Source organism: Aotus nancymaae, unplaced genomic scaffold (assembly GCF_030222135.1).
Source record: "Aotus nancymaae isolate 86718 unplaced genomic scaffold, 86718_ANA_hifiasm-v0.15.2.pri h1tg000018l, whole genome shotgun sequence".
NCBI classification, from domain to species: Eukaryota; Metazoa; Chordata; class Mammalia; order Primates; family Aotidae; genus Aotus; species Aotus nancymaae.
This window is the reverse complement of record NW_026988430.1, coordinates 20,985,435-21,241,188: the sequence shown is the minus strand read 5'-3', so window position 1 is coordinate 21,241,188 and position 255,754 is coordinate 20,985,435. Positions and strand designations below refer to the sequence as shown.

The 255,754-nt window shown below is 40.0% G+C and overlaps 3 protein-coding genes, 2 non-coding genes and 1 pseudogene across 11 annotated transcripts; 3 read left to right on the top strand and 3 right to left on the bottom strand.

Annotated features, from left to right (window-relative positions):
- Positions 1-19,237: 19,237 nt before the first annotated feature.
- Positions 19,238-19,331, bottom strand: LOC135275804 (small nucleolar RNA U3; annotated as a pseudogene).
- Positions 19,332-20,694: 1,363 nt separating this feature from the next.
- Positions 20,695-20,802, top strand: LOC135275838 (U6 spliceosomal RNA). Its single transcript, XR_010343405.1, has one exon. It is a non-coding gene; the product is annotated as a U6 spliceosomal RNA (small nuclear RNA).
- A 4,769-nt stretch (positions 20,803-25,571) lies between these two features.
- Positions 25,572-161,093, bottom strand: VMP1 (vacuole membrane protein 1). 2 transcript variants are annotated; one of them, XM_012445405.3, is made up of 12 exons: positions 160,984-161,093; positions 135,673-135,774; positions 132,081-132,216; positions 130,170-130,260; positions 128,510-128,620; positions 102,647-102,814; positions 93,936-94,067; positions 58,086-58,166; positions 54,376-54,492; positions 48,232-48,293; positions 29,437-29,539; positions 25,572-27,792 (listed from the first exon to the last, which is right to left on the bottom strand). In XM_012445405.3, exons 1-12 carry the CDS (start codon positions 161,075-161,077, stop codon positions 27,649-27,651), a joined length of 1,341 nt encoding a protein of 446 aa, XP_012300828.1. In that variant the 5' UTR covers positions 161,078-161,093; the 3' UTR covers positions 25,572-27,648. The 2 variants fall into 2 exon arrangements, with proteins under 2 accessions (XP_012300828.1, XP_064234487.1); XM_064378417.1 differs by lacking the exons at positions 130,170-130,260; positions 135,673-135,774; positions 160,984-161,093 and having other exon boundaries at positions 132,081-132,175.
- On the top strand, positions 101,655-101,763 carry LOC135275831 (U6 spliceosomal RNA). The gene has a single exon (XR_010343400.1). It is a non-coding gene; the product is annotated as a U6 spliceosomal RNA (small nuclear RNA).
- A 138-nt stretch (positions 161,094-161,231) lies between the features above and the next one.
- Positions 161,232-175,680, top strand: PTRH2 (peptidyl-tRNA hydrolase 2). 2 transcript variants are annotated; one of them, XM_012445407.3, is made up of 3 exons: positions 161,371-161,727; positions 169,101-170,417; positions 171,301-175,680. In XM_012445407.3, exons 2-3 carry the CDS (start codon positions 170,415-170,417, stop codon positions 171,838-171,840), a joined length of 543 nt encoding a protein of 180 aa, XP_012300830.1. In that variant the 5' UTR covers positions 161,371-161,727; positions 169,101-170,414; the 3' UTR covers positions 171,841-175,680. The 2 variants fall into 2 exon arrangements, with proteins under 2 accessions (XP_012300831.1, XP_012300830.1); XM_012445408.3 differs by lacking the exons at positions 161,371-161,727; positions 169,101-170,417 and adding an exon at positions 161,232-161,356.
- On the bottom strand, positions 174,544-250,137 carry CLTC (clathrin heavy chain). Of its 5 annotated transcripts, none has more exons than XM_012445409.2 (33): positions 249,816-250,137; positions 226,241-226,460; positions 223,070-223,338; positions 222,333-222,494; positions 218,814-218,927; positions 213,377-213,550; positions 208,777-208,974; positions 207,810-208,010; positions 205,142-205,294; positions 204,244-204,366; positions 203,224-203,361; positions 202,816-202,980; positions 202,483-202,663; positions 200,250-200,413; positions 195,273-195,398; positions 194,211-194,353; positions 191,831-192,065; positions 189,208-189,330; positions 187,908-188,053; positions 187,487-187,670; positions 187,097-187,289; positions 186,497-186,654; positions 186,130-186,294; positions 185,909-186,016; positions 185,661-185,828; positions 185,392-185,541; positions 185,172-185,303; positions 184,942-185,052; positions 183,701-183,871; positions 183,151-183,372; positions 181,963-181,983; positions 178,279-178,354; positions 174,544-175,925 (listed from the first exon to the last, which is right to left on the bottom strand). In XM_012445409.2, the coding sequence occupies exons 1-33, from the start codon at positions 249,855-249,857 to the stop codon at positions 175,801-175,803; spliced, it is 5,061 nt and encodes a 1,686-aa protein (XP_012300832.1). In that variant the 5' UTR covers positions 249,858-250,137; the 3' UTR covers positions 174,544-175,800. The 5 variants fall into 5 exon arrangements, with proteins under 5 accessions (XP_012300832.1, XP_012300834.1, XP_012300835.1 ...); XM_012445411.2 differs by having other exon boundaries at positions 226,253-226,460; positions 249,816-250,136; XM_012445412.2 differs by lacking the exon at positions 249,816-250,137 and adding an exon at positions 248,220-248,391.
- Positions 250,138-255,754: the final 5,617 nt, after the last annotated feature.

The window sequence follows — 255,754 nt, the reverse complement described above, 5'->3', positions numbered from 1 at the left end:
ATTACTTATAATGGCCCGGGCAGAGTGGCTCACACCTGTAATCCCACCACTTTGGGAGGGCAAGGTGGGAGGACCACTTGAGGCCAGGAATTTGAGACCAGCCTGGGCAACATAGTAAGACCCCCATCTCTACAAAAATTTTTTTAATTAGCTGTCTGTGGTGGCATACACTTGTGGTCTGAGCTACTCTGGAGGTTTGGGTGGGAAGATCACATGAGCGGGAGGTCAAGGCTGCAGTGAGCTGAGACCGTCCCTCTGCACTCCAGCCTGGGTGACAGAATGAGTTGTCTCATTAAAAAAAAAAAGGAATGAAATTACTTATTGGTATTCAGCTGGTATGGATGATGGTTATATGCTTTTCAATAAAAGGGGTAAGGATTTTCACCTAAATTTTTCATAAGTTGAGAAAATTATCACCAAGGAAATATGGTTACTTGATGAAATTGACACATAGGATGTGGTTTCACCCAAGACAAAACATGCTTAGAAATCGACAGCTGAGTTTGAAGGGAATGTTGTATTTCCATAAAACACATCACATGCAGTGTATTAACAAATGTAAAAATGAGAAATAGGAACATTTGCCCTTTCTGCCAAATCTACTAGTAGTGACTTTTATATGGAAAAATGACAGTTCACAGCTTCACTGGTTCTTCCTTTTCTTTCCATATGGAAATGATTACCTTTTTGCTGTTTTTCTTATCAACTGTTGCTATGATTTAAAATACTGAACCATATCTTATTTCTAAGGAATGTAAAAAGTGGTTGGTCTGTTCTGCTGCTAAAAGGCACACCCCACTGCTGCATTTCGTCAACCCAAGTATACTTGAAAAATAATTAGATCATAATTTTTACAAAACAAGTTAAAATAATTGTTTAAGCATTGAAGAGATCCAGACTGAAACAATTTCCCAGACTAAACCAGCATTCATGAAGATCTGTAACTGAGTATCTCACTAGTGCTTAATCCAATTCTGAGGAAACTTGCTATAAGTTAACTTGAAAGAAAGTCGTAAGTTGAAGTCATTTGATATTTGAGAAAATTCATGAGGTACCAATAGGGGCAAGTATATTTCTAATTTGGCAACTTATGGAATCATTAGCAGGTGAAATATTAGAAGCAAACCCCAACTAGACAGAGCTCTGGGTCCATTTACTTATGCTATTTGATCCTTTTTTTTTTATGGTCCACAACTGCATTATTTGATACGTATGGTATACGTATCAAATATGTATTACATTTTTTTTTTCCTTTTTCCTTTTTCCTTTTTTTTTTTTTTGAGGTGGAGTCTTGCCCTGTTGCCCAGGCTGTAGTGCAATGGCACGATCTCGGCTCACTGCAACCTCCACCTCCCAGGTTCAAGCATTTCTCCTGCCTCAGCCTCCCGAGTAGCTGAGACTACAGGCATCTGCCATCCCGCCTGGCTAATTTTTTGTATCTTTAGTAGATGGGATTTCACCATGTTGACCAGGCTGGTCCCGAACTCCTAACCTCGTGATCCACCCACCTTAGCCTCCCAAAGTGTTGGAATTACAGGTGTGAGCCACCATACCTGGCCTTTTTCTTTTTTTAATTTTTTTTTTTTGCAGCGGGGACAGGGTCTCACTCTGTCACCCAGGCTGGAGTGTAGTGACATCTCAGCTCATTGCAGCCTCAACCTCCCAGGCCCAAGCAATCCTCCTACCTTAGCCTCACTAATAACTGGGACTATAGGTGTGCACCACCATGCCCAGATAATTTTTGCATTTTTGGTAGAGACGAGGTTTCTGCATGTTGCCCAGGCTGGTTTCAAACTCCTGGGCTCAGGTCATCCACCTGCCTTGGCCTCCCAAAGTGCTGGGATTAACAGGCGTGAGCCACCACACCCAGCCAATACCTAAATAGTTTTAAGCTTGTGTTAAAACATTTATATGAAAAATAATTTTTTCTTGTCTATTTGGAATAACAAAATTTTCGCTCTTAAAGTTGTGGTTTTAAGTTAAAAATTAACACCAAGTTGCTGATGTCAAAGTTTCCAAATGGGGTGGCATTGGAAATGAACTTTGATTTGTGTGGAGATAATGGCCAGTCAGCCAGGACAACATTAACTCCGTTAGCTCCTGAGCTTACAGCTCCAGAAAACTTTGGAAATGTGATTTCTTAGATTACTGGGTAACTGGCACATTATCTTGTCAAACATTATCCTGCAGGGCCAGAATGCACCCCAGTGGACAGTGAGCACAGCGTGAATGCATACTTTCTTATTGTCAAGGTCTTTTCCTCTCTTATCTACCCCCATCTGTGCTTTTCTCAAGAGCTTCAGCTGTAGAACCTGTTTTTCCCATGCATCTGTCCTTCCCAGCCCTGGGACCTCCCCGAAAACTCCCCTCCCATCCACTCTTTTACTATTCAATCTACAACATCTTTCAACATGTTTCTCCTATATTTTACCCATCACTTAGAACTCAGTAAGTATGCCAACAATTCACTATTATCAGTCAATTCATCCATTCAACTAGTATCTATTCAGCGCCAGGCACTGAGGAAGATGTTACTGATACAGGGATCAACGCTACATTGTCTGAATGAAGAAGCTGCTTTGGATGTTTGGTGCTACAATTCTAGCTTCCTAATGATTGCTTGTTATCTTGCCTGTGTGCATATTCACTTTTTTTTTCCAGGAAAGAATGTGGTCCAAGAAAGAACAATGAACTCAGAGCTCTGGTCTGGGCTAGACTCAAGTGTTGAAATGTCTCTTCACTGGCTCCATAGGCTCTATAAACTCTGCTCTGCAGTGCACATACCAGTGATTCTTCTACTGACCACTGTCAGGTCTCCATATGCAAGCCTGGAGCCTGAAAGTCTGAAGTCCTGCTTGCCCCGGCTGATGTCTCCCACTCTCTGCCTGCATTTGCCATTGTCCCTGATCGCCCAGCAGAGCTTCTCCGAACAAGCCCCTCACCCAACCATGCCATCTTAATTGTTCTTTTTTTTTTTTTTTTTTTAAGAGACGGGGTCTCGCTATGTTGCCCAGGCTGGAGTGCAGTGGCTATTCACAGGCACGATCCCACTACTGATCAGCATGGGATTTTTGACCTGCTCCGTTTCCGACCTGGGCCAGTTCACCCCTCCTTAGGCAACCTGATGGTCCCCCGCTCCCGGGAGGTCACCATACTGATGCCGAACTTAGTGCGGACACCCGACCGGCATATCGCGTTACAGCCCAGAACTCCTGGGCTCAAGCGATCCTCCCACCTCAGCCTCCCGAGTAGCTGGGACTACAGGCACGCGCCACCGCGCCCGGCAACTGTTCTTATGATAATGTAAATACCTCTCACCCAACCCTGCCATTGTAACTGAACTTACTCTGCAACACCCCCACCCCGCAAAAAACTACGCATACGTATAAAACCAACTCCTATCCCACTGCCCTTTGCTAATGCCCTTTTCGGCCTTAGCCCATCTGCACCCAGGTGAATAAACTGCCATGTTGCTCACACAAAGCCTGTTTGGAAGGTCTCGTCATTCAAAGGGCGAGTTTTTCAATATTTGGTGCAGGAAACCCGGGACGAGGGAACTCCGACGGAAGACCAAACCCTGTTCTTGTGCTCCCGCCATGAAGAGATCTGCCTCCCAGCCTGGGGTCATCAGACCAGCCCACAGACGCAGACCACTGGCTACTTCGGTAAGCAGTCTCTCTTTTGCTTTCCCATCCTTTCGTCTTTTCCTTTCCACTTCTCCGCCTTTCGGTTTCGTCCTTTTTCCACCGCAAAGACAAGGAAAATCAGGTAAACCAGGTTCTTCCGTGAGGTTCATCAACGGAAAATCCCTACGTAGGTCATGGATCCGCGAACCCAGTTTCCCCAGGGGTTTGACTATCGTGGAGACGTTCACCCTGGTCACTCGCCCACCAGGCTCATGGCCGGTATTTGTGGCAGGTCAGTGTAGAGGACGCTCTCTTTGACAGCTCACCAACGACAAGGTTCAACCCAGGCTCAACCAGGGACGCCTGTCGAGCGGCTGGGTTGCGTCCCTATTTTTGTCTCTGCTGCCTTTCCAGAACCATGGGCAACCATCCGTCCTCTATCCCTCCCTCCTCTCCGCTGGCCTGTGTTCTAAAAAACCTCAAGCCTCCTCAACTCCCTCCTGACCTAAAACCCAAACATCTCATCTTCTTCTGTAACGCTGCATGGCCACAATACAAGTCAAACAACGGCTCCAACTGGCCAAAAAATGGCACTTTCAAACTCTCTATTTTACAAAATTTCGACAATTTTTTGTCGCAAGACGGGCAAATGGTCTAAAATTCCCTACGTCTAGGCATTTTTTTACACACCAATCCCTCTCTAATCTCTACTCCTCCTCTTCCCTTCCGTCTGCCCCTCCTTCCTCCGCCAGTAAGCCAGAATCTTCCTTATCCATCAACCCTTCCAACGGTTCTCCTACCCGCCTGTCCAAACCAGGCCCTAATCCAGAACCTAACCCCACCCCCGCAGAGCCTTCCTCCTCTTCCTCTGCCCACAACCCACCTCCTTATGCCCCTCCTGTCACCTCCCCACCTCATACGAGGCCCAGCTTACAGTTTAGTCCCGCGGCTACCTCCTCCGCCCCTCCCCAACAATTCCCCTTCCAGAGGCGGCTGGAGCCAGGCTGGAGCCAAAGGCATAGTTAGGGCGCACATTCCTCTCTCTTTGTCCAGCCTTTCCCGAACTGGCCACTGCTTAGGCTCCTTTTCATTAGATCCTCCAGTACTTAACCCAGTCCTATAATCTCACCTGGAGTAACTTAAATGTCGTCCTTACTTCTACTCTCACCCCTAAAAAATGCTTAATTTGCGTTTTATCACCCAATCAACCCGAACATTACGAAAATGTACAGAAATTAAAATCTGACCCTCGGCCGGGCGTAGTGGCTCACGCCTGTAATCCAAGCACTTTGGAGGCCAAGGCGGGCGGATCACCTGAGGTCGGGAGTTCAAGACCAGCCTGACCAACATGGTGAAACCCCGCCTTAAAAAAAAAAAAAAAAAAGTCTGACCGGGCGCGGTGGCTCACGCCTGTAGTCCCAGCACTTTGGGAGGCCGAGGCGGGTGGATCACGAGGTCAAGAGATCGAGACCATCCTGGTCAACATGGTGAAACCCCGTCTCTACTAAAAATACAAAAAATTAGCTGAGTATGGTGGCTCATGCCTGTAATCCCAGCTACTCAGGAGGCTGAGGCAGGAGAATTGCCTGAACCCAGGAGGCGGAGGTTGTGGTGAGCCGAGATCGCGCCATTGCACTCCAGCCTGGGTTACAAGAGCGAAACTCTGTATCAAAAAAAAAAAAAAAAAAAAAATCTGACCCTCAAACCCCACAGCAGGAATTAAGCAACCTCACCTTCAAGGTGTTCAATAATAGGGAAAAATCTGCCCGGAGGTAGCACGTCTCAGAACTACAGATGCTTACCTCTTCCATAAGACAAACCCCAGCCACACCACTGGCTCACAAAAACTCCAAAGCACCCAGACTGCAGCGCGTCCGGCCGCCCCTCCTGGACCTTGCTTCAAGTGTCGGAAACCTGGCCACTGGGCCAAGAAATGCCAGCAGCCTGGGATTCCTCCTAAGCCCTGCCCCGTCTGTGCAGGGCCCCCACAGAAAGTCGACTGTCCAACTCACGTCGCTGCTCCCAGAGCTCCTGGAGCTCCAACCCTCGGCTTATTGGCTAAAAACTAACGCTGCCTGAGCATCTCAGAAGCCCCCTGAACCATCATGAACGTCAAACTTCGGGGTCCATCCCCTTCTTAATCAACATGGAGGCCACCCACTCCACGCTGCCTTCTTTTCGAGGACCTGTCTCCTTGTGGAAATTAACGGCAAGGCCTCTAGGCCTCTCACAACTCCCCAGGTCTGGTGTCAATTAGGCCAGCACTCCTTTCCACATTCTTTCCTAATCATCCCCACTTGTTCAGTTCCCCTGTTAGGCCGACGTATCCTGGCAAAATTGTCTGCCTCCTTAACTATTCCTGGGCTACAGCCACGCCTCGCTGCTGCCCTCCTCCCCAAACCTGTCTGTCCCTCAGTAGCTCCCCTTATGTTCCACAACCTTAACCCTAGGGTGTAAAACACCGCCTTCCCCATCCATTGCTACAAGTCACTCACCCCTCATCATCCCCTTAAAACCTAACCACTCTTACCCTGCCCAGCCCCAGTACCCCATCCCACAACAGGCTTTAAAAACAAAGCCTATTATCACCCGTCTATTGCAACATGGCCTTTTAATTCATCCTCCTGCTTCTTCAGCATCTATACTCAAAGGGGTATTGTGTATCCCCTTCCAAAGCCCAAATATCTTCCCAGTCTGTTATAATCTTTCGCCAGCATACACGTGCTCTCCCTGCCAGCTGTATCCAGTTAATTTCCCAAACCCCAACCCCATCCACAAACAACAGCTTCCCTCCATGCAGGGTGTGGTTGCTACTTTCACCTCTGAATACCAGGTTTTTCTATTCTAACTAAGCCATTGTAGAAACTCACTTAAAAAAAAAAAAAAAAATTTATCCAACCCTATTAATCCTAAATATTTTCCTCACTCCTGCTTTCACTCCTTAAAAAACTGCTCCCTGGCCGGGCGCGGTAGCTCACACCTGTAATCCTAGTACTTTGGGAGGCTGAGGCGGGTGGATCATGAGGTCAAGAGATCGAGACCATCCCGGTCAACATGGTGAAACCCCGTCTCTACTAAAAATACAAAAAATTAGCTGGGCACGGTGGTGCGTGCCTGTAATCCCAGCTACTCAGGAGGCTGAAGCAGGAGAATTGCCTGAACCCAGGAGGTGGAGGTTGCGGTGAGCCGAGATCACGCTATTGCACTCCAGCCTGGGTAACAAGAGCGAAACTCCATCTAAAAAAAAAAACTGCTCCCTCCCCAGCTCTACCCAACCTGTCTCAACACTGTTTCATTATATACTGCTAAAATCCAGGGCTGTGAGGTTGGGATTCTCACAAGGAGCCAGGCCCATGGCCTGTAGCCTTTTTACACAAACGATTTAACCTAACAGTCCTGGGCTTGCCCTCATGACAACTCGCAGCAGCAGCTGCCGTCCTAATACTCTTCAAATCCCTCAGAATCACAGGCTACGCCCCATTTACCCTCTAGATCTCACAACCTCCAAAGTTTTCTCTTTACACCTCACACACTTACTTCCAGCCCCTTGCCTTCTCCAGCTTTATGCAGTCGCCCCTACTACTTAAAAAGTCTGTTTCTATTACTTTTGTCTAACTGTGCTCAAATTCACTGTACTCATTTACTTTTACATGCCCTGCTTTTGTTTAAGTTGCTGGTTTACACGTTTCCTCCAGACAATTACAGCTAATATTTCACTCTTAATCTGGCTGCGGTTCTCTGCTCAAACCCAATCTTGTTAATAAAAGTAAGTGGTTGCTTATATATAACACACGCTTCCTCATACACCATAAAACCAAAAGCTCTCCCTCCAGTTACCCTCCTCTGACACCATCTTTCTCCTTCTCTTATTTAAACCCTGTGCTTTTCCAATTAATCTCTCAATTCCTACAAAATCATACACAAGCAGTAACCAATCAGTCAACATGACACATGCTCCTTCTAACAACCCCACACTATTACCCCTTTCCCCGAAATCTCCCAGCAGTCTAAATTCTTTCCCATTTTTAGGTTTCTACCCTGCCCCTAATCCCACTGGAAGAAGCCTTGAGAAACTTCCCCCCGCCCCAAAACCTGTTATCACCCCTCTTCTCTAATTCTTTCTGTCTATATACAAAAAGACAGGTATGTCAGGTCTCCACATGCAAGCCTGGAGCCTGAAAGTCTGAAGTCCTGCTTACCTCGGCTCATGTCTCCCACCCGCTGCCTGTGTTCGCCATTGTCCCTGATCACCCAGCAGAGCTTCCCCGAACAAGCCCCTCACCCAACCCTGCCATCTTAACTGTTCTTGTGATAATGTAAATGCCCCTCACCCAACCCTGCCATCTTAACTGTTCTTGTGATAATGTAAATACCTCTCACCCAACCCTGCCATCTTAACTGTTCTTGTGATAATGTAAATACCTCTCACCCAACCCTGCCATTGTAACTAAACTTGTGGTCATGTATACTCCCTTGCCCCTACCCTCCACCACTGTAACTGATCTTACTCTGCAACACCTCCGCCCCCCTAAAAAAACTACCCATACCTATAAAACCAACTCCTATCCCACTGCCCTTTGCTAATGCCCTTTTCGGCCTTAGCCCACCTGCACCCAGGTGAATAAACAGCCATGTTACTCACACAAAGCCTGTTTGGAAGGTCTCGTCATTCAAAGCATGTGTTTTTCAATAACCACCATGTGTATCACACTTGAATTCCTGTCCAAATGTTGTTTTAAAACGTACTCCAAAAAAAAATAAAAAAATAAAAATAAAAAATAAAACGTACTCCATATGTCCTTAACCCACTGTCTTCTCTCATGGGCCCAAGTTTGGCAGACACCCCTTTCTTGTTCTGCCACCTACCCACCAGATATGGCTTTAACTACTAGCTTGTCATTTTGGACCAACAATCATTTATTTTAATTTTTTTTTTTTTTTTTTTTTTGAGACGGAGTTTCGCTCGTTACCCAGGCTGGAGTGCAATGGCACGATCTCGGCTCACCACAACCTCTGCCTCCTGGGTTCAGGCAATTCTCCTGCCTCAGCCTCCTGAGTAGCTGGGATTACAGGCACGCACCACCATGCCCGGCTAATTTTTTGTATTTTCAGTAGAGACGGGGTTTCACCATGTTGACCAGGATGGTCTTGATCTCTTGACCTCGTGATCCACCTGCCTCGGCCTCCCAAAGTGCTGGGATTACAGGTGTGAGCCACCGCGCCCGGCCCTATTTTAATTTTTGAGACGGAGTTTTGCTCTTGTTGCCCAGGCTGGAGCGCAATGGCGTGATCTCAGCTCACCACAACCTCCACCTTGTGGGTTAAAGTGATTCTCCTGCCTCAGCCTCCCGAATAGCTGAGATTAGAAACACGCACTACCACGCCTGGCTAATTTTGTATTTTTAGTAGAGTTAGTGTTTCTCCATGTTGGTCAGGCAGGTCTTGAACTCCTGACGTCAGGTGATCCACCTGCCTCAGCCTTCCAAAATACTGGGATTACAGGCATGAGCCACTGTGCCGGCCTATTTTATTTTGAGATAGGGTATCACTCTCTTGCCCAAGCTGGAGTGCAGTGGTGCAGTCATGGCTCACTGCAGCCTCAACCTCCCAAGCTCAAGTGATCTTCCTGCCTCAGCCTCCTAAGTAGCTGGTGCTACAGTGATAACCACTACACCCGGCTAATTTTTTGACATCTCACTATGTTAACCAGGCTGGTCTCAAATTCTAAGTTTCAACCAATTCTCCTACTTCGGTGTCCCAAAGTGCTGGGATTACAGGTGTGATCCACTGTACCTGGCCAACCAACAGTCATTTATGTTAAGAGATATTTCCTTATCTGTAGCAATCACATTATTTCCTATAGGTTTCAGGAATGTGAGCTAAAAAAAAAAAAAAACGGCTTTATATATATATACATATATATACTTTTTTTTTTTTTTGAGACGGAGTTTCGCTCATTACCCAGGCTGGAGTGCAATGGCGCGATCTCAGCTCACGGCAACCTCCACCTCCTGGGTTCAGGCAATTCTCCTGCCTCAGCCTCCTGAGTAGCTGGGATTACAGGCACGCGCCACCATGCCCAGCTAATTTTTTGTATTAGTAGAGACGGGGTTTCACCATGTTGACCAGGATGGTCTCAATCTCTTGACCTCGTGATCCACCTGCCTCGGCCTCCCAAAGTGCTGGGATTACAGGCTTGAGTCACCGCGCCCGGCCTCTACAGCTTTATATTTTTAACTAAATAACTTCTTAACTCCTACACCCTGAAATGTCTCAGATGATGCAATGTCAATCTTATTAATTGATTGAATCCCATTTCCACAAGCAAGAATGCTTGCACAAGGAGTTAAGATAAACAGTGTTAAGTATTTCAAGTTTCTGGGAAACAAAATGTCAGGCCAGCTGTGGAAAAGGGGAAAAGATAGAAAGTCCTAATCATTCAGACTCTAGGGAGCCAGTGAAACAGGAAGAGATGAAATGAAAGGTCAGGGGAACTGAGGATGCCCCTGAAGAACTGCTAATAACATAAGCATTTCAAAAAATAAACCTGATGGGTTCTGAGTTATAAACTTTACCTAATATAAACCAAAAATAAAATTCTAAGCCTTCGAATGTCTGAATGGACCACACCTCTCGGCAAGGGCATTCCCTTGAAATGCTAACCTGAAAAACTATTTCAGGCCACGATGGAAAGGGGTGGGAGTCGGACAGACTTACACCTTGTTTCCTTTAGGAAGTCCTGACAGAACATACGTTTTTTTGTTTTTTTTTTGAGACAGAGTCTCTCTCTGTTGTCCAGACTGGAGTACAATGGTGTGATCTCGGCTCACTGCAACCTCCAGCTCCTACCTTCAAGAAATTTGCCTGCCTCAGCCTCCTGAGTAGCTAGGAATACAGGCCTGTGCCACCACTCCTGGCTAATTTTTGTATTTTCTTTTAGTAGAGACAGGGTTTCACCATGTTGGCCAGGTTGATCTCGAACTCCTGAGCTCAAGTAGTCCGCCCACCTGAGCCTCCCAAAGTGCTTGGATTACAGGCGTGAGCCGCCACCCTGGCTTCTTTTCTTTGTAAAATTTTCATTATTGGCCAGGTGTGGCGGCTCACACCTGTAACCCAAGCACTTTAGAGGCCAAGGCGGCAGATCACCTGAGGTCGGGAGTTCGAGACCAGCCTGACCAACCAACCTGGTGAAACCTCGACTTAAAAAATAATAATAATAATAAAAAGAAAAACAATTTTCAGGGGCCGGGCGCGGTGGCTCACGCCTAGAATCCCAGCACTTTGGGAGGCCGAGGCGGGTGGATCACGAGGTCAAGAGATTGAGACCATCCCGGTCAACATGGTGAAACTCCGTCTCTACTAATACAAAAAATTAGCTGGGCATGGTGGCGCGTGCCTGTAATCCCAGCTACTCAGGAGGCTGAGGCAGGAGAATTGCCTGAACCCAGGAGGCGGAGGTTGTGGTGAGCCGAGATCGCGTCATTGCACTCCAGCCTGGGTAACAAGAGCAAAACTCCGTCTCAAAAAAAAAAAAAAGAAAAACAATTTACATTATTATTATTTTGAGTCTCACTCTGTTGTCCAGCCTAGAGGGAGTGCTGTGACGTGATCTTGGCTCACTGCAACCTCCACCAATTCTCCTGCCTTAGCCTTCCGAGTAGCTGGGATTACAGGCACATGCCACTGCGCCTGGTATAATTTTTCTAATTTATGTATTTTTTTTCTTCCCCACCCCTAATTTATGTATTTTTTTGTAGAGATAGGGTTTCACTATGATGGCTAGGCTGGTCTTGACTGACCTGGAGTGATTCGCCCACCTCAGGCTTCTAAAATGCTGGGATTACAGGCATGGGCCACCATGCCTGGCCTTCATCATTATTATTTTTGAGACAGAGTTTCACTTTGTCGCCAATGCTGGAGTGCAGTGGCACAATCATGGCTCACTGCAGCCTTGACCTTCTCTGGCTCTAGCCATCCTCCCACCTCAGTCTCCCGAGTAGCTGGGACCACATGCGCCTGCTACAACGCCCTGCTAATGTTTGTATTTTTTGTACAGAAAGGGTTTTTTTCATATTTACCAGGCTGGTCTCAAACTCCTAAACTCAAGCAATCCACCCGCCTCAGCCTCCCAAAGTGCTGAGATTACAGACATGTGCCACTGCGCCTAACCTTACCTTTCTTTCTTTTCTTCTTTCTTTCTCCTTCCTTCCTTCTTCCTTCCTTCCTTCCTTTCTTCCTTCCTTCCTTTGCTTCTTTCTTTCTTTTTTTTTTTTTGAGACAGAGTCTCAGTCTGTCACCCAGACTGGAATGCAGTGGCACAATCTTGGCTCACTGCAACCTCCGCCTCCTGGGCTCAAGCGATCCACCCACCTCAGTCTCCTGAGTAGCTGGAACTACAAGTGCGCGTACCATGCTTGGCCAATTTTTAAATATTTTGTAGAGACAAGGTCTCATTATATTGTTGGGGCTGGTCTCAAACTCCTGGGCTCAAGGGATCCTCCCACCTCAGCCTCCTAAAGCACTGAGATGACAGGCGTGAGCCACTGTGTCCAGCCCTTTTTTTTTCATCTTTTGAAGTATAGCAAGTAAATTATTTCAAAATTAGATATATGAGTTGCAGTGTATTTCTATGAGACAGGCTGTTCTAAACATTTCAGGAGCAAAGTGCTGGGAATTGTAGAAACTGGAGCTGAACAGAATTTGTCCTTACTAGGTGAGGGGTCATGGGAACATGATGGTTAAGAAACATGACTTAAGGCAAAAGACGGGAGTTTCCTATTTTTTTTTTTTGAGATGGAGTTTCACTCTATAGCTAGGCTGGAGTGTAGTGGCGCAATCTTGGCTCACTGTAACCTTCGCCTCCCGGATTCAAGAGATTCTCCTGCCTCAGCCTCCCGAGTAGCTGGGATTACAGGCACACGCCACCACTCCCAGCTAATTTTTGTATTTTTAGCAGAGACAGGTTTTCACCGTGTAGGCCAGGATAGTCTCCATCTCTTGACCTTGTGATCTGCCCGCCTTGGCCTCCCAAAGTGCTGAGATTACAGGCGTGAGCAGCCACGCCTAGCCGGGAGTTTCTTTTTTGACAAAAAAGCCCTTTGCTTAAGCTCAACTCATGAGATGAGTATGAAAGAGGCAGGATGTGACCTTAATTCAACAAACAACAACTGAACACCTGCGAGGAAGGACACTGCTAGGACAGGGTAATAATGCGTTACACTGGCCTCCGGCCACTGGGAGGTCACCACTTGGCATATTCTTTGCTGCAGAGCATATGCCTGACTCATGGTCAAGACTCATGTTTACTGAACAGATTAACATCAATGTCTAAAAACTTTGGAAGAGCTGTAAAGCTGCAACACTAAAGGCACAGAGTGAAGCCCATTAAAGCTCCCATTATGAGACAATTTGAAGAGTGGAGGAATGTCTAGTAAATCAGAAGGCGGTAACAAGGAGTAGTAGTAAGAAATATCTTTGGGCCAGGTGTGGTGGCTCACGCCTGTAATCCTAGCACTTTGCTGGGGGTTGAAGTGGGCAGATCACTTGAGTCAAGGAGTTTGAAACCAGCCTGGCCAACATGGTGAAACCCGTCTCTACTAAAAATACAAAAGTTAGCCAGGCTAATTTTTTGGTGGTGGCTCACGTGCCTGTAATCTCAACACTTTGGGAGGCCAAGGTGGGCAGATAACTTGAGGTCAGGAGTTTGAGATCAGCCTGGCCAATTAAAAATACAAAAATCAGCCAAGCATGGTGATGTGCACCTGTAATCCCAGCTACTCGGGAGGTGGAGGCACAACAATTGGTTGAGGCTGGGGTGACGGAGCTCGCAGCGAGCCAAGATCATGCCAGTGCACTCCAGCCTGGGCGACTTGGTGAGACTCTGTCTAAAAAACAAAACAAAACAAAACAAAACAAAACAATCTTCTTTGTTCTGTAAATTATCACATAGATGGGGTGTAGGAAGTCCTGGACACTCCAGGTTCATCCAGGTGGCGCAGGAAGAAGGGAGAAATCCAAGACTAACTTTGGGGTCTTAACTGTCTCAACATGTTCTTCTAATGAACATTGCCTACTCCAGGGAAGACTAACAAATATGCCCCAATAAATGAAGCAGTTGCTGGGCGCTGTGGCTCATGCCTGTAATCCTAGCTCTTAAGGAGGCAGAGGCGGGAGGATAGCTTGAGCCCAGGAGTTCGAGACCTGCCTGGGCAATATAGTGAGACCCTGTTCTCCACAAAAAGGAAAAAAAAAAGACAAATAAAATAAAATAAATGAAGCAGTCTAAAAAGGAGTATATAAAGTAGGAAAACTCTTATGTATGAAAGAAGTTTTTACTTTTTTTTTTTTTTGAGTCGGAGTTTCGCTCTTGTTACCCAGGCTAGAGTGCGATGGCGCGATCTCGGTTCACTGCAACCTCCGCCTCCTGGGTTCAGGCAATTCTCCTGCCTCAGCCTCCTGTAGCTGGGACTACAGGCGTGCGCCACCATGCCCAGCTAATTTTTGTATTTTTAGTAGTGACGGGGTTTCACCATGTTGACCAGGATGGTCTCGAGCTCTTGACTTCGTGATCCACCTGCCTCAGCCTCCCAAAGTGCTGGGATTATAGGCGTGAGCCACCACACCCGGCCTTTTTCTTCTTTTTACAGAGACCAGGGATGCCTTTTATGCTCAGATGAATTCTTTATAATTGAAGAAGAAATGCTGAACATCTGAAAACTTCTTTGATCTCTTACATTTTTCTAAAAGCAGCGCCCTCCCTTTTCCTTCTGCAATTGTGCAAAGTACTTCCATACACATTGTCCACCAGGAAGGCCTCTCATTATGTCTGATTCCATCAGAAAGCTGGGAACAGTGACACTCCAATCCTCCCAGGCTTTGAGAACTACGCACCCATGTGGGAGTGAAATATACAAGCAGATCTCTCTCTCTCTCTGAACTCTGGGGCTCCTGGAGAGTGGTGTCATTGTGGTCATATGTTGTTTATTCTGAGCTCCTAGCCAGCCAGCTTCAATAAGCAATAACTCATTTACTGAAACATGTGAACAGTCCCAGCACCAAAGCAGCCAAATGGAAAGCTGCCTTGACCACATGCTCCAGAAGGTGTAATAAAGTCATGATTCTGCCTTTTGGCTTGGCAAAGGCAGTTGGGAAGATGCCCTCATGCTGACTTGGGAGCACTCCTGGCATCTGGGTTCTAGGTGGCTGCCACTGCTGTCTAGGCTAGCACTGCTGGAATCTCGGACTCCAGTAGAAACATACAGGAAATCACATTGCCAAGCTTTTCTCCTTATAAAGACAGAGGATCTATCCAGGAATTACCATACTCTCAGTTCTCAAAGGGAGGGGCCATTCGTTAAGCCAGCGGGATACTGGAGAAAGGAATTTTTTTTTTTTTTTTTTTTTTTTTGAGACGGAGTTTCGCTCTCGTTACCCAGGCTGGAGTGCAATGGCGCGATCTCGGCTCAACGCAACCTCCGCCTCCTGGGTTCCACAATTCTCCTGCCTCAGCCTCCCGAGTAGCTGGGACTACAGGCGCGCGCCACCGTGCCCAGCTAATTTTTTGTATTAGTAGAGACGGGGTTTCACCATGTTGACCAGGATGGTCTTGATCTCTTGACCTCGTGATCCACCCGCCTCAGCCTCCCAAAGTGCTGGGATTATAGGCGTGAGCCACCGCACCCCGCCCAGGGAAAGGAATTTTAAAAGTTTACTGTGGCCCCAAGGTCCAGTCGTAGTGCCATCTCTTTAACAACAGCACCACATAACAAGTTAAGGCTGGCCGGGTGTGGTCAGGAGTTCAAGACCAGCCTGGCCAAGATGGCAAAACCCCATCTCTACTTTTTTTTTCTTTTTTTTGTGTGTGTGTGTGTGTGGCCTTTGAGAGCACATATTTCTTTTCTTTTTTTCTGTCTCTACTAAAGATACAAAAAATTAGCTGGGCCTGGTAGTGCACACCTGTAGTCCCAGCTACTCAGGAGGCTGAGGCAGGAGGATAGCTTGAACCTGGGAGGCGGAGGTTGCAGTGAGCCGAGATCATACCACTGTACTCCAGCTTGGGGGAAAGAGCAAGACTGTCTCCGGAAAACAATAACAACAACAACAACAGCAACAAAAAAACAAGTTAAGGCGCCGGGCGCGGTGGCTCACGCCTGTAATCCAGCACTTTGGGAGGCCAAGGCAGGTGGATCACGAGGTCAAGAGATCGAGACCATCCTGGTCAACAAGGTGAAACCCCGTCTCTACTAAAAGATACAAAAATTAGCTGGGCATGGTGGCGCGTGCCTGTAGTCCCAACTACTCAGGAGGCTGAGGCAGGAGAATTGCCTGAACCCAGGAGGCGGAGGTTGCGGTGAGCCGAGATCGCGCCATTGCACTCCAGCCTGGGTAACAAGAGCGAAACTCCGTCTCAAAAAAAAAAAACGAAACAAGTTAAGGCTTAAGGACATATTACCCTGGAGAATTCTCTGAAGAAGTCCGGTTTACTCACTGACATAAGCTATGGTGTGGTGTAAAGAACGGCACATTCACTGGGCGTTTAAGAGTTAGGTTTGTGCCCACCCAGGGACGCCTCCTCTAACTTTAGGGCCCGGTGCGGTGGTTCACGCCTGTAATGCACTTTGGGAGGCTGAGGCGAGCAGATCATGAGGTTAAGAGATCGAGACCATCCTGGCCAACATAGTGAAACCTCATCTCTACTAAAATACAAAAATTAGCTGGGCATGGTGGCGTGCGCCTGTAGTCCCAGCTACTCAGGAGGCTGAGGCCGGAGAATTGCTTGAACCCGGGAGGCGGAGGTTGCAGTGATCCGAGATCGCGCCATTGCACTCCAGCCTGGCACCTGGCGACAGAGTGAGACTCTGTCTCAAAAAAAAAAAAAAAAAAAAAAAAAAATAGGAAACCCGAGATATGGAGGCCCCATCGTCCTATTGGTCATTATCATCCCTCCACATGTTCAAATCAGAATAGTCTCTCTTCCTCAAACTTGTCCCCTTTATACTCCTGGCTTGGTCACGGGCATTGCTGTCTTTTCAGTGGTTCTTTGGTTCCTTCTTTGCCTTTTAAAGTGCAGTGGTGCGATTTCGACTCACTGCTACCTCCACCTCCTGGGGTTCAAGTGATCTTCCCATCTCAACCCCCCAAGTAGCTCGAGCTACAGTAGTGTTCTGACCCACCCAGCTAATTTTTTGTATTTTTTTTTTTTTTTTTTGAGACGGAGTTTCGCTCTTGTTGCCCAGGCTGAAGTGCAAGGGTGCGATCTCGGCTCACTGCAAACTCTGCCTCCCAGGTTTTCACAGTGTTGCCCAGGCTGGTGTCAAACTCCTGAGGTTGGGCTATCCGTCTGCCTCGGCCTCCCAAAGTGCTGGGATTACAGGCGTGACTCACTACGCCAGGACTAGTAGCTATCTTTTTAAGGAATAGAATGGGAAGGCAGGTTTGCCCTAAGCAATTCCCAGCTTGACTTTTCCTTTTGGCTTAGTGATTTTGGGGTCCCCCGATTTATTTTCCTTTCACCAGGCTTATGTTGTAGTGGGGCAAGCATCCCAAACGCAAGAAAACAGACAAACTAGTTGTGAATTAGGTCGGTACTTTAAGGAAACAAACAGGGAGTTAAGGCAGAGTTACAGAGGACTCAGTGGAAAACCTGATCCTGCCTTTCTCCCCGCCCTACACACCGCTCCCCCATTTGTTCTTTCCTGGTGTGTGAGGTTTTCTTCTGGTTAAAATATCTTTTGTCAGGCCGGGCGCGGTGGCTCAAGCCTGTAATCCCAGCACTTTGGGAGGCCAAGGCGGGTGGATCACGAGGTCAAGAGATCGAGACCATCCTGGTCAACATGGTGAAACCCCGTCTCTTCTAAAAATACAAAAAATTAGCTGGGCATGGTGGCGCGTGCCTGTAATCCCAGCTACTCAGGAGGCTGAGGCAGGAGAATTGCCTGAACCCAGGAGGCGGAGGTTGCGGTGAGCCGAGATCACGCCATTGCACTCCAGCCTGGGTAACAAGAGCGAAACTCTGTCTTAAAAAAAAAAAAAAATACCTTTTGTCTCACTACTCCTACCTTGTCAATTCAAATACTACTTCCCTCAGGAAACCTTTTTTTTTTTTTGAGACAGGGTCCCACTTTGTCACCTGGTCAACCAGACTGGAGTGCAGTGGTGCAATCTCAGCTCACTGCAACCTCTGCCTCCTGGGTTCAAGCAATCCTCATGCCTCAGCATCCTGAGTAGCTGGGATGACAGAGCTGCACCACCACGCCCAGTTAATTTGTGTATTTTTAGTAGAGACAGGGTTTTGCCATGTTGGGCCGGGCTGGTCTTGAACCCCTGGTGACCGGTGATCCTCCCACCTCATCCTCTTTTTTTTTGAGTCACCGCGCCTGGCCGCATCCTCTTAAAGTGCTGGGATTGGGCCAGGCGCAGTGGCTCACACCTGTAATCCCAGCACTTTGGGAGGCCAAGGTGGGTGGATCACCTGAGGTCAGGAGTTTGAGACCAGCCTGACCAAGATGGAGAAACCCCATCTCTACAGATAAAAAAATTAAAAAAAAAAAAGTGGCTTATAGGCATAAGCCACGGTGCCCAACCCTGTATTCACCCCCGTAGTGTAATGTGCTGTGGAGAAGAGACAAAGTGATAGCTACAGATCTTCTCCCTCCAGGAACCTGCAGTCTTCTTAGGGATTTTATGCATATATGCAGATAATGATAATACAGAGTGAGGTGGGGGCCATAAGAAAGGAAGTGTGAAGAGACCATTGCTGAGGAGGAAAGATCAGAAAAAGGTTTCCTAGCCGGGTGCAGTGGCTCACCCCTGTAATTCCAGCACTTTGGGAGTTTGAGGTAGGTGGATCAATTGAGCTCAGGAGTTCGAGATCAGCCTGGCTAACATGGTGAAACCCTGTCTCTACTGAAAACAAAATACAAAAATTAGCTGGGCGTGGTGGCGCAGCCCTGTAGTCCCAGCTACTGGCAGGGAGTGGGGTAGCTGTGGTGGGAGGATTGCTTGAGCCTAGGAGGTGGAGGTTGCAGTCAGCTGTGGCCGTGATTGCACCACTGTACTCCAGGTTGGGCAACAGAGTGAAACCCTATCTCAAACAAAACAAAATCCAAAACCCAAACTCAAGACTTTAAAATAGTTTGAAAAAGAAAAAAAGGACTGTAGAAATAGAAATTGCTTTTATGTGCAGTGGCTTATGCTTGTAATCCCAGCACTGTGGGAGGCCGAGGTGGGCAGATCAAGAGATCAGGAGTTTGAGACCAGCCTGACCAACATGATGAAACCCAGTCTCTACTAAAATACAAAAAATTAGCTGGGTGTAGTGGCATGCGCCTGTAGTCCCAGCTACTCAGGAGGCTGAGAGAGAAGAATTGCTTGAACCTGGGAGGTGGAGGCTGCAGTGAGCCAAGATTGTGCCACTGCACTCCAGCCTGGGCAACAGTGAGACTCCATTTCAAAAAGAAAAAAAAAAAAAGAAATTGCTTTTATCCAAGTGTGGTGGTATGTGTCTATAGTCCCAGCTACTCAGGAGGCTGAGGCAGGAGGATCACTTGAGCCCAGGAGTTGGAGTCTGGCCTGGGCAATGTGGGAGACCCCATCTCCTTAAAACAAACAAAAAAAACCTTACTTTTTTTTTTTTTTTTGCTCTACATGTTCAGAGAAGCTTCTCTAGTAACAAACTATAGAAATGATCCCTGAAAGTATAGTCTTAAAATCTTACTTTTTAATCATAATTACAGCAAACACTGTTCTGGAAATCTGCCCACATGGATGACTAAGAATAGAGCTGGCTTTTCCAACCCTGTGATACAGGGAAGTGTAAAGGCTGCTCATCTGTTTAAATAGCAGAATTTGAGGTTGTGGCCTTGATTTTCTGTTATCTTCCTTTCTTTATCTGTGAGCACAAGATGAAACAAGTATGTTGAAGCTTGGACTTTTACACTGATTTCTACAGAACACAGTGGTTCAGAGCCAGAACGCCTCGGCTGCCGGCTCTACTTCCTTGTTTCCCTTGACAAATTACTGTACCACCCTGCCGTAATTTCCTCATGGGGTTGTTAAGTACAATACATGTGAAACAACCCTGAAAATAATGCCTGGTACAAAGCAAACAATCATTATCAAAAGTTGTAGTAATCCACTATGCTTCCTGGTACAGGGCACGCCAGAGTTCCTGGGAGCTAATCTTGATTGCTGGTGTTCCATGTGGTTGTTGTGTACAAAGAAATTACCACGGAGGGAACATGGAGGTGGGAAAGGACCTGGTGCCATGAGCAGAATGAAGAGGTGTCTGAAGAAGCAACAATCTGAGGTTAGGCAGGAACATCTGGCAGCTCTCAGAGAGGTTTAGCAGTCCTTACTCAAGTGCAAGAAGTGACTGTGAGGTGTACTAAAATGTGAAAGGCGGCTGGGCACGGTGGCTGTCGCCTGTAATCCCGGCAGTTTGGGAGGCCAAGGCAGGCGGATCACCTGAGGTCAGGAGTTCGAGACCAGCCTGACCAAAATGGAGAAACCCTGTCTCTACTAAAAATACAAAATTAGCCAGGTGGTGTTGTGGGCTCCTGTAATCCCAGCTACTCAGGAGGCTGAGGCAGGAGAATCGCTTGAACCCGGGAGGCTGTGGTTGAGGTGACCTGAGATCACACCATTGCACTCCAGCCTGAGCAACAAGAGTAAAACTCTGTCTCAAAAAAAGTGAAAGGCAGAGAAAGCCCTGCTCTCCTTAGTCTTGGCCTTCATCTTTTTTTTTTTTTTTGGGGGGGGGACGGTGTCTCACTCTGTTGCCCAGACTGGAGTGCAGTGGCACGACCTTGGCTCACTGCAATCTCCGCCTCAAGGGTTCAAGCGATTCTCCTGCCTCAGCCTCCCGAGTAGCTGGGATTGCAGGCACCTGCCACCATGCTTAGCTAATTTTTTTGTATTTTTAGTAGAGATGGGGTTTTACCATGTTGGCCAGGCTGGTTTTGAACTCCTGACCTCAAGTAATCTGCCCACCTTGGCCTCTCAAAGGATTACAGGTATGAGCTACACGCCTGGCCAGCCTTCATCTTTCTAACTAATGAAATGAAGCTGGGTGCTCACTTCAGTAGCACATACACCAAAACTGAAGCCATATACAGAAGATTAGCATGGCTTGGCTCCTGCGCAAGAATGACACTCAAATTCGTTGTGTTCTGTATTAAACAAACAAAAAAAAACGCCAGGCGCAGTGGCTCACGCCTGTAATCCCAGCACTTTGGGAGGCCGAGGTGGGTGACTCACCTGAGGTCAGGAGTTTGAGACCAACCTGGCCAATATGGGGAAACCCTGTCTCTACTAAAAATCCAAAAATTAGCCGGGCATGGTGGTGGCATACCTCTGTAATCCCAGCTCCTCTGGGGGCTGAGGCAGGAAAATCACTTGATCCTAGGAGGCAGAGGTTGTAGTGAGCCAAGATCGGGCCACTGCACTCCAGCCTGGGCAACGAGCAAAACTTCGTCTCAAAAAAACAAGTTGAGGAAAACATGGTTCTCCAGGGATGTGGCGAGTCAGGATTCTGCACTGCTGCCAAGAGGAGCGATCTCGGGCTGCTTTTTGTTTCCTCCACACAACATGGTGAGGAGCCAAAGGAAGACAGTGATCTAAGTCATTCCCGACCTTCAGGGAAAGGCGGGACCATCTCTGTTTTCAAATTCTTAACTGCCTCACTCCCCTAAAGCATTTTTTCCCCAACGGAAACAGACTGGAACATAATTAAGCAATGTTGATCACTGCTTCAGTCAAAAGTGGTCTAAAGGGAAAAGCTGCTCGTGTTTTCTCCCCCAAAGGGGACAGATGGCCTCAAAGGAACATGCCACATTTGGATTAGATTTGTGGTGGTGGTGGGAGGAGTGACCTGTCAAGGGCTCCTTGAATGAACAAAACTGTTCCTCAAAGGGCTTTGGGTGGAGGTCATCTAAGCAAGATCCTCCTCCCTGGGAACTCTCCGGAGATGGCCGACTGTTCACTTACACAGGTAGCTCGGGGTCCCACTTGAAGTCAGTTGCCCAGAATAAGCCAGAGCCTGCCCCTCAAGAATTCAGGAATGTGGTTTCCAATGCAAATAAAGGCTAAATTGTAGAAACAGTGCTGGAGTATGTTCAAGCCCTCCCTCTGTCCTCTGAGTCATTTGGAAATGGTTAACAAACAGGTTGGACACCTGGGTTGATTACCCCTGAAGGGGATTTCCACACGAATCCTATACTGTAAAATCATCCTCTTACCTTTCCAAAGCAATTCAGTCCCGCCTTCTAGACCAAAGTGTGCCTTAAAGATTCCAAATGTCCTAAATCAGATCCCAGGCTTCCTAAATTAGAGCAGCAACTGCTGCTGACACAAAGAAACAAGGAGCCAAGCAACTTTGTGCTTAAAAAAAAAAAGTTTATTTTAAATTAAGAGGAACAGATGTCCAATGTTTCAAAAAGCCACAAATTTGTGGATTTGGCTGACAAACCCTATAAGCTGCATTTTATTTCTGTTCCCATAGAGTCAGCCAGCCACTTGCCACTGACTCACTTCTCTCTGGGCCACAGTTTGGGTCAGTCTCCTGACTACAGAATTAGAATCCAGATATCGAGTGAACCCAGGGTGCTTGCGTGGAGAGCAGGTGTTAAAAGCCATTTAAAACCACCCTTCTCCTGCTTTAATTTAGGAGTATCAACACCCACACAGCAAACTGCAAGGCTAGTGGGTCAAAGAGAATGAGCAAGCAGTTGGCACCTGCCAATCCCAGCACCACGCAATTCTAAAGGTAATGAGTAAGCAGCTGTCTGGAACAGGTTTTTGTATAAACCTTCTTAAGAGTACTGGTTAAATATGCAAATACATGTAGGTTATTTGCTGCAATTCAAAGCCTCACCCCCAGTGCAAACGCATTACCTCAGTTGAACTCTTGGCCTTGGTGGGAAGGGACAGGATGCGTAGCTCCTGTCCACCAGACACAAATGACTCAACTGCTTCTAGAGTTTAAAGTACATGATGTGCTTTCTTTTCTTGTTGTCTTTGAGAATAAAGAAATAACTTTGGACACAAGGGTTTTTGTGTGTAGTATCTCCTTTATATTTTGTAAATACTGGAGAAGCTTCAAGCGTCAATAAATGTTAGAGATACAATGTTACCTGGCTTCCAAAAACTCTTGCTTAAATTTTTTGTAGCACCTCGAAAAATTATTTGTGAATAAAATGAAGATGTTTTCTTTTTTTAACAGACATGAGACTCTCTGGTCTATTGAGGGGAAGATCTTGCATGCCATTAAAACAATTTTTTCATGTTTTATTACTATATATATATATATATATATATATATATTAATAAAGACAGGGTTTCACCATGTTGGCCAGGCTGGTCTCAAAACTCCTGACCTCAGGTGATCCGCCCATGTCGGCCTCCCAAGGTGCTGGGATTACAGATGTGAGCCATCTCGCCCAGCTTTTTCATGGTTTAAAACCTATTTACCCAGCAAATCTCACTGGATTTTCTAGACTGACCTTCTTGTAACAAGTATGAAAGGCTGATACTTCCTTTTTTCCTCTTTGCTTTCCAGAGTTTTTGCTATTTATATATATATAGAGAGAGAGACAGGGTCTAATTGTGTCACCCAGGCTGGAGTGCAGTGACACAATCGTGGCTCACTATAGCCTCAACTTCCCTGGGCTCAGGTGATCCTCCCACCTCAGCCTGGGACTACAGGCACACGTCGTCATGCTTGGCTTTTAAATATTTTGTAGAGCGGTCTCATTATATTGTCCAGGCTGGTCTCGAACTCCTTGGCCTCTCAAAGTGCTAGGATTATCGGAATGAGCAACTGTGATGATCGATACTCTTTATAATAAAAATAAATTAGAAAATGTCAATATTTTCAGATGGGAAAGTTAAAAAACTTTTTTTTGTTTTCTTTTTAAATTTTATTTACTTATTTTTTAAAAAGACGGGGTTTCGCCATGTTGGTCAGGCTGGTCTTGAACTCCCGACCTCGGGTGATCTGCCCACCTTGGCCTCCAAAGTGCTTGGATTACAGGTGTGAGCCACCATGCCTGGCCTGGTTTTAACTTCTTTAGTACAACTTTTTTTCACTTATCAAAAGTTTGACAGACTATCTACTACAAAATAAGGGCACATATGCTAAGAAAGCATTTTAAAATATATCTTTGTTTCTGGAGAAGTGAATGCAATGTTGTGAAATTCTTCCATGTATATCAGATGCTCAGTTTTTTTTTTTCTTTTTTTGTGAGACAGAGTCTTGCTCTGTTGCCCAGGCTGGAGTGCTGTGGCACAATCTTGGCTCACTGCAACCTCTGCTTCCCGGGTTCAAGTGATTCTTCTGCCTGTTTCCTAAGTAGCAGGCATGTGCCACCAAGCCTAGCTAATTTTTGTATTTTTAGTAGAGATGGAGTTTCACCATGCTGGTCACAAACTCCTGACTTCAGGTGATCCGCTCACCTCAGCCTCCCAAAATGTTGGGATTACGGGTGTGAGCCACTGCGCCTGGCCTGTCTTTGATTGGGAATACCCAGCATGGTGGCTCACGCCTGTAATCCCAGCACTCTGGCAGGCCAAGGCAGGATCACTTGAGCCTAGGAGTTAAAGACTGACCTGGGCAAAATATTGAGCCTGGGAGATCAAGGCTGTAGAGAGCCACGACTGTGCCACCGCACTCTTGCCTGGGTGACATGGTGAATACCCATCCCCCCCACCAAAAAAAGGAAGTAACTTTTATTGCTGTACTTTTTATTTTCTTGTAGACAGGGCTCTTGCTATATTGCCCAGGATGGTATTGAACTCCTGGGCTCAAGGAATCCTCCTGCCTTGGCCTCCCAAAGTATTGGGATTATAAGTGTGAACCACCGCACCCAGCCTGTATTTCAGTACTTTATATGTTAACAGATTTATTCTTTAGAAAAACTGTCCTTCTATCTCTTCTGTTTTTACAGATGAAAGAAACCTAGGCTCTTTTAAACTTTCTCAGGTCAGAAACAATGTGGGAGAAACCCAAACCTTCATTAACATAGACTATTATACAGGGGGAAAACGGGTTCCAAAGTAATATATGGAAAGGCTTTTTGACACTAAAAGGCTGGGCATCTCTATGAGCTTCTTACACATGGTTCAGGCTAAACAATTCATCTCGGTATATGAGCGCAACTAGTTATTTAGCTAGTGCATAATCCGTACTCAAATGAGTCAGTGTTGAATGACTGGTGAAATGACAAAAGAGCCTCATGCTGTCCTACTAAGGCTATAGATAGCACAGAGCACACTGGCGGCAGAGGCTGGGCTTGTTTGTGCAGGAGCACTCAATACTGCATGTTTCAATAATTAACTAGTGCATTTAAGAAACTTCATGCTAGCATTCATAGGGAATGGAGAGGTGGCCACTATGCGAATGAAACTAAAAACCTTCCTTCCCAGACTCATACTCCAGATTACTCATACACAGAGAATATAGAAAACTATGGGAAAACTGGACATTGCATATTTTCATGTGACATTGTCTTTTTTTTTTTTGGGATGGAGTCTCGCTCTGTCGCCCAGGCTGGAGTGCAGTAATGCAATCTTGGCTCACTGCAACCTCCACCTCCAGGGTTCAAGCGAGATTCTCCTGCCTTAGCCTCCTGAGTAGCTGGGACTACAGGCGCATACCACCATGTCCGGCTAATTATTTTGTGTTTTTAGTAGAGATGGGGTTTCACCATGTTGGCCAGGCTGGTCTCAAACCCCTGACCTCAGGTGATCTACCCGCCTTGGCCTACTAAAGTGTTGAGATTACAAGCGTAAGCAACTGCGCCTGGCCAACATTTTCTGTTTTAAGGGAGCTGTTCCTCAGCTCTTCAGTGTATAAACTGCTGATGTATTGCATTGCTCGACAGTCACCAAATTGGAAAATGATAAAACACTGCAGATATGTAAGGCACAAAATGAGAGATAGACACAAAGTAGAGATAGAATGGCAAGAATTCTGAGGCCCTCTTTTTATTTACAGTGATAACAAACCATTCACTTGCAAATTCTCTGGTGTCCCGTCAGTTGGAATTAAGTAGGTACTGTGTATCTTTGGGGTCATGTGGTTGTCTCCACTTTGGTAGATACGAGAAAGGAAGACACAAACAGCTGAAAAAGAAGGGTATCACACCACTCCAGACGGAATCCAGCAGGAACCTCAGAGCATGCCACACCTGAACACTTAAAAGAGGAAGGAAGGAAAGCTGCTCTTCATTTATGTTGAAAGCAAATTCATTTGAAAGATAGTGCATAAACAGTCACACAAGTCAGATGTATCAACTAGACCTTCAGCTTAGGAAACAAAGTTTTTTGTTTCTTTTTAATAATACACCACCCTGAAATGAATTTGTCAATGAATCCCAAAGATTTGGTACAAATAGTACAATTCGTATTTGCTTTCCTCTTTCCTTTCTTCAAACACCAACTAAAATACAGGTGAAAGAGATGAAACGCATTTCCCCATAAAATCCTCCCCCCATATGCTACATTTATAGCATGAAAGACTCTTAAGTGCCACTAGACAGACGGACCAGAGTTTCTGATCATAAACCATGATGCAGTAATGTTTGAATGAGAACACTGGATATGGATGGTCAGATGAAAGATACCAAAATGTCAGACAGCCCATCGACTGCTGTTGCCATGAGATTCAACAGTCAACATCAGTCTGATAAGCTACCTGACAAGGTGGTACAGCCATGGAGATGTCACGATGATGGTAGGCAAAACAAGCAGACATTCAGGCAGGATTAAAAAAAAAAAAAAGGCATTTCTGCCCTGTTGAGATCGAACCCCAATTCTATTCTATTCTGACACAATGCTCAGTATCAATTTTCCTAAAGAAAAAAAATAAAATTGTTTATTTTCCTCTCAAGCAAAACAAAATAAACAAGTTCAATCAAAAACATCTCAACGGAAAAAAAATCACATTAAGAATAAACACTTACAGAAAGGCAAGAAAACTGGGTTACATATACATTTGTGTCTGTTGAAACCAGAGTACATGCTAGAAAACACAGATATGACAGTGTGTGTGTGTTTTTTTAAGAAGTGCGTAATTTCTCTCTTCAGTATCCTTTCATGTGTATGAGATATCTCTCCTCTCCTGTGTTCACAAACCAAGAAATCCCCAGGTAGGCCGATCCCAGAGATACCACTTAGCAGTACGTAGCAGCCCAGTTTCAGCATAACAAAACATGTCTTGGGGCTCTCTCATGCAAATAAATGAAGGCTTAAGAAATTCTTGATGTAGGTGGATTAGGCAAGACTGCCATTCAGCTGGTATAAGCTAAAAGTAAAAAATCAAAAACGCTCAAGAAAACGGACACAATTTTGGAATGATCAAAGATGTCTTTATAAAGTTTTTTCAAGACTTCATTCTAAATATACAGAATAAAAAATGGTGTCAGCTCACTTGTAAGACACCAACCAGATTTTCCTTATACTGTCTCAAAATTTAAAGATCAATTTCCCCAGAGGGTGTGCAATGCATCATAAAATGGCCCTCTTTTGAGGGTGGGAGAGGGTTGGGCAGGATGGAATATTAAATTGAAACATGATAAACATGCAAGACTGTTATCCAGTCTAGGTAACTTATATACATTTTGATGACTTAGGAAAACAAAGCAATCATTTGTGACAAGCCTAAAAAGCTTGACATATTTCACATACTTAGGAACTTTTTCTGTGTGGTGGGAATTCTCTAATTGTATCTTGTGGGCCTTTTGAAAGTAACAAACAGAAGGCCAGTCTCTGTTGCAAAGTTTGCTGCTGCACATCACATCCCACCCAAAGAAAACACAAGGTGGATTGGATTGAGGGTGGATACCTTACCTTAGGACACAAAGGGAAAAGTATGTCAGTGCAAAGTATGGACTAAACTGCTTTCAGGAAAAAAGTTTTAAAAATTGATAGAGGTTGGAAAAGGGAATTTTCCTTCCTGGCTTGGAGTCCTCCCAATTTAAGGCAGAACCCATCCACTCCAATTTCTGCAGTTTAAAACTTTCTCTGCTTATTTTGTTTTCTCCTCTGAGTTCAACCGCTGCTGGATTCGTTTGGCGTAACTTTGTGCCATGGAGTTAATGATAGATAGAATGAAGTAACACACCATCACAACTACCAACTTTTCAAACATCCAGGACAGCCAGTTTTCTCCCTGTCAAAATAAATGCAGAACAATGCAATGAAAAAGGCTTCATTAGTTCAGTAGTAAAAAGGGGATCTTCACTATGCTTTAAGGAAATTAATGAAAACTTGAAGTATGGAACTTACAAAGCCTAAACAATTAAAAATGAAAAGTGAGCAACCTCAGCTATTCCAAAATCTCCATTCCTCTCCTTTTTACACCCAACTATCAAGGTTTCACTTTGTCGGATGGAAAATCAGTGTTGAATCATATAGTTTAGAATGGGGTGAGTGTGAGGTCTCTTCTACTTGGACCTAAGAATAAACTCTGATTAAACTCAACTCTGAAGTTGTCATGCAGATACTTGTGAGTAGTGTCAAGACAGTTAAATATTTTTGTTGCAGTACTGGGAGCTGTTTTTAAAACATAAATGTATCTGTTTGTGATGTTATGTTTGGTCGACTGAGGGCAGCCGAGAGCCACATGAAAAGTGCAAGGCCATTAAAAAAAACTTTGCTTCCGTCGGGGTGCAGTATCACACCTGTAATCCCAGCACATTGGGCGGCCGAGGCGGGCCAGTCACCTGAAGTCAGGAGTTCAAGACCAACCTGGCTAACATGGTGAAACCCTCTTTCTACTAAAAATACAAAAAATTACCCAGGCGTGGTACATGCCTGTCTAGCTACTTGGGAGGCTGAGGGAGGAGAATCACTTGAACCCAGGAGGTGGAGGTTGCAGTGAACAGATATCATGCCATTGTCCTCCAGCCTGGGCACCAAGAGCGAAACTCCATCTCAAACGAACAAAAAACCTATGCTTCCCTGGAGTTTCCCATTTCACGTTACTGCTTACTCATCCTCTTCTAGTCATTTCCCTTTGCCTCAAAATCATTTACAGAAAAGACAGTCTTAGTTTGTGTTTTTTTTTTTTTGAGACAGTCTCACTTTGTCACCTAGGCTGGAGTGCAATAGCATGGTTTTGGCTCACTGCAACCTCTGTCTCCTGGGTTCAAGCGATTTTGCTGCCTCAGTCTCCCCAGTAGCTGGGACTACAGGTGCGTGCCACTGCAACCGGCTAATTTTTGTATTTTTAGTAGAGACAGGGTTTCACTATGTTGGCCAGACTGGTCTCGAACTCCTGATCTCATGATCTGCCTGCCCTGGCCTCCCAAAGTGCTGGGATTACAGGCGTGAGTCACTGTGCCTGGCCCAACAGTCTTGGTTTAAGTTTTACAGTTTAGCTATGATAAGAGCCTTGGTTTATTAAAAAAAAAGATCATTTTCCCACAGGATTAAAAGAAAAATAGAGTCAAAAACAAAGGGAGATATTCAAGTCACCTCAGTAAGTCTAATACTTTGTTATGCTGTAAATTTTAACTTTTTAATCTACTTGGGAAGTCTATCTAATACATCATTTAAGATTAAGGCAACAATTCATTCTGTACAACAGAACCATTATTTTCCACTGGCTCTACCCTTGTTCTGGGGACACTTTCTGGTTTAAGACAAAGACAAACTTCCCAGTAAAGCATACATAGAACCAAAAGCTCAACTTCTGTCAAGGAACACTAGCAAACCAACCTCACTTATTTGCCTAAAAATGTGAGAGCTGTGAATGTAATTTCAGCCTGAAACTTCCCAGAGGGGAGAAGAAGAAACCGGAATCAACTCTCACCTGTGGTGTGCCCATTTCGCTTTTGTGGTGAAGCTTCTGCCGTTGAGCCTCCAGATACTCCTGAAATGGCTTCTGCAGAGATGGACCTATGCCGGGGACAGCACTGGGAGCAGGGTACAGTAGCCCAAGGAAAAAGATACATTGGGGAAGGAAAGCAGGAAAAACATTAAAGAAAATGCACTTACCACCTGGACTCAAAAGGCAGGGAATTGGATAGGAAGAGGAATAAAATATAAATATCATTGAACTGCTGAAATTCTGTGAGCTCTTTATGGTAAAAAATATATATATATATATATATATATATATTCCTTCTAACAACCCCTTAAAAAGCAAGATCTCTCCCACCAACATGTCTGGGAGAAACTAAGAGCTGCAAATCAGGAACAGCTTCTAGCAGAAGAGTTAGTCCTCAGAGTAAGGCCGGCTCAGCTGATACTGTACTCTGGTGTGGCACAAAGAATAAAATGAATGACTTCTGAGAAGTCCCACATTTATCACCACCAGTTCCTGTAAGAACTGGTTTGAACCGATTAATAAGGAAATGACTTATGCTTGTGTCATCCCTAGTTAAAAAAGAAACTGCCCGCCCTCTCTCTGACTTGTCCCCGTGTCTCAGAGGGGGCGGTCCTTTCTCAATCTAAGTCCTTATTAGGACAATCTGTGCGTCATCCTTATCCAAAAAGAATGCATTAGCAAACTTGGGAGGCACCTCCCACTAGTCAGAAGTCAGTGATTAACAAAGGAACAAAGAAGGAACTATGAACTTTGAATCATTTCATGGTTTATGGTACACAGTTTGCACAGAAACTCCAGTGCATTAGTAACAACTTGTCCTAAGATGATTGGGATAGTGATCTTTGATAAATTTATATACTCGGAGCTCCTTCTCACCCAGAATACATGGAAGCAGTGCTGTTAAACTGGTTTGGCAGCTGTAGCTAACAGGCTCCTGTTTTAGACATGCTTGCAGGTGTTTTTAAAAAATGGTAGTTTGGGCAACTTAGAAAAATCAAACATCTCTATTTTCTGTAACTTTTAGTTTCTTATCTGTCACAGAGGGGTAAGAGGTAAATAAATTCAAACTATTTCTTTATTTTTATTTTTATTTATTTATTTTTTTTGAGACAGAGTCTCGCTCTGTCACCAGGCGCCAGGCTGGAGTACAGTGGCGCAATCTCGACTCACTGCAACCTCCGCCTCCCAGGTTCAAGCAATTCTCCTGCCTCAGCCTCCTGAGTAGCTGGGACTACAGACGCGCGCCACCACGCCCAGCTAATTTTTATATTTTAGTAGAGACGGGGTTTCACTATGTTGGCCAGGATGGTCTTGATCTCTTGACCTCGTGATCCGCCCGCCTAGCCAATTCAAACTATTTCTTAGAGTCAAAGAGATTCCAATATGTATTTGCAACAGTGCCTAATGCTCGCCCTATTAAGTATACGGACTCAAATTCACTTGACTTCTTTTTTTTTTTTTTTTGAGACAGAGTTTCGCTCTGTCGCCCAGGCTAGAGTGCAATGGTGCAATCTTGGCTCACTGCAACCTCCGCCTTCTGGGTTCAAGTGATTCTCCTGCCTCAGCCTCCTGAGTAGCTAGGATTACAGGCACCTGCCACAATGCCCAGCTAATTTTTGTATTTTTGTAGAGATGGGGTTTCACAATGTTGGCCAGGCTGGTGTTGAACTCCTGACCTCAAGTAATCCGACTCCCAAAGTGCTGGGATTACAGGTGTGAATCATCGAGCCCGGCCTCACTTCACTTCTTTTGTGAGCCACTGCTCCCAGCCCTGACTTTTAAGTGGACTTACATTAGGGAGGTAGACTAGTAATCTTTCCTTATGTTATTTATAGGTGGGAGTGCAAATAGCTCATCCATTTAGACTAGAAATAAATGACATGAACGTAAAAAAAATTCCAGCAAAATATATGCACAAAAAGACTGACTTTGAAAACTGCAAATCTGTAAGAACTTTGTTTCATAAATCAATTTTTTTTACTTTAACAGTACTCTGATTCGGCGCGATGGCCGACGCCTGTAATCCCAGCACTTTGGGAGGCTGAGGCGGGCAGATCACCTGAGGTCAGGAGTTTGAGACCAGCCTGACCCTCTTGGAGAAACCCCGCCTCTACTAAAAATACAAAATTAGCCAGGTGTGGTGGTGCAGGCCTGTAATCCCAGCCACTGGGGAGGCAGGAGAATCCCTTGAACCCAGAAGGCAGAGGTTTTGGTGAGCCGAGATCGCGCACCATTACACTCCAGCCTGGGTAACAGGAGCGAAACTCCAGCTCAAACAAAAACAAAAACAAAAAACAGTACTCTAAGTTGTTTTTTTAAACTACTAGGGATAGCCATAGTCAAGCCATTTTTTAAGAGAAAATTAAGAACCAAGACCCAAATGTTAGAAGATTATAATGTTTTCATTGTTGTTTAGGGAAATGAGGAAGGGACTAGAAATAATCATTCTAGATTCCCGTCAAAATGATTTGAAAAGGTAACTAATTTGCCATTGTAAGTCCATTAAGAGATATGCTTTATGTACCCATAATAATTAAAGAGATATACTTTAGCTGATAGATACCACTTTAGCTCACAGAGTACATCACATGATGTGTATTCACATGACGTATGACTTATCTTTTTTTTTTTTTTTTTTGAGACGGAGTTTCGCTCCTGTTACCCAGGCTGGAGTGCAATGGCGCGATCTCGGCTCACCGCAACCTCCGCCTCCTGGGTTCAAGCAATTCTCCTGCCTCAGCCTCCTGAGTAGCTGGGATTACAGGCACGCGCCACCATGCCCAGCTAATTTTTTGTATTTTTAGTAGAGACGGGGTTTCACCATGTTGACCAGGATGGTCTCGATCTCTTGACCTCGTGATCCACCCGCCTCAGCCTCCCAAAGTGCTGGGATTACAGGCGTGAGCCACCGCGCCCGGCCCGACGTATGACTTACCTTGGGGATAATGCTGAGATTAATATACCAATTTGCTATGTTTTATAAACTTTGGGGAGTTTTTAGTGAGGTAGGAGATGTCTCTATGTAGGTTTCCATGAAAGACTAGGAAAACAGTTGAAAACAGAGAAGAGGTGAAAAGCTTTATTATTGTTACTTTTCTTTTTATATTTTGTAGAGATGGGGGTCTCGCTATATTGCCCAGGCTGGTCTTATATTCCTGACCTCAAAAAGATCCTCCTACCTTGGTTTACCAAACTGTCATCAAAATTTTAGTTACTTCTGTTTTTCATTTCTCTACCTCTACAAACAATGGTTTAGGTTACTAATGCCTCAGCTTCAACAAAGTACTGTTATACTATAATTTTCTTAATTATCACTAAAGCTATTTTAGTAATGGACTCGATGAAAATAGAAATTACAGCTCTACTTTTTTTTTTTTGAGACAAAGTTTTGCTCTTGTTGGAGTGCAATGCTGTGATCTCAGCTCACAGCAACTTCGGCCTCCCGGGTTCAAGCAATTCTCCTGCCTCAGCCTCCCTAGTAGCTGGGATTAGAGGCATGGACCACCATGTCTGGCTAATTTTGTATGTTTAGTTGAGAGGGGGTTTCATCATGTTGGTCAGCCTGGTCTCGAACCCCCGACATCAGGTGATTCGCTCACCTCGGCCTTCCGAAGTGCTGGGATTACAGGTGTGAGCCCCCACGCCTGGCCATAGCTCTCACTCTTTTTTGTTTGTTTGTTTGTTTGTTTTTGAGACAGAGTTTCGCTCTTGTTACCCAGGCTAGAGTGCAATGGCACAATCTCGGCTCACCGCAACCTCCGTCTCCTGGGTTCAGGCAATTCTCCTGCCTCAGCCTCCTGAGTAGCTGGGATTACAGGCACGCGCCACCATGCCCAGCTAATTTTTTGTATTAGTAGAGACGGGGTTTCACCATGTTGACCAGGATGGTCTCGATCTCTTGACCTCGTGATCCACCTGCCTCGGCCTCCCAAAGTGCTGGGATTACAGGCTTGAGCCACCGCGCCCGGCCAGTTCTCACTCTGAACACGCATTTAAGGCAAACAATAATGCCAGCTCCAAATCTCATCCATCGTTATTTTCAAGCAGCAGACCAGAAGCAAGACTCCATTCTGACCTTTAAGATTAAAGTGCACACATGGGGTGGGGGTAATAACTTGCAACACAGTTCAAAGGTTTTCTATAGTTGGTTTAGGAACTACCCTAAATGCCATTCTCCCTAAGCCATTAAATTCAGAGCAACCCTGTGTACCTTGCTAAAGACTCTAATTTCATCCCATAGTAAATGAGTGAAGTCCTCCAACTTGCCCTTAGGCTCTGATTAAATTCAAATAGTTACAGGCTGGATGAGGTGGTCATGCTTGTAATCTCAGCACTTTGGGAGGTTGAAGTGGATGGATCATGAGGTCAGGAGTTCGAGACCAGCCTGGCCAACATAGTGAAACCCTGTCTCTATTAAAATCACAAAAAAATTGGCAGGGCGCGGTGGTTCAACCCTGTAATCCCAGCACTTTGGGAGGCCAAGGTGGGTGGATCACTTGAGGTCAGGACTTCAAGAGCAGCCTGGTCAACATGGTGAAACTCTGTCTCTACTAAAAATACAAAAATTAGCCAGGCACGATGGCAGGCGCCTGTAATCCAAGCTACTTGGGAGGCTGAGGCAGGAGAATCACTTAAACCCGGGAGGCGGAAGTTGCAGTGAGCCGAGATCATGCTTCTGCACCCCAGCCTGGGCAACAGAGTCAGACTCTGTCTCAAAAAAAAAAAAAAAAATTAGCCAAGCATGGTGGTGGGTGCCTGTAGTCCCACCTACTTGGGAGGCTGAGGCATGAGAATTGCTTGAACCGGGGAGGTGGAGGTTGCAGTGAGCTACTCACTGCACTCCATCCTAGGTGACAAAAAAAAAAAAGTCAATCACATTTGCTTTTCTTTGCTGTGGACCTTCAACACAGTGGATAGAAAATTCTTAGTGTGTAGTTTCTTCATAGTTTTATTCCTGGCACAAACATAACAGGAAATATAAGATTTAAAAAAAAATTTGGCCGGGTGTGGTGGCTCACGCCTGTAATCCAAGCACTTTGGAGGCCAAGGCGGGCGGATCACCTGAGGTAGGGAGTTCAAGACCAGCCTGACCAACATGGTGAAACCCCATCTTTAAAAAAAATAATAATAATAATTTTTCCACTGGGAGTGGTGGTGCATGCCTGTGGTCCAAGCTAATCTGGAGGCTGAGCAGGAGGCTCTCTTGAGCCCAAAAGTTGGGATGGAGGCTGTAGTGAGCTATAATCAGGTCTGTGAATAGCCACTGCATTCCAGCCTGGGTAAGATAGTGAGATCCTATCTCTGAAACAAACAAACAAACAAACGCATTTCCAACAAATGATGCTAATGGCAATTTTTACACTTTTGTTATTAACTTCTGTTAAAAAAAAAAAAAAACCCAAACATCAGGTATGCAAATAAAAGATTTTTTTTTTTAAATTAAAGAAAAAAACACAAACTTGAAACCTACTCAGAGCTCAAAATTGGTTTCATGGGAACAATATTTTCCCATGGTTACATACCTATGAATCTGTTAAACAGATCTAAGACAAACTTCTTGGCAAGCTTAAATATTGTAAAAAGCAAAGCAAAAAAAAAAAAAAAAATCCATTTAAAATAACACTTGGACAAAATTGTACCAAAAGCCCTAGCCGATTTGCAAACAAAATCTATCATTTTTCTATGGTTTTTAATATATATGTTACTCTGCTTCTGGAAATTACTTATCTGACAAGAAATCTGTATTTTAGTCTGGTTGTGATTGTGATGGGTCATGCCTGTAATCCCATCACTTTGGGAGGCTCAGGCAGGAGGACCACTTGAGGCCAGGAGTTCAAGACCAGACTGGGCAACATAGTGAGACCCCTGTCTCTACAACAACTTAAAAAAGTAGCTGGGTGTGATGGCAAAGGCCTGTAGTCATATCTCTTTGAGAGGCTGAGATGGGAGTATCCTGTGAGCCTAGGAGTGCAAGGTTAAAGTAAGCTAGGACTGAACCACTGCACTCTAGCCTGGGGTGGAAAAGCAAGGGCCTGTCTCTCTCTCAATACATCAATAGAATATATATGTATAATAAATAAATAAGATCTGAAATTTGGCCAGGCAAGGTAGAGTGGTTCATGCCAGTAATCCCAGCAGTTTGGGAGACTGAGGTGGGAGGACTGCTATAGACTAGGAGTTGAAGACCAGCTTTGGTAACATAAGGAGACCCTCATTTTCACACACACACACAATTAACCAGGTGCACACCTGTAGTCCTAGTTACTCAAGAGGCTAAGAGGGGAGGATGGCTTGAGTCCAGGAGGTCGAAGCTGTAGTGATCTAAAATTACACCACTACACTCCAGCCTGGGTTACAAGGGAGAATTTGTCTCTTGAAAAACAAACAAAAAAGATTGATTCACCTTGTTTTTATAGAGGGTATATTTAAAGTCTAAGCAGTTGAAACCTCTAAGCCTAAGAATATTTACTAGCATTAATAAAGTAAATTTTTTATTTAATATAGGCTCTGCTTCTTTCTCAACCACTTTTTTGAGAATCTTAACATTAATGTGAGCATACAGGTTATATTTACCCTGCTGAAAAACATTCTGTCTGATATAAACTCTAGTAAGGAGGCTGTAGCCTTTTGACAAAGAGTAATAAGCCTTTTGTCTTAGAAAAAAGTCTGGGCACAACTTTTTTTTTTTTTTTTTTTAACCTTTATTCCATTGTGCTTGGTTAATATCCCACTGATGATCAATCAGAAAGTATAAAACATCTCAGGGGCTGGGCACGGTGGCTCACGCCTGTAATCCTACCACTCTGGGAAGCCGAGGTGGGTGGATCACCTGAGGTCAGGAGTTTAAGACCAGCCTGGCCATCATGGTGAAACCCCATCTTTAAAAAAAAAAAAAAAAAAAAAACTCAGGGTATCAGATCCCTGAAACCTTATAAATGAAAAAAAAAAAAAAAAAAAAAAAGTTTTCAGGAGAAGATTCAGGTCAGGATACTATAAAAAGAAAAGGGTGCTGGGCTTGGTGACTCACCGTAATCCCAGCACTTTGGGAGGCTGAGGTGAGAAGATGGCTTGAGCCCCATGAGACCAGCCTGGGGAATATAGTACTAAGACCTCATCTCTACAAAAAATTTAAAATTTGGTCAGGTGAGGTGGCTCATGCCTGTAATCCCAGCACTTTGGGAGGCTGAGGAGGGTGGATCACTTGAGGTTGGGAGTTCGAGACCAGCCTGGCCAACATGGAGAAACCCTGTCTGTAGTAAAAAATACAAAATCAGCCGGTGGTGGATGCCTGTAATCCCAGCTACTCAGAAGGCTGAGACAGGAGAATCACTTGAACCCAGGAGGCGGTGAGCTGAGATCGCACCAATGCACTCTAGCTTGGTCAACAAGAGCAAAACTCTGTCTCAAAAAAAAAAAAAACATTAAAATTTGGCTGGGCAGGCTGGCATGTGCCAGGAGGTGGGAGGATTGCTTGAGCTTGGGAGGCAGAGGTTGCTCTAGCGTGGGCAACAGAGGTAGCTCCTGTCCCCTGCCTCCTCCCCTCCAAAACATCTGATAGCTCAACTTCAGAAGACTAAAAAACCTGTGCCCAGTTATAAAATTTCATTATGTTCTAAATCAATTTAGAATTTTCTTGACTGAATCAGGACCACTGTATATACATCAATACATCAAATTTATCCTCTGACCCCAGAGAATTCTATCAATTGAGATTTGGCCCAGGAGCACAGGAGTAGATACCTATATAGAAAATGGTCCTGTTCTAACTGAAGCTAGCTCTTCTGCTGAAGAGACTGAATTTTACATTTAAGGCACTAGTAGGATACATTTTCAGGAATGAAATTAAAGCCCTTCCCTCCCTATTCTCATTACAAGCTGATCTGTCATGTGTACAAAAGAGGCAAAGAGGGTGTGGGAGAAGTTGAGCAACAGGACAGCCTAGCAATTCCCTTTCTCAGTAACAGTCTTGTAAATAATTCTCCATCTTCAGAAATGTGCACATTTTAGTCAAACGTTATAGAGTTAAAAATTTTCCTTCCTACCCCCTAGGCAGTGATATAAACAGGCTTAACGGCTAGTATTTTAATGAGTTGTCATTTCCTGTCTGATAAAGGTTCTCACAGTATTTAACCACCAGTTTCCCCAGGGACCAACCAATACTAGAGCTCTATTCATAGTGACTCAGAATGGACCTCAGACTCTTGCCCTTATTCAAAAATGACAGATTACCCTCCACATGAAACTGTCTTTTCCTAGTAAGGTAGACTGCTCGGAAAAGGGTGGGGGAGTTTATCATGCAATCTTTCTGAAGAAGCCAAAGGCCATCATGCTGACTCATTAATATTTATAGCCTTTCAGCCTCTTATTAATATGGGAATAAATGAATAGGTGCTAACTGAAAATCAACTCATATGTAACCTAGTAAAAACAGGATCTAGTAATCCTGTGTGACTGGAATGAAAGTGTTATTATCATTACCATTTAACTGAAGAGAATATGTGAATCTTTTGTTTCGTTCTGTTTTGTTTTTGGAGATGAAGTCTGCAGCTATCACCCAGGCTGGGATGCAGTGGCGAAATCCCGGCTTCAAGCGATTCTCCTGCCTCAGCCCCCTGAGTAGCTGGGATTACAGGCGTGTGCCACTACACCCGGCTAGTTTTTGTATTTTTAGTAGAGATGGGGCTTCACCATGTTGGCCAGGCTGGTCTCAAACTCCTGACCTCAAGTGATCCAACTGCCTTGACCTCCCAAGTGGTGGGATTACAGGGATGAGCCATCGTGCCAGCTGAGTATATGAATCTTTGAAGCTAATACTGTAAGAAAAAACTGGTAACTGATGTATTCTACTTGCTTTGGATCTGAAATGTGGTAGCCCCCTAATCATGTTTCTTTACATCCAGGATCTTGGAAGGGCACCCCAACATAAAATATATTCAGGATGAAAATCACACACTATACTAGACAATCTAGGGCTTTCTCATACATACAAACTTGGGCCAACAGTCTCTGGCACCTTCTAAAATTCATTGTGATTTAACACCAGGATTTGGGATTAAAACATCTTGAATTTCATTCACATCTGTGCCCTTTCAAATGATTAAAACCTCTTTTGTTCTTCAGTTAGCCCACTGAGGGCGGAGTGGTATTATGAACACAAGATACCATGGTTTCTTCCTGGCTGTGTAGAAGGAAGACCATACTTTATCCAGGTGTATTTTATCAGGTATATTGTTGCTACGGCCTTACAGCACATTTTATCACAAAAGAACTTCCAATTGCCCTTGCTTTTGGAGATTTAGAATTGTTTTCTGTAAGAATCAGATTGGAGGTTAGACCTCCTTATAATTAGGAGCTGCTCTTTGAAATAAGCTATCACTAAAGAGAAGCTCTAGAAAACAAAACCTCATTTCAGAACGCAGACTTGATCAGTGGGAGCCAAGCAGGCATTTATGTTGATGAATGTGGCCAGAGCTAAAGGAGTGGTCTGTAAGACCTAGGTAAAACCAATTGGTTGCTAAAACAAAACTGTTAAAAATCAACTAATTTCATTTACAAAAAAATGACAGACTGGTGGCAGCTTTTATTTTTTTTAAAAGAGGTTGTGTCTCTTGCCTCTGCCTCCCAAGTAGCTGGAACTACAAGCAGATGCCACTGCACCTGGCCCCAGTGGCAGCTTTTTTTTTGGAACAGGATCTTGCTCTGTTGCTCATGAAAGAGTACAATGGCACAAACACGGCTCACTGCAGCCAGCCTTGACCTTCTGGGCTCAAGCAGTCTTCCTGCCTCAACTTTCCGAGTAGCTGGGGTCACAGTTGCTAATTTTTAAATTTTTTTGTAGAGATGGGGTCTTCCCATGTTGCCCAGGCTGGCCTCAAACTCCTGGGCTTAGGCAATCCTGCCTTAGCCTCCCAAAGTGCTAGGATTGCAGGTGTGAGTGGGTCTGGTGGCAGCTTTTTAAAGTAACAGATCTGCACTGGCTTGAAGACTCACTTGAGTTCCAAAACTTAAAAATCAGGCTGAGTGTGGTGGCTCACTCCTGGAGGCCAAGGTGGATGGATCACCTGAGGTCAGGAGTTTGAGACCAGCCTGGCCAACATGGTGAAACTCCATCTCCACTAAAAATACAAAAAAATTAGCTGGGTGTGGTGGCAGGCACCGGTAATCCCAGCTACTTGGGAAGCTGAGGCAGAAGAATTGCTTGAACCCAGGTGGTAGAGGTTGCAGTGAGCCAAGATTGAGCACTGCACTCCAGCCTAGGTAACAGAGTGAGGCTCCATCTCAAAAAAAAAAAAAAAAAAAAAAAAAAATCAGTAACCAGGATCTATATACTCCAAAGTCAAGAATAAACAATAGTTAGCAGAATTTAAAGTTTAAAGTGATATTCACTGAGGATTATTTTTGAGATCATTGAAAGCGGCATTATGGTGAGAGGATTAAAAAAAGTGACAGTGGCCAGGCATGGTGGCTCATGCCTGTAATCCCAGCACTCTGGGAGGCTGAGCCGGGTAGATTACAATGTCAGTAGTTTGAGACCAACCTGGCCAACATGGTGAAACCCTGTCTCTACTAAAAATATAAAAATTAGCCAGGTGTGGCATGTGCCTGTAGTCCTAGCTACTAGGGAGGCTGAGGCACGAGAATTGCTTGAACCCGGTAGGCGGAGTTTGCAGTTAGCCGAGATTGCATCACTGCACTCCAGCCTGGGTGACAGAGTGAGACTTTGTCTCAAAAAAGGTAAAAATAAATGAGTATGAATCCTCCCTAAAGAAAAAAGAAAAAAAAAGGAAAAAAAAAAAGTGACAGTATTGGCAGGACACAGTTGCTCATGCCTATAATCTCAGCATTTGGGGAGGCTGAGGCAGGAGGACTGCTTGAGCCTAGGAGTTCAAAATCAGCCTGGACAATACAGCGAGATCCTGTCTCAACAAAGAAAAAAAATGTGACAGTATTGATTGAAATTCAATCTCACTTTAAAAAAAGTCATGATCTCTGTCCTCAAGGAACTTGATCTAGCTGCACACAGGTGGATGCATGTGTGCACAGGAGAATGGACATGGAAAGAATTCATGCTACCTCCCTACCAAATTCACATAGCAGCTGTTTGAAACTGGTGCTCTAGTCTAAATCTCCAATTTCAGCAAATGACTTCACTGGCTTCCAGAGTGACCCCTCAGCGCCCCTCTTCTCTGCCTCAATATATCTTGGAATTGTGGGAGAGGAGGTCTTGAAAAAAAAAAAAAAGAAAAAAAAAAGACCTTGGAATCTTCACTCCAGTTATTTTCAAGAAAGAACTGGTTCACGAGGATAATCGATCCACTCCAGATTGATCCTATCTCAATCATCTCTCATTTATACGAATTTAACTTCTCTGTAATAGTACCTCATGGGTTTTGTTATGGATATAAAATGCATATTTATGTAAAGCATCTGGCACAGTGGGTGCTTAATGAATGTTAATTTCCTTCCCACATCCTTCCCTTTCTTCATATGTATTTTCTATCTCTAGCATTTTACTAAAGTTTTTCCCTCATCCTAAAATACAGACTGGTCCCTCCTATTTAATCAATGAATGAATTCATCTGGTCAACAAATATTTATCGAACAATTAAAATACGTCAGGCATGACTTTGGCCTGACCTTTCCTCTAGCCCACAATTCCATGTAATCCAGTATCACTGGGTTTTAATTTTCATCATGCTACTAAAATACTCCATTATGGTCAATAGTAACTTCCAAATACAATGCGCCCATTTCTCCTCTAGCAGTCTAACTCCAGAGCTCCTGTTTTACCTTTATGTGATCTGTCAATAGCCCTAACAAAAATATAGAAAGGTTAAGTGTCAAAGGAGAAGGATATATAAACTACCACGTACATGAAGAGAAAGGGGTTTTCCCAAATTGCAGAAAGAGATTATGTTAGACTGTATAACTGAGTCTTGGCAGCTGGGAAAGACTCAGTTAAGCCTTAAATTTTATCCTTTTGTCAGATAATACAAAATTTTGGTGTTCCACACTTCCATAACTTTTTCTGATTATTTTCAATGGTCAAAGTCAAAGATAATCAAATATATGGACCATTTTATACTTTAAAATGAAAGGACAGGTTTTCTTTCTGTAGAAGAAAAAGTCCAGGCCCATATAGCTCATTCTGACCACTTTCCACAGAGTGAGGAATAAGAAACAACATTCAGATTCAAGCACTTAATTACTCACTGGTTAAAATGATCTCTCTTGCCACAGGCAAGCCTGACTCTGAGGTCAAACATCAAGTTAACTCAGAAATAGGAGACAGCAAAGAAGAACATGGAACATTCTGTATTTGGTAAAAAGTCCCTGTTGCAGCCAACACCATCCCCCAGCCCTCAAGTTCAATGATTGAGTTATGGAAACTTTTCTTGTGTGGTAAAACTGGGGACTCTGTCTTCCAATAAGATGCTGGCAACATGACAATGAGCCAATGTTCTGCATATGGTTTGCTGAAAGTCATATGCTTAATGTTATTTTCTGGGAATTCTTATCCTCTATTTGGTGAGAATATGCGAACATGTCATTTTAATCATAACTTTAAAAGTTAGAATTGGTTATCCTCTTTAAGAAATATGTACAGGTCTCTCCCATTGGAGAAAGTCTAAAATTAAATAAAAATTAGTATTAAATGGTAATTAAAAAAAAAAAAAAAAGCCTGGCATGGTGGCTCACACCTGTAATCCAAGAACTTTGGGAGGCTGAGGTGGGCAGATCACCTGAGGTCAGGAGTTTGAGATCAGCCTGGCCAACATGGTGAAACCCTGTCTCTACTAAAAACACAAAACTTAACTGGGCATGGTGGTGTGCATCTGTAATCCCAGCTATGTGGGAGGCTGAGGTTGCAGTGAGCTGAGATCACACCACTATACTCTGGCATGGGTGACAGACTCCATCTCAAAACAAAACAAAACAAAACAATCAGGCCTAGTGGCTCAGCCTGTAATCCCAGTACTTTGGAAGGCTTAGGTGGGGCCGATCACGAGGTCAGGAGTTTGAGATCAGCCTGGCCAAGATGGTGAAACCCCATCTCCACTAAAAATACAAAAATTAGCCGACGTGGTGGTATGCGCCTATAATCCCAGCTACTCAAGAAGAGAATCACTTGAGGCAGGAGAATCACTTGAATCTTGGAGGCAGAGATTGCAGTAAGCTGAGACTGTACCACTGCACTCCAGCTGGGCAACAGAGCAAGAATCCATCTCAAAAAAAAAAAAAAAAAGGGTTGGGCATGGTGGCTCATGCCTGTAATCCCAGCACTTAGGGAGGCCGAGGCTGGCAGATCACGAAATCAAGAGATAGAGACCATCCTGGCCAACATGGTGAAATCCCGTCTCTACTAAAAATACAAACAATTAGCTGGGCGTGGTGGCTCACACCTGTAGTCCCAGCTACTCGGGAGGCTGAGGCGGGAGAATTACTTGAACTGGGGAGGCAGCAGTTGCAGTGAACAGAGGTTGCAGTGAACTGAGATTGACCACTGCACTCCAGCTTGGTGATAGAGCAAGACTTCCTCTCAAAAAAAAAAAAAAAAAGATAACAAACATAATGCCTTTTGAGCTAGAAAGTTCCCTAGTTCTTTGGTTCTATCACCTGACTTTGGGTCTCACTATGTTGCCCAAGCTGGTCTTGAATTCCTGAGTTCAAGAGATCCATCTGTTTCGGCTCCCAAAGTGCTGGAATTATGGGTATGAGCCACCATGACCAGCCAAAATGATTTTTTTTTTTTTTTTTTTTTGAGATAAGAGTCTTGCTCTGTCGTCCAGGCTGGAGTGCAGTGGCACAATCTTGGCTCACTGCAACCTCAGCCTCTTGGATTCAAGCAATTCTACCTTAGCCTCCCGAGTAGCTGGAACTACAGGCACCCACCACCACCCTCGGCTAATTTTTATATTTTTAGTAGAGATGGGGTTTCACCATGTTGGCCAGGCCAGTCTTGAACTCCTGACCTCAGGTGATCCGCCCGCCATGGCCTCCGAAAGTGCTGGGATTACAGATGTGAGTCATCGTGCCTGGCCAAAAGATTTTTGATACCCTTTTTATGAAGTTAATAAAACTAAATACCTATCATACAGGGCTGCAATTAGAAGTAAACTTATAATAAATATTACAAAATATATAAAGTGCCTACTATATTAAAAAAAAGTTTCTTCAAGAATTATTTGTGGCCGAGTGTAGTGGCTCACGCCTGTAATCCCAGCACTTTGCGAGGCTAAGGTGGGTGGATCACCTGAGGTCAAGAGTTCTACACCAACCTGACCAACATGGAAAACCCTGTCTCCACGAAAAATACAAAAATTGGCCAGGCGTGGTGGTGCATGCCTGTAATTCCAGCTAATGAGGAGGCTCAGGCAGGAGAATCGCTTGAACCTGGGAGGTGGAGGTTGCAGTCTACTGAGATTGTGCCATTGCACTGCAGCCTGGGCAACAAGAGCAAGACTCCGTTTCAAAAAAAAAAAAAAAAAGAATTATTTGTATAATCTTTGATAAAAGCATTTTACTGATTGAGGAGTAAAGTAAGATGGATACTTTCTTTAAGGAGAGGTAGGCTTTCCCTAAATCTTGCCTGAGGGCACACAATATAGTCACCTAGAAGTCTAATTTTTCATCCATAGTCATAGTAACTTTTGAAAAATGACACTTTGAAAACAAAGGCAATAACAAACTTGAGACAAAAGGCATTTTAAAAATCCACATGCTTTGGAATGTTAACTCATTGATATGAGTATGTTTCAACTAAGCTGTAAAAATATTTGGTTACAGGACATTTCACATTTTGACTGAAGTAGGAAAGTTTATCAGTGGCCACCCAAACTGGAGAAAAGTTACCCAGAGAAACAAGTTTGCAAGAACAGCAACTAGAAGTTAAATAACTGTTCTGTGGCAGAGTTCATATTCAAATTTAGCTTTGTTTGTCCAAAAGTCTGGGCTCTTTTCACTATACTACTCCCAAGCTGTCTTTACTCATGGGATTCATGTTTTCTTTCTTTCTTTCTTTTTTTTGAAACAGAGTCTCACTCTGTTGCCCAGGCTGGAGTGCAGTGGTGTGATCTCGGCTCACTGCAAGCTCTGCCTTCTAGATTCAAGCGATTCTCCTGCCTCAGCCTCCTGAGTAGCTGGCACTACAGGCACCCACCACTATGCCCAGCTAATTTTTGTATTTTTAGTAGAGATGGAGTTCACCATGTTGGCCAGGCTGGTCTCAAATTCCTGACCTCAGGTGATCTGCCCAAAGTGCAGGGATTATAGCCAAAAGCTAGGATTACAGGCTTGAGCTTCTGCACCTGACCCAGGATTCATTTTTCATTCTTCCTAGCCTTATTATCTCATAATTTTATTTTAAATTTGAACTGCTGCTGACTTTTTTCATGCTTGTCTTTATCACTCCTTTATTTGTGACTGCAAAGTTTTAAATCTCCTTCAAAAGACTGCATTCTGAATTTTACTAATTTAGTTTGATGATTTACTATACCATTCAGGTCTTTTTTTTGGAGACGGAGTCTCACTCTGCCACCCAGGCTAGAGTTTAGTGGCAGGATCTCGGTTCTTGCTGTGAAGAAAGGCCCCTGGTAAAGATGGTATTAGGTCAAGTCAGGGAAGGCTTTCTGAGAATGCAATGGCTAAAATCTAAAGGACATTGTTTAGGCAAGTGATTCTCAATGAGGGTGGCAGGTTTACTCCCCATGTGACATTTGGCAATGTCTGGAGACATCTGTGATTGTCATGATTGGGAAGTACTAGTTGTATGCACTGAGTAGACAAGAAAGATGGTGCTACATCTCTTATAATACAGTTCCCCATAACAAATAATTATCTGATCTAAAAAAAGTCAACAGTGCCAAGGTTGAGATATCTTGAACTTGGCAAAGAGAAAAGCACAAGCAAAGACCGGTGGTGGAAGACTCAAATATGGACAAAGTGGTTTCAGAAGAGAAAACTAGAGGGGACACAGGGAAGGGCAGCTTATAAACCCTGTTAAGGAGTTTTGACTTTATCTTAAGAATGAAGGGAAAACAAGTGAGTGAAGGGTTTGACGAAGAGGAGGAGAAAGGGAGTGAAGACAGTGCTGATAATGTCCAGATTAAAATTTCAAAAAGGTTACTGACTGCAACATGGTGAACAGATTGGAAGGGAGTGAAACTGGATATGGGTAGATGAAACAGGTAGCTAAGTAATTTAACTTCCTAGAAACTCCAAAGGCTGGGGAAATAGAAGGTACTAGTGGTGAAGATGTAGGAGTAGCTGAAAAACTTCTTTCTATTAATGTTCTGTATAGGAAAAAAACAAAGAATGCATGGTGTTTATATGTACTGCGCTCTGCAGTCTCAAGGTAGAGTAGTAAGTCTCTAAGCATAAATGAAATGTTTTCCTTACATTTAAAAAATAAGGGAAGGCCAGGTACGATGGCTCATGCCTGTAATCTCAACATTTTGGGAGGCTGAGGTAGAAGGACTACTTGAAACGTGGAATTGAGACCAGTCTGGACAGCAAAGCGAGATCCCTGTCTCTACAAAAATAAATAAATGAATAAAAAATAAGGGACAAGAATATTTTTTGTCTTTAAATGTGATATATGGTGCCATATAAAATATTTTATTTGTAAGGATTCAGGCAGCAAAAAACTAGAGTAAATTTAACTTTAAATATAAATTTTAGTGTACAAGTTATAACCCACACTTACAAGCTCAGGAATTAATGAAACTGATGAATGGCTCCACTAAGTATGCTCTCGAAAATATATGTTTTCCTTATAGTAAAGCTAAACTAGCAAATATCAAAAACTATTTTATTTATTTATTTATTTGTTTATTTATTATTAAAAGATGGGGTTTCTCCATGATGGTCAGGCTGGTCTTGAACTCCTGACCTCAGGTGATCCACCCACCTCGGACTCCCAAAGTGCTAGGATTACAGGCGTGAGCCACCGCACCCGGCTTAAAAACTATTTTATTACAAAACATAGAAAAGAATGAATATACATATGACTAAAAAAACCAATAGTCACAAACTGGACAGAAAGTGGCATTTTGTTTTTAAATAGCAAAAATTTTCATAAATGTTTGCTCTGTAAGTGGCTGCTAAGATAAAGATTTACATTAAAACTAAAGAAAGGGCCCTTAAACTTGACACTTTTCCACCATGGGGCAGTTGTACTTCTGAACGAAAAAAAAATCTCTCCAGGCTAGGCGTGGTGGCTCACGCCTGTAATCCAAGCACTTTGGAGGCCAAGGTGGGCAGATCACCTGAGGTCGGGAGTTCAAGACCAGCCTGACCAACATGGTGAAAACCCGTCTTAAAAAAAAAAAAAAAAAATCTCTCCCGTATAATAATAAATTAAAAACTGAACAACTTTTGGTTTTATTGCAATTTAATACCTGATAGTGTTCATATTCCAGCTGAAAGTTAATCTGATTAATCAAACAAAGTATATCTTCACTGTTTTATTAAACTGAACTCCACAATTTTGTAAGAATATCATTTAAATCTTATGTTAACTGGTCTTATTCACTTCTTAAAACTAAACACAAAAATAAAAGCTTTGGATAGTTTAGCGTTTTTTGTTTTTTTTTTTCACCTAATACACTTACAAGTTTAGCCTTTCAAAATGGCCTAATTTGGCGGGGAGTGGTGGCTCACACCTGCAATCCCAGCACTTTGGGAGGCCGACGCAGGTGAATCACAAGGTCAGGAGTTCAAGACCACCCTGACCAACATGGCTAAACCCTGTCTTTACTAAAAATACAAAAAATTAGCTGGGCATGGTGGCACATGCCTGTAATGCCAGCTACTTGGGAAGCTGAGGCAGGAGAACTGCTTGAACCTCAGAGACGGAGGTTGCAGTGAACTGAGATTGTGCCATTGCACTCCAGCCTGGGTGACAGAGCAAGACTCCATCTCAAAAAAAAAAAAAAAAATCAATTTTTCTCTACTGAAATAATAGTGACCTGACATATTTTGTTAATATTATGCCATCTAACATGACTTACTTATGAAACACTAATTTTTTTTTTTTTTTGAGATGGAGTCTCACTCTGTCACCCAGGCTGGAGTGCAATGGCACAATCTCAGCTCACTGCAATTCTGCCTCCCAGGTTCAAGTGATTCTCCTGCCTCAGCCTCCTTGAGTAGCTGGGACTACAGGCGCCTGCCACCACGGCTGGCTAGGTTTTGTAAAAAAAATACTAGAATTTTATGTAAGATTTATATTTACATTAAATGCAACTGTGTATCTGGCATCCAGTTTGGCCAAAAATCACAGCACTGTACTAAAGCACCATTAAACTGTAATGATACACAAATATCTTTTTTTTTTTTTTTTTTTTAAAGACGGGGTTTCACCATGTTGGTCAGGCTGGTCTTGAACTCCTGACCTCAGGTGATCCGCCCGCCTTGGCCTCCAAAGTGCTTGGATTACAGGCGTGAGCTACCACGCCTGGCCACACATATCTTTTATATAAAGAAAATTTATTTCTTTGGTGGGGCTACAGATTCAAACCCCAAAGCTTCTTTTAAACCCAGAATTACATGACTTGATACATGTTTGGCTTACAATTGAACAGGGATAATGTGAGCTTCATCCTTCCCTACTGTAGAACAAGAAAGTCTTCTTCATTTACTAATAACAGCAAGTTATTTTTGCTTCTCAAAATATAAGGAGCTATGTTAAAAATTCTATTTCAATTCAGTCTTGTACACATTTACTCCCATTCAAACAGTAATTATATTAATATTAGTCCTTAAAGAATTACTTACCCAATGAAAGCCACCATTTGCTCCACTATGTGCTTGCTGAACGTTATTATAACAAAAATTTTCTGTAAGGAAAACATCAGTTAAAATAAATTATTTAGTCATCAAAAAACCAACATAAATTCACAATTCTGGTAATTGTCTAAAGAGGTAAGATTGTGCCCCTAATTACAATTTTTAAATTTCTTTGAAAATAAAAGATAACATTTAATTCAAATGTTACCTACTTTTTTTTTTGAGACAGAGTCTCACTTTGTCACCCAGGCTGGAGTGCAGTGGCACAATCTCGGCTCACTGTAATCTCTGCCTTCCAGGGTCAAACGATTCTCCTACATCAGCCTCCCAAGTGGCTGGGTCAAGCGATTCTCCTATCTCAGCCTCCTGAATAGCTGGGTTCAAGCAATTTTCCTGCCTCAGCTTCCCGAGTAGCTGGGATTACAGATGCACGCCACCATGCCTGGCTAATTTTTGTATTTTTTAGTAGAGACGGGGTTTCACCATGGTGGTCAGGCTGGTCTTGAACTCCTGACCTCATGATCCGCCCACCTTGGCCTCCCAAAGTGCTGAGATTATAGGCATGAGCCACTGTGCCCAGGCCCCTACTTTGTATTTTAAAGATGTTTTTTTCTTAAGCACAGACTTAATCTTACTAGGACTATATGACTATGTAGAACTATAGTCTTACATGACTGTATTAGAGGGAAAATATGGGTCATAGAACCCAAGACTGGGAGGGAATAGTGGACATTAATATATTCTAAGTATTTTGGAATTGTATATACAATTAAAATCACAGGCTCCCACATAGTCCCCACCAGTAAAATCAAAGCTGATTACCTCAAGGATAGGGGTCTGGGCTAAATATAATCCAGAAGATCAGGAAAAGACTGTACCTCTTTCATGAAAAGTTCTAATAAGAAGTACCAGGCTGGGCACAGTGGCTCACTCCTGTAACCCCAGCACTTTGGGAGGCTGAGGCAGACTGATCACACGGTCAGGAGTCCGAGACCAGCCTGGCCAACATTGTGAAACCCCATCTCTACTAAAAATACAAAAATTAGCTGGGCGTTGTGGCACAAGCCTGTAATCCCAGCTACTCAGGAGGCTGAGGCAGAAGAATTGCTTGAACCTGAGAGGCAGAGGTTGTGGTAAGCCAAGATTGCACCACTGCACTCTAGCCTGGATGACAAGAGCAAGACTGTCAGGAAGGAAGGAAGGAAGGAAAGAAGGAAGGACAGAAGGAAGGAAGGAAGGAAGGAAAGAAGGAAGGAAGGAAGGAAGGAAGGAATGAACGAATGAACGAACCATGAGGCTGGGCATGGTGGCTCATGCCTGTAATCCCATTACTTTGGGAGGTCAAAGGCAAAGGATTGTTTGAGCCCAGGAGTTTAAGACTAGCCTGGCAGTCTGGGCAACATAGTGAGACCTCCATCTCTATTAAAGCAAAAAAAAAAAAAAATACCATGAAATTTCCATTTCCAAATCCTGAATGAGCTCAGCTTTTCAGAATTAGGGCTAAGGGATCCTTATCAGACCTTGGATGTTGTCAGTTTGATGTTAATGTGGTATTCTATCAATCAAAGATGTTGATACCTTATCTTACACACAAGTAAAGATGCCTTTAGAGGATAATAGGTAGCAAATATTTTCAACTCAGTTCAACAAATGTTAATATGAAGTTATTTTTATGGATAATATAAGAAATTGTTAATGGTTTTCAAGGAACACAAATCTGAGAATACTTCTTCAAAGCCCAGAAGAAGCTTACTCATTTTTCTACAAATAGTAAGAAGCTAATAAGTACTACATATATATAATATAAATGCCATTAGCGGCAAAACAAAAACACAACATATGTTACAGAAATTCAGAGAAAGGCAAGGTCACATTTAGTTACATAATTAATTATAAATTTAGCTTTAAATATGAATATATCTGGATTGTCTCTCCAAATTCCTGATAAACTCTTATTGCTCTATTAAATATTGTCTGTTAAGCAATTACTTTAGCCTATGCAACTGAAGGGTAGGGGAAGAAAATAAGTAACGGTAGTCTTCTTTTTATCCACTCACTATGCATCTCAGGAAACTGGACAGATTAGACTAATGTACCTTATTTCTGGCAAGAAGACTAATAAGGCAATGGTATACAATTGGTTTGTGAATATTATGAAGCTAGCAAGGCAATTATTACAGGTAATTTAGGAAGAAAAGCAGGGGGTCTATACAAAAAAACAGTTATTTAGAGCTATAAATCCTTTACTAATCAACAGAGCTAATGGTTTTGCCTTTCAGTGATTTCATCACCATGAGCTTTCCTTACCATTATTTCTTAACAATCAAAATAAGCCAATCCCTAAATAATTGCTCAATTTCAATGAAAACAGCAAAACAGGATTTTCTTTTTGTATGTAACAGCTTGAAAAATCACTGTTCTGGGTAAGACATAAAATGTGTGACACATTTAAGAACGTATGTCTCAGTCTTTCAGGCTGGAGTCTGAGTGGGGATTCTACAAAATAAACAAAAGGCACAGACCACAGAAGAGCCCTCTTAACCACATGCATAGAAGAAACAAAGGAAAAGGTAGAGGAGGAGGAAAAAAGATATGGGAAGGAGGAACTAATTGTGCTAGAATGAACAAAGACGGAACCATCTAAAAAGAAGTCCTTCATTGGAAAGAAGAATCTTAGATTTAGTTATTAAATATTGAGTGCCTACTATCTATCAGATGCTATTCTAGGCATTATAATACATCAGTGAACCAACAAACAAAAATCTCTACTCTCCTGGGAGTTTATAATACTGTGTTGTGTGCTGGTGGGTGTGAAGGTAGAGGGATAATAAATGATACTGATGTATTTTAAGGGTACAATAAGTAAGTTATATGGTATATGAACTAACATAAATGAGTATGTTGCCTTTTTTCATTATTTGGGACAAAGGCAATGTCTCTGAGGATACTACTTTAAATTTTTTTTTTTTTTTTGATTACTGAAATCCTCGCTCACGTAGCTGGGATTACAGGCATGCGCCATCATGCCTGGCTAATTTTGTATTTTTTAGTAGAAATGGGTTTTTCCATTTTGGTCAGGCTGGTTTTGAACTCCTGAACTCAGGTGATCTGCCTGCCTTGGCCTCCCAAAGTGCTGGGATTATAGGTGTGAGCCAGTGTTCCCAGCCCTAACACAAATTTTTAAATATTACAATGCTAGTTACTATGGTTAAGATTTAATGTCATACAGGATTTTTTCAAACAATAAACTACGGTGAATAATACAATTATTTTCAGTGTATCTGAAAATACATTTTTATTTGATCTTTAAAATTGTTTCTAGAAGAGAGCTGTCATTTAACTTTTTAGAGTTTTGGAGTCCTTAATACCTAAGGAACAATAACAGATTATTGTATTTCATTTCATAACAAGAACTTTGCTAGTAATTCGTAAGTTTTAGGTGTCCCGCTTTATACGTATTATGCCATAAGTACCCTATCTGTAGTGGTCAGATATGTAACTTATCAGACCTTTCATTTCAGAAAGATTCAAAACTAGTATATTTTTAAACATACTCAGATTTTTTCAATTTATGATAATTTTTTTTTGAGATGGAGTCTCGCTCTGTTGCCCAGGCTGGAGTGCAGTGGCGCGATCTCAGCTCACTGCAATCTCCACCTCCCCACTTCAACTGATTCTTCTGCCTCAGGCTCCAGAGTAGCTGGGCTACAGGTACACACCACCATGCCTGGCTATTTTTGTATTTTAAGTAGAGACAGGGTTCACCATATTGGCCAGGCTGGTCTCAAACTCCTGACCTCATGATTGGCCTGCCTTGGCCTCCCAAAGTGCTGGGTTTACAGATGTGAGCCACTGCGCACAGCCAATGATTAAACTTTTTATGGAACTTCACACTTTAAAGCATTTAGTATGTGTTATATGGTTTAATTCTTATACTCCAGGATAGAGGAATCACTATACCCATTTTGTAATTCTCAGAGGTGGGAGGTTAATAAGTAATAGTTGCTTAAAGAGTAAGTAACAGCTGGAATTTGAATCCAACTCTTTTGACTTCAAGTTCAGTGTTCTTTCCATTCTTTGGCATTGCCTTAACTTTAATGTATTGATATGATTAAGGAAACTGAATTGTTTAATGCCTGCTATTTATCAGAACCTGTGCAAGGTAATTTGCATTGGTTATCTCATGGAGATAATCCTGAGAGGTGGTTATTATCCACATTTCATAGTTGAGGGAACTGTATTAGAGAAGGCAAAATACTAACATAAGGCCCTAGAATTCAAACCAAGCTCTGTAAAGATAAAGCTGATTCCCTGTATCTATGTGGAAGCAAAAAAAGAAAAAGAAAAACAAAGAAAGAAAGAATGAAAGCTAAAATCCATTTATGTTTCTGAAAGGAAAGAATCCGAGTTCCTTCACTAAACTAAGACAGTGGGATATGTTTGCTATGTTCTATTGTATCATAATGACATACTTTGTAAAGGCATGTCACTTGATGTACATCCAGATGTAGCTTAGGGTAACAAACATTTCTCATTCCATGGGTAAACAATATTAGTAATATAAACATTTTAACTATTCTGAAATAATAGGGGGAAAGTCACACACACACAGAGATTTTTCTCTACCCTAATAGTAAACCTGTCTCCTCATCGGCTTTTTCTTTCTTCCCTTTTCCCTCAGCTTAAAATTAGACAATCTTTTTCAATAAATATTGCCATTTTTCAGGCATGGTGGCTCACGCCTATAATCCCAGCACTTTGGGAGGCCAAGGCGGGCGGATCACCTGGGGTCAAGAGTTCGAGACCAACTTGACCAACATGAAGAAACCCCATCTCTACTGAAAATACAAAAATTGGCCAGGTGTGGTGGGGCATACCTGTAATCCTAGTCACTCACGAGGCTGAGGCAGGAGAATCGCTTGAACCCAGGAGGCGGAGGTTGTGACAAGCCAAGATTGTGCCATTGCACTCCAGCCTGGGCAATAAGAGTGAAACTCCATCCCCAAAACAAAACAAAACCAAACCAAAAACCCAAAACCTGTGTTCACTGATTGTATAAAATACTTAATTTAAATTGGAGGAAATACATTCCTTGAAGGAGGAAAAACATCCTTGAAATTCTGAGTGGTCATTATGGCAGGAGAGTAGAGGACAGACTCAATAAACAACCCAAATGCCAAAATCTAAGATTACAAACTGGACAGGTAGAAGCAGCTGAAGTTTTCCTGTTTCACTCTTCCCTTCAAAGAACTGGAAGTAGAGAGGTGTTACCTAGAAACTCTGGGGACAGACACACTTGTAATTATCATGGAATCATACAAGGGTAGAGAACTTCGCTACTCTTTCCTTTCTTTTGGTTAATACCGCTCTTTGTTACAAACTACACTGATTTAAAATAAATTATTTCCAGGTTAATTTTTATTTCATTCTAGTGAGATTTGCCCGTAGAAGGAAATAATTCCTATCACAGTTCTAGAAGCACATATCCATTTCCCTTCATTTAAATTCTTAGCCTTTCTCTCCTCTCTATTCACACATGCGTGCATGCACACATACACACCCTCTGTCCTAACGATTTTGTTAAGAGTGGCTTTGAGGAGTAGCAGATTCTGACTTCTCTGACCACAGCCCACATCTCCTCGCCTCTTCAGAGACCCTCTTCTTCCCCATTCTCCTCACTAACATCTGGCTGTTTTTCAGTAAAGGATATGGGTGCCAAGAGAGAAACTGCTTCACATACTCTATATATAGAGAGTATGTGAAAGAAAGAAAGAATTGGTGAAAGGCAATATTCTCTCAGCTTGTGGTTGGTAATAAAAATGATGTGTATCTTCCTGCACACGAACACTATTTTTGTTTGGTAAAAGTCCTGGATAAATAGTTTCACAGGGAAAAAAATAGAGAAAGGAAGGAAAGAAGGAAAAAAGGGAAGGAGGGAAGAAGAAGAAGAAAAGAAAGAAAATAAGGGAGATCACTAACCTCCAAATGACATTCTATGCTTTATTACCTAAGTAAGCTACCAACCAAAAGAAACAGAAACAATCACTTAACAATTCACTTAGGAATGAGCATGTTTCATTGTCTTATAATGGGTTTATCATCATTAGGCAGTGAATCAGGGGGTATAATTACCTGGATATGCATTTTAATTATTGCTTTTCCAATTAGGGTTGCACCAAAGAAGGTCCAAAAAGGTACTAGAAAGTGTCCACATGTTATTCCAGCCAGATCAAATAGAGGATTTGGAATCTATAGAGAGAAAAGAAGGACTTCCATATTATAATCCAAAGAACGATTTAATTTTATCACCTATTGATACGTGATATTCTGCTTTCAGCCTGCTTCCACTGCAAAGTGACATATGGGTTCCTTGATCAGTACTGGATTGTTCAAAAGGAGGTTAGGCAAGTATTCTAATGTGTCTAGAAGCTGGGTCTCATATTCATCTTAGTGTTCAATCTGCTCACAGAAAACCAAGGTGTTCTTTTCCTTATATTACTCATGGCTGTGTGTGTATGTGTGTATGTGTGTATGTGTGTGTGTGTGTGTGTGTACGCATGCATGCATGTGCCCTTGCCCATCACATGAGAACTGGATGGATAAAATGAGTGGATTCTTGACTATTTGGTGGCTGTTTTCTTTTTTCTATTGAGATCGAGTCTTGCTGTGTTGCCAGGTTGGAGTGAAGAGGCATGATCTTGGCTCACCGCAATCTCTGCCTCCTGGGTTCAAGTGATTCTCCTGCCTCAGCCTCCTCAGTAGCTGGGACTACAGATGTGCGCCACCATGCTCGGCTAATTTTTTTTTGTATTTTAGTAGAGATGGGGTTTCACCATGTTGGTCAGGCTGGTCTCAAACTCCTGACCTCGTGATCCGCCCCCCCTTGGCCTCCCAAAGTGCTGGGTTTACAGGCCTGAGCCACTGCGCCTGGCCTTTGGTGGCTGTTTTTTAAGGTGAGGTATGAGTGAAAAAAAGAGCCTTAAGATTGTATCAGCAATTAGGGTTCTAAAATCTTCAGCCTGAAATGTGAATATTATCTGGTAAGCACTCATATCATTAGCAAATATTCTAATGAATTCCCAAATACATTTATGGGTAGATGTGCTGTTATTAACATAAAATATTAATAATTTGTATTTTATGTTATGAGATACAAAGGCTGAGGGCCATGTGATAAAATTTAGAAAGAAGATCAAGTGTTAAAAATGAGAGCACACAGATCCAGATGTTTCAAATACTCAGTTCCAGACAAAGAAGTGATTTACAACAAATACCTTTTCCAAACATTCCCACAATTTAAGAATGCTAAAAGACATTTCGTGTAAAAATGCAAAGGAACCACAAGCTGTTTTTGAGCACTTCCCCCATTCTTCTCCTACAGAAAGTATCTTGTGGCTGATGGCTGAACCATTCATAAGTCAATTAGTTTATATAATTCCATTTTTGAACTCTGAAAGAAAAGCCTAGTTATTTAAAAAATACTTGCTGGCTGGGTGCAGTGGCTTACACCTGTAATGTCAGCACTTTGGGAGGCCGAGGTGGGCGGATCACGAGGTCAAGAGATCGAGACCATCCTGGACAACATGGTGAAATCCCGTTTCTATTAAAAATATAAAAGTTAGCTGGGCATGGTGGCGCGTGCCTGTAATCCCAGCTACTCAGGAGGCTGAGGCAGGAGAATTGCTTGAACCCAGGAGGCGGAGGTTGCAGTGAGCTGAGATCGCACCACTGCACTGCAGCCTGGGCAACAGAGTGAGACTCTGTCTCAAAAAAAAAAGAAAAAAAATATTTGTCACATATGATCTTTATTTATTTATTTATTTTTTTGAGACGGAGTTTTGCTCGTTACCCAGGCTGGAGTGCAATGGCGCGATCTCGGCTCACCGCAACCTCCGCCTCCTGGATTCAGACAATTCTCCTGCCTCAGCCTCCTGAGTAGCTGGGATTACAGGCACGCACCACCGTGCCCAGCTAATTTTTTGTGTTAGTAGAGACGGGGTTTCACCATGTTGACCAGGATGGTCTCGATCTCTTGACCTCGTGATCCACCCACCTCGGCCTCCCAAAGTGCTGGGATTACAGGCTTGAGCCACCGCGCCTGGCTCACATATGATCTTTAAAAAAAGACATTAATAAATTAGAATTCAAGTATTCCTGGATGGGTGAGGTGGCTCACGCCTGTAATCCCAGCACTCAGGGAGGCCAAGGTGGGTGGACCACCTGAGGTCAGGACTTCTAGACCAGCCTGACCAACATGGGGAAACCTTATCTCTACTAGAAATACAAAAAATTAGCCGGGAGTGGTGGTGCATGCCTGTAGTCCCAGCTACTCAGGAGGCTGAGGCACAAGAATTGCTTGAATCCAGGAGGCAGAGGTTGCAGTGCACTGCAATCGCACCATTGCACTCCAGCCTGGGCAACAAGAGTGAAACTGTGTCTCAAAAAGAAAAATAGAAAAAAAAGAATTCAAGTATTCCTTTGTTAGTAACATTTGAAGTCAATAAGTCATTTTTGTTTTTCTCATCCAAATTCAAATGTTTTATGATTATTTCATCTCTTACAACCATGTAATAACAGTATCGTTTACACAGTATTACATCAGCCATTTCCTTTTTTTTTTTTTTTGAGATGGAGTTTTGCTCATTGGCCAGGCTAGAGTGTAGTGGCATGATCTTGGCTCACTGCAACCTCCGCCTCCCAGGTTCGATTCTCCTGCCTCAGCCTCCTGAGTAGCTGGGATTACAGGGTGTGCGCCACCAGGCCCAACTAACTTTTGTATTTTTAGTAGAGATAGGGGTTCAGAATTTTGGTCAGGCTGGTCTCAAACTCCTGACCTCGTGATCCACCTGCCTCAGCTTCCTAAAGTGCTGGGATTACAGGCGTGAGCCGCTGTGCCTGGCCCTACACCTGCCATTTCTTATATTTGCTCATGTTACTCTCACAATTCAATGAGTTTAAACTTTTTTTTCCCTTTATCATAAGGTTCCAACTTATCCTGAAATGAAAATGAATTCACAGTATTTAAGATATGTAGGCTGGGAGTGGTGGCTCACGCCTGTAATCCCAGGATTTTGGGAGGCCAAGGCAGGTGGATCCTGTGAGGTCAGGAGTTTGAGACCAGCCTGGCCAACATGGTGAAACCCTGTCTCCACTAAAATTACAAAAATTAGCTGGGTGTAGTGGCACAAGATTGTAATCCCAGCTACTGGGAAGGCTGAGGCAGGAAAATTGCTTAAACCTGGGAGGCAGAGGATGCAGTGGGCCAAGACTGCACCACTGCACTCCAGCCTGGGCAACAGAGCAAGACTCTGTCTCTAAAAAAAAAAAAAAAAAAAAAAAAAAATGTTTAAGATATGTAAGTCACAGTAGCCATGGGCTAACATCGCTTTAGACAGGTTTTAAATGAATTCTTCCTCGTAACTAATACTTCTTATTTAGTAAGTTGAATGGGCCAGGTGCAGTGGCTCATGCCTCTAATCCCAGAACTTTGGGAGGTCCAAGAGTTTGAGACCAGCCTGGGCAACATGGTGAGACCTTGTCTCCACTAAAAATAGAAAAATTAGCCTGGCGTAGGGGTGCAGGCCAGTAGTTCCAGCTACTATGGAAGCTGAGGCAGGAGAATTGCTTGAACCCAGGAGATGGAGATTGCAGTGAGCCAAGATCATGCCACTGCACTCCAGCCTGAGCGACTCCATTTCAAAAAAAAAAAAAAAATGTTGAATGATTCACAAAATTACACACCCAATAAAAGTGACAGCATTTTTGTTCATTCGGGAGTATAACTGGATCAAAATACAACACTACCATTTAGTAAAATTTCTGTTTTAATGTAATTCACTTACTGAAGCACAGGCCAAAATTCCAAAAAATCCAACCTTCTGTACTAGGTTTTGAACTGCCAGTTTGGCCCGGGAGGCAAAGTCCTGTAAAAAGGCAAATTTAGAAACATTAATGAAAAGTTGGAAAAGAAGGAAAGATGGTTCTTTCTAGAGTTTATTAAAGATCTCACAATCTGATGACATTAATGAGTAGGATGAATGATGAAAAAAAATCACAGTAGGTTGTTCACTAGAACACATGCAAGTAAAATATTGATAGAATATTACATCCTCAAAGTTAAACACTTACCACATTTTAAGAATAAACTAAAACATTATAACTTTAAATTTAGTATTCTCGCTGGATATTCTAGGGATAAACAAAATATTGTAAACTAACCATGAACCAATTTGTCATTTTGGAAACACTGGCCTACAACATCTCTCTCTTCCTCTCTTCTATAATTTGCCAGACTTCATATCTAATTAATAGCAGGGTAGAAAGCATAGGATTTTTCAAGATGGCCAATGTAAACCTCTCCGCTGATCACTATCCGGAAGATGGAAAAAACAGTTATGTGGCAATAACTAAGGATTCATTATCCCAGAAGCAAAAGAACATCCTACATTTGCACAGCTTGTGCTAGTTTTCTAACGTGTTCTCACCATGATTTTATTTGAGCCTTCAACAATCCTGGGGTGTAGGTAGAGTAGATATTATTATACTCAGTGTATAGACCACAAAACTGCAGCCCAGAAAGGGCAAGTGCTCAAGATCATGTCAGTTAGGGACAAAGACAGGACATGATTCAATATTCAGACTGTGAAATCAGTGCTTTTTATTTCACTATGCTACCTCCTCCCATGCTGAAACATGCATTCGGCTGGCTAGTTTATTTCCATAATTTTCTTTCAGCATGTTGATGCTGCAAATATTTGACGCTAATTCTTTTCTGGTTTTGAAATGGCATATATTCGAATCCAAATTCCAATGAAAATAGTTCATAAGATAAAAAAGTGAGCTAATATGTAAATGCTTTATTTTTAATTTTTGGTATGTGTGTAAATGCTTTATTAATAAGTCTTCACATCATAGAACCTCTTCCACTCTCTTTAGCCAAGTTTCTTTTTCTTTCTTTCTTTTTTTTTTTGTTATACAGAGTTTCACTCTTGTTGCCCAGGCTGGAGTGCAAATGGCATGATCGCAGCTCACCACAACCTCTGCCTTCTGGGTTTAAGCAATTCTGCCTCAGCCTCCCAAGTAGCTGGGATTATAGGTGCCTGCCACCACACCTGGCTAATTTTGTATTTTTAGTGGAGACAAGGTTTCACCATGTTGGTCAGGCTAGTCTTGAACTCCTGACCTCAGGTGATCTGCTCGCCTCAGTCTCCCAAAGTGCTGGGATTACAGGCGTGAGCCACCGTGCCTGGCCTTTAGTTCAGCTTCCTGAAAGACAATACAGAGAATCTAGAAGCTGGAAAGACCCATCATAGAGAGTAGAAACAAAGTTTAAAGCCAGAAAAGCAAACTGGCTGAAAAATATACTTCTGTAATTGGCACAAAATGTGTGTATGTATCCCCATTTACAAAAACATTTTGGCAAATAATATTGTGTAGAATAGCCCTACCAAGTTACCACAGTAGTTAATACTGAAATTAAAGCAAACAAACAAAAAACCTAACTCTTCTTGTTGAAGATGATGAGAAAGTCAAAGAAACTAAACCAATAAACTATATTTAAAAAGATATTATCAGTCAATATAAACACTTCCAAATACATAGGCCCTCAAAGTTAATCATTAGCTAAATTCTACAACAAAATTTTACAATTTTTTTTTTTTTTTTTTGAGATAGAGTCTTGCTCTGTTGCCAGGCGCCAGGCTGGAGTGCAGTGGCGCGATCTCGGCTCACTGCAACCTCCACCTACCGGTTTCAAGCAATTCTCCTGCCTCACCCTCCGAGTAGCTGGGGCTCCAGGCACGCGCCACCACGCCCAGCTAATTTTTGTATTTTTTTAGTAGAGACGGGGTTTCACCAAGTTGGCCAGGATGGTCTCGACCTCTTGAGCTCGTGATCCACCCGCCTCAGCCTCCTAAACTGCTGGGATTACAGGGGTGAGCCACCGAGCCCTGCCACAATTTTATAGTTTATTTATAACAACTGAACTACTGCAGCAAAGGCAAAGGGTATTTTCTATTTTTATTTAGATTTCTAGCTGAAGGTTAGAAATCTGTAGTTTTTTCTTAGCATCTATTGCATTAAGTGTGAATACTTTGGGAGGCTGAGGCAGGTGGATCATGAGGTCAAAAGATCGAGACCATCCTGATCAACATGGTGAAAACCCGTCTCTACTAAAAATGCAAAAATTAGCTGGGCGTGGTGGCGTTTGCCTGTAATCCCAGCTATTCAGGAGGCTGAGGCAGGAGAATTGCTTGAACCCAGGAGGCAGAGGTTGCGGTGAGCCGAAATTGCGCCATTGCACTCCAGCCTGGGTAACAAGAGCGGAACTCCATCTCAGGAAAAAAAAAAAAAAAAAAAAAAGTGTGAATACTGAGTTTTATTGATTTAAAACCATTTAAGAACATATAATCAAATTAGTTTTCCTAAATAGCTTATTAAAACAAATCACATTTCTATTTTATTACATTTTATTATTTACTGCTCCTCCTTTTCACTAAGCCTATCCTTCTGCAAAATCCATTTATTTTTAATAATTTACACAATTAGTCCCCAAATTACTAAGTTTACAATCCATTTGAAGCACTAAATGAAAACTGGTAAAGAGAAATGTTTTAATTGTCCAGTATCAACAGGTACTATTAAATTATAAACTAGTTGTGAAATGTTAATTACTATAGCACAAAAATTAAATATATAAAATCAGGAAAATGCCTTCCTTTACAGCCCTTAAAATTTTTATAGCAAGTCCACTTTTAATGAGAGGGAAGACTATACTCAATTACTAAGAAAAGGTAAACAACAAAAAAAAGCATATAGGTTTTATTTTAAAGACAATACAATTTTTATAAATTTTCCAAGTCAGATATATGTGGGAATTTTTTTTTATTAGTGTTAATGTCATCTTTACTAGATACAATTATAAAAAATTAGTTTTTCTACATTAAATGGTATAGACAAGATCAACAGGTATTATATTTAGGAGGTCTGGTGTACTATTTTCATTTATATTAATTTCCTTTTAAGACTGCCAAAGAGCATTATCTTAATTTTAGGGCTTTAGAATTTTCTATTTATTTAAGCCAAGCGAGTAAGATTGTGCTATCATTTCAAACTGACAGCATTTTTCTTCTCTATAGATATATATACACACATACAAACTTAAACAGGAAAAGAGGTAAAATTAGACTAACTGGTTTATGTTAAGACAAAATGATTAAACATTATGCAGATCACCTAATAATACACAAAGGTATTTAAGACTACAGAAGATCAAAAAAACATGGTTTAAAAAACACCCGGAAAAAGAGGTCAAAACACAGTGATCATTAGTAACAAAGAGGAATAACGAGTAAGGAGCCACTTTTCCCTTTTAGGGAAGAGTATCTTTGCTTAACGGCAATTAGGCAAGAACTAAAAACAGACTTCTTGTTCTTTCAGATGCCTGGGTGCTCCTCATTAGTTATCCTTAAGGGAGCTTCAGTAATCTTTATTTGAGCAAAAAGAGTTAATCTAATCAACATGTGAAGCTGAAACTTCCTTTTACATTTTTTATTTTTTTAATTTGAAGCTGGCATGTATTATAAGGAAAACAAGTAAAGTGCCTTTTTAACAGAGCTTTACTTTTTAAAAAGAGTGAAAGTCATCTATTGAAAAAGAATTTCACAAATTTTATTATGTATTTAACATGCACAATAACCATGCTAGTTTCAGTTCCCATAATTTTTTTTCCAGGTCTTTCGAAATATTCTCAGAATTTACATTACATAGCAAATAATCTGTGAACATTTACTGAAATTATATTAATATGAAGTCTACACAGTTGTTTTCATTACAAGAAGATAAACATTAGCATAATATGCAGTTTGATGGAGTATTTCCTTGATTTTTTTCCTTGCCAGTGTAATGAAAACAAACCCAGGAAAGCACTGTATTGGTATTTTACAATAGTAAAATAAATGATGTTTAGATTTCATAAACACAAACATATTTTATTGTTTCCTATTTTTTGCATTTTTAGTAGAGACGGGTTTCACCATGTTGCCCAGGCTGGTGTCAGACTGCTGCCTCGGCCTCCCAAAGTGCTGGGATTACAGGCGTGAGACACCATGCCCAGCCCAAATTTATTTTACTTTTAAAGCCACAAGTATAAAACTTACTGATATGGTTTTAACGGCTTCATGTATAATGTTATGGAAAACATTTTTTTTTTATTGTTTAAAATCTTCTATATGTTATGTGTCATTTTGCTTTCCTTGTTGCTCTGTAGTTTTAAAAGTTGTTTTTCTAAAAACAACTTCAGTATTTTTTCATTATTTGTATAATTTGGCAGCTCTTTCTTATCATGTTGATTTTAGAATAATATTATCCATAAACTAAAATATGTATATTCTCACTTTCCTTTAAAATGAGAATTTTATTCTATGTGTATTATTTGTTAATAAACTTGACTCTATTAGACACACGTAACACCACCAAAAAGCTAAACGAAACCAAAACAAAATCGCTTTTATAAAATTAAAAAAAAATTAAAACAAATTTTGCTTTTTTTAGTTCAGGTAAAATAAATAAGCTAAGTAAAAATACACACCAATAATAAACAATATTTTTAAGAAAAACTAAATAAAAGATTACACACAAATTGTATGTTATGTATTCAATGTTCTAGTTAAATGTTAAAGAAAAGTAATATTTTAATAGTTCTGGAATATTGTGGGAACAATGTAGCACGTCCAATTTGATTACTTCCTCACTTGCCATTTTTCACTTTTTCAAAAGTCCATAAACTAAAAAGAAATTCCTTAATAGTTTCATTTCTCTGTATTCACATTTCACAACTTTTACCTATTTCACAATTTAAGTGCCTGAGATGACAGTTTCATTCTCTAAGTCTACCTAAATAAGAAGCATCCATTTACAATTAGCAATTACATATCATTTTCTACTTTTCTTTTTTCATAAAAATAAAACAAATTATTAGTAAATAAATTACCTTTCCTACTACCACCCATAGTGATTATGTACATAACCAATCATGCTTCTGAAACAGAAGACGGCAAGAAACATTTTCCCAAATGCTACAAGACTAATAAAGAAGTCACAGCAATTCCTTATAACTGAACTGAAAGATTAAATACAGAAAGACAAAGCCTTAACTATGAATATTCCTGTACCACTGTTGCTTCACATTTCTCTTTCTTTCTTTCCTTGCATTTCACTCCCCTCCCCAACCCCTCCCCTCCCCTTCTTTCTTTCTTTGTTTCTTTTTTATTTCTTTGAGACAGAGTCTCTCTCTGAGGTCCAGGCTGGAGTGCAGTGGCATGTCTCAGCTCACTGCAACCTCTGCCTCCCAGGTTCAAACAATTCTCCTGCTTCAGCCTCCTGAGTAGCTGGGATTCAGGCATGTGCCACCACACCCGGCTACTTTTTGTAACACATTTCTTTTTCTTAAAAAGATATTTAGGCTGGGTGTGGTGGCTCACGCCTGTAATTCCAGCATTTTGGGAGGCCGAGGCAAGCGGATCACCTGAGGTCAGGAGTTCAAGACTAGCCTGACCAACATGGAGAAACCCTGTCTTTACTAAAAATACATAATTAGGGCCTGGCACGGTGGTTCACGCCTGTAATCCCAGCACTTTGGGAGGCCGAGGTGGGTGGATCACGAGGTCAGGAGTTCAGGACCAGCCTGGCCAAGATGTTGAAACCCCATCTCTACTAAAAATACAAAAATTAGCTGGGCGCGGTGGCACGTGCCTGTAATCCCAGCTACTCAGGAGGCTGAGGCAAGAGAATTGCTTGAACCTGGGAGGCGGAGGTTGCAGTGAGCCGAGATTGCACCATTGCACTCCAGCCTGGGTGACAGCAGTGAGCCGAGATCGCACCATTGCACTCCAGCCTGGGTGACAGAGTGAGACTCTATCTCAAAAAAAAATACATAATTAGCTGGGCATGATGGCGAATGCCTGTAGTCCCAGCTACTAGGGAGGCTAAGGCAGGAGAATCACTTGAACCAGGGAGGTGGAGGTTGCAGTGAGCTGAGATCGCCACTGCACTCCAGCCTGGGCAACAAGAGTGAAACTGTCTTAAAAAACAACAACAACAAAACAAAAATTAGCTGGATGTGGTGGCACATGCCTGTAATCCCAGCTACTCATGACCAGCTACTTGGGATGCTGAGGCAAGAGAATCACTTGAACCTGGGAGGTGGAGGTTGCAGTGAGCTAAGATCGTGCCACTATACTCCAGCCTGGGCAACAGAGTGAGCCTCCGTCTCAAAAAAATGTAAAACCAATGCAATATTACTGAAGATAAATGTGTACTTGGTTAATATCTTATGGAAGTTTAAATTACCTGCCTTCATAAGCCATTTCAGTCATGTATGGCTTAACAACTGGCATATGTTCTGAGAAACGAGTTGTTAGGTAATTTCACTGTTGTGTGAACATCATGCAGTATATTTATACAAACGTAGGTTATAGCCTACTACACACTTAGAATATACAGTACAGCCTATTGCTCCTAGGCTACAAACCTATACAACATGTTACTGTACTAAATGCTGTAGGCAACTGTAACACAATGGCAAGTATACGTGTATCTAAACATGCTTTTATTTTATTTTTGAGATAGAGTTTTGCTTTTGTTGCCCAGGCTGGAGTGCAATGGCGTGTTCTTAGCTCACCGCAACCTCTGCCTCCCAGGTTCCAGTGATTCTCTTGCCTCAGCCTCCTGAGTAGCTGGGATTACAGGCATGCACCACCACGCCCGGCTAATTTTGTATTTTTAGTAGAGACGGGGTTTCTCCATGTTGGTCAGGCCGGTCTTGAACTCCTGATTTCAGGTGATCCGCCCACCTTGGCCTCCCAAAGTGCTGGGATTACAGGTGTGAGCCACGGCACCCAGCCTATTTTATTTTTAGACAGGGTCTCACTCTTGCCCAGGCTGGAGTGCACAGGCATGATCTTGGCTCACTGCAACCACCACCTCCCAGGTTCAAGTAATTCTTATACCTCAGTCTCCAGAGTAGCTAGGACTACAGGCGTGTCCTACCACATCCAGCTACTTTTTGTATTTTTAGTAGAGATGGGGTTTCTGGATTTTGCCCAGGCTGTTCTCAAACTCCTGACTGTAAGGCCGGTTGCCTCACCAGGAGATCGGACGCACACCCCCCAGCTTTTTTCCGAAAGCTCGGACATGCTTGGGCATATTCCCTTCTCCCCTTCTCGCACAGCCTGGCCTTCCCTTAAAGAACCCAGTATGCAAGCGAGGTCTTGTGATTCTAGCCAATAGCAGCCAAGTCTTTCTAGCCAATAGCAGCCGAGTCTTTCTAGCCAATAGCAGCCGAGTAATTCTAACCAATAGCAGCCAAGTCCTGTATGCAAACAAAGGCTTGTAACCTTATCCAATAGTAGTCCTGCTCTCCCACAGCCAATTGAGCTCCTTCACTCCCTATAAAACCCCACGTCTGAGAGGAGTCCGTATGACTTCTCTGGCCCCTCCTGTTGGACCGCAGAACCTCGCCTGGGAGGCTGAATAAATTCCTTCATATTGGATCTTCTTGTGTTGGCCTCAGTTTCTTCTTTTTAAATTTGGCAAGAACCCAAGAACAAACCTTACACTGACCTCAAGTGATCTGCCCACCGTGCCCTCCCAAAGTGCTAGGATTACAGGTGTGAGCCAGCACACCCGGCCTAAATATATATATATATTTTTTTTGAGACGCAGTTTTGTTCCTCTTGCCCAGGCTAGATTTCAATGGTGCAATCTCGACTTACTGCAACTTCTGCCTCCAGGGTACAAGTGACTCTCCTGCCTCAGCCTCCCAAGTAGCTGGGATTAGAGGCGACCACCACCATACCCAGCTAATTTTTGTATTTTTAGTAGAAACAGGGTTCCACCACATTGGCCAGGCTGGTCTTGAACTCCTGACCTCAGTTGATCCACCTGCCTTGGCCTCCCAAAGTACTGGGATTAGAGGTGTGAGTCACTGTGCCGAGTCTAAACATGTCTTTAAACATCAAAAAGGTACACATAAAATATGGTATATAAGATATTTTAGGCCAGACACAGTGGATCATACCTGTAATCCCAACAATTTGTGAAGCCGAGGTGGGAGGATCACTTGAGCCTAGGACTTCGAGAGCAACCTGGGCAGCATAAGGAGACCACATCTCTATAAATAATTTTAAAAAACTTAGCTGAGTGTCTGTGGCCCAGTTACTCTGGAGGCTGAGGCAGGAGGACTGCCAGAGCCCAGGTAGTTGAGGTTGCACTGAGCTGTGATCACACCCCTGTACTTCAGCCTGGGCAACAGCGCACGACGACCACCCCCCACCCCACATACACACACACACGATAAAAGTATAGTATAGTAAATATACAAACCAATGACAGAGTTCATTTACTATCAAGTATTATGTACTGTATATAACTGTATGTGCCATATATATGTCTATGTATGTGTGTGTATGTGTATATATGTATACACATACATACACACATATATATATGTGTGTATATACATATATATATAGAGAGAGAGAGAGATTGCTGAGACGTGATTATGAAAAAAAAAAAGAGGAGAGAGAGAGGGAGAAAGCACACCCAGCTAATTTTTATACTTTTAGTAGTCACCATGCTGGCCAGGCTAGCCTCAAACTCCTGACCTCGTGATCCGTCCACCTTGGCCTCCCAAGTTGCTGGGATTATAGGCGTGAGCCACTGCGCCCAGCCTGTATGTGCTATATTTCTACATGATTGGCAGCATACTAGGTTTGTTTATACTACCATCACCACAAACATCTGAGTATTGTGTTGTGCTACATTATCATGTCACTAGATGATGGGAAATTTTCAGCCCCATTATAAACTGTCAGACCTGCAGTTCATCATTGACTAAAAGGCTGTTATGTGGTACATGACTGTATATATTAAAATTACTGAGCTAATAATGCTTTCTTTTGGATTTGGAGCTGAAGTGATTTCACAGCCAATATAACAAGCCACAGAGCAACTGTTTCAATACTGATTCCAAATGTGTAATGGAAATTTATGTTAAAATATAGCATATTTGTGAAGCTCTTGTGTCACTTAAAAATTACTTGTTGGTTTCTGTGTGCTAGTCAAATATGCATGCCAAGCAACAAAAACTCTATTAGGCAGAAATGAAATTATTTGTCATGATGACTTAATAATTTAAGCTTTTTCAGCATAGTGGACAATAATTCTGAAACATAATTTGTTAGTAAGACCCTAATAATCATGTCATTAAATATTTTGTAAAATGAAATATATCATACAATTAACTATTATCTTAATAGAAACTGCAATGTAATTTATAATTTTCTGTAATGCAGTTATAACTTTAGATTTTTCTTGAATACAAACTAAAAAGTGTCCTAATCACTATTTTTTACCCATGTATCAGTGCTCTATGAGTTATTTTCATTTAAAAATACAGAGCATTGGCTGGGCGCAGTCACTCATGCCTGTAATCCCAGCACTTTGGGAGGCTGAGGCGGGTGGATCACAAGGTCAGCAGCTTGAGACCAAAAAAAAAAAAAAAATAGCCAGGTATGGTGGTGCTCGCCTGTAGTCCCAGCTACTCCAGAGATTGAGGCAGGGGAATTGCTTGAACCCAGGAGGCAGAGTTTGCAGTGAGCCGAGATTGTGCCACTGCACTCCAGCCTGGAGACAGAGTGAGACTCTGTCTCAAAAACAACAACAACAACAAAAAAACAGCATTAATGGAATTCAAAGTGAACAAAATATTCTATCTTGCTGTTGACTTCCTCAACAATATCACTAAAGTAATTGCTTATATTTTAATCTTGTATATTTTATAGGTCCTCTTTAAGTAAGTGAAGTATATTTTTAAGTCACACGTTATTTGTTATTGAATTATAACATAATAAAGTCACGGGATAAAGACTGTGGTTAGGAAATAAATTCTAGAATTACCAAAAAAGTAGGGATATTGTTGAAACAAAGTGATTGTAAAAGTAAGAAAGTAGTTAATAAATTTTAAATTACTACCCATAAGATGTTGAATAACAAAATGCACACTCATTTAAGAACAAAAAGAAATCAGAACTGAGTTGTGTAACTACTCCTGAAAATGAAACATTTTAACATTATTTATTTAACGTGACTTTATCATGTTATAATTCAATAATGATGGTTTACACAGTTAGATAAAGCCAACTGTAAAATCAGAGATGATCACTGGTATTTCTATATATATCAGAAATTAGGGTAAAACTCTATATAATACTGCAAGTAGAATATATCACATGAACACATTTCATAAAAGCAAAGACATTTTATTCCGAAAACGACTTAGAAATTTAGAAGTTTTAAGACACTATATATAAAACATGCAATATAAACATAAGATCTCGTATCTATCAAAATCAATGCAGGCATACCTAAAAACTACCAGAAACAAAGAAGGATTTGACTGTTCTTTGAAACAGTAAGAAACATTTATTTTGGCAACTAGCTAAATTTATTACATACTGAAAAACTAGATGTAACTAGAAATCTGAAAACAAAATTCAGTTTGGTTTCCTGTTTATACTCTTATGTTTATATATATTATCTAGGGCAGTTTCATTAAATTAAAATGTGGTGTAAAAATTTAATTGGTAACAAATTACATCTTGCTTTTTTTATTTTTTTTTAAATTTTTTTCTTTCTTTCTAAAAAAAGAATACATCTTGCTTTTTAATGAACAGAATAAAATGGTGAGACCTCAAAAGCAATGGAAGTAAATACTGTTTCATGAAACATTTATTCTAGTTACACACAAATCGGCTCTGGGTTGCTAAGTACAGTGTATTTTGTATTGCTGGCTACAGTTTAAAAAAAAGAAGTAAAAAAGTCACTGATCTAGAGGCAACTGTGCCTGTAGTAGGTCTCATGATACTTTCTCCAAATTACACCTTTTAAAAATTATGTGAGAACTGATCAATACAAATTTTTTTCACTTATACACATAGGAAATATGTAATGCACTGTGAACACCACATATTTCAGAGTGCTGTGCCAAAATAGGAACCTATCAACTATTTCTGAGTCAAGATCAGGATTAAATGGGTTTCTTGACATATAGATGCATTTCTGTTACTGAATTTATGTGGGCAGGGTGCAGGAGAGAATAGTACAAGTATTTTTTTAAACTAAGGCATAACATACATAGTAAAGCATACAAATCTAAATATACATCTTAACGGAAATTTACAACACACCCATGTAACCACCACTGAGATACAGATATAGAACATTACCAGAACTACAAAAACGCTCCTGGTGGCACTCCTAGTAATTACTCCCCCCAGAATAACCACTAACATTGGCTTCTATTACAACAGACTTAGCTTTTCCTATTTTTGAACTTTATTTTTAAAATTTACTTTATCATATTTTATTTTATTTTTTTGAGACGGAGTTTTGCTCTTGTTGCCCAGGCTGGAGTTCAATGGCATGATCTCGGCTCACTGCAACCTCCTCCTCCCAGGGTCAAGTGATTCTCCTGCCTCAGCCTCCCAAGTAGCTGGGACTACAGACCTGTGCCACCATGTCCAGCTAATTTTTGTATTTTTTTAGTAGAGATAGGGTTTCACCATGTTGGTCATGCTGGTCTCGAACTCCTGACCTCAGGTGATCTGCCTTCCTCGACCTCTCAAAATGCTGGGGTTACAGGCATGAGCCACCGTACCTGGCCTGAACTTTATACAAATGAAATCATACACTATGTCCTCTTTTATGTCTGGCTTCTTTAGCTTAACATTATATGATGTCCAGGTCATTTATCCATGCTGTGGCATGTAGCAGTAATCAATTTGTTGCTGATGCTGCATATTATTCCACTGTATAGCTATATCACAATTAACTTATTCTATTGTTGGTGGACATTAGAGTTGCTTCCAGTTTTGAGCTATTATTTAAAAAATCTTTTATTTTTTCTTTTTTAAGCTATCTCCTACAGTAAGAAAATTTTGAGTTACTATAAATAATGCTATGAACATTCTTGTATACATCTTTTGGTATATCTTTCTGGTGAGTAAAGACTTACAAATGGAATTGCTGGATCATACAGTATGTGTATGTTTAACTGTAGCAGACAGTGCCAGTTTCCAAAAGTGACTGTAAATCAAATTATTCTTAATATTGCTTCCATTCTGCCAACTGATTAACAACTCTCAATTGAAAAAAAATCTAAACAATTTTCCTTTTGTACAGATGGTTCTAAAGAGTGTGTTTGTGGGAATTAGCATGAGGACTGAATAAGTTCAAGCAAGAAAACAAAGAATGAATAGCTTTAAATATTTTAAATGTTAAGTTTTAGAAAAATAACTTATAACATTTCAAAGTTACTTCCAATTTCCTTAAAAATAAGATAGAAAAGAAAACAGAGATAACTGATTAGAAAAAAATGTACTTTCACTCACACACAAGTTGGGAAGACAAAATTAAAACCTTTTTCAGGAATTAGAATTCTTATTTAATAGCAATTAAGGCCGGGTGCGGTGACTCACGCCTGTAATCCCAGCACTTTGGGAGGCCAAGGCGGGTGGATCACGAGGTCAAGAGATCGAGACCATCCTCGTCAACATGGTGAAACCCCGTCTCTACTAAAAATACAAAAAATTAGCTGGGCATGGTGGCACGTGCCTGTAATCCCAGCTACTCAGGAGGCTGAGGCAGGAGAATTGCCTGAACCCAGGAGGCGGAGGTTGCGGTGAGCTGAGATCTCGCCATTGCACTCCAGCCTGGGTAACAAGAGCGAAACTCCATCTCAAAAAAAAAAAAAAACAAAAAAAACCCAGCAATTAAATTTAACTGATTAAACCTGATGACCAGTATGTGCAAGGTAATAAAGAATTCAAAGATGAGAACATAGTGATTCTTTCATACATTCGTTCAGTATATGTTTAACTACATGCCAGTGTTTGCTACATGCCAAATATCATTGTAGGAGCTGAGAATGCAACACGAAATCACACTGATAATAATCTGGAACCTCATGGAGTTTATATTCTAGCAGGAGGAAGCAAAAACTAAATAGGGGCTGGGCGAGGTGGCTCACGCCTGTAATCCCAGTACTTTGGAAGGCCTAGGCGGGAGGATCACCTGAGGTCAGGAGTTCAAGACCAGCCTGGCCAACATGGTGAAATCCCATCTCTACTAAAAATAAAAAATTAGTCGGGTACAGTGGCATGTGCCTGTAGTCCCAGCTACTCAGGAGGCTGAGGCAGGAGAATTGCTTGAATCGGAGAGTCAGAGGTTGCAGTGAGCCGAGATCATGTCACTGCACTCCAGCCTGGGCAACAGAGTGAGACTCCATCTCAAAAAAACAAAACAAAACAAAACAAAAACTAAATAAGACAGTCAGGGAAGGCCTAAGAGAAAAGGTGATCCAAAACATCAAAATTCTCAAGGAGCTGAGAGAGTAGGTCATGCTGACAATCTATGGGAAGAGAGTTCTAGCAAGTTTTTTCCCTTGGGAGATACATAATCTAGGGTATCTGTATGGAAGCAGAGGGTGAAGTAAAAAGGGAAGATGAAAGAAGGATGAATGAAACCTGCAAAGCAAGGGAAGAGCAAAAACATGAAAGATAAAAAGTGCTATAAAGAGAAACAATAGCTGAAAACCACCAGCAATTCTATGGTTTTCCACGATACCAAAATGACACAGCATTGGTAACATTAAATCTTTTAGCATCTCTGAATCACAGTTCATCTTTTCTGTAAAATAATAATAATATCTATCACCATAAACAAACTCATTATGGGACAAAATTGTTTAGACTGAAGTTATGCTGCTAGTAAATGTCAAGACAAAAAACACCTGATACCCAATGAAGTAAAATATCTTGCCTGACTTATTTTATCTCCTCAGACCTTATGATGAGCACAATTACTAGTGCAATCTTACAATGAAAATAAGAAATTTTTGTTTTGTTTTACATTTATTATTTTAAACACACACACACGTGCGCACACACACACACACACACACACACACACAAACACAAACATTTTTTGAGATGGAGTCTCTCTCTGTCACCCAGGCTGGAGTGCAGTGGCGCAATCTTGGCTCACTGCAACCTCCGCCTCCCAGGTCAAGTGATTCTCAGATTCAAGGGACTACAGATGCATGTCACCACACCTGGCTAATTTTTTGTATTTTTAATAGAGACGGGGTTTCACTTCACCGTGTTAACCAGGATGGTCTTGATCTCCTGACCTCATGATCCGCCCACCTTGGCCTCCCAAAGTGCTGGGATTACAGGCATCAGTCACCATGTCTGGCCTTATTTTTATAATTTTTAAATTTTAAAAATTATAATTTATAATTCTAATGTAGAGAGAGGGTTTCACCATGTTGCCCAGGCTGGTCTTGAACTCCTGAGCTCAAGTGATCATTTGGGAGGGTTGGCCTCCCAGAGTGTTGGATTAGAGGCATGAGCCACTGTGCTTGATCATTGTCTTCAATTTAAAAAACAAAAAAGAAACATGTTCATATCAAAGAAGTAAGGGGGCTGTAAAATGGAATGGAGAGAAATAAGAAAAATATATTAAGAATAAAAAAATTGGCCGGGCGTGGTGGCTCACGCATGTAATCCCAGCACTTTGGAAGGCTGAGGCGGGTAGATCACAAGGTCAGGAGTTTGAGACCAGCCTGACTAACATGCTGAAACCCTGTCTCTACTAAAAATACAAAAATCAGCTGGGTGTGGTGGCACATGCCTATAATCTCAGCTACTCAGGAGGCTGACGTAGGAGCATTGCTTGAACCCGGGAGGTTGAGGTTGCAGTGAGCCAAGACTGCGTCACTGCACTCCTACCTGGGAGACAGAGAGAGACTCTGTCTCAACAAAACAAAACAAAACAAAAAAGAATAAAAAAATTATTGGCCAGGTACAGTGGCTCACGCCTGTAATCCCAGTACTTTGGGAGGCTGAGGCAGGTGGATCACTTGAGGTCAGGAACTCAAGACTAGCCTGACCAACATGGAGAAACCCCTTCTCTACTAAAAATAGAAAACTTAGCCAGACATGGTGGCACATGCCTGTAATCCCACCTACTCAGGAGGCTGAGGCAGGGAGAATCATTTGAACCCAGGAGGCAGAGGTTGTGAGCCAAGATCATGCCACTGCACTCTAGCCTGGACAACAGAGCGAGACTCCATCTCAAAAAGAAAAAAAAAAAAAGAAAAAAGAAAAAAATAGAGAAGGGGGGGTCTCAGTATGTTGCCCAGACTGGTCTTGAAGTCCTAGGCTCAAGTGATCCTCCCATCTCAGCCTCCCAAAGTGCTGGGATTACAGGCATGAGCCACCATGCCCAGCCACTCATCTAATAATTATTTAGATCAAACTGAAATTAAAAAAAAAAAAAAAGTAGATGACAATCTGTTATGTGTAAAACATGACAATACTACTAGTCTGTGGCGAAAAAAAGAAAAAAGTCAAAATAGTTACGATAACTTGACTTAAATATCCAAAGCTATGAAAACTAAGTCTGTATGGAATTCACAAAACTGTCAGAGACAGGAAACTTAAGAGACTGAAAACCAAGGGTAAGATAAATGGGAACTCCTCTCTATTATGGGAAATGTCAACAGTGACATTCTTTTCTGAGGTAGAACCTATCTTTTTTGTTTGGTTTCGTTTTATTTTGACAAAGGGTCTTACTCTGCTGTCCAGCTGGAGTACAGTGATGCCATCATAGCTCACTGCAGCCTTGACCTCTCGGGCTCAAGTGATCCTCCTTCCTCAGCCTCCCAAGTAACTGGGACTATAGGTGCACACCACCATGCCTGATACATTTTTTAACGTTTTCTTTTTAGAGATGGGGTCTCACTATGATGCCCAGTTTGGCCTCAAACTACTGGGCTTGGTCAAGCAATCCTCCTACCTGAGTATCCCAAAGTGCTGGGATTATAAGCATGAGAAACCGTAACCAGCAAACAGAACCAATCTTAACAAATTTATAAATGGCCCTGGAAAAAGAAATGCAGAGTTTAAGTTCCAAATCTATAGTTGGTGGGCAGATCATTTGAGGTCAGGAGTTTGAGACCAGCCTGGCCAACATGGTGAAACCCTGTTTCTACTAAAAATACAAAATTAGTTGGGCGTGGTGGCACATGCCTGTCATCCCAGGGAGGCTGAGGCAGGAGAATCACTTGAATCAGGAGGTGGAGGAGTGAACACTCCAGCCTGGGTGACACAGTGAGACTCCATCTCAAAAATAAGAAAAAAAAAAAAGGGAACTGTAAGCAATCTTAAATTGTTTATTTAAAATGTCAGCAAAATGCATTGCTAAACAGGCCCATGATTTTAGAAATATGAAAAATGAGTGCAGTTATGTGGCAATTGCCTCTGGAAAATCATGTGCAGTTGTGATTTTCATCATGTGCAGTTATGATTTCATGTTAGGAAAGATATAAATGAACTAGATAAAGATCCATGGAAAAAACTGAGATTTGGGGGCTGTTAACAATTACATTCTCTAGAAAGGCTGAAGAGGATGGCAGGGCGCCATGGCTCACGTCTGTAATCCCAGCACTTTGGGAGGCCGAGGTGGGCGGATCACCTGAGGTCAGGAGATCGAGACCATCCTGGCTAAAAGGGTGTAACCTCATCCCTAGTAAAAATACAAAAAATTAGCCAGGCCTGGTGGCATGTGCCTGTAGTCCCAGCTACTTGGGAGGCTAATACAGGAGAATTGCTTGAGCCTGGGATGCGGGGGTTGCAGTGAGCGGAGATCAAGCCACTGCACTCCAGTCTGGGTGACAGAGTGAGACTCTGTCTCAAAAAAAAAGGCAGGCCGAAGAGGGAGCTAAGTGAAGTCTATAAAGCTATGAAAAATATGAAAAAAAATGAGAAGTGTTTGACAAATTTTACAATATTAGAATAACTGAGTGCAAACTTTGACTTTTTTTTTTTTTGAGACAGAGCCCTGCTATCTCGCCCAGGCTGGAGTGCAGTGGCGTGACCTTGGCTAACTGCAACCTCTGCCCCCTGGGTTCAAGCGAGTCTCCTGCCTCAGCCTCCAAGTAGCAGGGATTACAGGCACATGCCACTACTGCCTGGCTAATTTTTGCATTTTTAGTAGAGACACGGTTTCACTATGTTGGTCAGGTTGGTCTCGAACTCCTGACCTCAAGTGATCTGCCCACCTCAGCCTCCCAAAGTGCTGGGATTAGAGGCATGAGTCACCATGCCCAGCCAAACTTAATAACTTAGAGGTAAATTTAAAACAAAATGGAAGCACTGCTGTACATAACAAGCTATAAACTTACTGAGTCTTTACTACAAGTAGTAAAAATACAAATTTTTAAAATTTAGATAAGTTCATAGATGCAGACCTATGTCAGGGAATGGGGCAAAGAAGTCTAAAGTATAGGCCAGGTGCAATGGCTCATGCCTGTAATCCCAGCATGATTGGAGGCTGAGATGGGTGGATCACGAGGTCAGGGGTTCGAGATCAGTCTGGCCAACAGAGTGAAACCCCATTTCTACTAATACAAAAATTAGCTGGGCATGGTGGTGCATGCCTGTAGTCCCAGCTACTCGGAAGGGTGAGACAGGAGAATCGCTTGAACTTGGGAGGCAGAGGTTGTGGTGAGCTGAGATCCTGCCATTGCACTCCAGGCTGGGCAATAGAGTGAGACTCTGTCTCAAAAAAGAAAAAGAAAAAGAAAAAGAAGTTTAAATTATATCCCTACTTTTGAGGGGAGCACTGAATGAATTATCATGCCCATTTCCTTAGATCTCTTCATAGGGCCTTAGTTTAAAAGCATGATAGTCTGATAGTTATTTTGAAGTTGTAACACCCAAGATAGCCAAAATGGGAAGGAGACTCTATTGAAGGAAATATCCTTAAATACTAAACAAGAAAGAACTGCAGATTGGGGCGGGGCATGGTGGTTCACACCTGTAATCCCAGCACTTTGGGAGTGCTGAGGCAGGCAGGTCACCTGAGGTCAAGAGATCCAGATCAGCCTGGGTAATATGGTGAAACCCTTTCTCTAGTAAAAACACACAAACAATTTGTTGGACATGGTGGCATGTGCCTGTAGTCCCAGCTATCTGGGAGGCTGAGGCAGAACTGCTTGAACCTGGGAGGTGGAGGTTGCAATAAGCTGAGATCGCACCACTGCACTCCAGCCTGGGTGACAGAAGGAGACTCCATTTCAAAAAACAAAAAACAAAACAAAACAAAAACCCAAAAAAACAAAAAAGAAGAAAAGAACTGCAGATTGATCATGACAAACCAAACATTTTGGCTAATTAGAAAGAAAGGCATCTTTGCAATAGGACATGAGCATAATAGCTATTCTGCTGTCCAAGTCTTCCTTTAAACTCTGTGGGCCAGTACACATTAAAGCAGTCAGCAGTCATAACAGGGTTGGTTTGTATTTAGCATGTTACTGATTTACAAGCTCATAAGCAAAAATAAAGAAGTGTAAGTAGGCTGTTGGTCCAAGTTTCAATAAAAGGGGCCTTTTTTTTTTTTGAGACGTAATCTCACTTTGTTGCTTAGGCTGGAGTACAGTGTCACCATCTCAGCTCACTGCAACCTCCGCCTCCCAGGTTCAAGTGATTCTTCTGCCTCAGCCTCCAAGTAAATGGGACTACAGGCACATGCCACCACGCCCGGTGAATTTTTGTATTTTTAGTAGAGACCAGGTTTCACCATATTGGCCAAGCTGATCTCGAACTCCCGACCTTGTGATATGCCAGCCTCGGCCTCCCAAAGTGCTTGGATTACAGGTGCGAGCCACCGAGGCTGGCCAAAAGGGGCCTTTCTAAAGGCATTTTACAAAAAGTGTTTTAAACACAAACCTGAAAAAAAAAAAAAAAACTTTAGTCTAACAAACGTAACCTAATGCTTACCCAGTGCTTTTTTCCCCCATATCTGCAAACAGGTGTGAAAATGAAAAGAACAAAGCAGACATAACACAAAGCTAGCTTGCTTCCTTGCTTGCTTTCTCCCTCCCTCCCTCCTTCCCTCCCTTCTTTCCTTCCTTTTTCTTTCCTTCTTTTGCAGTCTTGCTCTGTTGCCCAGGCTGGAGTGCAGTGGCGTGATCTCAGCTCACTGCAACTTCTGTCTCTGGGTTCAAGTGATTCTCCTACCTCAGCCTCAGCCTCAGCCTCAGCCTCCCAAGTAGCCTGGACTACAGGCGCTCCCCAGCACGCCCAGCTAATTTTTTTGTAGTTTTAGTAGAATCGCAGTTTTGGCATATTGACCAGGCTGGTCTGGAACTCTTGACCTCAGGTGTTCTGCCCACTTTGGCCTCCCAAAGTGCTGGGATTACAGGTGTGAGCCACCATGCCCACTATTTATGTCTTTTTTTTTTTTTGAGACGGAGTCTCGCTCTGTCGCCCAGGCTGGAGTGTAGTGGCGTGAGCTTGGCTCGCTGCAACCCAAGCAAATGCCTGGTAATTTTTGTATTTTTAGTACAGACAGGGTTTCACCAGATTGGCCAGGCTGATCTTGAACTCCTGACCTTGTGATCCACCTGCCTCAGCCTCCCAAAGTGTTGGGATTACAGGTGTGTGCCACTGCGCCTGGCCCAAAACTATTTTCTACTCCAATGTGCAAAGCAACCAAACAAGAAAAACCTTAAATATTTATTCTGTCCTTGCTAATAATTAGGCTGTATTATTTTCATTCCTCTTATTTTCATTTGAAAATCATCTGGTTTCATTGAGAATTGGTTTGTCATCAAAACAATTTTTTTTTAAATTTTAGTTTGATAACTGAGAGATAGACAGCATGACTAGAACATGTACAATTTTAAACTCCATTATTCTGTATTTTTTCCTGTGAGGAATAACTAGCTTCAACATCTTCTAGAATGTTCTTCCTATTTTGCTACAAAAGTGTAAGCAGAATAAAAGTAATTTTTAGGAGGTTGGGTTTAAAAGTTTTCACTAAATTTATTTTATTTTTTATTTATTTTTGAGACGAAGTCTCACTCTGTCGCCAGGCTGGAGTGCAGTGGCAGAATCTTGGCTCACTGCAACCTCCGCCTCCTGGGTTCAAGCAATTCTCCTGCCTCAGCCTCCCGAGTAGCTGGGACTACAGGCACACACCACCATGCCCGGCTAATTTTTTGTATTTTGGTAGAGACGGGATTTCACCATGTTGGTCAGAATGGTCTAATCTCCTGACCTCGTGATCTGCCTGCCTCAGCCTCCCAAAGTACTAGGATTAAGGGTGTGAGCCACCAATCCCGGCCAAATTTATTTTTCAAATGAGTAAGTCTAGCTAAAGGTGTTAAGGATAAATACAGAAATGCACATGTAAAAAGAAATGAACTCGGGAATGTACGGTGAGAAGACAAGTTTCTCACTGGCCATTCATTTACCAGCTTGCAACACATTGCAACTATCTTTCCTATTTGATAATTAGATAATTTCCTATTTGATAGTTTGTTGATAATTGGGAATAAGTTAAAGAAACAGAAGAAAGTGAAAGGGAGAAAGTTTAAAGTCTGTGAGTGAGATGGCAAAAGAGTTTGAAATAAAGTAAATGCTTCCCGAGAAAGCAAATAAAAGAGGGCATGAAGAATTCCACTATAAATCAAGTTAAGTGTGCTTAGACATCACAACTACATTACTCTAAGTGCTACCTTTTCTTGATGAACAAACTGCAAGTAAGTGACCTTCAGTCCCCAAACCTAACTAACTGTGCAAATTGTCGAAATATCCTGTAACAGAATTGAACAAGGCCACTTAAAACTGCTTAATTTTGATGATACCTTGTGATAAAATCACGAGCCAACTGTGAAAGACTATCTACCAGGCCCGCCTTTTCAAAAACTAAACGTTATTGGGTGTGGTTGGTTGATTCTGAAAGGAGAAACTACAGTAATTCCTGGTAGCTTTGACAACGCCTTTAATGATAAAGAAATGTGTTTAACATGCGTCTCTCATGTTCACAATGGTAAAGTTTAACAGTTTAACTCTTTGCAAACAAGCAAGAGATCCAGCAAGCAGGAAGCTTTTCTGTGGAACTCCTGACACAAACCATAACAGTTACTGCAAAGCTTAATGCAAACCCTCTAGAGTCCACGTTGACAAATTCTTTAACAAGCCCTGTGGTTACAGGGAAGCTGGTTTCACTCTGACTCACTCCTGCTCAAACAGTTTACTGGAAATGAAGGGGAGGGGGAATTTTCAGAGAAGTCATGTGATGGCCAGACAAACCACAACCAGTAAAGGTTCAACAGAGTCAAAAACAGGTCCCAGCAACAACTGACACCCAGAGTGTTCAAATGGTATTAAAGTGTATTGAAAATGTGTCCTGTTTGATTTCAGATGATCTATACCATAAACTCTTTCATGAATCTGTATATGTAAAGGAAAAACTTCACAACAGGAAAAACCGGCAGGCATTGACATGGTGTAGGCAACTGCAACTGCAAACACTTCATAGGAAAATGTGCTTAAAAGAGAATAGCCTTAGTGGAATGTCAAAGCACTTTCGTGAGTATATCTTATCAGCTGCTTTCCATAGTCTTTAAACTCAAAAGATCAAACACATATTCTATCATTATCAAAAGAATCCTTCACTTTGGCTGGTCTGAGTGTAGTGGTGTTTACAAGTAATTGATCACAACCAGTTACAGATTTCTTTGTTCCTTCTCCACTCCCACTGCTTCACTTGACTAGCCTTAAAAACAAAACAAAACAAAACAAAACAATAAAATAAAAAGAATCCTTCACTTTGACCCTATACTTTGAAATGAATGTTCACTAGATAAATGTCTATTTTATTGTACTGCATTAAAAAAAGGCATTGGCCATAAGAATGAGAACTACCTGATAAATTTTTTTTTTGGTTTTGTATTTTCACTAGTAAAATAATGTAAATAACTTGAAATGTCTGAATAGGACAAAGATGCTATTAAGCTAAAAAATAAGTTTTTTTTTCAGCCTTAAATTTAATACAAATTACTAAGGTAAAAGATACTAGTATTAAAAATTAATTTGGGGATTTAGCTTCAATATACAGAGTAGGTAGCAATTATTAATTACTTTAATTACTGTAGTCCTAAATAGAACCTAAAAATGTTCCCTTAAAATAAGATTAAATTCAGAAACTATAAAATAGCCTTGGGGGAAATATTCAACCTAAAATGGTCTGCAGACTCATGAATGATACTCAATAGAAAGACAAGCTAATCAATATAAAAATAGGGGAAAAAACTGACATTCTTTTTTTTTTTTTTTTTTTTTGAGGTGGAATTAACTCTGTTGCCCAGGCTGGAATGCAGTGGTGCCATCTCAGCTCACTGCAACCTCCATCTCCTGGGTTCAAGTGGTTCTCATGCCTCAGCCTCCTGACTAGGTGGGATTACATGTGCCTGCCAACATGTCCAGCTTATTTTTGTATTTTTAGTAGATACAAGTTTTCACCATGTTGGCCAGGCTGGTCTCGAACCCTTGACCTCAAATGATCCACCTGCCTTGGCCTCCCAAAGTGCTGGGATTACAGGCATGAGCCACCATGCCTGGCCCCGATAAAAGGCAAAGTTTTAAGACTTTTGTATTTCTGACTAAATTTTAAATTTCCTATTCTGATAGCAATAAGAAGCAGCAAATCTCACATAGTCAGCAACCTAACACTGAGAAAGAATCCAAGTAGCAGGTCATTAAAACAGTGGCATTTAGGAAAATAAACTTATTCAAAAAATATTCTTGTAAGTAAATATGTACAACAACATTTCTACTCTATTGTGTAAGCTTTAAATACAAAAATGCCACAACCACTCCTAGACTCCTATTCTCCATTATTTCAGCAATACTGGCTGCCCTAAGTTTTCAGGATACATTATGCAAATAAGTTCTTTTATTTTTTAAAATTCTTTTATTCCTTTTTTTTTTTTTGAGATGGAGTTTTGCTCTTGTTACCCAGGCTGGAGTGCAATGGCGCAATCTTGGCTCACCGCAACCTCCGCCTCCTGGGTTAAGGCAATTCTCCTGCCTCAGCCTCCTGAGTAACTGGGATTACAGGCATGCGCCACCATGCCCAGCTAATTTTTTGTATTTTCAGTAGAGATGGGGTTTCACCATGTTGACCAGGATGGTCTCGATCTCTTGACCTCGTGATCCACCCGTCTCGGCCTCCCAAAGTGCTGGGATTACAGGCGTAAGCCACCGCACCCGGCCAATTCTTTTATTCCTAATGTATCTTTAAATTTTCTTTTTGATTAAACAGCTTATAAAATAAATTACCACAAGAATCTTCATTTGTTTCGAAAGTACAGAATTTTACAAAAGTTATTTTACTCAATGTGAATTAAAATTTGCAAGTCATTTAACTTGGTGTCTATTATATTATCTTCAGATGACAATTGCTCTCAGATGACTATTAAACTCAAAGATGCAAAACAGTTAAATCTTCCTTTGTAAAATGACTGGTGTTCAACTGCATTTTATACTTTGCAGCAAAATGAGGCTGAATATTAATGGATATGTTTTATGTAATGCTACACTTTTTCTTCATTGCTATTTCATCATCTATTCAAAGTATCTACTGAATGAGTAACATGTACAAGAGTAGGCAGGCATTGTTGAAAATAAACACATTTTTAAGGCCTCTTGTTAAGGAGTTCACAGACTCCTGGCAAGATAAGAAAAGTCCATAAATAGTTTCAAAAGAAGGTAGAATGTGTTAAGTGACATGAGAAAGACATTGCTGGGATGGAGACAATCTAAGAAGAGCGAAGGGGGTGAGGTAGGGGTAGGAAGGGAATCAAAAAATACTTCACGAAGAAGTACATAAATTGAAAGGTAAGAAAACTGAAAAAGTAGATATGCAGATGGGAAGAAATGACACACTAAGCAAAGTTATGAAAAAGAAAAATACCCCATAGTGGTGGAGGAAAAAGTTAAATTATTCCAAATGATCAGACCAGTAATATTTAAACTTAAAAACTTCAAAGTTCTTTAATTAAATCTCTCTCTCTCTCTCTCTCTCTCTCTCTCTCACACACACACACACACACACACACACACACACACACAATTTTTGATGGTGAACGGGTATTCTAGCAGTTTCTTTTCTTTTTTATTTAGAAGGAGTTTCACTCTTGTTGCCCAGGCTGGAGTGCAATAGCATGATCTCGGCTCACCGAAACCTCCGCCTCCTGGATTCAAGCGATTCTCCTGCCTCAGCCTCCCGAGTTGCTGGGATTACGGGCATGTGCCACTTCATCCAGCTAATTTTTGTATTTTTAGTAGAGACAGGGTTTCTCCATGTTGGTCACGCTGGTCTTGAACTCCCAACCTCAGGTGATTGCCCGCATTGGCCTTCCAAAGTGCTAGGATTACAGGCATGAGCCACCATGCCTGGCCTATTCTAGTAGTTTCTTGAAGTTCAACTTGAAAATCATCAATGCAGAGGATAAAAAACTGACACAGGGAAATTAGAATGAGTTGTAGGTTGGGGCCAAGTAAAGAAAACTGGGTTAAATAGTTTAGATTTCACTGCAGCCATCACAGATTTTTGAGCAGCAACGTTCCATAAGTAGAGATATTTTTCAGAAAATTATTTTTGTTACTTTGTGTGTGACAAGATTGGGATTAAAAACTGGTGGAGAGTAGACCTACTAGGAAGCCACTGGCAATATTCAGGTAAGGGCTGATAAAGGCCTGAACCAATAGTGGGAAGGGAGAAGAGAGGGCATATAAGATACTATGGAGATAGGATCAACAGGCCTTAAATAATTAATTACTGGATATGGGAGGAAAGGAGGAAGTCAGATGACTCAGATTTTGACCCAAAGCGATTGTTAGGATGCTGATAGCATTAACAGAAAACAGGAACAAAGAAGGAAAAGAAGATCATAAAGAGAATAATTAAACCTTGCATAAAATAGTCCACAAAGCACATAAACAACTATTCTAGACCTTTTATAAATGATGCTAAAATTGCTCAAGGTCAGAGGAAGCTACATTCAGTCATGTCTACCTCTCACAGACATCTAGTGAAAACATGATAGAAAGCCAAGAGCAAAAGGAAGTCAGTTTAGTGGAAAAATACTGCTTAATCTCAACACTGTACTCACAAAAATAAAGCAGGTATCATAAGAAATCAGAATACAAATAAATGCTTTAATTGTCTTTTTTTTCCCCTTAAAACATTTATAGTATGACATCCAACCATTAGTCAAGACTAGAACTTAAGCAAATAAAATAGTTTCCTAACAACAATTTCTTAGTAAAATCACATACATCCTTTAACCTAGTTAGAGAGTACATGGCAAAACAATGAGAGCCAAAAGGGTTTTTTTTTTTTTTTAATACTTTTTTGGCTGATAAACTTATTCTACTGAAGAGCTTTACCTTCAAGAATAAAAAAACATATTTTCTAACTCATTCTCACGCAATCTTAAAATTTAAATTTCCACTCATAGTTACTGATTGATTTTACTTAATTTGCTGTTTCAGCTACAGTTGATCCAACTTTTCCACATTGTATTGCTTCTATTAAATTGGATGTTTTACCAAATACACGTTATCTATGAGGGAATCTCAGCAACAAAGTCAGATACACTTTAAATCTTTGCTAAACTGATTACTGTAAGGATTTGTAAATCATAACCAGTAAGACACAACTAAAAAGATGCCAGTAAAGTTATAGCTTAGCAAATAAATAAGAACCTAGTATCTTTTTTATATACCATTTCTAACTATTTACAAAAATATAATAGGAAAAAAGATCCAAATTAGAACAATAAAATTTACAACAAAACTAACATATTAAAATCACTTGGAAAATAGTGTTGGAACAATATACAATTAGTTAATTACCTAAGGAAAAAAGATTCCTACATCATATCATATGTAAAAATATTTTCATAAAGACTTAAACATAACATAACAAAACCATAAAAGTACTGAAAGAAAATATAGGCCAGGCACAGTGGCTCACGCCTGTAAATCCCAGCACTTTGGGAGGCCAAAGCTGGCAGATCGCTTAAGGTTGTGAGTTCAAAACCAGCCTGGCTAACATGGTAAAACCCCATCTGTACTGAAAATACAAAAATTAGGCCAGGTGTGGTGGCTCACGCCTATAATCCCAGCACTTTGGGAAGCTGAGGTGGGTGGATAATCTAAGGTAGGGAGTTCGAGACCAGCCTGACCAACATGGAGAAACTCCATCTCTACTAAAAATACCAAATTAGCTGGCATGGTGGCGAATGCCTATAATCCCAGCTACTCAAGGCTGAGCCGGAGAACCGTTTGAACCCAGGAGGTGGAGGCTGCAGTGAGCCAAGATTGCACCACTGCACTCCAGCATAGGTGACAGAGCGAGACTGGATCTCAAAAAACAAAAAAGTAAAGTATAAGAAAACACACCCAGCAAATGACATGGAAAAACTACTGGGAATAAGGAAAAATACTGGCAGCATATGACAAAGAGCATCTTCTTGAATATGTAAACCAGTAAGAAAATGAAAAGCACACTATAAAAAATAGATATATGCACCAGTTAGATGAACATTTTATTTTCTTCTTTTTTTATTTGTATTTTCGGCATTTCATTATAATAAACATACTTTGTAGTAAGAAAAAAACTTGTTACAGTAAAGATGTTAAAAATATTTGATAGCATGGAAAAATGTTCACATTTTTATATTCAAATCAAGTCACAAAACAACAAACAAAATATGACTTCACTCTTAGATATATAAATACTTATAGAGAAAAGACTGAAGGGCACTCACCAATTTTCTACAATAAGATGTATCACTTAGTAATTAAAAAAATTTATATTAACATCAGTATCACATGTCTATGATATTATGAAAAAGAAATTTGTGACTAAAATTTATGGTATGATTCTAGTTTTTATAAAAAGTTATATATGCAAAGAAAGTCTGGAATACAGTGATTATTACCCTACACTGGGGAGAAGCTATGAGTTTTCACTTTTTACTTTATAATACTTCTGGAATGTAAGAATCTTATTGCTGAAAGCATTTGTATAAGTAAAAACCATGCAGATCTATAAAAAATAATAGAAGCAAAGGGCCTAAGACAAAGTCATTATTGAAAGCATTAAAAATCTTCTCTTTGCCAAGTCATAGCAAGAAACTCTCCTTTGAACAAGAATTAAAACATCAGTACTCTCTCAGATAATTTATAACATGGAAAACTAGCAACAGTCTCTTTCCACCTGTTCTCCCTCACCCCTTCAACTGCAAAACAACTATAAACAAATAAATAAAAATTAAAAATCTGATATAACTTGTCTGAAACTGGGAAAAAGTATGTAAGGAAAATTATATCCATGTCTACTGAAATCTAAAATAAGACACAAAATTGATGGAAACTGGTGGAAAAAAGAATCACAAAAAAGAATAAAGAAAAGAAAAATGAGGCTGGGCACAGTGGCTCATGCCTGTAACCCCAGCACTTTGGAGATCGAGTTGGGTGAATCACCTGAGGTCAGCAGTTCGAGACCAGCCTGGCCAACATGGTGAAACCCCATCTCTACTAAAAATACAAAAAATTAGCCAGATGTGGTGGCTCATGCCTGTAATCCCAGTACTTCAGGAGGCTGAGGTGGGCGGATCACGAGGTCAGGAGTTTGAGACCAGCCAGGCCAACATAGTGAAACCCCGTCTCTACTAAAAAAATACAAAAAATTAGCTGAGGGTGGTGGTGGGCGCCTGTAATCCCAGCTACTGGGGAGGCTGAGGCAAGAAAATCACTTGAACCCAGGAGGTGGAGGTTGCAGTGAGTTGAAATTGTGCCAGTGCACTCCAGCCTGGGTGACAATGCTAGACCCCGTCTCAAAAAAAAAAAAAAAAAAAAAAAAAAAGAAAAGAAAAAAGAAAGAAAAAGAAAAAAATAAAAAGAAAAATCAAATCATAGCAAATATAGGAGAAAAAAACTAGTTCTCTACTTTTTATTGCATTAACCAGGATAAAAATATTGCTACATTATGTTATGGTAAGCACAGCACTACTACCATGCCTGGCTAATTTTTTGTATTTTTGGTACAGACAGGGTATCACCATGTTGGCCAGGCTGGTCTTGAACTCCTGACCTCAAGTTATCTGCCTGCCTTTGTCTTCCAATGTGCTGGAATTACAGGCGTGGGTCACTGCACCCAGCAAGAGTATATGATTTCTGACAAGGAACATGAAACAGTATGTGCACATTTTGCTTACTTGATTTTTCAATAAAAATAAGCAAATATGAAATTAGGGACTAAGAAATGTATAGTTTATCCTAAAATAGTGATTATAATTATTGGCTTTACAAGATGAAAATAGCCAAACCTCATAACCAACATAAGTACTATGTGCAGTCTAGTTTCCACAACTCAAAGAAAAAGTGCAATTAGAGAAGATTCCCTCAAAAAGTAACTAATCAGGGACATAAGAGATCAAAGAAAAAGATTATTAACCCAATAGTTGATAGATAAAGATTGAGAAATGGACAAAGACTTCAAGAGCTCAAATTATGTAGATAAGATAAATAATTCTTCATCAAATTCTAGAATTGAGCTTTTAGATGGGAATAAACTTATAAAATTCATTATTTAAAATTCTAAAATCAGGCTGTGCATGGTGGCTCACGCCTACAATCCCAGCACTTTGGGAGGCAGCGTGTGGATCACCTGAGGTGGGTGGGTCACCCTTGGTGGCACATGCCTGTAATCCCAGCTACTCGGGAGGCTGAGGCAGAAGAATCACTTGAACCCAGGAGGCAGAAGTTGTGGTGAACTGAGATTGCAGCACTGCACTGAAGCCTGGGCAACAAGAGGGCAACTCCATCTCAAAAAAAAAAAAAAAAAAAAAAAAAAAAAAATCTAAAATCAAAGCCCTGCAAAGAATGAAATAAGTATTCTAGTCTGATATTCTAGCCCACCATAGGGAGTGCTATGGATGGGATCCTTGAGAGATGCCACACAGAGACAAAGCACTCATTGCACTCTGTGAGCAACATGAACATGAATAACTTTTCTTAGCTTAAACCACTAAATATTGGGGTGATTTGTTACTAGTAATAGAGAACTGGAATACTCCTTGTCCTAAAAATAACCCCAAAACATAGGAAACAGAAACGAGAACTCAATCTTTCATGAAGTCAGCATTCATAAATGAAGACAGGACAAACAGAAGAAAAGATTGTATCTGAGAACATATAGGGGAGGGATACGGAAGAGAAGCAAAACGATTTGTCCCACAGAACTCCAAAAGAGCTCTTCAGCAGAACTGCCAGAAAAGGCTGGCATAGGGCTGAAAACAAGGAAGTTGCATAAGAATTAGACTCCCAGGTCCCATCCCTACTTAGCACAGCAAGGCAATTGACTCACTCATATCAGCAGGAGACATAGTCTCTAGACAAAAGTGAATGTTCTGGGCTCAGGACATAATTGTGCTTGTGTTACTGCAGGTATTCACGGATGGAACAGAAAGTGAGTTAAGCCACAGTCCACATACTAAATTGAGATCTCTAACCACTCTTCCCCAGCCTAGCTTTAGCATGTCAGCAGCAAGGCTGATATAGATGTTCCTTGACTTATAATGGGTAACATCTCATAACCCCATCGTAGTTAAATATATCGTAAATCAAAAAAAGCATTGAATACATCTAACCTACCAAACATCATAGCTTAGCCTAGCCTACCTTAGACATGCTCAGAAGACTTACATTAGCCTATAGTTGGGCAAAATTACAGTATACTGCAGAATATAAATGTATAACCTCATGACCACCTGGCTGACTGACAGTGTGGCTCACTGCTGTTACTTGGCATTGTGTGAGTGTATGGTACCACATAACGCTAGCTTGGGAAAAGATCAAAATCCAAAATTCAACCTATGGCTTGTACTGAATGAGTATCACTTTCATACCATTGTAAACGTGAAAAATCATAAGTCGAACCATTGTAAGTCAGAGACCGTCTGTATTGCCTAGGCAAGAAATTGAAGAATTCATCATAGAGAAACTGAACTATCCCAAGAAAAGCAATAGACACTGATATATAGAGGTTCTCAGTAAATATTAAGCCTGAATGCCACTTGACTGTATAATAGGGAAGCCTCACCATCACTACACCTGGCCTCTACACACATAGCTTCCATTTAGCTTTTAAGGGCCTTATTCTTTTTGTTGAGCCAGAGTCTCACTCTGTTGCTCAGGCTAGAGTGCAGTGACACGATCTTGACTCACTGAAACCTAAGCCTTCCAGGCTCAAGCAATTCTACCGCCTCAGCCTCCCGAGTAGCTGGGATTACAGGTACCCGCCACCATGCCTGGCTAATTTTTGTATTTTTAGTAGAGATAGGGTTTCAACATGTTGGCCAGGCTGGTCTCGAACTCCTGAACTCAAGTGATCTGCTTGCCTCAGCCTTCCAAAGTGCTGGGATTACAGGCATGTGCCACTTCACCCAGCCATTAAATGCCTTATTCTTATATAAACAGACAAATAAGGATTATCAGGCTTTGAGAAAAGCCCTGAACTCCAAATTGAACAAACAGAAAAGCCTGAAAAATACATACAAATTGCTTTTCGAAAATAAATATGTAATAGCAGAAAAACATTTTGATATAAAAATTAGAAGATAAACTTGGGAAATCTCATAGATAGTAAAATGAGATAAATATTAGAAGCAAAAAGATTTAAAAAATTAAAAGGATGGGCATAGGAGGCCTAACATTGAAGCAACTAGAATTGCAGGAAGCAAGAATAGAGACTAAAGAGGGAAAACTCTCACATAAAAAATACAAGAACATTTCCCAAAACTAAGGAACAAGTTTCTGAGCACCTATCAGAATACATTTTATTTTATTTGTATTTTTCTTTTTTTTAGACGGAGTCTTGCTCTGTTGCCCAGGCTGGAGTGCAGTGGCACGATCTTGGGTCACTGCAACCTCTACCTCCTGGGTTCAAGCGATTCTCCCGTCTCAGACTCCCGAGTATCTGGGACTAAAGGCGCGTGCCACCATGCCCAGCTAATTTTTTTGTATTTTTAGTAGAGACAGGGTTTTACCATGTTGGCCAGGATGGTCTCGAACTCCTGACCTCAGGTGATCCACCCACCTCGGCCTCCCAAAGTGCTGGGATTACAGGCATGAGCCACTGTGCCCAGCCCGAATACATTTTAAGAAGACCTATACCTCAGAAAAGGAACCTAAAGCTTCTAGAGAGAAAACAAAACAAAACAAAACAAAAGTAGACTGCTTATAAAGAGGCCTCGAAAGGGCATCAGCCCCTTGGATACCAATATCAGAAACTTGAAGACAATTGAACAATGCCTTCCAAATTCTAAGTACAAAAAGTGAATTTAAACCTACAATCCTATATTTAATTAATTATGAATGAAGAATATGCTAGTTTAGAATGTACGGTATCAAATTTTCCATTTACTCACCCTTTCTCAGAAACCTAGAGCAGAATATGTTCAAGCAAAATGAAAGCAAATCAAGAAAAGAAAATCAAGAAAGAGGAAGACAATAAATCTAAACCAAGTCAGAAGCAACTGTGCAGAAGGCCAACAGAACAGCAAGTACAGGGCTGGGTGCAGTGGCTCATGCCTGTAATCCCAGCACTTTGGGAGGCTGAGATGGGTGGATCACCTGAGGTCAGGAGTTCGAGACCAGCCTGGTCAACGTGGTGACACCCTATCTTTTTTTAAAACAACAACAACAACAAAAAACAGCAAGTACAGAATGGAGTGGGAGCATGGAGGGATCCAGAGAGATGATTAAGAAATTGATATAATGGCTGGGCGTGGTGGCTCACGTCTGTAATCCAAGCACTTTGGAGGCCAAGGCGGGCAGATCACCTGAGGTCGGGAGTGCAAGACCAGCCTGACTAACATGGTGAAACCCCGTCTTTAAAAAAAATAAATAAATAAAAAAAGAAAAAAAAAGAAATTGATATAATTTTATATGTGTTACCAAGTGGAAAGCGGTATCAAGAGGTGTTTTTACAGCGCTGTTGGAGAGGAGAGAAGGCAAGTCAGAGATTTAGAGACAATGCTAATTTGAAAATGTTAATTCCAAGAAAATAAGCTTTAAAAAACAAAGGAGAAATAATCATAGTACGTTAGTTGACTTAAGAGAGAACAACTCTCATATCCGTTTGGAATCCAAGTCATAGCATACAAATTTATATCTGCAAGTCACCTTATACTTATTCCATTTCAACCTGCCAATTTCACATAGATAAAAAAAGAATTTTAGGAGTGTTAAATGACATACATTAGTTAGTGCCATCACTCAAAGAACTATCAGTTGTCACAAGTCTCACCCATCTACTACTGTGGACAGACTGGTTTCAGTAATCAGAATATACCAGTAATGCTGGCATTCTGAGTTTTGGTTCTACCTATAAGTATGTGAAATTTTGGAAGTAACAACTAGATGTACAGTTTTCTATAAAGCTAGAAGAATGGTACCTTTCCAAACTCCTTCAGAGTTAACACAAGGGTCCTATTAGATACTGGATTTTTAAAATGCTAAAAATAATTTTTGAAGTTTATATTTGTAATAATTACTAATATTAATGTAAACATTATGATGTCATGAGAGGCATAATATTTGGTTGGTGGATAAGGCAAAGCAGATACCAGGGCAACTTGCCTCTTTCCATGCAGAGCAGATGCTCATGGCTCTTTCATTTGTTTTATATTTGGCTATTCTAAATTCATATTTGAAAGTTTTGTATTTAATTAAAAACTATAACCATACTTGGTTGAATTCTATTTCATAATGCCTTTTTTTTTTTTTTTATTGAGGTGGGGTCTTGCTCTGTTATCCAGAGTAGAGTGCAGTAGTGCAAATGTAGCTCACTGCAGCCTCGACCTTCTGGGCTCAAGCAATGCTCCTGTGTTAGCCTCCCAAGTAGCAGAGACTATAGAAATGCACCACCCAACACAGCTAATTTTTTGTTTTTTGTAGAGGCTAGATCTTGCCATATTGCCCAGGATGGTCTTGAATTTCTGGCCTCAAGCAATCCTTCTGCCTCAGCCTCCCAAATTCTAGGTAATAATGCATTTTTTAAAAGCCTATCTGACTTGAAGATGGAGACTTAATCTTTCAACAATGTTCTTAGAAATTTTCCGGAGAACAAAACACTCTGTAGAGATAACTAAGATAGAGGCTGATATACAGATTGCGATTAGGTTTAAAAGTCTCAGCCAATTATGTTATCACTTGCCTAGGCCTAGCATTTAGTATTTTTCTTTCCTGAAAATTTAACTTGCCCATCTTGAGATTAACTTGCTCATTGTCTAGAACACTCCAGAGTAAAAAGTCACTAATCTGACTCAGGCAAAGGCAAGTCTGAACAGCTGAGTAGTTTGAACTGTTAAATATTATTCAAAAAGGGCCGGGCGCAGTGGCTCAAGCCTGTAATCCCAGCACTTTGGGAGGCCGAGGCGGGTGGATCACGAGGTCAAGAGATCGAGACCATCCTGGTCAACATGGTGAAACCCCGTCTCTACTAATACAAAAAATTAGCTGGGCACAGTGGCGCGTGCCTGTAATCCCAGCTACTCAGGAGGCTGAGGCAGGAGAATTGCCTGAACCCAGGAGGCGGAGATTGCGGTGAGCCGAGATCGCGCCATTGCGCTCCAGCCTGGGTATCAAGAGCGAAACTCCGTCTCAAAAAAAAAAAAAAAAAAAAAAAAAAATATATATATATATATATATATTATTCAAAAAGAAAGTTTAGGCCAGTTGTGGTGGCTCACTCCTGTAATCCCAGCACTGTGGGAGGACTGCTTGAGCCCAGGAGTTTGAGGCCAACCTGGGCAACATAGCAAGACCCTGTCGCTAAAAAAAATTAAAATTAGCTGACCTTAATGGTACATACCTGTAGTCTGAGCTACTTGCGAGGTTGAGGCCGGAGGATAATAATTTTTTTTTTTTTTTTTTTTTTTTTTTTTTTTTTTTTAGAGGGAGTTTTGCTCTTGTTGCCCAGGCTGGAGTGCAATGACTGGCATAATCTCAGCTCACTGCAACCTCTGCCTTCTGGGTTCAAGTAATTCTCCTGTTTCAGCCTCCCGAGTGGCTGGGATTACAGGCATGTGCCACCACACCTGGCTAATTTTTGTCTTTTTAGTAGTGACCGGGTTTCACCATGTTGGCCAGGCTGGTCCCAAACTCCTCACCTTAGATGATCCGCCTGCCTCAGCATTTCAAAGTGCTGGGATTACAGGCATTAGCCACTGCAACTGGCCAACTTTATGTTTTTTGAGATAGTCCCATTCTGTTGCCCAGGCTGGAGTGCAGTAGCATGATCATGTCTCACTGCAATCTTTGCCTCCCAGGCTCAAGTGATCCTCCGACCTCAGCCTCCCAAGTAGCTAGGACTACAAGCATGTGCCACTAGGCCCAGCTAAGCTTTTAAAAAATTTTTTTGGCCGGGCGCGGTGGCTCAAGCCTGTAATCCCAGCACTTTGGGAGGCTGAGGCGGGTGGATCACGAGGACAAGAGATCGAGACCATCCTCGTCAACATGGTGAAACCCCGTCTCTACTAAAAATACAAAAAATTAGCTGGGCATGGTGGTGCGTGCCTGTAATCCCAGCTACTCAGGAGGCTGAGGCAGGAGAATTGCCTGAACCCAGAAGGCGGAGGTTGCGGTGAGCCGAGATCACACCATTGCACTCCAGCCTGGGTAACAAGGGCGAAACTCCGTCTCAAAAAAAAAAAAAAAAAAAAAAAAAAAATTTTTGTAGAGACAAGGTCTCACTATTGCCCAGGCTGATCTCAAACTCCTTGGCTCAAGTGATCTGCCCACCTCAGGCTCTCAAAGTGTTGGGATTACAGGCATGAGCTACCATGCCCGGCTGGAGCCTAAGAATTTGAGGCTGAAGTAAGCTAAGATTGTATCACTGCACTACAGCTTGGATGACAGAGTGAAACCCTGAATCAAAACAACAACAACAAAAACAAAAGCAAGAAACAAGCAAAGAAAGAAAGAAAAGGTTCTACTATTACTATTGTCAAATATACTACTGCATATTGCTTACTAGTTTAAAGTTTTAGTAACTACTTAAGAATTTGATGTAATTCATGTATTCCCCTAGCAAACATTTCAGCAGGTCTGCACACTGTGTGGAGTACAGAATGAAATTGCTTTCAAGGGAGGAAAGGGTCACTATAGAAATAGACATATAATGTCTTTTTTTTTTTTTTTAAGAGACAGGGTCTGTTGCTTAGGCCAGAGTACAGTGGCATGATAATAGCTCACTTGCAGCCTCAAACTCCTGGACTTAGGCAATCTTCCTGTCTTGGGTTCTTAAACAATTCAGAAGTTCTACTATTTTGGACTCAGGGCCTGGTCCATCTATTTGTCTCCCTTACTTATTCAGCAGTCAGCTTAGTAATACCTCCAAGCAAATAATGGAAAAAGTAAGTTTCAGCTCCTTAACATCATGGGCAACAGTAATTTACCCTGGTTTCTGACAAGGTGTTTTAGTGTAGTAAGAGCTGTCTTATTGCATTTTTTAATAATTTTCTATTTTAAATCAAGATTATATTTTATATTTTGACCTTTCTAAATATTTCTATCTCAAGTCATATTTCTTTTTTTTTTTAACTTTAGTAATTTTCTTCTTCAGAGTAACTATTAACAATTTTACCTTAATAGCCTCTTTAGGAATAAGTAAAGTGTTCTATTTTCTACCCTCATTGTTCTTACTTGTGCAGACTCTGCATGTTCCAGCATCTCTTCAAATTCCTGATACTCTTCATCATCTGGCTCAGCACCTGAGAGGCGAGCTGCTCTGGCCATGAAATATGGAGGCAACTCTCCAATTGCTGTACCAATACCCTAGGTGAAAAATCAAAATACTTACAATGAGGTTCTGTTTTCAACACAATGACACTTAATAGATCAAACCTATACTCTTCTGTAACACCAGAAGCATTCTGAGATGCAACATATTGAGGGAAAGCATATGTGACACAATCAAAATAATAAGAGTTTGAATCCTGGCTCTAATTCTGACCTATCTGATGCTTGGCAAGATAATACACATAAAACCCTTAAGACAAGTCAGGCACAGTGGCACGCACCTGTAGTCATAGATACTCAGGATTCTGAGACAGGGAGATCACCTGAGCCCGGGAGTTTGAGGTAGCCTGGGCAACATTGTGAGATTCCTGTCTATTTAAAAAAAAAAAATCTTGAGACAACACCTGGCACATTGTAGACATTAAGTAAATTTTAGTTCTCTAGAATCACTACTTAGAGTCTGCTAATTTGATCACTTGCCCCCTCCTTTTTGAGATTCAAATTATCTGGTAATAAGAATTCACCAGTGGCCGGGTGTGGTGGCTCATGCCTGCAATCCCAGCACTTTGGGAGGCCGAGGTCGGTGGAACACAAGGTCAAGAGATCGAGACCATCCTGGCCAACATGGTGAAACCCTGTCTTTACTAAAAGTACAAATATTAGCTGGGCATGGTGGTGTGCACCTGTAGTCCCAGATACTCAGGAGGCTGAAGCAGGAGAATCATTTGAACTCGGGAGGCAGAGGTTGCAGTGAGCCGAGACCATGCCACTGTACTCCTGCCCGGTGACAGAGTGAGACTCCATCTCCAGAAAAAAAAAATTCACCAGTATAATAAATGTTAGATAAAAATACTCTAGGAGGCTGGGCACGGTGGCTTGTGCCTATAATCTCAGCACTTTGGGCGGGTGGATCACGAGGTCAAGAGATTGAGACTATCCTGGTCAACATGGTGAAACCCCGTCTCTACTAAACATACAAAAAATTAGCCGAGCATGGTGGTGCGTGCCTGTAGTCCCAACTACTCGGGAGGCTGAGGCAGGAGAATTGCTTGAACCCAGGAGGTGGAGGTTGTGGTGAGCCGAGATCGCGCCATTGCACTCCAGTCTGGGTAACAAGAACGAAACTCCGTCTCAAAAAAAAAAAATACTCTAGGAAATCTTCTGGAATTTCAGTAGTTGCTTTAATTTAAATACAACATTTCTTCTGTTAAAACTTTTAACCAATTGTGGTCAGGAAGTCCCTTGAAAACTAAACATTAGGATGAGTAAGTTTTTTTGTTTTTTTCTTTTTTTGAGTTGTAGTCTCGCTCTGTCACCCAGGTTGGAGTGCAGTGGCATGATCTCAGCTCACTGCAACCTCCACTTCTCCGGTTCAATCTCCTGCCTCAGCATCCCAAGTAGCTGGGAGTACAGGCGCCCGCCACCACGCCCAGCTAATTTTTGCATTTTTTTAGTAGAGACAGGGTTTCACCATGTTGGCCAGGATGGTCTCGATCTCTTGACTTCGTGATCTGCCCACCTCAGCCTCCCAAAGTGCTAGGATTACAGGTGTGAGCCAATGTGCCCGGCGAATAAGTTTTCACTACAGTTAAAATGAAACTGTAGTGAAATTAAAAACGTTTATTTCCTCATGACATTGCATGACTCCTATTGCACTCACTTGGTGGACTTTTTCTTTTACTTTAGGGATAGTATCTCTGTCACCAGGATGAAGTGCAGTTGCACAATCATAGCTTACTGCAGCCTCAACCTCCCAGGCACAAGTGATCCTCCCACCTCAGTCTCCTGAATAGCTGGAACTATAGGCATATGCTACCACGCTCGACTAGTATTTTTTTTTTTTCCTTGAGACAGACTCTCACTTTGTTAACCAGGCTGGAGTGCAGTGGTATGATCTCGGCTCACTGTAACCTCTGCTGCCTGGGTTCAAGTGATTCTCCTGCCTCAGCCTCCCCAGTAGCTGGGATTACGGGCACCTACCATTGCGCTTGGCTAATTTTTGTATTTTTAGTAGAGGCGGGTTTCATCATCTTGGTCAGGCTGGTCTCGAACTCCTGACTTCTGATCCACCTGCACTGACCTCCGAAAGTGCTGGGATTACAGGAGTGAGCCACTGTGCCTGGCTGCTCAGTTAGTTTAAAAAAAATTTTTTTTTGTAGAGACCAGGTCTTGCTATGTTGCCAGGGCTGGTCTCAAACTCTTGGGCTCAAGTGATCCTCCTGCCTTGGTCTCTCAATGCTGGGATTGTAGGCGTGAGCCATTGTGCCTGGCCAGGATTTCTGTTTTCTCTTTTTTTTTGGGGGGCGGGGGGGGAAAAGAGATGAGGTCGGCCAGGTGTGGTGGCTCATGCCTGTAATCCCACCACTTTGGGAGGCTGAGGCAGGTGGATCACCTGAGGTCAGGAGTTCAAGACCAGTCTGACCAACATAAAGAAACCCCGTCTCTACTAACAATATAAAATTAGCCAGGTGTGGTGGCGCATGCCTGTAGTCCCAGCTATTCGGGAGGCTGAGGCTGGAGAATCTCTTGAACCTGGAAGGCGGAGGTTGCAGTGAGCCAAGATAGCATTATTGCATTCCAGCCTGGGCGACAGAGCAACACTCTGTAAAAAAAAAAAATTGGTATAATAAAGATTAACTATCTATCCTTTTCTGATATAAACTATATCTCAGGGTAACTAAATTACTGACAGGGAAAAGTTTTCCTTGCGGTGGCTCACACCTGTAATCCCAGTATTTTGCGAGGCCAAGATGGGTAGATCACAAGGTCAGGAGTTCAAAACCAGCCTGGCCAACATGGTGAAACCTCGTCTCTACTAAAAATACAAAAATTAGCCGGGCCTGGTGGCATGTGCCTGTAATCCCAGCTACTCAGGAGGCTTAGGCAGGAGAATCACTTGAATCCAGGAAGGCGGAGGTTGCAGTGAGCCAAGATTGCCCCATTGCACTCCAGCCTGGGCAACAGAGTGAGACTCCATCTCAACAACAACAACAAAAAGTATTATTTCAGGCCTGGTACAGTGGCTCATGCCTATAATACCAGGAGTTCAAGACCGGCCTGGGCAACACGGCAAAACCCTCCATCTACAAAAAATTAGCTTGGCATGGTAGCTTGTGCCTTTAGTCCCAGCTATACATGAAGCTGAGGTGGGAGGATTGCTTGAGCCTGGGAGGTCAAGGCTGCAGTGAACTGTGACTGTGCCACTGCACTCCAGCCTAGTGACAGAGTGAGACCCTGTCTCCCGTTAATAAGTAAAAAAATAAAATAAAAGTGTAACTGGGATACTAATATTTTATAACCTCTAATAAAATAATGGACTCATATAATAAAAAAATCATCCATGGTGCTAATATCACAAAAAGGAAGGACAAGCAAACATTGTATCTCATGATAGAAATACACAAGGTTATGAAGCATACTCCTATTTACAAAAAGCACAATTTATCAACTCAAAGGAAACAGAAGGAACAGAGCAACATGTTTGAATTATACTAATTAGAATTTAATCAGTAAAATTCAGACCACTGGAAACTATTTGACAATTTCTTTAGCTTAAATTTGAGAAGAAATAAATATAATCAGAAAAATTTGCACACTAATTGGATAACGAATTTTAAGAGACTAATATAGTTTCTTTTAGGTGTGATAATGGTTTTTAGGCCCCAAGGCTGATATATTTACAGACAATGTATGACATGCTGTCTGGGATCTTCTTCAAGATAATTGAGAAGAGAATGAGAAAGGGTGTAGATACAACAATATTAACTATTAGTTAATATTAGCTAAAGTTGAGTGAAAGCATATTAAATTCATTTTATAATTCTCCGCACTTTTGAAAAATTTTCCACAGAAAAAAGTAGGACAGAAGTGTAACATTTTACTCAAAACATGAACATGAACTTCCACTAAGTTCAAATGCAAAGTTCAAATGAAATCACTTGAACACAGGAGGCGGAGGTTGCAGTGAGCCGAGATCATGCCACTGCACTCCAGTCTGGGCGACAGAGTGAGATTATATCTCAAAAAATAAAAAATTGCTTCTTTATGGAACTCTTTCCTGAATTTCAGATGACAGCAAATTCTAGTGCTATACCATAGATTTCTCCCTCACAGCACTAATCACAGTTTGTATTTATATATACATTTTTCCATAATTATTACCCCCACCCCCTGTAGAATATAATGCTCAATAAGGGTAGAGACTTTTAAGTTCTGTTCACCCTGAGCCCCTGGTGCTTAGATGGTTAATAACTATTTGTGGAATTCAAAAATGAAAAGATAATTTGAGAAGCCTTGCACTGGTGAAAGAGTTAAATTGTAGAAGTTCATAAAGATGCCAAACACACTGTAAGAGGTGCCTTCCTGATAAAAAAAAAATATCTAGCCAGGTGCACTGGCTCACACCTGTAATCCCAACACTTTGGGAGGCCAAGGCAGGCAGATCACGAGGTCAAGAGATTGAGACCATCCTGGCCAACATGGTGAAACCCCGTCTCTACTAAAAATATAAAAAATTAGCCGGGCATGGTGGTGTGTGCCTGTAGTCCCAGCTACTCAGGAGGCTGAGGCAGAAGAATTGCTTGAAACCGGAAAACAGAAATTGCAGTGAGTCAAGATCGTGCCACTGCACTCCAGCCTGGCGATAGAGTGAGACTCAGTCTCAAAAGAATAACTAATAATTTGTTTTAAGTGCTCCAAAGAACTATGTGAACAAGGTGAAACTCAGAGTGAGCTTCTTTATAACAACTATGTATATTATTTTGCTGATTCAATATAATGATAGTGAAGTTTGTAAAGATGCAATCCTTCCACTTTGGCCTTCAGAGTAGCTGAGACTACAGGCTCAGCTCATGCCATTTCCAGCTAATTAATAAAATCTTTTGTAGAGATGGGGTATCACTATATTGCACAGGCTGGTGTCTTCGATGCATTTTGAATTAATTCTTACATATGTTATAAGGTAAGGGTCCAATTTCATTCCTTTGCATGTGGATATTCAGTTTTCCTAGCACCATTTTTTTTTCTTTGAGACAGTCTTACTTTGTTACCCAGACTGGAGTGCAATGATGCAATCTCAGCTCACTGCAACCTCCGACTCCTGGGTTCAAGCCATCCTCCTGCCTCAGCATCCCAAGTAGCTGCAATTACAGGTGCCCACCACCATGCCCAGCTAATTTTTGTATTTTTAGTAGAGACAGGGTTTCATCATGTTGTCCAGGCTGGTCTCGAACTCCTGACCTCAGGTGATCCACCTGCCTCAGCCTCCCAAAGTGCTGGGAATACAGGTGTGAGCCACTATACCCAACCCCCAGCACCATTTGTTGAAGACTGTGCTTGTAAATGTTGAGAACAATATTAACAAATTTAAACATAACTTGGTGTGTGCTATATTTTTGATATGACAAGACAGTTACAAAGAAGGAAAGAAGAACACACGTTTGACCTATTAATCAGTACATTCCTATACTATGTCTAAAACTTTTTAAAAAATTAATTAATTTATTTCTTTGAGATGGAGTCTCGGTCTGTTGCACAGGCTGAAGTGCAGAGGTGCAATCCTGGCTCACTGCAACCCATGCCTCCCAGGTTCAAATGATTCTCCTGCCTCTGCCTCCCAAGTCGCTGAGAATACAGTTGTGAGCCACGGTGCCCAGCTAATTTTATGTATTTTTAGTAGAGATGGGGTTTCACCCTGTTGGCCATGCTGGTCTCAAACCCCTGACCTCAAGTGATCCACCCACCTCGGTCTCCCAAAGTGCTGGGATTACAGGAGTTAGTAGCCACAATACCCAGCCCTATGTGCAAAACTTAATGCTGATTACTGTGATGCTAATATATTTAAGGTATATTTTATCTTTTTAGGATCCTAAATATTATTTGGTGAAGAAAGCCACCATACCAGCCAAGTTAACTAATTTAAAGCATGTATGAAGCCAGATCTAATAAGCCTATAGACAATATACACTATGGAAATTTGTAAGAGGCAGTTATCATGGCCAGCTGAGACAGTAGTTTTCATTTGTTGGCATTAATGTTAATCCAGCAATGTAAATAATTTTTGAAAGAACAAAAGTATAATATTAAGAAAAAAAGGACAAATTGATATACAAAGTCCCTCTTCTAGTATGTTCCAAGTATCTTCTGTTATTCTAACATTTTTTTTTTTTTTTTTTTTGAGACGGAGTTTCGCTCTTGTTACCCAGGCTGGAGTGCAATGGCGCCATCTTGGCTCACCACATCCTCCGCCTCCTGGGTTCAGGCAATTCTCCTGCCTTAGCCTCCCAAGTAGCTGGGATTACAGGCACGCGCCACCATGCCCAGCTAATTTTTGTATTTTTAGTAGAGACGGCGTTTCACCATGTTGACCAGGATGGTCTCGATCTCTTGACCTCGTGATCCACCCGCCTCGGCCTCCCAAAGTGCTGGGATTACAGGCGTGAGTCACCACGCCTGGCCTATTCTAACATTTTTTTATCAAAAGGCTAATGTCAAATTTATAAAGCATATGTAACTAGTATAATAAATTTGTTTCCAGAGTTTATAAAAGAGCAACAGGAAACAAGACAATTTTTCCTGTCTTTCATATTCAACAAATTCAACGCTATGGTATTTCCTTTATAATTCTTTTAAAGCAAAACACAATTGCTAACACTTACTGTGTTTCAAAACTCTGCTGCTTCTGAGGGTATGGTATTCATGCTAATTTTAGTGAGTTAAGATTTGTAAATGATATGTTCCATAATCTTTGATTTCCTAAGAAATTGTCAGTGGGAAAAAAATTACAGGAACATAACAAATCCAAATGAGTTAAAAAATAACGTAAATGGCAACAGAAGTCTTTAACCTCAATAATGGATTATTCCTCAATAATGGATACTTGAATAAATTTGGGCATACAGCAAAAAAGAAAAAAAAATTGTGTGGATTAGAATCCATCCACCACTGAACATGCTGTCTAAAAAATTCTGCAAAGTAAACTTAAGAAAACCACAAAAAGAATAACTGGGACAACTGAAAGTAAACTTGCCATATACAATCATACAGCCTGATACTTTAACTATAATATGGTTTGGTTTATATTAAGAAATATCTGACCTTACTTTAGTTAGCATATAATAACTCAGAAATGAAATGAGTCCCCTAAGAACACAGTATTTTGTTGTTGAGATGGAGTCTCGCTCTGTTGCCCAGGCTGGAGGGCAGTGGTGGGTCTCGGCTCACTGCAACCCCTACCTCCTGGGTTCAAATGATTCTCAGTGGTGGGTCTTGGCTCTCTGCAACCCCTACCTCCTGGGTTCAAATGATTCTCAACACAGTATTTTGTTGTTGTTGAGATGGAGTCTCGCTCCATTGCCCAGGCTGGAGGGCAGTGGTGAGTGTCGGCTCACTGCAACACCTACCTCCTGGGTTCAAATGATTCTCAAATGATTACAAGTCCACGCCACCACGGCTGGCTAATTTGTGTATTTTTAGCAGAGGTGGGGTTTCACCACGTTGACCAGGATTGTCTTGAACTCCTGGCCTCCAGTGATCTGCCCGCCTTGGCCACTCAAAGTGCTAAGATTATAGGGATAAGCCACCATACCTGGCCAGAACACAGCATTTTAATCTAAAAGTAGACATGTGCTCGCTTCAGCAGCACAGATACTAAAAAATTGGAATGATACAGAGAATATTAGTATGGTCCCTGCACAAGGATGACACGCAAATTCGTGAAGCGTACAATAAAGAAAAAAAAAAGTAAGACATAACGACATTTACCCATCTAGTATTTATATATAACTATATATTACCAATCTAATATTTATATATAATTTATATAACTCTTAGATAAGTTCTAAGGGTTTATCAGGTATAGATATACTGGAAGAAGGCCAGGTGTGGGCTCATGTCTATAATCTCAGCACTTTGGGAGGCTGAGGGGGATGGATCACTTGAAGTCAGGAGTTCGAGACCAGCCTGGCCAGCATGGTGAAACCCCATTTCTACTAAAAATACAAAAAAAATTAGCCAGGTGTGGTGGCACATGCCTGTAGTCCCAGCTACTTGGGAGGCTGAGGCAGGAGAATGGCTTGAACCTGGGAGGTGGAGGTTGCAGTGAGTCGAGATCACACCACTGCACTCCAGCCTGGGCAACACAGCAAGACTTCATCTCAAAGAAAGAAAAAGAAAAGAAATACTAGAACAAATTTTATAATGTAGTATACAGTTGATCCTTGAACAACATGGATCTGAACTGAGCCAGAGCAAGTTATTAAGTTTTTGGGAAGTCAGAAGTTATATGTGGATTTCCTACTGCACAGGGGGGTTGGCACCCCTAACCCACACATTGTTCAAGGCTCAACTATAGTTCCATCATCTGTACTCCCTTTTCCTGCTATAGTCTACTTGGTCTCAGTTGCTTTGTGATACATATGGTCCATGCCTTTCTTCTCAAGGTCATTCATGAAAAGGAGATGCTCTAAAAGGTTTCTTTTGCCTTGGAAGTAGGTAGCTGGTTACTTACTGAATCATTTACTGATAAGGAATATGTTTAGATTCCATTTCAATAAAGTAGAACACACTATCAAGATGATGAGGTTAGTTTTAAACAAGTATGAAAATGCATATCTTACCCACATGCAGGCTTCAATCCTAACTTTTGAGATGATACTCCACAAAGAAATGGTTCCTTCAGGGCCCTCTTCATCTGGACAAATAATCTGATCAGGATAGGGTGGTTCAGGGAAATTAACTGAATTGCATTCATAAGCAGCTAAAGTAACTGAGGCTATATGTGGACCCTATAAAACAAATACAAGAAACTTCTGATGAGAACTATTAAAAGATTATCAATACACATGCTATTTTAATAGTATATTAATTACTATATTTTATAAGAAAAATCTTAGCTTTCAAAGAACAAAATAATTCTAAATAATTTCAAGATGCAGTTAGTAATATGAAGAAAATAATCTTTTTCAGAATCTCTTCCTGGTTGACTTAAAAAAAAATCAGATTTATTGAAGTATAATTTACACATAATAAATCACTTGTTTAAGGTCTACATTTCAATTAGCTTTGACAAATACATTCAGTCATATGACCACACCAATCAAGATATAGAATATTTCTATCACTGCAAAAATGATCCCTTGGCCAGAAATGGCAGCTCATGCCGGTAATCCCAGCACTTTGGGAGGCTGAGGCAGGAGGACTGCTTGAAGCCAGGAGTTCAAGACCAGCCTGAGCTACAAAGCAAGACCTCATCTCTACAAAAAATTTAAAAATTAGTCATGCACTGTGACATGTGCCTGCAGTCCCAGCTACTTGGGAGGCTGGGGCAGAAGGATTGCTTGAGCCTAGGTGTTGGAGGCTGTAGTGAGCTGTGATTGTGCCACTACACTCCAGTCTGGAAAATGGAACAAGGCCCTATTTCTTACCAAAAAAAAAAAATCCCTTGGGTTCCTCTGTGGCCAATTCCTTCCCTCAAGTTCTAGTCCCTGGCAACCACTGACCTAATTACTTGCTTGACTTTTATTTATCTATATTTCTCATTTGTTAGAATATTATTCCTTTTATTAAAAAAAACTTCCTGAGCCACTGTTCTTTTAGGCACAATTTGAGAATATCACTTTATGTCCTTACTTAGAAACAGCTGGTGAAGTACCACCTCATGTAATCTTTCACAGTGAGATCATAAAGCAAAAATATAACTGTGACACCAGTATCAATGAGTTTTACACAACGGTTCCTACCACCACAAGATGAGGTGTCTGCATACTAGGGATCTGGTTGAAATGTAGGTTCCTGGGTCCCTTAAGCATAGGTTGACAGATGCCAAGATGCCTTCTAGCATACAGTTACTAGTAGTCATCAGCTATATGAAGAGAAATTTTATTTGTAGAATAAAATTACTTACACATGAGATTTTATTACTAACTATATTGTGCATTTCTGAATATTTCTGAATGGTTTCTATTAAAGATTTCTCCAGGCCGGCTGTGGTGGCTCACGCCTGTAATCCAAGCACTTTGGAGGCCAAGGCGGGCGGATCACCTGAGGTCGGGACTTCAAGACCAGCCTGACCAACATGGTGAAACCCCGTTTAAAAAAAAAAAAAGATTTCTCCAATAGTTTTTCTTTTCTTTCCTTTCTTTTTTTTTTTTTTTGAGACGGAGTTTCGCTCTTGTTACCCAGGCTGGAGTGCAATGGCGCGATCTCGGCTCACCACAACCTCCGCCTCCTGGGTTCAGGCAATTCTCCTGCCTCAGCCTCCTGAGTAGCTGGGATTACAGGCACGCACCACCATGCCCAGCTAATTTTTTGTATTAGTAGAGACGGGGTTTCACCATGTTGACCAGGATAGTTTTTCATAAATGAGCTAGTCCCAAAGAAAAGTAAGTGGGCTCTGTATATAAGAAAGTATTTTGAGAAAACATGATGAAAGAATTTGTGGTTCAAAGTACATAAAATCTAGTGATAAAAATAAAATGAAGACATTCTACTATCAAGATAAAATTTTGTTTCATGTTAATATAAAATACAAAATTTTCACACATCTGTGATATTTATCTCTAAACAGAATAGGCATTTTCTGTTAATAACTAAAAAATGAAATCCTTAGCAATGAATCAGTTAATTATTAGTATTTTCTGGATCAAAAAAACCTATGTGAAATTTTAGTCTTTCTTCCTCTTTTGGGGAACTTTTAATTCTTGGAAATGAGGAAATATTAAAGTTTTAAAATAATTATAGAAGATTTTGAAGAGAAGGCTTTGATTACTTAGGTTTTTGAAAACTTATGATTAATCATGAAATCTATAATTGCTTCTTTAAACACTACATGCACACAAGAGATTTCACAGTTGGGGGGAAAAAGAATTATTTTGTGATACTACAAAAAAGCCCCAAAGTGTGTGATATTCAGAATGACTGCATAATTCATGAAACATTTCTTCCCATACAATTACAGCTATCAGATGCAATTAAGAAAAAAAAAAAAGCCGGGTGCGGTGGCTCACGCCTGTAATCTCAGCACTTTGGGAGGCCCAGGTGGGTGGATCACGAGGTCAAGAGATCGAGACCATCCTGGTCAACATGGTGAAACCCTGTCTCTACTAAAAATACAAAAAATCAGCTGGGCACGGTGGTGCGTGCCTGTAATCCCAGCTACTCAGGAGGCTGAGGCAGGAGAATTGCCTGAACCCAGGAGGCAGAGGTTGTGGTGAGCCAAGATCACGCCATTGCACTCCAGCCTGGGTAAGGAGAGCGGAACTCCGTCTCAAAAAAAAAAAAAAAGAAAGAAAGAAACCACCTTTAACTTTTACCTTTACTGTTAGAAAATACAAAAGAGACTTATGAATGCCAGTAAGTGAAAAAGAAGAAAATTTAAGAATTTGTCTATGCTGTCCCCATGTAACTGTCCTCTTTGGCTATAGGTACAGTCTACAGGTAAACTTAGAAATGAATTTCAAGTGAACAAAAATAAAACTTCCCTGGGTGCTAAAATAATGAGATTTCTGGGATATATAGGAAAGAAAAAGCTATATTTGCATTCCAGAAATGTAAAAAATGTATCCTAAGAGATTAAATACATTATCTAATAAAATAAAAGTTCTTCATAGTTTTTAGTGATTCTGAAAAGGGAAATTTTCAACAACCTGATTTGAGAATGTTTTCTCAAGTTTCTGATTTGAGAATTCTTTTTTCTAAAGAAGTCTGTTCATTCACTCAATTGAACTGACATATATTTTCCATAACCACACTAATAAGTCATGATTACTTAGCTTGTGAGGCAGATGTGGTGGTTCCCAGACAAAACGAACATTAACAAACTCAGTTTCTTGTCCTTTGTTCATTCTCAAGAGCCTGTCTCAGCATACACCTTGACATTATAGTTTAAACTATACTAAGTGATAGGAAACCTCACAAGTCCTATTCAACATTATAGCTTAATAGTTACACATAATTCAAACTACTTTTAAAGTATATTTTCTAAAAAGTACAAGTCACACTACAATGTAGCAAATATGAATCACATTTTTAACCATACTAAACAAAGAAACAAAAGGGTAAAGACTCAAACAGCTACAGTATTATTTGAAAAGCCTAACTGGATAAAACCCACCACAGGGTATAAAATCTATACATTTACTGTGCAGCAGGTTCCAGTTCTTCTGGGAGCATGGGATAGGGATCCTGGTGTATGGGTGAAGGTTTTCTGCCTGACGGCCGGATGAAGTAATGGATACTAGACTTTTATTTCTTTTTAAATTTTTATTTATTTATTTATTTAATTTAAAAATAGAGTTGGGGTTTCACCATGTTGGCCAAGCTAGTCTTGAACTGGCCTTGTGATCCACTCACCTCGGCCTCCCAAAGTGCTGGGATTACAGGCGTGAGCCACCGCACTCAGCCTAGACTTTCATTTCTATAGCAAACAACTAGAAAACTGGACAAAATATGTGGAACAATTCTTTTTAGACACTGTACTACAGGTAGTACAGGGCTTTGATTACTGAGAGAAGGGATAAAAATGAAGAAACCATACATTGACTCTGGCTTCTTGTGTGTACACACATTCCACATCTGCCAAAAATTCCATGGTCAAAAGAGGAAGAGTACAAACAAAGCATGTTGTTCCTGCTGAGTTGAGAATGAGACTGGGGTTCAGGAGTTCAGGATTCAGGGAGGCTGAGGCAGTCAGAATTTATGAGTCAGTATACCAGAAAAGAGAAAGCTACACAGAGAGAAAGAACTCTAGAAATCTGAACAGGGGTCTTCTACAGACTATGGCACACAAAGCTGCATTGCATGTTAAGGTGAGACCGCAAGTCCAGGCAAAGAACTGGGAAAAGAATAATTACTGGGGATTTGTAAACTGACCAATTCCCAGAGTTCACACAGGCCTGGGAAACATTTGCGATCAACCAGCTAGAGTAGAGAGACTCAGCATTCAACCCAGAAAGGTCATGCCTTCACAGGTAAGAACTTTCCTTCTGGTCCTAGAGTGAAAGCTACTCTAGCCTGACCCTAACAGGGTTTATAACAAGACTTAAAAAAAAGATTAAGCTGAAGGCCGGGTGCAGTGGCTCACGCCTGTAATCCCAGCACTTTGGGAGTCCGAGGCGGGTGTATCACGAGGTCAAGAGATCGAGACCATTCTGGCCAACATGGTGAAACCCCATCTCTACTAAAAATACAAAAAATTAGCTGGGCGTGGTGACACATGACTGTAGTCCCAGCTACTTGGGAGGCTGAGACAGGAGAATTGCTTGAAACCCACAAGGTGGAGGTTGCAGTGAACCAAGATTGCGCCACTGCACTCCAGCTCGGTGCCTGACGACAGAGTGAGACTCTGTCTTAAAACAAAAACCAAAGATCAAGCCGAGGCTGATGCCCTTTTTAGCCTCAGCCTGCCTGCACCCAGGTGAATTAAAAAAAAAAAAGATCAAGCTGATCCATATGTAACTTAATTGCCCCTCTCAACCTGCCTCCACATCAATGTTCTATAGAGGAAGACAACAAAATCCATACAACCAACAATTTAACACTATATATCTAGCATTCAATTAAAAATTACTAGCATTCAATATAACATTAGTAGACATGTGAAGCAGCAAAATATAACTCATAACCCAAAGAAATATTGCTCAATATTGCTCCAGATTTGATGAAAAATATCAACCCGCAGATTTAAGAAACAACAAATCCATTCAGGATGAACACAAGAAAATAAAACACATAGGCTGGGTGCAGTGGCTTATGCCTGTAATCCCAGCACTTTGGGAGGCTGAGGTGGGTGGATCACAAGGTCAGGAGATCGAGACCATCCTGGCCAACATGGTGAAACCCCATCTCTACTAAAAATTGCAGTGAGCTGAGATTGTGCCACTGCACTCCAGCCTGGTGACAGAGTGAGACTCCATCTTTTTTTTTTTTTTGGAGACAGAGTCTCGCTCTGTCGCCCAGGCTGGAGTGCAGTGGCACAATCTTGGCTCATTGCAAACTCTGCCTCCCAGGTTGAAGCTATTCTCCTGCCTCAACCTCCCTAGTAGCTGGGAGTACAGGCGCCCGGCACCACGCCCACTAAGTTTTGTATTTTTAGTAGAGACAGAGTTTCACTGTGTTGGCCAGGCTGTTCTCGAACTCCTGACCTCAAGTGATCCACCTGCCTGGGCCTCTCAAAGTGCTGAGATTATAACCGTGAGTCACTGTGCCTGGCCGAGACTCCATCTTAAAAAAAAAAAGAAGAAGAAAAGAAAACATATACTCAAACTGCTAAAATTCATCACAATCATATCATATTGAAATTGCTGTAACTCAGTAAGAGACAAAGTCTTAAAAACAATGAGAAGAGATAAAAAATAACACATCTACAGGGGAAAAAAGGTCAGACTTTTCATCAGAAATGATGCAAACCAAAAGACATCAGAAACTTCTTTAAAGTGTTGAAGAAAAAAAAAAACTGAATCTGAGACCTAGGGAAAATATATTTAAAAAATATATATTTCAAAACAGTACTGTGGGTTTATGACATAGGAGGAAGCAAAATGTATGAGAAGTAAAATGTATGACAACTAAAGCATAAATAATAAATTATGGGAGGAGGAAAATGAAGAACACTATTATAGGTTGTTACATTATAGACAAAATGAGAAAATAATACTTGACCGTTCACTCTGTAAGTTAATGGAGCATACTGCAAACCTTAGGACCAACCACTAAATTTTCTTTTCTTTTTTTTTTTTTTGAGAAAGGGTCCCATCGTGTTCCCCAGGCTGGAGGGCAGTAGTGCGATCACAGCTCACTGGAGCCTTGACTGTCCAAAGTAGCTAGGACCACAGGCATGTATCACTACACCCAGCTACAGCACTAAAAATTTTAAAAGAAGTATAACAAACAAGCAAATAAATTCAATACCAAAAAATAAAAAAATTAAATTAAAAAAAGCTCAGTCCAAAAGAAGGCAGAGAAAAAATAAAAAATAAAAAAATAGATATGACAAACAGTTTGAAGGTAGACTTAAACCCAATCATATTGATAACTACATTAACTGCAAATGGACCAAACATATGAATTCAGGCAGAGACTGTCAGACTGGATTAGTATATGCTGTCTATAAGAAATCCACTTTAAATATTAAGACCCAGAAAAGAAAGAGTAAAGAGAAAAGAAAAACCATTTAAAAAATCCATAAGAAAGATAAAGTAGCTAAATTAATATTAGACAAAGTAGATTTAAGGACAGAAAATATTAACAGAGATTCATAGGAACATTTCATAATGACAAAAGGGCTAATTCTCAGGAAGTCAGACTAATTCTTAATGTGTATACACCCAATAACAGAGTGTGAAAAGACATATAGCAAAAATGGACAGAACTAAACAGATAAATAAACACATCCCCAATTATAGCTGGAAATTTTAATTTAATTTTATTTATTTTGAGACTGAGTCTCACTCTGTTGTCCAGGCTGGAATGCAATGGCATGATCTCGGCTCACTGCAACATCTGCCTCCCAAGTTCAAGCGATTCTCCTGCCTCAGCCTCCCGAGTAGCTGTGGTTACATGCACCTGCTATCACGCCCAGCTAATTTTTGTATTTTTGGTAGAGACGGGGCTTCACCATGTTGATTAGCTGGTCTCAAACTCCTGACCTCAGGTGAGCCACCTGCCTCAGCCTCCCAAAGCATTGTGATTACAGGTGTGAGCCACTGCGCCCAACTTGTTTGATTTTTGAGACGGGGTCTTGCTCTGTCACCCAGTCTGGACTGCAGTCACATGATTATGGCTTACTGCAGTCTGAACCTCCCAGGCTCAGGCGATCTTCCTGCCTCAGCCTCCTAAGTAGCTGGACCACAAGTGCAAGACACCACACCCAACTATACGTTTTTTTTGAGACAGGGTCTCTCATTCCATCATCCAAAGTGCAATGCAGTTGCAAGATCTTGGCTTATTGCAGCCTCAACCACTTGAATTCAAATGATCCTCCCACCTCAGCCTCCTGGGTAGCTAGGACTACAGGTGTGCACCACCACGTCTGGCTAAGTTTTTGAATTTTCTGTAGAGATAAGGTTTTGCCTGTTGGTCTCTAACTCCTGGGCTCAAGTGATCTACTCGCCTCAGTCTCTCAAAGTGTTGGGATTACAGGTGTAAGCCAGAGTGCCCAGCCCAGCTATTTTTTTTTTTTTTTATTTGTAGAGACAGGTCTCCCTATGTTGTTTAAACTCTTGGGCTCAAGGGGTTCTCCCACCGAGGCCTCCCAAAGTGCTGGGATTACTGGTGTGAGCTGCCGCACCTGGCTTCAGCTAATTTTTCTATGTTTTTGTAGATACAGGATCTGCCTATGTTGTCCAGGCTAGTCTCAAACTCAGTTCAAGGGATCCTCCTGCCTTGGCCTCCCAAAGCACTGGGATTAGAGGTAAGCCACCACGCCTAGCACATACATCGCTGAAAACTTCAACATCTATATTTCATTAATTGATAGAACAACTACACTGATAATTGAATGGGCACAGAAGACTTGAATAATATAGAAAATCCCATCCAACAAGGGCCAAATATATATTCTTTTTAAGCACACAAGGAACATTTGTGAAGACAGACCATATGCTGTGCTATAAAATGAGTTTGAAATCATTTAAAAGGATGTGACTTGTGGCAAGGTAAACATCAATATAGGGAGTATTTCTTAAAGTGGCAAATAGGCCAGGCAGGGTGGCTCACGTCTGTATTCTCAGCACTTTGGGAGGCTGAGGCAGGAGAATCACTGGAGCCCAGGAGTTTGAGACCAGCCTGGGCAACATGGCAAGACCCTATTTCTTTAAAAAAAAAAAAAAAATTAGCTGGGTCTGGTGGTGTGCATCTGTAATCCCTGTTATTTGGGAGGCTGAAGTGAATGAAAGGACTGCTTGAGCCTGGAAGGTCAAAGTTGCTGTGAGCTGAGACTGTGTCACTGCACTCCAGTCTGGGTGACAGAATGAGACTCTGTCTTAAAAAAAAAAGTTGCAAATAAAGGTCTTTTTATTTTTGGTAACTCAGGATAGTTATTCTAGATGAAGTCAAATCAATAAGATAGCTCTGTTATTTGCGACTTATTGGACATCTGGATTTGCTTCATTTCAAAGTTCCATATATCTACTCTGATGAGCTGTATTACATTATATTTTCCAAAGATTAGTAATGGAATAATTTTGCCTTGTCCAGGATAAAAGATGTAGTGCTTGGCTAGGCAAGAGTATGTCTGGGTGAGAGCAAACCATTCTTAGATCAAAGGGTAAGATTTCTAATAAGAGCAGATGTAGGTATTTGTCTGTGGAAAAAGATATTTTATCTTTTTAAAACTCTTTTTAGATAAGCTTAAAATGTTACATTTCCATGATTTACATTCTTTCATGAGTTTTAGTGACTAGAAAAAACTGAACTGAGATAATTCTATGTAATCAATTTTTACTCTAGCTTCAGGAATAATAATACACTACTAGTTCTTCTAATTAAGAGAAACTTAGAATTTAAAAAAAAATTGTCAACTGGGCACAGTGGCTCACACCTGTAACCCCAGCACTTTGGGAGGCCGAGGTGGGTGGATCACGAGGTCAAGAGATTGAGACCATCCTGGCCAACATGGTGAAACCCCCTCTCTACTAAAGATACAAAAACTAGCTGGGCGTGGTGGCACGTGCCTGTAATCCCAGCTGCTTGGGAGGCTGAGGTAGGAGAACTGCTTGAACCCGGGAGGTGAAGGTTGCAGTGAGCCCAGATTGTGCCACTGTACTCCAGCCTGGCGCCTGGCGACAGAACGAGACACTGTCTCAAAAAAAAAATTGTCCTAGAGGGGCAAAATTATGCAAAACCATATATATATATATCTCCATCCTCACCTGGTAGTGAAGAGCTTTAAGTAGTTTTCTGACAATAATGTAGTATCTATGTAAGCCCAAAGAAATAAATCCTTGTACCACGAACACTAATTAGGGTCATAGTAAGAAAGGGGTGAATAACATATTCATACTTTAACTTGTGAAAAAATCGTATTAGTAAAATGATAAACAAGTATGCAAGCTGCTGCTTAATTTTAAGTAAGTAAACCATTTTCTGGATTTTGAATTTTTCAAGTTCTTTGGATTTATACCATAGCAGCTCATGATTTACTATAATTATACCTTCTTCATACACTTTGTAGCATTTAAAGGACTAAAAAGGTTATACTCATGTTTATGTTTTATCAAGAAAAACAGTATACCATCCAAAAGACCACAGACAGAATACTGTTGGCTTTACTTTAGGGTCCTTTCTTACAGAGACATCTTTTAAAAACGAAAGACCTAAAAATGGTCATATTAGTTAATTATTAGCCTAATTTAGGCAAGTATATTTATCAACCAAGATGAAGAATACAACCTCACATTGAGAGTGCAGAATGTGTGCTGTGTGTGTGTATGAGTATTTTTAAGGAAGACAAGCAGACAAAAGAGACAGACAGACATTCTTCCACTCTAGACGGCTCCCTCAGAACTGATAAAACATTCCTAAAGACTGGAGTTGTTTGCACATCTGTAATGTCAATTCATAGCTTAATCCATCATCTATACACAGAAGTCAAGTGAGATCCCAAAGGCAAAATTTCCAATTAGTTTTGTCTGGAAAGTTTAGGGCAAAGGTAATAAAATCAAGAATCCTGTTCTGATTCACTGGGAAAACATTTATTTGCCACACTTCTTCACTAAGGAACAAAAGCAGTCAGTGGTTAGTCTGGAATGTGATTCATTAGGAATATCTGGGTGATAAATAAACAAAAGAAGATGACAAATGGTTGTTTGTATGACTTGCAAAACCTTTGTTTTCTTTCAGAGGACTTCAGAAACCCTTTTGCAAACACAGGAATTCTTCTCAGAATTTTTTTAATCATTGTTTTTCTCATTTGAGTCAGAAAACACAGTTACGGTCTACAGCAAATAATTCTAGAGGGCTAGAGTGTAAAATGTTGATTCCCAATGGGCACTGACAAGTTTAACCAGTGTTTATATTCTTTTTGTGAAGAAGGTCCCAAGTTATGCCTCTGGTCTCTCCTCACAAAATGCAGTACAGGATTATAGGGTCTCATGCCTATAATCTTAACATTTAGAGAGGCTGAGGCAGGAGGATCACTTGAGCCCAGGAGTTCAAGACCAGCCTGAGAGATCCCATCTCTACTAATAAAAAATATTAGCCCAGTGTGGTGGCATATCCCTGTAGTCCCAGTTACTTGGGAGGCTGAGATGGGATGATCATTCGAGTCCAGGAGTTCAAGGTTGCAAAGAGCTATGATCATGCCACTGCACTCCAGCCTGAGCAATGGAACAAGACCCTATCTCAAAACAAAAAACAAAAAACCAAAACAAAAACCAAAGAAACACACGGTCAAAAAGCGGTAACCTGGGCATGCATTAATGTGGATTTCAGTTTTCTAAATCTGTTGGTAAATTACTGTTGGTAACTTCTACTTCATCTCCTTTGTTTAACAAAAAGCCTAATAATGCCTGTTACCCAGGTCATAAGTAGAAATATGAGATTATACTATAAAAGTCCAAGTATAAAATTGCTGGCCAAAACAAAAGAAATATAAACTCTGTAGTATCAGTTCATGCTCCAAGTTATAAGGTTCTGTCTTTGAAGCTATTTTTATTATACTGAATTAATCCATATTAAAAGGCATGTTTGACTGGGCACGGTGGCTCATGCTTGTAATCCCAACACTTTGGGAGGCCCAGGTGGGCGGATCACTTGAGGTCAGGAGTTCAAGACCAGCCTGGTCAACATGGTGAAACCCCATGTCTACTAAAAATACAAAAAATTAGCCAGATGTGGTGGTGTGCACCTGTAATCCCAACTACTCAGGAAGCTGAGGCAGGAGAATCGCTTGAACCCAAGAGATGGAGGTTGCAGTGAGTCCAGATCGCATCATTGCACTCCAGCCTGGGCGACAGAGTGAGTCACCATCTCAAACACACACACACACACACACACACACACACACACACACACACACAAAGCATTTTCACCTTTGTTCTCTAGACCCAAGCAACTTTTGATCATACCGTTGACTTAAGTTTCAGGTGAAATGGACTACATATTTATGAGACAGCTGTTAAAAAAAAAAGTGGGGCTAGTATAAATTGTTTAAAATGTATGCCCGACAACAAATTTAAGCTAAACTAAATCTTCTTGGCTTTAATTTACTCACACATTAATAAACTTAAGGGCAGGAAATTACCCAGTCTGTGCATACCCCCTCTGCTTGGCAAAAACCCAGCTGAATGTCCTGAAGACCTTGGTTTCTTCTTTTGATGTGGTGATGCTCAGCAGAGTTAATATATGAGTCATTCCTTAGGGAACGACGGGGAGAAGAGCTTTCATGCCCTCATCAAACAAAAGGCAAATATATTTTTTCTAAGAAGGGTCTGCTGGTCTTCCTGAAACAGCACTGAGTCACTGCATATTTACAGCCATAGTTATGAGGGTCTGGTATCAAGTCATACCAGAGCCTGAACTTCTGGCAATTCCTTCCTTTTTTTGTCTTAAAAGGATAGACAAGTGAGCAATAAAGCAATATTCAGAAGTCAAGCTGAATTGATAGGGAAGAAGCTGGTTAACAATTTTTTTTTTAAAAGAATGATTCCACTTCATGGTATTAACAACTACTACAATATTTCACTTACTGAAACTATATCACTATTTTATTTCAACCCATATCAATGCAGTTTTCCAAATAATATTTACTTTCAGCAATAGCCAATAGTTAAAAAGTATCAGAAATGTCTATACCTAAGGAAAAAACAGCTTTTAAAAAGTGTAGAATAAATTCCTTGACATATACAGGTTAAAAAAAAAAAAAAGAAAAAGAAAGAAAAAGAAGTGTATAATATTATACAGTCCTTCTTCCTTAGGGTGCCATATACAGACAGGGTCACAAGTATGAGATGTCAGATTTTTAAAATGTATATATTTTTTGTTTTTCTTTGTGCATTGACCTGCACTTACAGGTAAATGTACAATTTTAACACATTTTTTGGTAATGAAATAATCCCAAACTTTAAAGCAGAAACAGGCTGCTGAGTCTTACACAGGGGCACATATCTTACAACTTTATTTATATCTAATTTATAACAAAGAGGTATTTTTTTCTATTAAAATGGTCATATTAAACAAATGGCTCACAGCTATCATTCAAAGGATAACACCCTGATGTTACAGCTTCTAATAAAACCTGATCTATTCTACAATATAAATGAATAGTTCCCCGACTTTTTTACTTTGAAGTGAAAGTAGAGAATTCTAACACTTAAAACATAAGAAAATCGCTCCTACTGAAATTCTCAATTGTGAGGAAATCCAATGGTTAAAATATATGGCAAACAGAAAAATTGTAAAATATACTCAGCCTTCTACTCAGAGCCAAATATTTGGGTATCTTTTAAAATTATAAAATGATTGTTGATAGATTTTCTTTTCTTTACCGTTCTTTGTCTAGAAGCTGGGCTTGATTGAAAGGGGTACAGCACTTTGTGAAGCCTTTTGCCAGGAAACTGCTCCACCTAGTGTCAAAAGCTGTACATACATCACATTATATAAAAGAATAAACTGTAGCTGATGGACTCCTTGTTATTATTAAGAACAGTCTTTATAAATCCTGAATGTTACATACGGTTTACAAATGGCTCTTTAATCATCTTTTCTTGTACCCTGATGAATCATAATAATGCATGTAAGGAGCACGTCCAGAATACATTTCTCATACTCCAATACCAAAGTTCCTATTTTTGCTAACCTGGTTATTTACAGAATTACGAATCATATTTCTCTGTTAGTGGGAAATAATTACAAGGTGGCTACTGAAATAACCCAATCACTTCTCCTAATTGTGTACAATCTAAACTTTTTTTTTTTTTTTCTTGAGATGGGGTCTCACTCCGTTGCGCAGAGTGCAGTGGCGCAATCACAGCCTCCCTGGTCCAAGCGATTCTCTAACCTCAGCCTCAATCTCCACCTGAATAGCTGGGACTACAGGAGCATGCCACCACACCTGGCTAATTAAAAAAATATATTTTTGTAGAGACTGGGTCCCATCCTACCTTGGCCTCCCAAAGTGCTGGGAATGCAGGTGTGAGCCACTGCACCTGGCCTAAAAATTTCAGAAATAAATTTTATTGGGCATAATTGAGGCTTACAATATGATGTTATAGTATACATGTAGACAACAAAATGATTATACTATGGTAAAGCAAATTAATCATAAAGCATATCCATCATCTTACATAGCTACTTTTAAAAAATAAGAATAGCTAAAAATCTACTTAACAAAAATCCCTAATCCATTATAATTTTACAACTATGGTACCTTAGATCTTTAGACTTGTTCATCCTACATATGACATCTAAACTTGATCCGTAAGTTATCTATTCCTCAAAATGGTTGCAATGTTGTAAAATCCAGTATTTAAGAGGAATTGAGCATACCAATGGTTACATGAAACTGGAAATAAATCTCGCTGTCATCAGATAGCTCATTTAGAAAAAATTCTTCTGCTTTCTCTTTATAAAAAGTGGTTTCTTTCCTCTTAATGGTTTTTTTATATAACTCAAATCTATGCACAACTATATTCTTTTCTAAAGCAGCATGTTAATCAAGAAGAGAGAGATGATAGTACTTATTTGGCAAATGTATGAACCAAATACACAGATACCATATAAAAATCCTTAGAAGACAGCTAGCTCTCATTAAGGTTCCCAGGCACAATATGTCTCTTCTGGTATACTATTGCCATTCAATAAGTTAGAACAGGGGTTAAAAAGCTACAAACTGCAGACCAAATCCAGCCTGCTGTTTTTACGAATAACGTTTTACTGAAAAACAGCCACATTCATTCATTTATATACTGTCTATGACTGCTTTCTCATTACAATGACAGATTTGAGTAGTTGCACAGAGACTGAATAGCCTATGATGTGTAAATAGCTACAGATCTGCCCTTTACAGAAAAAGTGAGGCTGGGCACAGTGTCTCATGCCTGTAATCCCAGCAATTTGGGAGGCTGAGGCGAGAGGATTGATTGAGCCCAGGAGTTTGAGACCAGCCTGGGCAACATGGAGAGACCCCATTTCTACCCCTAAAAAAAAAATAGTTGGGTGTAGTGGTGCACACCTATGGTCCCAGCTACTTGGAAGGCTGAGGTGGGAGGATATCTTGAGCCCAGGAGGTTGAGGCTACAGTGGGCCATATTTGTGCCACTGCACTCTGGCCTTGTCTCAAATAAGAAAAGGAGAGAAAAGAAAAGGAAAAAGAGAAAGTATCTAGCCCTGGGTTAGACTTTTTTTTTTGAGATGGAGTTTTGCTTTTGTCGCCCAGACTGGAATGCAGTGGCGCGACCTCGGATTACCACGACCTCCGCCTCCTGGGTTCAAGCGATTCCCCTGCATCAGCCTCTCGAGTAGCTGGGATTACAGGCATGTACCACTATGTCCAGCTAATTTTTGCAATCTTTTTTTTTTTTTTTTTTTTGGAGATGGAATTTTGCTCTCGTTGCCCAGGCAGAAGTGTAATGGCAGATCTCCACTCACTGCAACCTTCGCCTCCTGGGTTCAAGCAATTATCTTGCCTCAGCCTCCTGAGTAGCTGGGATTACAGGCATGCGCCACAATGCCCAGCTCGTTTTTGTATTTTTAGTAAAGACGGGGTTTCACCATGTTGGCCAGGCTGGTCTCAAACTCCTGACCTCAGGTGATCCACCCGCCTCCAGCCTCCCAAAATGCTGGGATCACAAGCGAGAGCCACTGCGCCTGGTCTAGAGCATTATTAAGGTAGAAATTTTGACTCAAATCAGGCTGCATAGAGACGAACCAAAGTGGTCAACTGCAGCTATGTTCTCTTTATGCAAACATTAACTTGCTATTCTTACTCTGGATAGAATTTCTACCATATTAGAGAGTAAATAAGCATTCCTGGATCGCTCATGTACTGGATCTTCTGAAAGGAAACCTGAATGGTTGCTAAGACTAAAATAAATCTGTCAATGGATTCTGGGGAACTAATATGCAAAAAGAGTGCTTAAAAGGTGCTATCTTGGAAAAATCTGCCAGCCACAGAAGTTTTTTGCACCTAATCTACATATAAACTCAAATAAGATAAATGAATGAAATTTGTAACTTGCACTACTTGCCAGGCAAAATTTGTTCAAGGTAGATATCAAATAAATGAACAAAAAATATACCTGCATAAGAACTAAAAACAGAGGAAGTGCAGTTTACAAATGCTATTAATTTCTAATTTATTTAATATTCTTTATCTCAAAGTACAATATACCTCACTATAAAGATAAACCAGAGTCATAAGCATATTAGTATATGCTGAAAAAAAAGATTTTAAAAATCACTCATTGTGGGCCAGGCCCAGTGCCTCAAGCCTATAATCCCAGCACTTTGGAAGGCCAAGGCAGGCGGATTATGAGGTCAGGAGTTCGAGACCAGCCTAGCCAACATGGCGAAACCCCATCTCTACTAAAAATACAAAAAATTAGCTGGGCATGGTGACACATGCCTGTTAGCCCAGCTTCTGCAGAGGCTAAGGCAGGAGAATCACTTGAATCTGGGAGGTGGAGGTTGCAGCAAGCAGAGATTGTGCCATTGTACTCCAGCCTGGGCGACAGGGCGAGAATCTGTCTCAAAAAAAAAGAAAAAAATTTTTTTAAATTACTCATTGTGGGCCAGTCCTGGTGGCTCACACTTGTAATCCCAGCATTTTGGGAGGCCAAGGCAGGTGGATCATCTGAGGTCAGGAGTTCAAGCCCAGCCTGGCCAACATGGTGAAACCTCGTTTGCCTCTACCAAAAATACAAAAATTAGCTGGGCTTGGTGGCACATGCCTGTAATTCCAGTTACTTGGGATGCTGAGGCAGGAAAATCATGTGAACCCAGGGGGTGGAGGCTGCAGTGAGATCACACCACTGCACTCCAGCCTGGGCAACAAGATCGAAACTACATCTCAAAAAAAAAAAAAAAAAAAATCACTGACTGTGCCCATTTTTTGTCTAAAATTAAGTAAACTGAATGCAAAGAGCATAATAAAATGCTCTTTGTAGAATAAGAAGTAGATGCACTTTTATTTGCTGGAGAAATAAAAAGATGTACTAATATTTAATATAAAACTATTATGCAAATTAGGAAAAAGCTATATACAGATTAGGTCATTTTGCATCAACAGTCATAAATAAGACTCAGATGTTAGGAACAGACTGTTCTGCCAATAAAATAAGTCCAATTACTCTGTCTATCTCTCCTCCCATAGGCTTTGCAAAGATTCTGTTTTACATTACATTACAGTAGAGGTAATGTAAAACAGAACGATTTTATTTTCCTCCAGACAAGTTTGCTTCTAGTGGGTAGATGGGCTGGGCCACTTACAGTTCTAAGCAGATAATAAGATTATTTAAACCTGAGGCCCAGCACGGTGGCTCATGCCTGTAACTGCAGCACTTTGGGAGGCTGAGGTGGGCGGATCACCTGAGGTCAGGAATTTGAGACCAGCCTGGCCAACATGGGCTTCATAATAAAGCCTTCTCTACTAAAAATACAAAAACTAGCCAGGCATGCTAGCACATGCTTGTAATCCCAGCTACTTGGGAGACTGAGGCATAAGAATCACTTGAACCCGGGAGGTGGAGGTTACAGTGAGCCAAGATAGCACCATTACACTCCAGCTTGGGTGACAGAGCAAGACTCTGTCTCAAAAAAAAAAAAAAGAAAAGAAAAAAGAAAACACAGTAAGATTATTTAAATTTGAGCTTCAGTATCTGTTGTGAAGGTTGATTTATTTCTAGTTCATCACTTCTTTTAAAGTGTGGCCCTTCAGATTTCCAATTCAAAGTCTGCAGGTTTATCAGGGCCTATCCTTGGCCAGTCTCTCTTCTTTGGGTTTCCTGTATAACTTAGATATTGGTCTTGTAATTCTTTTACTCTCTTTTGACTCTATGATACCTTTAAACATATATTTCAAAATTTACCTACTCTTTTAAGAAACTTTCACATTAGAGAGTTGGTCCAAATTGCCTAGTCATCATTTGTTGTAAATGAAATATCAGTGGCTTTCAATCATGCTATGACATAACACTGTACTGAAATCAATTGTGGGAAATGTTCTGTGTAATTTGTTAAGACTAACTAAAGCATGTAAGTTGAAAATTATTACATTTCAAAAATAAATCAGAGTAAGAATAGTAATATTGCTAATTATAATAGCGGTAATCATTTACTGAATATCTTATATTTACTAGGTATGGAGCTGAATATTGTACAAGTTACTTCATTAGTCCTCAAAACAGTCTTATGAGATGGGTGCTATTATTATCACTCCCATTTACAGTTGAATGACTGAGGTTTAAAAGTTAAGAAACCTGATGGGCCAGGCGAGGTGGCTCACACCTGTAATTCCAGAACTTTAGGAGGCAGAGGTGGGCGGATCATGAGGTCAGGAGTTTGAGACCAGCCTGGCCAACATAGTGAAACCCCATGTCTACTAAAAATACAAAAATTAGCTGGGCATGGTAGCAAGTGACTGTAGTCCCAGCTACTTGGGAGGCTGAGGCAGGAGAATTGCTTGAACCTGGGAGGTGGAGGTTGAAGTGAGCCAAGATTGATCGTGCCACTGCACTTCAGCTTGGGCAAAGGAGTGAGACTTTGTCTCAAAAAAAAAAAAAAAAAAAAAGAAAGACATTCAAACCTAGTTGTTTTACTCTGAGGAGGTCCTATTTCCTACCACAGGAATGAAAGATTTTACTCTCATAACAAAATTGGTTTCAATCACTTGCATATTATTGAATATGAAAGATTGGACTTAAAGTTAGTATGTTTGGTATTACACCTGACACTGGACATACCATAGGAGTTACAACCTGCATGTAAATATGTATATCACAATGAAAGAAGAAAAGCCTGACTCTTTAAATTTTTTAGAGACAGGGTCTCGCTCTATACACCCCCACACCTAGCTAATTAATTTTTTTTTTTTTTTTTTTTAAAGAAATGGGGTCTTCGCCGGGCGCTGTGGCTCACATCTGTAATCCTAGCACTTTGGGATGCCAAAGTGGGTGGATCACTTGAGGTCAGGAGTTCAAGACCAGCCTGGCTAACATGGTAAAACCCCGTCTCTACTAAAAATACAAAAATTAGCCAGGCAGTAGTGACTCGAGCCTGTAATCCCAGCTACTTGGGAAGCTGAAGCAGGATAATCACTTGAGCTTGCGAGGCAGAGGCTGTGGTGAGCCAAGATCATGTCACTGTACTCCAGCCTGGATGACAGAGTAAGACTCCATCTCAAAAAACAAAACAACAGGCTGGGCGTGGTGGCTCACGCCTGTAATCCAAGCACTTTGGAGGACAAGACGGGTGGATCACCTGAGGTCGGGAGTTCAAGACCAGCCTGACCAACATGGTGAAACCCCATCTTTTTATATTTAAAAAAAAAAAAAAAAAACCAAGACACCACCAACAACAAAAATGGAGTCTTGCTATGTTGCCCAGGCTGGTCTTAAATTCCTCTCACCTCAAGTGATCCCCCTGCCTCCATCTCCCAATGTACTGGGATTACAGGTATAATCTGGCCAGAACGGCTATTAACTACAGAATTAGTTAATGAATGAATGTGAGAAACTAATAAGAAACGTCATTTTAGGCTGGGTGCAGTGGCTCATGCCTGTAATCCCAGTACTTTGGGAGGCCAAGGAGGGCAAATTACAAAGTCAGGAGTTGGGGATCAGCCTGGCCAACATGGTGAAACCCCGTCTCTACTAAAAATACAAGAAAAAAAAAAATTAGCAGGGTGTAGTGGCAGGTGCCTGTAATCCCAGCTACTAGGGAGGCTGAGGCAGGAGAATCGCTTCAACCTGGGAGGCAGAGATTGCAGTGAGCTGAGATTGCGCCACTGCACTCCAGCCCGCGCAACAGGCGCTCCATCTCAAAAAAAAAAAAAGAAGAAAAAAAAAGCAACATCATTTTTACTTACATGTGTAAACTGGTTTTAGGTAGGCAGACATACATGTAAATAATAGAACATGTCTCCTCGTTTCACAGTGCCATTTGATGGTTTGGTTTTTTGGGTGAAGTTGCTCTACACACATATATTTATCCAGACTAGAAAATGCAAATATAATACAGTATATTGGCTGTATTAGCAATGCCACCTAGTGGCAGCCAAATATAGATATGTTACAAAAAAGTTCTAGAAGAATGGTTCTTAACATTTCAGTCTTTGGAGAATCTGATGAATACTACAGGTTCTTTCTTGTTAGAAAAAAAAGCTTATTTGCAATGATACATAACAAATATAGTGCTCTGGGAAATTAACAGGCCTCCTGAAATCCACTTTTTTTTTTTGAGATGGAGTCTCGCTCTGTTATCCAGGCTGACCTAGTGATCCACTTGCCTCAGCCTCCCAAAGTCCTGGGATTACAGTTGTGAGTCACTGTGCCCAGCCTTAACCTACTTTTTAACTATTAAAATTAATAGAACAAACCAAGTAATCTAGTAGGCCAACCAACTCTCCTTAAGCCAAGGGCAGAAAGAATTTATTTACTTCCCCTTCATCTCCTCCTTTCTGGCTAGCAACCACTATTCTTGCATAAACAGTATCTTAACTTGTCCCTTTGGGCTAGGTACTTGGTCTCTGCAAATTACTCGATACACTTTACTCAAATCAATTTGCAAAACTTGATGGTTAGTAATTTTTTTCCTGATGATTTTCATTAAACTTAACGTGGATCAAATAAACACTAACTTTTACTTACAACATTTAAAGAAGTGATGAGGACTTCCAAGACATCTTAATTTCAAGTTACAACCTTTCAATTATATCTAAAAATATTGCCAGGCGTGTTGGCTCACACCTGTAATCCCAGCAGTTTTGGGAGACTGAGGCAGGTGGATCACCTGAGGCCAGGAGTTCCAGACTCACCTGGCCAACACAGCAAAATCCCGTCTCTACTAAAAATACAAAAATTAGCTGGATGTGGTGGTGCAGGCCTATAATTCTAGCTGCTTGAGATGCTGAGGCACTAGAATAGCTTGAACCCTGGAGGTGGTGGCTGAAGTGAGCCAAGATTGCACCATAGCACTCCAGTCTAGGTGTCAGAGTGAGATGCTGTCTCAATAAATGAATAAAAATATAAATATAAATGCAACTGTTTACTAATAAGTTTAAGATAAATTCTCCATTTTAAAGCCAAACACACAGGTATGTAATGTTTTAGGAAATTTAGTTAAGTCTTTTAGATGACTATTTAGTATACAACCAATTATAATTTACTAAATGATACTTCCAAAAAAATACCTTCCACACTCTAGGAATCATTCACTCTAAATTTCAAAAACCTAATTCAAAAATTTTGCCTATTCAGAAAAAAATGTCATATTTCACTTTCAAGCTATGATTTCCAGTAAAGAGATCCATAATGAAGAATGAATTACATTTTTTCTCTCTGTTAAAATTGGTTTTTCACTACAAATTATTGTCAGAAGGAGGCCCATATTTCTCACCAGACTACTCTCCCAACATGATCATTTATTCTCTTTATTAAGGGTTAGTTATATGGGTATATGGCAGAGGTGCCTGTTTCATCAGTACAAAAAAGAACATGAGAAGGTCACATTTCCCTAAGTGAGGTTTATATTAAGGCTGGAAAATCAAAGTAGGTGTAATTACCTAAACACAACTGCATTTCCCACATATAAAAGAAAAGAAATGGTCACCAATAAGGATAAAACTCTGTTGATCACTAATCAGCAAGAAAATGGTAAAAGCTTAAACAAATCTAACCAGAGATTATTTGCAATTGTTTCTATTAAGTAAAAACACAGATCAAATTTTGAAACCTTTGACTTTGCTTTGCTTCTAGTTTCTTTGCCAAAGTTCACAAGTAAATAGTTTACGCTTATTAATTAAAATGTTTACACTTGCTGCACTACTGGTTACTGACTAGCTTGGCTCTTGGGAGGACTAAGTGAGATAATTCACTTAAAGTGATGATCACAGAGCCTACCACCTAGTAAGCATTCAAAAAATGTTTGCCGTCTATCAGTCAGGATAGGCTAGATTATGATGTTATAACAAACAACACAAAGATCTCAAGCAATATCTATCACTTCTGCTCACATTTCATTGGTCAAAGCAAATATGGCTGGAGTTTAGTAAGGTCGGGATACAAAATCTTCCCACAGGAATGAATACCACAAACTTGGTACTGCTTCAACTTGGTAAATAATATCTACAAAAAATCTACAGTTAACATTATACTTAAGGGTGAGAAACTAGAGGTTTTCCCATTAAGGTTGGGAACAAGGCAGGATAGCCCTTTCATGATTCCTCTTCAACATTACACTGAAAACCTAACCAATGCAATAAGACAAGAAAGGAAATAACTGGTATACAGATTTGGAAGGTAGAAAGAAGACTGCCTTTGTTGACAGATGACATAACTATCTATGTAGAAAATCCTAAGGAATCATCAAAAAAGTCTTAAACTATTAAGCAATTACAGCAAGGCTGCAGAATAAAAGGTTAGTAAACAACTTTAAGCCAAGTTTTTTCTATATATTAGTAATTAATACTCATTATCTATCAATAGAACTTTTGGGTATTTACCCCAATGAATTGAAAACTCATTCCACAAAAAACTTGCAAATATTTACAGCAGTTTTTTAAAAAAATAATTGCTGAACATGGGAACAAACAATATATCCTTGAATAAGTGAATGGATAAAAGAACTGTGGTGGTACATCACACAGTGGAATATTATTAAATAATGATGAAAAGCAATGAGGTATCAAGGTGGAAAAAGACAAGGAAAAACCATAAATGTGTATTGCAAAGTGAAAGGGGTCCGCCAGAACAGGATTATACCCTATAATTCCAACTATATAGTGCCTTCTGGAAAAGGCAAAATTTTAGAAACAGTAAAAAGATCAGTGGTTGTGAAAGACTTGGGGGCAGGTGAGGAAGTGGAAAAAACAGGTGAAGCACAGGGCATTTTTAAGACAGTGAAACTATTCTGTATGATACTATAGGTATATACATGACATTATGCATTTGTCAAAACCCATAGACCTGTATAACACACAAAGGGTAAATCCCATAAACTATGGGTTTTAGTTAATGTATCCATATTGGTTCCTCAATTGTAACAAATAAATTACACTAACATAAGATGTTAATAATAGGGAAAACTGAGTGGTGGGGAAAGGTGTATGGCAGTGGTCCCCAACCTTTTTGGCACCAGGAACCAGTTTTGTGGAAGACAATTTTTCCACAGACCTGAAGTGGGGGATGGTTTTGGGATGAAACTATTCCACCTCAGATTATCAGGCATTAGATTCTCATAAGGAGCATGAAACCAAGATCCCTTGTATGCAGTTCACAATAAGGTTCGAGATCCTATGAGAATCTGATGCTGTGACTGATGTAGCAGGAGCTGGAGCTCAGGCAGTAATTCGAGTGGCTGCAAATACAGATGAAGCTTCACTTGCTTGCTAGTGTACTGCTCACCTTCTGCTGTGCAACCTGGTTCCTAAGAGGCCATGGACCAGTACTGGTCTGTAGCCTGGGAATTAGGGAACCCTGGTTTATTGGAACCCTTTGTCTTTTCTGCTCAATTTTTCTGTAAACTTAAAACTACACTAAACAATAAAGCCTATTATTACTATTATTTTTGTTTTTGAGACAAGGTCTCACTCTGTTACCCAGGCTAAAGTGCAGTGGTATAAAAGCTCACTGTGACTTGACCTTCTAGGCTCAAGAAATCCTCCTTTCTTAGCCTCCCAAGGAGCTAGGACCACAGGCACATGCCACCATACCCAGCTAATTTATTTATCTTTTATTTATTTATGTGTTTTATAGAAACGGCGTCTTGCTAGGTCTGGTCTTAAGTCCCTGGTCTTAAGCAATCCTCCTGCCTTGGCCTCCCAAAGCATTGAAACTGTAGGAATGAGCCACTATGTCCAGCTCTAATAATCTTTTTGTTTGTTTTATATGTGTTCTCAGTCCCTTATAAATTTCCCTTCTCTTTCCATTTAACCACGGGCACCAGCAACCTACCTGGATAAAGTGAAGATCTCATTTAACTTGCAGCATAATTACAGTATACCTTTAAATTTTTCTTTTCACATACTTATAAATATGAACAAGTGAACATATAACTGTTTTCTATATAGTTAATGGCATTGAAATCTACCCAGTTGCCCAAGTAAAAAACCAATAATTACACAGAAAAATGTTCCATGATCTCATTTATACAGAGAAATGAAAGGAGATATAGATCCAAGGATACAAAGTAGGAAATATACAGGCAGAACGAGTCAAAAGATCTAATGTATTGTTATATATACTATGAGGATTATAGTTAATAATAATGTATTGCATTCAGTTTTTGCTAAACTAGATTATAGCTGTTCTTGCCACAGGGAGTAAAAATGAGTAACTATGTGAGATAAAGAATATGTTAATTTTTTCCACAACAGTAACCATTTTATACTATGTATATATATCTTTGTATCTAAGAACATTATGTTATATGCCTTAAATACACATAAAATATATTAAAAACAAAAACAAAAAGAAATCCAAGAGTTATCTTTGATTTCTTCTTCCTCTATAATAATGTACCACACTCTTGGCTGTACTTCTAAAATTTCTCTCTGATTTGTCCTTTTTCATCCTAAGTGCTATTGCCATTCCAAGCAATCTTTTAAAACATCAATCTATACCATCTTTTGTCTTTATTTTGCTTGACTTCTCTCTACAAGTTCTTTTTATAAATACTCCTTGCTATCCATTCTTCCTATTACCTCCTCGGAAGCTAGTGTCTCTCATAAGGATTATCCTAACTGCTCCTCTTCTCTCCCACCTTCAATCTATCTCCCACACTACAGCCAGGATTATATATTCATAAATTGCAGATCTGGCTGCTTTACATATACTTAATTTTAGGGCATTTAAAATAATTTTTTTTTTTTTTTTGAGACAAGGGCTCACTTTGTCACCCATGCTGAAGTGCATGGTGCAATCATAGCTCACTGTAGTCTCTATCTCCTGGGCTCAAGCGATCCTCACTTCAGCCTTCCAAGTAGCTGAGACTAACAGGTCCCACACTCCCACACCCAGCTAATTTTTGTATTTTTTTGTAGAGATGTATTGCCCAGGCTGGACTCGAACTCCTAAGCTCACATGAGCTGCCTGCCTTGGCTTCTCAAAATGCTGGAATTACAGGCATGGGCCATAATTTGAATCTCTTTGGACATTTAGCAGAATCTGCTATCTGGGTTGCTTTTCAGATGCTTCCAATTAATTAAATGCTGCAAATGAGTTTCTTAAGCTGGTTTTCCCAAGGAATATGAGGACAGGTTTAGACAAGAACAGAAAAGTACCCTGTAACCTGTAATTCCTTCTTTTCCTCTCTCCCTCAACCTCTACTAGTAAATGTAGCATTATCTACTATGAATGCAGTTATTAGAAAAACAGTGATATGGGTTACTTCCCTAGCATTTATGTCCCTGTTTTGAGTTAAATCAGCAAGCAAACATGAACATAACTCTAAAGTTCCAAGTTTTAAACTCCCATAAACATGGAGAAATGATATATTGTAGTGATTAATTTTATTCAGCAATGAGTATTACTTGATACCCTTTCACCTGTTTTTCCCCAATGAAGATCAAACTGCTTTCAAATATGGAATTGTTCTCAATTTGTTATCTAGGAACAGGAACAGAGTGAACAAGCAAGGCACATGGGGCACAAAATTTAATGAGGCACTTACTCATCTACTCTGTATCTGCATGACCCTAACAGTACCTATTTATATTTTGTGCCCTCAGTGTCTAACTCAACCTCTCCCTAGTTCTAGCTCTGACATTATTCTAATATATTTGTGAATGTTCAAAGGAAAATTGATCTTCATTTTCTCTTATTTCAACTAGTAAAAGAGTATTTTTCAGAAGGGGCACTTTTTACACTTTGGTTGAAAGCGCTCAAGAAAGCATTTAGTTCTACATGTTAATACTCCATCAATGACATTCAGTAAGAATACCAAAATAAGTATGCAAGGGTGTATATGATGTTAGAGGATACAAAGGTAGACATCATTTCTCACATGGAATTTTGTACATTTAAGTTGACTTCATTTACTAAAATAACAATTGCATAAGCAATTAAATCTAGAAGGAAAAAAAAACTTCTAGGTAAACTAATTTACAACTTATTTGCTTAACTGGGGTTTTCTCTTGACTTTTAAAATCCTAAACCCCAAAGGAAAAACAAAACAGAATTCTAAGTCCAATTTAAAGCAATGATTGGAGGATCAGAATGCTTACAAAACACAAAAGCAATTAAAACAAATCTTAGAATTTTAACTTCTGAAGAAAAAGCACCAAAAAAGATAGGAAATCTCATTTTTGCTTATTAAAATAAAATTATTCTTACCAGATAAAGCAGAAAGGTGTGCAGCCCTGTTCCAAGCCCAACAGAAGACAAAATTCCTAAGCCTATCCAGTAGGCATACAAAAGAAATTGTTTCTCTATACGTTGCACATACTGAAAAAAAGGGATGAGGTGAAAACATGAATTCTTTATACAGAAATGTGGTATTTAGAAACTATCATCAAAATTAAATAAACCAACTACAATAAGTTTCAAATAGGAAAAAAATAATAAGATTAAAAACCCATTGAAGAGGCCTAATTTCTTTAATATACAATGGCAAAGATGACAAAAAGATTCATCTAACTGGAATAAAGGTCTTGTTTCTAAACCTTTAATAAAAGTCTTTTTTCTAAACATTTAAAGTCCTGCTATTTACAAGACACAGGAAAAAGCAAATTACAAATAAGATAATTTTGAGGATAATTTTAGATATATTTAAAATAAATGCATTTAGAACTATAAAAGCTTCTCTGTGATTGGCAGTAAACTGTTTTAAAATACCATTCTAGAACCATTTCCTGTTAAAATATATTAATGTTTGCTATTTTAACAAAAGAGGTTAACAAAGCATCCTATATTCCCATCAGTAATATTGTACCTGTGGACTACAGGCAAATGAACCTGTCTTTTTCTTTTTTATTGCTTTAAATTTTATTTATATTTTTAGAGATGGGGTCTCACTATGTTGCCCAGGCTGGAGTGCAGTGGCTATTCACAGGCCTGATCCCACTACTGATCAGCACGGGAGTTTTGACCTGCTCCGTTTTTGACCTGGGCCAGTTCACCAGTCCTTATGCAACCTGGAGGTTGCCCCTGCTCCCGGAACGTCACCATATTGATGCTGAACTTAGTGTGGACACCTGATCGGCATAGCGCACTACAGCCCAGAACTCCTGGGCTCAAGAGATCCTCCCACCTCAGCCTCTGGAGTAGCTGGGACTACAGGCACATGCCACTGTCCCGGCGAATCTGTCTTTTTATACAAATACAACTTAATCATCAACTTCGGATGAGAGGCCTATCTATCTGGATGGATCACAAAAGTATGTTAGAGAAAACAAGAAAACTTTAGAAGTGATTAACAAATTCATGCTACTGTAACTGAAAAACTTCAGGTAAGTTACATTTAAATCTTTGGAGGTAGGTCCAGGTAGAGTGGCCTGTAATCCCAGCATTTTTGGAGGCCAAGGCAGGGAGATCACCTGAGGTCAGGAGTATGAGACCAGCCTGGCCAACATGGTGAAACCCCTTCTCTACTAAAAATACAAAAACACTAGCTGGGCATGGTAGCACGCGTCTGTAGTCCCAGATACTTGGGAGGCTGAGGCGGGAGAATCACTTGAACACAGGAGGCAGAGGGTGCAGTGAGCTGAGATTGCGCCACTTCACTTCAGCCTGGGTGACAGAGTGAGACTCCGTCTTAAAAAAAAAAATTGAAGGTAAAATGAATCACATATACCAAATATAAATGCTCAGCAGCCATAAAACATCACAAGAATACTTTTAGTGTATGCCCTTAAAAGTAAAACATTTGACATACTAGCTATGAGATAATGTTGAGGGTAGAAATTCTATAAAACCCACATTTGTCCCATCTGAAACTGGGATTAGAGAACTAGAGAAAGTGCAAGACTAGAAACAGAATTGCTCAACCTCTCACCTGTTGATGTGCTCCTTCAACATAATACGTAGCTATAAGCACAGCAAGCAGCAGTAAAAAAGACACCACAATGCTTTGACGATGCCATAATCTTAAAAACAAATTAAAAAAAAAATAAAGAAATATCTCACAGTCTCACTTTTAGGGTTCATCATTCTCAAAACAATTTCTTGTTGAAGCAGTTAGGTTTTCTAGCTTAGCTGGGCTGAGCTATTTTCCTTAAACATCATAGCCTCTTGGAGGAGCAGAAGGGGGTCAAGAGAAGATACACAGGCATAGAACCCAAGTTCTTATCATAAACCTCATTGTAACCTTCCCTTACCCAAAGCCTGATCTTATTAAACCTCAACTTGTAATATGGAGAAGCATTATAATAGAAAGAGCACTGGCCTTCAAGTCAGAGGACCTGGGTCAGAGACCCTTCATTTTGCACTTTGGGCCGACACTTAACCACTCTGATTCTGCTTATTGTTTTAAAATCTTTATTTACTTACTATTATTATTAGTTTTTCTTTTCAGAGTCAGGGTCTTGCTCTGTCACCCAGGCTGGAGTGCAGTGGCGTGATCTCAGCTCACAGCAACTTCCACCTCCTGAGTTTAAGTGATTCTCCTGACTGCTCCCTGAGTAGCTGGGATTACAGGCATACACCACCATGACCAGCTAACTTTTTTTTTTTGAGACAGAGTCTTGCTTTGTCACCCAGGTTGGAGTGTAGTGTTATGATCTCGGTTTACTGCAACCTCTGCCTCCCGGGTTCAAGCAATTCTCCTGCCTTAGCCTCCCAAGTAGCTGGGATTACAGGCGCCCACCACCACGCCCGGCTAATTTTTGTATTTTTACTGGAGATGGAGTTTCACCATGTTGGCCAGGCTGGTCTCAACCTGCTTGCCTCTGCCTCCCAAAGTGCTGGGATTATAGGTGTGAGCCACTGTGCCCAGCCAAATACACGGCTAATTTTTGTGTGTATATATATATCTGAGACAGAGTCTTATCTGTCACCCAGGCTGGAGTGCAGTGGTGCAATCTCAGCTCACTGCAACCTCCACCTCCTGGGTTCAAGTGGTTCTCCTGTCTCAGCCTCCTGAGTAGCTGGGACTACAGGCACACATCACCATGCCCAGCTAATTTTTGTATATTTAGTAGAGAAGGGGTTTCACGATGTTGGCCAGGATGTCTTGATCTCCTGACCTCGTGATCCACCGGCCTCAGCCTCCCAAAGTGCTGGGATTACAGGTGTGAGCCACTGTGCCTGGTCTAAAATATTCATAATGATAAATTTGTTTTACCTTCCTAATGGAGTTGCCTAAGGATCAAAATCAGCTGAAAATGTTACAAAGTACTTGATAAACTCTTAGTACAATAAAAATGTAAGATAATAGTACAGATAATAACTTGGAAGTTCGTGACAGAAGATAAAGCATGTAAAAGTTCAACTTGTTCTTTATGGTACTTGAAACAGGACTTACAAGTACTAAATTTAAAGACAGAACACATTTACATGGCAGAGTGCTTTTTCATTGGCTCAAACTATTAGGAAACTGCCACGTATGCTGAATCTTGTCCTGCTACAGAATCAGTGTATCTAAAGTACACAGGCCTGATTTCTCCTGACGGTAAAATCAGGAGAGAAAATATAAATCATATTTTTCAGCGTTCTCCATTGCAGATTCAACGTGAAAACACAGTGGACAACTGTGATAATCTAGTAAGCAATAGCAAATAGCAATATGTTTCCCTAATCTATTTTTCTTCAGCCTAAACAAAGGAGAATAAATACATTTGTATGATAATATTCTAAATGTAATTAATCCATTTTGATGGAGTAATGGACAGAAAGTAAGAGATTATTGAGGATTTCTAAAATTAATAAGTGAAGTTTATTTAAAAAGTAGTAGGAGAAGACTCTTTACTTTGAGGTCCATTCCTTCAAGATTACAAGGGTTTCCAGAGAAAAATACTGCAAGGTAATGAGTGGCTGTCTCCACAGGACAATATTCTGCCTTTCTTCTCGCTCCCTCCTCTTCTTTTCATTCATTGAAGAGGGGTCTGAAAAACAATAGTGCAGAGATTAAAACAGAATTTCTAACATTTATGTTTACTCTCTTCAATCACTTTACATAAAAAGAGTTTTGCTTATCTCTCAAGTAACAGCTAACAGCAAGTCCTAGAGTCTTGTGAAAATGGCAACTAGTACCTGTGGAGGCCCAGACGGGCAGATCACTTGAGGTCAGGAGTTCAAGACCAGCCTGGCCAACATGGTGAAACCCTGTCTCTAATAATAATACAAAAATTAGCTGGGCATGGTGGTACGCACCTGTAATCCCAGCTACTCTGGAAACTGAAGCACAAGAACCCCTTGAACGCAGGAGGCAGAGAACGGAGATTGTGCCACTGCACTCTAGCCTAGGTGACAGAGAAAGACTCTGTCTCAAAAAAAAAAAAAAAAAGAGGGCACCTAGTCCAAACTCAACATAGAAAGGAGATGAATGACAGTAGTTCCCCCTTATCCACAGTTTCAGTAACCCATGGTCAACCATAATCTGAAAATATTAAATGGAAAATTCTGATAATAAGTAATTCATAAGTTTTATTGTTTTAAATTTAATTTTTTTTTTTCTAAGAGACAGGGTCTCCATTCTGTTGCCCAGGTTGGAATGCAGTGGCATGATCACAGCTCACTTTAAACTCCAACTCCTGGGCTCAAGTGATCCTCCCACCTCAGCCTCCCAAGTAGCTAGGACTACAGGTATGCACCATTGCACACCTTTTTGTTTTTTGTAGAGACGGAGTCTCACTACGTTGCCTAGGCTCAACTGAAACTCCTGGCCTCAAATGATTCTCCCACTTTGGCCTCCCAAAGTGCTGGAATTACAGGCATGAGCTATTGCAGCCAAGGCCCTAAGTTTTATGTTGTATGCTGTTCTGCGTAGTGTGATAAAATCTCACCAGTCCTGCGCCATCCAGCCCAAGACCTGTTTTAGTTCATCCACGCTGTATATGTTACCCCATTACTATATACAGAACAACACAGTGTTTTTTCATATATCCACTGGGGGTCATGGAATGTATCCTCATGGATAAGGGGGGACTACTATATTATAGTTGCTATTTCTTAGTCAGTGTTACCTAGAGAACAATTGAGACAAAAAAAGAAAATGCTTACTCTTTGCCAACTCCCTGCCTTGACAAACATTTGTAGAACCTTTTGTAGAAGGTGTCCTAAAGAAATGGTACTGAAAATCCAGCAGTTAAATTTGGGATAGAGCTATAGATTTTGGGGAAATTACTGAAATAAGTCTAAATTGGTCCACCTTCTATGAAGGTCATTCTATCAACCTAGCATCATATTACAGAACAAAGTGGTTTAGATCTCAAAATACTGAGGCAAACCAGTTGTTTCCAATCATGGCTCTACCTTCTACTAATCACGTGATCTCGGGCAAGTTAGTTAATACTTTTATGCCTCAGTTCTCTCTTCTGTAAAATGGGGATAACAATAATACATACTTTTCAGGGTCACTGTAAGGATTAAATGAGTTTATATATGTAAAGTTCTCAGAAGAGTTTAACACTTAGTAAGTGTCCAATTAAGGTTAGCTATAATTGTCATCATCTGTTGAAATTACAAAATGCTTCTGTTAGTTTTTTTGCGACGGGTCTCATTCTGTCGCCCAGGCTGGAGAGCAGTGGCAGCATGATCTCGGCTCACTGCAACCTTCGCCTCCCTGGTTAAAGCGGTCCTCCTGCCTCAGCCTCCCAAGTAGCTGGGATCACAGGTGTCTGCCACCACACCTGGCTATTTTTTTTTTTTGTATTTTTAGTAGAGATGGGGTTTCATCATGTTGGCTAGGCTGGTTTCAAACGCCTGACCTCAAGTGATCCGCCCACCTTGGCCTCCCAAAGTGCTGGGATTACAGGCGTGAGCCACTGGACCTGGCACAAAATGCATATACACTGTAAACCAGTAATTCCATTTCTAGGAATGATTAGGTATAAGGTGAAATGACTTGCACAACTTTATTCACTGAAGCATTATTTGTACTAACAAAAAATAATCAATAATGTAAATATTACCAATAGAGGAAAGAACAGTGATTAAAGTATAGCACACTCATACAATGGAATTAAATACTAAGCAGCCATAATAAAGAATACTTTTTTTTTGAGACAAGTTCTCCCTCTGTTGCCCAGGCTGGAGTGCAGTAGCATGATCACGGCTCATTGCAGACTTGTGGGCTCTAACGATCTTCTTACCTCAGTCTTTTGAGTAGCTAGCTAAACTACAGCTGCATATGATCACGACCAACAAATTTTAAAATTTTTTTGTAGAAATCAGGTTTTTCTGTGTTGCCCTGGCTGGTCTCAAACTCCTGGGCTCAGCAATCCTCCTGTCTTGGCCTCCCCAAATAGTTGGGATTAAAGGCATGAATTACCACACCCAGCCTAAGAATAAGTTTTTCCTGTACAATTATAGCACAATCTCTAAAATATTAAGTAAAAAACATACTGTACAAGAGAGTAAGTATGACATGCTAATGTTAATTTTAAATTCCAATGGGGTGAGCAGTAGAGGAAGAATATACAAATGTATGTGCTTGCTAAAAGGAAATAAAAAAACAGTACACAAAAGCTCCTAATGGGAAGACACTATGATGCATGCCATGACCATCACCAAATCCTAAAACATTTGATGAAATTGCCAAGTTTATTGACAATCAAAGTAACCCAAAAGTCAGATCAGTGCTGGATAATGTCTTCTGCAAGGCAATATGGTAATCAAGACAAACAAATGAAAACTACTATTTCAGATAGCTTGCACTTCCTCTAAAAGAAGAGAATTTCTGCGATAATATTATCACACTAGAGTATTATTTGCAATGTGTTTGAGATGTCAAACAATTCAGAAACTAAAAAAAAACAGTATGATTACTAGAAAAGAAAAATGTTTTTTTCATTTTCCTTTAAGGGCTTGAAGGAAAGTTTCTACTTAAATCATTCATATTAATAAAAGTCATCATTTTCAGGACAACTCTATAAACAGGAGTCAAATATACTGAAATTTACCACAAATTCCAATTTGGTTAAAATAAAAGTTTATCTCAAGCTATAATTTTAAAATAAATTTTAAAATAATATTCACATTCTAACTTTTTGATAACTGTATATTTAAGAATAGTGAAATAAGTTTATAATCTACTTCTACAGTTACAAAATAGCACAATAAAATTGAACACTGGGCAAAGTCAAATAAACATTGACCATACCATAAGATTAACAAGTAATAATCTTGTACCTAGAACACTGCTTATGTGATTGTGGCCAGGTTGCTTCTGCCATCACTATGAAAAATCACCTTACAGACCCTGACCCATAATTTAATTTACTAAGAAGATATTAATATAAGATTAAAAATATAAGAAGTAATATATCTCTATTTTATTCCAATGAAAAGTGTATAATTTAAACCCGTAGCTTTCCTCCCTCCAAACCATCAACATTTACCTGTGAAATTTCCATTATGTTGTTCCTTGTTCATTGCTACACGCCTCTGGTCACAATTTTTTCCATTCTCTGCCATTTCATAGATCAGTAACTCTTGAGGAGCTAATACAACAAAATAAAATCCAGCAATAAATTACAAACTTCTGCTGTGTAGCCATGATTGAATAAAACTGAATACAGGAATAACATCACAGTAATAACTGACACAGTATGTGTTTATATACGTTTTTCTTTTATAACCAAAATTTGAACAATTTGTACAGATATTCTAATACAAATAGTAAAAATATAAAAGCCATTTAGTTGTAAATCTTTTCCTAGTAGTTATTTCAGAGATCTTCCAGATTAAAATTTGGAGGTAATTTGTCCACAGAAGGAGGATATTAAACACTAGCACCTCCAAATGTTAACATACTATAAGGTCTAACATCCTTCTAATTTACAATTTAATATCAAGCACTATGTACTCAAAATTAATCTTATCATTTTAATCTTTTTTTTTTTTTTTTGAGAGGGAGTCTCACTCTGTTGCCCAGGCTGGAGTGCAGTGGTACAATCTCAGCTCACTGCAATCTCCGCCTCCCAGGTTCAAGTGATTCTCCTGCCTCAGTCTCCCGAGTAGCTGGAATTACAGGTGTATGCTACCATGGTCAGCTGGTTTTTGTATTTTTAGTAGAGACAGAGTTTCACCATATTGCCCAGGCTGGTCTCAAACTCCTGACCTCATGATCCACCCGCCTTGGCCTCCCAAAATGCTGGGATTACAGGCATGAGCTACTGTGCCCGGCCCATTTTTATTTTTTTACCATTTCTTTCATATTCCCTTTAACATCATCAGATAAAAATAGAATATACTACAAAAGATGTTGGAAATGTTGATACATAAATCTAAGATCACAGACCAGTTTTATTTAGGAAACAATTCTACTGAATAAAATGATATGGTCAAAGAAAATACAAATTTGAAATGTTTAAGATAGTTAAATGTACTTTATATCATTCTTCATACTACAGTTATCAGTGCTTTTACTTTAAATCACTGTAATACAACATATAAACTGTGCTGACATAATTGTCCTATACAAACACCAGATTGCCTGTGATTGTATCATTCTTCAGGTATTAGTAAAGTAAAACTTTCTACTCAAAAAGCACATCACTTCAATAAAGGCTAAAATGCTGAGTCCTTAACAGAATATTAAAACTTGCCCAGACTCATAAAAAGACAACTCGGGCCCGGTGGGGTGGCTCATGCCTATAATCCCAGCGCTTTGGGAGACCAAGGTGGGATGATCACTTGAGGTCAGGAGTTTGAGGCCAGCCTGGGCTACACAGTAACATCCCATCTCTACATAAGATAAATAAATTAGCCAAGAGTGGTGGCCCATGCCTGTAGTTCTGTTGCTCAGGAGGCTGAGGTGGGAGGACTGCTTGGGCTCAGGGGTTCAATCAAGGATACAGTGAGCTATGATTGTGCCACTGCACTACAGCCTGGGCAAGACGGAGACCCTGCTTAAAAAAAAAAAAGGCTGGGCGTGGTGGCTCATGCATGTAATCCCAGCACTCTGGGAGGCCGAGGCAGGTGGATCACCTGAGGTTGGGAGTTCGAGACCAGCCTGACCAACAAGAAGAAACCCCATCTCCACTAAAAACACAAAATTAGCCAGGCATGGTGCACATGCCTGTAATCTCAGCTATCTGGGAGGCTGAGGCAGGAGAATCGCTTGAACCTGGGAGGCAGAGGTTGCGGAGAACCGAGATCGGGCCATTGAACTCCAGCCTGGGCAACAACAGCGAAACTCCACCTCAAAAAAAAAAAAGAAAAATACAAAACTTAGCTGGGCGAGGTGGTGGGCACCTGTAATCCCAGCTACTTGGGAGGCTGAGGCAGAAGAATCACTTGAACCAGGGAGGTGGAGGTTGCAGTGATTGGAGATAGCACCACTGCACTCCAGCCTCGAGACACAGCAAGACTTTGTCTCAAAAAAAAAAAAAAAAAAAAAAAAGAGAGAAATACAAAAAACATCCTATTAAATATTCTTAAAGAAAGAAAATAAAAAGAAATACAATCCACAGGAGAAAGTAATTACAAATCACATATATTTCATAAGAAGCTTGTGTCTTTTTTTTTTTTTTTGAGATGGAGTTTCATTCTTGTTGCCCAGGCTGGAATACAATAGCATGATCTTGGCTCACTGCAACCCACGCCTTCTGGGTTCAAGTGATTCTCCTGCCTCAGCCTCCCGAGTAGCTGGGATTACAGGCATGCACCACCACACCCAGCTAATTTTGTATTTTTAGTAGAAACAGTGTTTCTCCATGTTGGTCAGGCTGGTCTCGAACTCCTGACCTCAGGTGATCTGCCCGCCTTGGCCTTCCAAAGTGCTGGGATTACAGGTGTGAGCCACTGCACCCAGCCAGAAGCTTGTATCTAGACTGTAAACTCTTACAACTCAGTAATAAAAAGCAAATAATCCAATTAATAAACAGAGGAACTGCACAGATATTTCTCCAAAGACACACAAATTGCTAATAAGCACATAAAAAGATGTCTAACATCTTTAGCCATCAAGGAAATGCAAATTAAACCACAATGAGATACAATCTCATACCTATTAGGATAATTTTATAACTATCCTAATAAATAGATAAAAACTATCCTAATAAATAATAAGTGCTGGGGAGGATGTGGAGAAATCAGAACCCTCATACACTGCTGGTGGGAATGCAAAATAGTCTAGTGGCTTTGGAAAACAATCTGTCAGTTCCTCAAAAGAGAAAATATGGTCTGGAGTACAGTAGTGTGGTCTCGGCTCACTGCAACCTTCGCTTCCCAGGTTCAAGCGATTCTCCTGCCTCAACCTCCCTAGTAGCTGGGATTACAGGTGCCTGCAGGCACCTGGCTAATTTTTTTGTATTTTTAGTAGACATGGGGTTTCACCATGTTGGTCAGGCTGTTCTTGAACTCCTGACCTCGTGATCCGCCCCCCTCGGCCTCCCAAAGTGCCGGGATTATAGGTGTTAGCCACGGCACCCGGCCTATAACCCAAATGTCTTATCAACTGATGAATGGATATAGGAAATATGGTACATGTTATATATAACAATGAAATATTACTCAGCCATAAAAAGAAATGTAGTAGTAATACATGCTACTGCATCAATGGACTTTGAAAATATGCTAAGTGAAAGCAGTCAGTCACAAAAGACTGCATGTTATGATTCCCATTTATATGAAATGCCCAGAATATGCATATCCATAATAACAGAAAGTAAATTAGCAGATTAGCTGGAGAAAAATGGGGAGTGGCTGCCAATAAGTTGTCAGTTTCTTTCTGGGTTGATGATAATGTTCTCAAACTGTTTTGATAGTTGCATAGATATGAATATACTGTTTAAATGGGTGAATTATATGGTATGTGAATTATGTTTCAATAAAGCTGTTTAAGAACAGCCACCAGCAGGAATTATCAAAACTTGCAAATATTCATAGGAATATATTCATAGGAAACGTTATAAATACATATAATATATTCATAGAAAAAGAATGGTATACTATTCTACAAATCTCTCTTTCTCTCATTCATTCATTCATTCATTCATGCTGCCCAGGCTGGTCTCAAACTCCTGGCCTTAAGTGATCCTCCTGTTCCAGTTTCCCAAAGTGGTGGGATTACAGGCATGAGCCACTATCCAGGTTTCTCTATATTTAATAGAGGACCCAAAAGTATTAGGAGTATTCTCATGGCTAAGTGGCTCAAATTTTTCTACATTATGAGCAAATTCAGTGACGGTTTAGAATTCAAAGTCAGATATATGAGTTAGGGGGTCATATTATTAAGAAAGAATACTCATGAAATCACTTTATAAGGTTCTTATATAAGGTTTGTTTACCTATTCGCTCAACAAATATTAACTGAACACTCTGTATGTGCCAAGAGTCATGCTAGATTTATATTTAACTGATCAGGATATGATATGGTCATGCGTGTGGGCCAATCTTCCTATAGTTTGTTATCTGATGCTAATTTATCCCTTGACTAAACTCTATTGTAACTATTTTCAAAATGTATGCCTCATAAAGGAAAACAAGTGAAAGACTATAAATCATTGCTGAATAAGCAAATAAACATATCAAGAAATAAAATATAGGTTTCTATTAGTATAGACAGCCTTAAGTAGATAATCATAAGATTTAAAATCTGAAAAATCTGGATTTGATCCCAGATTTGCCACTAACTAGTATGATCTTAAGCAAAGTTTCACTTTCTTCAGGCTTTGATTTTTTCAGGTTCACAAAATGAGGACAATAATTGCCGCTTTCAATCAAATGACTGATGGGTAGATGAAAAAATCTATGTATGCATATGTATGTTGTTGATATGCATGCATGTGTGACTACAAATGCCAATACATCGAAATGGTAGGAGGTAGTAAACCTACAAAATGCCTAAACTAGAAAAACAACTTCACAGCACACGCCTCATTGTTACCATATCAGTGATGCCACTGTTGTTCATTCAGCTCTTATTTATAAAGTTCTGGGGTCTCCAATGGGCACTGAGGATACAAATATGAATAGGATAAAGAGATCCCTGTTCTCAAGAGGACCACAGTCTGGTAAAGAAGCCAAATGAACACAAATCAATTATAACAGAATGGGATAAAACAGATATTTTAATAAAATTAGACGAAAAGACAATGTTTTAGTCAGGTGTTAAGAATCTAACAGAATTGGGTTTACTCATGCTTCACAAGTAACTACTCTATGAACTTAAAGAAATTTGTAAATCTCTCTAAACATCAGTTTTCCTTAATTTGTAAAATAGAGATAACATAACATGACACATATCAAAGGGCTGAGGATTAAACAAGGTAATGTATGTAAAATGCTAACATATTGCCTCACCTTTCATATGACCTCAATACACACTAGCTATGATAAAGACCATCAAGAAGTAAGTACTATTAGAGCTCAGAGGACGATGTATCAGAAGAGTTCATAGAAGGTGAAAGCTTGACTCTGCAAACTTAAGTCATACTTGCGTGAAGATTCTGCCAAAAGATAATGTAACCCAAGCAATTACAAAACAACAGAAACCAAAGATGCTAGAGCATCACAATAGGTTTACAAAATGGAAATCTATTTCACAAATTAATAAAAAAAATCAACTGAGGATGTTTGAAATGGAACCATAAAAAAAAAGTTAATGATTTTCCACCTGCCAGTCATTTAACTTGAAGCTACACTTAAGTTGTGCAAATACTTAAAACTATGTGGGTTTGGTCAGGCATGGTGGCTCAGCCTGTAATCCCAGCACTTTGGGAGGCTGAGGTAGGTGAATTGCCTGAGTTCAGATGTTTGAGGCCAGCCTGGCCAACATGGTGAAACCCTGTCTCTATTAAAAATACATAAATTAGCTGGGTATGGTGTCTCATGCCTGTAATCCCAGCTACTCAGGAGGCTGAGGCAGGAGAATGGCTTGAACCCAAGAGAGGCAGAAGTTGCAGTGAGCCGAGATCATGCCACTGTGCTCCAGCCTGGACAACAGAGCAGGACTCCATCACAAAAAAAAAAAAAAAAAAAAAAAACAACAAAGCAAATGAACAACCTATGTGAAAACATATTCAGCCAAATCCTATAGGCAATATGTTTTAAAGATATTTTAAAGATATTTAAATATTTATGGATATCTAAATATATAATAAATATTTACATATAAGATATTTAAGGATATTTAAGATATTTTAAAGCCAGTCATTCATCTATATCACAGTAAGCAAAATTTATTTAATTTGTAATGAAAAGATAAAGAGGACACAAACGGGTCTGCATTACAAGTAACTTTCTAAAACCTTTCCCCTACAAAACACTGACAATTGAATTCATTTGCCCCTATTTACTCTCTCCAATAGTGTCATCTTCAAAAGACAAAGAGTTTTATCCAAAACATTTTGGGTCTATGAGTTCATACTCATAACAATGGTATTGCACAATTATTTGAAGGTTTTGTTTTTAAGCCATTGCAACAGGGATTTTCATTTGAGCAAATAATGTGTTCTTACACAATGTGCTAAAAAAGAACAGCATACTGACATTTCCTTCCCCAAAATTCTCCCTAGAAAACATAAAATAATAGTCTGAAATTTTGTTTTATAATAAATTACCCAGGGAACAAAGTTATTTTCATCAGTCTACTTTTTCACAAACAAAATAAATTCGCAGTTTAAAAAACAACTTTTCATTCCCAAAAGAAGGAACTATAGCATAAGGCCAAACAAGAAAGCCACTGAGTTTCTAAACAGTTAAGCTTATAAAAGCATTAAACCCCCCCACTTTTTTTTTTTTTTTTTTTTTTTTTGCATTTTGACCATTTAGGATGGTTAAAACTATCCTAAGTATGAAACAACCAAACTAGAAGAACCACACAGTAGTGTTCTAAATAGTTAAGCTTATAAAAACTTCAAAGCTTTTCTGCATTTTAACCATTTTGTAAAGGATTTTATATTTTTCCTTGCCTTTCAAAATTCCCTTGAAAACATCCTCAATTACTTTGCCTTTTCTTCCCCCAAACATACATACTGTAAAACTTTGTAAAACTGCAATGACTCCGGAATCACCTGCATTCTTATGATCTAAGTAGCTGAACATAACTCAAGAAAATCATACAATTACACAGTCACTTCAAATTCTCTTTTTTTTTGAGACAGAGTCTCGCTCAGTTGCCCAGGCTGGAGTGCAGTGGCACAAGCTCGGCTCACTGCAATCTCTACCTCCTGGGTTCAAGTGATTCTTCTGCCTTAGCCTCCCGAGTAGCTGGGACTACAGGCATGTGCCACTATGCCCAGCTAATTGTTGCCTTTTTAGTAGAGACGGGGTTTCATCATATTGGCCAGGCTGGTCTCAAACTCCTGACCTTGCGATCCACCCGCCTTGGCCTCCCGAAGTGCTAGGATTACAGGCGTGAGCCACCTTGCCCAGCCTCAAATTCTTAATTCAACAAATATATATCAACTGTCTATTATGTGCCAGTTATTATTATTATATTATTTATTTATTTTTTTTAAGATGGGATCTCACTGTGTTGGTCAGGCTGGTCTTGAACTCCCGACCTCAGGTGATCCGCCCACCTTGGCCTCCAAAGTGTTTGGGTTACAGGCGTGAGCCACCGCGCCAGGCCTTATTATTATTATTATCAAGACAGAGTCTCACTGTGTCACCCAAACTGGAGTGCAGCGGCTCACTGCAACTTCTGTCTCCTGGGTTCAAGCGATTCTCCTGCCTCAGCCTCCCAAGTAGCTGGGACTACAGATGCCTGCCACCATGCCAGGCTAATTTTTGTATTTTTAGTAGAGACGGGGTTTCACTATGTTGGCCAGGCTGGTCTTGAACTCCTGATCTCATGATCTGCCTGTCTTGCCCTCCCAAAGTACTGGGATTCCAGGCATGAGCCACTGCACACAGCCTATTATCATTTTTAAGACAGAGTCTCACTCTTAATTCCGCAGGCTGGAATGCAATAGCACAATATTGGCTCACTGCAACCTCCGCCTCCTGGGTTCAAATGATCCTCCTGTCTCAGCATCCCAAGTAGCTGGGACTACAGGTGTGCAACAGCATGACAGGCTAATTTTTATATTTTTTTTGTAGAGATGTGGTTTCGCCATGTTGCGCAGGCTGGTCTCAAACTCCCGGGCTCAAGTGATCTGCCCATCTCAGCCTCCCAAAGTGCTGGGATTATACGTGTGAGTTTCTTCACCCAGCCCAATTATTAAGATGCCAAATCTCAAAACTAAAATTGATGACTCCTACTAATAAACTTTTTTTAAATTCTGACAACTATTTCATTCTTTGTTCTTACTCCAAAAACATTTTACCCTCCTTTCTACTTTCTTATTTTCAGACATTGACTTTTTTTTGAGACAGGGTCTCACTCTGTCCCCCAGCCTGGAGTGCAATGATGTGATCACGGCTTACTGCACCCTCGACCTCCTGGGCTCAGGTGATCCTCCCATCTCAGCCTCCCGAGCAGCTAGGACTACAGGCATATGCCACCACGTCCGGCTAATTTTTGTATTTTTTGTAAAGACTGGGTTTCACCATGTTGCCCAGGCTGGTTTTGAACTCCTGGGCTCAAGTGATCTGCCCGCCTCGGCCTCCCAAAGTGCTGGGATTACAGGCATGAACCGTGTCCAGCCCTGCTTCATTTTTTTAAATAACAAAAGCAGTGAGAGAATTCACCAATCCCTCTACTACTAAGCCTACTAAAATACTTATACCTCCACCCATGTTAGCATTCGTTCTCTCTTTATGACTTGGCAATGTCCCCAGTGTCCTCTACTTAACGAAGGTCATTACGTCAATATATGTATCATTCCCTTCCTCCTTCTCAGGGACTTTGCTCCTTCTGTTCTCACTGTGTAATCAATCTTTACCCCTTTATTCTCACCAGAAAGTATTCAGTATTTCCCATTTTTCACTCCTTCTTCATAAACAGTTCTCAAAAGAGTTGCTTACATACACACAGTCTCCACTTACTCATCACCAAATTTCTGCTCGATCCATTATGATACGACTTGTGCCCCGACAAGTAAAAATAAATTGCTTTTGTCAAGACTGCCAATGACCTCCATTTGCCAAATCCAAAGGACACATCTTACTGAACCTCTTACCTTCACTGAACACAAGTATCCATTCCCTATTTCTTGAAATACTCTCGTTTTTCTATTTCTCGACAGCTCCCCCTGCTCTACTTCCTGGGGTTCTTCAAAGCCTGGTCCTAGATTCCTTTTTCTGTTCCCTTTATACGCTCTCCCTAATGATGTCATCTATTCACTCAGCCTTAAACACCCTCTACTTACTGACAATTCTTTCTTTCGAAGGCAAAATAATGTTACAATAGTGCTTTAAGAAAGTGCTTTATGAATATGCTGTAAGAATAATTAGAATCACAGAAGAAACCTTAGAGAGTATCAAGCCTATTCTACTACTTATTCACAGATAAACATCTCAGAGGAAAGTGGCTTATAGAATGTCACAGAACAAGGTAGTGAGAAACCTGGAAGCAGGACCCAGATACAACGGTGATCTTAGGAGTACACTGACCTATTGGGAAGACAACTCCACCCTGCAAACTAAATTTAAAATTATTTTTCTGAGATTTTGAAAGGGACAACCTCAATCTAGAAAAGTTAGGTAATATAAGAGCTGGCCCCAAAATGTGATTAGGAGTTAAAGACTCAATCTTTTCTCTTTTCTTTTCTTTTTTTTTTTGAGGCAGTCTTGCTCTGTCACCCAGGCTGGAATGCAGTGGTGCAATCACGGCTCACAGCAACCTCTGCCTCCCGGGTTCAAGACATTCTCCTGTCTCAGCCTCCCCAGTAGCTGGGATTACAGACACCTGCCACCATGCCCGGCTAATTTTTTTTTATTTTTAGTAGAGACAGGGTTTCACCATGTTGGCCAGGCTAGTCTCGAACTCCTGACCTCAGGCGATCTGCTATCCTCAGCCTCCCAAGTGTTGGGGTTATGGGCATAAGCCACTGTGCCTGGCCTAAGACTCAAATCTAATCAAATTGGGAGTACAGGTTGCTGTAAATTTTTGTTTTTGTTTTTATCAGAAAGAAGTGGTACAGAATGCTGTAAGTTTTTTATGTTACACTGGGGGGCATTATTAGGCTGGGCTCATAACCATAAAATTTTAACTAAACTGCCTGAAAAAAATAATAATTTAAGGGGACTGGTTTTATGATAAAAGAAAAGTTCAACAAGACAAAACGGCAAATCTATCTCCAGCACAGTGCAGCAGAAGTTACTCAGCCTATAAGTCTTCTATCTACCAGGGCACAAAGCATTATGATTATCAAGGCCTTTGATCATCTTGCCATCCACCTTTGAGTTCATGCCTCCAAATAATATTTTGATTATAATCTGGCTTCTCGTGCAGATTAGCTATGAGAGAATATGTTTGTAATGGGTTGAATTGTGCCCCCACCAAATTCATATGGTGAAGTCCTAACAGTCACGTGACTATAATTTGGAGATACTACCTTTAAGAAGGTAATTAAGGTTAAATGAAGTAATAAGGGTGGTACCCTAATAGGGACTTAGTCCTTATTGGAAGAAGCACCAGACAGCTTTCTCTTCTACCTAGACACAGAGGAAAGACTATGTAAGGACACAGACAGAAGGTGGCTGTCTGTAAGCCAGGAAGAGAGTCCTTACCAGAAATCAACCCTGCTTGATCAAGGCACCTTGATCTTGGACTTCGGCCTACGAAACTGGGAGAAAAAATTTTCTGTTGTTTAAGCCATCCAGTCTGTGGTATTCTGTTATGACAATCCTAGCAGAGCAATACAAAGATGATTAGTATAAATAAGGGTATCCAGATTGCAGAATAGTTTTGTTTTGTTTTGTTTCTGTAGAGACAGACTCTATGCTACCCAAAGTGATCTTCTGGGTAGCAAGTAATCCTCGTGTCTCGGCCTCCCAAAATGCTGGGATTACAGATGTGAGCCACCTTGCCTACCTAGACTACCTTTCATCCAGAAAAACCTCATGTATTTTACTGCATGTGTCTTCAAACTGCAACAGTGACTAATCTAGTATTAACATACCCTGTTTATCTTACTCATTATCATCTTTATCGTAACCCATTTTATAGGGAAAAGGGGAAACTTAGTGCTTGAAAGCTGCCAATATGTCCTGACTACAAGTTATATGACTTCAGGTTAAATAATCTGCATTTGAGCATATTTGTAAAATATCTGCATCCTTATTATTATTTTTTAAGATGGAGATTCGCTCTTGTCACCCAGGCTGGAGTGCAATGGTGTGATCTTGGCTCACTGCAACCTTTGCCTCAAGCTGGAATTACAGGTGCATGGCACCATGCCAGGCTAATTTTTGTATTTTTAGTAGAGACAGGGTTTCACCATGTTAGCCAGGCTGGTCTCAAACTCTTGACTTCAGCTGATCTGCGTATCTTGGCCTCTTAAAGTATTGGGATTACAGGCGTGAGCCACCGCGCCCGGCCCCTATTCCTATTTTTATGTCATCCTTAAATGTGTTTGTTTTGCTTTGGGGAACTCTCAGCAATTTAGCTCCTCTACTTTAAGATAATTTGTTTTTTTGAGAAGGAATTTTGTCTTGTTGCCCAGGCTGGAGCGCAATGGCGCAATCTTGGCTCACTGCAACCTCGCCTCGCGGGTTCAAATAATTCTCTGGTCTCAGCCTCCCAAGTAGCTGGGATTACAAGCGTGTGCCACCATGCCCGGCTAATTTTTTGTTAGTAGAGAAGGGGTTTCACCATGTTGGCCAGGCTGGTCTAGAACTCCTGACCTCAAGTGATCCACCTGCATCAGCCTCCCAAAGTGCTTGGATTACAGGCGAGAACTACCACGCCTGGCCAAGATAAATTATATAAAAGTGCACTACACAGTGACTTGCACATAGCAGTCACTTAATGTTAGTTTCTCCTTGCTCTTTAAATGCAGTATCATACCCATCAATCTACATGCCTCTTGAATGTCACAATTTTCCAAAAAACCATTCTAAGTATTGCCCTGAGAATTCACTTACAGGTACCTGCTTTCCATATTAGTATGCGATACAAAAGCCTATGTAACTGGTTTCCATACCCTACATAATAGAAACAGCCACAGATTTAGAACAATCTTAGTTTATGTTATATAACAACAATGAATTATTCTTCATTAGTCTAAACATTTTGAAATGTACAAGGACAATGTGTCAAAAATTATTATGAGGTAAAAGGGTTCTAGTCTATCCACATAGCTAAAGTAAGATGAAATAATCATTTTTAGAGAGAGCCACTTTTTAAAATTCAATAAAGTAGCAATAATTTTTGAAATCTGTGATGATACAATGTCAGTAAGATTCCTAGATGTAGGAGTAAATCAAAGTATTACTAGTCTGTTTAAAATACTGAAATATCCTCAAACAGAAATCTGACACATATTCTTGACCTTCAATGGCATCTACTTTGCACTGAGTGCATGTATGTTAGTTTCGTTTGTAAAAATGAGGTTGCTGAAACAAATCTTATAGTTCTATGGATGGGGCTGAGAAGACAGAAACTGGGCAGAAACATAACTCAAACATCAAATAATTTTCATTGTGAACACTCATATAGATACAAGAAATACATTAAAGGAGTGTAACTGACCTTAAATACAGCTAAGGCATTTAAAACAGAGTTAACATTAAACGTGGGGTTGTTTGTTTCCTGCCGAAGTGCTTAGAAAGCACTGCAAATATCAGCTCACAAAGGTTCTTTGTAGGCTGTATATCCAGTGCTAAGACTATAATACTCCATTCATTTTAAACATTAGCCACACTTGTAATACGAAAACAATGTGCAAGTAAATTACTGAGAGTCCCCCAAAGCAAAACAAAAACCATTTATGGATGACATGATAAAAGCATCTCCCCAAGTAATATGAGTTATTGGAAAAGTTAACAAGGTAGAAAAGGAAAAGAAAGTGAGAGAAGCAAAGCCACTGATTTCTATTTTCTTGGCAACATCATTCCAAAATAAAACATACTTCTTTTTTTTTTAAAAAAAAATCATCTATCCAAATGAATTCTACTTTCTCAAAAAAAAAAAATTTATGTCAGTGTGCTCAATAAAACACATTGTTCTTCTTACAAGGCACAAAAAGACAGCCAAAAAGTATTACACTTCTCAGTAACATTTCTTGCTTTCAGAAGTATCTATTTTTTTAAATTTGTTTTGTTACAGGGTCTTCCTACGTCACACAGGCCAGAGTGCAGTAGCAATCACAGCTCACCACAGCCTGGAATTCTTTGGGCTCAAGCAATGCTTCAGCCTCAACCTCCAGAAGTACCTATTCTTAATTGGATTAGATTACTCCAAATTAGCTGTAGATTTCCCTAAAACTGTTAAGATTAAGGAATTGTGATTTACGCTTGGAAACAAAATAAATAATCTGAGTAATATACCTTGACAAATGAGGCTTTGATACAGTTTTCCGCTTGTGCAGGGGTATAAAGCCAAAGATAATTCAAATAAAATGCACAGGCCGGGCATGGTGGCTCACACCTGTAATCCCAGCACTTTGGGAGGCCAAGGCGGGTGGATCGCCAGGTCAGGTGTTTGAGACCAGCCTGGCTGACATGGTAAAACCCCGTCTCTATTAAAAATACAAAATTAGCTGGGTGAGATGGTAGGTGCCTGTAATCCCAGCTACTCAGGAGACTGAGGCAGGAGAATTGCTTGAATCTGGGAGGTGGAGGTTGCAGTGAGCCATGATCACGCCATTGCACTCCAGTGTGGGTGAAAGAGTGAGTCTCTGTCTCAACAAAAAAGAAAAAAAAAAAGCACAATATCAGAGTAACTACCACATCATCTGACACTCTGAATCAGATAACAGTATCTATCATGTGGTTATGCCAGTTAAATAACACGTACTCTGAAAATTCATAATGATGTGAATGGGAATATATGAAAAAATTTCTTGAATCTTTTTCAACTTTTTTTTTTTTTTGAGATGGAGTCTTGCTCTGTCGCCCAGGCTGGAGTGCAGTGGTGCTATCTTGGTTCACTGCAACCTCCACCACCCACGTTCGTGATTCTCCTTCCTCAGCCTCCCCAGTAGCTGAGATTATAGGCGCCTGCCACTATGCCTGGCTAATTTGTGTATTTTTTTTTTTTTTTTTTTTTTTGAGACGAAGTTTTGCTCTTGTTATCCAGGCCGGAGTGCAATGGCGCAATCTCGGCTCACGGCAACCTCCGCCTCCTGGGTTCAGGCAATTCTCCTGCCTCAGCCTCCTAAGTAGATGGGATTACAGGCACGTGCCACTGTGCTCAGCTAATTTTTTGTATTTTTAGTAGATACGGGGTTTCACCATGTTGGCCAGGCTGTTCTCGAACTCCTGACCTTGTGATCCACCCGCCTTGGCCTCCCAAAGTGCTGGGATTACAAGTGTGAGTCACCGTGGCCAGCAAATTTGTTTCAACTTTCTAAGGTCTTTGGGAGGGCTGGGCATGATGGTTCACACCTGTAATAATCCCATCATTTTGAGAGGCTGAGGCAGGAGGATAGTTTGAGGCCAAGAGGTCCAGACCAGCCTGGGAAACACAGTGATATCCCATCTCTTAAAACAAAAAGCAATTAGCCAGGTATGGTAGTATGTGCCTGTAGTCCCAGCTACTTGGGAGGCTGAAGCCAGAGGACTGCCTGAGTCCAAGAGTTTGAGCCTGCAGTGAGCTATGATTGTGTCACTGCACCCCAAGCTGGGTGACAGAATAAGACTGTGTTGAAAGAAAAGTAAAGAAAGGAGTGAGGGAGGGAGGGAGGGAAGGAAGAAAGGAAGGAAGTCAGTCTTGGGGAACTGAAAAATCATAACCCCAAATTAGGATGCAATTTAAAAGCATTCAGAATCTCCATAAAAATCTCTCAATAATGGATCAGCAGGTTATAAGGGTATGTGTTTCTGGCCTAAAAAGTTCCTTAACTGGGCCGGGTGTGGGGGCTCATGCCTGTAATCCCTGCACTTTGGAAGGCTGAGGCAGGTGGATCACAAGGTCAGGAGTTTAAGACCAGCCAAGATGGTGAAAACCTGTCTCTACTAAAAATACAAAAAATTAGCCAGGCATGGTGGTGGGCGCCTGTAATCCCAGTTACTCGGTACTCAGGAGGCTGAGGCAGAGAATTGCTTGAAACTGGGAGGCGGAGGTTTCAGTGAGTCGAGATCGCACTACTGCACTCCAGCCTGGGCAACAGAGTGAGACTCCATCTCAAAAAAAAAAAAAAAAAAAAGTTCCTCAACTTAAATCTAGCAATGTATAAAATACACTCAACTCATCGCAGGTTTCTATTTGTTGAAAAATTAGAAACTGCACTGTGTCTAATTTTTTTTCTCTTTTTAAAACAAAATCTTGCTCTGTCACCTAGACTGGAGTACAGTAGTGCCATTTCGGCTCACTGAAACCTCTACCTCCCAGGTTCAAGGGATTCTCCTGTCTCAGCCTCCATCCAGAGTAGCTGAGATTACAGGCACATGCCACCATACCCAGCTAATTCTTGTATATTTAGTAGAGACAGGGTTTCTCTATGTTGGCCAGGCTGGTATCAAACCCCTGACCTCAGGTGATCCACTGCCTTGGCCTCCCAAAGTGCTGAGATTATAGGCGTGGCCACTGAGCCAGAGGTGGGAGGTAGGAGGATTGTTTGAGGCTAAGAGTTCGAGACTAGTCTGGCCAACACTATGGAACCCTATCTCTACTAAAAATACAAAAATTAACTCGGACTGGTGGTACAGGCCTATAGTCCCAGGTCCTTGGGAAGCTGAGGATTGAGAATCACTTGAGCCTGGGACGCAGAGGTTGCAGTGAGCTGAGGCTGTGCCACTGCACTCCAGCCGGGGTGATAGAGCAAGAGTCTGACTCCAAAAGAAAAAAAAAGAAAAATTCCATTTCTCATTTTCTGTTCATCTATTTCTAAATGTTCATGCAGTTTTTCATAACCAATGCAATCTTAGCAAAACATTTTCATCAAAAAGATGGGGGCCTAAGAATAAGGTTAAGAATTAAGATAATGAGGGCTGGGTGCAGTGGCTCATGCCTGTAATTTCAGCACTTTGAGAGGCCAAGGCGGGTGATCACAAGGTCAGGAGTTTGAGACCAACCTGGCCAACATAGTGAAACCCTGTCTCTACTAAAAATACAAAAATTAGCCAGGTGTGGTGGCTCATACCTATAGTCCCAGCTACTCAGGAGGCTGAGGCAGGAGAATCGCTTGAACCTGGAAGGCGGAGGTTGCAGTGAGCTGAGCCTGTGCCATTGCACTCCAGCACGGGTGACAGAGTGAGACTCTGTCTCAAAAAAAAAGAAAAAAAAAGAAGGAATACCAGACTAGAGTTGGGAGATTTGGTTAACTGTGAGACATTGGCATTGTCACCGCACATGCCTGATTCTCTCTTTCCTCATTCAATTATTATGCAGCACATGTAGTAAATGAATGCCATAATTTCCTTTCTCATAGTAAAAAAATTCCATCTAGCACTAGGGTACAGTTTTGGATGTATGTAGTGACAACTACTTATGTATACTGATTTATAGTTTAAAAATAAGTTAACAAACATAATGCTAATAACCATCTTTAAGGGACAGTTATTTTTATCTTTGTTTTTTACAAACGAGAGATCAAGTGCTCCAAGGGCTCGAAATAGCAACTCTGCAGCATATAAATGTCAGAGCAGTTCAACCTCACTTTCCCAAGTCTAAATTCAATAGTTCTTCTACTGCATAAAACAGTCCAGTGAGAGGATTTTCAGAGTCACACACATATGCACATAAGATGAAAAAACAGTCCCAGAAGTTTGGCTTGTCCTAGTGTTCTCAAACGCTCCCCATTACTAGAATTAACAGAACACTCATCCCTATGGATTCTTAGTACTTAAACTGACTCGTATCTATGAAACTCCCTACTTTACTGTCCCTAAATACCTGGGGCATTTATACTTGTATAACTGGGGTGAAAATATTCTCACTGGACTGTGATGTACAGTAGAATAGAAGAACTATTGAATTTGGACTTGGAAAAGTCTGACCGAATACCTGTTCTGACATTTATATCCTCTATTCTCTCTGTTCTAAAGTAACACCACTGTAGGGATACTGAACTTTATATCATGAGCCACACTTATGATTAAGCCAAGAAACAAGTCTCAAAAAATTGCCAAGAATGGGCATTATAAATGACATTCTCTGATAAGCCAGAAATTATGTCAACCTTTAGTACCAAAAAAAAAAGAAAGAAAAAGTTTCTAGGTAGTTAGAAGTTAATGCATACAGTCCTAAATAACATAGCTCAAAATAAAGGAAATTTTAAAACGCTCAGAACTATCAGAACAAAGTGAATTTAGCAAGGTCACAGGATAAAAGATCAAAACAAATACTTTCTACTATACACTTGGGATAAAAATTGGACCATCCCATACTTGAAATAATTTTTTAAAATTTCAGATTCAATAACATCTGAAAATATATTTAGAGACAAATTTAACAAAATACAAGTAACTCTACTCTAAAAAAGAAATAAAGAAAATAAATTATACAGAGCCTAAATAAATGATTAGCATATTTTGCTGATTGTTTGGAAGACTCAATATTGTTACTATGTCAGTTTACCCTGATATGGTTGGGCTCTATGTCCCCACCTAAACTGTAATCCCAACGTATCCAGGGAGGGAGGTGATTTGATCACAGGGGCGGTTTCCCCCATGCTGTTCTCATGACAGTGAGTGAGAGGAGATCTGATGGTGATGTATTTGACAGTTCCTCCTTCACATACTTTTCTCTCTTCTGCTGCTTTGTGAAGAAGGTTCCTGCTTCCCATTCCACCATGATTGTAAGTTTCCTGAGGCCTTCTCAGTCATACAGAACTGTGATTCAATTAAACCACTTTCCTTTATAAATTACCCAGTCTCAGGCAGTATCTTTATAGCAGTGTGAAAACGACTAATACAGCCCCCAAAGTGATGTACAGCCTTAATTAAGATTAATCAAATTCAAACAAGCTTTATAAAAAAGCAATTCAGGCTGGGCGTGGTGGTTCACACCTGTAATCCCAGCACTTTGGGAGGCCTAGGCGGGCAGATCACTTGAGGTCAGGAGTTTGAGATCAGCCTGGCCAACATGGTGAAATCCCATCTCTACTAAAAATACAAAAATTAGCCAGGCGTGGTGGTGCGCACCTGTAATCCCAGGTACTCAGGAGGCTGAAACAGGAGAATCGCTTGAACCCGGGAGGCAGAGGTTGCAGTGAGCCCAGATCACGCCACTGCACTCCATTCTAGCCTAGGTGACAGAGCGAGACTCAGTCTCAAAAAAAAAAAAAAGCAATTCAAATTTTTATGCAAATGCAAAAAAACTTAAAGTAGCCAAAACAATTTGGATACAAGAACAAAGCTGAAGGACTTGCAGTAACTGATTTCAACATTTACTATATAGTAATCATGACAGTGTGGTATTGGTTAAAGGGTAGTCAGAAATCAATGGAAAAGAAGAGAATACAGAAATAGGCCAGGCACAGTGATTCATGCTTGTAATCCCAACACTTTGGGAGGCCAAGGTGAGAGGATCACTTGAGTCCAGGAGTTCACGACCAGCCTGGGCAACATAACAAGACCCCATCCCTACCAAAAAATTTCAAAAATTACTCCTGTGTGGTGGCAGGCACCACATGGTATCTGTGGTCCCAGACAGGAGGCTGAGGTGGGAGGACTGCTTGAGCCTAGAAGGTCAAGACTGCAGTGAGCAGTGATCGTGCCACTGCAATCTAGCAATCTAGCCTGGGTGACAGAGATCCCGGCTCAAAGTCCGCCCCACCCCTACACAAAAAAAGCAAGAACAACTTTCATGTGCTTTAAAATTATATATATATATATATACATCCATCTGAAAAAAGTAAAAAACCTTGTTCCCCACTCTCCCTGCTAGATGTAACCACTTTTATTAAGTCTGTGTATCTGACCTTTCTTTTTTCAAACACTCCTTCTGTTATAGTTTGTGTCTCCTCCAAAACTCATGTTAAAATTTAACCCCTAGGCCAGGCATGGTGGCTCACGCCTATAATCCCAACACTTTGGGAGGCCTAGGCCAGGGGCAGTGGCTCATGCCTGTAATCCCAGCACTCTGGGAGGCTGAGGCGGGCGGATCACCTGAGGTCAGGAGTTTGAGACCAGCCTGACCAACATGGAGAAACCCCTGTTTCTACTAAAAATACAAAATTAGCCGGGCATGGTGGTACATCCCTGTAATTCCAGCTACTCGGGAGGCTGAGGCAGGAAAATCACTTGAACCTGGGAGGCAGAGGTTGTGGTTAGCCGAGATTGCACTCCAGCCTGGTAACAAGAGTGAAACTCCATCTCAAAAAAAAAATTAACCCCTTATGTGGCAGTATAGAGAGGCGGGCCTTTAAGAGGTGATTGGGTCATGGAGGTTCTGCCTTTCTGAATGAATTAATCCATTCATAGATTAATGGGTTATCATGGGGGTAGGACTGGTTGCTTTCTAAGCAGAGAAGAAGAGAACCAAGCTTGCACATTCAGCTTCCTCTCCATGTGATATTCTTGGCACTCTGCAGAGTCCCACCAACAAGAAGGTCCTCACCCAAAGTGGCCACTCGATCTTGAACTTTTCAGCCTCCACAACTATAAAAAATAAATTCCTTTTCTTTATAAATTACCCAGTTTCAAGTATTCTGGTATAAGCAACAGAAAACAGATTAAAACACCTTTTTTTTTCCCCCCTTTTGAGGTTGGAGTTCAGTGGCATGATCTTGGCTCACTGCAACCTCTGCCTCTCAGGTTCAAGTGATGCCCCTGCCTCTGCCTCCCGAGCAGCAGGGATTATAGGCGCCCACCACCACGTCCAGCTAATTTTTGTATTTTTAGTAGAGACGGGGTTTCACCATGTTGGCCAGGCTGGTCTTGAACTCTTGACTGCAAGTGATCTGCCCACCTTGGCCTCTCAAAGTGTTGGGATTACAGGTGTGAGCCACCATGTCTGGCCCAAGACACCTTCTTAGTCTCCTTTGCCAGATCTTTTTTTTTTTTTTTTAAGAAAAAAAAAAAAAAAAAAAAAAAACTAGAGACAGGGTTCACCATGTTGTCCAGGTTGGTCTTGAACTCCTGTACTCAAGCGATCCACCCACCCCAGCCTCTGAAAGTTCTGGGATTACAGGCCTGAGACACTGTGCCCAACTCAGATCTTTCTTTTACCTGACCTCAGGCCTCTCCTCTTCCTATCTCCCCAAGTGACTCATCTGGTCCATGGTTTAGTTTAATATGCTATCCCATATTTGTATTTCTGTTTTTGACCTCTAGATTTACATACATAAGTGAGCAACTTGGATGATCTTAAGTGTCTCAAAATTAACATGTCCTTTTCTCCCTACACCTACCCACCTTCTTATAACAAACAAACCTGGTCTTCTCCAAACCTCCCTTCTCCCAGTACCTGGCACAACCACCTACCCAGTCACTAAATCCAGAAGCTTAGTCATCCCCGACTCTTCCCTTTTCCTTACCACTCATTTAATCCAAGACCAAGTCCTATACCAAATAAATATATTTGGTATCCACACACTGCTGTCCGTCTAGTTTGCTACCCTTCTAGTCCAGACCATCTTCATCTTCTACTTGAATTACTGCAGGGGACTGTCAACTTCTCTCTCCATTTCTATTCTTGCACCGTTCAATTGATCCTTCACAGAAGAGCAACAATGAACTTCTTATAAATCCTACTACTCCTCTACTTAAAATTGTAGGATGATTTCCTACTGCATTCAAAATCAGATCCAAACTAATTCCCTCGGCCTACAAAGTTCTACATGACCTGGATCCTGCATATATTTCCCATATCATCCCATGTCAATGTATTCCAAGTCTATTATGCTTCGGCCTCAAAGAGGCATATATCCACCTTAACTCTCTCTTAGGCCCTCATCTGCTGCACTCCTAACAAGTCTTGTTTCCCACTGTTTTCCCCAGAACTTGGTGTAAGGCCTGGGATACAAGATGTTTGTTCACTGACTGGATAATGAACAGATAAGGTAACAGATGTCACTGGAAAATGATCTTTTGTGCTAAAATACATCATTAAACATCAAAAGTTTCAAATGCCAAATTCTGTGTTATGGCTTACACAGATAATGTAATCTGTTAATACCAAAAGGTTAACAGAATGGCCCAAAAGAATGCCTCATTTGGTTAAGAATCTTACATATGTTGTAAAATATACACAAAATGAAATGTATACTCAGATATTTATTTACTGGAACTTCACTAATAATGAGCAAACAAAAATTAAGTAAGCAGCAACATAAGGATATGCTTTTAGAAGAGGGCTGGGAAAGAGTTCTTGGCAATAGCTTAGGGGGCGGCATGATGATAATGATCACGATCACGGTAAACTATATGCTACAGACACTGTTCTAAATGCTTTATTTAAACCTATTCATGTGATCCTAACAATCAAGGTATTGACTTCATTACTAGGAGGAAACTGAGATAGCAAGAAGTAACTAATTCAAGGGTTGCACAGTAACAGAGCTGGAATTTGAAAAAAAGCAGTCTAGCTTTACAGCTCTGCAGTCTAGCTTTATAGCTCTGGCTTTTAACACTGCCTACCTAGTCCTTCCAGATAATCTACAAGGAACCAAGTTATCATTTAAAAACTCAAGGACAAGAGAAAATACTCCCATGAACTAACGAAAAGATTAAGTAGTTCAAGAATACTAACAAACTCTTCAGCAACTATAGGTATACTAGCTGGGATATAATTACTCAATGGATTGCCCTTGCTTAATTTAAATATGCCTTAAACTTTAAGTATCACCTTTTATCTGACACAGAAAATTATCTCCTGTTCAAATTTCCTTGATTCTGCAAACCAAGGAGCATATTTCAAAATGAGCTTTGTATAAGAGTCTACATAATACCTAACCTCAGTCCAGCAAACTCTATCCAAAGTTGCTTTGCCATACAAAATAAGGAATTTCTTGAGGCAATATGGTCTTAAAAATTTACTACTCCCCAAAATATTTGCAAGACTTTGTGAAAGCAGATTAACAATTTACAAAACCACAACAAAGTTATCACTTTCATTTGTCCTGTTTATTAGGATTCTCTAATCTAGAGTTCATTTTCACACCAAAATGGGAGACACACCAAGGGCACTTGGGCAAAAATAGGAATGATAGTAGCATTTAGCACTATCACCTCTGAGAAAGACTAAAGAGACTAAAAGTTTGTGAAATCAATGGAACCAAAAAAAGAGTACTCAACAATACAAATAATTAATTCTTCTACAATGACTATTTAGTCAGAATAAAGTAACTAGAGAAATGGCTCTCTATATAATAGATAATTAAGAGAACAAAATATTAAAATTACAAACAGCTTGGGGAGTTTGTTTGCTTTGTTTTGACGGAGTCTCGCTCTGTCACCAGGCTGGAGTGCAGTAGCGCGATCTGCAACCTCCGCCTCCTGGGTTTAAGCAATTCTCTCGCCTCCGTCTCCCCAGTAGCTGGGACTACAGGTGCACGCCGCCACGCCCAGCTAATTTTTTGTATTTTTATAAGTAGAGACGGGGTTTCACCGTGTTGTCCAGACTGGTCGCAAACCCCTGAGGCTCTGGCAGTCCGCCCACCTTGGTCTCCCAAAGTACTGGGATTACAGGCGTGAGCCACCGCGCCCCGCCAGTTTTTTTTTTTTGTTTTTTTTTAATGGAGTCTCCCTCTGTTGCCCAGGCTGGAATGTTGTGGTGCAATCTCGGCTCACTGTAACCACTGCCTGCTGGTTCAAGCGATTCTAGTACCTCAGCCTTCCGAGGAGCTGGGATTGCAGGTGTCCACCACTATGCCTGGCTAATTTTTTCTATTTTTTGTAGAGATGGGGTTTCACCATGTTAGACACGCTGGTCTAAAGTCCTGACCTCAGGCGATTTGCCCGTCTCAGCCTCCAAAAGTGCTGGATTACAGCGGTAAGCCATGTCCCCGGCCAGTTCTCTCCTACTCTTTAGCAGCGACGTTCACAGTAGACACGTACTACAAGGCTCCTCTGTCATTTCCACTGGCCAGAAAGAAGATAACTCAACACGTGATAGTCATGAACCGTGAACAAACTCTGAAGAATATAACTGAAGAATATAACTGATTTTCTTTCCTTAAGCTATCACACTTCAGATCTAGCCAAGCACAGTTTTCGTTATGCTACAATTTATAAGACTAAACTAGCTAAAGAGAGAAAAAAAGTTTGTAAATAAGGTTTGTGTGTCTATGTGTGTATGTGGATAGATCCCTTTAATAATTAAGAGTAATCATTTTCATGTGAACCAGGAAATATTACCAAACCATAATGAGATGCCTGGACACAATCTTGTTAGAACAGAAAAAACACCTGAGACCTTACAGTTCGGGTTCTAGCACTACCCAAGCCAGATGACCTCAAGCAAGCCAGTTACTAATTGCTGATTGTTTCTGACCTTTAATTTTCTCCTCTGTTAAATAAGAATCTACCTATATATTCACAGAAGTTCCTTCTAATTCTAAATATTGGTTTCAATGAAATAATGAGGTTTCTTACCTAATGTAAGGAAGGTAGGACTAATTCTAATCCTAACTATACATAAGCAAAAAACTTCAGCTTTGTCTGCACTTGGAAATTCTCAAGTGACAATACATGACGACCAAAAAGGATCAGATTTAAACTCCCAAATGCAAAACTATACTCATTTTCCAGGCACCTATTTATTAACCGCGGTGACTAATTCAATGGATCATAGTATCAAACTACTCTTTGCTAACTTTACTGTGTTCAAAAGCAGGGCAAAGATCATCTCAGAAAAGTATGTGATAATATTTTCAGATAATGATGCAAAGCAACAGTATTCTGCACTGACATAGCTCCAGTTCTAAGAGTAAAGTGATATTATATTTTCATTTATGTAATAATTTCATGTTTACCATCTCATTTAATCTTTGTGACAGCTGTATGAAAGAAAGTCAGCAGAATTTTTTCAACACAATCTAGACCAGCGTAGAATGTTAGGCAACCTGTCAGCCATTATTTAACAAGTGCTGGAGCCCAGACTTCAACCCAGATCTACTGATTTAAAGTTTAATAATCACAAAAATCTTAAAAAATGATGATTTAAGCCAAAAGCGAGAAGTTGGAGAAGTGAGCAAAACTGGATAATCAGTCCTTCAATTGAACATAAGGAATATAAAATCAGATTTGGCAGTTATATAATCAAGAAGCAAATTTACCGAATGTTAAGCAAATTTACCGAACATTAAACTAATGATACATCTAACTATTATAACTCCATATCTCAAATCTTGTCACCTTGTTTGAAAGTCAAGTGTGAACAAATTTTCAAACTCAAAATAAGAACAACATGTAAACTGACAAACTGATTAAACTAGCTATAGGTAAATTGCTAAAAGACATCAAAACAAGGCCCTATGTATATTTTTTTCTGGAATGTGACTGACAGAAATTAAACTGTATTAATCAATTGTAATCAAGTAGGGCATATCCCTCAAAGGAAAAAAATAACCTTCAGTGCTTTAAGATAATGTAGGCAAAGTAGTAAAATATAAAATTTCTACTTGAGAGAGTCACTTCATACCTATACAAATCAGTCACATTTGTCTAGGTACCACCATCCCTCTTCACGGTAAAAACATTAAGCTACAATGCATACAATGATGCCTAGTAAATACGTTTCTTCCTTTCATCATCTATGCTAAGAATACACAACTAAAATCAGAGCTAATGACAATATAATTAATAGGTAGTAGCAACTGGAATATTCAATTCTCTATCATGACAACACTAGAAACACTTGTACAAGCTTCTCCAAATTATCAATGCAATCTGTCCACAAAATCTGACAAGCCCCAAAGGAGAAATGAAAGACGTTAAAATTAGGATAAGGAGCCATGCTGCCAAAACACGTCAACCACGGCCAGTTTACGTGTATTACTAGATTTCTGCATGGAGTTGCAGGTAAATAAAAGATGATTGTGTAAAATCTTCTGGAGGTCATAAGTAATCTAGCAGTGTGACACAGGGCCTCATATGGTTTCTGGAATTTTAGAGATTAAGTCGACCTTTACGTTTTACTGCAATACCAACATTGTAATAAAATACAGGGGTCGGGGGTCAGGGGTTTGGAAAGGCAGACAACTCTTTTTTCATGAAAGCAGTGCAAGATCTGAGAAGTCCTCTCCAAGGGCTCTGCGGAGCGAAGGCCCATTCCCTTGGCTACCCTGTACTACCAGCGCTTTAGATAGCATTTGCAAGCCTGGATTTCGTTTAGGGGCGAATACATCTAACATCATGCGCTAGAGGTTTGGGAGAGCAAAAACCAAACTGACAGATCCTGAGAAACAGCTCAGTCATCAGCAGGGAAGACCTTCTCCACTTACTACAAGGTCCTGGACATCCTGGGACTAGGAGGTTCTCTAAAGAAGCCTAGTAAGGCTTCCAAGTCCGCAGAGAGGAGAACGAACACTCGGGAGTCCGGTGTCTGGGTTCAATGCCCGGGTGACCAACCATAAGGAGGTGTCCCAAATAACCTGGCTACCACCAGGGTGAGACATTCAGAGTCAGCAGCGTCCTATAACACTGCTGGAAGTCGGAAACACAGTGCCCCAGATCCGTAATTCCTAAGCAGAAGAGCTCCAGAAGAAGCTAAGCTCTGAGGACAGCCACAAACTTCGGTCCCCATTTCCCCAAGTTAGTTTACCTACCCGCTCCGACCCCGGCTTCTCCGGATCCTGGAAGCGGCTCCTGACCGACTCTCACACCCGTCGCTGGGCTCCGGCCAACCGGAAACCAGCACATCACTTCCGGTCCGATCCCCGCCTTTGCCCCCGGAGACCGCCTCCGGAAGAGAAAAGTTCCTCCCTCCTTTTGGCGAGCTCGGTTGATCCTCGCGGGATTTCAGTTCGGCTCTTAGTGCGTGCCCTGTGGGTGTGGCAAGAGGAAGAATGACTGCTCGCTTTGTGATTCTTGTTCCGGAACTTGTTACCCAGGGACCCCGGAAGAGGTAGCTCGGGAGCTAGAAACGTGTTCGCTGCCCAGAAGACGGGAAGGCGCGAGTGAGGATAGGAGGTACTGTAGGTAGGTTGGCTCCTTACAGGGCGAAGGAAACCAGTATCATTATCCATTCTCTCTACAGTTGGAACGTTTCTTTTCACCTCATTTTATTACCCACCTTGTTCATTTTCTCCTTTATAAACTGTCTTCCGCCCAGGGGCCGCTGAGCCCCTCCGTCCGTGTTCTGCGAACCGTCCTGTGGAAGAAAGGAGCAGGCTGCTGGGGAGGGAAGGACTCAGAATTTCTAGTTCCCAGCAAAACCTCGATACATGCAGGCAGTATCGATGCGCTCTTTCCGAAATTGATGACATAGCGAGCAGGCTTCACACCCTCAGCTGGGCACTTATGAATACCCCCAGCGTTTCAAGCTGTCGAGCTCTGCGTGGAAAGAAAAGGTTTCTAAGAATATAATCGAAAATTTGGGGCTGGGCGCGGAGGCTAATGTCTGTAATCCTAACACTTTTGGTAGGTGGATGTGGGCGGATCACCTGAGGTCAGGGGTTCGAGACCAGCCTGGCCAACATGGCGAAAACCCATCTCTACTAAAAATACAAAAATCAGCCGGGCGTGGTGGCGCGTTCCTGTAATCCCAGCCACTCAGGAGGCTGAGGCAGGAGAATCACTTCAATTCGGGAGGCGGAAGTTGCAGTGAGCCGAGATGGGGCCACTACACTCCAGCCTGGGGGACAGAGTGGAACTTCATCTCAGCAAAAAAAAAAAAAAAAGAAAGAAAATTTTGGTCCCTTTGTCACACAAAGAGATTGCCTAGAGAGGTACTTAATCCTTACTAACATACCCCAGGCACTGTACTAGACTCTGGGAATATGCTATACAGGGAAAGTGAGGCAGTGGCCTAAGGGTCAGAGAAGATTTGGGATTTTTTTTTTTTTAAGGTTGGAAACTGCATACCGGCTGCAGTGGCTCATGCCTGTAATCCCAGCACTTTGGGAGGCCGAGACAAGATTACTTGAGCCCAGAAGTTTGAGACCAGTGTGGGCCACATAGTGAGACCCCTGTCTCTTAAAAGAAGGAAGGCAAGAAATAGGATTAACAGGTGGAGTAATGGGATCAAGAGCACTACTGAGATGAGTTTACTCAGGCAGGGGAATTAGAAGGCACCAAGAGGAAGATTTTATAGGATATACTTACTTTGTTTTGCTGTCATTGCCCAGAATTATTTATGAGACAAAGAATCGTGGTTTTACCTTAGCCTCAAGCACTGGGCTTATTGATACGCTTATAATAAGTGTACAGAAAAGAGACAGACGTTCTTTCAGAGGAATTAGATGATAAATCTGATCAGGTTAATATGAGATTAGAACATCCTAAAGAACAAAAATATGTATTAATTTTTAGCATTTTTTTTTTTGAGATGGCTCTTGCTCTGCTGCTCAGGCTAGAGTGCAGTGGCATAAAATCTCAGCTCACTGCAACCTCCACCTCCCGGGTCAAGCTGTTCTCCTGCCTCAGCCTCCCAAGTAGCTGGGATTACAGGCGCCCGCCACCGTGCCTGGCTAATTTTTATATTTTTAGTAGAGATGGGGTTTCACCATCTTGGCCAGGCTGGTCTCAAACTCCTGACCTCATGATCCACCTGTCTCAGCCTCCCAAAGTGCTGGGATTACAGGTGTGAGCCACCGTTCCCGGCCAGTTTTAGCATTTTTATGATTAGACACTCCATTGAGATATGGGACATAAGCAATAAATAAACTTGGTAATTTTTGGAACTTTCACTGTTCTCTGTTTTTAATCTTATTGGTGTATTTTTTTTGTTTTGTTTTTTTGGAGACAGGATCTTTCTTCGTTGCCCAGCCTGGAGTGCAGTGGCACAATCATGACTCACTGCAACCTCCACCTCCCAGCCCGAGGTGTCCTCCCACCTCAGCTCCTTGAGTAGCTGGGAGTATGGTCATGTGCCAGCACATCTGGCTAATTATTTAAATTTTTTTGTAGAGACGAGGTCTCACTATGTTGCCCAGTTTGGTCTCAAACTGGGCTCCAGAGATGCTGTTGCCTCTACCTCAAGCAACTCCTTGAGGTCAGGAGTTCCAGACCAGTCTGGACAACATAGCAAGACCAAGTCCATAAAAAAAATAAAAAATTTAAAAACAATTAGCAGGGTGTGGTGGCATGTGCCTGTAGTTCCAGCTACTTGGAAGGCTGAGGTGGGAGAATGGCTTGAGCCCAGGAGTTTGAGGCTGTAGTGAGCTATGATGATGCCATTCTTGCACTCTAGCCTGGGTGACAGAGGGAGACCCCTTCTCTTTATTTTTTTATTATTTATTTTTTTAAGAGACGGGGTTTCACCGTGTTGGCCAGGCTGGTCTTGAACTCCTGACCTTGTGATCTACCCACCTCAGCCTCCCAAAGTGCTGGGATTACAGACGTGAACTACCGCACTCGGCTGACCCCTTCTCTTTTAAAAAAAAAAGAAAAAAGGAAAAAAAAAAGGCAGCTTCTCTGTTTGAGCCTCATATTTCTCATCTTTAAAATTAGGCTGATATATCTTCCTTTTTATGTATTCATAGCAACGATAAATGAGGTAATGGATAATATAAAGGATTTAGTATGTTATCCAGCACATAATACCTTCTCTATATAGAGCAGTTCCTTCTCCAGATAGTACCTGAATCTAGTATATGGGATATTTGGTTACTTTGCAACCTAGAGATTATTTCAGAGAATCCTAATTGTTAATATAGAGGTTAATATACCTTTTTAGAAATAATTGAATATTTGTTCTGTTTGGAGTCTGGTTGTTAGATTATCAAAGAAAAGTCCTGCTGATATGTAAGCGTTAAATAGAAACTTGGCCAGGCATGGCGGCTCATGCCTGTAAATCCCAGCACTTTGGGAGGCTGAGGTGGGTGGATCGCTTGAAGTCAGGAGTTTGAGACCAGCCTGGCCAACATGGTGAAAACCCGTCTCTACTAAAAATACAAAAATTAACTGGGTGTAATGGCGTGTGCATGTAATCTCAGCTACTTTGGAAGCTGAGGCAGGAGAATCACTTGAACCTGGAGGCAGAGGTTTCAGTGAGCTGAGATGGCACCACTGCACCTCCAGCCTGGGTGATAGAGTGAGATGCCATCTCAAAAAAAAAAAAAAACCAAAAATGGCTGGGTGCAGTGGCTGGCTCACGCCTATAATCCCAGGACTTTGGGAGGCCAAGGTGGGTGCATCACAAGGTCAGGAGTTCGAGACCAGCCTGGCCAACATGGTGAAACCCCGTATCTACTAAAGATTCAAAAAAAGAAGTAGCGGGACATGATGGCATGGACCTGTAATCCCAACTACTTGGGAGGCTGAGGCAGGGGAATTGCTTGAACCAGGGAGGTGGAGGTTGCAGCGAGCCGAGATCACACCACTGCATGCCAGCCTGGGTGATGGAGTGAGACTCTGTCTCAAAAAACAAAAACAAAAACTGAGTGATAGATGTGTTATGAGATAATGTGGGTTTTCAGAACTTTTTCTATCAGGAATTCTTTCTCTTTGTTGCTTTGTCTTTTTGGGGGGTTGGGGTCTGTAAAGTCACTAGAACCATAAAGTACTATGTCTGTGCAGCCCTGTCAGCATATTTAGGCACTTGAGCAGGAGAGTACTGAAACTAGGTGCTCTACAGCTTACCCTATGTGACCTGCGTACTTCTGGTCACTCCATGTCAGTCTCCTTTGATTCCTAATGTTCATTTCCTCAGGATTATGTTTTAGTTCTTTATTCTACATACTTGTCCAAGTGGCCTCATACTCTTTCATCTCTTCAGTAACTTTATATGATAAGGTCTCTCAAATCTATATTTCCAACCCAGACCTTTCGGACTTTAAACTGATATGTCCTAGGCCTTTCTCTCCTTTAAGCTGATATATCCTTTTTTTTTCCTTCTTCTTTCCAAGTATCTCTGAGATGTCTTTTGTTCCAAACAAAACTAATTCATCTTTTCCTTTCAAACCTGGTATTTCACCAAAATTCTCCATTTGTTCACATCTAGGTGTCATTCTTAACTTCTCCCTTTCTTTTATCACCAGACTTCCCGTCAGTCACTAAATCAGACAGGTATGCCTTAGCCACTGTTTTTCTTTCCCATTCTCACTACTGTTGTCTAAATGATCATCATCTCATCTGGACTGTTGGGAGAGGCATAATATAGTAATGTGAAGAACAAGGGTGGCTGGGCATGGTGGCTCACACTTGTAACCCCAGCACTTTGGGAGGCCAAGGCAGGTGGATCACAAGGTCAGGAGATCGAGACCATCCTGCCTGGCTAACACAGTGAAACCCTGTCTCCACTAAAAATACTAAAAAAAAAAAAAAAAAAAAAAAAAAAATTAGACGGGCGTGGTAGCATGCACCTGTAGTCCCAGCTACTCAGGAGGCTGAGGCTGGAGAATTGCTTGAACCCAGGAGGCGAAGGTTGCAGTGAGCCAAGATGACGCCACTGCACTCCAGCCTGGGCAACAAAGCGAGACTACATCTCCAAAAAAAAAAAAAAAAGAACAAGGACTTGACAGGGTGTGGTGGCTTGGCTCATGCCTGTAATCTCAGCACTTTGAGAGGCTGAGGCAGGTGGATCCCCTGAGGTCAGGAGTGTGAGACCAGCCTGGCCAATATGGTGAAAGCCCATCTCTACTAAAAATACAGAAAATTAGCCAGGCATGGTGGTGGGTGCCTATAATTTCAGCTGCTTGGGAGGCGGAGGCAGGAGAATGGCTTGAACCTGTGAGGCGGAGGTTGCTGTGATTGAGCCATTGCACATAGCCTGGGCAACAAGATCAAGACTCCATCTCAAAAAAGAAAAAAGGGTGGGGGATGGCGCTCTGGATTAAGATGGCCGCTTATGAGCTGGGTGAATTTAGACAAGCTGTAACTTGTGTACCTCCATTTTCCACATCTGAAAAATGGGGGTCATAATTATGTACAGATGCTTCTCAATTTAGGGTGGGGTTATATCCTGATAAACCCATCACAAATTGAAAATACCATAAATTGAGAGCCAGGCACAGTGGCTCATGCCTGTAATTCCAGCTACCTGGGAGGCTGAGGTGACCAAAGTTCAAGACCAGCCTGCAACATAATGAAACTCCTGTCTCAAAAAAAATTTTTTAATAAGCTGGGTGTGGTGGTGTGTGCTTACAATTCCAGCTACTGGGGAGGTTGAGGTGGAAAGATTGCTTAAGCTCAGGAGTTTGAGACTGCAGTGAGCTATGATCACACCACTGTACTCCAGCCTGTGCAAAAGAGTGAAACCCTTTCTTAGAAAAAGAAATGTAAGTTGGAAATAAATTTAATACACCTACCCTACCAAACATCGTAGCTTAGCCTAGCCTACCTTAAACATGCTCAGAACAATTTATTAGTGTACAGTAGGGCAAAATCATCTAATATAAGGCCTACAAGTGTTGAATAATATCTCATGTAATTCATTGAATACTGTACTGAAGGTGAAAAACAATGCTTGTATGGGTACTTAAAGTTTCTACTGAATGTGTATTGCTTTTGAACCATTGTAAAGCCAAAAAACTTAAGCGAACCTACAGTAAGTCCATGACCAACTTTATTAACCTTGAGGTGCTGTTGGGAGCATTAAAAAAGACAATTCCTGTAGTGTCTAGCCAGTGTATAGCACAATTTCATAAATGTTAACTGTTATTACATTATAGCAGCCTCTGAAATGATCTCCCTGTATCTACTGCCAACATCCAGTTTATTCTTTACCTTGAAAGCCCAAGTATCTTTTAGACCAGGGGTCTCTGTGGCCTGTTAGGAACTGAGCTACATAGCAGGAGGTGAGCCGTGGGCAAGTGAGTGAAGTTTCTTCTGTATTTGCAGCCACTCCCCATTGCTCGAATTACCTCCTGAGCACCATCTCCTGTCAGATTAGCGGCAGCATTAGATTCTCATAGGAGTGTGAACCCTATTGTGAACTGCCTATGCGAGGGATCTAAGTTGTGCGCTTCTTATGAGAATTTAATGTTCTGTCACTGACCATCTGTCACTGCCTACCGTCTCACCCCCAGTGAGACTGTTGAACACCTTTTTATTACATTTACTACTGGTCTATGAACAGCGGACAGTGGCCTGTATTCATCACTATATCCTCAGCTTAACAAGGTGCATGGCTGGCATATAGCCTTTGTTTTATTGAACTTAACTTCTCTTGGTCTGAATTTCTTCATTTTTGATATGGCAGTAATCTTCGCTTCTCAGTGTTATGTGGATCAAATAACACAGCACATGTCAAAGTATTGTGGAAACTCTGAGCTATAGAAACACAGTTTTAAAACAGAATGAAATTCAAAATTAGGATTGGACCCTTTCAAAACCATTGCCAAAGTATAAACTTCATTAGAGAAAAGACCTTCTGCTTTATGCACTCCTGTATCACCTAGACCCTAGAATAGGTTCAATCAGTATTTGTGGAAGGGAAGCAGTATATCATAAAACTAAAAGAACTGAGAAAGTAGAAAGTAGTCACAATTATATTTCAGATGCCTATTCTTATAGCTATGCTCTGGGCTTTGTATCTCTTTATAATTGTTCATCTCCAAAATCAAAACCCCATGAACCTCTCTTAACAGCTTACTTTCATCACACCTATTCTTCAACAGCATGTCTAGGTAAATAGCATCCATCACTTCGTTGTCCATAAATCAGTCTTTGATAATACAGGTTGCTTTTTATCAGGTAGGCCAAAAGAGAAAATAATAATAATACAGGTTGCGTGGTCTGGCATGTCAAACATTCTCGCCCTCATCCTAAATTTCCTTGTACCATTGTGTCTTGGTGCTTGCGCCTGGCAAAATTTAAACTCGGGTACATCCAACTATCCATTCTAGTAGGAGGGGAAGGTGAAGGATGAGTGTGGATGGAGGTTAGTTTGTATGTTTGGAGGAAGTGATTAGTAGTTTTAGTTTTTTTTAGCTCCTAAGTAGTACTGGAGAAAATCACAAATAGTATGTTGCCATTAAAAAGTCATTAATCTTAACCATGCTTTCAACATTGCTCTGCCATCCTACCATATTTTGCCACACCTTTTATTTCAGCCTTTCTCTTCTCCATTTTAACTTCTGTTTGAGCTCCTTCCCTTGAGGGAATGCCTTCCTGCCTTCAAATCCAGGGACCTACCTGATTTAAAACTCAAATTGGGAAGGGTGCCCCGTTCCAAGACCAAATTCCTTTGTAAAGGCCTTCTCTATCTTGAGCATTTACCTACCTGTCCTCTGGCTCCATCACGTTAACATTTAAATATGCTCTTCCTTTCTTTTTAGGAGAAAAAAAAATCCCTACTTTTCTCTGTTGCCTTGTATCTATTTCTTTTTCTTTTTGCTCTATCTCTTGACCCCATCTCAAACTAATTTCTACCCCCCCAAAGACAATAACCCCTTTTATGTTAAAATTAGTGGAAAGAATGTTAATAATAATGTCCTAACTTTAACATAAAGAAGAATAAAAAGGAAATTTGTAAGTACTTCCACAGCTGTCATCTGTGCTGTGCCAATTATGCACTGCATGATTCCAAGGGCACCACTTTACATTACAAATATAGTGCATTGCAAATATAGTGGCCCCATGTTTAGAAATGCTTAGATAATACTCCACTCAAAAATGAAACTGATGGTTGCTTGCACCTTTACATAGAAGCACTGTGAGTCCAACAGCCTCATTTGTAGACTGATATAGGTATTCGTGATGCAAATATTATGAACAGCTTTGCTGAAGTAGGATGATTTTCTAAAATAATAAAGGATGACATTCCTTTGTTTTATGATAGTTACACTTCCGGAAAATTCAGTATGGACAGTCTCCGACTTAGGATTTTTCAACTTTACGATGGTATGAAAGCGATACCCATTCAGTAGAAACTGTACTTGGAGTTTTGCATTTTGGTCTTTTTCTGGCCTAGTGATAATATGGTACAGTACACTTTTGTGATGCTGGGCAGTGGCAGTGAGCCACAGCTCCCAGTCACCCATGTGATCACGAGGGTAAACAACCCATCCTCTACATTATAGTGTGTTGCCAGCTTTTTTGGATATTGTGTTTTGTGTTTTCACATTCCATCATGTCTACAAAATGTCCATCAGTGTCTCCTGTTCCTGGTGAGACGAAGAAGAGGAAGGCAATTACTCTTGAAATGAAACTCAAGATAATTGCCCAGCAAGAAGGCGGCAAGCCAGTAATGGCCATTGCACGTGAGTTAGGACTTTCACAATCCACAATTTCAACCATCTTAAAGGATAAACGAATCAGTGATGCAGCGAAATCGTCAGCATCAATTAAATCCACTGTCATCACAAAGAAAAGAGCTGGGCCGATTGACGATATGGAAAAATTACTTGTTATATGGATGGAAGACCAGCTACAGAAGCATATACCACTTAGCGTACTGATGATCCAGGCTAAGGCAAGAAGTCTTTTTAATATGCTAAAAGACCATGGCAGTGATCCTACATATACATAAATTGTTTAAAACAAGTCATGGATGGTTGCAGCGCTTCAAAAGGTGTCATGATTTTCACAATGTGAAGGTCAGTGGTGAGGCAGCACATGCTGGTAATGAAGGTGCCAAAGCTTTTAAGAAACAGCTACATAGGATAATTGTGGCTGAAGATCTTTGCAATAACGAGCTTATTGAACTGGAGGAAGAAAGAAGTAAAGGAATTAAGGCAGTGGAAGAAGTGAAACCCACGGCACCTAGAAAGTTCACAGCAAAGAAACTGGCAGAGGCATTTGCCGCTATCAGCAGTGGCCTGCAGATGTTAGAAGAAATGGATGTCAATTACGAGAGATTCGCTACAGCTGACAGGCAGATACAGGCTGCTCTTGCTTGCTACAGAGAGATATATAATGAAAAGAAGAACAAGCTGTACAGTCAAAACTTGGTATCTTCCTGAAGAACAACACTGCTTGCAAAACCATCAACTAACGTTGATGTCCCAATGCCTTCTACCACCTATTCTCAGTGTTCATCAGGAGAGAAATTGAGGACCCTATTGCTACAGCATCCCCATCATCCAGCAATTAGTTCTATTTCAGTGCTTCAAACATTTTTCAGGACCACTGTGCTTTCAAGCTGTGTACAATAATGGTGAGTACCCAAACATTCTGTTTTCCGCTTTCAGTACAGTATTCAACAAATTACAGAAGCTACTCAACACTTTATTATAAAATAGGCTGTGTTAGATAATTTTTCTCCAGCTGTAGGCTAACATAAGTGTTCTGAGCACATTTAAGGTAGGCTAGGCCAAGTCATGTTCTATACGTCTATTAAATGCATTTTTGGCTTACGATATTTTCAATTAATTGGGTTACTTGGGATGTAACCCCATGGTAAATTGAGGAGCACCTGTACATAGTAAAACTACGCAAAAAATATTTTGTGTTCTTATGTAAAATGATGTTGGGGAGTTTTCATCTCAGATATTAAGTTCTTCAGCTGCACTAATGTCCAATGAGACAACTCTTCATTTTGTAAGATTTTTAGCATCCTTGCTCAGGCTTAGTAAATGTCAGTAGCGCACCTCACTCCAGACCTGTTAATGTGACAGTGATGAGGGTAACTTCTTTGATACCATCTCCATTGAGAACCACTGCATTGTGAAAACACAGATTAGCACTGTTTTCCAGGAAAGGGGTGAGTTACTTTTGGTTTCTTTAAATCTTTTAGGCATCTTGCTAAAACAACATTTCCATACAACTAAGGGAAAATTTAAGGAATAGTTTTTGAACTTGATGCAACTGTTTACATCAAGATGCGAAATGATCTAAACTGCTTCATGTGGTTGAATTTTTTCTAGTACACTCGTGGTGGGGCAGGGGGTGTTGGAAAGAGGGTGCGGGCATAAGATCCAAGATACGTTTTGCCTTTTTTCTGGATGACCTCATTCAGTTAAGTGTATAGTCAAAATGTTTCTCTGATAAGCCTAAGTTGTTACTGCTTGATGGTGATAACTGCTTTCCTTTCCCCTAAGATGCCCTTCAAATCCTTGGTTATGGAATATTTGGCTCATCCCAGTGCACTCAGCTTGGCTGTTGGAGTTGCTTGTGGCATATGCCTGGGCTGGAGCCTCCGAGTACGCTTTGGGATGCTCCCCAAAAGCAGGATGAACAAGACACACACAGCGACTGAAACTGAAGCAAGCATCTTGGGAGAAAGTGGGGAGTACAAGATGATTCTTGTGGTTCGAAATGACTTAAAGATGGGAAAAGGGAAAGTGGCTGCCCAGTGTTCTCATGCTGCTGTTTCAGCCTACAAGCAGATTCAAAGAAGAAATCCTGAAGTGCTCAAACAGTGGGAATACTGTGGCCAGCCCAAGGTGGTGGTCAAAGCTCCTGATGAAGAAACCCTGATTGCATTATTGACCCATGCGAAAATGCTGGGACTGACTGTAAGTTTAATCCAAGACGCTGGACGTACTCAAATTGCACCAGGCTCTCAAACTGTCCTAGGAATTGGGCCAGGACCAGCAGACCTAATTGATAAAGTCACTGGTCACCTAAAACTTTACTAAGTGGAATTTGATATGATGACAGCCCCTCCATCACAAGTGTTTGAAGCCTGTCGTCAAATTCTGACAAAAGCTGAATTTCTTCTCCCAACTTAAAAATGTTCCTGAGATGAAAATAAAACCTATTCCCATGTTCTGTGCTTGGCAGTTAGAGTTGTCATCTTCAGCTTAAAAACAGTACTGTTGGTTAAGTGGTCTTGGTGGTTCAAGTGACTGACAGGCTGAAACAGATATTTAAGATGAGAGACACAGGTCATGATACAATTGGATTAAAAGGGAGGAAACTGCGGTAGCCCTTCCCCGAGACTATGCCGCTGTCCCGCTGGAGGTCAAGGTTCAAGGGTATTCCCACTAGAGGCAAGCTGCAGTTTGTTCCCCTGCTGTTGCTTCTTGGATGATTGATAGCCTACTTTATTAATAGATCATGGCAACCCTCAATGAAGTCCAATGGTTTATAACCTGTTTGAATTTTTGTCTCAAGGTTTAGGTTTTATAGCATTGATACACTGTGCAGTGTTTCATGTTCACCTTCCCTGACACATACTGGCTAAAGGTTTTCAGCAGTCATTCTAAATCACAGCCTATTGAAATTTCTCACTTCCCCCTTTCTTGTAACAGTGAAGCCATTGATCCTTGTGGAGTAACCTTATGGACCTTACAGATAGAAATGGGTGGGCCCAGGTGAGAATTTATAGTAACTGTAGAGTGAATGTAGTTTGTCATCCCTGATAGTTTTTTTCCTAGAACTTAAAGAATCAGACAATTAAGGGTGCCTTTTTTCCCCTTAATCTTTAGATACAATTGTACAATCCTAATTACAATGTTATAACAGTTACCCAGAATATGAGGCAGAGGGTCCCAACTTCCCAAGCCACATAGCTTCCTGATTGTCATCTTGTTAGAGACTGTTTTTCTTTTCATTAGAGACAGGGTTTCACCATGTTGGTCAGGCTGGTCTTGAACTTCTGACCTCCTGATCTGCCTGCCTCAGCCTCCCAAAGTGCTGGGATTACAGGTGTGAGCCACTGCTCCCGGCCTGAAACTGTTTTTCTTTAAAGCCTTCTTTTAGGAGGATACTGACAGTAGTTTCTAAAATCAGTATATCCCTGAGAACTATAATGATGCCAGGGAGAATTTTGGTAATGGGCCCATTTTAAGTGGCTCCAGCTCTCTATCATTAACTACAATATAAGCAGCATTATAGCACAATCTCAAGGTCTGAGGTCATTAGTGGAATACTGTGGGCAGAACACTAAAGACAGTCTTGAAAGTTCTAATACTTGATCCATTTTATACACTTCACACAGGCATATGACAGCATAGAAGAAATTGTAACTGAATGATGCCACAGCAGCAACTATTTTTAAACAAACAGAATGTTTACTGGCTCCAAAAGTGATGCAACAAAATGCAACAGTTAGGACTGAGTTGAACCCAATGCTAACTAACTGCATGATTCTGTCTCAGGTAATTTCTGAGGTTTGCCTCAGATAGACTGATGGCTCCAAATTCAAAGATAGTGGCATTCCCAACAGGATGGCATGGGGTGGCTAAGTAACTGTGATCAATCATGGCATATCTACTAAGAGGAATACTATGAAAATTCTGGTAATTGTGGATATTTGCTTGTTTTCTAGTTCATCTGTACTTAGTATTTTATAGTACTCATAACCTTTAATTCTCAAAGTATACTCTGCAGAACCCATGGGGTCTCCACAGAGTCAAAAATGTTTTCATAATTCTATTATTTTCCTTTTCCCTGTGTTGATATTTGCACTGATGGTGCAAAAGCAGTGGTGGGGAAAACTGATGGCACCTCCCACAGATCAAAGCAGGGGTACCATTGTATTCTTCACCAACCTGTACTTTAACAGTTTCACTTACTTAATGTCCTGAATGAAACTAAACAGAAACTAAACGGTGACAGACTCTCATCTGTCACCTAGGCTGGAGTGTAGTGGCGTGATCTCGGTTCACTGAAACCTTTGCCTCCCAGGTTCAAGTGATTCTCATGCCTCAGCCTCTTGCCTCCTGAGTAATAGCTGGGATCTTTTTTTTTTTTTTGAGACGGAGTTTTGCTCTTGTTGCCCAGGCTGGAGTGCAGTGGTGCAATCTTGGCTAACCACAACCTCCACCTCCTGGGTTCAAGTGATTCTCCTGCCTCAGCCTCCCAAGTAGCTAGGATTACAGGCATGCGCCACCATGCCCAGCTAATTTTGTATTTTTAGTAGAGACAGGGTTTCTCCATGTTGGTCAGGCTGGTCTTGAATTCCCGACCTTAGGTGATCCACCTGCCTTGGCCTTCCGAAGTGCTGGGATTACAGGTGAGAGCCACCGTGCCTGGCCACAGCTGGGTGTGCACCACCACGCCTGTTTGATTTTTGTATTTTTAGTAGAGATGGGGTTTCACCAGGTCAGGTCTCCCAAAGTGCTGGGATTACAGGCTGGGATTACCGCACCGGGTGGAACAGGGGTTTTAAGTTTTTAAAAACTTCTGTGGAGCTTATGGTAGATAATTTGCCTGAGAGTTGTAAAGCAATGCAGGACTCGGCAAGGGGCTATGTGTAACTATTGAGAATTAAGGGATAGTGAAATGAACTTTAAGAACATTCTCAGTCATAAGCAAGAGCTAGATTCACACAACCAATTTTTCAAAAGATCAACTTGGGCACCTTTATAATTCATTATGAGAAAAAGCATGTTAACTACATGTTTAAATATATTTTATTTCAAGTTAGTTAATATAACAGCCACGGTTTGTTCATTTAAGTGAAATGCTTAGATAAAAACCTCAAGTGTCACTTGGTTAAAATACTGGAGATAGATTAAATGTAACCCACTATAGTAGTGACTGGTTCTTTAGACTACTGCATGTACCTTATTAATGAACTACAGGAATGCACATTGATAGAATTCACAATGTCTTCACATGTCTTCTCATTCCTCTTCCTTTCATGCCTCCCTGTAATGCCTTAGTATCCAATATAAAACTACAAAAACTACTATTATTTTGGTTTGAGTGGTATTTAATTAAAACTTCAATTCTATGTTATTTCCACAGTCCAGTAATTTATTTTAAATTTGAGTAATTTCAAATTCCACAAACAAAACTGAAGAACAGCAATATTTTGTTTGAATTTCTCTCTTCTGTACACTCAGTGATCTAAAACACCACAATATCCAACATACACAAACCTCAGGGAAGGGTTAGTAAACACACAAGATTGGAATCATGGTGCTCTTTGCTCCTGAATGGAATGGTCCCACAGAAAAAGCACAGGATACAGCACAACATAAGGGCACCTGTTACATATGAAGTGAGCAAAACATACTAGCATTTTCTATATGCATTAATGGGGAAACCTGCATAGGTTAGAGGGCCTTTTATGCTCATTTAAAAATCAGGCAAGTTGTCTGTAACATTTTTCAAATTATCTGGAGAGCACTGCAATCCAATGTAGGATATGCTGATTAGTGTTGTCTTGGTTGGCACTGACAGTCTTGCATGGTCATATGCCAGTATTTTTGCTTTAGCTTTTCTCTGAATAAAACAGATTTAAATGCATTTAGACAATACATATTTGTAAGCTGTTTACATACACTAAATTTAAGAGATTCAATATTAGAGTTTCTTTGTTTCTTTAAACACTAAAGAGTGCAAATCGGGTTCTTCACAACAGATTGAATATTAAGCAGTTCTTTAAAGAATGAGGGGGAAGAAAAAAAGCCCAAGTGAATAAAACATTGAAACTATTCCCCTCCGAAAATAAATTCTAAAATGATGTGGAATGTGAAATAAGGTTTTAACATAGGTGATCCAAGTTTATAGTTAGAAACAAAAAGGAGTCCTTCATGAAATAAAGGTTACAAGAACACGTTGCCTGTTTCCCCCATTATAAACAGAAGTGGGTAGAGATGATGTTTCAGTACGAAAATAGGTGACTACAGGATCAGCTTTTCATCTCACATGCTGTACCCAAAGCCAGGCTGTGGCTGTCCATACGGTGGTGCAGTATAACCATAACCAAAAGGTGCCTGGGGAGGGACGGCAACACTGGGTCCTGCTGTCAGCATCAACTGGGGCTGACCTAAAGTAGAAGAAAACAAAACGGAGCAGAGGGCAGGGGCAAGGAGGCAGGACAAATTGTTAGCATTTAAAACACTCCAATCTCCTTCACTCTAGCAACATAATCTCAACCTCAAATTCAAATGAGTTGTATAGGGGGCACATCTGATTATCACAATTTTGGCATGACAGCCTTACTCTAAGAAAGTTCCTACCTAAAAGGCCAACAAACAGTGCAAGGCCAAAGGCCAGAACTACTTATGATTGAACACAATATGCCTGATGCTCTATGCTTGACACATACCTAACATGCACATCATATTTCATGACAGCAATAAAATCAGCACAAGAAAACTTAAGTTTTTTAAATGAATTTTGTTTTCTTTTAAAGACAGAATCTTGCCCTGTTGCCCAGGATGGAGTACAGTGGTGCAGTCTCAGCTCACTGCAACCTTTGCCGCCTGGGTTCAAGCAATTCTCGTGCCTCAGCCTCCCAAGTAGCTGGGATTACAGGTATGCACCAGTATGCCCAGCTAATTTTTGTATTTTTAATAGAAACGGTTTTTGCCACATTGGCCAGGCTGGTCTCAAACTCCTGGCCTAAGTATCAGCTCACCTTGGCCTCCCAAAGTGCTGGGATTATACGCATGAGCCACCACGCTTGGCTTAACTGACATTTTTAACATAACTTTTAGAGTTAAATTTCTGATTTTAACATGTCTAAATGGCAATAAAACTGAAATCATTTCTAGAAGCTCCAGTACCAATTTAGAGACAGCAATTAAAAATAAGACACATTCGGGACAGGCACAGTGGCTCACGCCTGTAATCCCAGCACTTTGGGAGGCCAAGGAGGGCGGATAAGGAGTTTGACACCAGCCTGGCCAATGTGATGAAACCCTGTCTCTACTAAAAATACAAAAAAAACATGAGCCAGGCATGGTGGCTTGGGCCTGTAATCCCAGCTACTCAGGAGGCTGAGGCAGAAGAATCACTTGAACCTGGGAGGCAGAGGTTGCAGTGAGCTGAGATCGCACCACCGCACTCCAGCTTGGGTGACTCCATGGGTCGGAGGGGAGCACATTCAGATATTCTTTAGGTATGAAATACATTAGAACATACACCCTCTATCAAATAATATGTTGACCCTCTTTCTTAAGAAGTTTAAATAGTTGTTGACCATATGCAGAAAACATGACCTATAGAGGACCTGGCTTAGAGAGCAAAAACAAGTAATACCTCTCTACCCCTACAAAATAAATATTCTTAACCTCCTACTACAGTGTAAACCTAGATCAAGATTTCTCCTAACACAAGGGACTTCACGTCTTTCCTTTTTGTGGATAACAACCAAAGCTATCTGTAGCAAACAAATTATTTTTGGAAACCAGTTTTTAAAAGTCATCCCTAATCTTGATACTGACATCTACTTGAAATTCCAACCCAATTTTTAACTACCCATGAAAACACCCTGAAGGCAAGCCAAATTCAGTAGTTAACCCCAAGTATTACACCCACCATTTCTTGTTCCTACTGTGTTGCCTATCTCTTTTTCGCCTTTAAGGATTTGAATTGTTTCCTATCTCAAACATGTCAAACATCTTGCTCCCATCTCTAAGAACCTACTTTACTTTTATCAAAACTATTCTGTCCTCTAAATTCCTAAGGCACCTTTTGTCTATAGTAAAAAGGAGATAAAACCATAATAAATATATATATATTACTATTTGTGTCAGTAGCCTGAGATATAATGGTCATATTTTTATGTTCCCTCACCTGGTTATTGTGTGCTTCTATCTATACTGTTCAAAGTGATTGTTCAAATGAATCTGTTCACCAGCTATATAATGGAAAGGGGCAGTAATTCAGACATACAGGTTTAAGAAGACATGAAATTATCTTAAATGTTCATTTGAGAATTTGAAGATCCTATCTCTCTGGAAAGTTCTCAAATGGAAACTCTACCCAGCTCTCTGCCCCAGTTAGAATTTAAAATGAGGATGCATTCTTTATGTAAAGCATACTAAAGACAGCCTTGGGATTTACTGTTACCTTTTGCTCTTTTGAAAATTAAATTCATCAATATTTCTTTTTCAGTAATTTATGAGCAGGTAATGAATGAGGGACCAGATGATAAGAAAGATTCATGTTACAATCTTAAATGACTGTTTTTGAGTTTTCTTGTATTTAAGATTATTTTAGTAAATAATATCAACACCTGCTTTACAACTGTTCTCAGAAAAAAAGAAGACAGAAAGCAGTATTTCTTAGCAAGCCTTTTGCACTTAAGCTTATTGTATTCTATCTTGAGGTATAGTCTCTAAAGAATTAAATGCTTGTCTAATGAATTTTTTGAGGTTACAGAGAGAGATTACCATAAACAATGGGTTGTGTCTCTGTAGCTTGTTCTTCTTCTTTTCTCAGTGATTCTGAAGCATCTAATTTATCCACCTGGAGAAAAACACATCATGTTAATTAGCACCCCAAAAGTATTATGAACCTAGGTTTATGGCAGAAAGTGGAAAAGCCTTAGTATGTTAAATTCTGTCAAAATAAAACAGACTAAAAAGAACATTCTCAGGCCCCCTCAAATTCAATGGCAATGTTCATACTTCAGTCAAGGTGGTTTTCAGCATTGTCATTATAAACCCTCAGAAAGGAGGGATTTATAAATGCCATAAAAGCTCACGCCAGACTACAACTGGGCATGCTAGGATGCAGCCTGAGGGAGGGAGAAAATGAGAAGGAACCACTTTTCAAATGAAGTTTAAAACTCATCAGAGATAATAATGAACTCATGGTCTGGCAATACTTCCCTCCCCAAAGGAAATGGTATTCAAAAAAGTGAAATGAGCCTAGTGACTGGACAAGTACTTGTGCAGAATAAGCTATATATATATATATTTGCCAATTGTGTACAGCTTCTGCTGATATTGGTTATAGCTGCAGACTGAAGTTTAAGATTCAAGTGGCTCCATATTCAATCTTTTTTTTATAAAGAAAGGCTGCAAGTTTTAATACTTTGTGGGCTCTATTATCTAAGAAGTAATCAGGAAAGCCTGATTTTGTCCCAAAAAGGTTTGCTTTTAATTAAGCCAAATAAGTAAATGGCTATTATATGGTAGCTACTCTAAATCAAAGTGGATAGTATCAGACAGAAGTAATTCTGTAGAGCAGTCCAAATGCATTAGTGAAAGAAAGGAGTTAGAATGCCTAGACCCTTCCACTAACTGTTGTGTGACCTTGGCAAACCACTGCACTGGCCCTCAAATTCCCTTCTCTATATAATGAGAAGGTTGAACAAAATGATCTGCAGAGTTTCTTTTAGGGCTAACATGACTTGATTCTGTAATTCCGTAATGAATTAGAAGTGACATTACAACCCTGGGATTAGGGAAATCTCCGTCAATATTCAAATTCCATTGTCTTTTACACTATGTTTGTCTTTGAATATTTAAAAGCTGGTCTCTCAACCAAAGCCGTATATTTGGTTTGTCATTGTACCTAAGTAAAACTAAATTTCAAGTCTCAATGTTATCTATTACTGGTGTTTTTCAAGGTCATAAATGTGCTGGATGAGACGAGGGGAATGCTTTATGAATGTTCACTGCATATTCTTCAAAAAGGCAAATAGTGAAAAATCACTAAAAAAAAAAAAGTTGAGGACTTCAGTGGAAAAGTTTGTAAAAACCAGTTCCTAAAAAGATTAAGGCAATACCTCATTTCTATTTGAAACTGTTAAAAAAGTATCTTTCAGTCTTCACGTAGGCCATAACGGTTAGGGCACTGTTTTATATTTAATTGTTTCATATTAAATACCATAAATATGAGTCTAATCCATCTTAATTTGTTAAGGAACTGAAAGTTTGAGAAAAGTAAGCCTAAGTAGGCTGTAGGCTCCTTCAGATGAAATGTGGTTTTTCTAGCCTAGGAAGATGGATTAGTTTACTTTTGTACACTATTATCCCATTTTATAGTCTAAATGATCTGTTACAAATTATCCTAATATCAAATTAAAGACTATTCTGTAGTATAAGTACCATAAGCAATAAATACCCATTTTTTGGCATCCAAACTTACAACAAAAATTATTAGTTATAAAACTTAAAGCACAGCTCTGTGCCATCAAGGGTCAGATGGGACTTTGCTAACTAACCAGTATTCAAGAATGAGCTACAGACGTTATAAAGAAAAATACATGGATGCCTGTACATTAGTAACTTCAAAGGAAAAGAAGATAAATAAAACAACCAAAAAGCCACCACTGTGTAATACAGTTCCAGACTTCCAAGGAAAATAATCTGAAGTGAACATGTGTTTAAAAGTTAAGGTCTGAATCAGATGTTGAACACAGAAGTCCTATTAGAGAAACACATGGAAGACTTAGAAGAGCTAGCAATATCTCAGTGCCCCGGCATAGATGTAGGAAGTTTGGGGATGGGGGGAAAATTCTGAAGGAATAGCATCAAGCTCAGCAAAAAATTTTGATTCTTCTATATAATGGGACAGCCTCTGGCACAGGGACATTCAATTTTTGTTTCCACTGATCCAATTTAGATTGCTCAAAAAGAAAGCAGAGAAGGCTTTTAGAACACAAGCTTTTGTTAAGAGCTGTAACAAAAGTTTCTGATCCTTGGATTTAAAAAGAAAAACTACAGGTAAGCATGTCAATGAATTCAGTTCCATCTGTACTACTGAAAATTCACTTAAAATGTAAAAGGCTTTTCCACAAAGACTGCAATATGCTGCAGAGGAAAAGTAACATGCAGTCAGTTATTTTGGTGTATGTGTGCATGAAAAAAAGGCAAAAGTACTGAAGCAAGAAGTGAGATCTGAAGATGACTTGCTATACAGGCTCTCAAGAAACACACACAGCCCACAGCAATGCTATAAGTTTCAAAAATAGTATGATGTAATTGCAATGACTGTTGTACATGCTTCATTTAAAACAATGCATAACACTGCAGTTCAATTACCTGTTTTTCACACACACGCTTTCTAACTGCCTTGCTTACTAGCTGCTGAAGGGTCTCACACACAATGCATTTTACTCAGGTTTGCCCTAAGTTCCAGTGGTGACTCCAGTTTGGTTCAACATAATCCCAAGGCATTGTCCCCCACCCAAATCTTTTAAATTTGTTTCAACTCTCCTTTACCTTCCCACCCTTTTCTAACCATAATTTGATAACAGATATAAGTTTGTTTCATTTACACTGGGATGGAGACAAGCCAATGAAGGAAGCAGCAACCAAAAGGCGCCTTGACCTCCTTAGGCAAGCCAACTGATAAACAGGAGAGCAAATTTTAGGTAGCTTCAGAAGTATGCCTTAATACAGAAAGTAGAAGTTAATACTTTGTTAGAAATAATTCATGTTGCTTAGCAACAATTATAGCAAGCTTGACTCTCGTGATTAAAAAGGTTTTGATTCTTCTTATTGGACTAGCACCATAAGAACCGGACACCTGGAGAAACATGAGGAAAGTCTCTTCGGAAGCAGCTAGTATCTCTTGTGTCTACTTTCAGCAAAAAATTAGTAAGAATCAAGAGATCAGAAACTGGATCACAGTCCTTCAATACCAAAAAAAAAAAAAAAACCCCAAAAAGCCTTTTAGGGCATATATATACATATATAAATTCAACAACTGTCAGGCAAGCTCACAAAGTAAAACCAGAGGCTGTTTTAATTTACTTTAAGTATTATCATAGTCCTATTATGGTCCAGATACCCTGACAGGGAAGAGAAATTTCCTGTTACTTTGGAATTAATATGGAAACTCACCATACTCAGTTTTTAATAATATATTTAAGAGAGACTGTGAACCAACTACTGATTAGCCTCCTGCCCTTCCTAAAGCCTATTAGCCGATTAGTAGCAAACATCTACTAATGTCCTACAGCTCTATTAAAGTTATGTTTCAAGGGACTTGCAGAGGCTTTAGTGAAAATTTACTGGGGGGAAAAAGCAGCAGCAGCAGTGTAGAAAAGGAAGGAAAAAAATCATGCAAATTCCTTAGACTTAGTCCTCCAGACTTAAAGATGGAAAAGAATCAACTTTCACCTTTTCCTTTATTGCATCAACCTGCAAAGGAATTCAGAAGGTGCAGCTTAGAAAAAAAATCAAATTCCATATTGAGCATAAAAAGGTAGAATCAGCAACAAAGGTTTAGGGAAGAAACATCTAACCACTAAAAAGGTATGAGAGAAGTGAAAATAAAGGGCATATTGGAAGCAAAATTTAGAATTGTCTGTAACTTCAAAGCTTACTGCAGAAGAATTTATGCTACAGTATGAAAGAAAGCAGCTTAATCACTAGTAAAATTTACAGCACTTAGGTTAACAGCAGCTTAGAGACAGGTCTCACAAGTTGGCATTATGTTTAAGAAGCTATGCTCATCTATGGCTAAGATAAGGCAACATGTTTTTTCTTTTACGCTGGATACAGAAAATGTTAATTCTTTAAAAACTTTAAACAGACACAATGGTATCCTGAGGAAAAATTCAGTATAGTAGAGGTTGTTGGTAGTGCTTTTTCCCCCCTCTTAGGCAGGCTGAAGGGATCAGATGTGAGACTCTGATTTTAAGCATGTTTTTTGCTTGATGAAAAGGATCCTCTTAAAACCATTTAAAAATGTTCTACAGAGAGAAAGCTGTAAGTGCTGAAGATAGGGTGAGTAAAAAATATTCTAACATCAAAAAGGGACACTAAGATGAACAGTGAATTTTGTAAGGCCATTATACCCCCAGCTTGTTTAATGTGTTCACCTCCTATGATATTTTTAAATCAGGGGTTAAACTATCAAAAAAATTGTGAAGATTAACAGGACGTTAAGAATATACACGCAGCTTCCCCAGGGGAAACAGGCATAGACATCATTAAGTCAGGAACCAACCAAATAAAAGGGAATCTATAATACTAGTTATGAATATTGAGTTAAAAGAACTGATTTTGAGAAAGATGCTATTCTGAAATAAAATGTATCAAATAGTTCTTTTAAAAAAAACCCCAAAATACAGATTTTCACCCGCATAAACACACTGAGGGTAAACAGCTACATTTGAGGTCCCCTTCCAATCAGTGTCTTTTGTCAGCTATTAAAAAAATTTTTCAAAAGAACAGGAATATTTTATGATCGACTAAATGACTTACTTCTACTAGAGAAAAAAAATTTAAAAAAATTAACGTGCATGTAGAATTTTATATATCTGCAAGAAAACTAGTTCTGAATACACTTAGAAGAGTGATTACCTTTGTCAAGTATTCCTTCATGACCTGGATAAAATAGGGCATGGCAAAATCCATGATATTGTGCCTCCATGCAGTTTCTAGGACAACATCTGGCCTTAAAAGATCGTAACACGTAAACAGGCAAGCTCCAAAGCACTCTCTTTTTTCTTCCTGCAAAAACCACTGCAGGAGTTCTTCAGCCAACTCAGTATCTTTAGATTCAGAAGCATACTGCATTGCATCCTATTCAAAGAAAATAGTGAAAGTCAAAAAACATTAGACCCAACATACTGAATTAGTAAACCAAGAAAAACAATAGAAACTTTCCAATATAAATCTGGTTTTGCAAGGGGGAAAAAGCCTCCTAGTTATATCATTCAAATTAAAATTTTGAAAGAACAGATAAGCTAAAGGCCCCTTTTCCCCAAAACAGGTTTGGCCTTAACTTAAGACAGCCCTTAAAAGTCAGTTCTCATATTCACAAAACCAATACTTTTATTTATAGAACATAATCTCTTGTAACACCATTCTAGGCCCGGTTTAACAGCCCCAGCCCCACAACTTTATCAACCTTGTAAAGGCTGTCTTTCTTGCACAGTTCTACACTCTGTTTCCAGCGATTGTTGCCTTTGAAGAGGTAAGCAGCAATTCTCCTGAACTCAATGAGTTCATGTTTTTCCAAACGCTGAGCAAGCGAGATATTGTCAAAGTTGTCATAAGCATCTATTGATGTTCGCAGAGCCTTAAAAAAAAAAAAAAAAGTCATCCAAATGCCAGATCAATATTTTGTTCAACATTATATTCTGTCCTCGATCAATGAGCTCCTTAGATGGTAACATGTAATATGACACTTAGATTCAAGCATCAAAAGGTAAGTTTCTTAATTCTATGACAATAAAGTCCTCAAAGGTAAAGATTTCCTAAAGATACCATTTTCTCCAAGATTTTCAGTATCAAGGACTAACAATGGCTATGAAATTGACAAGATTTCTAATTTGGAGGGTAAGTTTTTTTTGAGACAGAGTCTCACTCTCAGGCTGGAGTGCAGTGGAGTGAGCTCGGTTCACTGCAACCTCTGCCTCCCAGGTTCAAGCAATTCTCCTGCCTCAGCCTCCCGAGTAGCTGGGACTACAGGCATGCACCACCATGCCTGGCTGATTTTTTGTATTTTTAATAAAGACGAGGTTTCACTGTGGTAGTCAGGCTGGCTTGAACTCCTGACCTCGTGATCCACCTGCCTCGGCCTCCCAAAGTGCTGGGATTACAGGCGTGGAGGGCAAGATTTTATGCTCTAGAGAAACTTCTGATAAAACTCAGCATGGCAGCAGTACAGATCTGCATGCACTGAGCCTCAAAGAAAATTGAGAGAAAAAAGAACAAGTAGCTTAACCTTAACTCTACCTGACTTTTGCTTATATGAAATCCTTCAAAAGAGAAAGTTTATACAAACACTAATAAAACATTAGGCAAGAAAAGCAGTGAATAAATATAGATAATACCAAGTAAGTTTTATAAACTAGTTAAGTGATCAAAGACATTTTTGACTCTACCTATAATCTAGATGTTAGAGATAAAGTAATCATATCATTTTTCAAAAGCAGTATCTTATACAAGATCTGAGCAAAATTCTGAAAACTTGGTACTTAATTAGAAGAAGTAAGATTTATCAATCCTGAAACCTTACTAAACTTAGATCCTAGGGTATGCAAGCACCTACTGTTTACAATCCTAAATGATAATGGCTTTTTTAAAAAACAGGAAAACATAACTTTATGTGTCTTGAGAATACGTGCCAGAATCAAAAGGTTTTACCTGATAATCTTCTTCTGTAATAAAAAGGTTGTTGAGTGATTCATTCACAGATTTGTTGTTATGGTTCTGAACTGAACGCAAATATGGTTTGACCAGTGGTAGCTGTTTAACCTTTAAAATAAAGAGTTCGTTACAAATAATAGCACATTTTTGAAGTCCCAGGGCCAAAAGTTATCCAAATATGTCCTAATTCCTTGCTATGAAACTTCAGTTTAAAATTACTACTTCACCTTGCTGAAATAATTGACTGCACGAGTGTGATCCAACCGTGGAGACAGCACCATCAGCAAATCATTTAACAACAGAGGCTTGAATTCTAAGTAGAACTGTATTGCTCTGTAGTATAGTTCCACATTGGCAACCTACAATGGGAAAATTCATACATAAGTCAGTTACTTCCTAATGAGCTTTCTCCTTCTGAATCCTTTATCTTCTGAAGAAAGTACACACCTTGGTAATGATATCTTTGAATTGCCCTTCTTTCCAGGCATCAGTTGGATGATTCATCATGGTAATTATGGCATTATCATATTCTTCATACTTGTCATACAAAAACACCAGTTCTGCCCAAAGATGAGCTTGTTCTGCAGCTCTTAGCACCTGCATAATAAGAAAGTCTTTAGATATAAGTCTAGCTAACAGCGTTAAAAAGAATAAGATATTTTGAAGTATCAGTTTTAACTACACAGTTGCTTTACTGTGTTATAATGATTGGTTACCTTGGGAATATTCACTCTAGACCAGAACAGCTCCAGGTGCTCCCTCATTTTCTGAGGCTTAAATTTAGAGTACAGAATGGCTAATTCGGTAAACATTCCCATGTGAGCTCGCTCAAGTCCCAGTGCTGCTTCCAACATGGTAATCAGCTCTTCAAAATATCCACGATCCTGAACAAGAGAAATGGGCAGTTAAAGACAAGAATATCTGTGGTAAAAGATCTGAGTCATATAAAAGTCTCTAATATTACCTGATAGTAGTTGATAAGTTCTTCTAATTCATCTGCGTGTACGACAATATGAAGTCCACACATCTGAGCAAGACGGAATTCTTTCCCATCTACACAGGCGAAGCAGACCTAGAATAAACATTTCCTTTCTGTGAACTCAAATGTAAACATGGCTACTTACTTAAAACTAATGTTTAAAGAGCAGTTCTTTAATGCTTCCCTCAAACTTGGGTTTAGGTTACCTCTTTCCATGTTCGAGTACTGTTAGCTTTCCTAGCTCCATCAACAGCTGCCTGATATTCACCCAAGTGAACCAGGGTAGATGCCAAACGTCCAAAATTGGAAACATTATTGTACAACAGCTTAGCAGCATCATACATTTTTTCATCATAACAACGGTCACCAACCTGGGGGAAAAAAAAGGTAATCCACATTCAATAAGACATTAGTGTGAGCTTAATCCTCTTTACAAATTCACACCTTCTCACTGAGAAATAATTTGTTTTCCTATAGATTTTTCCTTGGAATTCTTCAGTTATGATATTTTGATCCTACCAAGCTAATCAAGTAGGTCAACTATTTTTTCTTAAATCTGAAAAGGAAACCCACTTGTTGGATATGAGCATTATTTGGTCCATTGATAAATTCTTCTAACTCTGCAAGGCGGTTTGTTTTAGCCAGTGCAAATATCAATTCTGTCTCCACGTAGGACTCTCGAGCCTTCTTACGGGCCATCTGCAGGTACTTCACCAGTTCTTCCCAGTTTCCTAAGTATAGAAAAAGAAAAAATATATCCAAACACTAACATCCTAGTTTATCTTTTCACCCAAGTAAATGAAAATTGCTATAAATTTCCTTTTCAAGGCAACATTATGGAGAATGACAAATGTAAACTGCAATATTTCACCTCTGTATTATCACAGACCAAATGAATAAATGAACTCTCTTTTTCCTTAAAGTTATAAGATTAGAGCACTATCAGGATTTTATGAGACTTCAAAAACAGAAAATTCATCTTCCCTACTTCTAAGTTTTATGAACTCACAAATTCACAAAACACAGCCTCTTTTTATCTGGACTAAGATGGAAGACTAAAAGTTTTCACAGGAAACCATGCAGTATCCAACTCTTCTACAGTTTAGAATGGGTATCTTAACACTTAGCTTAATCATTTTATGAGGTCTCAATACATAAGGTACGAAGTCATACCACTAGTATTGGCAGCCTGAACAACTTCCATGTAGGAGGAAGGATCATCTGCTTTGATATAAGAATCAATGGCTTCTTTCACCATTCCTTTCTGCAACTGGGCTTTTGCAAGTTGACTCCAGACCGCAGGTTCGTTGCAACGTTCAGCAAACTCATATGCCCGATCCAAGTTTCCAATATGTTCAATTAAGACCTAAGTACCCAAGTTTGAAATTAGGGTCAGAGTAAAATCAATCTTACCCAGAGCAATTACATTGAAGCTGTTAGCATTTTATTGCTCTTCTATTGCCATAGCAACCAATTATGCCCACCCTCATAGGACAGTGCATATACTGAATGAATAGAAGGCATTGCATTTAGTAATTTGATTTAGGTAATCTGAAGATTTACCTGAACTGCTGAAGTATTGACATCAAATTTCCGGAAAATGGCAAATGCTTCTTCAAACAGCTCATTGCTGATGGCGATATTGGCAATATCTGGGGCATCATAATTATCCAAGCGATTAATATACTCCATAACACGTGTACGGTCAGCTTTAATTGCAGTGAGGATAAGAAGGTTTTGCAGATTCCTTTAACAAAAAAAGGAATAGTTTAAATGCAATATTTTAAAAGTTTATCAGATATAAAAAATAACTACTGTGACTAATAGAGGGGTTTTTGTCTCAAGAGGTAGAGTGAGAGGAGGGGGTATATTAGAAGAGGGAGAATTCAGGCAACTTTTTCTGATCTTTTTATTCCTTCCTAAAACTGATGGACATAATTAAAGACTGAATATAAATAGCCAATGGATCCCTCTGAAAGCATACCTGTGTTCACTGAATACAGAGTTATCAAGGACAATTTTCTCCAGCAGTTCAATGAGTTCATTAGGAAGGTCTGCAGTCATGAAAGCCTTGACAGTTACTGACACTTCTTCAGGGTCCTGAGTCTCAGACAAAGCTGTTTGTACAACCTACAGAGCATATATGGGACATAAGTACTGACAGGTTGATTTTTAAAGAAGAGTAAGTTGGCCCCTCATTAGAAAACTTGAAATAGGCAAAGAAAAGAATGAAGTAGGAAAAAGGCATTTAAATTTACACACAAAGGTCTTTCTACACAAATCTATACACTATGTATAATTTTACTGTGTTGAAAAATTAATTATATAATTTCTATCTTTTCCCTGATTAAAACATTATCCAGATTAGCAATCATCATCACTTTAATGGCTACACATAATTCAAAATTCAACTACACAGATGTAGAATTATAGTATCAGTAATTCTGATTTTGGCTAGTTGCATGGTTTTCTAGATGCTGCAATGATTTCTGTCCCCCTCCTTCCCCGATCCCAAACCTTCCCCTAGGAAGCTTTGTAACTACTTGGGAATGTTCCTTAGAAATGCTTCCTAGGAAAGGAATGAAATATTAATAGCCTTCAACCTATTCTTTTCCAAAATGTTTTATTTATACTTAGGAGAAGTTTAAGAATCATTAATAACAACACTTCAATTTTTAGAGCTTTTAAAATATGTTTTCAATTTTATTTAGCTATAAAACCACATCTCATTTGCAGTTCTATACTTATTAGTAAGATAACACTGACCCACATGGTCTTTTGTATTTTCTCTTATCAATCCTTATCCTTTGCTGACTTATCATTGTCTTGAAAGTTTCCAATCAATTTAGCCAGTTCTTAGGTGTTAATAATAGCAATCCTTAATGTTTAGTTTGTTATTTTCCTTTTAAACTATGATGAACTAAGAGAGTTTTATATAATTAAGTTATGTCTTTTGGGATGTATTTTATTTTTCTTAATGTGTGTAATATAATTATACTTACATAAATTTACATTTATTTGTATATAATGAATGTAAATTGAATCTATATAAATTTTAATTTTCTTCTACTTTTTATTGCTTTCTTTCATAGTTAAATATTATCCATTAGAGTACATGACGAGGGAAAGTTTATCAGACATAAAAAATAACCACATTAAAAAATCAATTTGAACATATCATGAGGGAAAAGTTTATCAGACAGAAGTTTATCAGAAAGGATTGCATTCATAGTTTAAAATGTGTAATTTTTACTGACAGCCATAAACACATTTGCCAGTGTTACCTGGTCAATTAGGGGTCTCCTGTAAGGATTGCTTTCCAGCAGCACGCTGCCCCACAATTCTGGATCCTTTCGACGTACCAGGTAGCGAGACAGACTTTTGAAGAGGGAATTCTCATTGCAAACCTAAAGAAGATATGACAGATCAATTTCAAGGTAAAAAGTAAAAGACTTTTTATAGCATTTTAAAGGTTATTTCCTATCCTTTAAACTCTGCTTATTATCTTACTGATATTGGATTGATTTTCGGACTTTGATTCATGTACTAGTAATGCACTGTTTTAATTATAGAGGCTTTGGGCCAGGCATGGTGGCTCATGCCTGTAATTCCAGCACTTTGGGAGACTGAGGTGGGTGAATCACGAGGTCAAGAGATTGAGACCATCCCTGCCAACATGGTGAAACCCCATCTCTACTAGAAATACAAAAATTAGCTGGGCGTGGTGGCATGTGCCTGTAATCCCAGCTACTGGGGAGGCTGAGGCAGGAGAATCACTTGAATCCGGGACTTGGAGGTTGCAGTGAGCTGAGATCATGCCGTTGCATTCTAGCCTGGCAACAGAGTGAAACTCGGTCTTAAAAAAAAAATTACAGTCTTTGTAATATATACTTCAACATCCGGTAGGACTAGGCCAACTTTACAGTTTTCAGTGTTTTCCTAGCTGTTCTGTTTATTTTTCCATGTGTATATGCACATTTGTATACATAAGTGAGCATATATATGTACATAAATGTATCTATTTCCTAGAAGCAAATATACCTAAGCTCAGATCTTAATTTCTTCTGTCTTCAAAAAAATTTTTTTAAAAGAGAGTCTTGCTCTGTTGTACAGGTTGGAGTGCAGTGTTGTGAACACAGCTCACTGCAAACTTGACCCCCTGGGCTCAAGTGATCCTCCCACCTCAGCCTTCTGGGTAGCTGGGAACCAAGTGCATGGCACCTCCCCCAGCCAATTATGTAATTTTTTGTAGAGATGGGGGCTTGCTATGTTGCCCAGGCTGGTTTCAAACTCCTAGGCTCAAGTGATCCTCCTGTCTCAGCCTCCAAAAGTGCTGGGATTATAGGAGTGAGCCACTCACCTGGCCCAGATCTTGATTTCTAATCCCATGCCCCAGTAAAAGTTGCCTTAAGAGAAATGACTGATTTTGTACCTTCCAGGGCTGCAGAAAGTACAAAATAAGCTTGGTGTATTGTGTGCCAGAAAATAAATGAGTGCTCAAAGAACAATGAACCCATGATACAAAGACATACTGAAGAGGTTCTCACCAGCCAAAACTGGCACAATTTGAGCATCAAAATAAATAACAATGGATTATAGCCCACTGAATAAAATCCATGAGTTCGTTAATGCATGAGTGCTAAATGACAAATGTGGAGAAACTGCTGGAGTTGGAAAAGTTTCATTTTCTAACCAACATATTAATGGTTTCAGCAAGAATCAATAGATGCTTAATTAAAGGAAGGGCTAAGAGGATATTTGCATGGTCTTAAGTGTCTACTTACAGACTGTTTAATATAGGTAAGGGAGTAATAATTATACAATGAAGAAATATTACAACTTTATAAAAACTGACAAAGGGGACAAATGAACATCGTGTGCTTCCGGATATAATACCCATGAGAAAAACAAACCACCACTGAAGCAGTATTCTGGGTGGAAACTTATAATCTAAATCTAATCATCAGGAACCCTTAGAGGAACTCAAAGTGATACACATTCTATTTTTTAAAGAGACTTTACATTTAAATGAAATATAGAGAACAGGCAAATCCACAGAGACATATAATCTGGTGGTTGCGAGGGGCTGGGAGGAGGGGGTTTGTGGAAAAACTGCTTAATGAATATAGGGTTTCCTTTTGAAGTGATGAAAACTGGGAACTAGATAAAGGTGAATATATAACATTGTGAATGTACTGAATGCTACTGAATTGTTCAATTTAAAATTTTAATTTGATGTTGCCTTAAATTTTACCTATATAAAACAGTTACAAATAGAAAAAGCAACAATTGTTTACAAAGATATCAGTGTCATATAAAACAAAAGACTGAAGAACCATTCCAGCGTAAAGGAGACTAAAGAAACATGAAAACTACATGCCATATATGACCTTAGACTAGAAGGGAAAAAACTGCTACAAAAGGCATCATTGGTTAATTGACAAAACTAGAATATAACAGATTTTTAAAGGTATCCTATCAATGTCAAACTGACTGAAGCTGGTATCTTTAATGTGGTTAATGAAAGAGAATATCCTTATTCTTAGGCCATACACTCTGAAGGGGTATAAAGCCATGATGCATTCAACTTATTCCCACATGATTAAAAAATTCTATGTTTGTGTATACACATATGTATGAATGGTGTGTGTGCCTGCGTGTAAATGTGAGAACACAAATGATAAAGCTAGTGGGATTAAAACATTAACAGGTCAATCAAAATAAAGAGTATGTAGACTTTATCCACTATTTGGGCACTTTCAGATTCACAATTTCCAAATAAAGTTTTAAGAAGAAAGCACCCCATCCCCAAATGTCCCATATTATCTAAAATCACCCCGAAACTCTCATATAACAGGTTTTTAAAAATGCAGCCTTCTTTTTACATATACAGCCAGCAGTACTCACATTAATAAGTTCCAGATCACATTGACCACGTTCATAAGCAACGCAGGCCAGATGTGGATCTCTCTTCTCACAATACTTTCCAACAACGCGACTGTCATAGTAGGGATTTTCACGAAGAAATCTCTCCGGGTTGTTATTACTGTCTATGTAGATTTTGGCTAAGGCATTGTGAGTAGCAGGCTCTTCGCAGCCCTCATGAATTCTGGCCTCTAGCCAAGGCAGAAGTAGCTTCAATCTAGGAAAAAGGGAAAAAAATCTCACACACACATACTGTATTATTTACTCCTGACATGCAAACTATGTGGATACCTTATGGTCTATAATGTGCTTTCACATACTGTTTTTTTTCTTCCCCCTGAGTATTGCTACATTGCCCAGGCTAAAGTGCAGTGGCTGTTCACAGTCACAATCATTGTGCACTACAGCCTTGGGCTCAAGTGATCTTAGTACCTCAGCCTCCTGAGTAGCTGGCACTACAGGTACATGCCACTGTGCCTGGCTTTACATTAATTTTAATACACAATGATCCTATTACAAATTGGGAAATTAAGACTCAAAAGATGATTGAGTTGCCCAAGAATAAAAAGAAGGCATATAAGGCTATTTTCACTCTCCCAGATTTATTTGCTATATGATATACCTACCTGCTTATATCTGAAAAAAAGTTTAGAGATTCACACAGTGTCCTTTCTTTATAACACACAAACTATCTTGACTTTAGAACATTTTGTTTATGGATAGGATGGGGATGTGATGTTACATAGGCCAGATTATCTGAGTTCTTTCAGCTCTTAACACAATTAACATACAGCATTATCTACAGCCAAACCCTAAATACATACTGGCAATAAAATCTGGTAGCTTTAGAAGCTCTGGGTTTAATAGTTGTAGCCATCAAGGAGCAGTTTTGCTATACTATAGCTTGTTTGATAGTTCTGATGACCATGCCTTCTTTTATTTTTATTTTTATTTTAAAGACAGGGTCTTATGTTGCTCAAGCTGGAGTGCAGTGGTAGGAACATGGCTCACTGCAGCCCTGACCTCCTGGGCTCAAGTGATCCTCTCGCCTCAGCCTCCCCAGAAGCTGGGACTACAGACACATGTCACCACACCTGGCCCAAGCCTCTTTTACCAATGATTTAAACATTAACAGCAGCCAAAGAAAAAGCACTATTCTGTTATTTTGGCTATTAAATTCATATAGTTATTATGAACACTCCCCTTAGGGAGAAGATACTTAATTTTAATAAATAGAGGAAAAAATCCAGCTCCTCTAAACGTGTGCAACCCAATATGTGCCATGTCAACTTAAAGAATAAAAATTAGCTAAGGCATGTGTAGACTAGTGACTTAGATGTGAATCTAGTTTTTCAGAATATAATTTGTCACTTAAAGACTAAATTATCTAACTGTAACTGCCATTTGCTTGGAATATGCAGTAAGATTATTTTCAGGTAATAGATTTAAGACTCAACTGAATCTCTTTTTAAATGTTAAATTGTTATGACATAAAATCACTTGAAACTAGGCTCAAACCTTTAAGTCAGTATTAACTGTATTACCCTTAAATGCAAAATTTTTCTGTGTTTGAAACATTCTATTTGAAGCATTGATTGTGGGAAAAAAAAAGAAAGAAACATTCTAATATAAATTTTAAGGATATAATTAGTAGGTCACCTATACCAACTCAGGTTAAAATTAAATCCCACAGGCTTTCTTAATTTCTTCTCATATAAACAGCGGAACTTTCCACTAGCATATCACCTCACCAACCTCATTTATGAGGTCAGTACTTCCTAAACACTAGTTCCTCAGAATGTTCCAGCTAAAAAAAGACTTCACAGTCTATGAGTTTTAGAAGCACTTACACTATATTCTATTGGAAATATATATTATCTTATTAAGGTACTATAAATTAAACGTCAGTTTAACTCAAGAGTTGCACAGGGAACTTTTAACTCATGCTTGAACAAACACCACACTATTTGTTTTTTTTTTTAATCAGCTTTCTCAGGTTGAAAACACCATACTATTTAATCAGTAAAGAATTAGTTGTTAAATATATTGTTATCACACCTAACTAAACAAGAGACTTACTACATAGTTTATATTAAAAACATATAAAGTCAAACCACATAGCTGTAATTATAAACATGCCAAAAAAATGATTAACCAGGTTAACAGATTTCCTATGACAGCTATAATGTTTCAGAAAACAGACTTTTTTTCTGGCGCTATCAGCTAGTTTATCACCTCTACGTTTGGTATCTTCAGGAAATTATTCTCCATGTTATTGACTAGCTTTGGAACAAATGACTACCTGTATTTTTATTACCATGCTAAGAGAGACTAACTTATCCCCGTTAAAATGGTACTACACCTGTTTCTTTTTTCAACCTCAGCAACAAGTTCATCAGTGGAGAATTGACCTCTTACAACCAGAATCAAGTTTTTTATGACATCTTCAGAACAGTCAACATCAAGTAATCCTCCAATAACCACAGGAAGTCGACTTGGATTCACCTGTGGTTAAAAAAAAAAGGGCAGAAGAATGTCATTATGTTAATAAGAAAAGCAAGGAAGAATTAAAAAAAAAAATTTATCTCTTTTAAGCTTAGTTTTTTTTTATGTTCAGTTTTTAAATTCAGTAATAAACTGAGGGTCTAAATTTGCAACTAGATAGAGGAATTTAGCAGGAGGTCCAGCTAAAAACAAGACTTCATGGTTTAATAAGTATTGAAAATACATATACTATATTCTCTCTCTACTGGATTGATTAGTTACCCAAGCATTGTTCCATATGATAAATAAATCCAAAGAAATTAGTCAAAGATGACTATGCAAGACTGCCTAATAAAAAGGCTCCCATTATAGCAATACTGCCTGTTTTTACAGTTAGAAGGTGAAGTATCTCATATCTGTATTTAAGATGGTTTGAAAACTCTGCTTTGGAGTCTAGAACTTCTACAATGATACCTCAGGGCCTATCAGGTTAGTAGGGCCCTAGGCCACCCAACTTTTTCAACAATATCAGTTCTACTCCTCTATTTTACACACTTGGCATGCATATTTTTTTTCCCCTTCCCTGAATCAGCTTGCTAGGAAAGCATGTAGAATTTTAATCCAAGAAAGGATTCTGCTTGGGGAAAAAAGTTAAAAGCAGCTGGGCATGGTAGTATGCACCTGCAGTCCCAGATACTTGGGAGGCTAAGGCAGGAGAATTACTTGAGCCCAGGAGTTTAAAGTTAGAATGGGCTGATTGTGCCACTGTATTCCAGGATGGGTGACAGAGCAAGACCCTGTCTCAAAACAAACAAACAAAACTCACATTAAAAGCTGCAGACCACTCTTATTGAGCACAGAGTTTCAAAAGGATTTCCAGAATATGAGAAATAAAATCAATAGTAAGATTATACCTTTAAATTACCTACATATTACTTACCTTCTGTACATATATCTCTATATACTTTTGAAGATTATTTCTATATAAATAGAGCACCAAATCATGGACAAAGTCAAATCGATCACACACAATGATAAGTGGTAGCTGATCTGTTAGTTTAGCTTCCTGAAAAAAAGACAAACAAAAGGAAGCTTTAATTTTCTCCTTCTTTGAGGTATCAAATCTATGTAAAATATGAGACTCTGTTCTACACTGACAAGAGAGGCTCACACAAACATGGCTCTTCTGTTAAAGAAAGAAATGTCCTAATAGTTGAGTGTGTACATCCCAGTTTCAGTAAAATTTTACTAAGCAATACTTAGATTCACACAGCAAGATATCAGGTCTTTCCGGTCTTTCCCATATACACCCTTTACCAAAAAACAAGAGTAATAAATTAAGATACTTGAGCCAGCAGTGGCTCTCAGATGATAAATTTACCACACTGGGACTTTCATTAGTAGTAACACTTCAACCGTATTTGAAATCAACTTTACAATCACATTGTCAAAAATATGGCATAAATTGCTCACATTTGTTTCAAACTAATGATTTTCTATCCCTCCCCAAATCCAATCTATACAATCAGCCTCTAATACTCTATTATAACAAAGCCTACAAGGAGCAGCATAATGGTGATCACATGTGGCCATAAGAAAAAGGCCAAAAAAAAACCCAAAACAAAACAAAACAAACCCCAGCATTTAAAGAAAAGACATCTTTAAATTGCCAACTGCTTTTACCATTACAGATACCAAACTACAATCCTACTTATAGATTGACACAGAAGATGTTATAGACAAGGTAAGTAAAACCTGTACTGGGCATTTACCTGATACATGTCCTGTTACATTCCACAGACATAAGGTACAGCACAAAAAACAACAGTTTCCATCAGGAATTCATTTATACACAGTGAAACATTCCTCAATAAATGATTCCTCTAACAGTCAATTAGGGAAGTAGAATTAAGCAGGGTAGAACTTTCTCCAATGATAGCCACTAAGAACATTATTTTCAAGGTTAGAATAAAATGGCTCCTGAGATTAGGGGATATTAGTTGTTGAATTATAAATAACACAAAGACTACTCTATGAAGTGTTCCAAAGAACACCAAAGTAAATCTTAATTTTAATTTAGCCATCCTAAATTAGAAAATAATGTCTGTAAAGCTGCAGATTTTCCACATTAAGGAAGGTCTAAAGCAAGTATTGTTTAACACCATGGAAACTCTGCACTAATAGCTGTTTGGATCATTTCTAGAATCTGTCTGTATCGATGTAAACATTTTAGTATGTCATGTTTTTCCTACTAAAAGAACATCAAAAAAGTATGGATAAACACACTAGTCATCTTACCTACACACATATAAAATATTGTGTACTTTATCACTTACAAATAATCTAGTATTACTCTGTTTTCATGCATAGGTGTTTAAACTGTGGCAAATAACTCCACTTGTGTGAAATACTAACTGTATTCCAAAAGAAAATTTCAGATTTAAAAAGTAGACAAAATTTAGGTTTTCTTGATTGCTAAAGTTTGCACATGATTTTATACATGGTAGAAATGTTATTAACACTTTAAAAATATTAAAAATTTTAATATTTATTAAATATTAAAGTATTAAAAAATTACTAAATGTTTAATTAACCCCCAGTTATAATCGTTAAAGATTTTAAGATCAAATCTGAAATTATATTAACATAGCCAGAGGTTTTCTTCAACATATATTTGTTCATTTAACAAATATTTATGAATACCTAAGTATTAGACTCTGTTCTTAGGTACTGGAGATACAGCAGGGAACAAAGGAAGCAAAGTCCATTCTCTCAAGGAACTTACATTCTGGTGGAAGGAGATGTCTCACAGTGGTGTTATAAAGAAAAGCAAAATGGGGTAGGAATGGGTTCTATTTTACACAGGGCAAGCTGAGACATCCTCTCTTACAACACTCAATCACAAGCCCAAAGAAGGTAAAGGAGGTCATGAGAAAATAGTAGTGCAAGGCACAAGCAAAGGTTCTTGGGCAGGACAGGGTTGGGGGAGTTCCAGGAATAGCAAGCAGGCCAGTGTGGATGAAGCTAAACCAGGAAGGAAAGAAAGAAAGGTAGAAAATAAGATCAAAGGTAGCAAGGCGCAGATCATGGGTCTGATGAACAGTTACATGCTTTCTACAGAGAGCTTACAGTTTACAAACTTAGGGCATGAGCCAAATGATGCTAATGACACAATTTTACCCTGCTCATAGGGAACCTTAAAGGAGAAGTTATGTTCTACCAATCTCTTTATTCCTGGTGGCTAACACACAATTGGCACTCAAATAGTCAAGATCAGAGTCAGAGGATTTTTCTTATGACACAGGGTTTACATACAACACCAGTAAATTATCATGTAACTAGTACCTCTAAAATTAAGTTTAAGAACAGTGATAAGAGGCATTGTAACCATGTACTAAAGGCTAACAAAGAATCTAATATGTTCATTCTCAACACTGGCATCAGAGGATGAATGTGATAGTTGCATCTCAGTACTGAGCTCCCATCTCAAATTACGTAAATATAAGATGCTAAAATCTACCTCTAATCCTGGCTGGCAGTAAATTCCTACAAAAAGTCAGATACAACTTGAAATCAAAGAGAAATACTTGGCTAACAGAAATCCCATTTAGGCTCACTCCACCTTTTCCCCAAGGCTTATCACTTATCAGTAATAGTTACTGCCTAAACATCTACAGCATACAGGTACTTGGTAAACAAACATAGCCTATGGTTGAAGAAACTGAGGCTGAGGTACGTTCATTAACTTGCCTGAGGTAACAGCTAGACATATATTGAATGAACAAACAATAGCTAAGTAGAATTTGAAACAGGTCTGACTGACGCAAAAGCTCATAATCCACATCCACGCCCCTACTATATCAGGCTTTCACCTAATTCACAAGTTGGAGGGGAAATCTTCATCTGATGAGATCCCATGGGCTATACAAACCTAAGGCAGTATCATCGTGGTACCCAGAGGATTCTTTTTTTCTTTGCTAGAGGATTTATTTAAAACTCAAGAATGTTATAATTAAATAATAGTTAATTTCATTTGCCTTCCATATACATAACTCAAATATTAAAATCCAAAGCTAAGAAAGTTACATTTAAGCATAAAAGCTGAGGACTCAATAAAAACAAAAAGAAATCATGTAAGAATCTTACATGATTAAGTATTAACACAGGAACAGAAAAACAAATACTGCATGTTCCTACTAGTAAGTGGGAGCTAAATGATGAGAACACATGGACACAAAGAGGAACAACACACACTGGGGACTACTGAAGGGTGGAAGGTGGGAAGAGGGAAATAATCAGGAAAAATAAGTAATGGGTGGTAGGTTTAATACCTGGGTGACAAAACAATCTGAACAGCAAATCCCCATGACATAAGTTTACCTACATAACAAACCTGCCCATACACCCCTGAACTTAAAAGCTTAAAAACAACAACAAAAAAACCCAACACCCCCTGCCCCCCAAAGAATCTAGTAGTAGTTGTTTTGTTTTTTTTCTCCTAAGATGGGGTTTCACCATGTTGGTCAGGCTGGTCTTGAACTCCCAACCTCAGGTGATCCGCCCGCCTTGGCCTCCAAAGTGCTTGGATTACAGGTGTGAGCCACCACGCCCGGCCTTTTTTTTTTTTTTTTTTTTTTTTAAAGAAAACAGTAATGATACTCAAAGAAGAAAGTGAATCAGTAGTATGGGTACGCTAGTTAAGCATAGAGTATCAAATCTTTCTCATTTGGAGGGGTTTTTCAACACCAGAAAGTTTTGGTCTAAACATATCCTACTAGCTAGGTTATCCAGAATATTCTTGATGGCCAAGACTTTATAAAGCTATACTTTTTGGAAAAGTGTATCTTTTAATCTAACATGTACAGCAATTTCAACATTTTGACTACTCCATTACACTAAAACCTCTAAGGATTTTCGCTATTTAATCTAGAGCCCAGGTAGTAAATTCTTCAAAAGAACTATCTGCCAATGCAACCACAGGCACAAATGATGAGTCTGGGAGCAGAGAAAGCCCACTCTTTGTACTGTATTATACAATAAACATTTTAGTTTCACTTGTAATTTAAAATTCTTCTAAAACAAAAAATACTTCAGAACTTTCTCTAAAGTCTCAGGAATCATTTTATGTATATATATATTACACACATGCATACTAGACAGTGAGAGAGCAGTAATCTAAGTGTTCTATAGTTTCCTGGTCTTTTACAGATAGCTGTCAACTTTAAAGCTTTATTTCCCTCACAAAGTAACTGGAAGTTACAAGAATAAAGCTAAAGCTAAGTTAAACATTAAACAAAATTAACTGCCCTTAGGGATCTTCTAGAGTTCAGAATCTCTCAACCATTACTCATCCCTGCAACACAGGTGGTCCTTACTTCTCTATAACTGATTTCATGTGTCACAAAGCGAAGCTTTTTTTGTTTGATCTTACCTTTAATTTATGGATTACATACGAATAATAATATTTTAGTTTCTAGAGTAGGGCAAACTTGATGAAAGAGGTAAACCTATATATTTCTTAGACAACAGATCCCTTTGTCTACAATAGAGCCTCCTCAAAATGATATGAAGGGCAAGCTGATGTTAATATTCAAAAGCCTGAAGGATTCTAAAATGACATTGAAAGTATAAATCACTTTTCAAAATTTTTCCGTCCAAAATTAAAATAAAGGAAATTCCTTTGAAATAGTGCTTTTTTTTTCCTTCTTTTACACAGATGGTCATTCTTACCAATTTCCTTCTGTGTTTCAAAGGAAACCACAGAGCATTATGTTTGGAAGAAATAATCCAACACAACTTAAAGAATGCTAAGAATTTCACATTTAGGGAAAAAATATTTTTGAACTACAACCAAACCCCTGTAGAACTGCTGATCTGGAATCCAACCGGAAAACACGTTATACTCAAAACCACTTACCTTAAGAAAATTCTTGACTCGCTCAGGATCATAGCAGTTGCTTTCTCTACAGATTCTTTCTACTTCTTTGATTTGCCCAGTCTTGCAAGCTGCCTGAATATATTTAAAGTGCACATCTGGGTCCTGACTAAAGTTAACAATGGATCCCAGAAAATAAAAGAGACCTTAAAAGAAACAAGTAATTACAATTAAGCATAGGCATACGTTTTTGAATGACTGAAAAATATTTATGCAATTAAAAAACTGTTATATTGAATACTCCCAAATATAAACTGGTTGCTTAAAAAGCTCAATAAAAATACTAATTATTCCATTGATCAGATCGGTAAAATGGATTTGCATTTTAATCCTAAAGAACAGACAATTCAACCCAATGTTTCCTTTCTTTCTTTTTATTAAGACAAGTCTCTGTTACCCAGGCTGGGGTACAGTGGCATGATCATAGCTCACTGCAGCATCAAAGTCCTGAGCTCAAGCAATCCTCCCGCCTCAACCTCCTGAGTAGCTAGACAGGTGCATGCCATGATGGTAGGCTAATTTTTAAGAAATTTTGGTAAAGATGGATCTTGCTATATGTTGAGTTTGTGGCCTCAAGCAATCCTCCTGCCTCAGCCTCCCAAAGCACTGGGATTATTAGAGGCATAAACCACTGTGCCCTTATATGGAAAATTTTAAATGAAGACCCCAATACCTGGTGTTTTTCAATATGTAGTTGATAGGAAACATACAAAATAATTTACGAAGAATTTAGTGCAGTATTGTTCAGAAGAACTTTCTGCAATGATGAAAATCTTACCTTTGCTCTCCAATATAAAGCCACTAACCACATGTGGCTATTAAGCACTTGAAATGTGGCTAGTGACTAAGTAACTAAATATTAAATTTTATATTTTAATAACTTTAAATGGCAATAGTTACTACATGTGGCTAGTGTCTACTGTACTAAACTGTAAATTTAGTGCAGAGTTAACATTTTTGAAACTGGGAAAATTAAGAAAACTAGTAGAATCTCTTACCCCTTCTCAATAGAGCACTACTACTAAAAAGAGGAGAGAAAGGTAATTGGGGACCAGAACTTAGTCACCCAACAGTGATTATGTTAGTACCCTGTACAGCAGTGGTTCTCAACTGAAGTGATTTTCCTCACAGGTGACATTTGACAATGTCTGAAGACATTTTTGGTTGTCACAACTGGAGCTGATGGGCTAAGTTTCTAGTGGGCAGAAACCAGGAATGCTGCTAAATATTCTACTAAATATTCTACAAGTATGGGAACACCTCTCTACAATGATTGTTTAGCCTTAAATGTCTACTTAGTTCTAAGGTTGAGAAATCCTGCTAAATAGTGACAAACCACAAAATGCCCTTGGCTAGAATCACCTGCCATTATAAGACTCAGACACATAAGCATAAAATGTTATTATACCTGATCATTAGTACAGATTGAGTATCCCTTATCCAAATGCTTGGGACCAGACATGTTTCAGATTTTTGAACTTTGGAATATTCACATTATGTTTACCTGATCAACATCTCTAATCTGAAAATCCAATTTCTGAAATGCTCCAATGAGCATTTCCTTTGAACTCAAAAAGTTTTGAACTTTGGTGCATTTTGGATTTTCAGATTAGGGAGACTCAACCTGTATTTTCATTTTGTGCAATTTAAACATCACTACGTATTTTTCTCTTAAAATTCTACCTTTAATTCATCTATAAAATATCCAAACAGATGGTCTTATTCACTGCATATCCTTAGGATCCAATATAAAAGGGCCTTGATGATATTTTTTTTGTTTTTTTTTTTTTGAAACAGTCTCACTCTGTCGCTAGGCTGGAATGCAGTGGCACAATCTTGGCTCACTGTAACCTCCGACTCCCAGGTTGAAGCAATTCTCCTGCCTCAGCCTCCAGAGTAGCAGGGATTATAGGCACGCACCACCACGCCCAGCTAATTTTTGTATTTTTAGTAGAGATGGGGTTTCACCATGTTGGCCAGGATGGTTTTGATCTCCTGACCTTGTGATCCACCTACCTTGGCCTCCCAAAGTGCTGGGATTACAGGCATGAGCCACCACGCCTGGTAACATTTATTGAATAATAAAACTTAAAAAATTAAAACGTCCCATAGAACCAAATTTTTAGAAAGACAAAATTTCCAATAGCCTGATCATAAGCATACCTCTTCTTGGCTATCTTAAGTACTTTTTACAAACTCAAAAACTCCTAATTACCTTCAAAACTCTTGAAAGATTCAAAAAGTTCAATCAGAGACTGAGTTGACAGTTGTTCATGATATTTAGAAGCCACCTGAACACAGATCTGCAGATTCTGACGAATATTGGCAGACAGCATGGCTCTGAGACATTCTAGGGAGTCTTCTACTGATAAGGACCCAAAGTAATTCACTAACCACTACAAGACAAAATAAATGAATGAATGAATAAATGAAACAATGTTGAAACTCATGGAAGTATGAAATTATTAATATTTAGTATCACAAACACATTTTCAGTGTACCTATTAATCACAACTACCACCATCTATTAGGTAAGAAACTAAAATACCTCAGGGTTAAGAAGATGGGTGTGAACCACTGCACGTTTTATATCATATAAATCAGTGAAGTGTTCTAATGCACGCTGCAGTAAGCCAGCCTTTTCACACAGCTGAGCAATATGAGCCCGGTCATAATGCGTGAACATTTGATTGCCTAGAATAGCATCTGCAACCTGTAAAACCACAAACAAGGTAAGTTTATTGTCCATCCCATTTATATGAGTAATTCAATATCCATATTACATATTAAGGTTTAGTAGTGAACTGGTAAAAGAAAGTACAAAAGAATATATAATAGCTAAATTTTCCTGTATAAGGAGTAGGCATCGCAGTAGCTTTGAATAACAATCTGAGATGCTCTGCACAATTATTAAAGCAATGTTGAAAACATGCCTAAAAAACATTAGAACACATACCTGAGGCGCATGCATAAGGTTCATCTCAAGTAACCGCGTCTGTAAAGGACCTTCAGATGGGCGATTATTCTTCAGTGCATCAAGCAAGAATGCGGTACATTGCTGAATTAGATTGTATTCCATAAAGACATCTACAATCTACAAAAAAAAGAGATAAAAGAAATTGTTTAAAGATACTACGGAAAGTATGTAGACAAAATTATGCACAAACTCTTTCTTTACCTGAGAATTTTATTTGGACAATATAAACGCTTTAAGAACAAATTTTGTCTTCTAGAGAACATAGTTACTTTGAGTTCTGATAAAAACAGCTACAAAATATTTCAAGATATTACATAATAGCAGAATACAATCAAACGGATAGACCTTTATTTTTATGAACTTTTGAAAAACAATAGCATAAACAATATGAAGAACTCTGACTCACACTTCCAATATGCATCTCTTCTGTCTCCCCACACTTAAGAGCAACCACTATCCTGTTTTATCACCCCCATATATTTTTCATATTTTTAATACATATACATCTCTAAATAAGTTGTTTTGCGTGTTTTAAAATTATATGCAGATGGCTTCAGACTGTCCATTCTTTTGTAACTTGCTTTTTTTTTTTTTTGCAAGACATTTGAAGTTAATCCATATAGAATGACAAAGCTGTACTTTTTACAAACTGTAAGTTTTCTTTTTGTTTTTTCTTTTGGAGAGATAGTCTTACTCTGTCACCCAGGGTGGAGTGCAATGGCACGACCAGAGCTCACTGCAGCCTCGACCTCCTAGGCTGAAGCTGTCCATCCACTTCAGCCATCTGAGTAGTTGGGACCACAGGCATGTGCCACTACACCCAGCTGACTTTTATATTTTTTATAGAGACAAGGTCTTACAATGTTGTCCAGACTAGTCTTGAACTCTTGGCCTCAAGCAATCCTCCCAAAGTATTGGGATTACAGGCATGAATCACCACGGCTGGCCCCCACTCTCCGTTTCAATCAGCTTCTACAAAATATATTTTAATGCCATTACCTGTGTGATGTCAGCAAGAGGTTCTTCATCTTGAACTAACATTTGAGCAAACTGCTGTCCCTGATCTGGACTAATTCGCATTACATTTCTCAGCAGAAATATCCAATCTGGAGTGTATCCAACCTATAAACAAACAAAGACTTAAATGCTACTGCTATGTATCAATTTTATAGCATATAAAGACTCTACTATAAAATCTTACTAATATAGAACTACTGGTGAAAGCACAAATTCATTTTCAATTTAAGGTGCCCAATTAGACCCTGGTGATGATATATTTGAACAAAGACCTGTCAATTTTTATAATTGGCTTACCCATTTTCTTCTTTTTTTTTTTGAGACAGGGTCTTGCTTTGTCATGCAAGCTGGAGTGCAGAGGTGCAATCTCGGTTCACTGAAACCTCTGACCCCTGAGCTCAAGTGATCCTCCCACCTTTGCCTCCTAAGTAGCTAGGACCACGGGCACACACCACCATGCCCGGCTATTTTTTTTTGTATTTTTAATAAAGACAGGGTTTCACCATATTGCCCAGGCTGGTCGTCTCAAACTTCTGAGCTCAAGTGATCTGCCGGCCTTGGCCTCCGAAAGTGATGGGATTACAGGCGCAAGCCACCACGTCTAGCCTGGCTTATCCATTTTCAATGAATGAGTATTTAAAAAGTTTGTTCTAACATGTTAAACATGGCCCTGCTTTCTTAAATTCTGATAAGCCATGCAAGAGTAATTGTCTTCATTTAACAAGTATGAATCTGATATGAGGAGTAAGAGAATTTTTATACATTTTGAAGCAAATGAAAATGAAAGAAAATTCACTATTAAAGTAAGTAAGAGTTAATACAGGCTAATTTTTCTGTCTGTCAATGAATTCATGCTGAGAATTTATTTAACTGAACTCACTTTTTTAGCATATAAAACAATCTTCTGGACTTGACCTGTTTCTGCAAAGCACTGAATGACTTTATTTGGGACATTAGCCCTTAGGTACACACTAAGTGCCAATGTAGGGTCCACAGATTTCACAAGATCACCCAGTTCTTCAGAACATTCCAGCTGTCCAAAGGAAAAAAAGATTGTTTAGTGATCCATGAACTGTTTTAGAAATGAGCAGTTGACACTATGTCCACTATAAATAATAACTAGTATGAGAGGTACTTAATTTTACAGAATATATTATAAATATTCAGGGGTTGTGGTTGGTAGACTCTTAATCTTGTAGTCACAGCAATGTCTCAGTTGAATTCTCCACAAATCCTGAAGATAAAAAGCCCACCAAGATTGCATTCAGATACATACTATCAACTACCTTGTTAAGAATTTAAGTACTTTAAAGCAGAATCTTGTACTTCTTGTACTTCTAACTATGAAGAATATTCAGGTATCAGACTCACATCACATGGCCCCGATTTTTCAAAAACAAAAAGCAACTTTTAATGTAATGTTATCAAATGAAAATTTGATACTGAAGAAGCCAGATGAGATTTATAAGGACAGTTACTGAACTCAGAGTATAACCTATATATCTCTGAAAGATCTAAGTTCCATCTTCTTGACTTGGATTTAAGCTTATAGGGCAGGAAAGACATTCTTAAGAATTTTTAGGTAGTGGACAAGCAGATACCCTCTTCTGTGTTATTCAATCTGCCTTACTCATTCAGCTGCCCAATCTGGAAATTCATTACCTAAGAGTTCTGGTTTACATACTAAAGTTGATTTTCTACTTTGGAGACTAGCTCTTATAAATGATATTTAATGCTGAAAATAAAAAATTGAACTGAACATGCTAACTAATGAATAGTTAGTTAATGTCTCTTTTATTAATACCAAAAATGGTCCCATATGACTGTTCACAGAAAAGGTTAATGATACTTAAAGAACTTTCACCCTGTTACATAGGTCAAATCAATTACCTTGGCTGTTCTCACCCTCCCTTATCTTTTTAAAAAATATTATGTATTTATTTAATAGGGTCTTGCTGTGTTGTCTAGGCTCGTCTTAAATTCCTGGCATCAAGTGATACTTTTCCTCAGCCTCCTAAAGTAGTGGGATTACAGGTGTGAGCCAACAAACTCAGCCTTATCTTAATCAATTAGGATGGACCTCAGATACTCGATAGTATGGCTATTCTTCAGCAGAGACTCCTGTCCAAGCACCCCAAATCTGATGTACTATTCTCTATTATCTTACAAAATTGTCAAAAGCTGGGTCAAGAAACAAGGACTTAGAATTAATAACATAAAAACTGTACTAACATATACTAATGCTGAAAGTATAACACTAAATGTTATTCACTATTCAGAGTGCTTTAAACAATACTATTTCAGTTCTTGACAATGGTAATTTCATACTACAACTTTGAGGAGAAAGGCCTTTTTTTTTATGGTGGTGTGAAAAGAATTAACACTAATGGACAGTTGAAACTTGTTATCTTACAAACAAACAACATCCTTTGTCTGTTTCTCAGTCACTATTCCACATAAGGAATAAGGTGCTCAGGAAAACGTACTACCATTATATGTTCTGTGTAATGAGAAATATTGAATAAGTACTGAGTGAATATAAAAGGCATGGAGAAGACCTACTGTAAAGAAAGCTAGTTAACATTTAGAATAGGTTCATATTTCAATAAACTTCAAGAAACCAAGTTAAATATTTTTTCCATGTAACACTAACATTCTGTGAAATCACTGGGAGACAGTATCTCATTGCTAATTAGATAGTTGTGCTGCCTTATTAAGAGCCAATTTTTTTTTTTTTTAAGATTGAATCTCGCTCTATCGCCCAGGCTGGAGTGAGGTGGTGCAATCTCAGCTCACTGCAACCTCCGCCTCTCGGGATCAAGCGATTCTCCTGCCTCAGCCTCCTGAGTAGCTGGGATTACAGGCACCCACCATGATGTCTGGCTAATTTTTGTATTTTAAGTAAAGACGAGGTTTCACCATGTTGGCCAGGCAAGTCTCGAACTCCTGACCTTATGTGTTCCCCCGACCTCGGACCCCAAAGTGCTAGGATTACAGGCATGAGCCACCACGCCCAGCCAGTTTCAACATTTTATATAACATTTTCCTTGTCTACCCAAACATGTTTACCAGCAGCAAATATGGGAAGTTTGATGATACTTTAGAAATTCTAAAAGAAAACGTAAGACTTGTATGGGTAGAACTACTGCGCATCTGAAGTGTGGAATGTGGTAGATAAGAGTACATTCCTATGTCCAAATGAGTCACATATACTGACAAATACGATGGATACTGAGGTAAGTTTCTCACACTAAGCTTTCCAAAAGCAAAAGGATAGCAATTCACTTCCAGGTTGTTTTAAACACCAAGCAAGAATCCTGGACCATTTAAAAACCTAAACAAAAGAAAGATATCTAACCTCGATATCCATTAAATACATATGTATTTTCAAAAGGAAGTAAGTGAACCAATCTTATGCAATGTATGTTTTTGTTCTATTTCTACAAGCAGTAATGGAGACATTTCTGGTGCAGACTAAATGATTTTAACTTGCTAACATCATATTTAATGCAATTAAAACAAGATTATGTCAACACAATTTAATGTACCTTATCTTCTTTTAACCATTTCTCCAAAAGCTGTTTTCGCCCTTGCTGAAGTACAGGCCTACAAAGCTCTAAGGATTCATATTTGTTGAGCTGTCCCTGGTCCAAAAGGATACCAAAGTACTGAAGTAGAGGAGAAGTTTGACCTGGCTGGGCTGGAACACTCTGGAACCGACGGATAGTGTCTGGAGTACGAAGAATTCCCTTTAAGAAGGAGAAATGTTAAACACTCTTCAAAAGTGATCCAAACATCACATTAATCACCCTGTAGAGACCAATCTGTTAGGTCAGTCTTAAAGGAATGAGTCTATCTTTTCACATCAAGCTATCAAGTTTCAAATCTTCACCATCTGGAGTAAATATTTAGTCACTATCTTTCATACCCCTGGTTCAATGTTATAAGATTATCCAGAATAAAAAATATACCCACTTAATTACAATGTCAATGTGTAAGAGAATAATTATAATCATAAAATAGTTATAGCTAGGTATTATCCTAAGTTCATATTAAGTACAACTTTCATAATATTGGTCAGGAATGTAAGGTGTTAATTCAGTCCACCATAAACTAACATCAAAAGTGATGAGAATAAATTCAACCTAATTTTGACAGCTCTATTCACCATAAAATTGGACAGGATTTATTTCATGTCCAACTTATCAGTAACTATCATTTACGAAGTCAAACAGTATTACCTAAATAACTAAACATTATTACATCTATGTAAATCAAAGGCTTGTTAGACCTACATATCCTTCTAACAATAATCTAATAAAAACTAATCAAATCCAGAGAAAATTAACCAAATCTAGAGGCAATGACAAGACATTCTACTAAAGGAAAATGTAACCCAAATGTAACCTAAAAACAGTTTCTCTGTGGAAAGCTGGTTCCTTTTCTAGCAATGTAAGAAACAGAATATTAACACTAGATTAATGTCATGACAACTTTATTTTATTAACTCTTTACCTTTGGTGCATTAGCAGCCACCTTTGCTGCCTCTGAGTAATTTCCCTGGGCAAAAAGAGCATTAAATTTCCGGGCAAAAAGTTCTTCAGCACCGGCTAAGTTGTTACGTACAGCCATTCTCAGAGCCAAATCAGGATTCTGTAGAACATTGGTGATGTAAGGAATTATGTTTTCTTCTTCCACACACACTGACAAAACCTGCAATTTAAAGAACAAAATATAGCTGCAGTGTGTTCATTTGGATATAAATTATACCAAATCTGTTTAGAACGAGTAATATTGTATCACAAAGGTAAATGAAATTGTTAACAGCTGTTTTATTGCTGCCATTAAAAAATAATAAAAGGAAGGAAGGAAAGAAGGCAGACAAGAAATAAATAAATTAAGATTCAAAAACAAATGTCATAGGGTGCTAGGCCATTATGGGGTTCCTAAAATATGGCCATCCTATAATCTAAATAACTTCTTACTTCATTGTCCAAACTAACTGCTTTGATACCATCTATTCATTCTTAACACAGTCAATATCAAAGATTAAGATTCCCACTTAATTGAGCTCTGAAAGACAGCTCCACATTATTTAAAACTTCTTGCCAGGCCTGGTGGCTCATGCCTGTAATCCCAGCACTTTGGGAGGCCGAGGCAGGCGGATCACGAGGTCAGGAGCTCGAGACCAGCCTGACCAACATGGCGAAATCCCGTCTCTACTAAAAAAATACAAAAATTAGCCGGGTATTGTGGCACGTGTCTGTAATTCCAGCTACTCAGGAGACTGAGGCAGGAGAATCGCTTGAACCGGGAGGCGGAGGTTGCAGTGAGCCAAGATCTCGTCATTGCACTCCAGTCGGGGCAATAGAGCGAGACTCCGTCTCAAACAAACAAACAAAAACTTCTTGAGGACTTCAATCTTGATAATCTACAGAAAATGACATGGAAGAAGTTACGAAATCTAAATGACCTCTAGGGTTCACTTAGAAGTTATTTAAGGTATACTCCTTTTAATTTTAGGATTTTTCTTTGCAAGAATTTTTTTCAGCAATTTTCATTAATTACATTTTCATTCCTGGAGACCAAATTATATACTCAATGAGGGGAGGGACCACTGAATGATTAAGCACTTATCATAATGCAAGGAACATGGTAGGTGCTTAAAAAAAAAATACAATTATCAGTAAAGGCCAATTTCGAATTGCTTGTTTGGAAAAGTTACCTACCCTCAAACCTCCTTAACACTCACTGCCACAGAATACTTTCTGGCTTGCCCCAAAAGCTGAACTACTGTCAACTGCCATAGAGAAAAGGAGTCCTTCTCTGCCTATCCATCCCTTTCTCCAGTGCAGAACTAGTTATATGCCCTAGCTTATAAACTACTCATATTACCCCTAACAGCATTTCTCAACCTAATATAATTGTATAATTCTCAGTCACTGCTCCACAAGAGGAAAGGGGGCTTGTCTTTGTTTAATTGTATTACTAGCAATATGCAATTAGTGTGGCATAAAACAAATTTGTTGAATAAATGAACATAGGAAATTTCTGTCCCCAAATCAACAAGAATTAAAAAATACTTGAGAACTCAGTGAACCAAATAAATAGGTAACAGTCTGCCCTGCCTGTTCTACTACTCCTTTCAAGGAAAATGAAGAAATTTTAACCTCTAAGATTTTATTTCTGTTGGTCTGACCTCCCTCCTCAAAACTTATTTAAAGGAAGTAATAATTACTTTCTCTATAGTTATTTGCATTCCTGAGCCCCAACCTTAACTCAAATCTTACCTCCGATAAAGAATGAGAAAGATGAACAGAAAATCCAGTTCCAACTACATTTTCTAAAGCTTCTTATTGATTGCTGCCTTAGGTTTCCCCAAATATTGAATCCACAGTTTCATTCTTTTCAAACTTAAAGATTGTTCTAGCAGACTTCTAGCAACCAATATTTAATAAGATATACTGCAGGGAACAGAAAAGGTTCCAGTGTCTTCTAAAGCACTCAGTTCTATCAAATTCAGAATTTAAGCCAGATGTTGACTATAACATCACTTTAATTGAATTTGCTTTTTCAATGCATAGAAGCCACGCACTCATTCCTTCAGGGGATATGCCAAGTTAGTAGACTTTAGCAGAAGAGTAGAAGAAAGACCTGAGGTCCTAAGGTTACTGTAAACGCTCATCTCATTACTCAAAGCAGATGGCACATAAAATCTGGGAGGGAAGGGAAAGTAACAATCAACAAGTTCCTAGAATCAGGGTTATGAACGCCAAGAATGTATCATGAAATTATTCAAGACACTTTAGGTCAAGTGTTATCTTAAAACATCAGCACAACAGCAGAAATAAAAAGGGGCCAGGCATGGTGGCTCATGCCTGTAATCGTAGCACTTTGGGAAGCCGAGGTAGGAGGATCACTTGAGCCTAGGAGTTTAAGACCAGCCTGGGCAACACAGTAAGACCCTGTCTCTTTAAAAAAAAAAAAAAAATTCATGATTATTAAATTATCACTAATCTAGTTCACCAAAAAAGGCCAATAGATTCTTGATTTTCCTTTTTTTTTTTTTTTTTTTTTGAGACAGAGTCTTGTTCTGTCACCTAGGCTGGAACACAGTGGCACAATCTCGGCTCATTGTAACCTCTGCCTCCCAGGTTCAAGCAATTCTCTTGCCTCAGACTCCCAACTAGCTGGGATTACAGGCATGCATCACCACAGCCAGCTAATTTTTTGTATTTTTAGTAGAGATGGGGTTTCACCATGTTGCCCAGGCTGGTCTCGAATTCCTGAGCTCAGGCAATCTGCCCATGTCGGCCTCCCAAAGTGCTAGGATTACAGGCGTGAGCTACCATGCGCGGCCTTATTCTTTCTTTCTTTTTTTTTTTTAGAGACAGAGTCTGGTTCTGTTGCCCAGGCTGGAGTGCAGTGGCGCGATCTTGGCTCACTGCAACCTGCGCCTCCTGGGTTCAAGTGATTCTCCTGCCTCAGTCTCCTGAGGAGTTGGGACTACAGGAGCATGCCACCACGCCCGGCTCACAATGCCCAGCTCATGTTTTTTTTTTGTATTTTTTAGTAGAGACGGAGTTTCATCGTGTTAGCCAGGATGGTCTCGATCTCCTGACCTCATGATCCACCCGCCTCAGCCTCCCAAAGTGCTGGGATTACAGGCGAGAACCACCCTGCCCGGCCTATTCTTGATTTTTCTAAGAGAGACACTACAACTGAATACCTGAAAGCTACTGAATTTTTAAAACTGCTTTTGTCCCAGACACTGACTGGTGCTAGAAATACAATTTACTAAAGACAATCTCTTTTTCTAATGAAGAATAATGACTGCAATAGCTAAGCAAACAATTTTAGTAAGTATGATAAGTGTTATGAGGAGGGCACCATAAGTTCTAGGAGTACAAAGCAGAAGCGCCTAACCAGGTCTGGAGTTAAGGCGGGGCACGGGTAGGTAGGGATGGACTCCCTTTCCCTAGAGGAATTGTCTCTTCATATACATAACATCTTCAAATATTAACTGAATCTAGGAGAAACAAAACCTATCTACTTCCTTTGTTCATTATCTGGAAAAAATGCTAATTTGGAGGAAACAAGTAAAAGGCAAGACCAGTAACAGTATTAAGTTTTAAAATTTTTAGTCATTTTTCAGAAAATTAAGATACCTCCTGGTAAAATATTCTTATTAATATTAAAATAGGCTGGGCCCAGTGGTTCACACGGTAATCCCAGCACTTTGGGAGGCCAAGGTGGGCGGATCACGTGCCTGGCGAACATGGTGAAACCCCATCTCTACTAAAAATACAAAAATTAGCCAGGTGTGGTGGTGGGCACCTGTAATCCCAGCTACTTGGTAGGCTGAGGCAGGAGAATTGCTCGAACCCAGGAGGCAGAAGATGCAGTGAGCTGAGACTGAGCCACTGCACTCCAACCTGGGTAATGGAGCAAGACTCCATCTGGGGGTGGGGGGTATTAAAATGACAGAGAAAGAACCACTTACTAGATGGTGTGAAGAGGTTTTTCAAAGTTTATAAATTTAGAACAGATAATATTTCCCTACCAAATTGATTAACTTTCCAGGCATCCCACAAGAGGTACTGAAACGTATCACTTTCTAACATGAAATAGTAATGCTTAATTAAGGAGCTAGGAAAAGGGATGTAAATAGAGTTCGTATCCCTGTAATTGATAATTGCTCTGCCTTGGAGATAACAGAAAACCCCTTAAAAAGAATATGAGTCTGTCAAATATAACCCTAAATTGTTTCTTTCCATGGAGAATAACTTCTTTTGACAGTAATGCATATATGCAGTCTGAGATGGCAATATACCAGTTTCTGTCTCTGAGACAGGATTAAAGAGAGACTCTGTATTCATACACATCTCTATTTTTAGGTATATATTATTTTCTTATCAACTTAAATCATGCTTTGATACATATTATTTTCTAATATCCAAAGTTACCATTTACTTTTTGGAAAAAAGCTAACAGTAATGTGCTATTTTATTTTCTATTTTATTATTTTGGGGGGAATTTCTCTTTTCAAGTACAGGATTGTTCCCAAAGGATCAGGTTATTTTATTTTATTGCTTAAGTTTCAAGGTTTCCTTACCTGTCCCTTTCTGTTTACGCCAATTATTCCAGCTGTGGCTTCATGAGGTGCGGTAACAAAAATTGTTTCTCCACTGATTCTATTCATGTAGATGCAGGTACCAGTCTCAAGATCATAGAGGTGGATATAACCATATTTGGTTATCAAGAATACCACATCATGCTTTTCACTGATCTGTACAAAGAAAATCAACACTTTAGTAAAATAATGAATCTACAAACAGAAAATAAAAACATTCAGTCTAATTCCATTTTAGAGATGGTAAAATTCTAGAACAAGAGGCTTATTTGAAGAATTGAAAGCTAATATTTAAAGTTGCCTTCATTTTTACAGCATATTTAAATATGGATATCCTAAGCTTTTACATTAAACATAAGAATATGAATGAAATTGATAAAAAGAAAGTCAATTCAAAACTCAGGATAGCACAGTTTACATATTACAGGCATACCTCATTTTACTGCACTTTGCAGTTCAGATGAATCTTTACAAATGGAAGATTTATGGCAACCTGCATCCAGCAAGCCTACTGGCACTATTTTCCAACAGTATGTGCTCTCTTCAGTGTCTCTGTGTCACATTTTCATTAATTATTACAGTATTTCAAACCTTTTAATTATTATATACGTTGATCTGTGACCAGTGATCTTTGATGTTACTACTGTAATTATTTTAGGGTGCTATGAATCACACCCACATAAGACAGCAAACTTAACCGATAAATATTGTGTGTGTTCCGCATGTTTTCACTCATAGGCGGGTGATGAACAATGAGAACACTTAGGCACAGGGAAGGGAACAACACTCACAGGGCTAGGTGGGGGGATGGAGGGGAGGGGAGGGACAGAGGGGTGGGGTGGAGTGGGGGTAAGGAGGATGGGGAGGGATAACACCGGGAGAAATGCCTGATGTAGGTGATGGCGGTAGGGGAATGGAGACAGCAAACCATTATGGCATGTATGTACCTATGCAACAATCCTGCAGGATGCAGGATGAGCACATGTACCCGAGAGCCCAAAGTACAATAAAAAAAAAAGTTGTGTGTGTTCTGACTGCTCCACCAACCAGCTGTTACTCCATTTCTTTCCCTTTTCTCAGGCCTCCCTATTCTCTGAAACACAACAATAATGAAATTAGGCCTATTAATAACCCTACAATTGCCTCTACGTGTTCTAGCTCTCATTTTAAATCAAAAGCTAGAAATGATTTTATATTTAGTGAGAGAGACATGTCCAAAGCCAAGATAGGCTGAATGGTAGGCCTTTTGACTTAGCCAATTTGTGAATAAAAAGGAAAAGTTCTTGAAGGAAATTAAAAGTATTACTCCAGTAAACACTGAAATGATAAGAAAACTTAATAGCTTTCTTGCTGCTACGGAGAAAAGTGAACTGGTGCAGTAGCTTACACATGTAATTCCAGTCTCATTTTCTCACATCTAAGGAATTTACCACAAAGTCAAACTCTAGGTACTTGCCATATTGAGGTAATGTTTTGCAGCCAAAGAGAAATAAAACCATTGTACTTTTGAATTTATGTAACTATCTAAATGAGTAGTTTTTTTCTTTTTTAAAATGTTATAGGCTGGGTACAGTGGCTCATGCCAGTAATCCTAGCACTTTGGGAAGCCAAGGTGGGCGGATTGCCTGAGCAAGGAGTTCGAGACCAGCCTGGGCAACATGGCAAAACCCCGTCTCCACTTAAATACAAAACAAATTAGTTGGGCATGGCAGCATGCGCCTGTAGTCCCAACTACTTGGGAGGCTAAGGCAGGAGAATTGCTTGAACCTGGGAGGTGGAGGTTGCAGTGAGCCAAGATTGCACCACTGCACTCCAGACTGGGTGACAGAGTGAGACTCTGTCTCTTAAAGAAAAAGTTATAGGCCGGGCGTGGTGGCTCACGCCTGTAATCTCAGCACTTTGGGAGGCCGAGGCGGGTGGATCACGAGGTCAAGAGATCGAGACCATCCTGGTCAACATGGTGAAACCGTCTCTACTAAAAATACAAAAATTAGCTGGGCACGGCGTGCCTGTAGTCCCAGCTACTCAGGAGGCTGAGGCAGGAGAATTGCCTGAACCCAGGAGGCGGAGGTTGCGGTGAGCTGAGATCGCGCCATTGCACTCCAGCCTGGGTAACAAAAGCGAAACTCCGTCTCAAGAAAAAAAAAAAAAAAAAAATTTATACGTGGCTGGGCACAGTGGCTCATGCCTGTAATCTCAGCACTTTGGGAGGCTGAGGCAACTGAATCACTTGAGGTCAGGAGTTCGATTATCAGTCTGACCAACATGGTAAAACCCTGTCTCTAATAAAAATACAAAAAAAAATTATCCAGGCGTGGTGGTGCATTCCTGTAATCACAGCTACATGGGAAGCTGAGGCACAAGAATCGCTTGAACCTGGGAGGTGGAGGTTGCAGTGAGCCGAGATTGCACCATTGCACTCCAGCCCGGGTGACAGAGCAAGACCCTGTCTCAAATAAAAATGTTATACACTAGCCAGGTGCAGTGGTATGCCTCTGTAGTCCCAGCTACACAGGAGGCTGAAGCAGAAGGATCACTTAGGGCCAGGAGTTTAAGACCATCCTGGGCTGGCGTGGTGGTTCATGCCCATAATTCCAGCACTTTGGGAGGCCGAGGTGGGCAAATCATCTGAGGTCAGGAGTTCCAGACCAGCCTGACCAACACAGTGAAACCCTATCTCTACTAAAAATACAAAAATTAGCTGGTTGTGGTGGCAGGCACCTATAGTTCCAGCTACTCGGGAGGCTGAAGCATGATAATCTCTTGAACCCAGCAGGCAGAGATTGCAGTGAGCCGAGATTGTGCCACTGCACTCCAGTCTGGGCAACAGATTTAGTCTCAAAAAAAAAAAAGAAAAGAAAAGAAAAGAAAAAGACCAGCCTGGGCAACACAGTGAGACATTGTCTCTGAAAAATTTTTTAAATAGATAGGTGTAGCAACATGTGCCTGTAGTCCTACCTACTCTTAGCTACTCTGGAGGCTGAGGCAAGAGGATTAATTGAGCCCAGGAGTTTAAATTCAAGGTTGCAGTGAGCTATGATCACACCACCGCATTCCAGCCTGGGCAACAGAGGGAGACTCTGTCTCTTAAAAAAAAGAAAAGAAAATAAAGAAGGGATGGAGGGAGGGAAGAAAGTAAAGAAAAAAGGAAAGAAAGAAGGGAAAGAAAGGAAAGGAAGGAAGGAAGAGAGAGAGAGAGAGAGAGAGAGAGAAAGAGAGAGAGATATCAAACCAGCTACAACATTCTCTTAAGCCAAAGCTTTTTTATCTAGTGCAAGGCCCTAACTCTCCTCAATTCTGTCAAGGCTCAGAGAGGTGAGAAAGCAACAGAAGAAAAATATGAATGCAGCACAAGTTGGTTGGTGAGGTTTAAGGAAAGGAATCATCTCTATAACATAAAAGTAGATGGTGAAATAGCAAGTACTGATGTAGAAGCTGCAGCAAGTAATACAGAAGATCTAGGTAAGATCATTGAAGGTGGCCACACTAAACAACAGATTTTCAATGTGGAAGAAACAGCCTTCTACGGGAGGAAGATGCCATCTAGGACTTTTACATCTACAGAGATGTCAATGCCTGGCTTTAAAGGACAGGCTGACTCTCTTATTAGGAACTAATGATGCTGGTGACTTTAAGTTGAAGTCAATGCTCATTTGCTATTCCAAAAATCCTAGAACACTCAAGAAATTATGCTAAATCTACTTTGCCTATGCTACAGAAATGGAACACCAAAGCCTTGATGACAGCACATCTGTTTACAGCATTGTTTATGAAATATTTTATGCCTACTGTTGAGATCTACTGCTCAGAAAAAAAAAGATTCCCTTTGAAATATTGCTGCTCATCAACAATGCACATAGTCACCGAAGAGCTCTGATGGAGATATACAAGGATATTAATATTGCTTTTATGCCTGCTAAGACAACATCCATTCTGAAGCCTATGAATCAAAGAAGGAATTTTGACTTACAAGTCTTCTTATTTAAGAAATATATTTCGGCCGGGTGCGGTGGCTCACGCCTATAATCCCAGCACTTTGGGAGGCCGAGGTGGGTGGATCACGAGGTCAAGAGATCGAGACCATCCTGGTCAACATGGTGAAACCCCATCTCTACTAAAAATACAAAAAAATTAGCTGGGCATGGTGGCACATGCTTGTAGTCCCAACTACTCGGGAGGCTGAGGCAGGAGAATTGCTTGAACCCAGGAGGCGGAGGTTGCAGTGAGCCAAGATTGCGCCATTGCACTCCAGCCTAGGTAACAAGAGTGAAACTCTGTCTCAAAAAAAAAATATATATATATATATATTTCAATATTTCATAAGACCAAAGCTGCCATTGATAGTGATTCATCTGATAGATCTGGGCAAAGTAAATTTAAGTGAATCTGGAAAGGATTTACCACAGTAAATTTAAGTAATGGTGAATCTGGAAAGGATTCATCATTCTAGATGTCATTAAGAACATGATTCATGGGAAGTCAAAATATCAACATTAAAAGGAGTTTGGAAGAAGCTGATTCCAACCCTCATAGATGATTGAGGGAGGGGTTCAAGACTAAAGTGGATGTGGTGGAAATAGCAAGAAAACTAGAATTAGAAATGGAGCCTAAAAGTATGACTGAATTACTATAATCTCATAGTAAAGGAGCTGCTTCTTCAGGACGAGCAAAGAAAAGTGGTTTCTTGAGATGCAATCTACTCCTGGTGAAGGTGCTGTGAACACTGCTGAATGACAACAATGGATTTAGATTATTAAAGAAACTTAGCTAATAAAGCAGTGGCAAGGTTTGAAAGAACTGACTCCAATTTTGCAAGATCTACTGTGGGTAAAATGCTACCAAACAGCATTGCATAGAGAAATCTTTTGCAAAATAGTCAATTAATGCAGCAAACTTCTTTGTTGCCTTATCTGAAGAAACTACCACAGCCACCTCAACCTTTAGCAACCACCACTCAGATTATTCAGCAGCCATTGACACTGACACAAGACTCTCCACAAGCAAAAAGATTAAAACTCACTGAAGGCTCAAATAATCATTAATAATTTTTAGCAATAAAGTATTTTTAAATTACAGTATGTATACTGTTTTTCTAGACAATGCTATTTCATACTTTACAGTAGACTACTGTATAGGGTAAATATAACTTTTATCTGCACTGGGAAACCAAAGAACTCTTATGACTCACTTTCCTGTGGTATTTACTTTATTGTGGTGGTCTGGAACCAAATCTCATAATATGTTCAAGGTATGCCTGTACATGAAAGGCCAAGGTATTATTTTACAAAGCTTCACTAATACACTCTATAAGAGTATTCTTTTAAGCATCACTTAAATTATATCTACCGTGAATACTCTTTGGGTTAATTTCTTTTGAGAGGAGAGATTTTTAAAAAGTCATTTATTTTGCTTAAAATACCTGCATTGCAACAGGAAAATCATTTTGTGCTTCTGGAGGAAAGAAAACATCCACTGCCTTCTTTGGAAAGGGCTGGTTCCCCGTAGGTGGTGTGCCAACTTCAATAATATGTAACTGTTCAAAAGAAAATAAAAATGTATATAAACCTACACATTAGTAGTTGATCAAGGAAGCTTTATTTATAGCCCCCAAAAGGAAACAACCAACATGTTCTGTAAGAGATCAATGTTAAATGGTTTTGGTTATATCCATACCATGGAATACTTGGTAATAAAAAGGAAAAAAACTTTCATGAACATTATGGTGATTGAAAAAAAAGAAGCCAATCTTAAAAGATCATAGACTGTATGATTCCATTTATGTAACATTCCTAAAGTGACAAAATTATAGAGATGGAAAATAAATTAGTGGTTGCCAGGAGCTGGGGATGGTGTGAGAAAGGGGGAGTGGGTGTGACTCTATAGTCATAAGTGAAATCACTGTGGTGATAAAATAGTTATCTATTCATGACAAAATGGCACAGAATCATACAATTGTACCAACGTCAATTTCCTGGTTTTCTACTGTACTACAGCTGTGTAAGATGTAGCCATTGGGAGAAACTGGGTAAAGAACACAGGGGACTATTCTGTACTGTCTTTGAAGCTTCCTATGAATCTATGTTATTTCAAGATAAACACGTTTTTAAAAATCAGCTGATACTCCGGAGGCTGAGGCAGGAGAATCGCTTGAATCTGGAGATGGAGGTGGCAGGGAACTGGGATCACACCACTGCACTCCAGCCTGGGCAACACAGCGAGACTCCATCTCAAAAAAATCAGCTGAATATCTATAATCTACCTGAAATAAATGGTATAGAAGGGTAATACATTACCTACAAAGGTATTTTTCTCCTAGTTTTCAATTTTAGTTTAGGATTTCCAAATAGAAATCTAACCTAAGTTGTTAAATTCTTCTCTACCTTATACATATACACTAAAACAGGAGGAATATATATAATTTGAGTTGTCTTTCTAATCACAAACATCCCACAAACTAGATGAGAGCATTTTGGTTTAAAATATCCAATGCTGCACATAAGCCGGGCAAGAGAAAAGTAAATAATCTCAATGAAAAAGTACTATATATTTTTCTTAGTCATGTCAGAAATGAACTCAGACAAAAAATAATTCAGTCTCCAAGACAAACACCATATGAATGTTATAGGGTCTCATCCTTCATCAGGATGACTAGCCATACTGAAAAAATTGATATCTTCCTTCAAAAGCCATGGCAGACAGGATATAGCACCATATATTAAATAACAGGCTCAAGAACCTATACACAGGTTTTCAGATACTGTTTAAAATGACATTGAAACTTTTTTCTAGTAGAATTTTTCAATAAATGTCCTGGCCTTATTTGATTTTATTTTTTTCTTGTTTTGAGATAAGTTTAATTATTGTTGCCCAGGCTGGAGTGCAATGTCGCGATCTCAGTTCACTGCAACCTCCACCTCCCGGGTACAAGCGATTCTCCTGTCTCAGCCTCCCAAGTAGCTTGGATTACAGGCATGTGCCACCAAGCCCGGCTAATTTTTTTGTATTTAGTACAGATGGGGTTTCACCATGTTAGTTAGGTTGGTTGCGAACTCCTGACCTCAGGTGATCCACCTGCCTTGGCCTCCCAAAGTGCTGGGATTACAGGTGTGAGCGACTGCACCCAGCCTGGTCTTATGCTTTAAGGATAATATCTAATTTCTAAAACTATGTGTATTTTTCTGTTTAAATTCCATCAATTCAGATCTAAATATCAGTGCTTTCTATCCTTGTCACATTAAGGTATTGGTAGCCTTATTCCTCAATTCAAGGACTATTGTGAAATTTTGAGCAGAATTGTATCTCCTCGATTATTGTTTCCTCTCTGCTGACAGGCTACAGATGATCATATTTTAAGCAATCTCTATCTCAATTTTAAAAAACTGCTTACTTGGCCGGGCGCGGTGGCTCATGCCTATAATCCCAGCACTTTGGGAGGCCAAGGCGGGTGGATCACGAGGTCAAGAGATCGAGACCATCCTGGTCAACAAGGTGAAACCCCGTCTCTACTAAAAAAATACAAAAATTAGCTGGGCATGGTGGTGCGCGCCTGTAGTCCCAGCTACTCGGGAGGCTGAGGCAGGAGAATTGCTTGAACCCAGGAGGCAGAGGTTGCGGTGAGCCGAGATCGCGCCATTGCACTCCAGTCTGGGTAACAACAGTGAAACTCCGCCTCAAAAAAAAAACAAAAAAAAAAACTGCTTACTTACCAAGAGAAAGAGACACATGTCCTAACAAAGGTGAAGTTCAAATTTTTTGGTCTGCCTAGAATCTAAACCCTCTTCCTAATGGAACAACAAGAGGGAGGACACTCTTAACAAGTTTGTTGGTGGTAGAACCGGCCTTCTGTTTTAGAAGCACCAAATAATTATTTTCCAAACCTCTCAGATATAAAATGTGGGCAACTGACCTTGCCTATAACTGGACTTTGAACAGGGGCTAGAAACATAAAGGTATTAGGATTTCTGAGATTCTACTCTGGTAGTGGAAATAGTACTCAAATCAAATTTCCAAGCATCCAGCAATGCAATTATGGATCCAGAACTGTCCTCAGAGTTGTGTGGAATGGCTGTGGGCTAGGATCTTGACCACTGCCCATTTTCCATTATTTCTCCTCATTTCCCAATCTTGGTTATACAGTCTCCCTGGCTGCTGTAAACTATCCAATATCCTTCACTAAATAGCCCATGCTCTAATCAATCAGACCTCGTTTCTATTACCTGCAACTAAGAAGTCTAATATATAAAGTATTATAATCTGTTCAGGTGATTCCAACTTGTAGCCATGGTTGAAAACTTCTAGCTTAAGGCAATGTTATTCAACTGTAGTTTACATTACTTCTATATCAAGCCATATAAAGTATTTAAAATGCAGATTATATTGGGAGACCAAGGCGGGAAGGTCACTTGGGGCCCAGAAGTTTGAGACCAGCCTGGGCAATATAGTGAGACCCTCTCTCTACAAAAATAAAAAAAATTGCCAGGCATGGTGGCACGTGCCTGTACTCTCAGCTACTCAGGAGGCTGAGACAGAAGGATCACTTGAGCTTGGAAGGTCAGGGCTGCAGTGAGCCCATTGAGTGCGCCACTGCACTCAAGCCTGGGCAACAGAGTGACACAATGTCTCAAAAAAACAAAAAATAACAAAAAACATTATGTGCACCACTTACTAAATCAAACTCTCTAGATGTACAGCATATAAATGTACACTCTGACAATCAAAATGAAGAACATAAATGGCCAACAGAAAAAGCTGTGAAAGAACATTATTCATTTTAGACAAGTATCACTAGATGCAAAATTTGAACAAATTAAGTCACCACAAATGTGAATACTAAAAATAATTAGGAAAGGAGAAGGCTATTTTGAAATTAGATGACTAATTTGTGGCAAAAAGCCAAATACAAGCTCTCATTAAAATAATTACCAAAGCTAAAACTTACCTTCCCTCCAGCTTGGCCCCGTACTGCAAAACAAAATAACGTTGATTCTTCTGCATTTCCTTCCATCTTAAACTGTGCAAAGCTAGCTGCATGTCCTTCAATGGGCTGAGATACTTTCCTATCTACAGAATATAGCTGCATAGCTCCCACCACACGATTTTGCTACAAAAGATCAAAGAGAATAATGTTTGGGGACCCATAAACCAAAAACTCTCAGATTCATCAAGTAATGAAATAATTAGAATGCTTTGTCATCTTTAGCAGGATCTGTAATTATTTGTTACTTTTGTCTCTCAACTTAAAATCAGCCCCAAACATTATCTTGTTAAAATTTAACATAAATGTTTAAAATGTGCCTCATATACATCTTAAAGAAAAAGACATAGAAGCATTCATTCCGCAGTAAACACTCCATAATAAATCCCAAATCATTCTTACAGAAACTCAATTTCTACTCAATCTCCACAGAAGAGCTAAAAATGCTTGATAAGAGTATTCTGAAATTATATGTCAGTGTAGCAAAGGAGGAAGGAAGAAAGGGAGGGAGGCAGGAAGGGAGGAAGGAGAAGGGGTGAGAGGGAGGAAAGAAAAAGAGAAAAACAGTTTTCCAAATAAGTGAAATTCAATAGGACTGAATACAGAAAGACCTAATCTCAAAACTGCATTCCGGGCACAACAGTTCTCTAAACCTCTTCTTTATAAAAAACAAAAAACCAAACAACAACAAAAACTGTTACCTGTGCAGATATACCAGTCAGAAGTAACCACTTTTGTTTTGCATCTGTACGATAATTGATAATCTGGCACCCTGCAAGGCTAGAATGGCGATCAAACATTTTCACTGGCTGAGACTCTCCTTCCATACTCCAGTGATAAACTGCATTATCCGTAACAAGAGCAACCGTATTCAAAGAGATCCATTTCCAAAAGGTGACATCATCAGTCATAGTATGAGCCTTCATTTTGCTTTTCATTTCAATGTTAAAAATCTGAAGAGTTTTCCCAGCTAAAAACAAAATCAAGAATGATAAATCATTTAAAAAGTAAAGTTCAGAACGAATACCTACCTAGACTAGCTCTGTAACTTCCCAACAAAAATAGTTCTATCACGAGACTAATAACTACAGGAGTTGCATCAATATAGCAGCAACCATTAAAGAGGTAACAGTTAAGACTAAGCAAACAATCTACATCTACATTTTAAGCAAAAACTATATTACCTCTAATAAACACATTTTAAACATACAGAATGACTTCCATGAAATTCTAAATCCCAACTGGGGTCTAATGAATAGTTTTCTTAACAATTGAAAACAAAGCTGTCACCTTCATACCTGTAATTAAGTATGCTTACTTTACAAATAAACTTAGTTGCATGTACACAAGACAAAACAACTCTGATAACAAACACATGGGGAAAATGTACTTTTTAAAGGCAGTCATCTCTTATATGACTAAATCTTGTGGAAACTGCTTTTTAAAAAGAGGATCTGCTACAATTCTGTTTTGTTGCCACTAGCACATGAGAGAAGTGCATGCTACGTTTAACTGGTTTAAGGTAACAAAGGGAAAGTAGAGGTGCTGAAGGAAAGGAGAGGGAGACAAAGGAAGAGGATAGTTTCAGATGCTGTTAATATACTGGAGATAAAAACAAAGTTCAAGCTTCATCCAATTAAGAAAGCAAGCATTTAGTTAAAAAAGGATGAAATTTGCCTGAGTGTTAACAGTCCACTGAGTCAGATGCAAAGGCTTGTAATTTGAAATCCATCAGTTCAAAATGTGATTTAGTATAAATTAAGAGAGGCCAAAGACCACAACTATCACTAGGCTGTCAAGATTCGTCTTTAGAGACTAAGAAAAACCTGAGCCACAGAGAATCTGGCTCCTGAAGGACCAAAATCTTAAGATTGGGGTGCTGGGGGGACACAGAGGGGGGCAAAACATACAGCTTTATACTACAACCCTCCTTACCACATGTGCAAAAATTTCTTTCATAAAATGAAGAATGTTATTCCCATCCCACACAGTATGTAAACCACAACCAGACTTGAAGAATTGTGAGAGTTACAGTCCTGTTTATAAAAAGAAGTCAAAGGGTTCAAAACTGGCTTCTTCAGCAGGAAGCAGTATTTTGGAATGACTTACTTTCCTTTGCTGCCTTCTGCAACCCCCAGATTATTAGGGGTTGGAGTATATATAAGTGGGGTGGTTTGGGAAGGGGGACAAGGGATGACAGCTTGACCCCATAGTGCAGACATATAGGCACAAATCTGTAATGCTATTGTACAGTGCTCTGAAAATCTTTTCAATTTATTCTTTTTATAGAACAGGACAGTAACTAATACAATCTAATTTAAGATAACTCACCATCTGCACACATAAGAAAGCGTTAAGAAATGTGATAAGATAACAACAATATTAAAAATAGAAAAGAATTTTGGCAAAATTAAAATGATGGCCTTTTAATAGAGAGGTATGGGAATTGCTAAGGACCTGAATTTAAATTCTTTAAAGAGTCTGAAGGAAGCTTAATACCCTAAATAGAAGTAATAGAAGTAAAACACTTACTGTCACAAAACATCTGGTCCTGTGTGAAAGCTGGACCATTTTTCCTCGAGATGAGATCAGCTTCTATCTTAGATATGTGATAGTGACTTGTTTGAATATGCTTGTCCTACCCAACCCTATTTACTCTCCAACTAGTATTATTACTACATACAAAGTTTAAATCATATAAAGAAAAGTCAAAGTTCAGCACCTCTAACAACTCAGCCACAAATTTATCAAGAAATTACTGGGAACTTGAACTTTTCTTCCATCAAAATAAAAAACAAAGCAAAAAAAAAAAAGGCAATCAAATGCCTTAAGAGTCAGTTTGTCACCGAGCCCTCTTAAGAACATCTGTTTTAAAGGGTCAATTAGTCTCATTCTGAAGTTCAAAGGAATATAGGCTCCCTGACAGTCTATAAGAGTCATTGACATGTTTTTCACATGTACCCCAAAACCTAAAATCCAATTAAAAAAAAAAAAAGAGTCATTGAACTCTGTTTAGACTAAGCTGCATGGTTCTCTGCTGTGACAGTTAAAAAAGTTAGTCTGAACAAACTCAAATACCATTCACTTAAGAGCTTTAATACCCTCCTATAAACAAACACATTTTTAATAATTACTGTAAATTCAAGCCATTTCTAGAACCCGATAAGTTAAATACAAGCCTGAAGTATAAAGGCACAGCATCAAAGGCGAGTGTATCATCATAACAAAATTCTGCAATGTTTAGGTGCTAATATTAGTAAAGTATGTTCTATTCCAGAATATGAATCACTAATTTGTTTCCTCTGTAGAAAGATATGTTTAGCACAGTCTTATATCAGATACAAAACTTAAATGCATTTATTCTAAAAATCATTCTAAGTCAATCTATGTTAAGACATTTCACAGAAACATCACAAGTAAAAGTCATTAAAGTGGTTTAAATCAAGTTCAGTATTAGGTCTATTTTCTTTAACCAAATTTAACCAATATACTTAAAAGGCAAACTCTAGTTATTGTACTTGCATAAACACATAGGAAGAGTTGGCTGGGCGCAGTGGCTCACGCCTATAATCCCAGCACTTTGGGAGGCCGATGCAAGTGGATCACAAGGTCAGGAGTTTGAGACCAGCCTGGCCAACGTAGTGAAACCCTGTCTCTACTGAAAATACAAAAAAATTAGCCAGGCGTGGTGGCGGGGAGCTACAGCCTTCCATCTACTAGGGGGGCTGAGGCAAGAGAATCACTTAAACCTGGGAGGCAGAGGTTGCAGTAAACTGAGATTGAGCCATTGTACTCCAGCCTGGGCGGCAAGAGTGAAACTCTGTCTCAAAAGAAAAAAAAACCACACAGGAAGAGTTTTAAGAAAAACTCACAATCTTTTATACCTTTCAGTGCAATTACTTTGCTAGCTGGATTCATGATGGCGCTGTCTGCTGAAATTGGTCTTCGAATTGGATTACTTGGGTCGTTCATATCAATGATTACCACCTGGGCCTGCTCTCCTACTTTTTCTCTAATGCAGATGAATTTGTCAGACTCCATAGTCAGGGTACTGAAGCCAATGTTTGCCGGGTTGATACCCAGGTTCTGGAGCTAGAAAAAATAGTAATAATAAACCATGTTACCAAGTGGTTTCGAAAGACTTGACATTCATACGTGTTCATCAACACAAATCCTCACTTAACATTAATGCTTCAAGGTCACCATAACATCTATATTATGTTAAAGTGAGACAATTCATAGCCAAGTACTGGATCTTCTTTTCTTCAAACATGGCTCAACTGTTTCAACTAAGAAGTAAAACAAATACAGATGGAGTTACAGAAAAGAGCAACATCTGCAAGCTAGCATTTATGGTTCAAGGGGTTGGAGGTAATTAAGTTTCTGGATTTATTTTAAAACCTTGGAACTACTGGACCTGTCCTCTTATCTCCCTTAACATGTAGTAGTTACTTGTTCACGCTTTAAGAATCTGAAAAATAAAGTTACAAGCATAAAAAGATTTAAAATGGGCCGAGATGGGTGGATCACAAGGTCAAGAGATTGAGACCATCCTGGTCAACATGGTGAAACCCCGTTTCTACTAAAAATACAAAAATTAGCTGGGCATGGTGGCGCATGCCTGTAGTCCCAGCTACTCAGGAGGCTGAGGCAGGAGAATTGCTTGAACCCAGGAGACGGAGGTTGTGGTGAGCCGAGATCGCACCATTGCACTCCAGCCTGGGTAACAAGAGCGAAACTCCATCTCAAAAAAAGAAAAAAAAAAAAAAAAAGATTTAAAATGTCACAGAGTTCTTGATCTAAATAAAGGAACTTGAATAGCAAGAGCAAACACATTCTAATTCTGTGCAAAAAGTGCCAAAACAAAGATATGTAAGAGGGATCTTGTCAAAGGCTATATAGCTAAAGCAATGTGTTCAAAGGAGGCAGGTTAGAGAATTCTCAAAAGAAAGAGCGTGTGATAAAGCACAAAGATGTAAAACTGTGGTTGGCTAAGGGAACTACAAGTACTTTTTGTAACACTATAGTCTAAGATCGGCTTGAGGAAGTACAGAATTAAGGTTAGAGAGATAAGCAACGGCCAGACTGACAAGCTAAAACATACCCCAGGAAGAATCCTGAGTTTATTCTACAGGCAAAAGGAGCTACTTAAGGATTTAACAATGAAAATAATGGAATTAGATTTGCTTTGTGCACTCAGAAAATACTAAAGTATTATGCTAAACAAATATAGTGGATCTAAAGATGGTAGGTCTCTGCAAACCAACTAAGTATGTAAGAACAAAAGTCACTTGTTACTAGGAGGAAATCTCTACCAGAGTGGGTCATTAATACTCTGGGTGACTAACTGGTGTAACAGATTAAGTTCTACTAAAACAAACTACATGAAGGCTTTATTTTATTAGCCTTGGCCAGACTAGTTTTATCCCTTTCCTCCAAGGGTAATAAATTCACATGGTACAAAACACACACACACAACGTTCACATGGTAAAAAATACACACACATTCACATGGTACAACACACACACATATTCAAATAGTGCAAAACACACACACACAAAAGAAAAAGCATGGAAAAAATAAATCAAGACTTTCTGCCATCCTTGTCCTCTAGCAATACAGTTTCCCTCTATTTTTTAAATACAATACAAATTTGAGCAATACAGTGCTCAAATTTGAACACTATTTGACTGCTGGCACTGAGTTATAAATGTTATAACTCAGTTATAAAGTATAGTTACAATAACTCAGTCACTGAATATAGGGGCAAGGAGTCAAACAACTGTCTAACCATTAATACAAACATCGTAATAAAGTAGAAGATTAACCTGTTTTACAAGCTCAAGTATATGCTGTAATGCAAGGCAAATACACTAGCTTTAAAGTATGTAACTTATAATGTATTTAGTTATAGTAAAACCTTATAAACCATTAATTTTCCTGACTTTAACTTTTTTTTTGAGACAGGGTCTCACATCTGTTTTTCTAAGTAAAGAGTCCTTAGGTATGTTTAATTGATAATTAGCCTTTCTGATAATTGGAGAAAATATTCCATTGGGCCTATAAAGTTCATAGAGTTATATACCTAAAAGCAAGAAGTTAGCTCCTAAGCTACCCTGTAAGAATTCTGTGTTTCGAAGTCTCTACCAAACCTTCGCCTAAGACACTGAATTTCACCTGTCACAGTTTAAGTCCCACAGTGTTTGAGGAAGTCAGAGTAAAAATAGTGTTAGTCAAATAGTGAAATTAAAATCAAAACCACAAAAGGATGCAAACCAGAGACACTACTAACTGAACTCCAAATGATTCTAACAGATTCCTTCTCACCCATCAACTTCAGAGGCAGGTGGAAGATGACTTTAAGAAAACACTATCAGAAAATAAAGAGGAGGATAAAGGAAAGTCAAACAACCTGTATTTCTAATTCCTTGCTAGATCCCCAGAAAAAAGCACTAAGAAAAACATGCTGTATCAGTTAGCAATGACCTTCAGCCTCAGGGTGTTTTACTTGTAGAAAAAAACAAAGATTTGGTCTGGCAACCTGACTCACACCTATAAATCCCAGCACAGATGAGAGGATCACTTGAGCCCAGGAGTTTGAGACCAGCCTGGGCAACATAGCAAGACCCCATCTCTGCAAAAATTTAAAAAAATAAGGAAATAAAAGATATGGCTTTAAAGGGACAGAACTGCCTGCAACCCTAATCTATGTAATCCTTATATTACTTTCTCATTAAACACATGCTACTAAGAGAGCTATGCATATATATTTTTGATCTCCTTCAGGAATGTCCTAGTACTACTAGTCAAAATACTCCATGTTAAATAGACATAAATCCTTTATTTAAAAAAATGCAAAATTAAGCAGGAGGCAAGTGACAAAACTCTTTTTTTTTTTTCAGCCAGAGTCTTCTCTGTTGCCAAGCTGGAGTGCAGTGGCGTGATCTCGATCTCAGCTCACTGCAACCTCCGCCTCCCGGGGTTCAAGTGTGACTCTGTCTCAAAAAAAAAAAAGGACAGGAACTTCAAGTGACCTATTCCTATTGGCTAACAAGGTTAAATTTGCTTCCACCTCTTCAAATCAGGTAGGTAAGATTTTTTTCTTACTGGTGTTCCTTTCGAATGAGAATGCCCAGAACACTCAGTAATTCTTCCCGTATTTTCCTGTGACATATTCAAAAGAGAAATATACAAAACAAACAATAATAGGACAAGCCACTACCATTAATTCCAAGTCTGGGTTAGGTATACCCTTACAGTAGAATCATATAGCAGGGTTGCCATACTATATAACTATGTCTAGTAATATCAATATAGATGAAAACTTTTAAAATGTAACATATTCTAAAACGTTTAATTTTCAAAACAGCACATATTAACCATAAAGTATTCTCAGGCAATTATAAAGGTGTGATGGTATATAAGTTATACCACATAAACTGAATTATATTTTTATTCTTTCTTTATTCAGACAGGGTCTCATTTTGTTGCCCAGACTGGAGTGTACTATCACTGCAGCCTTGACCTCCCAGGCTCAAGTGATTGTCCTACCTCAGCCTCCTCAGTACCTGAGACCACAGGTGCCACCATTCCTGGCTAATTTTTTTTTTTAAGAGACAGGGTCTCCCTGTTACCCAGGACTCCTGGGTTCAAGCAATCCTCCCACCTTGACCTCCAAGTGTTAGGATTACAGGTATGAGCCACTGTCTCCAGCCAGAAACTGAATTATAGACTATGGAACTAACCTCGGATAAAGTCAAAGGACATACACGACATTCACTATAAACTTGCAGCTATTTTCGGAGGACGTATCTGAAATGCATGTAGTTTATCTGGATACATGGAGTATCCAAACTACAGCTAGATTTTATTATCCTCTCAATCTGCAAAATGCCACTATTGAAGCTTGAGATATTCTATTTTAAGATATGATTGGAAATTCCTATGATAATTTTTTTTTTTACTTAAAAGAATTTTTATTTTGCTGTTATAAGAATACGGAGTCAATAAACCAGCGTTCAAAAGAGGGGGCTTATTTTTTTTTTAAGTTATGTGCATACAGTAAAACACTAAAATCTTACGAAAGGTTATACTATGAAAAGTCACCCATCCCATCAATCCAGTAATACCCTTCTCCCCCAAGCAATTAGAGAGATACTTTTGCATCTCAGAGCTATCCTGTAGCATATGAAAGTATGTATTTCCTCCTTCCTTTTCCAAAAGAATGGCACAAGACACAAAAGTATACAAATAAACTTCTTCTTTTTATAGAAAAGCACCCAAACGGTATAACTCATTTGGCTTCTAGATTAGATTTTGGTCTACAAGTGGCACTACTTTAGAACTTGACACTTAAACCTGGATCTAAAAAGGTAATTAAAGAAATTTATTCCCTATTTATTCTTTAAAACTCTGAAGTACCCTGGAGTTACATGTTACAAATGATTTTAAAATGATTCCTCTCCCTGGCATCTCCTTCCTTCTCCATTCCAACTTCCATTAACATGGGGAGGTAGGGAGTAAAAGCTGGGATTCTGTTTTTGTAATGAGAAAATAGTATTTTCACTTCCCCATAATCTAGAGCAAGGGTCCCCATTGGCAGGCCGCAGACCAGTATCCATCCATTGCTTGTCAGGAACTGGGCCACACAGCAGGAGGTAGGCAGCCGATGAACGGGCATCACCCACTGACTTCTATCTCCTGTCATTTCAGCCGCAGCATTAGATTCTCATAGGAACGGGAACTGTGCAAGCAAGGGATCTATATGAACTGTGCAAGCGAGGGAAGGAGGTTGCTCACTCCTTATGAGAATCTAACTAATGCCTGATAATCTGAGGTGAACGTTTCATCTGAAACCATCCCACACTCCCACCCCCAACCAGTGGAAAAACCATCTTCCACAAAACTGGTCCTAGGTGCCAAAAAGGTTGTGGACCACTGATCTAGAGAACACAGACTGTGTTTATGTTTCCTCATATGAAATATTTGAGATGACAGTATCTATCTCTGAGGTGTGAAGATTTAATATGAATGCAAAGAACAATGCCTGACATCTAAGAGTGCAACAGATATTGCTTTTTTTCCTTTTTTTAAGAGAGAGGGTCTCACTCTGTCACTCAAGCTGGAGTGCAGTGGTGTGATCATAGCTCACTATATCCTTAAACTCCTGGGATCAAGAAGTCCAGAGCTCACTGATATTAACTATTAATACATACAACTTATCAGTACTTTATGCCAGCTCAAGGTCAGCATTTTTGCATTTACGTTTTATTATCTTCTTAATTCAGCTCTCCACAGGTTGGCTGAAACTCTGGGTGTGAATTTCTTTTAACTACTGATAATAGATTAGTGGTCTCTGGGTGCTTAACTGACTCAGACACTATTAAATGCTTTTTTTTTTTTTTAAGTTTGTTTTTGTGAGGGAAGTGAAGAGAAAAGGAAATTACACTTTAGGACTTCCAATTCTTTTTTTTTTTCTGATACAGGGTCTTGCTCTGTGGTCCAGGGTGCAATGCAGTAGCACAATCATGGCTCACTGCAGCCTCAACCTCCGGGGCTCAAGCGATCCTCTTACTTTAGTCTTCCAAATAGATGGGACCACCTATACGCCACCATGCCCAGCTGACTGTTATTTTTTTGGAGAGATAAGGTCTCACTTTGTTTCCCAGGCTGGTCTCCAACTCCTGGGCTTAAGGGATCCTCCCGTCTCGGCCTCCCAAAGTGCTGGGATTACAGGCATGAGCCACAATGCCCAGCCAAGACTTCCAATTCTGTTCTTTACTTTGCCTAACTTGTACAAGCCAGAATCTTCAAAACCATGTAACAGGTTCATGCTAAGTAAACCTATTTAATTTTAATTTTAGGAGCATTGTAGAACAGTACTACTAAGGGTTTCTAACAAACTTGGCAAATATATTTCCAACATCTTTATTAGGGGAGCAAGCTCCTGGGCACACTGATGCAAACAGATGGCATAAAGTCAGTATTATCAAAAACTATTTTTACTCAAGAGCTCAAGACTAAGAAAAAGTAAAATGGAAAGCAGGTACAGCATTTCTCTTCTCTATGTGCACAAGAATTGAAGCCCCTTTGTTCAAAGCCACACACACACATACACACACATACCTACACTACACATTTCCAAATCCAGTTTCCCAGTGTTTCCTAATCTGCCCATGCCCCACAATTCTAGCTGACCTTATCCAATTAAACTTTAAGCTCCTCAAATAAAAGAACTTTCTTAAAGAATAAAAGCCTCTTCTATCTCTGTTCTTTAATATGCCTAACTGAAGTTAGAGTCCAGAATCTCCTTACATAGAAAGACAACATTGTATGTATACCATGAATTACTTTTCAGAACAATTATAGATTAAAAGAGACTTTCAGACCAGGTACAGTGGCTCATACCTATAATCCCAACACTTATGGAGGCCAAGGTGGAAGGATCACTTGAGCCCAGGAGCTCACACCAGCCTCAGCAACTTAGTGAGACCCGATCTCTACAAAAAATACAAAAATTAGCCCAGCATGGTGGCAGGCACCTGTGGTCATGAGGTAGGGGAATAGGGTCTGGAGGCAGGGAACCTAAAGCCCATTCACACTGACTTCCTAGAACTTAATCAATAGGTAAACCCCACCCTTCCATGACCAAATAAGGAAAGGATCAAAAGCTACTCCCTTTGCAACTCCACCTTTCCACTGTATCGCATATAAAAAGTGGAAAGTACCTGACTGGTCATCAGCCAAGTCTTCATTTGCATAGGGTGCAACTTTCTAACTTCACTTTAGCCTCTGATTGGTGGCCTCCCAAAACCAATCAGACTGGTTACGGGCCAATCCTTCACTTACATAGGGTGTAACTAAGTAACCAATGGGCAACCTCTAAAGGGTATTTAAACCCCAGAAAATTCTGTAACCAGGGCTCTTGGGCCACTTGCTCAAGCCTGCTCCCACCCTGTGGAGTGTACCTTCATTTCAATAAATCTATTCTTTCGTTGTTTCATTCTTTTGTTGCTTTGTGTGTTTTGCTCAATTCTTTATTCAAAGTGCCAAGAACATGGATGACTTGCAGTCAAGACCCTCCCCTCCCAGTCAAAAATACTCAGGAGGGAGGCTGAAGTGGGAGGATCACTTGAGCCCAGGAGGTAAAGACTGCAGTGAGCTGGGATCACACCACTATACTCCAGCCTGGGCAACAGAGTAAGACCCCATCTCAAAATAAATAAGTAAATAAAAATAAAAGATTTACAAATTCCAGGAGTCCACATTAACATAATAAAATACATTAATAATAATTTTAAAAGCTGCTCCTGAAGAAAGCTAACTTTAAAATCATGAAGGTTGCTTATATCACTGGAGATAGTGAAAAAAAAAAATCATGAAGGAGGCTAGGCGCAGTGACTCACACCTATAATCCCAGAACTTTGGGAGGCCAAGGCAAGCAGATCCCTTGAGGTCAGGAGTTTGGAACCAGCCTGGCCAACATGGTAAAGCCTTGTCTCTACTAAAAATACAAAAGTCAGGCAGGCAGCGTGGTGATGGGCACCTATAACCCTAGCTACTTGGGAGGCTGAGGCAGGTGAAGTGCTTGAACCTGGGAGATGGAGGTTGCAGTGAGGTGAGATCATGCCAAGGCACTCCAGCCTGGGCGACAGGGTAAGACTCCATCTCAAAAACAAACAAACAAACAAACAAACAAACAAACCAAAAAATTGAATTGTTAATATGTCATTATTTGGCAATTATAATAATTGATTCAAGAAAAAATCATCAATGGATAACTAATGGTTGCAATTTTTTGGGAGGTTGAGGCGGGTGGATCACCTGAGGCCAGGAGTTCGAGACCAGCCTGGTCAACATGGCAAAACCCTGTCTCTACTAAAAAAAACAAATTAGCTGGGCTTGGTGGTGGGCACCTGTAATCCCAGCTACTTGGGAGGCTGAGGCAGGAGAATTGCTTCAACCCGGGAGGCAGAGGCTGCTGTGAGCCACGATCGTGCCACTGCACTCCAGCCTGAGCAACAAGAGGGAAAATACCATCTCAAAAAAAAAAAAAAAGGAAAATGTCCTTATTTTCTAAAGATGCAAGTTGAAGTATTTACAGGTAAAATATGATAGCCTTAATTTCTTTAAAATGTTTAAGCAAAACAAACAAAAGCAAATATAGGACTGGGCATGGTGGTTCACACCTGTAATCCCAGTACTTTGGAGGTGGGAGGATGGCTTGATGCCAGAAGTTCAAGACCAGCCTGGGCAACAAGGGAGGCACAGCCTCAGCAACAGAGCAAGACTGTCTCAAAAACAAACACACACACACATGGGCAATGAGACTCAGAAATCTATGTTGAATGCTCATCAGTTTTTAATGGTTTAAACTTTATTTTTCCTATCTTGGTTTTAAAAATATGCTCCATTTGATTGTAAATATGGGAAACAGAAAGGGAAAAAAAAAGTATCTATCCTTACTTGAGAGGGAGCAAAGCACTCCTAGGTGCTGCATGAAAGGTTAAGGTGATTTAACACACATCAAACACTTAGTGTGGGAGCATAGAGCACTCCATTATTTGATGAACTTCTAGTTCTGGGACTATGGTATCATGATATAGATTGTTCTTAAATAGACTTGGTTTTGGACATCATGCTACTGTTGTATACTCAAACCTTACGTGGACCAATTTGCTTTGTTCATATGCTCCTAAAGACAGAATAGGAAAACCTTGATATATCAAGGAATCAGGAAACTTAGTGGTGTTGCATGAGCATCTTAACAGAACATATTAGTGATTAAGCTATGAAAATATTGTTGAGAGACCCAAATAGTTCATGGTCTTATTAATATATTTAATTCAATGCCCTTCATTAAGAAGGGCAGAAAATTCTAGCTTAAGACATACAACCAAATAAAACCATAATTTTTTCAAGGCCCAATTCTTAAACTACGTAAGGACAACTCTCCATTAGCACCAACGTGCACTCTCAGCCATCATTCACAATCTGTTTGTGCCTATAGACACCATACATCTAAAGGAGTAATAGGTTTGCTTTGAGCCTACTAATTTCAACCAGCAGTTCTCACATCTGATCAGTTAAGAATAAACTCATTGGAAATTGGCTTCTCTATAAGTACACCAAAGAGTTTGTTTCCTAATGAATGACTCATAAACTTGTAACTCATTTACCAGCTATATCAGCTGAAAATCAAAATACATGAAAACTTGTGTTTATGACAGCATTACTAAGGACTTATGTTTCACAATTAGTGCTTGGCCTCACACTTTCCAGATCCTCCTTGTTTCATCTGAATAGGGAAAATGTAAATGAAGTATGTACGAGCTCCTGTATTTCAGATGGAGTTTCCATTATCTTTTCTGCAAATGAATCTTGTATCTTACTAAGGACTTCAGAAGTGTTAGCAGCATAGAGTTAGTAGGTAAACAATTTGAGAGACCTGCTGATATTTGTATGTCATTCTGATACCATTAATCTCTCAATACAGGTATTTTAACTCAATGCTTAAAGATTTGGTTAACTTCCTAACCCAAGTATTTCACTAAGCATAATTTCCTTTAAAAGCTCCTGAACATCCTCTACCTTCTCTAGTATCAATCACAGTGAAAAAAGATGCTGACAGCAGTCACTTCACTGAGCTCTTCCTGGAAACTAGCAGAATGTAAAATAAAAACTGCAGTTGCTGTATTCTACAGGAAATAAGAAATGCTGAGAATGCGGCATTCCTTTAGTTCCTCCATCAACAGGATACCAGCCACTGTTTTCTGTAGGCTCCACAGATTTCAAGCAACAAATAAAACATGCCTTTAACCCTTGCTGTCCCCACATTTAAACATACAGTTTTTTTCTACTCCATGTTAGCCTTTGAGAGAATCACTGTTTCTTAGAATTTTTGATTCTGGTCACAAACTGCAAATTTTAAGCAATATATTCAGGAAGGAATCACAGTTGGGGAGAGGTTGTAAGACCATTAGCTTTGGTAAACTACCAGGAGACTCACAGACAAAGAATTTTTCCTATTTGTAATCAACTGCTGATTGGAAATTTTCAAAAACTTTAAAGTTAACTCATTCTTAAAAAATACTCCAATAATTAGATGATATCAGATCAATTAGGCCAATGTTAACCAAGCTGCAGGGAAATACAGGGGTTTTTATGCCCTAAATCTTGGAGACGGATATGACTTACCAAGATTATGGCCCTGTGTAAATGCCATTCAGCAGCACAAAACCACCAAACACTACTACCATAGCTACATTCAATGGCAGAGGTGAGAAGTTGTGCAGAATATATCCAAACCTGCCTTTCGAAGAATCAGAAAAGGGGTTTACTTTGAGAGTTCAAGGCTGGGCACAGTGGCTCATGCCTGCAATCCCAGCACTTTTGGAGGCCCAGGTTGGAGGACCTCTTGTGCAACATGGCAAGACCCTGTCCCTACAAAAAATAAAAAACTGGCCAGGCATGGTGGTGTGCGCCTGTAGTCCTAACTAGTTGGCAGACTGAGGCGGGAAGGTCGTTTGAGTCCAGGAGGCAGAGGCTCCAGTGAGCTGTGACTGTACCACTACACTCCAACAGCCTGGGTGACAGAACAAAAGCTCATCTCAAAAAATATGTATGTTATAATACTTATTGCTGACTTAACATAAAAAGGATGATGTCAAGAATGTAACCAAGCAGACATTAAAGGTTTGCTTTCCTGATATGAATATTCAAGCTATAAAGATCCTCGACAAACTTCACTCTATGATACAACTTCCCAGCAACTTCACAAAATGAACATTTAGGTGGGAGCCTGGTGTTACATTCCATCAACCTCATCATCATTGCACATAATCATGTCTCTCTCTATACTGAGAGATCTGCCAAGAAATTAGACATTATGCTCTATCCCATATTATTCTACTTAGATCAACCATTTAAACCACACAGCCTACCAGGTGCTACAAGTCATAAGACTAGAATCATTTTATTTTACGATTGAGACACTGGAGTATTTTCTTTCTTTTTTTTCTGAGACAGAATCTTGCTCTGTTGCCCAGGCTGGAGCACAACAGCACAATCTTGGCTCACTGCAACCTCTGCCTCCCAAGTTCAAGTCATTCTCCTGTCTCAGCCACCTGAGTAGCTGGGATTACAGGTATGCGCCACCACGCCTGGCTAATTTTTGTATTTTCTTTTTAGTAGAGAAGGAGTTTCACCATTTTGGTCAGGCTGGTCTCAAACTCCTGATCTCAAGCGATCTGCCAGCCTCAGCCCCCCAAAGTGCTGGGATTACAGACGTGAGCCACTGTGCCCGGCCTGGAGTATTTTTCTGTGAACTTAAATGCCACAAACATAATTTTCTTTTTCTTTTCTTTTCTTTTCTTTTTTTTTTTTTGAGACAGAGTTTCGCTCTTGTTGCCCAGGCTGGAATGCAATGGCGCGATCTTGGCTCACTGCAACCTCCGCCTCCCAGATTCAAGTGATTCTCCTGCCTCAGCCTCCCAAGTAGCTGGGATTACAGGCATGCACCACCACACCCAGCTAATTTTTGTATTTTTAGTAGAGACCGGGTTTCATCATGTTGGCCAGGCTAGTCTCCAACCACTGACCTCTGGTGATCCACCTGCTTCGGCCTCCCAAAGTGCTGGGATTATAGGTGTGAGCCACCGTGCCCGGCCACAAATACCATTTTCAAATGAGTGAATGAAATAAGAATCAACATGAAGATTTACAGGTTATCTCAAAATGATTTAATATTAACAAATTCAGGGAGTTCAAAATGACATTAAAATGATTAAACCAGGCCCGGCGCGGTGGCTCACGGCTGTAATCCCAGCACTTTGGGAGGCCGAGGCGGGTGGATCACGAGGTCAAGAGATTGAGACCATCCCGGTCAACATGGTGAAACCCCGTCTCTACTAAAAATACAAAAAATTAGCTGGGCACAGTGGCGCGTGCCTGTAATCCCAGCTACTCAGGAGGCTGAGGCAGAGGAATTGCCTGAACCCAGGAGGCGGAGGTTGCGGTGAGCCGAGATCGCGCCATCGCACTCCAGTCTGGGTAATAAGAGCGAAACTCCATCTCAAAAAAAAAAAAAAAAGATTAAACCACCATGACTTGCTTTGCTTTCAATTATTACATACTGATCATCTATTATTTAGCAACAATGCAAACTCAGTATTTTAAGTACACTTTTTGTGTGAAATTGTCCCCTTTGCTTATTTTGTGCTAAGACTGTTACTTTGTCATTACTAGTGAGAAAACACAGGTTTCAGGCTCAGAGGCTCTTGGGGGGGTTCAAATTGTGACATATGTCTTCTAAAAAAAAGTGAAGACATTTTCCATCTCAAAATCTATAGACATTGCTTCACTATCTAAAATTCAGAGTTAAAAATTAAGATTACTTTGATTTTTTTGGTCAGGGAGAGGATGTGTCCTGGATGCTTATAGTTTTGGGGATTTTTGTTTGTTTGTTCCTTGAGACAGAGTCTCGCTCTACAGGCTGGCATGCAGTGGCGTGATCTCAGTTTACAGCAACCTCTGGCTCCCAGGTTCAACCAATTATTGTGCCTTGCCCTCCTCAGTTTTCTTATTTTATTTTTTTAAATTCATGGTATTACAACTTCCTCAGGCCTGTTCCAAACACTAAATCTGTTTAATTTTGCTTCTTTCTTTCTTTCTATTTTCTTGCTGTGCGTCTGTGGGCTGCTTCTGATGACCCCAGGTTGGTAGGCAGATCTCTTCATGGAGTGAGCACAAGAACAGGGATGGGGATTTGGTCTCCTGTAGGAGTTCCCTCGTCCCAGTTTTCAGCACCAAATATTAAAATGTGTGCTTTGAATGAAGAGACTCCCCAAACAGGCTTTGTGTGAGCAACATGGCTGTTTATTCACCTGGGTGCAGGTGGGCTAAGGCCAAAAAGGGCGTTAGCCTAATTTTGCTTCTTTCAAATTACAAAAGATTTCTTTCATTGAAAAGAGCTTCCATTTCAATTATTTTGGTTTCTAAAATTCTTAAATTTGTAACCTATTCTGTCACACATACACCACTTTTACTTAACTCTGGGATTTACTTCTGAATTAATTTTTTGTTTTTTTGAGACAGGGTCTCTGTTGGCCAGATTTGAGTGCAGTGGCATGACTTCAGCCTACTGCAGCTTTGACTTCCCAGGTCAGGTGATCCACCCACCTCAGCCTCCCAAGTAGATGGAACTACAGGCACATACCACCACACCCGGCTAATTTTTGTATTTTTTGTAGAGAGAGGGTTTTGCCAGGCTGCCCAGGTTAGTCTCGAACACCTGGACTGAAGCAATCCACCTACCTTGGCCTCCCAAAGTGCTGGGATTACAGGCGTGACCCACTGTAACTGGCCTGAATTCAAAATCTTAAAAAAAATAAAAACAAATCAAGGCCAGGTGTGGTGGCTTATGCCTGTAATCCCAGCACTTTGGGAGGCCAAGGAGGGTTGATCTTGAGGTCAAAAGACCGAGACCATCCTGGCCAACACAGTGAAACCCTGTCTCTACTAAAATACAAAAATTAACTGGGCATGGTGGTGCACACCTGTAATCCCAGCTACTTGGGAGGCTGAGGCAGGAGAATCACTTGAACCCGGGAGGCAGAAGTTGCAGTGAGCCGAGATTGTGTCACTGCATTCCAGCCTGGGCAACAGAGTGAGACTCTGTCTCAAAAAAAAGAAAGAAAGGAAAGAAAGGAAGGAAGGAAAGAAAAGAAAGGAAGGAAAGGAAGGAAAGGAAGAAAGGAAGAAAGGAAGGAAGGAAGGAAGGAAGGAAGGAAAGGAAGGAAGGAAGGAAGGAAGGAAGGAAGGAAGGAAAGAAAAGAAAGAAGGAAGCCCTTAATGGACTGCTTTTCAAGGGATATTTAAATTCTGCTTATAATATCCAGCAGTTTCAACTGTGAGGTCATACACAGGAGAATTTTAGATGTGTAAAATTTGTCTCTCACTAATCCAGTTGATTTCAAGCCTACAGTAAGTAGCCTCTGCGAAACAGCATTCTGGTGTTCAAAACAGAAGCAACTGTGAGAGGACACAATACTATGAAGATTCAGTAAGGCTTTTTTTTTTTTTTTGAGACGGAGTTTCGCTCTTGTTGCCCAGGCTGGAGTGCAATGGTGCGATCTCGGCTCATCGCAACCTCCGCCTCCTGGGTTCAGGCAATTCTCCTGCCTCAGCCTCCTGAGTAGCTGGGATTACAGGCACGCGCCACCATGCCCAGCTAATTTTTTGTATTTTTTTTTTAGTAGAGACGGGGTTTCACCATGTTGACCAGGATGGTCTCGATCTCTTGACCTCGTGATCCACCCGCCTCGGCCTCCCTAAGTGCTGGGATTACAGGCGTGAGCCACCGCGCCCGGCCTCAGTAAGGCTTTTAATAAGGAAACTGTTTCCTGAGGATATTTGCGGTAAAAAAAAAAAGAAAGAAAGAAAGAAAAAGAAATCTGCCTTAGATTTTCATAGTTCAGTATGTCCAAATATAGAGTATTGCAGAAAGTGGAGAAAGAGATGGGTTTTGTAAACCATATTCTCTCTACTCATTTTTTCCCCTCATTATTCATACTTAAATAATGAGAGCTATCCAAAGCCAACCATTTACCAAGCAGAGCATATATACTGACAGTCTTTGGCTTCAGTCTGTCCATTTTGGTGTTTTTTTTTTTTAAGACACCTTTCTCAGATGAGCAGTTAATCAGAAATAAATGCAAGTTGGCCAGGTGCGGTGGCTCACACCTGTAATCCCAGCACTTTGGGAGGCTGAGGTGAATGGATCATTTCAGGTCAGGAGTTTGAGACCAGCCTGGCCAACATGGTGAAACCCCATCTCTACTAAAATACAAAAAAAAAATTAGCCAGGTGTGGTGGTGGGCACCTGTAGTCCCAACTACTCGGGAAGCCGAGGCAGGAGAATTGCTTGAATCTGGGAGGCAAAATTGCAATGAGCCAATATTGCACCACGGTACTCCAGCCTGGGTGGCAGAGTCAACTCCCAATCCAGTTCCCATTATTTCATCTACTATGACTCCGAGTTTCAACCTAGGGTCATGGACCCCCAGTGTGTATTACTGAGGAACTCCAGAAATCGACTGGATGTAGAAAATGAGAAATTAGACAGTCTGGTGTAACTTCAAGATCTTGGCTTCAATAACTGGGTAGATGGTAGTTTTTCTCCTACCGTATGGCACATATATTCAACTCAGGTGGACCAAGGGCAACTCTTCCAGGGTAGAGGGGAAGAACTAATATTCAAGTGCCTGTAACGGGTTAAGGGCTAAATATTACACTATAACTAAAAACACATACTGTAGTCTAACTTTAAAATTACCAGGAAGTATTGTTTTAATAAATGAGGAAGTTTCCACCTAGATTTCAGAGGAAGAAAAGAAAAAAGAAAAAAAAATAAATGAGGAAGTTGAGAAGAACTAAAAATCTGACATAATCAAATAGATAAGCCCAGATTAAACATCTGAGACATTTTCCAGAATAGCACACTGCAGAGTTTAAATTTTTTAACGTGACAAAATACAGTCTTAATGGATCTGGTTCCTATTCTTTCAGAAATAATCTTTAAAACTGCCTTACTTTAGAACTTAAAGAAAATCCTTATTTACCTAAGGATTAGGAACAAGAAGTATTAACGGTACTGACAGTCTGCCTCTGAAGCGCAACCCTACAAGTTTATAACCATTTTCCCTTCTACCAAGATGCTACTCAAAATGAGCAAATATATTCCATTCTCACCTTCCTTTCCTATCCCCTTCATGGGCCGCTGCCTTCCTTGAGTTCAACCTTCTATTTCTTGGTATGAACACAAAAACATGAATTTACAGTAAAATAGAAAGCAGAAGTTTCCTGTTTTCACAAGTGGCTTCAAACTGGAACATACTCATTCTTTTCAGTAAGAAAAAGTCTATAGAAAAGTGTGACAAGTTCAGCCTTATGAGATGGACGCAGACAATCCTGGTTACAAGTTAACCCAATCCCAATCATTCTGCAGAATTTTCCAATAGAAAATTGGATAAAGTCCTTAAAAAAGATATAGCTAAATAATTGTTCAAGGCATGAAGTCAGATGTTAATTTGGTATCTTCTACTTTTCTCATAATATAAAGTTCAAATGATACAGACCATTTACCAAACAAGGCAGTGAGCCAAATGAAAGAACAAGTATTAAAAGTCTGACTGCTCACTAGCTGTGTGACTCTAAAAGTTACCTGGTGTGCAAGTCAATTTCCCAATCTTTACAATAAGGCTAATCCGACTTAGTTAAAAGGGTTCTCTTGGTAATTAAATGATAATAAACATCACATATTTAATACAATTTTTGGTACACAGTAGGTGCTCAAACAGCTATAATAGCCAATGTACTTTGATTTTATGGATTAGATTTCAGGACAATTAAGATTTGAATAGTTATTTCCACAAAAATAGGACAAGGCTGGGTGTCTCACACTTGCAATTCCAGCCCTCTGGGAGGCTGAGACAGGAAGATTGCTTGAGCCCAGGATTTCCACACCATCCTGGAAAACATGGCAAAATCCCAACTCTACAAAAAAATACAAAAATTAACCGGGTTTGGTGGCACCTGCCTTTAGTACCAGCTACCTGGGAGGCTGAGGTAGGAAGATCACCTAAGCCCAGGGAGGTCAAGGCTGCAGTAAGCCTTGATCATGCCACTGCACTCAACAGGGTGAGACCCTGTCTCAAAAAAAAAAAAAAGGTAGGACAAAATATCTTAAATTATGTTTTAATTTAAGGAAATAATACAAAAGAAGAGACTCACAAAATAAAAGTCTGACAGATGAGTTTTGCATAATACATTTAGGGCCAAGCTTTCAGCCATCTCTTGAGTTAAGAGCATCAGCCACAGGCACTTGACCAAGAAGGGAAAAAAAGACACCCAGAGCTATAAACTTTCCTATGGCTCGGAAGACCAGTTTATTTAATGAAGTAGTTTTGGCATGGCATATATGTACATGAACTTAGAGAAACAGCATTATTCTAATATATAGGACTAAAACATTGGCTATGAACCTACTGTTCATCTAGGTGAGAATATTCACTTCAACACTACTACCTTAAAAAAGGACACATAAAATAACTCTAACAAAGGCCTGACTGGTATTCCATATGGGTATTTTATCCGATATGATTAAGTTTTTTTTCAAATACATCTGATCAAGGAACCCTAATTTAAAATGTACGAGTGGCACATAATAAGACTCACGGAATATAATAAAAGGTTTATTTAAATTTTTCTTTTTTGGGGGCAGTTTCAGAGTGTAATCAACTCTGTTTCACGTCGGTATTTCTATTAAACCGTGCACTATCTCAAATGTTCAAATATATAAAAGATCCACAATCAAGTAGACAACATCAATGGTTGGAATGACAAGTGGACACCCTTTGCCAACTAATCAGTGGAAGCCTGAATGCAAGGCTTGTCCATCTTGTTTACCACCTTGTCCCTAGAGTCTAACACAGTTCCTGATATGCAGTAAGTACTCAAATCTTAGGTAAATACACTATCCCCAAATACTTACACCCCATAAAATGCTGGATCTGCAAATGAATACTGTGCCATTGGTTGAGATACTTGAATAAAATGTACTGGACAAAAATTATTTAGCCAATAATTAATGCTCCTAAAGTGTTACGTAAAGTACTTTCACATACATGACCTCAGATCCTCATAATAACTTTGTGAGATAGTATGCCTATTTCCAAGAGAAAAAGAAGAGGTTAGACTTAACCTGTGTTGTCCAATATAGCAACCATAAGACAAAACCCACATACGATACCGAACACTTGAAATGTAGTTACCGTAAGTTTAATTAAAATTAAATGATTAAAAAATCCAGTAAGTGATTCAATTACTGGAAAACTTAAGTATGTTTGGGATCATTGAAGTATTGCATATCTCCTTTTTTGTTTTTCATTTTTCTTTATTTAATATAGAGACAAAGTCTCACTCTGTTGCCCAGGCTGGCCTCGAATTCCTGGGCTCAAGCAATGCTCCTACCTTGGCTCCCAAAGTGCTGAGTTTACAGGCATGAGCTACCTCCCCCAGCCCAAAATCTGACTTTCTAACTGTAAATTTTATGAACTCCAAACACTGACTAGTTATTTCCAATGAAAATAGGGTTTAAATTGATATGTGCTCTAAGTATAAAACACACATGGCTGAGCGTGGTGGCACATGCCTATAATTCCAGCACTTTGGGAGGCGGAGGTGGGCGGATCACCTGAGGTCAGGAGTTTGAGACCAGCCCGGGCAACATGGTGAAACCTCATCTCTACTAAAAATACAAAAAATTAGCCAGATGGGGTGGCAGGCGCCTGTAATCCCAGCTACTCAGCAGGCTGAGGCAGGAAAATCACTTGAACCCAGGAGTCAGTGGTGGCAGTGAGCTGAGATCATGCCATTGCACTCCAGGTTGGGTGACAGAGTGAGTCTCTGCGCCTCCCCCCGCCAACCAAAAAAAAAAAAGGAAAGAAAAAAGAAATACACACTAGGCTGGGTGCAGTGGCTCATGCCTGTAATCCCAGCACTTTGGGAGGCCGAGGCAGGTGAATCACAAGGTCAGGAGTTCAAGATCAGCTTGGCCAACATGGTGAAACCCCTGTCTCTACTAAAAATATAAAAAATTAGCCAAGCGTGGTGGCGCACCCTTGTAATCCCAGCTACTCTGGAGGTTGAGGCAGGAAAACTGCTTGAGCCCAGGAGACAGAGGTTGTGGTGAGCAGAGATCATGCCACTGCACTCTAGCCTGGGTGACAGAGGAAGACTCCATCACACACACACACACACACACACACACACACACAAATTAATTGATTTTATCTGTTTTTTCACTTTTAACATGGCTGCTAGAAAATGCAAAAATATGTGAGGCCAGGGGTGGCGGCTCACGCTTGTAATCCCAGTACTTTGGGAGGCCAAGGTGGGCAGATTATTTGAGGTCAGGAGTTGGAGATAAGCCTGGTTAACATGGTAAAGCCTCATCTCTACTAAAAATACAAAAATTAGCCAGGCGTGGTGGCAGGTGCCTATAATCCCAGCTATTCGGGAGGCTGAGGCAGAAGAATCACTTGACTCTGGAGGCTGCGGTGAGCTGAGATCACACCACTGCACTCTAGCCTGTGTGACAGAGTAAGACTGTCTTTAAAAAAAAAAAAAAAACAACAGTATGTGGCTCATATTTTTCTATTGGAAGCACTGGTTTCAACAACCCCTAAAGCCCTGTTCTACTATACCACATCATTAATCTATAAACAAGTAGAGAGAACTCACCTCTCTGGGTCTAAGTTCTCTTTTTAAGGCCAATTATTCAATTTCTTTGAAATATTTTGTGTCAGAAGACCCAGGTACACATCCCATTTAGACAGCACTCCCACTATATGAGTCTCACTTTTTAGAAAGCTGTCTGGAGGATTGAGTAAAGACCTGAAAATACCTAACCAAATTTACAGCAAGAAGTCTGCTGCTAGTCATTGTTCATTATCGCCACTTTCCAAGACAGTATTCAGTTAAAACTTCTGAACAATGAGTGTTTTAATTTTATCTAACGAAATACATGGTAAGCTAAATCTTCAAACTTACAAAGCACATCAGCATGGCCTGTAATTGTGCAGTCTAATATTGTAGTCAATTGTCACATGTGGCTATTTACATTTAAATTAATTAAAAAGAAACTGAAGCACAAATTTAGTTCCTGAGTCACATCAGCCACATTTCAAGTGCTCAATATCCCTATGTAGCTAGTAGACAGTTCCATCATTGAAGAAAGTTCTATTGGACAATAACTCTCAAAGAGAAAAAGCCACAACAGTAACAATAACAGAGAAAACACCTTGTTAAAAATAATTCAAATAACATATAGAGTTAAACATATGCATGGAAGAAACAATTTTGCAAAGAAGCTGAGGACTCAATGTAAATGGAACCTTTTAAAAGCAAGGTACAAGTTCCAATTATGGTCAGAAACAACTGTTCAAGAGCAACTACCAAGGTTCCTGAAATGTGAATTTTCCTAAATACTCAAATGAAAATGATTGTGTTCTACATACACACCATTCTGTGTCTTATTTCCTAATCAGAGTGAAAGCACTTTCACTAAAGTTAACCACACCACTTTAAGCTAAGTAAACTGACCATCAAAATTCTGAAGAATATGATACATTTTAAACTTAGAAGCTACTCCCAGGAGACTGCAGCATAATTCCAGGAAGTATACCTCTTCCAGACAGTACAACTAAGCATGTAGTAAATCCTAGTACTTAGCATTGCTTTCTATTTGCAACCCAAAATAACTATAGCAGGAATCCCTAACATTCGACTCAACAACACATTCCATGCCTGCTTTTATGGATCAAAGGGCAAAGAATAGGTTAGGGTGATTTTTACTTGGAGACCCAAGGAATCTAGAAATACAAAGGAATGTGTCTGGTGGCCTAAAGATACTTAATGTGCCAAAAAATTGAGAATCACCAAAAAATTGAGAATCACAGGCAATAATTTATATATGTAGCCTAGGATTTTTAAGAAACTGCAATTCCAACAATAGCTTGCTCAAATAGGCACTCATTTATTACCTGCTATCGGTCTAGAAAAAAAGAAATATTCATAAATTAACATTCATTTACTAACCGTCCAGTGATGATGACAGATCCTTCAACTGGACAATGTAGTTAAAGGGTATAAAAATAAGTTCGTTTACAGTTTCACAAGCTAACTCTATACTCATACTTAAGTTCCTCATTTCTTGTTTCCAGTTTTTATTCTAAGTGTTTCAGAAAGTTTTCTGCTACTTAGCAAACTGGTAGAAGCTCAGAGGTCAGAGACCAAAGACACCAATCAAAATAGTCCTTATTAGTTCGGCTTGGTGGTTCACACCTACTATCCCAGCACTTTGGGGGACAGAGGCAAGGACTGCTTGAGTCCAAGAGATTAGCCTGGGCAACATGGTGAAGCCCAATCTCTACAAAAAATACAAAAATTAGCCAGGTGTGGTGGCTCATGTCTATAGTCCCAGCTACTCAGGATGCTGAGGTGGGAGGACAGCTTGAGTCCTGGAGGTTGAGGCTGCAGTGAGCTGTGATGGCACCACTGACCTCTAGCATGGATGACAGAGCAAAAACCCTGTCTCTTCAAAAAACAAAAACCTTCTAATTTTTAAAAGGGAGGAGATAATGATATGAAGTCAGGACATACATTATCATGGAAGAGGCTGTGGTTATTGGGCTCTGCAATTAATCAGCTGGAGCACACAGTCACATTAGTTAAGCAAGCTTAAGTTTAGGCATGACATAGCAATCCAAAAAACAGACTGAATTTTTCAATTTACAAATCTGCTTTATATTCAAAATCTTCAAATTATTTGAGAAGAAAATGGCTTCGCTCAAGTATCTGCAGAAACTTTGAACCAGTTAGAAAACAGACATGTATTAAACTTGTCTTCAATAACTGATGAGGTTGGGTTCCAATCTTTGAGATCATTTAACAATTCTTGTCTCCTCTTTAAAAGAAATGAAAAGCTATTACTCGAACCACCACAAGATTTAGTAGTGAGCTATACATCTGCCGTGGAAAATAAACAGCAGCTGTACTTGATTCTCTGTGTGTGGTTTATAAACATTTGTCTGCAGAAAGATATTTCAGATGCACTTTAGTAAGAAAATAAGCCCACGTTTTCCTTTCACACTTAAGAACAGCACCTTCTCAACTCTCCACATTCATTTGCCACCCCACTTTAACAGAGGTAACCACAGCAATTAAACTTGAATTGATCAGAAAAACATGTCCATTTTTGTCACTGAACATTTTTTTTCTTCTTTTTTTACCTGGCAACTTTCATTTAAGTCACTGAACATTCTCAACCTTCTGCAAAAGTGTTTTTATTGCCAAGGTATATTCCATTACTTCAGATGAGTTATTTGAAAATTATGACTGAAGAAAGTGCATTATTTAACTCATTTTATGGGTAAAGATTTGTTGTTCTTTACATTTCAAGCCTTAAAGGAAAATAATTCCTTGCCAGTGCAAATATGGTAATACCTGCAAAGAAATATGAAATTATGTTACTTACAGCCTGAATTATTAAACCCTTTTATTAACAAGAATCCTTTATGTATGTTATGCCAATGGGGGAATGTAAATAAAAATGGTCTTCAATGGTAAAGTGTCTAATAGGTCACTGGTATTAGTGTCATGCCAAACCACCGCATTCTCTGTTATGATGGAATTAGCCCTTCAGACCATTGAGCTAAGGCAGGCTTCTTTAAGAGGATATTTGGGAAGAAAGCAAATTAATAGGAATAAATTATTTCAGCTACAGTAAAAATCAGAATTGGTGATACCGGAAAATCAAAAGCTCTGAAGAGGTTTAATTCGGTGAAGCCTTCCAATGGTCACCTGCCTAGGCCGGCCACTGGCATGCTGCCAGATGAGACAACAATATGTTGCCTCCAGGATAAGGAACCATGGGGAAGAACTCTAGAACTTACTAAAGGGAAGCCAGTTACAGACAAAATAACCCTTTAGGTCTCAGAGCAGCTGTGCTCTGTCCCCAGGGCTCTGTTCAATTCCATGTGATCCTGAGGAAGATATCAAAACTACCTGCTACTACTAGAGAAGACTAGAAGATAACCTCTGCATAACTCTTTCCCACCTTCTAGAATCAGAGAGGGGTTAAGAGCCACAACATCCCCAGAGAAATAAAAAAAGGGGGGAGGGGAGGCGAGTTTCCCTAGGGACCTTGACCCCACACACTCTAGATTGACAACGCTCTGAGAAATGCGTTCCCCCATTCTACCCTCGTTACGTTCTTTCAGTGACCTTCTGTCCCTGCTGCCTCAGGGAAGGCAAGAGACAAGCCACCGCCTCACCAACCCACAACCCCCACCACCGGAGAAGGTGCCTTTCTCAGCTGAGAGCCGCAGAGGGAGGAAAAAAAAAGGTTGCTCCTCCCCAACCCACCCGCTCCACAACTCCTGGGTGCAGACACGATGAGGAAAAGAGGAGAGCAACAGAAGGTGACAGCCCTGCCTGGCCCAGGGGATGGTAAAAATCCTTGCTCTGGTAGAAACAAGGGAGAATCCCCCTCCCACTCCCCTACCCAAATGAATGAACTAAATAAAATGGGGTGGGGAGAGTTAGTACGCGCAGTGCCGGCCGTTCAGGAAGCAAGATCGAGAGGCCTTTGGATCCAGGCCTGGCCTTGCAGCCCATTGCACCCCAACTCCCGTCCTCTCCATCCAAGCCGCACATCATTTAACCTTTTAAGCTTTCTAAGATACTGCCCACTCCTCCATCTACCCGAAACACCGACAACCCCCCCCACCCCTCCAGCTCCAATACTGCTCAGGGCCAGACTCCAGCTTCTTCGATCCTTCCTACCACCTTCTCCACAGCCCTCATCAGCCCGGGCCCGGCCGCACCTGGAGATGCTCCTGAAAACGAATTGGCAGAATCTGGGCCATGGCGCTGTCGGGGGGTATGGTCTCCTCCTGTCACTGGGGCTGCGGGGCAGTGGCTGCCCGGGCTCTCCAAGGGAGAGGAGGAGAAGGGGAGGGGGAAGGCTGGGCTTAGCAGGATCCTCTCCGGAGACGCAGGAAACTGGCAGGCGGACGAAAGAGCTCGGGTCGGGGGCGGAGGCTCCAGGGGCCAGTTGAGCCGCAATGGCGGAACCGGGCGCAGCGCAGACTCCGGAAACGGCTGAGCCCTGCGGATGGATCCCGGCGACAGAACTCCGCCCAGTCGCTTCACCCTCCCTCCGCCTTATGTACCCTTCCGAGGAGCGGAGCGCGCGGCGGGCGCAGGAATTCGAGGCGCAGTGCGCTCAGATGCTCGCGTCCTGACGCAAATGGGGAAACAGAGGAACCAGAGGGACTACTTTTTAGACTCATCATTTTCGCCAATCTTCTTTTTCTCCCCCCACCGAGGCTTTTTTTTTCATTTTGCCACATCATGCGACTCGGGGCGACCAACGTCACTTCCGTGGGCGCTTTAGGTCCCACCCACGTACTTCCATGTGCACGTGATGCTGATGGGGAAGGGTCGGCTGATTGCTGCCAGAATGGAGAGTGCGTTCCAAGGAAATGCGGCGTCTTCAGGGAGTGAGGTGGCTGTTGGGCCACCTTGAGGCATGGCGGGTGCCGCTTCCTTACCCTGCGGCCCTTGCCTGTTTCGACTGAGCCCTTTACAGGAGGATATGGCGGGAGCTTACGGGCGCAGCCTCCCGCCCTCTCCGTGACTCAGGGAAACGGCCTCGCCGCAGAGTGCTCCCTCGGCAGCTGGCTGCAGCACTCCTCCCCCGCCGGGCTTCAGTGTGGGTGGTTTCCTACAGCCTAGGGAGGGGCCCTGAAACGGGGTTTAAAATCCTCCCTGCCCTCACACACGCCCTTCTGACGGTTGGAGAACCTGACGCGCGGATTCTAACTAGAACCGGCACTCTCTTTGGGTGTTAGATAATTAGCTCAAAGGACAGCGAAGGCCGTTTATGATGCCTCTCAAGCTGACCTTATGACAGCTTTTCTTAACGTTTTTTGCGGACATTTTGTCGGACATGTGCCGGCCTAGCTCAGTGATGAGTTTCGTTAAAGAATTCGAGTATCCGAACGTTAGATTGGACCCAAATTCTAGCAGGAGGATTTTTTTTTTTTTTTTTTTTTTTTTTAGCCACGTCAAATTTATCTCTCAAAGATTTAGATAATTAGGTTAAAGATGGTTGGTAAAACCTGAAGGTTCCTGGAGGAAAGAAATGAACTATTAGCCGTGTTATTTCGGTGGGACCATCTCAACATAGGTTCCTGTAGGTTACCAGTGTAGAAATGTAGCGCTTCAAAGCCGGAGCATCCAGTCTTCAAAGAGCATGAAGGTGTCAACGGCATTCACTATCGATTAATAACCACCTTCCCAGCGCTTTCTTGCTAAAGTATAAGCTATAATAATATTTCACAGTCGCACCAATAAAGGATAAAAGAAGTTAGTTCTGTGCCTTTTATCTTTATAGAGGTGATTTCTACCCCCAGAAAGAGAAAAACTCAAGTCCACAATAATTATATTTAGTGCTCTTTTCAGATAAAGGACATAAAACCCTATTGGGTAGACGATAATTTTATGTGTTAAGCAGTTTTGGCTAGTGAGAAGTTCGCCAATCATTTTAGTTGCTTCAAGTGTTTTTCCCTTAACTGTCTCACATATTGAGCATGAGAGAAGACTGGCAGGTAAGAGGGCAGTCAGAGATTGTTCTACAAAGAAAAACGTTGCCACCATGTTGTAAGAGTGAATATTTATGCTTGCAAAATTTTTTTGTATCATTAAGCTAAATACACTTAGATCCTCTGTGTTCTCCAACATTTGAAATGACCTTTCTAATGCCAGTCTAATAGTAACTGGTTTAAACCCTTTTTGGAAGTACACAAATTCTAAATTAAAATTCTAAGGGAGTAATTGTTTTATGACAGTAATTCAATAGATTGATCAAGTTATATTTTCAGTCTCAGAATCTGGAGATAAAAGAGCTGTATAATGAATTGGCCGCCAAAATTTAATTTATTAATATGTCTTGCATTTTCATACAGATCTTGTAACTTTAAGTACATTTAGAATCCCAAAAGCAGTTGATTTTAGCTATTTGGTGTGGAATATCTAACCAAAAAGTGCACTGAGGTTCTGTTAGTGACTGCTACATCATCACACATAGAAATCTGATACATACATTGTTTTGAGAAATAATTTAGGAAAAGGAAAAATAGATTTTGATATCCTGGATCATTTTGAAATGATCTTCAAATCCAAAAATTTTCAAGAGGAAAAAAGAAGTCAAGATGATAAACATTAAAAAAAAAAAAAAAAAACAGCAAACCCTATGCCTTTTTAAAGATGAATAATTTGAGTAGGGTAATAGGTTTTTTTTAATGGGAGTCTGCTTTTCTTGCTAACAGTATAAAGGCAGTTTCACTGGTTTAGAAAGCCCGAAAGCTGAGGCCATGTTAACAGAGTATGTGAGTTATGTTCTTGCTAACAGTATAAAGGCAGTTTCACTGGTTTAAAAACCCCAAAGGCTGAGGCCCTGTTAAGTTACCTAAGCAATATCTGAATGGCACTGTTTTCACACATTACCTTAAGTTAGAGGGGAGAACAGATAACCTAATAGACCTGGAAGCAAATCCTAATACCCAAAATGTTTTTTTTTTTTTTTTTTTTTTTTCAGACAGAGTCTTGCTCCGTTACCCAGGCTGGAGTGCAGTGGCTCGATCTCAGCTCACTGCAATCTCTGCCTCCCAGCTTCAACCAATTCTCCTGCCTCAGCCTCCCGAATAGCTGGGATTACAGGTTTGTGCCACCATGCCCGGCTAATTTTTGTATTTTTAGTAGAGATGGGGTTTCACTATGTTGGCCAACCTGGTCTTGAACTCCTGACCTCGTGATCTGCCTGCCTCGGCCTCCCAAAGTGCTGGGATTACAGGCGTGAGCCACTGCACCCGGCTTCCAGAATGTTTTTTTCCAATGATGCAGTATGACATAGTCTTTTAAAAGACAATGCTATGATCACCCTAGCTTTTGATTTCAGAAAATGTTTTAGCAAGGTAGCCATGTTAATAAAATAAATGGTGAAGTTAAGGCTATTTTTGTCATAATGCTCATCAACAGTTAGTCCCTATCATGAGTCATAACAAGTGCCATTAGCAAAACTACATGCTTGGTCTGTTATTTTGAGGAGTGCTAGTTTTTCAAAACCTATACAAGACACCTGTATATTGTCACTAATTTTAATGTTATGCCAACAACTAGGATATATATATATTACCCTCAATGGAATGACACCTCAAAAAAAAAAAAAAACAAAAACCTCTTACTGTAGGATTTCTCCGTAGCTGTTCATCTTCAAGCAGCCCTGGCACTAATGTCCCTGCCTTTTAAAAACTTGATTTTTTTAAAAAACAGCTTGAATTTGCTGCATTGCAAAAGTCACAAAGGCATATCTCACATACTCAGAGATTAATTTTAAAGCAGAAATTTAATCCACTTTACCAAATGTTTACAATTCAGATTCTAATAAAGCCACAAAAGACATACTTTAGTATTATCCAAGTAAGATACCTAGTTTTGCCATTTGAACAGCAGCTTTGAAGCATCTTAACCCCCTGGGGCCATTGATATGAATCCCAGCAGGATTAGACTGGCTAGGTCATTATCTTTTCATGCAAGATAAAGAACAGCCTATCAAATTCGAGTAAACAAATGCTCACTCTATTTTGACCCTGTGCAAGTCACTGACTATAGGCAAGGCTCCCCGCTCCAAAATGAAAAAATGAAAGCAGCATTTACACAGCAACAACAATTTTTTTCTTCCTTTTTTCGAGACGGAGTCTTGCTCCTGTCATCCAAGCTAGAGTGCAATGGCGTGATCTTGCCTCATTGCAACCTCTGCCTCCTGGGTTCAAGCAATTCTGCCTCAGCCTACTGAGTAGCTGGGATTACAGGCACCAGCCACCACACCTGGCACATTTTTGCATTTTCAGTAGAGATGGGGTTTTCACTATGTTGGCTAGGCTGGTCTTGAACTCCTGACCTCAGGTGATCTGCCTGCCTCAGCCTCCCAAAGTGCTGGGATTACAGGCGTAAGCCACCACGCCCAGCCCCGAAAGAACAAAATTTTAATGGCCTTTTAATTTTACTATGAAATGTACCTGACTTATATATATTTTTTTCATAACATTCTTGGAGTATAGACATACTCTTGACATCATCCACTGGTAAGGCTTGTTTTAAACTTTTAAATATTTAGACAAGTTTTATAATGTACCATAGATAGCAATAAGATCTATAGTGAATCTTTACTCTGTATCAGCATTGGGCATATTCCAAGTGAAAAGCAAAGACTAGCTCTGTGGGGATCCAACCTGGAATCAGGTCACAGTATATTGGGCCCACCCATGTTTTAGAAGGGTTAAATCAGATCCTGGCAGAGGAATGAAGTGGTTTATGACATTACCTTAAAAAGTCATCTCACAAAAATTGGTTTAGGCAGGGCATGGTGACTCACACCTGTAATCCCAGGACTTTGGGAGGCGAAGGCGGGTGGATCACCTGAAGTCAGGAGTTCGAATTGAGACCAGCTTGGCCAAACGTGGTGAAACCCTGTCTCTACTAAATATATAAAAATTAGCTGGGTGTGTTGGCAGGCGCCTGTCATCCCAGCTACTTGGGAGGCTGAGGCAGGAGAATCACTTGAACCTGGGAGGCGGAGGTTGCAGGGAGCCACCGAGATCACACCACTGTACTCCAGCCTAGGTGACAGAGCGAGACTTGCGTTTGTCTCAAACAAACAAACGAACAAACAAAAAAGCTTCTGGATGCCTTCAATTTCCCGTTCCTTTTATTTTTTGAACCTCCCTGCCTCCCCCATTTCCCTTTCAATTCTAGACAAATTAAACATTCCTATTATAAGTATACTTTTATATAGCACTTTTAAGAAAGGTGTTTATTAATAGTGGATTTTGTATTAGAGGAAGATCAGATAAATATGTCTTCATTTGCCGCTCTACAGTGCGCCACTGCACTCCAGCCTGGGCAACCGAGCAAGACTCCATCTCAAAAAAAAAAAAAAAAAAAAAAGCTGGTTTACAAATAAATAGCAATTCACAGAACACTGTGGACAGAAAAATCCAGAAGGAGTTTAACTCTGCTGATTAATAGAGAGACAGATGCCATGTTACAACATCTTGCAACAAAAGTCACAAGAAGCTTGACAGCATCTATAGAATGAAGAGGCAGTGAGGGTGAAGTGTGGGAACAATTGTTATGGGCAAGTTCTGTTTCTATATATAGAAATATAATGTACCATGGATAACAATAAAATCTAGAACATTCTGTGTTCACCTCCTAGAGTTACTACTGTCTCCAGTTCAAAGCAAAGCATGACCCACAGATATGTTCCCTTGGGAATTTTAAAGTTTTGTCACACTCCAGGAATAGTTCTGCCAGTAGCAATGTACATCTACAGCCTTATTCATGGTAGTAAACTCTCACTTCTTCACAACAGAATAGCTAAGGACTGAGATTTGGTAAAGTTTTGGTTAACAATAAAGTGTAAAGGAATTATAATTAATTTCTTCAAATATTTTCCAGTACCTACAATGTAAAATTAAATACTCAATGTTAAATTCTTTTGTAAAGCCCTTTTTTTTTTTTTTTTTTTTTTTGAGACAGAGTTTCGCTCTTGTTACCCAGGCTGGAGTGCAATGGCGCAATCTCGGCTCACCGCAACCTCCGCCTCCTGGGTTCAAGCAATTCTCCTGCCTCAGCCTCCCGAGTAGCTGGGACTACAGGCGCGCACCACCATGCCCAGCTAATTTTTGTATTTTTAGTA

What these genes read in the sequence shown, in the direction of transcription:
- VMP1 (XM_012445405.3), bottom strand. Translation starts at nt 161,077, where the DNA reads ATGTGCTGGTTTCCGGTTGGCCGGAGCCCAGCGACGGGTGTGAGAGTC. An exon ending in ACACCTTTCTGCTTTATCTG is followed by an intron (nt 102,815 to 128,509) that starts GTAAGAATAATT and finishes TTTGTTTTATAG; the next exon opens with GGTCCACATATAGCCTCAGT. An exon ending in AACATGCAGAGTCTGCACAA is followed by an intron (nt 58,167 to 93,935) that starts GTAAGAACAATG and finishes GCCTTTTTACAG; the next exon opens with GACTTTGCCTCCCGGGCCAA.
- CLTC (XM_012445409.2), bottom strand. Translation starts at nt 249,857, where the DNA reads ATGGCCCAGATTCTGCCAATTCGTTTTCAGGAGCATCTCCAG. An exon ending in GTTTTCAGGAGCATCTCCAG is followed by an intron (nt 226,461 to 249,815) that starts GTGCGGCCGGGC and finishes TATTTTTTCTAG; the next exon opens with CTCCAGAACCTGGGTATCAA. An exon ending in CTAGAGTGAATATTCCCAAG is followed by an intron (nt 185,542 to 185,660) that starts GTAACCAATCAT and finishes CTTATTATGCAG; the next exon opens with GTGCTAAGAGCTGCAGAACA.